At 36.2% G+C, this 274,610-nt stretch overlaps 2 protein-coding genes across 3 annotated transcripts; one reads left to right on the top strand and one right to left on the bottom strand.

Annotated features, from left to right (window-relative positions):
* The first annotated feature begins 38,385 nt into the window (after positions 1–38,385).
* On the top strand, positions 38,386–257,484 carry LOC133516863 (uncharacterized). The gene is made up of 5 exons (XM_061849873.1): positions 38,386–38,764; positions 86,787–86,924; positions 88,348–88,452; positions 91,336–91,494; positions 257,308–257,484. Exons 1-5 carry the CDS (start codon positions 38,533–38,535, stop codon positions 257,469–257,471), a joined length of 798 nt encoding a protein of 265 aa, XP_061705857.1. The 5' UTR covers positions 38,386–38,532; the 3' UTR covers positions 257,472–257,484.
* On the bottom strand, positions 73,830–81,710 carry LOC133516862 (uncharacterized). 2 transcript variants are annotated; one of them, XM_061849871.1, is made up of 6 exons: positions 79,149–81,710; positions 78,632–78,750; positions 77,906–78,046; positions 76,732–77,439; positions 76,229–76,388; positions 73,830–74,966 (listed from the first exon to the last, which is right to left on the bottom strand). In XM_061849871.1, the coding sequence occupies exons 1-6, from the start codon at positions 79,321–79,323 to the stop codon at positions 74,458–74,460; spliced, it is 1,812 nt and encodes a 603-aa protein (XP_061705855.1). In that variant the 5' UTR covers positions 79,324–81,710; the 3' UTR covers positions 73,830–74,457. The 2 variants fall into 2 exon arrangements, with proteins under 2 accessions (XP_061705855.1, XP_061705856.1); XM_061849872.1 differs by lacking the exon at positions 78,632–78,750.
* Positions 257,485–274,610: the final 17,126 nt, after the last annotated feature.

Here is a 274,610-nt window from a genome sequence, read left to right as displayed (position 1 = left end):
GGCGGGAAATTGGGCTGGTCACACTTTGTGTAGTAGGAATTATAGTTTTGATACTAGAACATATTTTTGATTTTCTGAGCACACGTAAGGTACCTAAGGAAATGAGTTAAATATACGTTGACGTGCACTATGTAAAGTACCAAGACATATATGTATAGACATGTTTCGCCAAGATATTTTTATATCAAATTACTACTGACCAGTCACTCCACAGATTTCTTCTAAATATTGGTTTTCACTGTTTTCAGTAACTCGTTACGTTCCAATGTTTTGATTTTATTGATATTTTCCAGAACTTCTAGTTTATTCGTTTCTTTACACACTTGTCCTATTCATGAGATTCAGGTATTAAGAAATTCACGTACTTAATCAAAGTTATAGGCAAATGTTAGGACTAGTACTTAAAGTATCAAAATATTAATAGAGCATCAACCTACTAAATTGTTTACGACTTGTAAACATTGCAGTTTTTCGTTATACAACGCTTCACGTCGACTTCGCATCGCACACTGTCGTAATTATTTACGAGGTTAAATAATAGTTTGCGGACCTCACTCGGTATAGTCATTATTAATATTATTTAAAATAAACTGAAATAAACCCCTTATAAACCGGGAACAATTTAAATGAATTACATAAATTGACAACAGACTTTTAGCTTTTTTAAATCATAGACAATTGGTGATACAACAATGAATTATCTGTCAACAATATTTGGTTAGCCAGACTCTACCAAACGTTAATTGGATACTTTCATATATAGGCTCCCAACTCACTATAATATTCATTTCGAAACAGTTTAGTCAACTATAATGCAATTGACCAATCACAGCTCGCCGCGGTCAAGAAGACGAAACAAAACGAACGCTCAAATTATTTATTTATTTTAGGTTGTATAGTAGAAACAATTGCTTCATAAGTCATAAACGTACCTACATGTGCCACCCTTAATATAGCAACATCCATAGACTACAAAAAACGCTTAGCATTGCTTGTTTAGTCTCCATAGGCTACGGTGGCCAAAATAGAGAAAAAAATTGTCTAAAAATAGAATTTAGCAAGGAGCAAGTAAGTAAGTAAGGGGCCTCATGAGTTACGAGAAGGTGTTGTTGACCTACCCGCCGGGCCCCGGCGGCCGGGGCGCGTACGAGTACAAAGATATCGCGGTTGCTCGTGTATCTAAAATAGTATTTTCGGTTTGTTTATTTATATGATTAACACTTTAAAGTATTATATTATTTAACTCGTAGAAAAAGTATTTTATACAATAGTGATAAAATCAAGCTTTTCAATCTCGTACCCAATACGGCCACTCAGCAAGCTTCGTGCTGGCTTCGTGCCTTAAGAGGCTGTCAATACCTAAAGCGCGTACACTGTCTATTTGTATCGGAGTAAATGAGATAGCACTGTCGCATGTTACTGGGCCTGGGCAAGGGAATAATAAGAAAAATATTTAAATAAAAAAAGTGGATTTTTAGTGTGATATTTTACTCAACAGCGGTTTAGATATAAATGTTTTGAAATTGTGATTTTAATTGCAGACCCATAAGTCAAAACAATAAAGACATAAAACCGTTTAATTGTGATTTTAAGACCAATCTTTGCAATTATTTTCTATCGAGCCGATTTCGTTCAATCATGTATCGAGTACAACCACGGTCTTTGAAATATAATTAATATGAACATATATTTTTCTTACTTGACTAAAACAAATAGTCTTTAAAAAACTGTTTAAGTAACATCAATTTCAAGGACATTGGGTGTTGACAGCCTCTTAACACGGGACTCGACTGAAATGCTCTCAATTATATTTGCCCGAATTTTCTCATTTTGACGATGCGAAACCAAAAACGTAGGTCCAAAAGCAGCTATAATGTTTAAAAAATTAGCAAAAGAAGTAAAAATTTGTAAAAACCATGGCAAGAAACATTGGATTTATTTTTACATGGCGCCAGAAACATTTCATTACATGCGATACAACGTGCCCAGAATAGTACCATTTTTTTTTCATCACACTTGCTCAAAAAAGATCTTATTTCATGCAGGTGTGCTAAAGGACAAAGGCCTGTTTTGTTCCCGGGGAGTTATGGATTGTGAAAAAAAAAGCTTATAGCTTTTTTTAATTATGTCAATATTCATACAAAACCAAGTAGCATAAATGAGTTTTACATTTAAAATACTGACGTTTATAATTTAATATGTTTGTTTATGTTTAAAATTATTTAATTTGATTAATTTAACAGCCGTTTAAAATATTTTCATAATTTTCAATCGTGGCTGAATGCCGAATAGGTCTGTGCCTTCGATGCCTTACCTGCCAAGAAAATACAAAATGGCGGACGTATGTTTGATATCTCACCGTATTTAATAATTATTTCGCTTAAAATTTAGTTTTTTCTTAGCAAGTGTGATTAAAACATTGTGTGTAACTCCTGGGTTAAGAATATTGTAATGCCTGCGGCTGTCGGGAATTACCACCCTCGTATCCAAAATACTATGGCTACTGTCATACAATACACTAGGAAGGGATGAAAGAATCTTAGCCAATCAAGGCATCGCAAATCGCAAACGCCTTGTCTGTTATGTACTTATTAATGTAAGTCCACTTGCTTATCAAGCGCATCTGTGACATGCAATTGGTAGTACCTCAAGGTTTAAGTTATAGTGGGTAAACAAAGCACTACGTACCTGCGCTCCATCGTAATCATAATAACACGCAGCCTAGAGTGTCATTCATATGGCTCACCGAGTACCTAAAGTACCGGCCGTGGACGACGCGTTTAGTGCCCTCTCTAGTTACGAAGGTTATACGGGTATCGAGGTCATATCATATCTTTGCGTCCGATTCACACGTTGCTCCGACGTGCGAGCGGGACGTTCCGCGAAGAGTGCTCATTTTATGTGAAAGTGACGTTCGGATTCAGACTACACCTGCATTACTGCAGCAGTATTGCAGCGCGGCATTACTGTCGACTGCATTCTGCAAAATAATTTGTTGTGGCCCGGATTTTTACATTTGCGGCAGCAATGCCGTCGGCAGTAATGTTGCGCTGCAGCACTGCTGCCGTCGACTGCAGTCTGCCGTCAATAGTTCTGGTGCAGTCTGAATCCGATGAAAGTTATTGCTTGTCTGCACTGGAAGTCTTGGTCACTTTTTCTTTCATACGCATAATTTTGTGGTAGTTGCAGCCGATGAAAGACGGCGTTTCGTAAACCGAGGATGTCCTTTGGCTTTCATTTAACTTGTGTTTTATGGGACACAATAACCGCTGAACCTAGTTAAATGAAATTTGTTATGGTTTACATCTTCGATTTAATATAAAATGATAGCAAACGTGACTTAGAACCTACACTTCAAACCTCAGACTTCGCCGAAGCTGAAATTTCTTTAGTAAGTTTTAAGACATCTGTTTCAAATTATAATATAAATTGTGGTATTTATTCTTTTAAACAAATGAAAGATTGATTTACCTTATATAATTAATTTGTACAAACGAATAAACTTTCATAAAATAGGTACTTACATAATACATAGCTACATTGAAAAGTGCAATAAGCAGCTTTTGTGATTTAGTGTAATGCCAAAAAATCTACTCGTTTAAGTAATCTTTTACGTAAATTGTAAATTTTTAAATTTTGTATACTTATTTTCGCCTTTCTTTTTTATTTATTTATTTGAAAACATACAGCACATAGTAATACAATAAGGTACAATACATAGTGAGAACATAAGCCAAAAAACTTTCCACTTATAGCTAAGTAAGTAAAATACAGAATTCCTTTGCTCCGAAAAAATTAATACAATATAAGGTATTTTGAATTTAAAAGTCGAATTTAACAGAAACATTCAGTAGTTAAGATAACAAGCATAATTTAGAAAATGGAAAATAACAAGCATAATTTAAAATTTAGAATTTAAAACAATAAATCCAATTACAATAACAATTCAAGTGTAATTAACTATACCAGACCAGATTACAATTTTATTTTATGTTTTATTTTGTTTGATGTCAGAAAAAAGATTTGAGACAATACTACTTATGATCTCTTTTTCATAAAATAGTACATTACGATACAAGTGCGAAAAATAGGAAACTCGAAACGAGTGGCGATAAATTAAAACACGACCGAAGGGAGTGTTTTAAATCGACACGAGTTGCGAATTACCTATTCGCACATGTATCGTACAACGTTTTACAGTACATATGGCCCTTTAAATGTTCGACACAGTAACGTAATATGCTACTTACTTCTCGCACTAGTGCTATAAAGTAGCCCCATATGTACTGTAAACATAATTATATAATGGTTCACTGCTACATTGCAGGATAAATCATATAACTCTTTTATAATTGTTAACTTTTTCTCATTGCGTGTATAGATAAAGCGCCAGATCAGTTACTCTTTATGAAATATTTGTTTGTAGCATAACCTAGTTTATATATATCTATAGTAAACTAGTTCACGTTTTCCGTTTTCATTATTATTGTACTGCGAACAATAGGTTTCCAAATAGTTTACATACCTACTTATGCACTTGATCTAGATACCTGTCTGCCGACAACACAGACATGTTGCTGGCGTGGTGGCGCCATAGTTCCAGGCTTTGATGTTAGATGGCGCTTTTACGGGCGGGTGTGAAACTCCGTTTACGAGGCAATTCACCCTGTTTTTGATAGATGGCACCATGAGCAACATTGTCAAGGGTAGTTTCTTGAATTATCGTTTTAGTGCGTGTGGTCTACAAATTCGTGAGTGTAATCAAAAGTATTCTTTAGCTTACGAATTAAAAAAGCAGAATTGAATCTACTTGCACTGGATGTTACATAACATAGTAATTGGTAAAATACAAAACTTCCACGTTCTATAAATACATATTCACTTATGAAGAATTGGTTTGTCACAAAATTCAATTTATGGATTCAGGTTTTTTATCTGATCGTTTCGTGATCGTTACCCACCATGAAAACAGTGGGCAACAAAAAACGTCTACGTCACTTAGGACTTTTTAGAAGTAGGCAGAAAGGAAAAGTGAGACTATCACAAGGACAAACAATAATACCGCTTTCTCTACTAGAGTCTGTTCGGAAAGAGACACACACACACACACATACATACACACACAGACTCTACTCCTACTGAAAGTTCCATATTTAAGAGCAGCTCGTTGGTCATCTCCCCTCTGCCCCATTTCATTTGTGCCTACTCGTTTAAGGACATACTGCTACGATACGAAGGGCACGTTGTAGTTACGCTACGCCGTAGCCCGTAGCTGGTGAGTCTTGTAAATAAGTATGTGTAGAAAACTATTTTTAAATACGATTATTTTTACTTCCTTTAAGCAAATTCAAACCTAAAAAATCTCATTTGAGTTTATTATTTAAATGAGTTTTTAATTATCAATATGAGTGTCAAAAAACATTAAAATATACACAGACCACATAGCGTTTTTAATTTGACTGGTTAACTTTAACGATGGCGCGTCAAAAAGCTTATCCAGAATCGGTTTCCCCTTCGCAGTTGCGTAGTATTGCAGCAACACAGTAAATTACCACTGTTAGACTTTATCTCATTGTAATAGGGTTCATGAATAGCCGGTTTCGTATGTCGGCGATAGTCACGGACTTGTATCGAACCCGGATTGAGTACTTCGACTAAAAAGTGTGACCGAAAGAGAAGTCATGCTAGAGAATCGCATCTCGTTTTGATTAAAGGCGGCAATGACGTCATTAAACAATGGCGCCAACATAACAATAAGTCGATATGTCAATTAATATTATAATATAAATTGATATACTTAACAATAAGCCAAATAAATAAATATAATTATGTATACTTGTTTTGAGGTACTTATCTATGGGCCACTAGTTGCCTGAAATAAACATTTTTATTCATTACACCCTGAATATTGATATTTTGACTTATTAACTAGTGTGAGTGAGACGCAGTCCTCTGGTATGATCCTCTCTATTGTACCGTTTTCTCTAGTTGCCTATGATTACCTGTTTTGTTCGGTGATAAGGTTCAATTTTGATTAGTATAAAAAGTAACCGTACTATCCGTATTCGATATAAATCCGTGGAGATAGTACAATGAATAATGACCAAAGTTACCCCGCACTTGGCACACAATCACGGAGGCTCCTTCTTCATTACAAGACACTTTTTTGTCTGACTTTCTCTTTTATTTTAGCGCCGAAAGCCGTTTATCCACTTTAAGAGTAAGAGTGAGGTGAGAGCAAATGTGTGTTTCCTATTGTTAAGAATTTTGTGTGTAGTTGGTAAGTTTTTTAGTTTTATTACATTTGTCGCATTTAAGAGGGTATTTACAAGCTTAAGTGCCTTTTATTTTTATTTTTTTTTAAAGAAAGAAATAAGATTAAATCATGAAAATGATGATGATAAATGTTAATGTATGAATTCATTATCCATCATTGAAAATAGGTATTATCGTAATCTTAGGATGCAGTAGCAGTACGACTGTAAGTATATTTTATTCACAAAACAGATTCTGCATATTAATACTATATGTATAGATTGTCACACACTTCAAGATGGGTTTAGCTAAACACTCGCTTAGAAAAGCATAAGTAATTGCATAATAGAAATGTTGATTCATCCCTAGAGCCTCAGTAGGCATTTAGTCTATCTTTTGTACAATCAAGTACAAAAAATAATGAATTTATATACAGGGTGATTTCTGGGTCGTGATCCAGAACCACTTTTTCTGAATCTATAAATGATTTACATTATCATACGGTAGTATTTGATTGAAAGATAATTAGTTTGATCTTTATTATTTTTCAAGTAAAATTAATGACCCTATGACTTTTGACATACGCTGTATGGAAAGCGACAAGACGTCACATTGAGTAGGGTGACCAAACTGTATGCAAACATGTTTTTTTCTACTTGTCATCTGAAAAATAATCATAATTATTGGTGATAATAAATAATGAGCAACATCATTAGACTCATCTTTGAATTCTGTGTGATGTCTTGTTCTCTTGCTCCACGACCCCGAAATCACCCTGTATATTTCCATAAAGGCAGCAATTTTGCTAAATAATCTATCGGCACTCAGCCTAGCGCTCCGCCGCGCCGTGTGCTGGGCGCAGTGCTAGGCAGATTAGATGATTCTATTTTTGTCTCCGACTGGGCCTCTGACACTGGCTGTCAATAGCGGCCCTTGTTGGGAAACTTTTCAAAATTGGAATTCCGAAGTTCAGAGAGACGTGCCGGCTCGCAGCGAGGCACGCTCCATCTCTCAAAGGAAATTCGGTAACGGCCCATGTATTTACGGGAATTGAATTATTCACTGTGGCGTAGCGTAGATTATTACATTTACAAAGCGTGAAATTTATAAATACTAAAATCGGGAAACATTAAATTTTTGTGAATTATCCCTTACTGTGTCTGTTAAGGGATAGGCAAGCTCGATAAAATAAATAAAATTGATTGATATCGCGCGTACTAGACGACGATACACATAATGAAGCATTCTACCGGTTGTCCCATAAAAGGCATTTTATTTCGTGTATTAAGCAGAACTTTTTTTCGGCGTTTTTAAATAATTGTGGCATTCTTAAACGTAACATGTGACATTATGTAAAAGCATGTCACCTTGATAACAGTATTTATTCAATCATCAAACCAAAAACAATTTCATGATTAAAGATTTTTTTTTGCTTTTAACTTTTTTACATAAAATACAATTAGAGTGCTAAAGTTTGAAACAAAAATTTGCAATATGTGACAAATAAGAAGAATATTTAGGAATCTCAAGATAATTAACAATTTTAGTTGGTAATAAACCTTTTTGTTTATAACCATACTCCATAATTTCATGGTACCATGCCCACCTATGACAAAAGTCAACTTCACAGTGACATGACGGTGTCATTGAGTTTGTTTACTACAAGCCGACGATTAAAAGGTAAATTTCGATATCTAAGAAATACTTAGTCTTGATGACGTCATCGGATCTACTTGCTAGGGTTGAAACATGCAAATTTTTGCATAAATTTTTAACAAGCTGTATCTCATAAACGGTTTATTTTATTTTATTTGTTTTGAAAGTAAACAGAAATTAGTAAGCAGGACATAAGGTTTCAATTACACACAAAGGACATTCGCTTATTTCCTTAATAGCTCTAACTAAAAGATGGATAACAGCAATATTACCTACTACTTACTCTTAAACTCCCCGGCGGGCTCCCCGCGGTTTTCATCGATTTTTGACAAGTTTTGAGTCGTTACTCATACATTTGCACTGTAGATAGAATTATAAGACAAAAGGCTATCGGTTCTTCAATCTTTTATCTCCATTCTGGTCTGCCGGATTTTGAAAGAAATGAATACTTTTTTATTTTTAGACATTGTCTAACACTTATTTCGTTACTCGATTGCTGTGATGGATTTTAGATGTACGAAATCTACACATTTAGGTTTGTCTTTAACGTCTCTAAAAACTGGTCTGAGATTTTAATTTTAAACTAATTAACACAAAAGTTATGGTCAGAAAACCAGTTTTTTGGCCTAAAATTGTTCAACTTTGATGCCAACCAAATATCTCGAAGACAGTGAACTTTGAAGTAAATATGGGAACTATATTGCTTAAAGCCGTTGCTGTTAATATGACAAGTTACAAACAGCATTAGAAAACTAAGGGATTCAGATCGAAGGTCATTGGCGTTAGGGAGCCCCTTAAAGTACTAAATACAATAATCAAATTTACTAACACTAGATTATGAAGAAACGGAGGCACTGTTATTATAAATCCCACTCGCATACACATTCACACACACATACGTACACACACACATATACACACACACACACACACGCACACACGCACACACAAACACTCTTAAAATCTAATTTAATAGTGTTACCTATTGTTATAAAATATTATAGATCCTTAATTGTAATAACACAATTGAATCGGGTCTGAAATTGTATACTTATTGTAAATTATAATAGTAAATAATAATCAGATTTGTAAATTGTATATTAATTAAGTTAAGTACAGTTTGTTGTTTTTACCCTATTTCCTAATGGAAGAGCGGGGTCTCCCGACACAAGTATTGTTATACTTAATGGGAGATTCCAGCCCTTTATGTTATGTGTATTATAAGTTAAACCAAATAAACTATTTTGTATTTTTTGTATTTTGTAGATGCTAAACTAATCAAACAGAATGATGATTACTGAGAGAAAGAGACAAGGTAAAAACAGTAACAACTATAATACCACCACCGGGTTGATGATGACAACGAATACTTGTTCATTTGTTACAAACATAATAACAACCAATTTACAATAAATATTCCAAGACGTCTTCACTATAGCCAATTCCAATGCCACACACCACTTTCCCAACTGTACCCCTTCACTTCTTGATCTCACTCTTGTTTCATCTCCCTCCCACGTTGCAAAATACAGTCAACACTCTGCCGATTCCTTCTCTTACCACGATCTACTTTTCCTTTCTTACAAAATTCGTCCTCCAAAAGCCAAACCGAAAGTTGTTCTTCAGCGTAATTTTAGTCGGCTTGACGTCGTTAAGCTTCTTGAAGATGCCTGTAAAATTGATTGGGGCGTTATCGATAACGCTGGCACTGTTGATGAGAAAGTGGCGGTTTTTAATTCCCTTCTCATTGAGCTCTACGATGTCCATGCTCCAATTCGGCCAATCAAAATTAAACATCTACCAGCTCCTTGGCTTACCGATGAGATTAGAGCTTTAATAGTGAAAAAGAATTTAGCTAAGTGCAAGTTCAAATTGAAACCCACGGACAAGAACAAAGCCAAATACCATGCTTTACGAAATCGCTGCAGTACGGTGTGCCGTGACGCCCAAAGGCACCACATTCATCAGTCAGTAGAAAGGGGTGAACCTGCCAAAATCTGGAAATTTCTAAAGACATATGGTATTGGTAAATCTAGCAGTTCTTCTATTCCCATTGACTTAGACGTTAACCTACTTAATCAGCATTTTTCCTCTTCCACTTTTCTTAGCGGCTCACGTAAGGCTGAAACCCTTACTTGTATTTCTTCTTCTCCAACGCCTGGTTTTTCTCCCTTAATTTTTACGCCATTCACTACCAGCGATGTTGAGAAGAATATCCGTTACATTACCTCGAATGTCGTTGGTGTCGACTGTGTGGGCCGCAACATGATCATTCCGCTTCTAGACCTTCTTGTCCCTATAATTACTAGCATCTTTAACGCTTCCATTTCCTCCTCTTCTTTCCCAAATACTTGGAAAGATGCCGACGTAATTCCCATTCCAAAAAAACCGAATCCGTCTTCCTTCTCTGATTACAGACCAATCTCTATCTTGCCTTTTCTTTCTAAAGTTCTAGAGCGCCTAGTGCACTTCCAGCTTACTTCGTTCTTAAATAGAAACTCCCTTCTTAATCCATTTCAATCCGGTTTCCGATCTGGTTGCAGCACGGCTACAGCTCTAGTCAAAATCACAGACGACATCCGCTCAGGAATGGATAAAGGGATGCTTACGGTACTGACATTACTCGACTTTACTAACGCTTTCAATACTGTAGACTTTGATATATTGATAGGGGTACTAAGTAGCCTTAACATATCTCCTTCTGCAATTAGGTGGTTTCGTAGTTACTTGGAAGGTCGTCGGCAACGGATTAAAATTGAGGACACTCGTTCATCGTGGTGCAACACACTGGCTGGCGTCCCGCAAGGTGGCGTGTTGTCTCCCCTCCTTTTCTCTATCTTTATTAATTCTATTTCTCGTGACCTCCTTTCCTCTTATCATTTGTATGCCGACGATCTCCAAATTTACTCACAGTGCCCGATTGCTAACTTATCTTCTCTGATTCAATCCACCAACTCTGATTTAGAACGCATTCTGCACTGGAGCTCCTGTTATGGAATTAAAGTTAATCCTGCGAAGACTCAAGTCATTATTATTGGTAGCCCTATGAATATAGCAAAGGTGAATTTTGAGAGTCTGCCTCCTATCTTATTCGATGGGGTCCAGATCCCGTACTCGTCCCAAGTTAAGAATCTGGGAGTGATTTTGGATCGTACTCTTTCTTGGGGTCCGCAACTTAATGAGGTTGGACGAAAAATTTTTGCTGCCGTGGGATCGCTTAGGCGTCTCCGCAACTTTTTACCGCTTGCCACTAAAATTGCGCTGGCGCAATCACTTCTTCTTCCTATTCTAGACTATGCTGACATATCTTATCTCGATCTTACAGAAGAGCAATTAAACAAGCTTGAACGTCTTCAAAATGTGTGCATTCGTTTCATTTTTGGGCTACGGAAATTTGACCATGTCTCCAGCTTTCGGTCACAGCTCAAGTGGTTACCGATACATTTTCGACGTAATACGCATATCCTTTCTCTTCTCTACAGTACCTTATTTATTCCTAATACTCCTGGTTACCTTAAAAAGCGGTTTAGTTTTCTTTCGTCTGTTAGGTGTTCTCAAAATCTTCTTCTTGCTCCCCCTCGGTCATCTAGTAAGTTCTACATCAAATCCTTCACTTTCCAGTCTGTAAGAATGTGGAATGCTTTGCCCATTGATATAAAACGCCAACTTAACCATTTTTAAAAAACGTCTTAAAGAGCATTATTTATCACTTTCTTAGTCCTGGTCATTAAATTCTCCTTTATTTTCTCTACCTGGTTGTTACTTCACTCCCTAGAATGCTTAATATTTATTTATGTAGGTTTATGTAGTGTATTATTGTAATTTAAATAATTTATGTAGTTTATGTAGTGTATGTTTTATTGTTTGTAGTTTATAATTTAAAATTAACATATTATAAGTATACTTGTTTTATTGTTGTTTTGCACTGCCCAATAGCCTATTTCTTGCCACCGGTTCGCTATCTGAAGGTTGTCTGGAAGAGATCGCTTTATAGCGATAAGTCCGCCTGTTGTTACCTACTAATTTAAGTCCTGTATTGTTTGTATTATGAGTTTTTCTTTAGTAGTGCACAATAAAGAATTTTATTATTATTATTATTATTATAGCTTGTCCGTACTCGAACTGGCCGCTTGTCACTGCGTTGCCGTCTTTTTATAACAATTCAAAATGGCGGAAACCAGTGACAAGTAAGAGTCAATTGACACTCTTTTATAAGCTAATCATAGATAAAAGTAAGAATAGTCATAATAATTATAAGCTATTTATAAATAGTGATCCTTACACAACGAATAAAACTACTGCGCAATAATACTATGTAGGTAGGTACTATGCCTATGTTCTCTTATTAACTATCCATTGCCAATTTCTGTATTTTTTTCTTGAATTGCAGTTTACTGTTATTATAGATGTCAACTGAAACACAAAACTTAATAGTACTCATCACAAATAGATACGGCGCAAAGGTGCGCGAGCGCCAGCGTGGCTCGACGATAATTATTAACATAGTTAATTGGTGAAAACTAAAGAACGAAACCTGAACAATTCCCCGTTTGCATAAGAGGTCCCTAGTTCTGTTCTACCCGGTATATATCGCCGTCTAGCAGGAACATAATTCAAATATTTTAATAGTAGACTGTTATTAAAATCGATGACATGGTTCCTAGATACAAATCTTCGTATGTTTTAAAGTTTCAGACTTTCCCATACTGACCGATCTAAATGGGCCCCCCTGTATAAGCTTAAATTAAGCCCCCAGTTAACTGAAGTCTTATGTGTTACATTAGTCAGCTATTGTATAACAAATAGGCAATACATGGGTACAGACAGGAATCAACAACGGACTGAGTTAGGTATAGTAGACTGTTAACCACAAGTTGATGATTTTTTTGTTGTTTGTGTACTAATACTATCCTACATACCAAATTTCAGCTTCCTAGGACTTCAGGAAGTACGCTAAGAGTTTTGATGATCATCAGTGAGTGAGTGAGTGAATCAGTGACGAAATTGGGGTTTTTTTTAGATATGAATATAATCTAAAGTATGAGAGCTATGTAATTTAATTTTGTTTATCTGGTATAATCCAAACCCAAGTTATGAGGGTTCAAAAAAACGACGAAGTGCTTCGAGAAAAGGTAGGTACTTGCGCTTCGCTTTACTCGTATTGGCGTATATGTTAATAACCCCAAATCCAGGCATACACTAGAAAAGCAATATGAAATTATTTAATCGCAAAACTACCCAACTTCGCATCCATTAATGCAGATAAGGAGCTATTATGTTCCTCTGCGGTCGTTTTGTTTGGCGTCTAATTAGAAATGTCTGGATAGCTAAGCTCAGACAATATAAAGCGTGAGAAGCTTTATTGGACAGTGAAAATGAGTCTAAAGTTGCAGCATGGGGATTAAACGCAACCCAATTAACGAGCGCAGAGTCCGTGCCTGCCTCGGCTCGATATCAGATTACTTCGCAGGATTACATTAGTGGCCGACGTCGCAGTGCACTGTCTGTTATAATATAATCTATGCACGATCTACGTTACTTTTCCAATAAAATGTGGTATAGGTAAAAAACTTAAGTAAGTCACCTGTTGTATGTAGTTGTGACGTGTTCGAATAGACAATACATGTTTAAAAGACACACACAAACAAAACAAATGTCTATTCGAACACGTCACAACTACATACAACAGGTGACTTACTTAAGTTTTTTACCTATATCGATATATACTTATGTGGTTCGTCCATTTAGAGCCCCAGTTTTGATGACGCTAGAGATAAACTAAATAACAATCAGTCTTAATCAACTGAGTAATCAGTAATCACCTGTCCAAAATAATGCTTTCGTTCATAATAGTTTGTACGAAAGCCTAAAACAAATTAAAATAAAACGTAATCACTAATCTTGCCTCATCGACTTATCGCAGTCATGGGTCTTTCTTAACGTCACTTGTTTGATTCTTTTTTAGGGTTCCGTAGCCAAATGGCATAAAACGGAACCCTTATAGTTTCGCCATGTCCGTCTGTCTGTCTGTCTGTCTGTCTGTCCGAGGCTTTGCTCCGTGGTCGTTAGTGCTATAAAGCTGAAATTTGGCATGGATATATAAATCAATAAAGCCGACAAAGTCGTACAATAAAATCTAAAAATTTAATTTTTTTAGGGTACCTCCCCTACACGTAAAGTGGGGGTGAAATTTTTTTTTCGCTTCAACCCTAGAGTGTGGGGTATCGTTGGAAAGGTCTTTCAAAACTAATAGGGGTTTTCAAGATTTTTTTTTGATAAAGTGAATATATTCGGAGATAATCGCTCCTAAAGAAAAAAAAATGTGTCCCCCCCCTCTAACTTTTGAACCATAGGTCCAAAAAATATGAAAAAAATCGTCGAAGTAGAGCTTAAGAAAGACATTAAATGAAAACTATAGCGGACATGATCAGTTTAGCTGTTTTTGAGTTATCGCAAAAAGTTTTCCCTTCATAGTAAAAATACTTACTTTAATTAGGTACTGATTATGCAAATTTGCCTATTTGCTTAACTCGGGTAAAAGGCTCCAGTTTAGCTTATTGTGACGGAAGAGTAACTACAGAACCCTACACTGAGCGTGGCCCGACATGCTCTTGGCCGGTTATTTTTATATAGCGAGAGCATTGCGAGGGTTTCAAGGCCAGAGAGTAAACAAACTTTGCTGCCGAGTGAAACACAACATTTTTACCACACCAACGCGAGGAAAACACTATCTGTAAAATAATTTTACATATTTAATATTTATAATCTTGAAAAATGAAAATGAATGTTTGATACACAGCGTCAAGCGTCTTGTAGCACTCGCGGCCTTTGTTTTTTTTTTCAATTTATTTATTCATAAATTATTCAGCTTGTGGTGACCAGTACCCCTAGTGTAACTTTGATCGACATCATAACGTGACGAACGCGTTTGCGTTAAGTCTCATTTTGTATAGGATTTTGAGTTTCCAAAACGTCCCGCTTGGCCCGCTCTTTCGAAATCCAATACAAAATGAGACTAAACGCAAACGCGTACGTCACGTTTGGAAATCGAATTTATTTACACTAGGGGTACAGTACGATTTTCGAATAAATAAATTCGATTTTCAAATCAGTACGGCGGCCGCCGCGCCGCGTGTGCCGCCTTATGGGCCTCACGAAATTAGACTTTAAAAACATAACAATAAGTACTATGAGAAGTGAAATCATATTATGAAATTCAGTACAATATTACTACCCTGCTAAAGCCAAGGGCTATAATGATTTGCTTTCGGTAAGGCTTGCATGATATATAATTTGGCATTGTCGAGCAGGTGGTGTGAAAAGTAACCTTAAACCTGATTTACCACTATACTATTTAATTATCACCACTCGTTCTGAATTTCCTACTTTCCGTACTAGTATCGTAAATAACTATTTGCGCCATGTTCTGATAGATCTGTTAGTAGGTATCTATATGTACCTGTAGTCATCAGAGACCGTCACCTCGTCAGCCTATTACCGGGAATAGGCACCGGTACATTCAATAGTCATGCAGATTAGTTCCTACACGCTCACAATACCGGGAAACACCTTGCGACAGTGTGTGGTATATGATTGGATTGACCTGTCCTATTCAATAACGTTTGAACGGTGTTGGATGGAGTGTATATTGTTATAATCCCGTGTTTAAAGCAGTAGTAGTAAGGATGTGTGGACAGCATCATAATGTGTCTGGTATTTTCGTAATTTTAAACAGAAGGGAAAAACATAAATTCAAGAACAATGCAAATAAAAAGGTTATTCTTTTATGCAAATCGGTATAGGAAGTGTTCAGTTTTTCAATGCACAAGAGTGTTTTTACACACTTTTATATAGCTTCACTACGTATATACACTGAAAGAAATGTTTGCATAACTGTAACAAAATTTTGGTTACTGTTTACACAAAAATTGGGACTTGCGAACTATGTGTTATATGTTACAAAACCGTGTTTGGCTATCAGTGTTCAGGTACTGGGTATACACTACAAAATAAGTTTGTAAATTTATGCAAAGTTTATTTTCTTATAACCGTAGTTTAGTTATTTAGTAAAGTTACAAAACCAGTTCGGCTATCTATTTTTTTCAGTGTAATTTAGTATCTATATTGGTATACATATGTGCTTCAAATATTGTTACTTAAAGGAAATCATCGATTTTCGGCTCCCTTGGTAAAATCGCGTTTAATTTCGTACTATTCTATTAATCAATACGCATTTGAATATGCAAAATAGTCATAATATTGAGGGTAATGGAGACGGGAATTAGAAATACATAATAAAAAGACATTTTATTGTTCTTTTCCGTAATTCAATATATTTCATTGTATGCGTAAAAGCGCTGGTGGCCAAGCGGTAATTAAAAACGTACGACTTGTAATCCGGAGGTCGCGGGTTCAAACTTCGGATCGTATTAATGAGTTTTTCGGAACTTATGTACGAAATATCATTTGATATTTATCAGGTGCAATCCGTGAAGTAAAACATAGTGAGGTAACCGGATTAATCCCCGAAACCCGACGAAAGCGATTGCGCTTTCGTAAAACTTAGTGCCTACGCCAATTGTTGGGATTAGTTGCCAAGCGGACCTTAGGCTCCCATAAGCCGTGGCAAAATGCCGGGACAACGTGAGGAAGATGATGATGAATGCGTAAAGAGGGTATACATATATGTTAAGATATATTTTCGTACCGATACAGCAATAAAAGCGTTGCCGTTGTTAATGTCTTTATAGCATTAAATTAGATTAGATTATTTTATTTCATGATATAAATTTCAATACAAATTTGCCTTAGCCAAACAATTCACATCATGATCGCATCACATGAAAGACACTTTAATGACTAATGTTTCCTATATTGACTATGTTTGCACTTATTTGTGTCGGCGTCTTCTCCTTACTCACTCGTAGTCCGACTCGTTCCAGTGTGTCTCTCCATGTCTCCACAATAAGGTGCTGGGGTCTTCACTTATGCGCACAATGTTACCAACGGCATTACCAGACATGAAACTATTATATACGCTCGTAAGGCCCAAGGTCCTACCTATAGGACTTATTCAGTTTGATGAAATTTAAATCATATTCAATTAGGACAGAGTTGCATTTGTTTTGTTTCGTGCAATTTTCAAACAAAATAAAATCTACTGTATTCCGTGCACTATAAGTTCAAATTCCAGTGGCAAATTTTGGATTTTTCATTTCTATGGCTGGGCCTTAAGAGGATAAATAAGTACGATGTAGACGAGTGGTTGTCATTTCTATAAATCCTTAAGAAGTTACGACAGTAGAGAAAGGGGTAATTTTCTCTACTTTTAGAGGGAGGAGGACTACCAAAAGAAACTAACCTATTTCCACCCAAGAAGAAGGTTGTATGTGCTGATGTGGTATTTATGTATGTTTATTACTGTAGGGATAGCTTGTGCATTGTCAGCATTCCGCGCGTCTACGGAAACTCCAACACCGGTCCCGGTCGTGAAAGTAGCAATATACATTCCAAACTAAATACCTTAATCATCATCATTAGGTATATACTTATTTCATCATTAGGTATCGCCATTGATATATTACGTACATCAATGGGTATCGCATCTTTTTCTAACATTGTTTATCACGTTTTTAGATTCTGTGACATTATTTTTTGTTACCAGATATGTTTCAAGTTAAATGTATAAACTCAAAAATAAACCCAATGAAATATGATTTAACCCCCTTTGGTCATGTTTTAAATTTTATTCCCCTCGTTGCGAATTTCCTGCCTTCCGCACTTAACGATTAAATAATGTTTGCACAAAGTAATTATTCAACATTCCGCATTATCTAGACCTATAAAATCAGGTGCATATTTATTGTCGAACATAAAAGAGTGCTGTTTTTCTATTCAAAAATAATTATATTACCATCGGGGAGATATTGTGTTGCATGGTATCACTCGCCTACATGCACCCTTTCGAACCATCACAGTTTGTCATTTGTCAAATTCTCTCTGTCAATATTTTAACTCTATGCCAAAAACCGTTGTTTGTTGTTGACTGGCCAGTAATCTGTACTCTGTTATCTAATGTTTGTCCAGTATTCAATAAAATCTAATGAATATTTAAGGCTATAAGCCAAATAAAATAAAAACAATGTTTCTAGCGATTTGTAAAAACTAGGTGTTTTTAGGGTTCCGTACCCAAAGAGTCAACCCAAAGGGGACCCTATTACTGAGACCGCTGTCCGTCCGTCCGTCCGTCTGTCACCAGGCTGTATCTCATGAACCGTGATAGCTAGACAGTTGAAAATTTCACAGATGATGTATTTCGGTTTCCGCTATAACAACAAATACTAAAAACAGAATAAAATAAATATTTTATGGGGCTCCCATACAACAAACATATTTTTTTTGCCGTTTTTATAAATAATGGTACGGAATCCTTCGTGCGCGAGTCCGACTCAAACTTGCCCGGTTTTTTTAGATAAGTACAGGATACAGTGTATTGTCATAACATGGCACTTTTATTATAAGACTGGGATTTTAATTCTCATGAGATTATAAATTTTATAATTAAGTTTCCTGAGATTATAGAGGTGCTCAGGAGAATTTCAATAGATTTATAACATAGTATCGAAGCATATTCTGTCATTTCATTTATTTATTTAAATATTTTTTTATATTTACTTTACGTATATGTGAAATTTCCTAAAATCTTTGAAATGAGCATAAAGATGACATTTTAAGTGACATCGTGGCAGACGTCATCATCAACTTTAAGGTGCGGATACATACACAATTGTCACAATCACTACATGACGTAGTTCTAGCTATTTTGAGAGTACCATTTAACTTGAACTCAACACATACCACTTATAGGCACCGAGATTAAATACGTCATGTCAAATATATCGATAGACTACGCATCAAACGCTTACAGGAAATTAGCTGTCTAATGTACCAACGAAAACTATTATAGGCAGTCAGTTTTGAAATGGAAACGATTTAGCCCATCTTATTTATATTAAGGCTTGTAACCAATCAACTACATGAATAGTAGTAGAACATCGTCCCCTATTACTATGATTTTAGTATTAGAAATAAAATGTAATGTCACAATGAATCGACTTCATTTACATATAAAATCAGCAAAGCTTATGAGTTTTTATAATCAAATGGCCACGTAAGTAGGTATTCTTTTCTCAAACTTGCTATGAAATGATGACATGACTTACGTCAAATTAGGTCGGGAAATACTACATATCAGATGCGATGAGTGTAGATGATATGTAAAGGAATCTCATATTGCCTTACACACCTAGGACTGTAAAGCAAAGCAACCTTCTTTTGTTTTTTTATCGTCAAATTGTGACACAACGTCTTGGCATCCAACCATCAACTAGCTTCTCCCTTCGGTCGTGTTTTAATTTATCGCCACTCATTTCGAATTTCTTATTTTTCGCACTTGCATCGTTATGTACTATTATGACATAGTAGGCAAACGAGCAGGCAAATCGCCGAATGGTAAGAAATTACCGCGCCCATAGACACCCGCAACACAAGAGCTCGGAGCTTGGAGCTCGGCAATTCTATTTTTTTTTCTCATTTATTTTTCATTTATTTAGAACACAAACAGTCACATATACAAATGGATTCTATTGTTGTATTCCCATCTGTGCCCGCCCCACGTGTGACCAACGCCATACAAGACGCGGGTACAGATGGGAATTTCTTGTATGTAGCGCCTGTTCCCATCTGTGCCCGGCGGGGAATTTTCTAAAAGTATGAAAAATAATAATACAAAAAAGTAAGTAAAAAAAATTGCTAACTACCGTCACATGGGCGTAAGGTGAAACATTTATATATCTGTGAAGGGTTTATGAAGTTAGAGCTTGAAGAGTTAAGGCGTGTAGAGCTAGAAGCTTTGCTCTACATGAGATAATAAGTTTTTGGCAAAAATTTCATTTTTGGTACAAGGTTTTATTGCTGACTGTACTTTTCTCCACAGGCAAATAATACTCATCGAGACAATTCTAAAAACTCCAAACACAATAAGGTTGCATTGTTTTATGATAGAGTTGCTATGGCCACCTCCTGTCTCCATCATCAGATGAGCTCGATAGTACCATAATATTATGGTGCATTGTCACCCGACTTACGTATGTATGCAAATTTTCAGCTTCATTAGAAGTCGGGAAGTGGGTCAAATTTAACTCGCAGGATTTGACCCGTACAGACATAGGTACATTGCAAGTGAATTAAAAGCTTGTAAAAATAAGGCATAAGGCAAAAACATTCAAATCAAGATTGAACTGAACTAAGAAATAAGTAAAAATCTCTAAGGTTCTACATCGAAAAACTTTTCATCTAATCTCCAATTTTCAAAAAGTTGTTCAAAACCAAGTCCTTTAGCATTTTAAATGTGCCAGTGATTCTCTAAATCATCGACTGGATAAACGACGCTAAAGTCGTCAAATGGATACGAAACCTAGTTCATTCGATGCAGAAAAATCTGGCGATTCCAACGGTGTATATAACTCAATATCTCTAAAAATGTCGCTTATCCCATTTCTGCTTTCCAGCGTCGATATTATAAACTTTCTATGATATAATCACTAACCCAAATTACAGCCAACATTGGGGCATCAGCGTAGCATCATCATTCATCATTCATCATCATCATCATTCATTCTTCATTTTGGCGGAACTCGCGGATATGTGGCAGCGTCGCCGAAATATTATCTTTGTAGCTTATTTTTACGAAACGAAAGTTTTGCTATAGTTACTAGACATTGATATACTTACTTGTTTTCATAACCTCTATGTATTTGTCTAATTATTCTTATGCAAGCTTCGAAATAATTATTAATAATAATAATTCAGCCTATATACGTCCCACTGCTGGGAAGAGGCCTCCTCGCAAGTTCGAGAGGGCTTGGGCTATAGTCCCCACGCTGGCCCAATGCGGGTTGGGGACTTCACATACACCTTTGAATTTCTTCGCGGATGTACGTAGGTTTCCTCGCGATGTTTTCCTTCACCGAATAGCTAGTGGTAATTTGTAAATATCAAATGATATTCCGTACATAAGTTCCGAAAAACTCATTGGTACAAGCCAGGACTTGAACCCGCGACCTCAGGATTGAAAGTTGGATGGCATATCCACTGGGCCACCACCGCTTAATACACGCACTTATGCAAGCTTCTATTTAGTTAATTAAATCCAAGTCTATTTTTTTTCGGTCTCGACCCCCGCTCCGGGTCGTTCCTAGCGCAAAGGTTGTCGATCGCGGTTCAACGCGAAAACGCAGCAAGCGTGATGGGCACCTTTGCATTGGGAGCGATGCGGGGTGGGTTGTTTGACTAGTTTTAATAGGTTAGTTTAGGTTTAATTTTATATAGTTACGTTTAGTGATAGTTTTTTTTAATTATTGTATTTTTTTATTTATTAAAGTCCTAATGATTATTTTAAATTTATTATTTAAACTTTATTACACAAAATAAAACTTATCGTACAATAAAAACCGGCCAAGAGCATGTCGGGCCACGCTCAGTCTAGGGTTCCGTAGTTACTCTTCCCTCACAATAAGCGAATCTGGAGCTTAAAGTATAGTAAATTGTTAACCAAGGGATGAAACGGTACCTTTCACGCGAGTTAAACAAATAGGCAAATTTGCATAATCAGTACCTAATTAAAGTAAGTCTTTTTATTATGAAGGGGAAACTTTTTGCGATAACTCAAAAACAGCTAAACTGATCATGTCCGCTATAGTTTTCGTTTAATGTCTTTCTTAAGCTCTACTTCCACGATTTTTTTCATATTTTTTGGACCTATGGTTCAAAAGTTAAAGGGGGGGGACACACATTTTTTTTTCTTTCGGAGCGATTATCCCCGAATATATTCACTTTATCAGTAAATGTTTGTTGAATACCCCTATTAATTTTGAAAGACCTTTCCAACGATACCCCACACTGTAGGGTTGAAGCAAAAAAAAAAATCACCCCCACTTTACGTGTAGGGGAGGTACCCTCAAAAAAATTAAATTTTTAGATTTTATTGTACGAGTTTGTCGGCTTTATTGATTTATATATCCATGCCGAATTTCAGCTTTCTAGCACTAACGACCACGGAGCAAAGCCTCGAGACAGACAGACAGATAGACAGACAGACAGACAGACAGACAGACGGACATGGCGAAACTATAAGGGTTCCTAGTTGACTACGGAACCCTAAAAAGCGGACTTAATGCCAACAACTTATATAAACTAAATAATAGAAACTAGGAATCCTTACAATACTACTAGCAAAGAAAGACCGTACAGATTCTTAAACGCTTTATTTGGGGCATTTGTTATATGAAGTGGAAGTGTGTTCCAATAATAGCAAACGCAATTGTACTCGTAATTATATGCATGACAGATAACTAACCTAGTTGTTGACAGATGGACTCTGATACAGAATTAGGAGATAATTAGTTTACGACGTGACTGTAAGTGGATACTAGCCAATTTGCATAACTGGCTTAGCACAGCGGCTTCCAAGACCAACCTAATTTGTACAACCTACTAATATTATACACGTGAAAGTTTGTTTGTTAGGACAAATTAACTATACATGTATATAAAAATGATACATCTATATTATTTTATATCCGAATTAAACAAACTCTGACTAGTTGTAACGGCCGCAAAGCAGCCGCGTTACCATCTTGTGATGTGTATATATCGCAGCCACCTGGTAGGTCAAATTAGCTAGCTAATTAGTCGCGTATGCCATTGATTAAACTAACCTAACCTAACCTAAAAAACTGAGAGAAATAAAATAACAAAATAAATACATACATTTACAATTGGTTAAGTACGTAGTTTTGTATTTCTATGCATTGCTGACGATTTTCGAGATATGATCTGAACCAATTATGCGGAATACCCCTAACTCCTAGCCCATATAATTTTTGTAATAGGATATTATACTGAACACGGTCGTACGCTTTCGTCATATCGAGCAGAATTCCGATCGCGTATTGTTTATTGTTTATAACATCAATAGCATGTTGCATAAACTTGTACATAGCTAAAACCGTTGAACGATTTTTTCGAAAACCGTTTCGACTGTCATTAAAAATTAAGTTTTTTCGCAATAATCGTATAATCTTTTACTTATAGCAGTTTCGAATATTATTGACGAAGAGGGTAATTGCACGATTGGTCTATAGTTATGAAGTTCTACCGTACTATCTTTTTTATGAATTGGTTTAATTTTGGCTGTTTTTAAGAGATCCGGGAATACTCCAAGTGAAAAGGACTGATTTATAAGGAGACAGAGTGGAATCGCGAGTTCATCAGCGCATTGTTTAAGGGCTAGTTCGTCTAATCCACAGCTGTGTTTGCTTTTTAGGTTCTTTAAAATAAATCGAATTTCATTTATATCTACTGGTCGAAGGTAGAAACTGTTTACGGGAGATTGCCTGAATTGCTGCTCAAGGCTGCGAGCTAGTAATTCCGCTGTGTCCTTGGCTGCGTACTTCAGGTGCCCATCAGTGTCGTCCAGTAGGGGCCGAATCGGATCGGGTATCGTGCTGAGTTGTCTGCAAAACGGAACGTGATTAGTTATGACTGAATTGCAAAAAAAGTGTACTTTCCACAACCATGAAATGTCCTCAACATTAAATTATCTGTAAAAAAATAATAATTGCATGTATACACATTTTATGCACTTTCAAATATAGTGCCACTTATATGCTAACAGGAATTTCACACATTAAGAGTAAAACATTGCTTAAAGTATTTAAAAAAATTAAATTTAAAATGTTGTTATTTTTTCACCCATACAAAATGCATATGTCCTCGCAACACTCCACTATACATAAAAATTCATAACTTCAGTGTAAATTGGTGTAGCGTGGTTTTTTTTTCATGTTGTCTTTAATATTAACTAAAACTTTTATCAAATGATTTTTAGACAGTTTCAACATGATATTCTATGACAAAAATCGTGTGTTGAAGATCGGGGACAGATTTTCGTTCCTTTGTGTTACACACTTGTGTTACGCTATTTTACGCGGTTAAAGAAGAATTATGAACGCATCCATAAAAATATCACTCGTGGCAACACTAAACCTACACCAGCGCAGACACACGTGTCGTCAGCCATATTGGTTTTGGAGCAGTGATGAAAACAAGAGAGCTTCACAATTTTGTCACAAAAAATTGGAATTTTGGATTACAGTTAAAACAGGTAAGCTAACCGTTTATTACTACTGTTTTCACATTGTTTTATAGATAAATTATATGGCTATTGGCATGGTAATTGATATTTTCCGAATTCGATACAACTTTTATTCTACACTCGATGAAACATATTGCGGCGTCGATTTTGGCTTCCTTTGTGTGACTTTGTGTGACGTAACACAAAGATTTCTACCTAAAGGTTTGGTCACATTGGTATTTCTAAAGAATACATTTCTACTGAAACCGTAGTGTGAACTTAAATTTTTTACCGGTCAAATGTATATATAATGTATGTAATTATATATGTTGTAAATTGTTAGCGTTTTATTTTAATAAAAAGTGTATTACCTAAAAAAAAAGTTTTATTATCGCCCTTTTTATGCTTAGATACCTAGTGCATAGCTACAAAATCCCTTATTAGTTACAAAAAATATTATATATGATATCATATGATATCAAATAAATCTTTTCACGAGATTAGCTTGTCTTTAGCTATTTTTCTATAATATACCTACTTTTTTTCTTATACCTACCCATTTCATGAGTGCACCATCTTGAACTGTCCGCCATATTGGATTGAGAATGACATAACATGCATGTATAAATGCATATTACATTGTCATCCAACTAAACTTGTATATGTTTATGCAAAATTTTATCTGAATCGATTGAGGAAACATTAAAATTCAGTTGCAAAATTTGACCCGAACACGCAAACAAACTTTGCAAGTTAAAAATAGCTCGTAATAAATTAGTTCTCAAAATTCGGCATTTAGAAATGTTTACTAATGGTTTCGCTAATTCGGTAGGCAATTGGTATTTCCGTCAAAGTCAAATTTCTAAAAAGAAATCTAAATGTTTTTAGATAGGTATCATAAGTATTTTTTTGTTCAATGTGAAATGGTGTTTATGATTTTTTTTGTGTAACTTTCATAATTTTTGTGTCACTTTTTTGTGAATATTCAATTGTGTTACGTACATATTTTTTGCAATTCAGCCTTATGCTAGTGGTCGCTCGTCAGCGAGCATCCCCCTTTTATACCCGGTTCAGGTAAATGGCATGATCGACCCGTTTTCTTCGCCTACCGACATTAGTATGCCGTATTTAAAATGTTTGGATGAAATGTACCTTAAAATGTTACAATAATTAGATTTAATAATGACAAATCCAACATATGCTTAGTATTCGCAAATTCTATTAGTAATGTTTCTGACGGGCTTAGAGCCACTTGTTCCTAAAGGTTTGCTCCTTCAAGGCCTCAGTTCAAAAGACAACGTACTAAATTAGTTATTTATTATGAAATGCACGGAATTTCGAGGTAATTTTATAGTTTCGAAATCAAGCTATCTAAAGCTTTCTTGCTATTTGGAAAATACCAATTTTCAGTGATCTCTTCTCTTTACCGGTGCAACGATGCTTACCGTAAAATCAGAATTATATAATATAATAATAAAACTTATTACCGCGGTAAGAAAGTCATAGTCATCTTGGTTAGAAACAAAATTACAGCCGTATTTGAAGTCACCCTGTTAGGGTGTACAATTTAGGATTTTGTTGGTTGTAATAAGGTTCACTTTGACAAATTGTGGTTTTTGCATTTAATTAAATCAGAAAGACGTGTGATCTTGTATGAGTTTATTAAGCGGCTGGTAGGACATATATAATAGAAAGAAAAGGCGGGAATATACTTAAACAGGCATGCATAAGGTTCAAATTTAACACAACAGATTTTAAATTATAATTAATAATTCACATTAATGTCTAGAAAAGAATGAAATGTCAAAACAAGTATATAAGGTTGTATACTACTGGTTAATCAAATTTTTTAATGTATAATTTTACATATTATGTATTCCTATGTTGTCAGCTGTTACTTCAATAAACTAAGTCAACAAACAAATTGCACAGAAAGAATAAGTGGAGAATTAAGCATGCCGAGAATTGGCTACTTGACTGTTTTTTGTAAATAATGTCAAACGATCTTGATTTTCCTGAGGATCAAATGTCTATATAGGACTCATGGCATTTAAGCAACACAAATATCAGAAATGAGAGTTAAAGTCTGACGCTTGCACTCGACGATTGAAACGCCTCTAACAAAATGATAAGGTGATGTGACGTCACATCATATAAGTCTGTCCTAAATGTATGGAAGATCAAGGAAATTGCCATTTTGACCCTGAAATATTGCGTTTATGTGTATAGTTGTCATACAATTTATTTTTCAATAAAATGTAAGGAATCGAATGGGACCATTTTCTTTTCTATTTTTAAAAGACAAAAAAAAAATTTTTTTTGAGACTTCAGATTGTATTTTTTTATAATCCCAATATATTTTTATAAATTCCACTTTTTTATAATGGATGGCTCATTTTCTATCATCTTGTACCTACTGTCCGTTTGCTTTATCGCTTTAACTTTAAGCATTAACTATGTAAAGAAAATGCATCAAGGCGGGCACATAGGAAGGGGGAAATGAGTTCGCAATCACGTTGCTGATTCATTTTTATTGTAAAAGTTATGCTATATGACATGCTTTTTGCACAGTAGGTCTGAAGCTAAAGAGTTACAGGTACTATTTTCCGAAACGTAGATATAAACAATGAGCCATTTTCAGAATTAAAGTAACGGTCCACGCGTGATTACTTATGTAACCCTTACGGCAGTGCGCAACGCTGAGATTGCAGCGAATTCTGCACACGATGTGCAGTGCTGACCTGCATCTTACGTGATTAAAATTCTAACTCGGCCCGAGGGAACTTGGAAGACTGATCACGGCTTGAATCTTCCAATTATATACGTCACTGTTTCAAATTCAATCTGTTTGTCTTTCTTCGCCATTGTCCTTTTGCTTCGTCTACGAGTATAATATTAGTAAAACTCGGCATTGGAGTTGCCACGCTAGGCGGTGACAATGTCTCAAGGAGCGCCATACTCGATCTAACACTTGGCATGAAAACATAGTGTGGTCATACTCAATTCATTTGTTACATTACTATTTCATTAAGTTTGCTGCCAATAGGGGCACAGACATTTGTTCCCGAGTCATGGATGTTTTCCATGTATTTAAGTATTTGTATATTATACGTAATACCTATATTGTAACTATATCGCTGTCTGGGTACCCACAACACAAGCCTTCTTGGGTTACTGTGGGACTTAGTCAATTTGTGTAAGAATGACCCTATAATATTTGTTTATTTACAGGGATTATATGGACTGTAGGGACAGCACGGTAGTCCTCTGTTTATTGTCATAAAGTGTAAATGTCAAGTTAGGGTTCAATTTAGATCTCATGATGGCAGGCCCTACAACACATCCAACTCAGCATACCTAGGTGCATAGCCAACAAGTCAATCGTTTACGCTCCGTAGCGAACGAAACGCAACTCACTGTCGCACTAATATTGAAGAGTGATACAAAGAAATGGCTACACTATGTAGCGTTAACGATTGGCATGTTGGCTAAGCACCCAGAACTGTAGGGGCGGCATCTGCTTATCGGCGTGATGTCAATGTCAAGTCTAAGTTCTCGATATTGGATACAAGTTGGCAAACTCTTCAAAGTGCATGGTTCTTTTACACTTCAATATGAGCCGCAAATGACAAAATATCAAATTTTAATAAAACGATCTACCAGTCATCTCTATACGTAGGTATTGTTAGAAATTTTGTCAGGGTGAAGCAGTGGGACTAAAAAAACGTCTATAAACATGCACGGGTTTCACGAAGCAGCTTTCGCTCAATAAGCCAGCGTTTAATATAAACGAGCATCAAGTTTGTAAAGGAAACTGAGCCTGCATGCTCTGAACATTTATTTTGTGTATGTAAACTAGATGTCTGAAGAAGGTCAGCGAGCGTAAGATGCAGTTTTAATACAGCCCGCTGGCGTGCGGGTCGTATTTCAAATGCTTGTCGTGCTCCCCATTGGCCTGACGCTTATTTTATACGTGACTGAAAATAATATTTGTTGTAGTGCTACAAACTACAATCTACGACTTAAGAGTCTAAATTTGATGAACTCAGCTTCGAGACTTTGCACTTAAAAGATGAGTCATCAGTCTTGAGTCAAATCCTTTTTGTAAATTATATATAACTTTAATAATATAATATAAAATAACATAATACTTATAAATGTTATACATAGGTCATCCTTACACAAATCGACAAAGCCACACATTAAGCTCAAGAAGGCTGGTGTTGTGGGTACTCCGGGAACGACAATGACATACTCGTACATAATGTCCAAGGGTAGTCAAGAGCATTTACTTATATATATTATGTGCGATGGTTCAGTCTTGGATGTTTTCTATGTATTTAAGTATTTTTATAAATAAACAGATAAGTAATTTCTTTCTTTATTAAAGCATATTATAAAAATTTTATTACTTTATCGGGAAACATACATACATAATAAAACAAAATGGTAAAAACTAATCTAAATTAAAATATATCTAAATAAGGCCCCCGCGGCATTGTGCCAAAGATGCTGGCAGCATTCCCTCGCTGAATTGCAATACTTATGCGCTGCGAGAGAAAGCTGCCAGCTCTCTGGTCACCGGTAGAATCTATGAGCCTTTTACTCATTTCCTTAAATAGTATCTTGGCGCTTGGACCCCACGGCCCTAGTGTCTCGACTCCAAACGCCACAAAGTGGTATTGGGGGCCGATCGAGACTTCGATATTTGGAAACCTTTTTGGTTTCAGCCGCCTCGGCAGTTGCCCCAGCCTTGGCCGAAGTTCTTGGTAGATGGGACGATAGATATAGGGTAAAGGCCCCGGTGCTCAGCCATGCACAAGTGATCAGCCTTTCTTGCCTATTTTTGGCTGTAACTAGCAAAGTTTTTGTGATTTTCATGTCACAAGTAGGTAATATAATACATTGATAAAATATTACTTGAAAAATAACTTAATTTTTAAGAGAATTGTGAATGAACCACAATACTACTTCAAAAAATTGCTGTGAACATGACGACTGCAACTCCAGAGGAGTTACATGCGCGTTGCCGACCCTAACACTCCGCACCCTCGTTGAGCTCTGGCAACCTTACTCACCGGCAGGAACACAACACTATGAGTATATGTATTACTGAAGTATAACTTTTAAAAAGTTAAAAAACAAATCTATATAAAAGTAAAAAAAATAAGGGGGCTAACTATAGTGCACAACTTTTTTGTACAAAATCCAATAGTCAGCTTCCTGTTGCTGACTTCTGGGTTTGAGGAGTTTAAAAAGGTCTTAAACCCAGAAGTCAGTCGAGGGAGGCTGACCATAGGAATTAAAACTTTTTATTTATTTTCAAATTAAATGTAAGTCGTTAAATCAAGCACCAGTAAATATTTACATTTTAATAAATTTATTTGATTAAAATACATTAAACACCCTCTAGGCAGCCTGTAGCTGACCACTGGAAATTGAGATCGTGGAACTCAGAACCCACTAGTCAGCCGCTAAAATGAGATGGCTGGACACTAGGTACGTAAAGACTGTCTATTGGTACACAGAAGCCTGATTAGGTAGTGACTAAAGCACCCGTTCATTATATTTCATGAAATATTTCTAAAAAAAATCAATTAGGTACGTTTTCTTCTTTACAAAAATTAAATTTTATTTATATTTGCTTGAACAGTTAAAACAATAACAATTATTTTAGAAAATTGGTGAGCGAATTAGACGATCTCGAAAATAGTGTCAAGTTCCGATCCGGCGGTTCCGCGGCCGGCTCCCTGACACTGCGGGATTGCGAACTGCATCGCTGCCATAATTGTGCGTTTTTAGATATATTTTATAATAATATGTATGTTACTTTATAAGGTATTTATCTATGGCCTAATAGTTGCCCGAAAATAAATAAAGATTTTTATTCCTAGAACTTTCGTAAAAAAGTTTACTACTGGTGCTTTTACCCTATCTATGTATTAGAGTCATAAATCTTGTCACGAAAGCCATTAAATCGTGTAATAAAAGAGTATGTCATCTACTTGTATTATACAGCTCTGTCAAAAACAAGAGTCGTGGAGAAAACCACTGGCGTGGTTAAAATATTCGTAGACTAATTTGACATTCTTACATAATGTTCATGGACTTCAGGAAGTATTCAATGATTTGAAAAATAGGCAAACAGGTGGGAATCAAGTTCTATGGGCACCGCGTCACTGGAACCTGGCTACGTAAACTAAGAATAAGCGTAGCCAGCCCAGAACAATCATGAAAATCTTCGAGCAACACTGGGAAGTGAGTCGCTATTTGCACTGTTTCAACTCTGCGGAAGCACAAGAATAAATGATCTGATGATGATGATGGTAATAAAATTAGTTGGGCGTGGATTTTAAACTAGACCGAGACTAGTCGCGAGAGTGAACACTGCAGCAGAAAAAATGCCTAGTTGCTCGGTTTTTGACGTGATAACGTCTTATAAATCGATGAACATCGGTAGCATGCACGAAAAAGTGTTACGTTGTGGACAGATCTCCATGGTAACGTGAGAATATCCTATCTATATATAAAATAAATGTAAAAAGTACAAGTATCAAGCAGTAACAAAATTAAAAAGGTTTTAAAGGTACAAAAGGTTAAAAAGGATAAAACGTTAAAAGGTTCAAAAGTTAAAAAGGTTAAATCAGAAGAACGAACATTGGAGGATCTTAAATATCACACATGTATATAAGTTGTAAACAAATTGTTAATACCACATTGTTACTTGTATAATTTAGGTAATAAAGCAAATAAATGTTAATATATCGATTTTTTTTTATTTTTCAATGAACTCCTTCTTTTTAGTATACAAAATAATGATAATTCAATGATAATAATTCAATTCAAATAATAAATAAATGTATGCAATTTTTCATCAATATTTTCTTATAGCATTATCACGCAAAATTAATATCGTCCGTAAACCAACTTTACAGACAACCAATCTTTTTGTCGTAAAAAGAGGTCGGCGTCATCAAATTTACAAAAAGATAGTGCTAGATTTCTACTACTAGTGACTACGAGACTGAAATCCATTGATAAGTTAAAAGAACTCAAGCTTGAATGAATTATTCAAGTTTACTTGTATATTAAGTAGAGTCTCAAAAAGGTAGTTTTCGAAACGTGTACCATCATTACTAATTTAATAATACTGTTTAAATTGTTTTAAGGTAATTGTCTACAATATAAAACTAGCGTTAAAATTGTAGGTAGTCAGTTTGTAACATTTTGTTCATTGACCGGCCGTCGACCGATCGGCGCCCCAGGTACCGCTGGTGTGACGTCGTGGAGGCGGACCTGCGTCGGCTGAATGCGAATTCATGGCAGGAAACCGCGCTGGATCGGGACAGGTGGCGTTCTCTCGTTTCGGAGGCAACTCGTGTCGATTTAAAACACTCCCTTCGGTTGTGTTTTTATTTATCGCCACTCGTTTCGAATTTCCTATTTTTCGCACTTGTATCGTAATGTACTATTACAGTACATATGGTGCTACTTTACCGCACTAGTGCGATAATTAGCATAGCACATGTGCGCATAGGTAATTTGCAACTCGTGTCGATTTAAAGCACTCCCTTCGGTCGTATTTTAATTTATCGCCACTCGTAGCGAATCTCTAACTTTTCGCACTTGTGTCGTAATAGTAGGTACTATTATGTTCGTATGACTCACGACGTTTAATACGTAAATGTAGGTTTTTTTTAAAGGCAGTGACAATGAGGTTGAGAGTTTTTAGCGACTACTACACGGACCAAGTCGCGGGCAAAAAGTAGGAAAATATAAGTAAGATCGCCTGTATGTTTTTATACCTCTCGATCAAGAAAAAACCCTATGTAACTGAGGTTCCATTTCCAAAATGTGTGTACGGAATTTTACGAGTAAAAATGGTTTTAGAGTCGTCTGTGTGCTGGTGGCGCATTTATGAACGACGCGACGCGGCGGGTAAACAGGGAATCTACTTTATATTAAACCGAGCGGTCTATCAGACGCGCTATTAGCCGGCGTCTGTCAACCGATGAACTAATAGACGCGGCAATAAAATATATGATTTCATACTAACGGTCACTTACATTATGAATATTTAATTAGTGAAACAATCCTTGGTACAATGCCTCAAGGGCCTATTTTAGATATAAGCTAGTTATAGTAATCATCTGTATATATCCATTATGTATATTGTTATTGTCAATAAATATTTTTTAATATTAGTGAAAACAGGGTATTAATCATGTGTATTTATTTATTTAGTGTATATGTATTTGGCCAAAAAGGAAAAGCAAATATTGTTTCATACACGGAACTAAAGACTAGGCCCAGGACCTTGAACACTTGCGTCTACTCTACCTACAAGAGCCAGGCTCTGAAATTATGATGAAGATGATGAGTTCCCGATATTTCGGCACAGTTGCACAAGCCATCTTTAGCGATCTACGATCCGAAAGTGGGCAATTTGCTATGGTGTGAGGGTAAACCACAATTAGACTATCAGCACGTCAGTTACTCCGTGAACTGAGGGCCTACCGCGAACCACGTTCGACGTGTTGCCTCCCTGTCACACTCACGTACGAATATACAGGTGCGACAGAGAGGCAACACGTCGAACGTGGTTCGCGGTAGGCCTTCTGTGCCGAAATATCGGGAACTCGCCAAAACAAACATACTTACGTGGTAAATACCCCGTTTCAATATAATTTATGGTGGCAATTAATGTCATGCAAAACTGCTACATGTTCTATAGGTAAAGAAATGAAATAAGAAAACCTCTTGGTTACAGATGAGTAGTGGGTTTACCCGTATTTACTCGTTTTCACCCAAATTGGTGGGTATGAACTATTTAGAGTGCCGAAAAGAAATTTTCTTTTAGTCATGCTCTGAAAGTGGGTCAGTTTTGGTTTAAAATGGATTTGTAGTACAATTTCCATTCTGATAATGACTCTCCATTCTATAAATAATGATATTTTTACCTAAATAATAATTGAAAGTACCCTCAAGAAATACTACTGAAGTTTATACTAAGTCGTCTTAAGCACGTAAGCACATGTATTTTACTTTCCTCATATTCGAAATGAAAAGTAAGTAAAGTAAGTAAATATTCTTTATTGCACCAACAAGCAAGTAGTGTGTTTAACTCGGGTGAAAGGCATCATTTAATCCCTTGGTTAACAATCTATTTAAATATAGATGTATTTTTAAGAGAGGCACACCGTACATGTAACTAATAGTCATAAAAAATAAATCTAAAACCATCAACGTTATTAAATGGGTTAAAAATAACTTGTTTCTAAAAAAATAGGGATAAAGTGTATACTTTTGGAAAAAACCGAAATAATGTTTATCCCTCTACAACTTATGAACGAAAGTTCAAAAAAATATGAAAAAATATCGGGAGTTGCGCCGTAGAATATAGTACTAAAAAATACTTTGAACACAATCGGTTGAGCCATTTTTGAGTTTCCTTTAAGAATCCTTAATAAAAGTCGTCGATACAACTTAAATCCCATATTTTTAAAGTAAATACCTTCTTACTTAAAACAAAATTGTTAAATATGCATAATCATAAATTGCCTCTCATTGATAATTACCTTATAATTTCAAAATTTAAGTGTTTTAATTGCTTTTTATTATTTAAATACTATTAATACACGTAAATAACAATTCGTCTTCGATAAAAAACAATTTAGCTCATAAATCTCAAATTTTGTTATTTTATTAGTAATCGTTTTTACCCACCGAAATGAGTAAATAAGAGCATTTATCGGGTGCTTTGAGTAAATAGCGAGTAAATACTCAGTATTTAATTTACCCACCCCTACCTATCTCTACTCATGGTTCATTATACTTAAGCATTATAATCCGTTCAAATAGTTTTATTACATTTAAATTTTGTAATTGTAACATTGCAGTTTATTTTTGAATTACTTATTAGCTACAACAAAACAATTATATGTAAAAAATATTATGAACCTGTACTGATCTTGATCTAAAGCCTTTCGGTTAATAGTTGTCTTCTGCTTTACTATTACTTTTCCTACTTTTATCGGTTTTTTTTATGAAAAGCTAGGTTTAGTCAGTTTGAAGGCAAAGGATAACAAAATTGCAAGTATACAAATTAATATGTACTATTGATTTATTGGGTGTTTACAAATTAATCTTACAGCATAACTAAATTAAGGTAATAGACCGATCGAAAGCGAAGATCTCCAATTTAGTTTGGGCAAAAATTATTCGTTTGTCTGGATGTTCTCTTCTATAGATCGTATTTTGAACCGATTCTCGTGGAATTAGGTGAGCAGGTTTGATAATTATATTGTGTTATCGATTCAGTTTTAGGATTTTATCAAAATGGCGGAACTATGGGGGTTTCAGGGTCTACAGCTCACACAACCACTAGTAATGTATGTTAAACAATCATAAATCTTTATGATTCCTAGCTCTATGGAATGCCGGCGAATCTCTAATGAAACCGCTTCTGTTTATTTTGTCGATACGAAATGAGAAATGAGTGCAGCTAGCCTTAACAATTGTTGCGCTGGCCCGGGGCTCGATACTGTTTAACGTTTTATTGTTAGATTAATAAAAGCTGCCTTTAAAGGACTCACTTTTTTAATCCATATTTTGAATTATTTAGTCTGTCAAACCGTCTATGAAGGCTGAACTTTTTACTCACTCATAACTATACAGAAAATTAGAAATATATTAAGCTAATAAATTTCGTACGTCTTATGAATTATAGTATCTGCACTGTTGGCCGCGATATATATATATATATATTAGGGTTCGGTACCTCAAAAGAAAAAAAACGGAACCTATATATCCACTTTGTTATCCGTCCATCTGTCCGTCTGTTTGTTAAGATCCTTTATCTCGGGAACGCGTAGAGGTACGAGTATCGTGTTGAAATTAAGACCATATACCTGCTCATGTTTACAGTCTCTTCAAACGGTGAAACAATCAAACTTCTAAGTTAAAGTACAAAACAGAAGTGGCCGTTTATGCCTCAAAAAACGTATATGTCGACACTCTCTAGGGAGTCCAAATTTATAGGGTACTTTCCGTTCACCTAGAACTATGAAATTCGTCTTATACTACAAGTACAGGGAAAAAATTGTAACAAATAAAAAAATAATTTAAAGTTATACGGAATCCTCGGTGGGCGAGTCCGACTCGGTTTTTGTAAAGGTCAAGATAAATTCATAATTTACTAAAAAATATTAAAATATTGTAGACCCATTGTAGACTGCTTGTATTTTGCGTGAAATGCAAGATTTTCCAGACGAACATTCCTCAATTCCCAAGATGGCAGCTGTCCCTTGAAGTACCCAAACGTAGAAAAGTCTCAACAGTGGTACTTGGCCTCAAATTAACAAGTACGGTCAACTGCAGAGATAACTGATCCCCCTGCATAGAAATTTGTTGTGTCAACTATCTCTGTAGCTTGCAGCAGTACATACATGTCTAACTGTAAGTATATGTAATCTTGATATTTTGATTAATTACGCCAAAATAACCATTTAAAAATTGTAGGACATCCATTTGTAGGAAAATGCCACTGCAACTTACGCGCAAACTTTTACATTACGAGCAGAAAGACCGCATTTAAATATAAACTTGGAAAGAACATAAAGTCTGCCTATTAAATGCGGCCATCCTTTCAAGCAAACAAGGAAATAGCATACACAAAGTGACGAAAGAGCAAAGAGAAGTTTGCAGCGATACTAACTGAGTCAATAGGAGAATTAATGCGGTCCGGGCTGGTAGGCCGCGGGTAGCGTCGCGCTGCGATCCACTGGATTAAGCTCCACGCACGCCCGCCAACTTCCTATTTATATTGGGTCGCTAACTAAACAACTTGTAGGCTCTTTATTACAGTTGTTCTTTTCCGTTCACGACGTCGTTACCGCTTCGATAAAATATCGTGTCGATTATTTGTTTTGAGCAAGGGCTTACACAGCCCTTCGTGGCTGATAAGGTATTTATAAAACGAACGTTTCCGTTAACAAAAAATATGCTTTTGTATTCTTACCGACGAAATAGAAGATTGTTAAATAATTTATTTCGCGATAAGAATAATAGCTGGTATTCGATTAAAATTTGTTTTACCAAATACAATATGCTATTTTCAAGTCTTGCAATCGCAAAAAAAAAATCGTATGCATAGATATCTGAATGTACGAGTACAGTCGGCAAAAACGGAACCCTTATAGGATCACTTTGCTGTCCGTATATATCTGTCAAGACCCTTTTTATTAGGAACGCGTGGAGGTATCGAGCTGAAATTAATATCAAACACTCGGGTCTGCCACAGTGGAGCTAAAAAGTAAACTTCTAAATTAACGCAATCTAAAGATGAGGCCGTTGTCCGTTTATGGCGCATACTTTGATACTCGCAAGGAATTTAAAACAGCTACAATTGGGTACTTGACACATGTAACATGTTGAATATTATAACAAAATTTAGGTAAATGGATAGAAATGTAAAAGCCATCCATTATAAAAAAGTTGAATTAAAAAAATTATATCGAGATTATAAAAAAATACAAGGCTCCAAAGTCTCAAAAAAATTTTTTTGCCTTTAAAAATAGAAAAAATAATGGTACCATTCGATTCCTTACATTTTATTGAAAAATAAATTGTATGACAACTATACACATAAACGCAATACAAACGACTTGCACGGACGGTCCGCGTGACACTAAAACCAGCCTAATGCTTTTAAAAATTGACCGTTAAAAACCATCACTTAAAAGACCATTTATTATTTTTAACCGACTTCAAGATTTCAAAAGAAGGAGGTTATCAATTCGGGTGTATGTTTTTTTTTTAATGTTTGTTACTTCATAACTCCGTCATTTCTGGACCGTTTTCAAAAATTATTTTTATGATTGAATCTATATATATACAGATTGGTCCCGTTTTTATCAAAACTCAGTTCTGATGATGTGATCCATGAGGAATCGAGGGAACTCTTCAAATGTGAAAGGCATACATATAGTGATTTTTATATTTTCATCACCAAATCAAGCATTTACATTTAAAAAGTGACATTTGGTGAAGTGGAACTGCTGATGCTGATCAGAATGGAACTATTCAACGACGCATAGTTCCCGCTTGGCGATTTATCGTCTTCCTTATGTTTGTTAGGCAAATTAGGTTTTCAAGACAAATCTTTGTCAAGCGCGAGATCTGATGGTAGAATCTATGAGGAATCGAGGGAACTCTTCAAATGTGAAAGGCATACATATAGTGATTTTTGTATTTTCATCAACAAATCAAACATTTCCATTTAAAAAAGTGACATTTGATGAAGTGGAGGTGCTGATGCTGATCAGAATGGAACTCTTCAACGGCGCATAGTTCCCGCTTGGCGACTTGTCATCCTTTTTATGTTTGTTAGGCAAATTAGGTTTTCAAGATACATTTTTGTCAAGCTCGTGATCTGATGGTAGAATCTATGAGGAATCGAAAAAACTCCTCAAATGTTAAAGGCATACATATAGTGATTTATGTATGTTCTTTTACAAATCAAGCATTTACATTTAAAAAACGTGACATTTGGTGAAGTGGAACTGCTGATGATGATCAGAAAAGAACTCTTCAACGACGCATAGTTCACGACTGGCGATTTGTCCTCTTCGCTGTGTTTGTTAAGTACCTAAATTAGATTTTCAAGATATTTTTTAATATAATATACTCGTAATAATCTTTCTTTCACCGGCCTCCCTCATTGAAGTCGGTTTTTTTTATAATTATTATTACAAAATTTGCACTCTAGAGGACTGATTGATAGACTGTTTTCAAAGAACAAAGACAGCCTTTCCAACTCGGAAATTTCGAGTAATACTTTTTAGTTCAGACTTCACTATTCAGAGTACCTTTTATTGCAAAGTCTTTGTATTTTAAATACGTATTTTGAAAATACCTATTTTAAATACGTATTTTGAAAATACCTATTTTGAATTTAGTATTTTTTAATAAAAACTTTACATACACAATCAAAGATTATTCCCGTAATACAAAGATTAGTCCCGTTTTTGACAAAACTCAGTTTTGATGATGGAATTCACGAGGAATCGAGGGTACTCCTCAAATGTGAAAGGCATTATAGTGGTTATGGATACACATAGTGATTTTTGTATTTTCATCAACAATTCAAGCATTCACATTTCAAAAAATGACATATGTAGAAGGGAAACTGCTGATGCTGATCAGAATGGAACTTTCCAACGACGTATATTTCCCGCTTGACGATTTGTCGTCTTCGTTTTGTTTGTTAGGCAATTAGGTTTTCAAGACAATTTTTTGTCAAGCTCGAGATCTGCAAGCATTTATATATTGCATAACAATATTGGGCTGATATTGCCTATCTACATTTATTGGGTATAATTTCATAATTTGTATATTGTTGTCCACAGATGCTCTGACAAAATGCCATGAGCACGGCTAGGATGGAGCGGGCCGGCCGGCGCAGCAAGGCCGGCTCGCTGAGCGGTCTGTCGGGCGGCTTGGCCAGCACGCCGGGCGCGGGCGTGCGCCGCCAACGCTCGCTGGAGTGGGGCGGCGACCGCTACAGCAGCAGCGACGATGACCGCCCGCCGCAGCCGCCGCCGCTCGCCGATAGAGTCTTCGCTTCGCTTCTTGCTCAAGCCACGCAGCAGTTTGATAGTAAGTTACTTCTACCCTACTCACTCATTCCTTAGTGCTTTATCCGCAACCTAAGAAATACTAAACGTAATTTGAATCTGCTTTTATTTGTTAACTCCAAACCAATCATTTGTACTCTCTTCGTAATTTATTTCTGGTATTATACATGTGCGTATATATGTCGCTAGCTTACGTGTATAAGGAAAATAATTGCAAAATGCGAGCGGTCTGCTCAGCTGGCCGTGAGTTGCATGACAATCTTATGGCCTTTAATATTTGTTCAGCGGCCGCTACGAGCTAGGATCAGCTTAGAATTTGTTATTCACCGAGTGACACGGCCGAAGGTCCGTGCTGAGCCCCCAACAAGTGGGATCATTAGTGGAGCCCGCGGAGAGGGGCGGGTGGGCGGCGAGAGGGAAGGCAATTGATAGGGGAGCGCCCTGCGGTGAGCTTATGAGGAAAACTTTACACGTAAACCCAACGCAACCTTCACTCGCGTCCTTCTGTCATGACAACTACGACTTGATGAACTCATGCAGGATATTTAAGAATGTTATCATTACATTATCATTTTTTATATTAAAAAATAGAATTTATTAAGTATATACAGGGTGTGGCCTCTAACTTGAGCAAAAAATTAAACTGTAGTAACTGTCCTCAAACTAAACAACATTTGCTCAGCAACTTTTAAAAATAACTTGTATACTTATTGATTTTTAGAACGTTTTAAAGTTTATTCCAAGATGCAATGTATCGCATCTCATATAATATAATATCATTTTTAGAGTAAGTTAAACTAACACTGTATGGACCAAGGTCTGAAATAAATGATTTTTATTGTATTTATTTATTGCGAATTTGGTTATGTTTAAAGCATGACAAGCAACGTCAATTATACTGATGACAGTGTACATTGAAGGAAATATTTATTTTGTATGAAAAATAGGAAGTCTAAACACTTCGTCATTTTTAAGTCGCTGAACTAATGTTGGTTAGTTTGAGGAGTACATTTAATTTTTTTTGCTCGTGTTATATGCCACACTCGGTATATCAATAATTTCCGGAAACAAATATCGTTCGTAGGCTGATATAACTCTTATCTGAAATATAAATTAAGTAAATACGATATCAGTAATGTAGAACAGCTCCATTCAATTTCGATTAATTTGTTCCTCTTGATGCTATAGGCCTTACATATATTAAACATCAACAAGCTAGACTGGAATAAAACGCCTAATCCTGCGCTGTACAATGCAAATGGTTTTGTAACGTCGCTTATTGTACACATAAGTAAGCGATTTTTATTTACTAGAGGCCCCGGCCCCCGTTTACTGTTCGCATCGTGTTTCCATTTAACAAAGGTACATTTATTGAACCTCTGTTTTATTATTATCTTATTAAGCGTAATTTAGTTTCATGTCTTTACTATTATTTGTGCATAAAATTGTTGCTAATGTACGCATATATCGATAATACTAAAACAGGGAGCCTTGACGATGCTTCATGTGATTCTGTGATAACAGCCATTTTGAAATTGGGAGAACCGTTGAACATTGCAATTTGAATCTTACGCCTCATACACAGACGTCACATTCGATGGGTCGAAGTAGTCAATAAAGGTATAGGTAAAGGTTTAGTTGGGATTATGATGGAAAGTCATCTGTCGAAAGGTATTCGTATCGATGAGGACAAACGCAGAGAACACTCGGTGAAAATCGACGCGACGGCTAGAACGGAATATAATGATATTATACGAATGTGTTGGGTTTACTAATGTAAGCAACAACTTTTGAATACTTAATATTAAGTCAATGAACGCCGCTGTGTTTAGTTTACAGATTTTAATTTGGTAAGGACTGGTAAAAGAGTTTGAGCTTGTTACCTTGAAATTTTCCGTCAAGTTATATTATGCATATTCGATACTATGTAGTTTATGTGAGAAAGCTTTCATATCAATGATATTCTGTGATTAAATAGATACATGTTTTATTAGGTATTATAAAAATAAAGTGAGTGAAATAGTTTATATGAATTAGACTCTTTTATTACTTGGGAGTTTTTGTATCTTGAATGTTTATTATAAAGATGCGTAAGAACGAAAAACGAAATATTCGTAACGTATTACAGGTATATTAAAAGATGGACCATTATTTATTCGATTTAAAGTTCTGTTGAAACGTGATCCTTTTACGAATCTTTTTCCTTACGTTCACCCTCTCACCTTTGCCCCGTGTACGAACTCGTGTGAATGAAGGAATGCTTCGGGGTTGGCTGTAACGGAAATGACTTTAGCGGAAGCAGATGCGGACGTGAAAGTTTGCCTCCAACGGATGTAATGCTGAAATACGCTCAATTGCCGTTGAAGTAAAAAAAAACTATCAAATCTCAATGCAAATACAGGCACGGTGTTATTAGCCTTCATTCAAATTAAATTTGTTAATTAAGTTTTAATTTTATGAAATTGTTACTGAAATAATTCCATACTAGCCCTAGCCCTGTAGATTTGTTGTTTTTTAACCGACTTCAAGATTTCAAAAGAGGAGGTTATCAATTCGGTTGTATGTTTTTTTTTTATGTTTGTTACTCCATAATTGTCACTCGTGTCAAAGAGATGATATCTAACTGTCTCTCGAAACCTGTTAGTGTCGAAATCATATTTCATAATAGGCACTTCCTTGTTAGACCCAAAATGTAGTAACATAATGGCACAGGGACCCTAGCACCTCCTAAACATGTTATTTAAAATATCGTTAGATGGCTTAAACTCGGTCCGTGTTTCATATTTCCTGACACGAGGGAAGTATTTACCATATAACGAGGAGGTAACATTATCATAAAGGTTCTTGTTATTGCGGCTCAGATATTGCACGCCTCGCCTTTCATAACATACGGTATCCAAGCTTGCCTTGCGCTTTAATTACACGAAATGTTGACTATCTTTGCTGCGTTTGATATATCGAGCTTTTATTTCTTTTAATACAGGTATTACAATTTTAAAACTAACATCTTCATGGTTATGGTTATAATAGTAACGGACTCTTTTGAACTGTAAACCTTGTTTGTGTAGGTACTTTTAATTATTTATAATTTATTAATTATTTACCTATTTATTGCCTTTCTACCGTAAGTACTAACGTCCGCGTAGTAGGTAGTCGTTGAAAACTTTCTACACAATTTTCACCTTTGTTATTGTCTTTTCTAGGCAGTACTCAGTACAAAGTAAAGATTTGTAGTGATTTAACACTTATGATTAAAAAAACGGTCTATGAGAGGGAGTCAATTCAGAAAGTACATACACAGTACATATAAAGTAATATAATAAATATCCTTACTCTACTAAATGTTAGTGGAATTAAAATACATATTTGAAACTTAGAATGTTACATACATTTTATCGTGCATTCTTAAAAAAATAGTACTATATATTATTTTTTTTGGGGCCAAAGTTATGATAGGTACGTCATTGAATTTGAAGACTAGCTTCCATTTTAGTATCGTGTGTTTTTTAAATGTTCAACAGTGGATCAGGCAAATTAAGAGTAACCAATGAGTAGTAACTAAGTGTGTGGTTACTTAATTATTTGCAACTTTATCCGTTATATTTTCCCTTATTGTCACGATCATTAAACGGGATACACAATTTCAAGATACTGAACATGGAATTATTGCGCCATGCTTCTCATGTACAGCGCACTCGTCAGCATGTTGGCGTCATGGTGCATATAAGTACATCGACTGTAAACATGCAGCTAATTGAATGAAACAATAAATGGCAGCAATTATACACTATTCGACAAACAACGCACCTTGCGGTATTTTGCTTTAGGGTATTTTCGATATGTATTTTGCCAGAGTATGTTTGTGTTTGAGACAAAAGTCATAATCTATGTACTTATGAATTAATATTTCTTACGACTTACGAGTTATGCCGAAGGTAATTTGGGATTATTTCTAAAACACATACAAACGAATTTTCCTTGTGGGATTAATTCGAATACTGAGATGATTGTGCGTTACTCAGTAATACTTTGAAAATAACAAACAAACGTTAAAACAACCAAACTATAAAATAACAGGTGAGTCCAGAGTTACATGACATGGGATATATTCAAAAGTCCTATATGATATTGAAGTGGAAAGGCAGGTGAAGTGGCGTCTTAGCAAGTGTTGCCTGGGGTTTTTGCTCGAGAATTCTCGAGCCGAGAAATCACGAGAAATTTGTCCTTCGTCGAGACGGGAAAAAAAGCTCAATGGCTCGAGAACTCTTAAATTAATCTCTTGTGATAATGATAAGTATGTAAAATGTATAATTGTTGGTGCAATAAAGAATATTTACTTACTTACTTAAGTAAAAAGAAAACACGCGTATAACACGTCATATGTCTATAATGTATTTATTTAGGTAATGAAGTAAATGTAAACAATGTTTTTTTTTTAAGTTTTCAATGAGTGAGTGAGTTAGTGAATCAGTGACGAAATCGGGGTTTTTAGATATGAAAGCAATGCAATTGAAATGTTTTATGCTTAATAAGTCCACTATATTGACACTATATCCCGAGAATTTTGTTTATTTGGTATAATCCAAACCCAAGTTATGAGGGTTCAAAAAAACGACGAAGCACTTCAAGAAAAAGTTAGGTTTGCTCGTTTTGGCGGGGGCACTATGAATTACGAAGGTGGTAAAACTTCTGTGAGTTTGTCACATCAAGTTAAATTAATTAACTTGAATATTCTTGCCTCAATAATAAAATACCATATTCAGGTTTGTTTACACATAGCATATTACATCGCCGGCGCGCATATTTTTTGTTGTTGAATTTTTGATTATTAAGTGAGTAAGTTATTAAGTAAGTTTGATTATTTATGGTAACAACAAATATACCATTTGTTTGCGTATTGATCTCACCTATGACTTCTGTGAGTCTGATTTGTAATAAAGCAAAAAATTAAAATAACACGGTGTTTTTTATATACTTTCAAATTTCTCGAGATACTCGAGAAATCCTGGTCAAGAATTCCTGTGCCTCGAAAAATAAAAATGTTCGAAAAACCTAAAACCCTTGGGTTGCCAGAGTAAACATAAATTGATTCTAAGTTAGTAGAAATTAGGGATTTTCGACTTTACCCTATTTACGCAGTTAGCTTAATGCACTTTATACGGGAAGTTTGTACAATACAAATGTTGGATTTCCATGTGTACGTAGGTTCTTATAATATATCATCATGTCAGCCTTTTATCGCCCACTGCTGAGCATAGGCCTCTCTTCCAGTACGCCACTTGTCCCGATCCTGAGCTAATCGCATCCAGAAGTGTCCCGCAATATAGCAGGCGTTTAACTAATATGGCGTGCCTGTAAGCTCAATTTACAAGGGGACAAAACAAAAGCAAGCAAAAGATTCCGAAATTGAACCACGAGCTTAGCGAGTGGTTTGAGAAGTGGAACCTTGAGCGTTGAGAGGGTTTCTAGGCACGAGGGTTAAGTAAACTTTACTTCCGAGTAAAACACAAAATGTTTCACCACCAACGCGAGAAACATATTGGCAGGCTATGAAATACCAAAAAAAAAACAAACCAAATCAAATCAAAATGAACGTAATAAAAAATCTATCATTCAACATCATCGATTTAAAGTAAATTCTACCAGCTAACATAAGAAAACAACTCAAAATTTGCATCTGATTACTTTGCCCCACATGTGGATAAAATCCAACTTTCTCATTCGTTTTTGAACTTTACCAGTTGGTGTGGAGAAAAGTTACTTTATTGACTCATCAGCAAACTTGAATGTTATTTTGCTTGACAAAAACACTATTAAATAGTACGCTAAAATATACATGCGAAGCGAAACGGATTTTAATGAATATAGTACATTACGATACAAGTGCGAAAAATAGGAAATTCGAAACGAGTGGCGGGTGTTTTAAATCGTCACGAGTTGCGAATTACCTATATTCGCACATGTATCGTACAACGTTTTACAGTACATATGGCCCTTTAAATGTTCGACACAGTAACGTAATATGCTAATTTTCGCACTAGTGCGGTAAAGTAGCACCATATGTACTGTAAAATATTTTTTAATACAGTTACTCAAAAATTGCTATTTTACGTAGCTGTTTAGCGTGCCGAAAGTTGGATTTCGCGAACTAGTGCTTTTTACTTTTCCACGTGTTCCAATTCATGACTACTTATTGATGAGTGTTAATGTTAGTTTCCTTTAAAAGTTGTAATCAACATAAAAACCTACTGTTAATGGAAAAATAATAAATTTAAGCATATTTCATATATTATTACTAACCTTTTCATCATTATAACACGTTTATTTTTTAATATTGAATATTGAAAAACCGTTCTTAATAAGTTGTCTGAATGGAACGGAATAGCTGCCGAAACGCCTGTCAAAGCATAGGCGTTTTTTCTCACCGCAAGAATGTTTTAAGTTTCCAAAGGCAACATTCGATATTGTTTTCATACAATTTATTTATTTAAACTTTATTGCACAATACATGAAGAGTACAAATGGCGGACTTAATGCCAGAAGGCATTCTCTACCAGTCAACCATGAGCCAAACCGAAAAATCCTAATTGATGCAGGGTCAGAATACAGAGTAAAATGACAAAAAAATATCACAAAATTATATAAAATTATACGTACATAAATAATATAACTTGGTTAGGTTAGCTTGTGAGAGATTGCTGTAACACACAACAGCATAATCCAGGATGGGCAGAACGAGGGCTTGGACAAGAAGAGTCTTGGTGCAGGTCGGGAGAAAATGTTTAAACCGATAAAGTGCTCTTAGAGTATTGGTCACTCTACGACATAATCTAATCTAATTTAAATATACGATACGCAAATGTAAATAACGATACTTAGGTAATAATACTGTAATACTTTATATTTACAATTGTTTCTGTCTTATAGTACTTGTTGTCTTTCTTATTTTTTCGCAACTGTATTAAAAACGTCGTTCGCTACACGTGCGGGAATGTCATTCTTCACTCGTCACGAGTCTTGCCACTCGCCTACGGCTCGTCGCAAGATATCTCGGTACTCGTAAAGTAATGACATACTTTCCGCACTAGCATCGAAATGTACTATTGACTTTGTAATCGGATTTTGTGCTCAATTGCTCATCCTCTGATTACTCATACTAGTGTGATTAATATACCCGAGCGATGATATTTGCGCCGCTTTAATGCATGGCCTGGCAGCCGATCAATGTAGCTGCGGATGCTTGTCCACGTGAGCTCGAAGCCGATAGTACGCATCCGTTAATTAGCCCAGTAACGACAACACTAATTAATGATGACAATGTTCCCTGCCTTTTATTTGTTAAGTTTTTACGAAAACCACTTGAATATGACGCACTAACGCGGAGAAGAAATAAAGCTTCATCGAGAATTGATTTTCGCGACGTTCCTTCCTGATGTAAGGTAACTTAAGTAACTAGGTATTGGTTATTTTATAAAAATGACTAAGTCACTTCACTGCTATTGTTATTAGCTAGCATTGTAAATTTTTAAACACTTGTCTTTGGTGGTGTAGTCATGTCACAAATGCTGAAGATGCTAGTTCCTTCCATCCCAGTTCATATATCTATTTTACAGTACATATGGGGCTACTTTATAGCACTAGTGCGAGAAGTAGCATATTACGTTACTGTGTCGAACATTTAAGAGCCCTTAATCCTTGGAGAGCTCTCCGATTTCACGAAATAACGCTCGATAGATGGCGTTGGCGCTCGGTACGCGAGCGCCGGCAACGCGACGCGCGTTTCAATGCAGACTAGAATAATCTTGATAGTTTTCAATATAATTTCAAGCAACATTAATTTTAGTGTCATATGATATCATATGGGCACTCTTTATTTTATTGTATATGCACAGTAGTTTTTTTTTTTATGTACACTACTACTAAGTGTACAGACTACAGAGTGTACTATAACCCTTGCTCTTTATTCTGTCTCTTTCACACCAATGGAAAATGAAGAAGTTAGTAAATGACTGCAGGTATAAATAAAGTATATTAGTGCGATAGAGAGACAGATAGTGTTTCGTTGTCGTATCGTAAACGATTGGCATGTTGGCCACACACTTGCTTGGTGCCTAGCCAAAATACCAATCGTTTGCGTATATTAGTGCGATAGAGAGACAGTAGTGTTTCGTTGTCGTATCGTAAACGATTGGCATGTTGGCCACGCACCCATGATACCTAGCCAAGAAGCCAATCGATTGCGCATATTAGTGCGATAGAGAGACAGATAGTGTTTCCTTGTCGTATCGTAAACGTTTGGCATGTTGGCTACGCACCCATGCTGCCCAGCCAAGATGCCAATCGTTTGTGCATATTAGTACGAGAGAGAGACAGATAGTGTTTCGTTGTCGTATCGATTGGCATGGTGGCTACGCACCCATGCTGCCTAGTCAAGATGCCAATCGTTTGCGCACATTAGTGCTATAGAGTTTCAGTGTTATTTGAAATCACGTTAGGGTTTGTATTATTATTTATGACCCGAATGAAGTCCATCCAAGTTCTTATGATGGAGTCAGGAGTTGGTCACCAGAACTCCTAATCTACTCATTATAATTCCATCGTGCTTGGGCTCAAAAGATTTGCCCTGACGAACACCATCGATCTAGATGAGGTCCAGGGTCTCATGACGGAGTCAGGAGTTGGTCACCAGAACTCCCCAGAACTCCTAAACTACTCATCATAACTCCATCGAGTTTGGGCTCAATAGATTTACCCTGATGAGCACCATCAATCTAGATGAAGTCCAGGGTCTCATGATGGACTCAGGAGTTGGTCACCAGAACTCCTAGTCTATTCATCATAACTCCATCGTGTTTGGGCTCAAAAGATTTGCCCTGACGAGTACCATCGATCTAGATTAAGTCGAGGGTCTCATGATGGACTCAGGAGTTGTTGGTCACCAGAACTCCTAATCTATTCTTCATAATGGTAATTTGATGGTGCTTGTCGGGGTAAATCTATTGAGCCCAAACACGATGGAGTTATGATAAATAGATTACGAGTTCTGGTGACCAACTCCTGACTCCATCATGAGACCCTGGGCCTCATCTAGATCGATGGTACTCGTCAGGGCTAATCTTTTGAGCCAAAACACGATGGAATTATAATGAGTAGATTAGGAGTTCTAGTGACCAACTCCTGACTCCATCATGAGACCCTGGACTTTATCTAGATTGATGGTGCTCGTCAGGGCAAATCTATTGAGCCCAAACACGATGGCGTTATGATAAGTAGATTAAGAGTCCTGGTGACCAACTCCTGACTCCATCATGAGACCCTGGACCTCATCTAGATCGATGGTGTTCGTCAGGGCAAATCTTTTGAGCCCAAACACGATGGGATTATAATGAGTAGATTAGGAGTTCTGGTGACCAACTCCTGACTCCATCATGAGAACTTGGACTTCATCCGGGGCAAAAATAATAATGCAAATGCAAACCCTAACGTAATTTCAAGTAAAAATGCGTTTTTCAGAAAATCGCAGCCAAATAACACTAGACCCTACTCATAGTGTTGTGTTCCTGCCGGTGAGTAAGGTTGCCAGAGCTCAACGAGGGGCGGGAGGGGATTAGAGTCGGCAACGCGCATGTAACTCCTCTGGAGTTGCAGGCGTACATAGGCTACGGATACTGCTTACCATCAGGCGGGCCGTAAGCTTGTTTGCCACCGACGTAGTATAAAAAAAGGACCACTGAAAATCCATCAATAAGCGAGAGTCTGTTAAGCATAGTGTAAAAAATGAACTTTTATTAAGATTTTCTAATCGCAGTATATAGCACTTCTCGGAACTCCGTAGCTGATTACGATCGAAACGAATGCCTGACAATCGAGCACAGGTCCGTCCTCTAAGCGCGCTCCGCGCGGACTGAGAGCGGGGCGTCGCTGCTGCGTGATTTATACGTGTTTTAAAAAAATATAAATTTACGGCAATGTAGGTCCCATAGTTATGATTTTTTTTTTATAGGTTAACATAAAGTTACAGTTTGCTATAATATTATTTTTAAAGCAAAATATGCGTACAATTTCCGAAAAAAAAAATATAATAAAACCCTGTTTTCGCCAAAAAAATGAAGAAAACTCGGAAGGTATTTTATCAGTTTTTTCAAATGAATCTTCGATTGTTAATCATTCCAGCCCCTCGTACGAGATATGTTGAATCAAACTGTAGTCATTCATGTACCAAATGATTCTTGTTTACAGCAAAATTGAGAACCGAAACGCCACATCTCACTGCAAAATTTGGAAAAGGCTCCCAAAAAAACTCATTAAAAAAGAGGTTTAAAAGAGAAAATGAAAATTTGAACTGTTGGAGCCGCTAGTTTAGGAAACGATTATTTAAGTACGTTACCAGTTTTTGAATAAATACTAATAGTTACGTCGTAATCTTGAATGAAAAAGGAAGCATTTCACAAAATACGCTCGTCTGTAGGAATAAGGACTCTTAAAGGGCCATATGTACTGTAAAACGTTGTACGATACATGTGCGAATACGTAATTCGCAACTCGTGTCGATTTAAAACACTCCCTTCGGTCGTGTTTTAATTTATCGCCACTCGTTTCAAATTTCCTATTTTTCGCACTTGTATCGTAATGTACTATTAGTTTATAATTTAAATCGTAGCGTCTCCGCTTATAATAACACATTAAAATCAAAAGATATTTATCATTTGATTTATTTTCTAGTTACAGATAATGAAATTAAAGATGGATCAATACATTACGACTATTGGGCAATTACGATAGGAAACAAGTTTCCTGTTATAATATAAATTAGCTTTCATATAAATAATACAACGAGATCTTGGAGCAACTTTGAGTGGTACAGAACATAAAACTACTTCCCGCAGTTCCATCTACCAAACATTAGTAAAAAGTCATGTACGATTGGATATTTATTATGATTTACTATTAAACTATTGAAGTTTTTACTTTACGATACTGTTTTAATAATCTTTCATCCTTATTTTAATCATTGTTTAATAACAACATTTAAAAAATAAATAGGTACCTATGTAACAAGTTCAATGGATATTTCAATATTGTTTAAATCGGCTTGATTTGACAAATTATCTTGTTTCAATATTTATTACAAAGTAAAAATATTGGTATGATATGATATGATATTTATCGGTAAATATTTACATTTACAAGTCATTTTATATACAATAGTTAAGGGCAATGTTGTAAGTAGATTCCTTGTATTTTCAATTTAAATGTTGTGTATTCAAACGTATGTTACGCAAGTAACGTTTGATTACTAAAAGTAAAATTGTAGACTAATTTTAGAACTCTGCTGAATTAGTTGATTTCTTAGGATTGTTATATTATTTATTACTAATATGTTTGCTGAATAGTATTGTACTACTGAGTAGAATTAACAGGCTTGTAAATTATAGTTAATCTAAAAAAATCAAAAGCGTCCCAGATCAAAATTAAAAAAGCAATACGCCGCAGGCAAATTGCAAACCAAGATTGAAAACCATAAGGCGGTGGCTAGTTTCCAATTCATTTCGTATTTTTCCTTACACAAACGATATCGGTGGTGTTATTAGAGGCAAGGCCGGTAAGTACGCAATATCTCCGCTCGCTCGGCAAGAATCTTCGGCGAGGCGAGACGAAGCCTCGTACCTGTGGCTGTAAAAGGTTCTATGTATCTATTACCTTCATACATACTTACTCTCTTTTGACTTAAAGTGGCAGCGTTATTGCATGGAAATACTTCTGCGTGCAACTTCATTGAGTCTCTTCCGTATAAAGGTTTCCGCGCAATGTCCCGAGGTTATTGTTTTTCAAAAACGGGGTACTTATATTACATTCCCGGAATCGGAGCAGTTGGTTTACTTAAGTTTGCTATTAAATTAATCTGGTTTAAGTTTTGTTATACAGGTTATTGAACTCACACTAAGGTAAAGTAAATAATTTTTAGCTAATAAACTTTTTCTTATCAATCTAAACATTTTAAACGATCAATGGAAGGCATGTAAATGTTTAGATGTGATTTTACGATTCTATTAATTGTTATATGAAAACCTGTATTAAGTATATTTCACAGGTATTAAGTAACACATCGTTTCCGGTTTTATTGGTACGTGAAGTAAAAAAAATGATGAATGCTGTCTGCGACAGGTATTTTCGTAATGTCATGGGCGGTTGATATTAAAATATACTTACTGAAATCTATGAATGTTATAAGAATATACTGCCTTTTACTTTTAGAAATACATGCTATAATTGACAATATTGAGTCACCGTGCTTCGGAAGTTAGTCATAAATACGAGTTAGGGCGGACTCCGGTTGATTGATTGATTATTTAGTAAAATTTCTATCACGGTTAAAGTATAATAATCAGTAAATTGACCAAATAATTTATTCTTCTGGAATTTTAATGATATATGGTGAAAAACTAATAAAACAGTTTTTTTGTGAAATGCTAATAAAGTAGTTTTTTCGTATTGTAAAGTAATATATATATAAATAGTCTTCCTCGCCGTATCCGACGGCGGCGACTCCTCCAACTGTTTTTAATCGGAAACATGAAATGCTCTAACGTGACTCGCGAAGCCCAATTGGTTTTGAAAATGCGATCATAATATGGTTCGCAATAAAGCTGGCCAGCCGGGTTGTAGGTATACGAGGGCTACGGTCGCGTCTTACTGAGATGGCGCTTAGCATTCAAGTCTTCCAAGCGCCGCTGCTCGTATTGCTCTATTCTTTTATGAACAGTTGCGCGCCATTCTACCCATCGCAAGTTTCTCCCAGGAATCACTCGGTATACCGCAAGTGACGGTCGAGGTGATGCTTGAGGACGTCTTTATGGCGCAAGTACTGACCCCCTGTTTCCTCTTTCCGCTAGAGAGTTCTGAGTAGAATACAGCTTTGGGTAATCTGTTATTACCCATGCACACGACGTTGGCCACGAATATATTTTTTATACGAATACATTGCATAATGTTTCTATAAAAAATATATTCTTTGACCTACGAGTTTGTGATAGCAATGTCTCTTATTTCTATTGTTTGTCAGTAAGTATAGGCCTTTTACTTAGCATTTAGTAGTAGTATTAGTAAAACACTTTATTGTACAAAAATGAAAACAAAACAGGAAAAACACTCGTCATTAGTACAAAGGCAACCTTACCCCTTTGAGGAACTCTTCCAGTTAACCTTTTGGCTTTGAGCGATTGGGGGAGAATTGGAGACTGTAGACATCCGTATCTACTGTACCAAATGGCGCAAAAAAAGAAAAAGTCTTTAGTTTACCAATAACCTATATATATATATATACAATGGTACTTATATGACCTACAACAAAAATACAACTATATTCTATAATATATAATACATTATAAACTAAGTTGGTCCGAAAGTGTTTAAATTTTAATTTTAGATATATTGTCGACCATTTTGATTTACTTAATCGAGTAAGATTATTCTACCTTAAATAGTAATTATTCTACCTTCTTATTCAGTCGTTACCTCATGACATCATGTCCTTCTGTTGATTTTATCTTATTTTGTTATTACTTGCCCATGCATCTTGGCCGAAACGTTACTAAATTCAGGAGAGACAAAAGGAACGAGTACAAATATAATGTACTGTGTACAATATTAAGGTACGAGTATACACTTAGGCAATATTGTGCCCGCTCGTGTCAATTGTAAACAGCATGGCCGAATTGCGGTGGCGTGGCAAATGGATCAATTTATTTAGCTGAAAGCTTTTGCCGCCGGTGATATGTCATATGTTCTGTGCATCTTTAAATACCTTACCACTAGATAATGTTCATTAACACAGGAAACTTAAACATAAAGATCCCCCTTAGTCATAAACGCGCTACAAGCCTCATTTAACTAATAGTCGGTTGTCTTTGTCTGTCATTTTGACTTATGTATTTGTAAGAAAAGGATAAAACACATATTAACTAATTGAGGTTTGTAGTTCGTTTATGAATACGAGTAAAACCCCATTTAGATGCTTCAAGAACTTGAATACGATTTTCGTTACATTGCGGTATGTCGTCTGAATTTATTGTACTCTGTAGTTAGCACGTAGTTAGCGATGTGTCTAATATTGCATGAAAGTTCTTGGACCGTCTAAATATGGCTTATGGGGGCCAAGTAGGTCTCATTTAACGGCCTTCTAACCTAGTCGGTAGTAACTAGTAACCCTGTCCACGGGTTTGAATTCTGGTAAGATCATTTATATTACGGATGTTATTCTTACGGATTCTTTTTGTTACTTACTATAATTTATACTCTCTACCGTTTTATATCCAGTGACATGTAACGAAGCCATACGATAAATAATAATATCTAATTTATGCAAATTTATAAATCCGATACTTGCCTGTACGTAGTGTAAGACGATTTCCTTGACAAATTTCATAGTTATAGGTTAACTGGAAGTACCCTATAAAATTTGATTTCCCTGAGAGTGTTGAAATTTGACATATACGTTTTTTGCTGCATAAACGGCCGTATCTTTTTTACGTTAACACATAAGTTTGGTTTTTTTCTCAGCTTCAAGGGACTACTTGAGTAGGTATATGGTTTTAATTTCATTTTGCTACCTCCACGCGTTCCCGATATAAAAGGTATTGACAAACCGACAGACAGACGGACGGATGGATAGACGGGCGGATGGACGGACGGACAGCAAAATGATTCTACAAGCGTTCCTTTTTTTTCTTTTGAGGTACGGAATCCTAAATAGGTAAAATCATCCTTGTCCTTCAGAACATTGTAGCCTTTTTTATTTATTCTGAATAATCCTACAAAGGATAGATTTTGTCCCATTAAATTCAACACAGACTTCATTTTGTCTTACTACTTTAATAAATGGATATTAAGTTTTGGTTTTTCTCGTACTTACAAAATTATCCTTCTTTTCGATATTTTTAACTACTTAAACTAACTCAAAACCTCTATCAAACTCAAAGTAAAGCATGAAATCGTTTAAACACAATTAGCAAAGTGTGGATTTTGTGGGTAAACTACGAGTAGTAATAAGTAAACAATACGGAAATTGATCTGCAATAAAGTCTGAATCAGAGAAGACCTTATTTCAATTACAGAGATCAATTCCTATACAATTCTAAGAATACAATTGAGCAAACATATTCTTTCAAATTAATATAGTCTCAGAAAATCGAGGTTTGTTTTGTTTCACTGTCGCACCAGCTATCGAGGTTTCCCACTTACGGCCCGATTCAAAGAATGATTAAGACAAGTTAATGATCTTGGAAAGATTTTTAAATGATCGATAACTAAACGACATGTCGAAATTGACGTTTATTTCGATTCCGCTGTGATACCAATAAGATCTATCTACGATATTTCTAACGTCAAAGTGACATTGGTTTACCGAATCGAGCTGCTTCTGTCAATATACGACATACAAACGATATCTAAATGAGAACTTATCTAAACCAGAACTTATCGTTATCGTATCTCATTCTTCGAATCGGGCTGTTAGTTTTACTGTACCTATATTCTGGTTGTTGCTATGTGTTGAATATATATTAGTATGACATATTACTGTTCAAAGCATAGGAATTAAGCAATCTCCCTAACAACATAAAATAAATATATAATAAAAAAAAAACTTTCGTTATTATTTTTTTCAACTTGCGAAATCACATTGAAAATTAACAATATGATTACAAAATATAAACAGTAGTTAAGTAGTAGTGATAGTAGTTGTGGAAAGAAGGGAGGCCTTGCCCGGCAGCGGGGTTAGAGGACCCCGGCAAGCAAATAATAATAAATAAATAAACAGTATAAATATACTTGCATTGCCATCCTGTACAGCTACAAAGCATACAAGTCGTGCTGTAGCGTTTATCCGTTATGTTCCAGGCCTGCACCGGCGTGCGACCGACGCGACATGCAGGCAGCCATTGCGATTGTGCCTATATTGCCACAGATAAGCCGACCTTCCATCGAAGTACTATAACCAGTTTCATTTGAACATAGAGGTTGTTTCTGTTTTAAAATTATTGTAAAGTTTTCATCTTGTTTTGATACGACCTTGATTCGTGTCATTAGGCATGTCACGCCAAACCTAGCCGTGCCGCTAAATCTCACAGTTTCAAGTTCAACCGAAAAATACAGCTATTTATAGCCGTTACCGTAACGAACGCCGAACGTAACGAACGTAATGTTATATAAAAAAAAAATACTAATATTATATTATTTTAATGTTATTAGAATAATTATTCACATTATATAGATACCATTGTATTTCTACAACACGCCTAACACACGATTCTACGGACTACGGCGTAGCACACGTGTTATTGGTTACTCTTCGGTCTACACCATTGCCGACGTACCTAATAATATATATGAATACATATATGATATTGTCCTCTCCGTTGCTTCAGGCCCAATTCGAAGATGAAGTTTTAATTTTGATACTGTTATGATGCTAATCTTCTCAATGTATCTTGCTCGCGGATTAGTGTGTGAACTCTGAAAGTAGTATTAGTAAGTAGTACCTAACATATAAAAATTAATAATTAATTTAACACACTTACTCCTGTAAATATCTTAAGCTGCAAAATAAGAATAAATGAAAGAAACTAGCTTAATAGTTTATCAAAATATTAAGTATTATCATTTAAGTGCAGTTTTATATATCTCATACTGGTAAATATATATCATAATGTGTTACAAGTAAATGGACCAATCAATAAATTTTTAATTTTAAATCGTCAACAACAATGTACCAATAGAACCCAATTTAAAGGAAAGAAAAAACCGGACAAGTGCGTGTTGGGTCAAGTACAATGGAGGGGTCCGTACCTTCATACGATACAAAAATAGAAAAAGGGCGTAGCCTCCCGGCGGTTACATCATTTTAATAAGACGAGTTTTTTTTTTTTAAATAAGCTCATCAGTGGGTCAACCGATCATGTTCAAAATACTTTTCGTGAAAAGTATTTTATTCAACTTTATTTCTTCATTTTATTTATATTTTTTATACACCTGGTGCAAACGGTAAAGAGAGGGACACACATTATTTTTGACTTTAAAAGTAATTATTTTAAAAACTAAGAGTCGGACTAAAATAACTCTGCATGGCATCTGTCATGACAAAATGTGGCCATCATTAATATCAAAGTTCTATAAAAATATAACCTTTATGTAGTAATAGTGACACTCCTGACTTTGTTCTAATCAAATCGGTGCAAAGTTAACTAAAATAAAAATAAAGTTTATTTAAGAAAATATATTTACTTTTTTGAAAATCCATATATCTTATATTTAAAGACCCTTTGAAATTATGTGTTACACGTTGACATTAACCTTTTTTTTTAGATTTATGGAGTGCCTCAAAACTTAGTAGCGGCTCGCAAAATACACATATGTTCCAAATTACATCCAAATATAGGTACCTTATTATTTTTGAGATAAATAACTGCAACCTACAAAGAGACAGCCGAACGACAGAGGGACAAACAGACGGAAGGAAACTATTAAGTTTTCGTTTTTGTCATTTTGGCTACGGAAACCTAAAAAAAAAATAGCGGAATCCAGAAAAAAATATTATAATGTCAATTTTCGAATTTTAACTGTCGTGACACATACTAACAATGTAACATTGAGCTCATTTTATGGATTAACTCACGTGTTTTTTATCACTAAACACACATGAGTTAATTGGCTACCCAGGTTTTGGCAATTGCATTTATAAATGTTGCCATGTCTATTGACTTATAAAAGAGCCCTGATGTCTACTTGCAGAATAGGTGAATTTTTATCTTGAATTTTATTTTCATAAAATAAATTTTGAGCTCCCGCGTATTAATTTACGATGACGGCTTTAAAAGGACTGAAGGTGGCGTTGACCGCGTGACAGATCAGTATTAGCCAGTCCGCCTGGTAATGTGTTGTGTATATTTTTTTCACATCACGTATTCAGAAGTGGGCTTTTTCGTCCCTACTGGAAGGGATCAAAGTTTTCTGTTTAAGAATATTTTATTGCCAGTATAAAATATTAACACAATAAAATATGAAAATAGTATGCATCGACTACTTATAATCAATTATGTGCTTACTATTTTTCTGTCCTGTACTAACTACCCATTACCCCAAACTGCGACTAAAGACCAATCCGCTATTGTATTCAGGTCGTTGTTTATCTTCTTTAGGGCTATAGTCATTTCTTGTGGTTTAAAGGAGTGATAAAGTTGTGTGTCATCTGCGTACAGATGTACATCACAGTATTTGAGTCAGCACCAGGTCAGCGGTGTACAATATAAATAGCAACGGACTTAAAACAGATCCCTGGGGTATAAAACTAAGTAAAAGTAGATGTCTAAGTAAATAAAAGCAAACCACACTGTTATGTAAACAAGCAATTGAAACAGACTTAATTGTCAGTATTACCTTAAATTCTCAATACTGCTTGATAACACTAAGTTAACTGTATAAATTTGGCATAATTTGTGTTCAAGGCATTTATTTACGTTGATTCAGAATTATTTGAAACTGCTAAAATAATCACTAGATGCTTCTTGTGTTACTAGTATGATAAAAAAAATAATGAACAAATATAACTGAAAATAAAAACTTTTTATTAGAGTTAATAATCCTATTTATTCACCTTATCATTAACCACTAATAAATACAATCACTAATACTTATAGTTCACCAATATATGGCTGAATTAATTATTTAATAATTAATTCATCAATTTAATCAAGTGAGTACATAAACATGAAAATAATCATCAATATAGTATTTACTTAACTTTCAATATTCCTGTGGCGACGATTAACTCAGTGCTGCCGCGCAAAGAAGAATGCTCCAAATGAATTGGGTCGGGCCCTTTTATATCCACTGATAACCAGCCACTCGCAACTGGTTCATCATGCCACTAGCTTGTCATGTACCTTATCTATTTATCGAATAATGCAGAATAAAATGATTACAACATCTTTTCAACAAACTCCGTTATACATAATTACTAATTAGTAATATTAATACATATAATCACTTCAAAATAGTTTACAAATCTTATTAGTAGATTAACTACTATTTTAAGTTACCACTACATTTATTTTATCAACAGGTGGTTTCGTATCGTACCCACATAAATCACAAATTGTGCAAACTTCCCGTAATGTTGATTTAAGTGTTTAAATAGCACAAAATTTCATTGAAATTGGACGTCAAAGAGACACAGGCTAGTTTTATACGTAATACAATTTTTACATAGGTTAATAATAATCTAACAAGTACATCCCGGTGACATATATATTGAGATAATTTAGGTATATTGCCGTGAACCTAAAATGTTGACTTTTTATTAGACCCCAGATCAAAAAGCCGTACTGTTATAACATCCAGTAAAACACTACAAGGAAAAGAAAGGCATTTTAATAATAATTTATAGGATAAGTCAAGTAGAATTGGATTGGAAAGTAAATACTTTCCTGACAGTCCGGGTTAAATGCGATTCCATTGCATTTGTGGTGGATAGGGCTCCGCTGGTTTCAATTCACTTTAGAAGATATTTTATTCTTCGAATGATATTGAAATTTACGTAAGTATTTTTTTCTCTCAATATTATGTTAATGATCCTACCTACGTTACAAAGACACGGAGTTTCTGCAACAGCATGAGTTACGAACCCGCCAGGAGACAAAGAAAATTCTTTGGAACAACTCCTAAGTATATAAACATCTAAAATTATTCCTTTTATAATTCAAAAATAATTCATCTACTTAACTTTTTTCTTTTATGCTAAAATTCTTTGAAGTCGAAGAAAGCTCCCAAAAAGTAATTTTATTAATTACAAGTCAGGAATTCAACAAAGTTCCACGCCGGAGAGGTCCTTTTCTTTCGTAGCGATCCATTATCTTATGAAGATTTAGAAATTCCTGCGGTGCGGAGATATACGTGCCGCCGTCTGGAGGCGGTTCATTGCCGGGAAACCTTTTAACCTTGTGTATTAAATTGTACGCTTAAGTGAGTACACGCACAGAACGCTTTTAGATACACATGCCCAAACGCACTGATCTGTAGATTAATTTAAGGCTGTAATAACGTTTAAGACGCACGCGTTTCTCTTCCACATGGCGCCCGTTAGTTGAAATTGTTTATCTTCAATCTGATGTGTATAGGTATGACGCTAAAATTTTTGTAATAAATTTCGGTGTACTCATAAAATTAAACGGTTAGGTTTTGCAATTTAAGTAGAAAATCCGAGGCAAGTTACAATCTTTTATACTACGTACTAAAATTATGAATTTATGACGGTTTAGTAAGTCTGCGAACCCGGTCGCGGCATGGAGGGCGGAGTAAGAAAACAAAGGGTGGAGGGCCGGACTACTCGCTGCCCTAAGGGCATTTTCTCTGTAAATGTTGCCGTGCCTCTCTTTGTCGTTTTGTGCGCCGGTGGGTCGCGAGAGGGCGCTATAGACAACCTCATTTACCCTCTTTAACAGAAACGCTAGCAGTCGACTCCGTGAAACCGCAGGTGTGGCGGTAACTTCAGCCCATTAACATTTCACTGTTTTGTTTACAAACCCCAGTACTTATTGTAATTAATACGTTTTATGTTTTACGTAGGTATATAAGTCGTTACTGAACTTCGAGGGCGTAATCACATTATTAATGTAGTAGAAAGTTTACTGGCCTAACCTAATGCTATCTGTCCGTATTACACACATACATACTTGTATTAACAAAGTTTATTTTTATTATTATGTAACCTTAGTTATGAGAGAAAATTACGCAGTTATATTATATACGTATATCATAATAATGGTCACCTAAAGGAACATTTTGCTAGGGGTGGTTAATTGGTTATTCTGTTTAGTTGCCCGACAAGGCTGAGTGAATATTTCACAAAATAGCCTGCCGGACGGGCGCTTGGGATTCAACCAGGTACATATTTAATTATCACTCGCAATATTACCTACCTATCGAGATTGCCATTCAAATAAACATGACGTTTAATTATTTTAATTTATTGGATATAATTTATATAAAATGTAGGTATATCACTAAAAACTAAAACTATCAGCATAGTAAGCAGAATAGGTTCTGCTTTCCATTTTTAGTTTCGCTATGTCCGTCTATTGAGAGAGAGGTTGAGAGTGCTAGGCTTGGTCTTAAGTTTAACCATTCAAAAACGAAAATAATGATGGTAGACCGAGCAATCTACTTCCCATCACTCATTTAATATGAAAAAGTGAGTGAATTTGTGTATCTCGAGTCGCTGATAACCCATGACGGTGGCTGCACTGACGAAATACGCCGTAGATCTGGCGTGGCCAAGAGTGCTATGGCGAACCTCGACAAGATCTGGAGGAACAGAAGCTTCTTCGAAGTCGTTCAACCAAGGTGCACTTGACTCGATCTTTGGTCTTCTCGATCTTTGTTTACGGTGCCGAGTCATGGAGCTTGAAAAGTCACGACTTGGCAAAAATCGACGCATTTGAGATGTGGTGTTGGCGAAGACTCCTACGCATACCCTGGACGGCTATGAGAAATAATAAGTCCATCCTAGAGGAGCTGAAAATCACCATACGGCTCTCTACAATATGTCAAGAACGCGCACTCAGCTTTTTTGGTCATATCATGCGGTCTAAAAAGCATGACCTAGAAAGGCAGATTATCTCGGGTCAAATGGATGGTAAGCGTGCGCAAGGAAGAGCACCCACACGAGATGGTCTGATGCTCTGAAGGGGATGGTTGGTGGCCACATGCAGTGCGTGTCCACACAATATGAAGACGGAGCATACATGATCGCGATCCTCAGCAGTTAGGGACCGAGGAAGAAGAGGATGTCCGTCTGTCGTTAAAAGTGCTAGAAAGCTGAAACTGAGACTTTTTCCGATTTCAGTCGTAAGAACCTTAGTTAATAACCACCAGCCGCCTTGTATTTCCGGTAACGGTGGAAATTTAACAACATGCATAAAATATTTATACATACATAAAGTGTAAATTAAATTTATGAATGTTAATTTGGACTTGATTATCACTACAACATTAACATAAGCTTGAACTTTGCCTATGCCCGTAAAGAGAAAACTTCAATTATCCCAATAGGTTTACGAAGAACGCCACGCACGTGTCTCGGATTATTCGTAATTGATGGGCCTGCGTCTAATCTCTGCACTTTGTTGCAAACGCTCTGAGCCCAGCGCGTGCGGGCTTTTATTGGCGACTATCATTTGAATAGCTTAGAATAAACATTTTATTTGTGAATGCTTCTTCTTTTGATAAAATTTTATTTTCACATAACCTATTTATTCGGAAAAGTGCTTTTTCTTCCCTCCTAGGAGGGATCAAAGTGGCACTTTTCTGTTTTAGGACATTTTATTGCCACTATAAAATATTAACACAATGAAATATGAAAATATTATGCACACAATGGATTACGTGCATATATACAATATTTTTTAGCATAAGTAAGTAATTAATATTTGAAATATAACACAAATACAAATATTTATTGAAAATAATATTGTACAGTGATAGCTTTTAAAGACTAAAGGACTTAAGGGCTTTAAGGATTGTGAATCAGGCGCATCGTTCAGGATTTAATGTACGCTCACGCTGTAAATATGTCATTTTGCTCCCTCGAGACGCAATCAACTATTATTAATTTCGAGATATAAACCTAAACTAAAGTTATAGTATAAATATTATTTATTAATTTCCGTAGTTAACTATCTAGATATCCTACGTTGTTATTTACAAACAATTTAAAAGTATACAGTGAGAAGAAAATAAATACCATCTACATAAACCAGGGAGAACATAACGCTGACCTAAAAGTGTAAGAATTCACCATCAATGGCAGTAAAACCTTTAATGTGCCGGAGGAAAAGAATTGCAGTGAGAATATTTGAAGCGCATTTATTCGCTAAGAGCGTAATTTAGCAGGCCGTTGTTGCGGCGGCGTACTTTCGCGTGAGCTTCTTATCTGTAGATATTTAAATTCCAGACTGAGCCTCAAAATAGTTCAAATTAAACGGAGCTTGTAAATTAAGTGTTGCTATCACGCAATCCTCGGGAAATAGCTCTAAGTGGTTCGGTGTACGATCTACTATTTTATCCGCTCTGACTTAATGACAACGTTTTAGAAGCGATTTACATTTCTTGTTCATTGTTGTTGTTGATTTTACTGTTTAAAAGAACCGGTCAATGTTTGCGTGTCGGCCACACGAATTAGGATTGTAAATATGAGATGCGACTTCTAATTAATTACATGTCGTAGTTGATATAGCACAAGAAACGACAAGCATTAAAAATCGGCCAAGTGCGAGTCGGACTCGCGCACCGAGGGTTCCGTACAAACCTGTAAGTATATAAGTAAAAGTTCACCCATCACGACAACCGAGTCATATCAATTATTAAAAATATTTTTATTATATGATGTAACTAAATATTTACGGTTTTCGCAATTAATCCTTTATCTGTGCTATAGGACGTTGCTTCGTACCAAATTTCAAGATTCTGAGTTCACGGGAAGTACCCTGTAGGTTTTGATTCCTTTGCGAGTGTCGAAAAATTGCGGAATATTGTGGTTAAAGAATTTTTTATTGATATCAAAAGCAATATACATTTCACTTAATGAGAAACATACATGCACTAATTACTTCTATGTTAATTTGTTAGTTTGCGTCCGTGAGCCACAAATTTGCAATTCCAATTTTAATTTTACTACTTTAAGTATATTTAATTCTTAAGTTAGGTAACAATAACATAATAACAACAATTGTGTGAAGTGAGGGTATAGTGGGTAGAAGTAAGTTTAAATACATACTTAAGTTAAATACGCCGTACACCTGCACTAATTGTAAGTAGTGATCAGCGGTAATTGGCCAGGGCCGCATTTAGGTTTGGATTATAGGGATGTTATTTACAATATAAGTTTTTAGATTCGTTTTAAAAATGCTCATGGTGTTAGATTCTTTTACATGTTTTGGTATCTTATTATAATTTTGTTGATAAAAACAGAAATAGAATTGGGGCGAGGCGGCGAATAGCGATCGCTCTCGAGGGTAAACACCCGACGATTGAATGTTAAAACTTAATTCAGGTCATTTTCAACGCTGGAGCAAAGAATCTGTTATTCTCCCCAAAGGAAGCGATTACCTTTTCAATATATTTTATGAAGCCATTACGATTCTTTCGCGATGATGTTTTTACCTCCAGGCGATATTCTAACATGGTGAGATATTAAATAAACATACCTATTTACCTACACACATATCATAAACATTCTATGATGCCTTAAAAATCCGTAAATAATGACCAACATTAAGATAAACTGTTTTGTTACAACAAAATTTCTTACCTGTGAAAATAATGTAATTGCTTCATTAAAAAATTTTTAATAAAAAATAAATAAATATCATTTATTTCAGACCTTGGTCCATACAGTGTTAGTTTGACTTACTCTAAAAAGTTATATCATATTATTATTGAAATAAATTAAACTTAAAATATTTTAGGGTTTAAACTGGAGCCAGGCACATATACCAGTAATAACTACATACACTCATGTGAGTCATGTGTATGTAGCTACCACTGAGTATACCCTGGTCCAGTGCACAAGAAGCTGACTGTCAAACCTGTCAGCTATAACTGCCAGGAGACTGTTGCGGTTGTCCCACAGGCGTATAGCTGATAGCTGGTCCATAGTGCACATGTATAGAAAGTAGGGCAAAAAGCTCGAAACAATGTTATTTTTACTGGCGCGGTGCAACGCCTAAATCTATGTGCCAGCATATTTGCTCTACTACTACTACTCTAGTCGCCAGCGCCCTACGCTCCCTTTTTACATCCTCGTCATCCTTCATGTTATCACACACTACATGTCCTAGGTACTTAAATACAGATACTTGTTTTAAAGGGACGCCATTGAGCAATACCGGGGGAAAGTCATCTTTACATTTATTACTAGGCTTAAAAATTACTACATCAAAATTTATTTGGTACATTCAAAATTCGAACATCTCTGAAAAAAAGCAATTCGGTTCGATCTCTAATTTTATACTACTCTTTGCCTCTATTCTATTATCAGTCGAGATGTCTTTTTCTTCGACATGAAATGTCAATTGCATACAATTTTGATAAAACTCGCATGTTAGTTTGTCTCGAACGATACGAAAATAGGCCTCCGACTCTAGTTTGTCTCTGAATTAAAAGAAACTACGAATGTGGGACATGCATGAAAAAGTTTTCATTTGCCGGCATTTGACGTACAGTTTATCTTTTAATTAGTCTTCAATATAAAATGAGCTTGTTTTGTTGTTTTTTAAGTAACTATAACAAAAGTCTCGTTTAAAATGAGCGATAAAGATATTTCGGCGACGCCGCCACATATCCGCGAATTCCGCCAAAGAGCAACGACGCCCCAATGTTGGCTGTAATTTCGGTTAGTGAATATATAATAGAAAGTTTGTAATATGTGTGTAGATAAAATAGTGTATGTAACTCTACATAATTAGGCATTAAAACACAAGTGTGGGTTTAAGAAACACAGGCGATGGGCTGTGGAACGCCAAAACACGGTGGTGACCGCGGAAATCACGAGTGGGGACCTCTCGCTGCACAACGTCGTGTCGGCCATGTTGCGCAGCAAGAGGGCATGGAAGGAAGTTGAGCCCTTTTGCGAAACCGTGATTTCCCAAAAGGAAGCAGCGGAGCGGTTGCGCGAAGATAGTGCAGATGAGCCACCGCTCCGGCGTAGGCGGAGAGGGAGGAGACGTAGGCAATATGCCCTAGCTAACAGCTAGTTCCTCCCCCTCGTAGAGTCAGTGGGTTGGGGGCCCACACGGAACGGCTCTGCACGTCTGGGAGGAGAGCCAAAGCGTCCTGGTTCTCTTCCTCATCGGCGCGGGTGTCCGACACAGGTTGGTCGGGCTGCCGGGGGCTACGCGGATAGAATGCCGTAAGCGATCCCATGACGGTCCCCTAACGGCAAAGAGGGTGACGCCGCAGGGGATGTTAGTGGGTATTCTCATCCCCTTCCTCTGGCTAGCAGAGCATACCACCCCCTAATGTGCTTCCCCAGCCCGGGGGTGCGTCAAAAAAAAAAGGGTTTAAGAAACGAACCAAGTAAGTTCCATTTTTTCATTATGTAGCAGTCACATAAACTACTATTATTATGTAGCTGCAGCAATTTATTATTTTTTAATAAATTGATTTACACTCCATTTCTCACTTCTTTTGTGAAACAAATACTCAACTGAGTTGTTGATTTATCATAAAATAAGAAACAGTCTTTTAAAGGTTATTTATTTAATGTATTCCATGTTGTATCTGTCGCTTCTAATTTATGCTCTCGCTGCTGAAGTGAAAAATTGATTTGCCTGACTAAGATTTACACCTGCGTTGTGCCTTTAGAGTCTTGCTAAACTTAAGATTTTGTAATAAGTAGTACCTACACGCTACGCTCATGATTCTACTATATCTGTCTGATCTGTCACTTGATCAGGATACAAAACTCTACTCTAGAGGCCTATTCAGATAGCAATTTCTTGTTATCAGACGGATATGGTCTGATTAGTCTGTCAGCTGTCAACAGTGACAACCAGATTCTCACAAAAAATGTTTGTCTCTACTTACACGTAGTAATATTTTTAAAATATGGTACCTTTCAATATACAATCGCCTTTAAGCCTTAGTAGCATATTTGGAATTATAACTGCTCGAAAGGTAGGAAGAATGGCAACATATATGTAGGGGCGTGCTAATAATAACGTTTTGCTTTGGGACACAAAAGGCTGAAAAATGCACATTTCACCTAGGAAGGCCGACTTACGTACGAACTGAAAATTTTGACGAAGCATTTGAACGTCAATTGAGGAACTTTTTATTGAAAAACCCACTATATTCAGTGAACGAATATATGAACTTATTGTAAAGCTTTTGTTCGACTTTGATTTTAATTTGAATTTATTGGATATTTTGTATGATTTTTTATTTGATATATCGTTCTTAGTTTTTAAGATGACGATCATTATTAGATATATGTATTTCTAATTTTTAAGTTGACATGATTTTACATTGCTTGCTTATTTATTATTATGTATTTTTTTCCATTTTTGACATTTAAATTGCAATATGCTGACGATCATGATACAAATTCGTGTAGATAGATATAGCATAATTTATACTGTAATTTATTATTATGAAATAAATAAAATGAAATCAAATCAAATATGGGTCTAGTCGACTGTATAGTTATGTATATAACTGGTTCCATTTTTATCGCCTGTCAATATGACCGTCACTTTCGCACTTACATACTTGTTAGAAAGTGACAGACATGGTGACAAAAAATGATAGAGAGCCAACCATCATAGATTACTCCTCACCTACTAAAAAAGTTGCCTTATGCTCCACAGCTCGAGGGTATTAGAGGGTTGAAATTGCACCGCAACGTCTAAAATAATGTTTTAAGGTTGAAAGGTAACATTAATGAAAGTCAAGTTGGCCGGCTAGCCTGAGGCTGGTGTTTGAGCTACCTAACACTTTAGTTTACACAACGATTCTACAAATTAAATTTACATTAAGCAAGTAGTTTCCTAAAACAGTATTTTGGATGGATAAGTATTCAATTCACTTGCCGGCCTGAATGAATCATTGTATACCGTAAAGACAAATACTTAATTCTGCGTATATAAAATCATTTCAAAAAATCCGTAAAGATATAGAAGTGGTTGCAAAATAAAATATCTATTCAATTTTAAAACAATGTTCTCTTAGTAGAATAAATCCTCTCAATATATCTACGAGTATTGCGAACAAGAATACAATTTGCAACTTAGTTAAATTCTCAATCTCATATCTTATTTGTGCGTCCTTCAAACTGAAACTTATTACGCACATGAAAGGGTTGCTATTGCAATTTTATGATTGAACAAAATACGAGATTTAGAGAACTGGGCAATTTACAGCCGGCATTTACAGGTAGACAATAAATACGAGTGGATGAAGCAACTGTTGTGTTTCGTTAGATATGCCCCTGGTTTATTGAGACGGCCCACCCGCTTCCTGCCACTTTAATATGAGAAATGATACCGGGAAGAGAATCAAATAAACACCAAATTAATGCTTCACAAAAGAATTGAGAAGATAAATACGGATTAATAATCAATATTCATTTTTTAATTAATACTATAGTAGATGACAGTGATCATATAAGATAATATGCAGATTATAATATAGTGTGCGAGCGAAACGCACGCGTGAGAAATAACAAAATGATATCATATTTACATCAAAATATAATTTCGGATTGGCCTCCAAACCATACTAGAGCACGATTTTTAAAATTAATCTGAAAAACTTCGTACTGACTTTTTTTAACTGCAGTCTGACTATATTTACAAAGATCCTACACCATTTTAAATTTTGACTCCTCCATAAATATTCTGTGACGTTTCATTGTAAACTTTCCTTTTTAAATACGGATACAATAAACCATGCGCGCCGTGGCTTCCCGTTCCACCCTCCATTTTGAATTTATTCACGTTTCTCCGAAACCATAATAACATTGCGAACAATTTGTAAAGTATCGCGAAACTTCTCAATCTGGTCGAGGTTTTTTTAAATTCATATTCCACTCGGTCGTTACTCGAGAACTTTTAACAGTTTTATGCATACCCCGTTACCCTTTGGCTTTTGGGGCGTGTTGTTACTATCATTAGGTTTTTTCGTTATCGAATTTCAGAATGCAACTATAAAGAAAGTAATCGTTTGTACCAATTCTAATTGGAAGATAATTTCAACGGCCGTACGGCAGTGACCCTGCCTATGAACTAGGAGTTCCCGGGTTCGAATCGAATCCCGCTCAGGGCATTCATTTGTGTGTTTATCACGAATATTTATTCCCGAGTTATCGGTGTATTCTATGTATGTATTTATCTATAATCTTCTTCTTCCTCGCGTTGTCCCGGCATTTTGCCACAGCTCATGGGAGCCTGGGGTCCGCTTGACAACTAATCCCTAGATTTGGCGTAGGCACTAGTTTTTACAAAAGCGACTGCCATCTGACCATTTCAACCCAAAGGGTAAACTAGGCCTTGTTGGGATTAGTCCGGTTTCCTCACGATGTTTTTCTTAACCGAAAAGCGACTGGTAAATATCAAATGATATGTAGTACATAAGTTCCGAAAAACTCATTGGTACGAGCTGGAAATTGAACCCGCGACCTCCGGATTGCAAGTCGCACGCTCTTACCGCTAGGCCACCAGCGCTTTGTTGTGTATTTATCTTATGCGAACTGGCAAGGAGTGGTATGCCCTGCCCGAGTCTGCGTTTCCGGATGTACTCATGCGGAAACACAGACTCGGTCTCTTCAAGGAAACTATCTGCACTCAGAAAAAACTATTGTGAAAATAACAAAAAAAAGTTGCTAAATAGGAGCCGACAGAGTTAAATTGCGGGCGCAGCAAGCTTAATTTTGCGAAAAAATATTGCGAAAATGACAAAGCGGAAACGTTTACTTTGTGAAAAAGCACATAGCGAATTTCACAAAGTCAAGTTTTTCACAATTTTACTCTGTCGGCTCCTATTTCGCAATTTCAACTTTGTGAAAAATCATATAGCTAATTTCACAAAGTGACATTTTTCGCAATTTTACTCTGTCGGCTCCTATTTCGCAATTTTAACTTTGTGAATATTTAGCAATGCTGACATTGTGGAATAACGTTGACAATAAAACATAGTAGAAATTGTGGTTTTTAACGTTGCTAATTTAGCAAATCTTTACATTGAAATATAAACATTGTTAATCTAACAAATTTAGTTTTTAACAATTTTTCTTTGATGCCTATTCTGAACATAGCTATCTTAACAATTTTTATTTTGTGGTTTTATCAATGCTGACGTTGCTAGCTCAGCAGTGTCATATTGTGCAGATAGCAATGCTGACGTTGCTAATTCCTCAGTGTTATATTGCGGGGATAGCAATGCTGACGTAGCTAGCTTCGCAGTGTAACATAGCGGGGATATCAATGCTGACGTTGCTAGCTTGGCAGTGTAATATTGCGGGGTTAGCAATGCTGACGTTGCTAGCTCCTCAGTGTAATATTGCGGAGATAGCAATGCTGACGTAGCTAGCTTCGCAGTGTAATATTGCGAGGATAGCAATGCTGACGTTGCTAGCTTCTCAGTGTAATATTGCGAGGATAGCAATGCTGGCGTTGCTAGTTCCGCAGTGTAATATTGCGGGGATAGCAATGCTGACGTAGCTAGCTTCGCAGTGTAATATTGCGAGGATAGCAATGCTGACGTTGCTAGCTCCGCAGTGTAATATTGCGGAGATAGCAATGCTGACGTAGCTAGCTTCGCAGTGTAATATTGCGAGGATAGCAATGCTGACGTTGCTAGCTCCGCAGTGTAATATTGCGGGGATAGCAATGCTGGCGTTGCTAGCTCCGCAGTGTAATATTGCGGGGATAGCAATGCTGACGTTGCTAGCTCCGCAGTGTAATATTGCGGGGATAGCAATGCTGGCATTGCTAGCTCCGCAGTGTAATATTGCGGGCATAGCAATGCTGACGTTGCTAGCTCCGCAGTGTAATATTGCGGGGATAGCAATGCTGACGTTGCTAGCTCCGCAGTGTAATATTGCGGAGATAGCAATGCTGGCGTTGCTAGCTCCGCAGTGTAATATTGCGGGGATAGCAATGCTGGCATTGCTAGCTCCGCAGTGTAATATTGCGGGGATAGCAATGCTGGCGTTGCTAGCTCCGCAGTGTAATATTGCGGGGATAGCAATGCTGGCATTGCTAGCTCCGCAGTGTAATATTGCGGGGATAGCAATGCTGGCGTTGCTAGCTCCGCAGTGTAATATTGCGGGGATAGCAATACTGGCGTTTCTAGCTCCGCAGTGTAATATTGCGGGGATAGCAATGCTGGCGTTTCTAGCTCCGCAGTGTAATATTGCGGGGATAGCAATCTAACGTTGCTAGCTCCGCAGTGTAATATTGCGGGGATAGCAATGCTGACGTTGCTAGCTCCGCAGTGAAATATTGCGGAACTAGCAATGCCAAAAGTCCCGAACGACAATAGCTACCTGAAAAAATACAACAATATTTATATAACTAATTTTTATTAATCAAAAACAGTTACATGTCCATAAGAATAAAAAAAAATACAAATAATGTAGATAATGCCTAGTAGGAAACGATAATTAACATAGGTAAGAGTTTCCAATGAGACATCAACTATTTACTCGTATATCAATCAAATTCAAACACCATGTTTCTTCTAAATTAACTACTGAAATAGGTAGCCGAATCAATTTAGCCATGATAGTTGATAACCCGGGCCCGTACATTTCATGCCATTGACTGAACAATGACGTCCCGCTACATAGAGTATGATTCCAATTAGTATTTTGGTAATAATTAATCATTTGTTAACCTCTTTAGATACGTAAGAATCAGTTCAGAAACGTCTAACTGACTTTCATCTTGTCACTCAACTAGATAATAGATTATTAAATAATACATATATGTGATTTTTAACATCGATTTTTATTTTTCTACACGTCTGTAGGTAAGTTATCGAAATTTGTAGTATTGTAAAAAACCTCCTTGTATGTTAAATTCTGTAATTTTTGCGTCAAAGACATGAAATGTACGGGCCCTGTTGATAACGGATGTAATGCACATTATAAAAATTAAACGATTAAGATGTTTATTTGCAGTTCCTTTTATAGGATAAAAAGATTTAAACGCACAAAACATACATATGTACAGTCAGCTGCATAGAAAAGGTACATCCCCTGCATAGAATTTTGTATGCAAAGGTGCTAAGCTAATAGTATTGTTGACTGCACATACATACAACGGTTCTTGAGATACATATTTTTGCACTTGAGGTCAAAAGTATTGAACATTTGTTATTTAAGAATTATTACCCAGTTACCCACTACTTCTTAAATAAATTTGCAACATTATTTTTTCAGTAGACAGGGGTGGGACACTTTACTACATGGACAGACATTAGGTACCCTGAATACTGTAGATAATATAGAAAAAAAGATTTAATTTTTGTTATAAAAATAATACGAACTGCTTTCGAAGAATTTTAAATAGGTTAATTACATACAATTATTTAAGACGCTATGTTATTTTGAAGATCCCTTTGATTTAGTCTTTCTATCGGTACAGTTAAATAGTAGGTTTTTCACATTTAGCGGGTTAGATTCCTGGATCAGGCAGGCTTTTTTTATTAATTCTTTGAATGCAGTTGGTATTGTTTTAAAATAAAAATAGACATGAAGCTATGTTTACTTTTACTCGTCAAATATTTGGTGACAACTGGCTAAATATATCGGAACACAGCCTTGCACCTAACTGTATATTGGAAATATAATTTACTATATAACGTACATGCATTAAGCTGTTTCCTTTTCACTTATAAAGAATGACCGCGTCGCATACATTTAACTTGGAGGGTTTAACAACTGGAGACGCCTCGTCTGTAATTTTCTGTACAAAACAGTCTGCCGATTTTTGCGGGGGAGGGGCACGTCAAATGTATGGCTATGTTTACGTAACGTAGATAAACGTATTTGAGGAGTTGTCACCAAATATTTGACGAGTAGAAGTAAAAATAGCTTCATTTCTATTTTTATTTAAAAATAATATGAACTGCATTCAAATAATTTGAAAAAAAATCACCTGGCTGAGCCGTGAATCGAACCCGTTAAATGGGGAAAAAATTAAGCATATATTTTTACCTGCTAAGTACTGCTATTACTCAACAACAGTACGTGAGTAGTGTAGTTTTGTACCCTATTGTAAATTGTGGAAATACTATTAATACATCAGATCACTACTACATGCAAGGTGTTTCCTAAGACAACCGTCTTGGCCTAGGAATTACATTATAAAAACTAAACTTAGCATATTCTCATTGCATGAACAAAACTGTTTACATAATCAGAGCTATTTCTATCAATAATCATCCCATCATATTTACGGTAATGTAAGATTTGATTACTTACTGTAAACTAAAATACGAACAAAAATATATTTAAAATATAAATTGTTAACACTGTTCCACTGCCCTTTCGAACTTAATTTACTAAACTTAAGTTATTTGTGTACGTAAGCTGGGAAATGTGTACCTGATGTCTTCAGACATTAATAAATCATACTGCTTAATATCCTGCATGCAACCAAATATGGAAGAATAGGCAGAGTTAAGGGTATGCATTACCTGCATAAGTAATTGTAATCATACTATTACTAAAAAATTATTAAATCTTACTCTAGTTCGGTTAATTAAATCGGTTTACTTAGTACGATATGATACTCAGGAAGATTAATGTTATGCCCAATGACTACACAGTTGCATACGAACGGATACTGCATTGTCTCTTGATCAATGTATATGGGTGATAATTGTAATGAGTCCAGTACATTATAAGCATGGTAATGATTATCAAAACCAATTGTTTGTAAAGGCTTAGCCTTTAAAATAATCTTAGACACTCCATCAACATATATGTCATCAACTTTGGAAAAATAAACGTTTTCTTCATTAATAGCAGTAACTATTACAGAATTTACTTGGTAGCGCTCAGAACACTTTGCAGCCCAACTCGCTTTATATAATTTTGTATTATCTGACCATTGCATTTGATCTAAAATATGTTCGCATTCACTAACTGGTACTTCTGCTTGGCCCCCAAACGAAAGAGGCGAACGAACTGTTTCTTTCAAAAAAATGTCATTTAACATCAACTGATGCTTTCGAGCTACTGTCAGTGTCATGTTAATTCGGTTATTTGTTGATTTTGCAGCTAACTTGTTAAAGCGATGTTTAGCTTCGTAGCGCATTGAAGACAGAAATCTCAAGGGACCAAAACGTAACATTGCTGAATGATAGTGCAGTAAATTGTGAAATTTAGGCTTAAGACTTTGGTTAAACAGTGTGATGTACATTTCGCAAAATTCAGCGATCATATACTTAAAATAGTCGATTTGCTCAGATACGAAACGGGGTGACATGATAAAATCTAGAACAGTCATTAATTGAATATACAGTTGCCAATATTTATCATGTCTTGGAATGAAATCGCCAAACATTACACCAAAATACTTGCAAAATGTGTTCATTTCGGCAGCATTTAAACGTATATTGCCTTTTCGTAAATTGGACATGGCCAGCGTGACGGGCTTATCTTTTTTATCGGGACCATATTGAAATGAGGAAATTTTGTTATTAACTATATCAATTGTAAGATATTTCATTTTGTCTACAAAAACCACAAGTAAAGAGCACATGACGTATTTGGCACAGCCTTCGTGCATATCATGCATTACATCAAAACCCATTTGCGAAAATAAATTAAAATTTTCTATGTCAAGCCATATACATTTTTCTTTGACGCCTGTCAGAGAAGAATCATTCGTTTTTAAATCATCCTGGTAATTTGACTCGGTCCTTAAGAGAGACTCATCTTCATAAACCTGATTTGCCATGACTTTTTTCTCTACTTTACATGTTCTGCAAGGAAAATTGCATGAAAAACTTTCAACAAATCCTAATACACTATGCAAGCCTAAATTATCTCCTAAAATTAACGATAACTCAAAGTAAATTGTGCCCTTGAAATCTGGCAAATCAAAAACTATTCCATACTTAAATAAATCATTAAACTGGTCAATCAGGGGTTGAAATATTATACGATTGCCAAATTCCACTCTGTCAGTTGAATGATAGAGTAAGACTAAAAATATGTTACCTAACAGGGAGGCACAATAGTACGGCAGGCAAGGAAGAGAAATGTACGCGGCTCCTAGTTTGTGCACCCCACTATGACTTCCCAAAGGATTTAAAGTCTCGAAATCGTCAATTTGTAAAAATATGGGCATTACTATCTTATCTCCATGATTTTTCTGTCTCCAAAATGAACCATGCATATAATGCTCTATACTGTTTGACGTGTCATGAGCCATCAGTTTTTTCATAGCATCGATGGTCTCATGCAGTATGTTGGGCAACGAAAAAAATCTGTGCAGCACATCTCTAATAGGTATTTTATGGGCTATGCACTCTACTGCTTGGTAATAAGTTTTACCGTTCTTTTTTACGTAATCAAATCGTCGCCCTACAGTATAAGGCTCAGGATTAATTAAAGTACCATTGCTTTCAAAGAACTGATGTCGTTTATAAGTTGAACTAAACATCTCTAGATCAGTTGTCAGTTTTGCTACGGCAGAGCTAGATGTCACTGGTAACAGAGGTTTGATTGAGAAAGTGAACATGTTGTGAATACCGCTATAAACTGTATCTAGCACATTGTTCGGCAAATGGGGATTACTATACAGGGATGAGAAAAGTTGACCTAAAGTGTCGCTTAGCGGCGGTGTGTTTTGTTTGCTATTACTCTGTATAGTACTATTATTTTCTCTAATTTGCATCTCGGTTGCACTACATACATTATATAATGGATCATTATTCACGGTAGAGGTCTCTTGTTCAATAGCAAAATCCTGTACACTTGAAGCCTGTTGTAACATAGAAGAATCTGAATGTTGTTTCAAATAATGACGCCTAAATGAATTGTACAGATGATAAGTTCTCCCACAACCCATGTTTGGACAAATATAACATTTACCTGGATGATAAAATGTAAAATGGGCTTGAAATTGCTTCATTTGGACAAAAGACCTTTTACATATTGCACACAGCACCATCGTGTCTGTTAGAAACAGAAGCAAGCAAATCTAGCATAGGAGTGCCTTCAGTGTCAAACTTGCTCTTCATTACATATATACTTCTTTGGATAAACATCCAGACGGGGGCACAATCTTTTGAATATGGTAAATCTAATGCCCATAGAATTTTAAAAGTATTTGAAACAGCTTTACAAATACTGGGAAATGTGTACCTGATGTCTTCAGATATTAATAAATCATACTGCTTAACATCCTGCCAGCAAGCCCCAATGGCAACCAAATATGGAAGAACAGGCAATTTTTTTTCCTGCAATGTGGCCTTCCGTTTACAGAAGTGGCTTTGAAGGTCCGATGTAGATGGCACCAAGCTTAAAAACGCGTTGCTTACTTCCAATCTAGAAGGATTCCAGGGTCTTCTGACGCCTTTCACGGGAACAGTGTGCATCTGCTTCAGCAACAGGGGAACTGCTAGGAAAGTCGCAATGTTCGCTTGTTCCTCTCCCGCTGCAAAAATAAGTAATACTTAGTATGGTTAACGATAACTTAAAGTTTCTATTGAGTAAAATTCACCATCTCCTCTATCTACAGTATCTCACTTCCAGGTGGCATTAGAAAAATCCAACCTGTATATAATATGTTATTTTCATCACACTTGCTTGAAAAAGATCTAATATCATGCAGGTGTACTGAAGGACAAAGGCATATATTGTTCCCGCGGGAGTTATGGTTTGTGAAATATAAAGCTATAACTCCCTAGGGAGTTACATCTTTTTTTTATTTTATTATGTCACTCCTACTACTTAAAATAAAAGATAAAGTTTCTGTCGTGTCGTACGAGGAAGTTAAAACGCTAGCCAGCGAAGCGAAGAGTGGCCATTACTCCACCGACAAGAGCATTAGCTCTTAAATATTGATGATGACTACTTCATTAGAAGCAAGTTTAACATATGAATTTAAAATACTAACGTTTATAATTAGATATTTTTGTTCATGTTTATAAATATTTAATTTGATTAATTTAATAGCCGTTCAAAATATTCTTACACAATTTAAATCGTGGCTGAATGCCGGATGGGTCTGTGCCTTCGATGCTTAACCTGTCAAAAAATTACAATATGGCGGACGTATGTCTGAAACGTTACCGTATTTTATAAATGATTTCGCATAAAATTTAGTTTTTTCTTTCATATACTAGCCGTGTCTTATCCCACCTCGACATTGGCAGAATCATCAACACCTTAATGGAGTCATAACACGAAAAATTGATTGATTAGTTTTTTCCTTCGCAAGTCTGAAAAACATTCTGTGTAACTCCGGGAGTAAGAATATTAAAAACTCGAATCTTTAAACATTACTCAAACGCCAAGCTACGGGGCGCAAGGGAGTGAGATAATGTAAACCTTACTTTAAAGTATTAAGGTTACTTTGACAGCGTCCGCCATAACACCTATAGTTGTCCTTGGCGCTGTGAGCGCGACTAGTAACTACGACTTTAGGTTGTTCTTGGCGTTCAAAACGTTAATTAACCTTGCACAATGTACTAGTATTCATAGAATACATACTTAAGTACTTTATTTAATAGGAAAGTTTTGATGGACAGCTGTTTTACTTATTGGAGGAGTGTTTATTTATATTGCAGTGCCCTACAGGGTATCATTATTTGAACAAATAAAACGTATGTACCATACTGTATTTACATATAGAGGTAATAAAGGCACTGATTACGGATATTTGTTTAATTTAGAAAAAAACATAATATAACTTACAAGTTGCAAGATCCAAAACACTTTGAATAGATGTGTCAGCTCGTGTTAGCTGTTCTGCCTTCTCATCTAGTAATGATAGCAGGCGCCCTTTCACTACCGGGAAATTTTCTTCGAACTTTCCTTCTATTTCAGGGTATATTTTGTCAAAGTCACTAGCCAGCTGAAAATAAACAAAAATCAAATCAAACATTTGTTCTTCAAATAGAGTTTAAAAGATCTTTCACAAAACCAAGAATGTTGCTAGTCATCAATCATCATTAATAGTCATACAACAAGAAATGTTGCTAATGTATAATGCACTCTCACTGAGTAAAATGCAAATCAAGAACTGAGACGTATGTAATGGCACTTCATATATTAAAATCCGCTAGATGGTTTAGGCAGTAGTTGAAAAACTTAACCCCATTTTGGCAGTTGGGCTTAAATTGATGAACTCTGCCTGGTGATGTCATGAAGTCTATGGTATAAAGAGACTTGATTGATTAGTATTATCTTTGACTCACCAATACATAGCCCCAAGGACATTGCAGTGCTGGGAAGATGGTCAAATAACTAACGTGGTCGCCTTCTTGCAGTGCAGCCATGCGTTCATGTAGACAGCTGTTCCATTTTGTTTCAACCAATTCTCTTGGTGAAGAAGAGTGCTTCAACCACTGCACAGTATCTTTTTCAGATTCTTGATTGGTAGTTATTATTTGAAAAGAATCAGGAAAAGGTCTAACCCGTGCAGGAGATTTGACAGCAGATTTTTTCCTCTTCTTTTGTTCTTCGCTGCTGTCGCTGCTTTTGTCGCTACTGCTGTGACGGCTTCTACTGCGGCAGCGATTCTCTGCATTCAATTTCCTTCGTACTGTTATTAACCGGTTTACTATTAAACCACTGGCCTGAATAGCTGTTCCATCTACAAGTCGAAAAGGATTATAATATACCCCCTTTGTTTCACCTGGGAAAAGCTTTATAATTTCTGATGTCCACGTATCCCAGATTTCTTTTCTTATTGGGTCAGTGTTTTCTTTCAATTTCCGCACCTCAGCCTCAACAATAAGGGCCGTTAGTATCTTTCGGTCACTAGAGGATAATACTTTTTTATTGAGGAGAGGTTTCCCAATACTAGAGCTCTCTAAAATTTGTTTGAGAGATCGGCCAGTCGTAGTCCCTAGGAGTTTGCTTGCATCTATAAACTGTAAGTCATCACAATTGATGTCCCATTCCTGAAAATCAAGTAAGCACTGAGTTACTAAAAAACTGGAAGTCAGGTCATGTGATTATTTGGGCACATCATAATATTTAAATAAAATAAATACATGAAATAAATATCTAGGGACAATCTTACACAAATCAACCTAGTCCCAAAAAAAGCACCGCTTCTAATATGGGTACCTACTAGATGATAATATAAATACTTGTAAAGTTAAAGATATACTTAATACATAGAAAACACCCAAATGTGTTTATCACACAAATATTTGCCCTGACCGGGGATCAAACCCGGGACCGCAGCTTTGTAGGCAGTGCACAGTGCTACAACCAACTCGGCTAACTGGTCATTAATTTAAAAAAGTATATAGTAACATATGTACAGTCAGCTGCAGAGATAGTTGACCCCCCCACCCCCCTGCATAACAAAAACATGATCCATCTTAAATACAGAGTATAGTTTAATATTATTATAATTACCAATAATTCAGCTGATGTTGTAACAACAGAGGATAAACTAGATTTTTGACTACTTGATGGAATCACGAAGGAGTCCTGCTTTTGAATTGGAGCTACAGCAAGCTGTACATCTACATCCCTCGGATCATTTTTAACTTCTCTCTATAAAGAAAAAATAAAGTTAGGAGTGATTAATTTAACCTTAATGCCCATTAACATAATATGTTGAGCAAAGATAAAGTAGTGTATGCAACTGCATAAGATTATGTATTTTAATACACTTCGTAATCGTATCAATATCACATTTGGCTTCGCCTCATGTTTGCGAACTCGTGTTTTTAAACCCCCTTCTTTTTAAGTTTAAGGCCCAGGCACTCCAGCTGCGTACCTATGCGAACACCTGCACGTGCGCGAATTCTTAAATGTTGGAAACGTGCATGCGCACGTAATGCAATCAGTATTAAATAACTAATGTTACCTAATGTATTAAATAATGTTTAAACAGTACAGCATGCCAAAAAATAACATGCATTTTTTTATATTTTTATCAATAAACGATCTATCTATACATCATAAGGATCCGTATATTGCATACGTGTACGTCTTGGCAATGGCATACGCTTCTGGTGTAGCCGGGCCTTTAAAACTAAGGACATCTAAAGTATAATCAATAAAATTGACTTAAAGTAATGGAAACATCTAAATTTTGGATCAAGTAGGTATATGAAAAAAAATTAAACTGCTCACGCGTTCTCTCTCTCGATCTAGCGCCATGCGCAGTTTTCCTTTCTGAACTATTGCCGGGACCAATATTGACAGTTCATGGTCATTCGCGCTTAGCAAAAAATCAAGATCCGCGCCCTGATCTATAAGCATAGAAATAAATAATAAGTACTACATATTTAACACATTTAACCCACTGCACTGTCATGGCGGTAACAATGCTGCCGGCAACGTTTTTTGCAGAGTAATGGATTTGTCTATGGGCCTTCAAATGGCCATACTTTTATTTCAACGTGTAATTTCAATGATTTCAAGAAAAATAATTAGTAAATGGCCATTACGATGCAGACATGTCTACAAAAAATTTCCAACATTGCAATCCAAAATAACCTAAAAATTATTATTTCTAATTCGATTAAACAAATCTTCGACTTCTAATAGTTTATTTGGATGAAAGAAATATCGATTAGTAACGACAAAGTCACTTATTATATTAACTAGTTAGAACTTAATATAAATTATAACCACAATTATAACTTACCATTTAGCGATCCATAAAGGTGTATCAAATCACAGTTGAGCAGAAACACACTTAAGTCGTCCATCCTTTTAATAATATATTTTTTCACTATAACGTTGTACTTCTTAAAAAGAAAAAGTATATTTTTATAAAACAACGTTCGGTGCGTTCGATGCGTAAGCCGACGCGTCCTCATCCTACGAATGTTGCCAGCGAAATGAACGATTCTTGTGTCACTTTTGCTAAGGACTAAGTCAACATCACTATTTTAACTAAGTTCACATTGTGTTTCTAGCCATGCTGATATTATCTCGCAATGTAACAGTTGTGAAATTATTAAGTTGAGAAATTTTTCCCTTGTGAATTCCGCAATTCTAACATTGCGATTAAGGCAATCAAATACCTTTCTTAGAATTCCGTTTTTAGGGTAAAGGCATGAGTAAGGAAAGCAATAAAAATAATTAAGTACGTTGTTCCTTATTAAAAATCGTAAACCTGCTCTAGATTTAGCGACACTAACTGATGCTTTGTTTTCATATCCCAGGCACAAAATGGACAGTTCAATTTGTAGCACCAATACTTGTTATTTAGATATTACGTAACAAAAGGTGTACAATTTCAACGACTAAATCTATTAATTTTAAATTTTTGCTCTAAAATCGTTACGGGGCTCTTAAATGCTGACCTAATTGTCAACTTGAATGTCCAGTTTCGGGAGTGGTCTTTAGAATCGAAGCAATAGGGATTATTGAGACTATTTAATTTTTGCGTCCACACCACAGCACCACACATTGTAATTGAGAAATTATTCAGATTGTGCGAAAAAATGCCCCGTCTGGGTTAGCCTTATTTGTATTTTGAGCTAAATTTTTTTTTAATTACTATATATTTATCCAATATCCAAAATTTATTTCAAGTCTAACTACATGCAACTACAATTATAAAATTGCACAATTTTCGAAATACCAACGAACATTTGTAAAATAACACAAAAAATTACTTAACTGTAACATTTGAACTGACCCAAACCCAACCCAAATTTTCGCGATATTCTCAAATTCAAACATTTTTGAAAATACCTATATGAACAGTACTGGCCAAACTGTGGTATCATTTGTGCACATTGACTTGTCAATTTAGTTCGCCTGATTCTGGAGGCAACTTTACATAACCTGTAGGCATGCACTGTGGTGCAAGTGACTTTCCTCAGTATAAAATGCTGTTTAATAAAATGGTGTTAGTAACACCTATATATACTAAATGCGTCACTTTATTTCCAGAATTAATACGAATTTCATTATGAAAATTCAGTGGGAAGTAAATACGATCTCGTTTCGCGATACTAAGCTAATGTTTACCTAGATATTAGCTTAGTATCGCGACGCCCTCTACTTACTAGTATGTTATCGCAGTCCTATTCCTAAAATATAAAGTAATATGTGTTTATACATTAGGGGGCATTTGCGGCACTTGCATCAGTATAATAATTTAGGAGGTATCGTAAAACTGAATTGACAGAGGCAATAACTAATCTTATCTTAACCTTTTGAGCGCCAAGCGGTGAAGTAATTCGACGTGACTCAAATGCTAAGCAATAAACCAAATGTATGGTTTTTTCTATAGCGGCAAAATTAAATGACGTCACGACATTCCACTGACGTGATTTGCCGTTTGTGGTAGTGAAAAGTTTAAAATGAAAAACCTATTATTGGATTATTTACCCTTGTAACACCTGCAAACATTGTAAATCAATTTAAAATTTGTAGTCCGCAGAGTTCTATTTTGTGATTTTAACAAAGGCACTTTTAAAGTTGCTAAAATTACAAGGTATAAATCAGTGTGCTTGCGAACACTGTCAACCCCCAAACTTTAGCCGTGTAGATTCCGCAAAGTTCTATTTTGTTATTTCGACAACGGCTCTTGAAGTTGCTAACGTCACAAAGTAAAAAAACAATGTGGCGGCGAACATTGCGAACCGCACAAACTTTACCTGTGAAGATTTCGCAGAGTTATCTTTTGTTATTTTGAAAAAGGTCCTCAAAGTTGCTAACATCACAAAGTATAAATCAATGTGCTTGTGAACACTGTCAACCCCCAAACTTTAGCCGTGTAGATTCCGCAAAGCTCTCTTTTGTTATTTTGACAACGGCTCTTGAAGTTGCTAACGTCACAGAGTAAAAAAACAATGTGGCGGCGAACATTGCGAATTACACAAACTTTAACTGTGAAGATTTCGCAGAGTTATCGTATGTTATTTTGACAAATGTCCTCAAAGTTACTAACATCACAAAGTATAAATCAATGTGCTTTTGAGCACTGTCGATCCCCAAACTTTAGCCGTGTAGATTTCGCAGAGTTCTATTTTGTTATTTTGACAACGGCTCTTCAAGTTGCTAACGTCACAGAGTAAAAAAACAATGTGGCGGCGAACATTGCGAATTACACAAACTTTAACTGTGAAGATTTCGCGGAGTTATCTTTTGTTATTTTGACAAAAGTACTCAAAGTTGCTAACACCACAAGGTATAAATTAATGTGCTTTTGAGCACTGTCGATCCCCAAACTTTAGCCGTGTAGATTTCGCAGAGTTCTATTTTGTTATTTTGACAACGGCTCTTGAAGTTGCTAAAGTCACAAAGTAAAAAAACAATGTGGCGGCGAACATTGCGAACCGCACAAACTTTACCTGTGAAGATTTCGCAGAGTTATCTTTTGTTATTTTGAAAAAGGTCCTCAAAGTTGCTAACATCACAAAGTATAAATCAATGTGCTTGTGAACACTGTCAACCCCCAAACTTTAGCCGTGTAGATTCCGCAAAGCTCTCTTTTGTTATTTTGACAACGGCTCTTGAAGTTGCTAACGTCACAAAGTATAAATCAATGTGCTTTTGAGCACTGTCGATCCCCAAACTTTAGCCGTGTAGATTTCGCAGAGTTCTATTTTGTTATTTTGACAACGGCTCTTCAAGTTGCTAACGTCACAGAGTAAAAAAACAATGTGGCGGCGAACATTGCGAATTACACAAACTTTAACTGTGAAGATTTCGCGGAGTTATCTTTTGTTATTTTGACAAAAGTACTCAAAGTTGCTAACACCACAAGGTATAAATTAATGTGCTTTTGAGCACTGTCGATCCCCAAACTTTAGCCGTGTAGATTTCGCAGAGTTCTATTTTGTTATTTTGACAACGGCTCTTGAAGTTGCTAAAGTCACAAAGTAAAAAAACAATGTGACGGCGAACATTGCGAACCGCACAAACTTTACCTGTGAAGATTTCGCAGAGTTATCTTTTGTTATTTTGACAAAGGTCCTCAAAGTTGCTAACATCACAAAGTGTAAATCAATGTGCTTGCGAACACTGTCAATCCCCAAGCTTTAGCCGTGTAGATTCCGCAAAGTTCTATTTTGTTATTTCGACAACGGCTCTAGAAGTTGCTAACGTCACAAAGTAAAAAAACAATGTGGCGGCGAACATTGCGAACCGCACAAACTTTAACTGTGAAGATTTCGCAGAGTTATCTTTTGTTATTTTGACAAAGGTCCTCAAAGTTGCTAACATCACAAAGTGTAAATTAATGTGTTTGCGAACACTGTCAATCCCCAAGCTTTAGCCGTGTAGATTCCGCAAAGTTCTATTTTGTTATTTCGACAACGGCTCTTGAAGTTGCTAACGTCGCAAAGTAAAAAACAATGTGGCGGCGAACATTGCGAACCGCACAAACTTTAACTGTGAAGATTTAGCAGGGTTATCCTTTGTTATTTTGACAAAGGTCCTCAAAGTTGCTGAAACCACAACTCACAAATTACACGTTGTGCAATGAGCAAAGCCAAACCATGTTAAATTCGCATTTTTTACTATGCTATTATGTCAAGGCATCGAAAAATTGATAGTTTAACAGAATTTTTATTGTTAGTTTCGCAATAATTGCGTTTCGCAAAAAAAAAGTTGCTGCGCTAGCAAAGGCTAGGTTGTCAATGTCCCAAAGTAGTTTTGTTGTTTTATCAATAATTCGTTCGCAACGTAAAACTGCAGCCTTGTCTCCGGATTTTTCTCTGAGTGTGGGTATCTTCAAGGCTAGGGTAAATAGGTATCTCATAGGTAAGCGTGCTCCACCGTAGACCGCATCATCACTTACCATCAGGTGAGATCGTGGTCAAACGCCTGCCTATCTTTATATATAAAAAATAAATAAAAAATAATTCTTTCTCTGCGGCCCTGACCACCGGCAGCTTGGGCCCTACCCCGCTGCTGGCGGCTCCCTAGGTTAGGTTTTTTATAATGTGTTTATATCTTTTGTATTGTTTTGTAAGTGTTTTTATATTTTACTTTTATATACTTATATTATTGTAAAAATCCTAACCTAAGAAAAGAAATAAAAAAAGGAAATAATAATAATAAGGATGTATATCGTCGCCTACTAGTCCTACTACCTATAGTACCAGACTTGCTTACATAGTTTTTAGCTAGGTCGATTCATGTATGATTGTCCCCAAATATTTATTTATTTTCACATCCCTTATTCGGAAAAGAGCTTTCTTTCTTGCTAAGAAGGATCAAAGAGGCACTATTCTTCCCTGTTAGGAGGGATCAAAGTTAAATTTTTCTATTTCTGGACACATTTTTACTTCTTTTTTCCATACTATATTTAAAAAAAAAAATTTGAATCATAATAATTTCCATGAGGAAATTATTATGATTCAATTTTTTTTACTTCTTTTTTCCATGCTATATTTAAAAAAAAATTGAATCATAATAATTTCCATGAGGAAATTATTATGATTCAAATTTTTTTTTAACCTATGAAGGTGCTAGTGCTAGAATATTGCAGTAATACGCTATAATAAAGCTAATCCTACGACAAACAACAAAAGTGGAATAATAAGTGTGAAAAAGACACCTAACTACCAACCTATTGCGACTTTTCTTTATTCTAAAAAATTGAATCATAATAATTTCCATGAGGAAATTATTATGATTCAATTTTTTTTACTTCTTTTTTCCATGCTATATTTAAAAAAAAATTGAATTATAATAATTTCCATGAGGAAATTATTATGATTCAAATTTTTTTTTTACCTATGAAGGTGCTAGTGCTAGAATATTGCAGTAATACGCTATAATAAAGCTAATCCTACGACAAACAACAAAAGTGGAATAATAAGTGTGAAAAAGACACCTAACTACCAACCAAAGGTAAAGAAGAACGTTAAATAACAAATAAGTAACTATCAAAACAATTTTTTCGCATTTATAGCATATGACCAAAGAATCATACGACTGACAAAGACCTCGGCCCTCACAACAAAAAAAAAAACATGATTATATTCGAATTTCAATCTTAACTTATAGTTATTAACATAGAAATTAATGTATCCCACTTATTTCAAATTACAAAACAATCAATTTAAATACAATAAATCGAGTCGCTCCATGTCAGCAACAATATCAATTTCGATGTTGTCGCCAGCATTCGTGGACTCAGTTGCTGGCGTCATTTCCGACTGTTGGTCACAACTATTGAGCGTCGATTAAATTGAATCTAACACCTCGATATCAGGGTCCGACCCGAAGAGCAAAAAAACCATAAAAACGACACCCATATTGATATTTAGTAAATTTAACCCCATCGCACCCCAACAGGGGATTTGTATTTCACGTCCACCTCGTTAGATTTTAAAATCGTGGTTATTTTCGTAATCAGCGACCCAATAAACCATAGAAATAATATCCATTTTGATTTTTAGACTTAGTCACCATATTTCTCCCTTTTAGGGGTTGAATTCTCAAAAAACCTTAAACACGTGTTTACTGATTTATCGTTACGAATACTCTTGTAAAGTTTCCAATAAAATCGTCTAACTAATTTTGTTTCCCCATACAAATTTTGGACCCCCATTTCACCCTTTTAGGTGGTGAATTTTGAAAAATCCTTTCTTAGTGCACCCTTAGACTTTGTAAAGAACCTATGTGCCAAATTTGAAATATCTAGAACCAGCGGTTTAGGCTGTGCGTTGATATGTATGTATGTTCTTCTTTAATTTGGATTTGTGTAATAATGTCCTATAATAATTATTATATATATATATATTTTTTAAACAAAAATTATTTAACTGTAGGAGGAAGGTAAAATTATAATTTTATGTATATTTTTATATTCAATATTCTCTTTTATTCTTGAATTTGTTGTATTGGTAAGAAGACCCACTGTCAGTGCGGGTAAACGTATGAGTTAAATAGAAAATTTAAATATTTTAAGATAATTATGAGTTTTTTGATTTTTTAATAAAGCTGATTTGATAAGTAACAAATAAGTTTTTGGCAAAAATTTCATTCTTGGTACAAGATTTTATCGCTGAAAACGCAATAGAATTGAGTGTTTTACGTATTATCCCGACGACCGACGACCGGTCTGGCCTAGTGGGTAGTGACCCTGCCTATGACGCCGATGGTCCCGGGTTCAAATCCTGGTAAGGGCATTTATTCGTGTGATGAGCATGGATATCTGTTCCTGAGTCATGGGTATTTTCTATGTATTTAAGTATTTATAAATATTTATATATTATCTATATCATTGTCTAAGTACCCTCAACACAAGCCTTATTGAGCTTACTGTGGGACTTAGTCAATTTGTGTAATAATGTCCTATAATATTTATTATTTATTATTATTATTTATTATTATCCCGATTATTTTGTAAAATATATTTAATTGAAATTAAGGTGGGCCTTGTATGCCTCACTTACCTTAAATATAATAGCAGTCTTAAATTTTGCCTAGAAAAATATTTACTGAAGTAAAAGCGGGGTTTGTGTGAATCGCTTTCGCTTGTTTGGTTTGTTTGTGGAAGTAGTGGGGCGGTCGCGGCGCGGCGCCCGCGGCAGGGAACTTGCCTCGGCGCTCAACTCCGCGTCTACATTCGTTTGTTATTGTTTACAATTACCCCAAACAAACCGCCTCATATATTTCTAACTTTCACTCGAAACTTTTGTACCCACCTAATACAGGCCTACTTGTGCGGAATGATGAAAATTTTCCACCAGACATGTGGCTCTAATAAATAACATTGTTTCTCTTTGTTTTGAAATGGTGCAAATGAGTCTCTGATGTGCTGACAACGAATTATACAGTTTCAAAGTTTCACATCACACGAAATGTGTCTGAATAATCAGTTACTCAATACTTAATAAGTGTTGATGTTTAAGAGCCTGGTAACGATTTTAGAGCAAAAATGTAAAATTGATAGATTTAGTTGAAATTGTACACCTTTGTTAACAATTTTTTTGAAATATTTTTTTTACTTAAATATAAAATTTCATAGTAATTCTTTTTTTGTAAAAATTCCTTAATTATTTACATAATATATACAAATTTCAAAAAAATCGGGCTACTACTTTAGTAGATAATAAATAAAAACGATTTTCCTTTCTTTTTAATATCTCAAAAATCACGACGATTTTGGGGCTGATATTTGGTAAAATTACAAAATATATAAAGATAATTATCCGAGCAAAAGGAAAACCATTTTCTCGTCAAAGGCAGTTTCGCCATCCAAACACGGTTATACCCTTTACAATAACAAAAACGTTATAAGTGGCGGCATACACGTCTACGATACACAGAATAACATATTGAAATACATATATATAATGTTTGACAGATGAGCAGCGTCGTATTTACGGGTCGGAGTGCGGAGAGGAGCCGCCGCGCTACGTCAGCAGCCCACAGCGACAAGCCTCGCCGTTCCCGCACGAGAGCACTGGCCGGAGATACTTCCGGAGGAACAGGAACTCCAAAGGTAACTCCTATAAATACGCGTACTTGAATTGTAATGAAACTTAGGACTAGTTGTTTCTAAGTTAAATTTGTTAAATTTATCTTTATTGTAGGTGTTAATTAACACCCAGTGTTAAAAACTGACCATGTTTGACGCTAGGTTGGAATAGGATTAATGATATTTTCAGGACCCATTTTATAAATATAAATAAATAAATAAATATTATAAGGACATTATTACACAAATTGACTAAGTCCCACAGTAAGCTTAATAAGGCTTGTGTTTAGGGTACGTAGACAACGATATATATATAATATATATAATATATAAATATTTAAAAATACTTAAATATATAGGAAACACCCATGACTCAGGAACAAATATCCATGCTCATCACACGAATAAATGCCATTACCAGGATTTGAACCCGGGACCATCGGCTTCATAGGCAGGGTCACTACCCACTAGCCCAGAGCGGTCGTCAAACATCATGTCACATGTAAAATGTCATGCACAGATAGATGAAATTTGTAGAGTTCGATTCGCGTTGTGGGTCTCTGAGGTGTAAGTACGAATATACCGGGTGTACTACGCCAGACAGAAGTCAGACCTCCCAGTCAAGCTCAAGAAAAAGGTTCTTGATTCCCCTATACTCCCATGCCTCTCATACGGTAGTCAAACGTGGATCTACAGTAAGTACACAACAAATAGGATACAGACATGTCAAACGCCATGGAACGAAGTATGTTAAAGATAATTGAGAGATTCTCAAATAAACATTTAAATAAAAAAATATGTGTAATTTACTATATAAAGAGGTTATATTATACTACGCCGTAGCCCGCAGCATTAACTCACTGAGTGCCGGGAATTCGCTCGGCGGGCGCTCTGTTCATAGTCGCTTTCCTCTAGAAAGTGAGAAAACGGTATATAGAATCGGCTACGCGTGTACCACTACGAAAACGTTGGCAGTGAATGCGTTAAGTTTAATGAAAGCAAATGAAAGGTAGGTACCAATTTCATTTTACGATCGATCGCGCTTGCACTTATGCTGTGAAGAATCGCTGTGGGAGAGCGGAAGTAAGCAATTGACGAAAATTATGCATGACATGAGTTATGGTCTAAAGGACTTTGAAAGAACTTGGTTTCCAGTTAGATCTCACTTATTTTATAAGCGAAATCGTAACAATCTTGCCAATCCTTTACATGTATGTTTTTTGTGGGATATAATTATTTTCTTGTCAAGTAACTCAGCAAGCTTTGTGAGCAAAAACAGGTCTCTGTTTCGAGTATAATATCACGATTGTATGAAATACTATAAGTAGTGCAATACATATAATCGGTATAACCCACGGCTGATGTGTCGCCTTGTTTGATTTGTGAACTTGGCTGACACACTGCCGTGTGTCTGGATGAATGCAAAAGCATGTGAATATTGGCGCAGGTGACGAGCTGTTCGCGGCGGAAGCCAACGGGACGCTGTCGAGGCGAGGGCGACGCTCCGAGGACTTCGCGCACGACAACAACGCGCGGCACCAACTTGATAACGGTATGACTATTCATTACAGCTACTCGTAATTATAGGGTGAGCAGAATCACTCCGCCGATTGTAAGTCAGACTATCACGCCAAGGGTTCCGTAACATCACAATATTTTGATACTTTTGCATGTGACATTTGACAGGATTTTATTTGGTTGTTATACATATGTTGAGTTATAAGGTTACATTGGATAAGAGAACATTGGGGCAAGAGAAAAATAATTCTATTGTAGAAAATTGCGTAACGATATTGTATAAAATAATAGTAACAATAGTAATATCAATAGAGATGATGATTTTATTATGGTCACCAAACGCAGGCGTCAACGAATAAATAAAAAATAGGTAAAAACTATATCGTCGTTTATAAAACTGAACGTCAATAAAGTATAACATTCTTTGCATACACAGTGTGCTAATATTAATATTGAATTGTTTCGGTTGGTTATTCCAGTTAGGCATAGTGTAACTATTACGCGGCTGACGGGAAGGTGGCACGTGCCTTTGATAAGGATGCTTGGCATAGTTTCACTGCTGACGCACGTGGTTCGCAGGCGGGCCGGTGAGTACCGTGCCTCTTCGACGTTTTACTACATAAGAAGTGTTAAAATGGATTATTATGTAGCTTTCCACAAATTCTTCTACCGCTTCTAGCGATTTTTTTGAAGATTTTAAGGTATGAGTCTGTTACAAGGAATCAAAAAATTCTCAGAAAAATAATCTACTTAAAATGGTGTAAAAAATAATCTAATAAGCGTAATATAATGCGTTTATACGGGAATGTTTCTTAATCAATTTGATGTAAATAGTGTAGCTACGAAACTCTTCGTTATGCGTGATCTGACTTGCATTTTGTTGGTTTATTAACAAAATCTTGCAATTGGTTTTTATGTAGCTTTAACTTTAACTTTAATACTCGAATTCAGTTTTGAAACTTAACAAATATACTGTAATACAGAAGACATAATAATTTGGTCCTATCCAGTTGATCTGGTGATGCATAGTAGACCTCTTTGGTGAATACTAGTAGACTCCTCGATTAGGCTCATATGATTCCTTTTTACGGTTTTAAATATTTGGGGGCATTAAGTGCAATCTGTCAGAAATTATTTTACTCAAAACCGAAAAAATCTAAATCAAAGATTTTACTCTGTAAATAGGCTAGCACTTTTACATGTCATCTTATAACTATATATATGCATATATACATATATATATTCTATTTTAACATAAATGCATCCTTATCTTTTTCGATTTCCTTAACAGTATAATAAGCTTTTTGTAATAGCTGTCGTTTCACAATTGACTTAAATTTATTCATTGACAATTTTGTTAAATTAGATGGTTATTTATTATAAAAGCGTACACTGTTCCCCATAAAGGACATATCATTTACTCTATTTAAAGGAAATCTTGGAATTACCAATCTATTTTTATTTCTAGTGTTAAAATTGTGCATGTCACTATTCAATTTAAAGATGTCAATATTTTTTCTTACATACATTATATTTTCGTAAATATTTTGGGGAGCAACAGTGAGAATATTGATTTCCTTAAATTTCTCTTTAAGAGACACTCTTGTGCCTATATTATATATGTTACGTACAGCACGTTTCTGTAAAACAAAAATTGAATGAATGTCAGTGGCTTTGCCCCATAATAAAATGCCGTAAGACATGACGTTATGGAAATATCCAAAATACACCAGCCATGATGTCTCAACATGTGTAAGTTGACGGATTCTTTTAACTGCGTATGCTGCTGAACTTAGTCCACCTGCCAGTGTAGTGTAGAAATGTGCGTACCCCACTGTAATTTTGAATCCAAGGATAAGCCTAGAAAAACAGCTTTATCTTCAAAATCTAATATTTCGTCATTTAAAACAACCTGTGCGTCACTCGTGTGCTGGACATTAAGCAAGGAAAATCTAACACATTTCGTTTTCTTGGCATTGAGCAGTAAATTATTAGTAGTAAACCAATGAACTACGGATGACAATACATCATTTAATTAACTTAAATCACTCTGTTTCCTTTTTACTTTAAATATAATAGATGTATCCTCAGCAAAGAGAACCAATTTATGCTTTTCGTTAACTATATAAGGCAAATCATTAATATAGACGAGAAACAAGAATAGACCAAGAATAGATCCTTGCGGGACGCCAATTGAAGTAATAGACCCCGACGACTTAGTTTTATTTATGTCTACTTTCTGAATTTTGTTTATAAGATAGGACCAGATGAAATCAAGAGCCTTACACTTCGCGCCATAGTGGTTTAACTTGCGAATAATAGTGTCATGATCAACACAGTCGAAGGCCTTCGAAAGATTACAGAACATGCCTATTGCATCTAGTTGTTGTTCCCAAGCTTTAAATATGTGTTTGATTAAGGTCATGCCTGCATCTGTCGTTGACCTGACCCGTGTAAATCCAAACGGATCTAGAATAGTTTATTAACTTTAAAATGTGATAGAAATTGATCCAGAATGATTCTTTCAAAGATTTTACTTATTACCGGTAGAATCGAAACTGGCCTAAAATTTGTAGGGTCTTTTTTATCCGGATTTAAATAATGGAACTACTCGATTGTGCTTCTTTAGATCGGTAAAAACTACCATATCAACACATGTATTGAAAATCATGGTGTGGAGTGAAATCAAGGTGCCATAGCATCCACTATCGATTGTAAAACTTTTACTGGTAGGCCCCAAATATCTTCGGTCTTTTTAAAATTTAATATCCTAAACGCTTTTACGACTGTTTACGATGTGACGTATTTAAAGCAGAAACTCGTTGGGCATTTCGGCACATTAGCTTTTAGCATATTTTTGGCCATAGAATACTATAACCAAAATTATATTTTATTGCGTATCTCTGCTATTTTCAAGGTGCGACTAATGCAGCGACCGAACGTGAGTGCGACTCTCCGCCTGAGCCGGCACCGCCGGAGGTGCCTCCGCGCGGGCCTTCGCTGCACGTCACGCTGCGCCATCGGCCCGTGCCCAGCGACCAGCCCGTCGAGCCCGACCGACTGTATCTGTCTGAAGGTGAGTCAGGACGAACGTGAACATATTATATGATATTATTGCAATGTCATCTTAAATATAGGTATAACAAATATACAGAGTGAACCTGGGGCAATATTATGTAAAATAAAACAAATGATAGGTAATACAGAACAGTAATCTAGGCGAATATATAAATTAAATAAAAATCCAAATTACATAGATTCGTTTCGTGATAAAATTGTGTCGCATTTCTATAACAGATAAGCTTAATATGTACAGTCAGCCGCAGAGAGAGTCGACTACCTCTGCATATAATCAGTCTATGCAGGGGGGTCACCTCTTTCTGCAGATGTACTGTACTGTATATGCATAAATACGACACCATGCCGCGCCGCGTGTCAGGCACGCACGGGTTACCAAAGCACTCCACTGATGAGTTAGCTAATTAAATTTCCGCTATAGACCTACATCGGCCGTTAAATAGGCGTAGGCCGCACTCGGTACTTGGGCAGAAGTTTAATCGAATTGCAGCGCCCGTAGTCCGCGGCACCAAGTTTCCTCTTGCTGACAAATTAGCTACTTAATCTCGCAATGCCCAAGGCGCATGTACGTAAAGAACTCGGACTTTAATTCCTTTTGCTTTTCATTTTGACGTTTTCTTTCTTGTTTACACTTTTCTGTGATTTTTTGCGGCGCTGTCCTTAACTAGCAGTCGTTGCGCTACGAGTTAGCTGAATATTTTAACATCCTTTGAGTTAAGTTTTGTATAAATAAATTAAGTAACACTTTGTAAGAGATTAAATTAGGTAAACAATAAATAAAATGTGCATTGCGAAACTCTTTCGTATGTGTAAATGTAGTCCACTTACAATTTTCATAATACAATGTGGAAAGGCACGAGGCTACCAAACCAGTGGCTAAAGGTTAGAGTCTGGCTCATACCTATAAGTTTATCGAAACTCATATCATTACAAAATACCATACCAATCGATTTACCTTTGTACTACACAGGATGAAATTTTAACCACCGTTCATATTCTATGTAGTCACTTTATAGCCTTTATAGGTCATTGAACAACTCTTCTTATTGGACCAATGCCGAAATCGCGAAAAATTTTATGGCTCTTTTATACATTCCGGGTAATGTGATGCCGTTGATTTCTATGGGATAGCCAAATTCTTTCGCGATTTCGGCATTGGCCCCGTAAAAAAAAATGTTACAAAGTTACTACGCAGCGTATGAACGGTGGTTTAAATTTTACCTTGTATACCTTTTACTTTTTAGTAAACGAAACATCGCCAGGAAAACAGATTAATTCAAACAAAGTCCAGTTTCCCGTCTGGGTTGCAAAATCAGATGATGGCAGTCACTTTCGTATAAACAACCACCCCAATTCTGGGAATTTGGTCGACAGAAGACTTTCTTTAAGCTACAATCTAAAAATAAGGGCGATACATACCTTAAGTATTATTCTATACATTCTGTAACAGCCGAACAAAAAGTGATGGTTCTATACGTAGAACAATTAAGACTGTAAAAGATATACTTCTGAACGTGAATATTAAAGATTTATCTATATTTGGAAAAGTTATCAGGAATATCAGATACTTTTGGCGCGTCGTTTCGTCCGTTACTATTGATGCTGACTGTACAAAGGCGTATTTATCCCTATAAGGGATCTCTTCGATTCATTAGCAAAGTGGAAAAACAAGTTTTCAAGATTTCCACAGAAGCCTCGTTATTTGATACCTCAAAGTCGTCTGGTAGATTATTTTTAAGCTACCTACTATAATTCTTACATACAATTTTCCTAAAGGAGTAAACAAGAAAACAGTAAACAGATTTGATATCAGTATCGTAAAACCACAGTCTCTACATATAGTCCAAAAGCTCCCAACTATGGTTCTGAAGCAACTCGAATATCTTTTAGTCACAGTATCATTATAGCGATTTTAAAGCAGAAGTGCTGTTATGAGGAATAGACAATATAGACTTTTCTTCAAACCTTTTATGTAGGTTCTTATATTCGTGTTCATGAATGTATAAATGACAGATAACAGTAGAGGAGTAGGAACAATAATTAAAACATTTCGTTCTTGCATTTTTTTAGGTAATATACCTATAGCTGTATTCACATACCTACTGAGTTTTATCTGAATACTGCCTTGATTGACAAGGACACTGTTCAGACTATTCGTTTATAAATAGTTTATCAGCAGCCTCTTTTGAGGATCAAGTCTGGAGGTCAAAGTTATTTGTCTGCCACAAAAATCGTCTTTTCAATAAATAACAGGGCCAAAGGGTGAAATAGTGGAATAAATGTATCTAAATAGATAGACAATTTTTTATTATAAGCTTTCATTTAGTTTCACCTGTGTCCCGTTGTCTGTCTGTCGGTTTATAATCAAATTTTGCAAGTTAAATTTGATCCACTTCCCGGTTTCCGATTGAGATGAAGTTTTGCATGCATGTATAAATCGGATGACAATGCAGTATTATTATGATATAGAACTGATCTGATGATGGAGACAGGAGGTAGCCATAGGAACTCTGAGATAAAACAAGGCAACCTAATTGTGTTTGGGGTTTTTAGAACCGTCTCGATGAGAATTAGTTAACTGTGGAAGCAGGGATTAAAACGTTTTTAATCGATTAATTTTAACGAGCGGGTAACGAAAATGTATAGTGATATATTCTATTTAAAATAAACACCCTGTTATACCACAGATAAAATTTAGTAAATATAATCATTTTGTAGCTTATTAAAGTATTTTCGTATTTTGATACGAATAAGTTTATAGAAAATTTTGTCATGCCCGTAAAAGAACCTACCTACCGAGGAGATGTCTGGTAGATTAGAGCATATAATATTGAAGACCCCGTCGTGGCTAGCACGGCGTCTAATAGTCTTAAGTCGCATAGTATTTTACGTCTTAGTAGCGTAGGTTCTGAGATGGAGCTGTCTGGAGATCGGAATTTAAACTAACCACTACGACAACGTGTGCACCAGCCGGCTCCGTTCCTTTTGATCACAGTGATGCTAGTATTTGTAGTAAATCAAATTTATCGAACTTAGTTCACCAAAATATCCAAGGCTTTACCAGCAAGGAACTTGAAATTGGTTTGTTTATACAGTATTCGAATATTGACATTCTGTTTATAACTGAGCACTGGCTTAAAGGTCATGAATTTATGTTTAATTTCAATAATCATAGTATAGTAAGTTCTTTTTTTAGGAGATCTTGCAATCGCGGCGGGTCATTGATAATGGTTAAACATAATTTAAAAAGTAAGGAGCGTAGAGACATTGTTGACATGTCTATAGAACGCCATAAAGAACTTTCTTGTGTTGAATTGGAACAATTTATAATAACATCCTGTACACGCATGTACAGCCCCTTAGTAGTTGTAGAAAATGATTGGTAAAATTAAATTCAGTTGTAACATGTCACGGTCGCCAGATGTAGAAAATTACATGAAATATAGCCCGAATGAAAACACGCACGAAACGTTTAGCCATTTATTTTAGAGTGACATGTGTAAAAATCATGAAAAATATAAATTTAAATATTTGACATTGCTGATCTCAAAAGAGTTTGCAACAGTAGTGTTTATAGAAGTCAGAAAAATACAAATGTTTGTGGTGATTTTAATATTACTTTGCTAGAAAATTCACCATTATGTGGAAGGTTACTATATACTTTTAAATCCTTCAATTTAGCCAATTTATTTTGTAAACCTACTAGAATCATAGCAACCACTGCTACATGTATAGATAACATCTTCAGTAACCAGGATGCCATTTGTAAATCTGTTATAAATACCCTAAGTTCTGACCACTGTGGACTGAAAGCCTATTTCAGCGAGAATATTGAGGAAATTCCACATGACACTATGCGTAGAGCGATTTCCGAAGGGCGTTAAAGTTATTCAGTCGAAATATCACGAAAAGTTTATGTTGTCTTTCATGTTCCCAGGATAGCCCTGACTGTTTGAGTGTAGTGTTGTTTAACTGTATTAAAAATGAATTTGATGCCTGTTTCATTCCAAAGAAGAAGTTATGAATTATATGATTTGCGAATAACTGACAAAAGGCCGGAATTTCTATAGCACGTAAAGAACTTTTCTAAATCTTTTAAGATGATGTGTATCGCCGCTAAAGCTGATTACATGTCCATAAAGAACCTAAATTCCAGCGATAAAGTTAAAACTGTATGGCAGGTACTGTAGGTTAGATATTTTTGTATCTGTTTGTGTTAATTTTTATTATTATTTTAGTTATTTTTTTGTAATTCGACATTTAGATTTCGAGACTTTATACATTACTTACTTTTTCTTTAAACAACAATACTGTAGTTTGCATTAATATTTTCAATGATTTGTATTTTATAATTGTTGATGTGCTTGTTGTTGTTTGTATGTAAATTCCATGTTGACGTGTAAAAGTGCCCTTGTGGCCTATTTGCTGAATAAATGTTGAAGTTGAAGAAGTTGAAGTTGAAAGAGCTTTGGTGAAAATCTTGGAGGTGTCGCTGACGTAAAAAGTTTTTTTTTGTATCGCAATGTGTCCTATAATTGATGTCGTATAATTGCCTTTACTATATGCACAATATATGTGACGCACGTCAAAATCGGCTCGCTAGAAAAAAAATATTGAAGAAAGATCTTTTTTTTACCAAAATCTATAACATTTGGGGGTCTGATATTTTGCATACTTGCTACTAATATAAAGCCACATCATCAAAAAATAAAAACAAGCCAAAACTCGTTGGCGGCAGATTCATTTAGCTTATCCAGGCATGGCCTTTAATCATATTTCTTACAATCTCATATATATATATATATATTAGATTCCAAAGGGCCTTCTTAGTACCGGAAATAAGTAAAAGAGTAATTAAACCAAATGAACACAACAAACCATGCCATTACATAGAAACAATGACATTTGTTATAAATGTACGAAATCTGTATCTTTCTTCAGATATTTCTGTTAATGCTAATAACGCTCACTTATAATGTACTTTAAAGAAAAACATTCATACCAAACTAACAACATACTGATTTAAGCACTAAGTTTCAAAATTGGAAAAAAAACTGCGATTCAGTAAAAACTTTTTATTCTAATGACTTAACATGCCCAAATGACTTACGACAAAAGTGAATAGCGAACGAATATAGAACAAATAAAGTCGCTATGGATTTAAAATAATTAATAATGATTTTGTTTCTATATTAATTGTTACATATTTATTATATAAATAACACAAAAATAGGTTTTAAAGTAACTAAACTAAAACACAGATAATTAAACTTAAAAATACATTACAACTAAATATAAACTAAATCTAAAATAAAGCAAAAATATATATATATTTTTTTATAAATTACCTATATGATTAAACTGCAATTTAATAATCCTACATTATTTGAAATTAAAGAACTTTTTTATTATCTGCCATTTAGACAAACATTTGTTTTTGTAACTTCCTTTTTTTGGAATCAAGTGTTAAGCTGACTGCGGTCATCAGCCTTCAATTTGCATAAACGCCCAATGTCACCGATATGTTTACACTATTTACGGCAACTTATTTCCTTGTACCATCATACCCATTATGGCAGAATTCAATGTGGCAGAATGGCTCAACGAGGGGGAGGGGGGGTCTGGGTCGGCAACGCGCATGTAACTCCTCTGGAGTTGCAGGCATACATAGGCTACGGAGACTGCTTACCATCAGGCGGGCCGTATGCTTGTTTGCCACCGACGTAGTCTAAAAAAAACTGACCCATAGGCATAGTCTAGCCGGAGATATCTACCAGTGGTTCATGTATATACAGAGTATATACACTGCTGAGTATCATGTATATGTATCATATATCAGTATCATGTAGATACGCTACTGCGTTTTAGGACCATGGCGAAAGAAGAAAGCTGCTAAATTTGATTTGGAGCTCGCCCGACGCAGGATGAAGCGCTTTGATGTGGCGTGCGCGCCGCCACCCACTCCCCCAGTAATGGCGCGCACTTACACAGAAACTCTACCGTAATTTAATTTTTATGATAGCGCATTGTAAGTGTCCCGGAGAGAGTTTTATTTTGATTTGTCCTTTCACTTAGGCGAGGCACTTCGGAAAACGAATAGCTACCAATTAAACCTGCCTAACTATTTTAATGGAGATAGACTGCTGTAAACATTAAAATTAAATCGACATTTATATTTGGGAGAGATTAATCTCACTCCGATAAAGTTTATTTGGAGAGCGTTTGATTCCATCAATACGTCAGGCCCTGGAGTATGGAAATGAACTAGGCAAATCTTGATTCAAACAAGAAAATAGCTTCAAAAGGTCTTGAAAGTTTAATGGAATCGAACAAGGCCGGAGCGAAGTCGTCGGAAGTTTGCGCGGGTGACAAATTGGGCACTTGACCCGCGCGAGCCTCCGAGTGCTTGTTTCTGGAGGACCGTAATAAGTTTAACTTAAAGTAAACTATGTTCCATTCCCTCTAATTTGCCCTCCTGTCCTGGGCTCAGAAACTCTTTGCAGTTTCGAATTAACGTTTCCGATTTCCTCTAGGAGTTTGATAAGGTAGTAAAGTCGCTTGAGTGGGTTCTTACGTTTGCATTGCTTTGTTGTTAGCAGCATTAAGAATTATTATAGAGGGTGGGTCTGAAGTCCAACTAACTTTAGTCCGAGATTTTAATACTGATTGTAGTTCAGGTACAAGAAATACTCAGTATACACTATTATAATCATCGTATTATATAAATACATGAAATTGTAAGATTTCTAAAAAAACTCATTAATCGTGTGTCATGCATACCCAACTCGCTGACCTTTCTCAAGTAATGTTATTATTTTCGCTAGAAAACTAGAAATACATTATTAAGGTGGATGTCAAGGGAGGTCATGTCGATTACCAATTAATTTCACAGGATATGCGGATATTGGCGCAAACAATACAAAATATTACATGGACAAAAATTGTGTCAGAACTGCATAATATTGCCATTTCTTGCATTCACCCAGTGTCAGTAAATTTCGAATGTTACAGTAAAACAATCTAGGGGGCGCAGCTCGTGGAATGGTTTTTGTTGATAAACGTACCTACTACATAGCTTGTAGCAACCTTTGAATTTTTGGAACTATAGATTCGATTATCTCAAAACTCATATTTTAAACTTATTTAAAACTTATCAGATTCATCAAACCCTATTAGGATCTTATTAAATATGCTTTTTGTGGAAAAATTGTGAAATATGAAAACTCATAATAAAAGCTTATTTAACACTCACCCGAGCCTGCGTAGGTTTTTAAAACATAATGAAGGTGTATTGGGGTTATTACAACAATAATACTTAATGTAGGAAATACGCATGTTTAAAAAATAATGCTGATTTTTCTTAAAACAAGGAAGTTCTGAAAAACCATTAACATTATGTATGTATGTATAAACTCTTTATTGTACAAAAGACAAAATATAAATAGTGTGAGCAGGGCCCGACATGCTCTTGGCCGATTTTTAGTTTTGTAGTTAAAATTGTGAGGGCTCACTTTGGGAGCCTGGGGTCCGCCTACCTTATCCCCAGAATTAGCACCAGCACTAACTTTTAGAGAAACAACTGCCACTGGACCTTTCAAGAGGGAAACTTCGACTCGTCTCGTCGACTCGCAGCGAATCGTCGACGATCCCAAACTCACAAGCGGTATTGAACCTATAAGTCTGAGGAGAGACTTTGCCTCCTTGTGTGTGTTCTACCGCTTGTACAATGGGCTGTGCTCTGAAGAATTGTTTGACATGATGCCCACGGCTACTTTTTATCACCGCACCGCCCGCCGTGCGCAGGGTGTTCACCCTCATACCCTAAAACCTAAATGGTAACGCACTGTGCGGTTTAAGAGGAACTTCCTCCCGCGCACGCTCCGGTTGTGGAATGAGCTAGATGCCGAGGTTTTCGCGAGGGTCTACAGTATGAGGTTCTTCAAAAAAGGAGTGTAGGTACAGATTTTTAAAGGGTCGGCAACGCGCATGTGACACCTCTAGAGTTGCAGGCGTCCATAGGCTACGGTAGTCTTACCATCAGGCGGGCCGTATGCATGTTTGCCACCGTCGTATTAAAAAAAAATAGGAGCCGTAATATTCAGATAATAATTTCTTCTTATGAAACGGTTATGGATATGATCTGTCTACTGTCAACAGAAACAATTTTTGAACTAGTAATGTCATTTTTGGTAGTAGACACATCATATCCATAACCGTTTTATAACGAGAATTCACTATATGAATACTCCGTGCCTTATAAGGATTAGTTCGGTTTCTTCACATATCCGCAGCTATACCACAAACAAATTATACCTATATAATTGAAAATCAAATCGAGTACCTACATGGGTGTGGTATTGGCTGAATCGACCGCAAAGTTTAAGATGTATCCCAACCTAAATTTTGCCTAAAACATTACATTTTAAAACCGTAGACCATCATTAAGGCCCAGTAAGTTCGTGTTCTTCTCTCAAAATTACTACATTGAATTATTTACTGATCATTTTTTTTTCAATATTGACCCCTCAACGGGTAAAGGCCTCCTCCATATTGATAATTACAATACTTTTACAATAGGATAAGGTATATATATTCCTGTGATTTGTTTATGTAGATTCAGATACCTTAGTTAAAAAAATACAGCGAATTTAAGTTTTTGATACAAAACTTGTTTTTATTCTATTTTGTTTGTTTTATAAGCTGGAGCTATATAAACTAATTGCAGCCATAGATACATGTACCTCATGTAATTGTATGTGCAAAGTTTCATTACAATCCAACACATAGTTTAGAAAGAGAACGAAACTCTGTTTGTATGGGAAGATGAAATTCAGCCGAGCTGGTTGTGGACTCTTAAGAGAACAATTGGTTTGCACATGCAATTATGTTGTTATCCAGCACAGCATAGCTTGTTTCTGTTTACCGCACTTGCGGATGCAATATTATTTTGCAAGACTCGGCGCACGGATGCCTCGCCTTGCTTGAAAATTGAAACCTCCCCGGAGATCTGTCGTAATTTAATTTTTATGATGCCGTGCTGTTAGAGCTTCCGGAAACGTTGCTTGCAATTAAAACTCAAGCGCCATCTTCTTCTCGTATTATTAGAATGTTTTTGTTTACGACGAACAAAGGTAAACCAGTGCTATGTGGATTAGTAGGTACTCAACCACAAATGCAGTAGGTATCAGCGTGTGTGAGAGAACTAAATCTGAGGTTGATCTTTTGGGTGTCCCATGGTGTCGATATTTATATGATTATTTCTTAGACTATAATTGTTGTTTATAAACCAACTGCTCTTAAGACGTAATATGACTAATATTTATAAACACAAACAACATATGGCAATATTTATAAACACAACACACAAACCGACTAGTATTTTAACCTAACATATATTTAATGGATTTATGTATTACTAGCTTCTGCTCGTGACTTCATCTACGAGGAATGATGATGATGATTAATAAAAACTATCCTATGTCCTTCCTCGGGCCTCAAACTATCTCAATACAAAATTTCATCTGAATCGGTTCAGCAGTTCAAGCGTGAAGAAGTATCAGACAGACAGACAGACTGAGCTATATTTGCATTTATAATTAAATACATATTATAATATATTCAGTGGAATCTCGATAACTCACACCTCGATAAGACGAAATGCCTGTTAAAACGAAATAAAATCCTATTCCGATCCCGTCAAAACTCAAAACCTCTATAACTCGAGATATTTAACCCTGATTTAGATTAAGTATCTAATTATTCTCTTCACAGGTTATTAAGGCGCGGTGTATAGTAAAATGCGCTATGTTTAAATCGATATTTACAGGCTTGTACAAGGATTTCATCGATTATTTTCTAGTATGTATAACTTCAGTCTTTGAACTAGCCGTATGCTTGTCAGAAACACGATGGCTCATCTTTTTCTCGATAGATTTTTGCTTTGAAAATATGCTTAAAACTGTATTTATTTCGATATTTTAGAAGTACTATGATGAATATCAATATGAAATTTACTTCATTCAATAGCTTTTAAGTAACTTTAACATTTTGCTTGTCAGTTTATCGATGCGTTAAATTTTTCATTCATAATTATGAATTCAACATTTTGTCTACTAAACGTTACCCTGCGCGGCAATACCGTCAGTACGCCAGTACGCCCGTGACCACTGTCAGCGTCGGACCTGTGCTAGTTTAGCGGACGTTACATAAAATGGATAATCACACTATAAATACACAAATATGTTATACACACAATGTTTTCATCACTCTTACGAAGAAAAAACTAATTTTTAAGCTAATTGATTCTTAAATACGGTGACATTTCAGACATCCATCCGTCATATTATCTTTTTTGACAAGTTTTACACACGCATCTGTCCGGCATACAGCCACGATTAACCAAATGATGAAATGGTGCCTTGCACCCGAGTTAAACACTCTACTTTTCATTTTTAATACGAGGAAGGTAAAATACATGTACATTTTAAAAAACACTGCTAAGTATAAAATTCAGTAGTACTTATTTCGTGAGGGGTACCTACTTTTAATTATCAATTTAGGTAAAATAATATTTTAAATGGCTATTACAGTAATAATCAAATTGAATACCTATTTTTAAACGTAAACAAATAAAATTAATCCGCTTGTTTCATTTATATAAGTCATTATATTGGAACAGCTTCATTTTTAACACATACAGGATGCAGGAGATATACTGGATTTAAATATGAGGGATTTAAATAGTGCTTAGTGAAAGGTACTATTTCACGTTTTTGTGGAAGTGCTCAAATGGCTGTAATAGTTTATGTTATAAGTGTTGAATTTGTTTGGTATTTCTGGTTTATTAATTTTCATAACTACTTAAGACTATTTACTTAAGACTTTATTTACAACATTTATCAACTATTTTATTTTATAAGGTGAGCACGAGTGATATTTACCCTTCAAATTCCATTCAAAATTTTGCAAGTACTCGGTTCGGAAGTTCGTATATATTTATACCTCTCGCCAATATTTTTATTTCACTGGTTAATTATTCTGTAAATTCAAGAATGTCACTAAATTCCATTTTTGATAATGTTAAACATAAAGTCCTTTGTAAGAGTTTGGTATAATACTTTTATACCATGCTATTTCTGTTTTGTATGAAATGAAAACTGGTGACATTTTATTTCTTTTTTCAAGTATAAATTTCGATGACACTCTGCCGTCAATTTCAGGTCTCAGCCAATTTTAACTTCTTCTTTAAAACCTTGGACCTTGTTATGTCTTTGTGATATGCTTTTACTATTTTTCCTGCCAATACAAAATATAAGTGGAAAAATCGATCGAAAGTTTCGAAAAATATATTTTCTTCATTTTTGCATTAGGGTGCTTATGTGTAATATGTATATATTAAAATAGTTTATTTTGAAATGAATCACTAGTCAAGGCCTATAGTATATCCCTTCAAGTGGCAGAAGCCAAAACGTAAAAAGTAGTCACGTGGCGGGGCCCCGTCGGGTGTTCAGCGCGGATTTAGAGAATATTACAAATTCAACTATTTAAGCTTATCTATGTATAAAAGTATATATTGAAGCATATATCGTTAGAATAAGCACTAAATACGCTATTCGAATAGAACAATTAAATTATTGTCTTCTTCTTCTTGGTCCCTCAATGCTGAGGATCGTGACATCATGTCCTTCTGTTGAAGTTGTTCTTGTTGTTGTTAAATTATTGTAATGTTTATGCATTTCGCCACATGCACCTAACTAATCAAACCTAGCAACAGTGACAGTTTTCCAGTTTCCTTATTAAAAATGACTACCACCACAAAACAAAGTTATGATTGGAGGTAATTAATAATTAATTTTCTACGTAGGGCTTAAAATTCAAAGGTTAAGTCATAAAAAGTGCCCGTGAAGAAACGGAATTTTTTTAACCACGTATTCCTGAGGTCATAAGAAGAATTTCATGTACAAGTTTAAGTCAATTCCGCAAAAAAAATAATTGTTTATTTTTTTACTTTTTGTATGTTTTTAAACATATTAAGTTCATGTTCTTGGAAAATTTATGGATTAATATAAATTGGTACTTTTTTTTTTCGTAAAAATTAGTCTATTCAAATGGTACCTTGTGACTTTGATATCTGTCAAGAAGGTAGTCTAGACTAGGTCCCAAAGTGGCGACTGGCGACATAGCCAGCAAAAAGGCGTTATTCACTAAAACACACTTTTTATTATTATGCTTATGTTTTCAGTTATCTCAATACCAGCAAAAACATGCTACCTTTTTACATTCACTTCCACAAATTACTTAGCTTTGCTAGTATTCTTCCTTTTTTCACTACTTGCCCGAAATTGACTTCTATTGCATTTTTAAGGTCAACTAAGTTTTGAATAGGTATCTATATATTATTTAAAGCAGACAGTTGTAACTTTTGTCTGAATTAGTAAGTAATATTATTTGAACACAAAACGATTTGGTATCATTTTACTAGGTTCTCAATTTGCCGCGGTATACTCTAGTATTATATATAATTATCAAATTTTTAATTTCATTAAGTTTAAATCATAATCAATATAAATTTACGGAAAAGATCCCAGAACTAACAAACCAGAATACGGATGGCGTCAGAATAAGGACGTAGGCTTGCTGCGAGCGCGGCGCGCGGGGCGCCCGCCTGCCTGCTTTACCACTTCGTCTGCTTCACCCCCTCAAAAACCTAAAATCTGTCTATAAGAGCGCCTTAAAATGAAAATTTACCTTTATAACTCGAAAAATAGATGTATTGTTTCATCACCTCTATAACTAATATCTATATTATTTTATTTTATTTTATTAATGCATGTGTATTTATAGTATAGTGTTTAAGTCTAAGTGCTCCAAATTAATGTGTATGAGTCATTATGTTACTCGAAATAAACGAATTTAAATTTAATTTAATAACTCCAAGCAATTTATAAAAAAAGAAAATAGTACTACCTACCGTAATTTGTGCGTTTATATAACTTCCTCTCTGATGCGAATTTTTCATTCATTTTACCTCTGTAACTCAAAGCTTCTGACAAACTTTTAGGCGTTTTCTTTGAGATTCGTTCTATTAAGGTTTCACTGTATTTCTAGTTGGTACAACTCACTTGACATTTAAGATTTTTTTCAATGAAATTGTTTTCGGAATAACTATTTAAAATACCTGGTGGTCAAAGCATTATTTGACGGGGACATTATACGGTCCGGTAAGTTAGTAATTTTCGGCCTTTATGGAATTGTATATTGTCTATATAGATGTGCGAGTGTGGCGCCCGTCTGGCGGTTATTAGCCACATTCATTCTATTTGACATCCATCTAACAATATCAAAATATTCTATTAATCGTTGTACATTCTCATTAAGAAGGTCCTTGTGCATAGATAACAATAAATACATTAAAACGGATGTAACTTGTGGCGAGCTCAGCTCGGCTTCTAACTGTTCTAACTATATCGTGGTTTCTATTGGCATGCGCACCGGATGTTTCGTAACAAGCCACTAACTGCATATTAATACGTAAACTTTTAACCGCCCATCAAAGTTTGCTCGGTCCCGATCAAATCCGACATTGTCGTGTGTCGAGAGCCACTCGATTCCACGATACTCGTCCTCGTGCGGAAGCCCCTCAAGTGCTCATAAAACACTCGTGCGAGTTAGTTGACTATTCGAGATCTGTCTTACTTCTTTACGTTATATGCATTTTGTGGGTACTTTTATTGTACCTACTTACAGTACTTTATTGGGTCTTTTTATTAGTGGCGTTTATATCTTTACAGTAAGCAGCTCACCAAACGAAGACTAATAACAGCCAAATGCGTAAAATAATTCGTATATTTAAAAGATAGTTGTAGGTAAAGGTGCCTTACACAACATACTAAAAGTACTGATAGATGGGGATGGCGCTAACGGGTGTGGGGGTTTTAAGGTGCATTTTTTAGTTTTTCGTAAATAATTCGTAAACGGTGGCCTATAACCTACGTGAAAGATATCGTAAACTTTTTCGCCTGGATCAATATTTAAAAAGATAATCAAGCGGGAAATATAATTAAAATAAATTCTATGGTAAGTTTTTTTTTTATAATTTTCCAATAGCAAAAATGGTTGTTAAACGTAAATAATCTACACAAAAACTCCTACAAAAAGATCCAGTACACTTTTTGTAATTATGTAATATTTAAAAAGATATTAAAGAGGGTAAGTTAATTAAAATCCATTTTAAGGTTCATTTTCTTTCGTTGTTCGTAAATAATGTGTAAAGTATGACTAGCAAAAAAACTTCTTCTACTTACAAATAATAATCATAAAATTTCCTACAAGAAACTTATAAATCTTAAAGGGGGGCAGTTAATTATAATCAATTTCCAAGCCCTTCTTTTAGTGTTTTCTTAAATAACTCGTAAACAGTGGCCCATAGCAAAAAATATTCTGAAACAAACAATCTACATCTGGAGGCACGGTAGTGCCCCGCCAAGACGAGCAAAATGAAGCGCAAGGTCACTGTTACTACCTACCTTTTCTTGAAGCCCTTCGTTGTTTATTTGAACCCTCATAACTTGGATTTGGATTATACCAGATAAATCAAATTCTCGAGATATAATGTCAAAAGTGGACTTATTAAGCATCTTCTTCTTCCTCGCGTTGTCCCGGCATTTTGCTACGGCTCATGGAAGCCTGGGGTCCGCTTGACAACTAATTCCCAGAATTGGCGTAAGCAATAGATTTTACGAAAGCGACTGCGATTTTGTTTGGGGAATCTATAACCGCTGAACCGATATAGTTGAAATTTAGTATGTAGATAGTTTTTGTTATGGGGAAGGATATATAAAAGTTTTAAATCCCAGGAAAAGGGCGTTAGGGGGAAAAAGGGGTTGATGTTTGTATGGGGAATTAGAAAAAGCAGATTGTATAAAATATGCCCCCAGATACGAATTTCAGGATTTTTAATAGTAAAGCCCCACCCTTTTAAGTAGGGGACGGAAGACTGTCATAAGCAACTTACAAAAAGAAGTGAAATCCCATCAAAAACATTTTGCCAAATTGCCATTTTGTAAAATGTTGCCAAGACGAAACCATAGGGCTTGCACTGTCAAAAAGTTATCAGTTCTCTTTTAGAGCTAAGCTTCTAACTCTACAAGCCCCGACTTCACAAACTCTACACCTTGGTCAAAATATGTGGCTTTGCCATTTCGTTACTACAAGAAGTATTGTATTATAAAAAATAATGAATAGTGAATAAATTTATCACCCATGTGACGGCAGCGAAACGGCCAAGCCATATAATTTTGATTAAGGTGTGGAGTTTGTGACGTTAGGGCTTGTAGAGTTAGAAGCTTGCCCCTACAAGAGATCTGAAAACTGTTTGACAGTGCGAGCCTTATGGTTTCGTCTTGGCAACATTGTACATGAAAATGTTTTTGATGCGATAAAATTGTCTACAAAAATATCTTGAATAATTTTCCCTAGGATCAATAATTTTTAAGGCTATTAAATCGGGAAACTTAAATAATTTGTAAAATTGATTATAATTAACTTTCGCCCTTTAATATCTCATTAAATATTGACCCTAGGGAAAAAGTGAACCAAAACTTTCCTATAGAAAATTTATTTGCATAAATTATTTGCGTTTCAGAATATTTTTGTGATGGGCCACCGTTTACGAGTTTACGAAAAACTAAAAGAAGGGACCATTAAAAACTGAACCAGGGCCGCGTAGCTAACATGCCAAACATGCTTACGCAATCGCTTACGCTCAGAAGCCATCGAAACGCAACTGTCACTGTCGCACTAATATGGAAGAGTGATAGGGAGACACAAAGCGTTTCGTTGTCGAAGCGATAGCGATTGTCACTTGGCTAGGCCGGCAGACCTTTTTTATATTTGCAGGTTCCTATTTTTATTTTATTAGATGGAGTTTTACAATCGCCCTAAATAACAAATAAAACTTGACAAGATATGGTGTCCGGAATTATCAGGAGTATTTGCTTGAAATGGAATTTTATTATAATCATACTTATACCTGACTTTCTTATTTTCTTGATGCAGTTGACCTATAAATAGACATAATACCTCAAATATATGAGACGATAAAAATAATTGTAACCCAAACCTGTACACGAGAGAACCGAATGGTTGCATCTTTGCATACGTATAAAATGTATGAGTAGCAGGCGTCATATAACCTCGCAAGTAGGTCAAGTAAATGAGCGAGTGCGATACGTCACAGTTACGCGAGCACTTTAAAGTTTTTCCGCGTAAAGACGGATCCGCGGCCGAGGAATAAATGATTGATGGCAGCCCCTCAAGTATAAACTCGATTATCCGTCGAAACGAACAACTCACAAGTTTTATGTAACGATGGATCAGGATTATTTGAAACTTCTCTTCGGAAAAAATCGACTCATGACAATCATGTTTGAGTTGAATATCAATGACAGCGGAGTTTTTCACGGAGTAAGTCAGCGACTTATTTAGTAGGGAGGTACTTAAGTACCAGTAAAAAATGAATACACAAGATATTCATTATTCGTATTTCTTACAGTTTTTGAATTAACGATAAGTAAGTGTTGCTAAAGCATACGACAGGGTTGACAGAGAGACTGTATAAGATTTTGCGGTACTTCAAAGCGCCAGAAAAATTGGTGAAAATGATTATTGTCGCTACCAAAGTCAGCAAAATGAGGGTAAGAGTTTGTGGAGAACTGACGGCCGAATTTGAAGTTATCACAGGCCTGAAACAGGGAGACACCCTTTCGCCAATGCTGTTCAACTTGGCACTCGAATACGTCGTCCGAAAATTACTTATGCATGATGGGGGTATAGAGTTGAACGGCAGATATAAGATCATTGGGTATGCTGATGGGCTATTGGCGCAAAACAAAAGGAACCTGGAGGCCATGGCTAGAATTGTGGAGCAGGAAGGGGAGAAGGTAGGTCTCAGAATCAACCAACAGAAAACAGAATATCTCCAAATGAAAAGGTACAAGAACACCAGAGCTGATATAGATGACCTAGTAGTCGGAGCAACAACCTACAAAGGTGTGGATCATTTTAGGTACCTTGGTTGCACAGTAACTGATACCAACCGAAGGGAGGAAGAGATAGATCCACGAATCCAAAACGCTTTAAGACGCTCGGCAGCGCTCCATCGAGTTTTAGTGTCCAAGCTGATCAGTTGACCAACCAAGATTCGTGTCTACAAGACTGTAATTAGGCTAATTTTGATGTATGGTCTGGCCAAGCTTAGACTCTGACTCACAAGGAAGGGAACCCAACTGTCCGACTCCGATTTGATTCACTTTGATATATGTTATAGAGTAGTCTAAAATAACGGACACGTATTTTTTAACTCTTCTAACTCCTATAGAAAGTGATGCTCAAGCAACTTGCTAGTTAATGTCTGGTTTGAGTATATGTTTGAAAGCAGCAAAAAATAATGAGCACGTGTTTTGTTATATCTGCTTAAACTCAAGTTTTCCTACAAAAAATACCTGTCTTTATGTGTAACTTTAGCGATAAGATATTATAAAACTTCGAATGTCGATTTTTTTAGGAAAAAATGAGTTTTAGCCGATATAACAAAACACGTGCTCATTATTTTTTGCTGCTTTCAAACATATACTCAAACCAGCCATTAACTAGCAAAGTTGCTTGAGCATCACTTTCTATAGGAGTTAGAAGATTTAGTAACTTTTTAGTACTTTGAAGGCCATTTTCTCCTAACAGGTTGAGTTTGGGCAGCTAAAAAAAATACAAGTCCGTTATTTTAGACTACTGTATAACATATATGAAAATGAATCAAATCGGAGTCGGACAGTTGGGTACCCTTCCTTGTCAGAAAGAAGAGAGCAAGCTCTTAGTTGCGGAGAGGAAAATCTGGCGGAAGATTCTGGGACCTATCAGAGATGAAGATGGAACTTGGAGGCGTAGGAAGAATAGGGAGCTAGAGAAGCTAGTTGCAATGCCCAATATAATTGGCGAGATCAAAGCCACATGACTCCGCTGGCTCGGTCACCTAGAGAGGATGGGAGAGGATCGTACTGTGAGAAGAGCTTATGTGGGGCACCCGGATGGAAAACGTCCGTCTGGACGTCCCAGATACCGCTGGAGTGACAAAGTCCTAAAAGACCTGTTCGCCCTCGGAATACCCAACTGGCGCGAAGTGGCGTAGGGCAGAGTGGCGCTCTCTTGTGTCAAAGGTCAAGATCCTATTTGGGTCACTGAGCCAGTGAAGTAAGTAAGTGTAATAATTTTCATCACACTTGCTCGAAAAAGATCTTATTTCATGCAGGTATACAGAAGGATAAAGGCATGTATTGTTCCCGCGGGAGTAAAAGATCGCGAAAAAAGAGTTTTTTTATTGTGTCACTAATTCATACGAACCATGTATGTATAAATGAGTTTTATTTTTAAAATACTGACGTTTGATGTTGTCTCTCTGTAAATGTTATTTTGAGGTTGTGCAATGATGAGTATTTGTATTGTATTGTATTGTTTATAATTTATTTTTATTGTTTATGTAAAAAAAATATTTAATTTGATTATTTCAATAACCGTTTAATAGTACATTACGATACAAGTGCGAAAAATAGGAAATTCGAAACGAGTGGTGATAAATTAAAACACGACCGAAGGGAGTGTTTTAAATCGACACGAGTTGCGAATTACCTATTCGCACATGTATCGTACAACGTTTTACAGTACATATGGCCCTTTAAATGTTCGACACTGTAACGTAATATGCTAATTTTCGCACTAGTGCGGTAAAGTAGCACCATATGTACTGTAAAATATTTTTACAACATTTTCAATCGTGGCTGGATCGTGGGTGGCTGGTAGTGGTCTAGGTTGTCAAAAAAATACAGTATGGCGGACGAATGTTTGATATGTCACCGTATTTCATCTAAAGACCTCGTTTGCAAAATTTCACTTACCCCCACTAGTTGCACAATTTAGTATTACATATCAATATAAAATACATAGAAATAATATTTAATCTTTTTCTAATCAACCCATTATGATTAGGTATTTTTTCTTCAACACTTTCAAATATAATTGAGCAAGCTGTAAGGTACTCTGCCTATGTAGGTACTAATTTAAAATTGTGAAAGTCCAACCCTCTCGCAGCTGTGCAAGGGTTAGGCTATAAGGGATGTCTGTAGAATTTAAATGGGATATGATTTTGTGTGCAGGTTACAAACAGAATACTGCCCTAATGACGTGGCGGTACGATAAGGAAAATACTCATTTCGCCCCGTCCGCCGCTGTATTAAATTATTAAAATTAATTCTTCAGATGCGGAGTGTAAGAGGGAATCTTGTGCATTTAAGATTCAGAATCAAAACTTAGAAAATAGGAACTAGAAAATAGAAACGCACGAGCGTATTTTTAAAAATAAATGTTTTTAAGTTTCAAATTACATATATTCTGATGCCTAATCGAAGTATAACAACTTTTTATAGTACCTAATTACTTGAAAACGTTTATTTTAAAAGATATATAAATGTTATTAATAAAAATAATAAGTCCAATTTGGATTAGCATCAAATGCTGATTGTCAATTGCAACAAGGCAAAAGAAGCCCGGTTCGTAACGATTTCCGGTCCAGAAATGTCACTTTTGACAGCTGACAGATCAAATCCCTAATAGTTTCAGAACAAGAAGTTAAAATCGGAAACGGGGTCAAGCTAAGGCACAGTCAACAAAATAGCACTGAACTAATTGCAATTTGCATTATTTTGTTCCAGAATGTTACTGAAATTAGCTAAATTCGACTTTTCAATTATTTTTCGTAACACCATGTGGAATACGTGGTTTAGGTATTATTTATGTACTTATATTGTTTTATTGCACAAACAAAGAAAACAATACACATGACGAACGTAATGTCAAAAGGCATTCACTAACAGGGATCAAGCAGACACATATAATTAAGGTGCAGAAAAGTTTCTATATCTATTGATTTAAAGGAGAAATTTTAAACAGTTTGAAGTCATTGGCATACAATAAAAGAAGACATCAGTTTGTTTATCGTCATTTACATTTTGAACTCAATTTATAAGTTATTTTAAATACATTGACTTCAAATTAGCTGAAAGAGTGACATTTTAATATCAGTGCATATTACCAGACATGGCACAATATTGGCATCCGGCTTAAAATCAGGTCGCGGTTTCATCTCTTCAACGTGAGATTGCTTCAGAGACCGTGGCAGTGAAGAAAATTCCTCCCCTTAGAACCGATTCGTCGAAATTATAGTCTGAAAAGTAGTATTTGCGACCTATTGGGTCTGAGACACATTACTGTTACGCCGTTTATTATGTCGAGTTTTAATCAAGGAACCTCACGTCGAAGCGATGGCGTCGAGGACAAGTCTGCGTGTCGTTACTGCCCTTTTTGCACATAATTTGTGTGTAAAATAATGCGTAAGAAGCTATTTAGCATAATGAGACTATTAATTTATGATATTTGTGTGTTGAACAAAAATTATGAATGATATAATAACGACTCCTATTTTCAGGGTTCCGTACCTCAAAAGGAATAAACGGAACCCTCATAGGATCACATTGTTGCCCGTCCGTCCGTCCGTCCGTTGACAGACTCAAGACCCTTTATTTCGGGAATGCGTGGAGGTATCGAGTTAAAATTAAAACCATATATACTCAGGTCTACAGTCTCTTGAAGCTGTGAATTAAATTCTAACAAATCAGTGGTCACCCTCAGTTACAATTTTTTCTTAATAAGTTACTTGTTTTTAAGACTGCCGCCCTAGTCAAGGTGACAATCACTATCGCTTCGACAACGAAACTCCTTGTGTTTCTTTATCACTCTTCCATATTAGTGCGACAATGACAATTGCGTTTCGATCGCTACGGAGTGTAAGCGATTTGCACGTCGTTGGCTACGCGGCCTGAGTCGACCGTCCAGTGGCGCCTTCATTACTATGGGCGCCGCTGGACGGTCAATTCAGTCTTAAATAATCATCTATATATTGAAGGGTCGGCAACGCGCATGTAACACCTCTGGAGTTACAGGCGTCCATAGGCTACAGTGACTAAGCAGGGTGGTAGGCTACGGTGGTTAGCACTATCAGGCGGGCCGTATGCTTGTTTACGGCCGACGTGGTATAAAAAAAAGGAATAAAACACTGTTGTTTTAATAATTATCTTTATTTTCTTGTACAGTAAGGTCCTCCAATAATATTTCTAGTCTTGTTTTGTTTTTTTGCCTCAACTCTTTATAATTGCGGTAATGACACAATCAGGTAAACTATATTACTTTCAGAGTAAGGCCGTAATAACACATTTTAATCGATAGCCTAAAAATGAAAAGGAAATACCCTATATAATTTTAGTAAGTAATATATTTGCTTACTTCCAAATGTCAGTATCAGTAATGCGTAGAAAAGAATCGACTACATCAGGTTTCTGCAGGTGTTAATAAGTTACGACTACTTTTACAATTAAACTGCCCACTAGAAAATGGAATTTATAAATTTCTAGTCTACCATATTAAGTTTTAATGGCAAAAACTGTTCACAACTGAGTCGACACAGTCATATAAAACTTATAACTCAAATTATACTATTAAAGGTTGTCTGAAAGAGATAAGACCGCCTGTTATTTACCTCTTCTTTATGTGTTGTATTATTTGTACTGTTTCTGTATTGAGGTGTGCAATAAAGAGTATTTGTATAGTATTGCACTAAAGCAACTAACGACAAATTTTAAAGGTTTAGCCAATTGGTCATTTGGTGTGGAGGTTTATAAAGCCGGTTATTATACCTACAGAAGGTTCCGAGATCGAATGTTATTCGGTGACTACGAGTATGAGTTTTTGTATTATTTTAAATAGTTCATTGACGATGTTGGTTTGGTAAATTGATGCCAAAACTAAAACTATGAATAATGACTCCCTGTCGTAAAACTATCAAACATTGCAACAAGAAAAAATACTGTAAAATAAATAGTTACTAAGTTCCATACGGTAATGGTACGGTAAATTAAAATTAAACTTATTTTTGTGATGATTTTCTTTTCAATGCTATCTAGTGGAATTCAACAAAGCCAACAAGGTACCTTGGAAGCGACGTTGCGTTTGTTTAACGTACACGCCATATTCATTTCACGTACGTCTCATGAATCATTCTGTATAGCAGAGTTTTTTTTCTATCAATGCAATGGTGCAACTAAGGGCTCATTTCATGCGAGTTCTCGCACCGTCTAAATGAGCCCTAAGGGTAAAAAAAAATAGGCAAAACCCTAAATTCGCCTATATGTATTGATTTCAATGGATATATATTATATTATTAATATATATATTCCTTTATTATCTTGGGTGTTTATTTATCTTATTATATCGATACCTCCAAAATCAGGATTTTGCAGGAGACCGGTTCAAAGGTACAACGGAACGTGACTTCCTTATTTGTTAATGTAGTACCATAAAATTTTGGTTTTTTTCTGGTGAAGTATCTTAGATTATGTCTGTATTAACGGAATTATAAAATTTATCGCAGTTTATGATATAAGAGTATATATAGACGGCCCGATTTGAAGAATGATTAAGACACGTTTAAGATCTTGGAAAGATATTTAAAAGATCGATAACTAAACGACATGTCAAAATTGAAGTTTATTTCGATTACGCTGTGATCCCAATAAGATCTATCTACGATATTTCTAACGTTAAAGTGACATTTGGTTGCCCGAATCGAGCTGCCTCTGTCAATTATACGACTTACAAACGATATCTAAATGAGAATTTATCTATACCAAAACTTATCGTTATCGTATCTCATTCTTCCAGTCGGGCCGATACTCAGGTATACGCGTATGTATTTTAGCGGAGCCAACGAGCACTTGATCCAGTATACGTCAAAAATTTCACATTTTTACGATAGTATATGATTTCAAGTAGAATTTTATGTTATTTAACTATTAAAACATATACAATTTATGAAATAATTTTAATTTGAATAATTATTACCACGTTAGTTAGTTATTATTTATTTTATTACTAACTAGTTATTATTTATCGACTTTATCATTCGATCTATCGACCCTTAACAATCAATTCTATGCTATCTATTCGAGTCATGTCGCAATACAAAGTACCAAGCGGCTGCGCTACTCTCATTTATGGTTAATCCTATTTGATATATTGGTCCATGAAGAGCGTTGTCGCAGCGACTCTGTGATTGTAAGAGAGTACAAATAACAAGAACGATACACCTTTTTAACCCTTACCCCCCTTACTTATGTACCATTCACTTACCTAATATAAAGAGAGGCTAAAAGCCAACACTTTTTTTTATCATGTAAATTCAAAGCGAAGTATTGAATATTAAAAATAAATAAATATTACAGGGACATTCTTACACAAATTGACTAAGCCCCGAGGAAAGCTCAAGAATGCTTGTGTTGTGTGTACTAAGACAAGGATATATATAATATACAAATTCTTAAATATATATAAAAAACATCCATAACTCAGCAACAAATACCCTGTGTTCATCACACAAATACATGCCCTTACCGGGGTTTGAACCCAGGACCATCAGCTTCATAGGCAGGGTCACTACCCGCTAGGTAAGACCGATCGTCAAAAAAATATTGATTGATTAACTAAATTTGTTGGTAGCAAACTAGAGAGATAGGCGCAACGTAACGGGAATATGAAAATTTGTCGTACTATGTTGGTTCCAGTGTCGCTACGGTGAACTTGCACAAATTGGATCGCACTTACTGGGAAAGCAGTACCGGTCGGAGTGCAAAGATCGCAGCGCGACTCGTTGCTTAACTACATAGTACTCCAACAAACTATAGTACTTGCTGGCGCTCATGCTTTCATGAATATAAACTATGCAACTCAGCAAACACATGGTCACCGCCAAAAAAACTTTCAAAGCAGTGATAAAAGACACACTCCAGGTTTATTCTACTCGAGCAATTATAATTTCACGTTACCATCATAATGAAAATGCAAGAGCCGCTGAAAACTTTTTTAATAACAACAACAGACTTTGTTGAGAAGAAAACACGCCGTGCCTTATTTTGATACAGATAAAATTTGTGAAAAGAAACTCAATTTGCGCTTATCGAGATCCGGTATCAATCTATTTTGTTTGCGCGCTCCGTAACAATAATAGCGGGGAGGGGCGCTTCTTAAAAGTCGGTTTTAAACGTAAGTAATACATTATCGGTGTGGCGTCGGTTTAGAGCTTTCTTCGGTACCGTCGGAAGCAAGTCGCGGATAAATGATTGATGGGTCGCGCTATCACGCGAGACTTTCACTTACGGCCAAATATTTTACGCGCTCTGCTACTCAAGCGTGCCTGCACTATAACGAACAAGGATTTACGTTCTATCACTAACATTGACTTTCATTTATCTTGATTTATACTAGCTCCCTTATTCAGGTTTATGAAACAACTTTTTAAAACTTGTATCACCATGTTTCCTACGAGTATTAATTACAAAATTAATTAATAAAATCAATATTTGGAGAAAATCTTACACAGATCTAGACCTAGCCCCAAATTAAGTAAAGCTATGGATACTAGGCGACGATACACACGTGTATATATAAATACATAATATATCTGTGTTCAACACACAAATAAATGCCCTTACCCGGATTCGAACCCGAGACCATCGGCTTCATAGGCAGAGTCACTACCACTACCCACTAGACCAGACCGGTCGTCGAAAATTAATACAAATTCTTACACGAGTGAAATTACAGTAAAATATCGGTAGGGCAACCTCCGTGTAGTCTTATTTTGAAATGGATGTGAGCGTTTACACATAAGATCTTAATACTCTGACTTATTAGCTATTTCTGTTAAAGTTGTAATTTTCCATTAAATCCAGTTCCAGTACCCGGTCATGATTGCAAAGCCATGAATAAGGTTTACGAAAGAAATTTTATACAAAGTTTATGGTTGTGTTTGCAAACCAACTCGTTGTTAGTTAGGTTCACTCGGACAAATACGTAGAGGGTAGAAATCTCAGCACGCAAGTATCACACAGCTAGATTAGCTTGAAGCCAAACTTTAAAGAGCCGCAAAGGTTCATTTGAATGGAACTCGGTGTTGAATTTGCATACTTATTTACATTATCTCTGCAGCACACAAGTGGGGCCCTTTCATTATCAAATTCGCAATATAGGGGAGAGGGGCGCAGACAGAATACAAACTCACAGTTGAAAGTGATTATCAGTAAATTCCATGCAAAAAATAGTACCCGATTAACAAAGCAATAAAACTACGGGTAGCTGGACTAAGGAAATCCGTGGAGTTGGAGTAGATATATGTTAAGCTACATACTTAATTATATATGACTAGAGTTACACGAAGATACGTTGGCAGCGATTTTGATGGCCTAGACTGAAGGTGTTATTTACACGTCATAATTTAATAGAAGTTTGACGTTTAAAATAACCCTTGCACAGTCTGGGCTATCAAAATCGCTACTCTAGCTGTTATCCGCAGCTTCGTATGCGTGAATTTTCATGTCGATTTTTGTAAAATCTGCATATACATTGTGCAGCAATAGATAGCACTTGGGTAATAAATTGTGCACAAAACATAACTGTGAAATAAAATGGCAATTTGACATATTTTGTTTCTACGAAGCTTCAAGTTCCTCGCTTAAAAAATATTGGTTGCCGATACAAACTTTCAACCCTTTTTTAACCCCCTTAGGGGATGAACTTTCAAAACATTATTACCATAATTTCTTGTATTTTAATAACATGCCTTTTTACAAAGTTACAAGTACCCCGCACAAAAAATTGATCCCAATATAAATATTCTATCCCCTTTTTAAACCCCATTTTTATAAACGATAAAATCAAATTTCTTGTATTTTGACTAAATACCTTTTTAAGAAGTTGCAAGAGCCTAGTTTAAAATAAAACTTCGACCCCATACAAACTTTCAATTCTTATTTCCTGTATACAATAGATGAAACCGGATATGAAAATTTCATCTTTCTAGCTTTTGTAATTTCGGCTCTGTGTTAATGAATCAGTCTGTCAGTCAAGACACACGCATAAATTGATATATCATATAAATAACTTGTGAACAAGCAAAATGTTTCTTTCACTTCACACTATGTAACTTGCGATGTTTCGTAGTTTCAAAGCATTTGTAATGGATTCAAACTTTCAACTTTTCTGTATTCTAACAATATGCAAATGTACAAAGTTGCAAGTTCCGAACTCGGAAACACTTTGATCTTCATACAAACTTTCAACCCCTTTTTCACCACTTTAGGGGATGAATTTTTAAAACGCTGAAATAAATTTTCTTGTATTTTAATAATATGCCAATATACAAAGTTTCAAGCTCCGTACTCGAAAAACGTTTTGATCTTCATACAAACCTTCAACCCCTTTTTCACCACCTCGAGAGATGAAGTTTTAAAAACGCTGAAATTAGTTTTCTTCTATTTTAATAAAATACCTTTTTACGAAGTTTCAAGTTACTAACTTACTATAAACTTTGAACCTCAAGATAAATTTTCATCCCCTTAGGGGTTATATTTTTAATAACATCAGTTAATGTTATTTTGTTATCTTATATTATGCCGTCATAAGAAGTTTCAAAGAATTTGTAATGTATTCCAACTTTCAACCCCTTTTTAAGCCTAGTTGGGGATGAATTTTAAAAACACTGAAATTACTTTTCTTTGTTTTAATAAAATGCCCATGTACAGAGTATCAAGTACTCCGCACTCAAAATATTTTTATCTCCATACAAACTTTCAACCCCATTTTTACCACCTTAGGAAATGAATTTGCAAAAACGCTGAAATTCATTTTCTTGTATTTTAATAATATATCTTTTTACGAAGTGTTGAATTCTTAGCTTAAAATCAAACTTGAACCCCATATGAACTTTCATCCCCTTTTTAACCCCTTTAGGAGTTGAATTTCTCAAAATCGCTTTTAGCTCTTTTACACTTTATAAATGCAACCTAGTTTGGAAATCTCCACTTTCTATCATTTGCAGTTTCGGCTCTGCGTTGATGAGTCTGTCAATCAGTTAGGACACGTGAATTTATATTTAATATAGATTAATACTAACTACCTATACCCGCATTATAGTTATTACAAACTAACTTACTTTTAGAATGAAATTGAATATGTATAAATTTATCTATCATAAGAATGCACCAAAAAATGCTATATCTGCACATCTTTCGTTAAAAACGCAAGTCGGTCTTTCAAAATTCATAATCTCATGCGACTTTCCCTCTACTGTGGATATAGGTTGTATTCACATATATTTACTTTAAGTTTGAATTATCGGAAATTTCAAACTCAACAGCCAAATACGTGAACTCCAAATAACCGCGAGAATTTGAAAGACGTTTATTTAGACACGAAAGATAATACTTTTCCGTTTACTTCACGGAATTTTAATCAAGCGGAGAATTCAAGCGAAACTTTCTATAACCTAAAGAAATGTTTATTTTAGGTAAAGAATTTATTACAGAAAAAACGTCTCGTCCTTTTGAGATATCAAATAGCAATCAGCGGTAACGATTCGAATGGTCTGCGTGCTTCATGGCGAAGGAGGAGCGAGGCGTACCGACTGTCTGCACCACAATCTTATAAATTCTGAATAATGAGATCTTGAAGTACAACGAAGCTTTTTTATAATTGAGATGCAATTTAATCCATTTTTGAGACTTTTAGTTGAGGGTCGTCTACGTGAAGATAATTAAATTCAACCCCTTCTACTCACTCGAGCAAAGGAAAGTCCCGTAAATTGGAAAACTAAACTGCGGATCTCACCCCAGGATTCAATTAGGTGCTAATCATATCTGGAGGGCGTGAGCGGATCGATCAAAAGCTACCCTCTCGTGCATCTTAACTGATGTTACAAATCAAAATAGGACTCGATGGCTACGAAGCACGCTTTAACGAAGTATGGTTAAGTCTGTTAGCGCTTGCCTGTTCACCCGTTACGGGCGTGACGTTCAACCGTGTAACATATCGTCTGTCATAACGGGACATTTGCAAATGTGTATGTAACTTGTTACCTAACTATTCATTATAGGTATCTGTATTTTTCCATAAATTCAGCCTCTCAGAACGTAGCTATTTTTATAGCTGGAAAATAATCTCGTATTTCATCATAATGAAACAATTACTAAATACGATATATTATTATAAATGTATTAGACTATAACTTCCTGAACATTAATAGGGTTTATTCATTCAATTTATCTCAGTGGCTAAAAATACTATTCTTCCTCAAATATATCGGTAGAACCCAGTATTTATCAAATAAAACGAACGTGTCGGTTTCTCGTGAGTGCAACAAAGATTCGCTGCATTCGGAAACGACACCAATAGCAAAAGCACTTCCACAGGCATGCACTTTTCCGATCCCTTTTATGCTTCCCGTCTCGCTTGCAGGGCGTCTTGCATATACCTCTAAGTATCTGTCGTAGCTGCACTGAGGAAATTTGCCAAGTCATTCGAGTGAAAACTCGAATGCATACTGATACCTCTCTATATATCTACTCTAGAATGTAAGGATACAACCAGAGTTGATAAGAAATCGAGTTTTACGAGTTGAATATTAGAAGTCAGTTTTACGAGACTGCGCTATAGTTTTCACAGCCTTTTGAGTAGTGAGTGGAGTTTAAGTTTAGAGTATTTTTTGGCCATCACTCAAAACTACTTTTATACCATATCCAAGAATTGTATTTAAAAACAACGCGTTATAGATATTATTTGCGAAAACAAAATAGATATTAGATTTATTTAAATAATAAGTATATTGTCGACATTTGAATTTTAAGGTTTAGTATAATTTACTTCTTTGTTAGCTTAATAACGACCATTATGGTGGCATTATTTCTTATTGTTAATTTATTTATTTTCTACCTTAATGACGACCCGTTGGTGAATTTATTTCCTAAATAATTATTTTAATTTATTACGTAATTGATGCCATACAATTCAATTTGAAACTTCAGTAATTTTGAATGAAATATTATTTGTCACATTTTTTTTATATTTATATAAACTGAAACAAACTGACAATCACAATATAAATTCAAATTTAAAGTTAAGTAAAATGTGTATATTGTGAGATAAATAAATCATTTCATACACTTGTTTCTAAAGACGAATAGAGACTGAAAAATTGCCAATTGCGGTGTCTGATTCATGCACCGAGTGTTTCGTAAAATAAAATGCACTATTTGAAAATCCGAGCTCAAATTTACACATACACGTGTATCACGCACCACGCATACGTGTAGACAATGTTGGACGGTTGTATTTTATTGGTAATGTTTTGATAGTGTTCGAGGCGCCAAACTATGCAGTTACGGCGAATAGTTGAAAAGGAACGTACTGTTATCGCACGTCGTTGCCCAAGAATGTGAACGATAGAAAGTTCCTCCTCCATTATACCGCGCAAACATCCTCGGAACACCAAACTATTGACCCGAGCCTTCACACAGATAACTTTTAATATCACGGAATTGCCTCGACATCATTTAGTCGCTGCAAATATTACTTTAATCCCACAGCAATAAAGTTTAAGCGTCTGAGCTTGCGCGGAATGCAATAAAACCTTTTGAAATTTAAGACGCACTGTCAAAGTTTTAGCCGTTTCTTTTTATCCTAAGGTCATATACAGTAAAAATAAAGTAGTGCCGTCTCTGTCTAGTGAATGTCACGCTTACATTGCAAATACAGCCTGCAAGGCGACGACGACAATGAAAATTCTTCTTATATACCAATGCTATTTTATGAGGCAGTGGAGCTTAATAAACGAGATTGGATATAAATATAAATAAACCTATACAAATAGTTTGTGTAACAAATAAACAATTTAAAAGGTTTACTGGCAATATACTATTCAAACTGATAAGCTTCCCGCTTGTACTTTATGAAATGAGCCCATATCTGGAACTGGATATCTGGAGAACACGCCGCGAATGCGCTTGTTTGCGAAAGGCTCGCTAACTACTCGCATGTATTAAATACGTGCCTACTTATCAGCTACGATGTAGCACGCGTGTTGTGCTCTGGCGATTCGTGAATCACCCTAGTAGCGCATCCACTACATTTGAGAGATACATACAAGGCGTTTTGTTTGATTGTATTTAAGAATACAACTTAAACTGATATAATAGTAATATAATTATGAAATCGCAAGCGCAGCCAGTAGGGTTTGTGATCCAGCTTCATAAGGAGACTAAGGTCTAAAAATGAACGTGAATTGATATTAAGATTCGTTAAAAACTATTTATACAGGCATTGTAAAGAAACATTTACAGCTGCTACATTTAACAAAGGAGTATTCTAAAATGCTATAAAATGCCAATTCTCGACGTTTACAAAATTAACCGTAAAATATAACTTTTTTTACTGTAATATGGGATTCTTCCCCTCCCAGGCGGCCAGGGGTGGCTGTCCTTGTAAAAGCAGGTTTATGAGGGACACGTGTCGACCCCAGAAGACGGAATATATCGAATATACTACAGACCTAACAAAAGGGCAATGGACTTCAATAAAATTCACACAAGCTGTATTCTTTATGGAGCTTGTTAAATAAACACTGGTCGACTCGCCGTAATGAGTTCATAAATTCGAAGAAAAACAAGAGACTTGAATTGCTACGAGTGCTGGGTAGTGGGTGGTTTTAATTGAAAACGAAATACTTCTTCATTATTTTATATTTGTGTTTGGCTTGATGGTTAGTTTGTTAAAATATTTGCAACCTCTTATATAAACGAGTAAGTATGAAGAGCTATTAGAGCTATTAGAATAGAAGGGATTTTACGAGATCTACTTAGTTGGGTCATAAGTTCTGTCACAAAGGTTTTGACTGATAAAATGTAATATAAACCTTTTAATAAAAAAAGTTTGCCATGAATTGAAAGCTTGTTTTATACTGATCAAAACGTTATACAATTTGGGATTGACGTTAGACGCAAATACGTGGCTGGATTGTAAAAAAATATACTTTACCATAAGGAGTAAAAATCAGTGTCACATTAATAAAACACGTACAGTTGCAGGTTAGCAATACCATACATAAATTATATATTTTAAGGAAGATAAAAGATCCAGCTTTTATTTTATGTAAGATTCGACCATGTAAACAAGAAAAATAAATAACTAGGGATCAAAGTCACTTTGAACAGGTCGCGTATTTTTTGCGTTTTTTATATAACATTTTTCTGAATATTACATAGAATTGTGCAAAACTGAGGCAACAAATTAAGTTTAATTATGATGTAAGTAATTCACCATTGAATAAGCTTTCATTCCATGTATATGAATAATAAGGGATCTTATCCTATAGCTTTTTTATCAGTCAAAACCTTTTTGACAGAACTTATGACCCGACTAAGCATTTGATGAAGTAATGGTAACTTAAATAACAAAACATTTTTAGAAGAAAAAATTAAAGTATCCTATTCATTATTTGCGGCAACTTGTAGAATTTCAGTTACATGACTTGCGAATGCTGTAAATTACCGCGAACCAACGTATGTAAATGACTTTCATTACATTTCCGGAAAGCTATGCCAAATAACTTATCTCAGCTCAAAGCGTTTATTGTTTTAGATTCAAAGCAAATCAAATAAAATGTGAAATTTTTATTTGTATTTACATGTAGTCGTTGACTAGCATTATTTTGAATTAACCTAGTTTAACAAACGTGTTCGAAGTTTCTGTGTAACCTTTTGTTTCGGAGCTACGATTATGAAAATGGGAACAGCCTTAAAACAATTTGCATCTTTACAAGCATTCCGGCTCGGCGCGAAAACAGAAATGGCTGCATCCCTGTAGGTGTAAAAATAGTGTAAGCCATTTTTTCCAACTATCTGACGGTTTATGTGGCTTCCCGCGTAGCTTCTCCCGGCGCTGTCAGCTCCGAGGGGAATACTATTGCTATTTTTATAGCAAACAAGTACCTAATTGACACTTGTGCACACTTCATTAAATGCACCTCTGTCCGTGACTGTAAGGGGCCATTGTTGTGGTTTATTTATACCAACAATGTACTTTAATAATATCATTGTCGCTCTCTTATTGTAATTGTGGCCATGTAATTAACGATATAGCTCGTTAAGCTAATTTTGGTGCTAGTTAAAATTTCGAGAATTTTTGGTCATATGAAATATTTAGTTCTATACATATAATTTGGTTGCATGAGAAAACAAATAAAATGAAACCATGCTTTATTTATTTTGGTTTCAATATTAACTTAAGTACCTAATATATAATATAAGTATGTGGCGAATGCAACTTATTAATATATAAAAATATTCCCAATGCAGTAGCTACATGCAGCCGTCGGGCTCGGCTAGTATTCGGAGGCTTTTCAAAAGCACCAATAGGGGCGCCTATATTTAAACCACCTTTTGTACTGATCAAATATTGCAAAATCACTCTCTCATCATCTTCCATACTATCAATAACCAACCACTTTCTACATTTAACCGTTTTGGCAATTAAACCCAGCGGTGGCAGCATGGTTCCATTTTTATCACTTGTCACTAAGCATGTCACTTTCGCGCCTACATACTTGTTAAAATGTGACAGTCATGGTGACAAATGATAAAGAGCCGACCATCTTAGCCCCACTGCAGTACATTGGAAAATTATATCACTTCACTAAGAATCGAAGTATGTATGTATATAGAAAAAATGACTCGGTAAAAACAGGATCGTAATAGGCGTGGTAAAATGAAATAAGTTAAGCTGACTGTACTTTTCTTTCCATAGGCAACTAATACTCATCGAGACAGTTCTAAAAACCCCAAACACAATTAGGTTGCGCTGTTTTATGACCGAGTTCCTATAGCTACCTCCTGTCTTCATCATCAGATCACTTCGATGGTATCATAATATTGCATTGTCACCGTACTTATATTATGTATGTAAATTTTCCGCTTTATCGGAAACCAGTAAGTGGGTCAAGTTTAACTTGCAAGATTTGATTACAGACCGACAGACAGACAACGGAACAGGTGAAACTAAATAAAAGCTTGTAAAAAGAAAATACGACCGAGAAATCATCTTAGGTAACGATATTGATCGCGAGTGCCATACATTTTGTCAGTGGCGGGTAGTGATGGATCGCTTATAATTTATTTACCTATGCCACCTACTCGCCCGCACCCACTTTAGAGGCGGCGTCAGCGAAATTGGTTCCTTGGGGACTTTTTCTCCAATTATCGGCGAACGCTGGGGACGGCATTGTTGATCGGTATAAAATACGATACCGCCTGTCTCTATACTGCAGCTAGGTGAATAACGGCGATAAGGGTAAACAAATTGCAATACTTGGAGCCTTATTACCCGTCGCATCAATCATGGTACCCTTAAAGCCCAGATCACTTAACACTATAGATAGAGCAATTTAAGGGATCTTACAAACACATGATTTGAATAAATAAATAAATTCAGATAAATGCATGGGCTCGTTGTTGTTGTTGGTTTGATTATTGGCAAAAGATAATTCTATACGACGACAACGTACAAATTTGGATTGAAAGTGCATTTTATCATTTATTTTAGATGCCTTCCCGTTTACCACTTGTACGTGCAAAGTGTATTGTAGTAGTATTATATACAACTGTATGCCTGGTGCGGCTCGCGGGTCAGTACTTAACAGTGGTGGTAACCACGAACTTTGTTTAACTTTCGTAATGCGGAGTATATACCCTATAATGCGTTCGATGTTCTCATGCCTCTCAATTCTGTTTAAGTTATTTTTAGCTTCATGAGGATTTATTTATACTTCGCCAATATTTTGTAATTCTTGAATCAGTCGCTGGCAAAAAAAATCTTTCGCTGTTAGGCTAAAAATCAATTGATGATAATTTTCTATTATCTTCGATATTTTCAAAAGGAATGTTCATACGCAGACATGTTCAAAGATGAGTTTACCACGAGCGCTAATAAAGAATAATAAGGAGTCTTTATTACTGGCTGTTTACGATGGAAGATAAAAAAAGTAATCGACGGTGTGACGTCACAGCCCAGTGAGCTGGCTCGCAGGCGGCGAGGCGGCAGACACCGCTCCGCAAATACGAGAGATAGCCTGGCCGGAAATTCAATCAAGCCCGCACGGAGATTCGATCAAGATTGGGGTAATTAAAATACCTAAATTTTTACCTCTACATATCTGCGGAGGCCATCGCGTTTTGTGGCTACATTTTCCCCGTTACATATAACGGGAGAATTGCACATATAAGGTATGTTTACATACACATACCTTATTTCCAATTAATGATACACTAGTAGACGCAATTGAAGAAACTTTTTTAATAACGCTCGCTCGTATTATAAAGTGGTAGTAGCCTGGAATAGAGTTTAATTATGGTGAAAGAGATTTCCTATGGACGGGTAGTTAAACGGAAGTGGGCACCTCACCACTTATTTATTGTCTACTATGGAAATTCAATATGGAGTCGAGCCGACGACGAAGGTTATTAAAAATATGTCACGAGCAGCCGACTTTCCAATTCAACCATATGTCGAAATTGGAAATGAATCATTTCCCGGTGATATTTGTACGTTAGCAGCTATGCGGGCTAGTTTTGTTACTTGCAGTTTTTAGTTTATCTCAATTTTAATAGTAGGAAGTTTACGCCATTGTTTAAATAAATCGTCTATAAGGTTAGGTGGGGTAAAATAAACTATGGGACAACAAAAGTCCCTGTAAGGAAAATAATCAGAGATAATTAAATATATTAAAACAAAACTAAAATTAGAATACTATAAAATAATGCATAAATAAAATACACTTAAAAATACTTACGTAGAAGAACTTTCCTCATAAGGTTTCTCTTGCCCTTTTACATAATTACTTTTCATATATTATAGTTTGATATACCGTTATTTGGAATAATGTTAAATATGGAATCCTTTTTTATTAACTAATCAACGATATGCATAATGTTATTCTTGATATAATGGTTATAGGATAGGGTAAATTTACATTTCGTTTAATACACACTGCTATAATGTGTGTGCTTCTTAATCTGCTGTATTCTGTGTATTGTTTCTGTATTGAGGTGTGCAATAAAGAGTATTTGTATTGTATTGCAAGTTATAACTAGTGATATAATATCATTCTCAAGTCCCCCAGAAAAGTCTGTTAGGTTAAAACTGCAACCCCCGCAGAATCCAATATTTAACAAATAGAAGATTAAGTTAGGTTAAAACTGTTACCTCTTAGAATTGCAATCCCCAATATCTAGTTAGGTTAGAACTGCGACCCGACCCGACCCATTTTACAAACAACACGTCACAATATGTCATACAATATGTCTCTATACTTTTTATAATTGTATAACATATTACGCTATATGAAAATAGTATATAACTTAAGGCATTATACAACATGTATTTACATTAGATATTATAAAGACAGTATTTCCATTAAGATTTAGATTATATTATAATACTTATACCAAAAACAACGTGTTATAAATATTACGTCATGCCATTTAATGTTATACCAAGTGGCATTATAGCAAGTCTATGATAGTTTTTTTTTTATGATTATGTTAAACCTTACAACCCTAATTAATTAAATAGTGAAGTAAATTGCATGAGATCTCGCGTAGTTGATTTCATTTACGTTGGTAATGCATACTATTATTTTTCAACTCCTGATCAGCGATTTCATTTCACCGTGTATTTAGAGGGGATAATATCTTTCTTTATAAAACGAACATTATAAACATTATACATTGGCATATAACATTAGGTTATTCGTAGGTTAGACTGTTATTCTGAACTCTGATAAAGGCTCACGAGTAGCAAGCAACGTATCTCGCGTAGTAGAAATGGAGGTATCTCGAACATAACAAGATTATCAACATTTATCTATACTATCAATAGTTGGATTTGCTCAGGGATAAACAATTTAATTGAGTTAAACTAAATCCTATTTTGATACAACACAATGCAGTATTGTTCGAACTATCAAGATCTTTCAAAGCAGACGTCGTTGGTTCACAATAATATCTATCATATTAATATAACATTGTTTTAGTGAAGCCAGTGGGGCGTTATTCGGGGGCACGTGATTTCGTCACTAGGGAGATGTCTTATTATTCACCGAGTGAGAACATCTCTGTTTTCGTTTACTAAATTAACTTTAGGGTACACCCTAAAGGGGTATTTCCTTGCTCCGCAACAGGGCCTGGGTGACATGCAGATTAATGGCATTAATAAAACACATTCACTAATTGCATTAAGAAATTAAGGGTTATTATTGAATTTATTTTTAATGCTTGGTGACAAATCAATCAACTAAACTTTTGAAGAACTATTTGAATATTTGGCGTGTTCGGAGTTTGAATTATAATTAGGTCATTTTTCTCAAATAACTAACTACTGGGCAAGTTGGATCCATATATCTTCATTTTTTGGCAGCAAAAAGCTAGTGCTCTCGGAACAGGCATGTAATGCAATATGTAAATAGACTTTTTGTAGATATTCTGAAAATAGGCACATAATTTCACGTGGTTTTGACGAACCCCCAAAATCTCTTTACAAATTCGGTTGCAATCAGCTATCTGTTTCGCAAAGCAATAAGTTGAAAGAACCAAATGACCCTCGCTATACATTACAAGGGGGCGCATCTGGTCAGCCTGGTCGAGTGCCGCGCGCTGATTTATCTACGGTATCCATCACGCGTCCACACTCAGCTGAGACGTCTTGTCTACCCTCTTTGTCTAATCGTTCTACACTCGCGGACGTTCAATTAAACGCTTACGCGGATGCTGAGACATTTTTCACAGGCCTATAATTTGAAAAAATAAAAAATGGTTTGTAAGTAAACACAATGGAATTATAGGTCTACCGCTTTTCCTAAGGCGGTTTTAGTAAAGAAGTTGTGAGGTGATTTTCTGATAGAAGGTAGCTGAATATTGGGACTGAAATTCGTTTATTTGTTTGTATCATAATATTATTTAACTATTTGTTTGTATCATAATATGATTTATATAATTATCACATTATCTTTCGTAAAATACGATATTAATCTATGAAGTAACGATAATAAAATGTGAATAAAAGTACAATAGAAACTTAAACTAATTAAAAACTAAAAATCTATATCTAAAGAGGGCCCCTGGGGCATAGTGCCAAAGATACTGGCAGCATTTCCTCGCTGAATCGCAACGCTTATTCGTTGAGCGAGGAAGCTGCCAGCTCTTTTGTCCCCTGTAACGTCAACCAGCCGTTTGGCCAAATCATTAAAAATGCTCTGAGCTCCCGGGCCCCACGGACCGAGGGTCTCGACACCGAAAGGAGCAAAGTTATAATTAAAATTTTAGGTATGTACCTAATAAAAATCAGCGTCATGAAGCCAAGCCTTCAACCAGTCCGTAGCCATGTGTGTTAGGTATGTCACCATTGCCAACTCAGTTCTCATAACTGTATTAAAGCAAAAATATAAAATAGAAATATTATCCATTTTATACGCGCTAGCAACTGATATGCTTGATTGGGTGCCAAGTCAAATCTTAAAAGCGGTTTGCTAATGAATGGCCAAAAAACTTTACACAAAGATTCAATAAACAATCAGTGTAGTGTGGATGGTAAACTATTCTGTGTCTTAGTAAGGAAACAAGATAGGATGCTAGTTAGAAAAACTGAATTAAGTAAGGTAGTTAGGTACACGTGTAAAGCGTTAAGACTGACGTGTTAAATACACACCTTACTTAATTCTGTTGTGCTAACTGGCATCCTAACTAGGATCGTAAAATAATCGCTGTTGGTTAGTGCAGTTACTAAACGCGGTTACATCTTTACGATTTAGGATTTAGACCAAGTGAAATATGTCAGAATCCTAAATCGTAAAAGTTTAACAGGAAAGGGGACGACCATTTCTCCATACAAACGTAGTTCCCATTTTCCTCTCTGTATATGTATAGATGTATATTAATTATCGGTATAACGAAAAGCAGATTTCATAAAAAAAATTTAATGCTCCTATATCTTATAATAATTACATAATTCGAAAAAAATCAAACGTAGAAGCATAGCTGTGGGTGATATACAACAATAAATGTAAATATTTTAATTAAGGTTAATATCCAGAGAGGAACATGAGGACTACGTTTTTATGAAAAGGTAATTTCGCGCGGGTCCTCCACTTTCGTTGTAACCGTGCTTTGTAACAGTCTGACCAGGGCCAATACAGACGGACTGCAACTCGACTGCAATTTATATGAGAACCGCACGCTGACTGTAGCTGTACCTACAACTTGCATAGAAGAATTATGAATACTTATATTATTTCCAGTCAAAATCACGAGCTCTTTCGAACCTAATAATACGAAAAAAAAGCGTCTCAAAAGTTTCGTACAGTAGCTATTTGTCCGTTTGGTTATGTTCATAAAGACAAAAAATAGGGGAGAGATTTTTCTCGGTACAAATGGAAAAAGCTCGTGACTCTGAGTAGGAATGATATAAATAAGTTTTTGGCAAAAAAATCATTTTTGGTGCAAGCTTTTATCGCTGACTGTACTTTTCTTTCCACAGGCAACTAATACTCATCGAGCAAATTCTAAAAACCCCAAACACAATTAGATTGCGTTGTTTTATCACGGAGTTCCTATGTCCACCTCTTGTCTCCATCATCATAATATTGCATTGTCACCCGACTTACATATGTATGCAAATTTTCAGCTCAATCGGAAACCGGGAAGTGGATCAAATTTAACTTGCAAGATTTGATTACAAACAGACAACGGTCAGGTGAAAGTAAATAAAAGCTTGTAAAAACAAAAACCCTCCTAACACAAAATATTTTAATATAAATTTAAATAGAGACGCCTATTTGCCAAAAGTGACATTTAATCAAACATATTTTTGGAATAAAAAAAATTCTATAAAAAACGTTTGTTAACCGATTTCAAGATTCCAAAAGGAGGAGGTTCTCGATTCGGTTGTTTTTTTTAAATGTTTTTTACTTCATAACTCCGTTATTTCTGAGCCGATTTTGAAAATTATTTTTTTGATTGTATTTATATATATACAGATTAGTCCCGTTTTTGTCAAAATTCAGTTGTGATGATGCGATCCATAGGGAATCGAGGGAACTCTTCAAATGTGAAAGGCATACATATAGTGATATTTGTATTTTCATTAATAAATCAAGCATCTACATTTTAAAATGTGACATTTGATAAAGTGGAACTGCTGATCAGAATTGAACTCTTCAACGACGCATTAAAAGAAAGTACTTGGAATGTAAAGTACTCTAGATCAGAAACGTTTCTATCACTTTCTGCACACTTGATTGAACGTGAATGAGCCGCTTTCAGAGCATGAGAAAATAAAAGTTTTTTTCAAATCAAAAAGTAAAGTGACAAACATTTGTATGTTTGTCACTTTCTTGTGAAAATACGAAAATATCTCCTCCTTTTTTTGAAGTCGGTAAAAAAAATACGAACGCAGTCAGTAACTTGGTATTGATGAACGGTAAAATTAGTCTCTCAAAAAATATAAATGCAAAGGGCGTCAAAAACACCTTACATGCCTGTACTTACGAACTGGCTTCGATTCGAACCCACACTGTATTTCAAAACATCAATGAATCATTCACGCTAGATTAAATAGTAGTTGACCTCTCCCTTCGTGAAGTAAACACCATTAGGGTACTAGTGGTGTAAGGGGTGTTCACCGGAAAAATTTTCACACTTGCCATCACTGATAATTTTTATTGATGAATCCCTGCCAACCGTGAATTTCAATGTAATAGCATTTTTCGGAAAGTTTGGGATATTCTGACTCTGACTCGTACCTCCTAACCATTTGATGCTGGCCTCTGTTGCTGTATCAGCTCAATATCTATTTGCTTGTTGACATTTTAAATCAAGCGACATTCTACTAGAAGTTCCAATGTTTGATGATGATGAATCAATGATTCGGCCGAAGGCAATTTTGAGAGAAGGAATTGCAATCTTGATCAGGTCGTAGCAAATCATATCCACTCAATTATAAGCCCAGAATGCACATGCTCAGGCAGGCCACATTGCCATCAGAGCTACTTTGCATTATAATCGAGTTCCCACAAAGTAAAACAAAATCTCTACGTCGCATTAATATTCAGTGATAGGGCTCGACGCATCGCCGTCACATTGACGTTTAACATGCAAATTGCAATCTGAAAATCTAGCAAAATTGTGTGCCACTAAACATTTTCGTCATTAATTCAGGGCACAGTTGTTTGAATTGGTTTTCAAATATGATTTAAATCCTAAACGAATTTGTGCTACTAACGCGTAGGTACCGGGAGAGTGAGCGGTCACCGGTGGAAATTGAATTAAACACTCGCAGTAGGTACTTCGCTGAGTCCTTGTTGCTCCCTTCGAAATGCCTAGAAAAGATATTTTATTGGGTTTCCTATATGTATACCTACTCAGGGTTGATCTCCAAAGCAGTGTTGGCCGAACGTTAATTGCAAATAACCATTACCCATTATAAATTGAACCGTAACCGTAACGGACGGTTACAGTTTACGGTTCAATTTATAATGGTTAATGGCTAACACTGCTCCAAAGAGTATCTACGCGTTGGGAAAAATCCACACAATTTTATAACTGTTTTAGAGAACATATTTTTTTCAGTATTCGATTCTTATTGTTTTTTTTAAGTATTTACATTTTTCAATGTTTATCATGTTCTTAAAATATTAAAATTATCCGTTTTATAATGTCTATGTCTGAAATGAGTTTTTGTAGCAGGATATTAGTTTTGACTATGACACGTTTCGAATCCATGAAATTGCGACAACCGATTCCGGAGCTAAAATGGCTGGCTTGTTGAATTACCTGCAGCATATGAAACTCACAAAGGATTTTGAGAGGCTACGGCTCAATCGAGCTTCATCAAGAATCAAGCGACTGTAGCACGGCACTGCCAAATCCATTTATCTATCTATCCGATATCAGGGTGGAAGTTGTTTGATATTCTATGATAAGTTTTGCATCATTATTATGCATAAGAAAAGCAAAATTATTTCTATTGTAAACCAGATAATAGGAACAGTGATATGAAATACTAACATGCAAATGGCATAAGGGAATAAAAAAAAAGTAAACTTTCGAAAATCTTGGAATTATTTAGAAACTAACTTGCAAACGACTCTTTCTCAACCTAGCTGTTTTACATTCAAACTACTCCTCTCTTTAATAATGAAATCGGTAATTTTGCTATGCATAGACAGGGGAAGCATGATGGCTGGCTACCAAGCCCTTTACTAAATCAAATTAGCAAAATTGAAATGAATCGTAAAATTAATCACAGAAAAAGACGGTCTGGCACATAAAAAAGGGGATTCCTGGGTGTTGATCAAAATATACGTCTCTCTTAATGAAATTAGCTGAAAGTTTAATCACCAGTACAGGGGGATGAGCGCGCGGACAGGTGCGCGTGGTCACGCTGGCTCTTGCCGAAATTTACCTACTTGCTTTAATTAGCCTTGTGTAGGCTTCCGGGCGGTCATTTTTCTTGTTTAGTCGTAATTGATAAACGGCGAGCGTCAACCCGAGCGGACCACATCAAACGCTGCACCCAACATTCTCTTGTTTACTCGTCCGCCCTACGCAGACAAATATGTTAGTCGGAAATGATTGCTACATACATATATCCCGTTGTTGATTGTTTTTGATAACAGTTTCTGTTAAATTATTATTTGCGTCAGTTTGAAGTCAGGTATGAGCTGTCAGATCAGACACACCTAGAATCAGCATGCAAGAAGTCAGCATATTCCAGTATATATCAGTCGTTTGCAATATGCTTTGAAAATTAACTGTTCTGGGAACCGAGACCAAGAATAATTAAAAACAATTCTCGACGAAGATGTATCTACTGTTGGTTTCATTCTTGGGAAAATTGATTATCTCTAGTTTTCTTGATCACCCAGATATCATTAAGTTTATACCTAAGCAATATAAAAAAGAACAGCTGGCATAAAAAGGCAGGTACTACCAGATTAGTAGAAAGTGAATCGATTTCATTTTAATTTGAGGACCTAGTTACATAATAACAATCCATGCTTTTGAATTGAATGAAAATATTAACAAATTACCCTGCAGCTGGATTATACGGTAAATTCTCGTATCCTCATATTAGCGTTTCCCCTTCAGTTGAGGGTGACCGGCCTTACGGCCCACAAAGGGGATGCAACCTCAGCAATTGCGTTAAATCAGCAGCTCTATTGGATTAAAAGTGTATTATATCCATACGTACATTTCAATATAGTCCGTGATTACACGGAGGGTTTTATTAAACTTACAGAGGCTAACTACATTTATATGTAACGACGGAGCGGTACGCAAACAAATTTACTTGCAAGTTTTCTTCAAAGATCGATAAGGTCGAGTGATTTGATTTGGTCGTCGTAAGCCCGAGCGAAGGAGTTTCTTTTCGAGGGAGGCGACCGTGCCTACAGAACTGTCGCGAGACCAATATTGCCAAGGAAATTAGTTTATATAAAATGTAGAACAGGTACAAAAATATTCAAGAGGAATGGTAGCGGGAATATTGGACTCAATTTAATTTGTACGTTACTTTTACGTCGTAAGAAATCATCTACGCGAAATGTAATTACGTGAGTATAATTATGTTTTAATGAGGTAAAGTTTTGATCATAGAAATTATTAAAAGATGAAATTGTGTTTGAATAATTGATTTATTTATTTAAATATGCAACAAGCTGTCTAGACCAATAGTTTTCATTTTCGTTAAACATATCTTTATATAGTATTGAAGAAAGAAAGTTCTTTCCGAATGCTTAGGATGGAGAAGGCGAAACCAGGGAATATTTGCATGACTTGCCAAACTTACCAATTACGGGCGTCAAATTTAATAGTTTACCTCAAATTATACTAATTAGTTAACTGCCATAAAGTAAATTATCATTACCAATATATATATAAATATTTACGACTCCTAAATAACCGCGAACTGACATAATTTGCATTATCAATTACACTACAGGTAAGCTTACCCAACAACACACATGGAAAATGTAATTGCTCGCACGCATACAAATAATAAATAACTGCAATTGAATTGGAGTCAATCATGTGTTCAATAATTAACGTACAGCAATTATTTTGATTGTTTCAGGTAAGTGCTTACTGCTTCATGACGACTTAAGAAGGCGAAATGTTGTGAGTAATATTACAAAAATAGATTTGTATCTATCTTAAGTTGAACACGAAATTATACAAAGCGATGGCTTGGTGCCAGACGCAAGGCTGCATCCAGATGCAGCCACGGTGCGTCCAATTACTTCTCAAGCCTAAAATATAACGACATGACCGGCATACAAATTAACTAAATAAATCAATAGCCGACAGCGGACTCTTTATTTACCCTTAACTACCTACGTCCGATTTCTATAGCATAACCACCTACGAGAGGTCATGGAGACCACTATTTAAAATGGGTCTAAAGTATTTAAAAGAATTTATGTTATACGAATATATATATACAGTTGTAATGGTTTAGGGCATATAAATACATATATCGATAAAACGTTAATCAATAAAAAAAATTAAGATAATCAATTAATCACATGCTCCTATTACAAAAAAAAGCACTGTGAATCCTGAAACAAAAGATCTAAAAATATTCTAACACCACTAACCAGTCAAGCTAATGAGGTCTATGAGGTCTAATGAGGTAACTTTTAATATAAAAACTTGTAATTATTATAAAATTGCAATATAAAAATAGCCATTTTTCGCGGCAGCCAATAGGTAAGTAAAAAGTTATTTAGAGAAACGTAAACAAAACGTCGAGATACAATACCTAGACTACCAAACTGGAATGATCGATAATATTAAATCGGACGCTCAATCAGTCCAGCATTCCATTCCCCAAGGATCCTGTATCGGATGCTTACTATTTTTAATATATACATATAAACAATCTTCCTAGGAATCTGGATGACCTATGTGTAATTTTCGCGGAGGATATTTCGATTTTGACGTCCTGTCAGAACGACCAAAATCTACAAAATGACATAAATAATATACTGACAAAACTGACGGACTGGTTGACGGACCATAATTTGGAGATAATTTTTTCAAAAACCAAAATTATGCAATTTAGGCCATACCAAAAAAACGCGTTAGATATAAATTACTCCTTCAATGGACAAACAATAGAATGTGTAGATACATTTACTCTCCTTGGTTTGGATATCGATACGCACATTAATTGGAAATCACATATCCAAAAATTAGCCAGTAAACTTTCGAAATTTGTATATGCTCTAAGAGAATTAAAAAGATCTACGAACTTCGAGTGCGCTCTGAGGGCTTACTACGCATACGCCTTTTCGTGGCTTAATTACGGGATAATCCTTTGGGGAAACAGTACAGATATAGAGGAAATATTCATATTACAAAAAAAATGCATACGAACACTAGCCAATATTACAGTACCTGACAATTGCAGACCCTACTTTATTCAATATAAAATCCTGACATTAACATCAATCTACATATTTGAAATTTGTAAGTTCGTCAGAAGATATCCAATTTTTTTCCAAAATTTGCCGACCGTCCTCGACGATATGAAAGTAGATATAAACATAACCTGGCGCCACCTGACAGCTGCCTGACAGCGACAGACTCAGCGACAACATAAAACTTCAGACATCAGACAATCAACTCAATAAACTGTTGAAGAACTTATTAGTTAACAAGTGTTAATATAAATTAAATGATTTCTTGGAGGAAAAAAAATGATCACGAATGTTATTAGTTTTAATTATTACTCATTACTTATATTAATTTAAATCATTTTTTTTAACCAATATTATCAAACATTGTGACATAACATTATTTAATCTTGACATAACCATTAAAATTAATATTATATACTATGCAATTTAATTGGAGATTCAATCTGTTGCTAAACAATTTAAAATTACAATTACCTAACCATTACTAGATCTAAATGTTATATTCTTTACATTAATATTAATACCTAGGATAATTTAGATTTAAGACTATTGCTGTGCCCTATCAGGGTCCATGTGAAACTTACTATTACTATGTAACACCTAATGTAACAACCATGGATGCAATAAAGGAATAAAATGAAATGAAAGTACACAGCCAATACAATACACGGTTTCCGATGTCTGTCTTAGAAAGCTGAAATTTGGCATGGAGCTTAAGATTTGGAGAACAAAAAAACTAAGAAATCTGTCAAATCAAAACACTTTCGGACTCCTCCCCCCAAACCTATCAAAGGGGCTGCAGTTCTGAATACATCACAATACCTACAACTAGGACACTTCTCAATGTCCTACTAAGCTGAAATTTGGTATACTCGTATATGGAGCCTAAGGATTAACATACACTTTCAAGTCGAGTATTAGCTGCTGGTTCTGTAAACTTCGATGAGTAAAGTTTACAGTCCATTACGGGGTGACCATAGATAGCCGCGTAGGTATTTACCTCCGCCCTTGTGCCTTAGTGCTCGTCGTAATAGTATTACGCCTCTAGTTAAAATAATAACGTAAGCAACGACTATAGAGTGCCTACCTACTAGTATTATATGCGAGGGGGGTAAGAAAAGGCAGCTTTAGTGTAGAGGATAATACACATAAAGTTAACCTCCTCCTAGTTTCTGTTTAAATTTGCCCTATTATAAATCCAAATATTCTATGAGTTCATTTTGGTTTTGTGCCTTGTGCCAGATCGATTTATGAAAAACAGGTTGTGAGCATAGTTAGTTAAATTATAGTCAGTGTCAGTGTTGAGTTCCTTAGTTGCTCGCTCGTCACATTAAGCACTTCTGCATGAAGCACATTTTTGGACTTTGAAGCGATTATTTCTGAAAATATCTACAATATCTATATTATCAATATATTAGTTTAATCTATATAAGTATGTGTTTATCGTCGCCTAGTACCCATAGTACAAGCTTAGCTTAGTTTGGGGCTAGGTCGATCCGTGTAATATGTCCTCTGGTATTTATTTATCAAAGAAATATTTTTCAATGCCCTTATTCTTTTTAAAATACCTATCCTATGATACACATTTTACATGTATGAATAAAAATACAATTAAAAAACAGAAAGCGAAAAAAAAAAATGCTTCTTACCTACGGCATACCCTAATCACATGAATCTAGTTTTTATTTTACTACTTTGTCGACATGATTAATGTACAATGTATGATCCCTTCTTGCAGCTTTCTAGTTCAAACAGACAGACAGGTATATACTATACAGTGTGAAAAATAGTGGGCCCTGGAGGGAAAGTGCCTTAAATCCATATGATAACTTATTTTACTTAAAGGAAACATTCTTGTATATTTTTAAATAAACAAAACTGCATTTATTTATTTTTTGTGTTCGCTAGTCTCGTCCGGGAATCGACCGACTAAAAATTCAAATAAATAAACATTCGCATGTTAATGTTCAAAAATTTCTAAGAACCATTAGGTCTTCACACTCGTCTGTCGTACAAAAATATCCATAAAATCGAATATTTAGTCCACAAGAATATTTTTATACAATTGTTTAAAAAAACTGAGCATGCAGTTTTGTTTCCTTTTAAAAATAATTAATGTTTCAAGGCACGCTTTTTTTCTAGGGCCCTTTATTTTTTCCACCCTGTATAATATAATATATGTAGGTGTGTTTAGTTGTTTTTATGAATAGTGTTGTGTGTGTGTTCCTGCCGGTGAGTGAGGTTGCCAGAGTTCAACGAGGGTGCAGAGTGTTAGGGTCGGCAACACGCATGGAACACCTCTGAAGTTGCAGGCGTCCATAGGCTAGGGGGACTGCTTACCATCAGGCGAATCATATGCTTGTTTGCCATCGACGTATTATAAAAAAGAAATAATTTAGGTAATTGGTTGCCTACTGTAAATGTGGGCGTTGAGAGCACTATTACTGGAACTCACGATTTAGATTCACTTCTTAGTTTATTTAAATAGTATTAAATAAACTAAATAATCATTTTAATTTAAATAAATTACCTTAAATATTTAAGTTAATTTTATTTTTAATCTGAGGAACGCAGTTAGGAAGTAGAAAATAAGTGTTCACGAGATGATTTTCCATCAGATGCCACTCATGGATGGAATGAATCGGTGAAATGTGTGTCGTAATTAATCATTTCATTCCAAATCACTTTCCATTGAAATTATCTGATGGCTATTATTATCCGGGAATGTCAAGCGTAATTTTAGCGGAAACTATCATCGAACCGTTTTATATTTATAAGTAGGTACACGTGTTATGTAGTGCGTGTACGAGAGGTGGGCGGCGGTTTGAGTGCATAGTTTGGTCCTCTGTAGCAAATCTCTATCATTGATTATGTATGTGCGCTGAGCTCGGCGCTGGACTCTATCAACCTGAATGCCACAGCGCTGCGTCCACAATTATGGACACTGAATGTTGCTTGTGTGTATCTGATCGGAATGGAATGCTGTCAAGACATGATTGATGACTGATGATGGTCAATGAAATGGTAAAGTTATGAATCACCGATCTTTTTTTTCCGTTTACTTCTAACCATTTACTCGTAACATATACACCATGGAATCGAGTAACCCGATAGACCACGCATTCCTGAGGTTATAAGGAGCAAAAAATGTGTGCAACTTTTGGTCAAGGTCAGCAAAATAAAATTTTCTTGCGTATTTGTGTACTTTCTGTACACGACACGATATTTCTTTTTACATCTTGACAATAAAAAATCTTTAAAAACGAATAAGTCACAAGTTATTAACAGATATATTTTGCTATTTTCCAACAAAACTTTAATGTCTGATAGTAGGTATACCCAAACCAAATCTCTTAGTGCTAGCATTGCTTCCAAAAAACGCATTTTTCACTGAGTTATTACCGATTTCAGAGAACTTTGTAAGGCATTTTGAGTCTCTTAATGAGATCAAGAATACACCTTTAGAATCTGTTGGGTTATTCGAGCCCACTGTCAATTTACAGGGAAGTTAGCCTTTGTGGTGTATACCTAATTAACATTGTAACTGTGTTTCTAGTGATTGTTTTATGTACAGTAAAGCTTATCTATACATATATAATTATGTAGTTTCTATTATCAGGTTTTTAAAACATCACCTGCGTTTCCCAGATAATAGTTTTATAACAAGACGTGATATTAACAACAAATAGCAAGCTTGGTTATTAGTATAGTTATTTGACAACTATGTTTATAAAAGAGCAGTGGGAGTTACGGGGCTTGTCTAATGGAGCCCGGGCATCCGGCCGAGAGCCAACGGGCATTTAATCCTGCCTGAATTATGTGCTGATGCCCGAGACCCGGAAAACGAGCCCTGTCTGCGCCCCACTAATTTCACTTTTTATAAAACGCTTTCGGCTAGTTTCTGTGTATACTAGCAAATAATAACTTACTTAAGGCGTAAATTTATAATCTGTTAATAGTTTATACTGCAAATAAAAAAATTTGCATCTATACATATAATAAAGCTGTAGGGGGTTGAAAGTCTGTACATGGAAGATATTCGAAAAAAAGTAGGCTGGGGATACTAAGAATCGTTAACAGAACACGTTCCAACAGTTTTTAGAATTTTTGTCTGTTTGTCTGTTTCTCTGTTTGTCTGTTTATTTGACCTCGCATCACGTGAAAACGGCTGAACGGATTTTGATGAAAACTTTACTAATCTGTCGAGAAAATGCCCGGCCAAGTTATAGGCTATAAAAATTCAACCCCTAGAAGGGGGGGTAGCCACTACACTCGATTAAGTTAAGTTTGCACCTGAATCTTATGGCGCTACTTAGGAAGGAGGTGCAAACTTTTACAACAAATATGTGCTACGAAATATGAGCCAAACTAACAGACATGGTGCTGAAATTAAGCAACCGAGGAAAAATTTTGCCAAATTAACTCTAAAGTTAGAAGAGGGGGGTACAGATATCAATTCAATTTCAATTGTGTTGATGTAATAATACAACGAAATTAAACGACAGTAAATTAATTGCCATACATTGCACAGTGCCATCTTTTGGGAAACTGAGTAAAAATTCAGTAATCAAGTAAACTAATAATTTTTAAGAAAAAAAAAAACCGACTCCAATGAGGTAGACCGGTGAAAGAATGATTATTGTTGATTTTTGATTTCATACAATTAAATTAAAAAGACAGCGTCCTACGCCTAATTATGTAGAAAAGGAGGGAACATGTTTTTTTTGTCACTGTACCCTCCTTGACACATTTCAGATTTGCCCTATGGTTGACTGGTAAGATACCCGCAATAGGGTATTCGACTGTATTTAAGATACATTATTTCACACCATGCATGAAATAAAGCACCAGATAATTATTAAAAAAACTAAATAGGATAGAAATATAAAAAATGTGTCTTGAAAACCTAACTGCTTGACAAACATGCACAGAGAACAAATTGCCAAACGTGAACTATGCATCGTTGAAAAGTTCCATTCTGTTCATCATGAACAGTTCCACTTCATTAAATGTCACTTCTACAAATGTTAATACTTGATTTGTTGATGAAAATACAAAAATCACTATATGTATGCCTTTCACATTTGAAGAGTTCCCTCGATTCCTCATGGACCCCATCGTCAGAATCAGAACTCGAACTTGACAAAAATTTGTCTTGAAAATCTAATTTACTTAACAAACACAGCGAAGAGGACAAATTGCCAAACGTGTACTGTGTATCGTTGAAGAGTTCCATTCTGATCATCATCAGCAGTTCCACTTCATCAAATGTCACTTTTTTAAATGTAAATGCTAGATTTGTTAAAGAAAATACAAAAACATTATATGTATGACTTTCATATTTGAAGAGTTCCCTCGATTCTCCTCCTTTTGAAATCTTGAAGTCGGTTAAAAATGAGTTTACTTACATAGTTAAGTAGTGGCAAAATCAACACATATCAACACGCGTATAACTGCATAATTATTTTAAAAATATTTTCTCCGTCATGAATTATACCTAATCGTAATTTTATCGTATCCATATTCATACATATCGCCTCTTTTAAGCACTTAATAATGGCTACGAAGGTGGGTACTATGAAAAAAAAATCTCTGAAGTTTGCGGTGTAAATGTCAAACGAATTGGGACTTGCATTTTATACGCGTTAAAATGCCATAAGAACTAAAAACTGAAAATGCCTTCCCGAAAAAAAGCGAACCTTTCACGAAAGTCTCGCAACGCATTGAGGTTACGAAACTATAGCGACGATCGTGATTTTAGGCGTAGCCACAACTACCAGAGACGTTATGCAGGATCGTTCCATCCATTGAAAGCCTCATTCGTAGCGTGTACGGAGACCTGAGCCATTCTTGGGTTTGTGAGAGATCCATACTCACGCCCATAGAGGAACGGTCCATGCTCACGCAGAAAAATGAGCAGGCGGAAATCGAAGGTGAACATGCAGTATATAATTCCATTAACACTGTCTTGGATGAAGGCAATGTCACAACATACCCGGTAGAGTTCCTTAGTTCCTTAGCTCATTGAGTGCTTCAGGACTCCCAGCACACACATTAACCCTGAAAGTTGGAGTTCCAATCATGCTTCTTCGGAATTTGTCGCCTCCGAAGTTATGCAACGGAACCCAGCTAAAAGTAGTGCAGCTCCAGCGAAACCTCATTGAGGTGCAGATCCTGACGGGGTGCGGCGCCGCAGAAGTCGTATTCATCCCGCGAATCCCCCTCATCCTGAGCAGTTTCCCGTTCCACTTCAAGCGCCTACAGTTCTCCGTGAGCGTCTGCTTCGCCATGAACATTAACAAGTCGCAGAGGCAGACGCTGCGCGCCGCTGGCTTGGACCTGCGCACGGGCTGCTTCTCGCACGGGCAGTTCTACGTGGCGTGCTCGCGCGTTACCAGCTGCACGGAGCTATTCGTGCTGATGCCCGCCGGGGAGACTCGCAATGTGGTGTACAAATAAATATTGTAAAATGTCAATGTTATGTAAATATATACATAACATTGACATTGACATTTATTTACATACCTACTTATTAGTATGTAACTGTAGATATAATTATATGTATATATTTAGTTGTGCATACATAAACATAACTGTAAACAAAATGTAAATACTCGGCCTCAAGTTTTTGATATCTACGAGTATTCTCCTTTCCTCTAATCCTACTTCTAACTAATAGGTATTACACCTAAATTCGATAGTGTTCGGAAGTATGGATTTCTATGGGTATATTTCTTACTTTTCATGCTTAGACTGATTGGTCTGGAGCACCGATTTGGATGATATTTTCCATGGACATGATTTGGATAGGATAGGAGCAGTCAAGGACGTAAAAAAAATACAAAAGTGGAACTGTATTGTCCGATATACATCTACTACTTTATGTCGTTTAAATCACGTCAAAAATTTGAATAAGGACGAATTTGAAAAAAATTATAATTGATTTTGGAGTGTAGTTTTATTAAGTGGTACCTAATTGTAAAATATTTTATCTAGACTACAGTCCTCTAGCGTATCCATCTGTCAACTTTACTTCAAGTTCCACCTCCAGGGGAGAGGCAGAGAAATTAGCGGTGAATGAGCCGGTTACTGACAGACCGAATACCACGCGGGCGGAGCCGCGGGCACAGCTAGTTTATAATATATTACAAACTTTTTATGACGCCATTGTACATTGCATTTATAACAGTTGTGTTGACTGCACTCCAGAGTTGGTGTGCATCGTTTTTGTCGTATTCTAAGTCAGTTTGATGAGTGATGACTTTCAGATTATTTATTTATTTCAAATAAATAACCCTAAGGCTAGAAATACATAACAATATTGTCGCCAAACTGAAGACTGTTTGTTGGCGACTACTATAATGAATATTTTTAGTTGTCATAACACTTTATGCATAAAATTGTAAGCCATAAAAAAAATCGTCAGAATTATTCCTGAGCATAACTGGGTTTTTGTCATAAATGAGTTACGTCATAAATTTAATTCGCATCAAATTATAGGTGAGGTCCGTTAGGTATGCACATAAAATATATGACAACTGCCATGTATGTCATCAAATATTATGGCTGAAAATGTGTGACACAATATAATATGACTTTTCATTTGTATGCGCAATGATGATTATGACACAAGTTGTTATGCGTATCAAAGATGACTTAAACTTTTACGCAACCCAATATTGACTCCGATTTATCTATTTGCGCCAAAGTGTATCATAAAGATCGATCGGCCGCGCGCTGTCCAGTAATAGTGCAGGTTAACCTAATCTCGTGGAGCATGTTTGGAGCCGGTAAGGTCGGGGCAAAAACAGCGCACCTCGTCCCGTATTCCCTGATGTAATTACACCGGACTCGGCCGGACCTAATACATCGGTCGTTCGATGAGCGCAACTCAACGCGTTTTGGCTGTTTATAACGCGCCCGTTAACTCAGGGGCTATAAAGCAGACCCGCCACAACCTTGTTAGACCCAACAGTTTATCGCACAGTAATTAAAATATTTCATTACGGTTTAAGCAGAATATTCGCTGCGTCAAGCTTGATAAAGTAAAAATTAGAGCAATGTTCAAAATATTACTCTATTTTTCGTGAAGCATACGTTCTAGGTTTTAGCGCGCGTTTAATTAAGCAGACTAAGCAATATAGTACATGCATAATCATTTTACTATCTATTAATCTTTATTTTTAAGTTTTACTATTTTAGTTACCTAGGTCTGAGGGTTATTCGGATTGTAATAAATGGTTATAAATTGGATCTGAATTTGTCACTGTTAACTGATACAGTATGTAAAATTGTAAATCCAATACGGGCGATAAATTAAACCGGGTATAGAATTATCCGTGTAATCATTACTACTTAAGAAGTTTTTTTGTTACATATAATTATGACCCCGTAATATTTTTTTGGAATTTTACCGAACAGCATTGTAGTGTTGTAAACATAATATGCTATGCACGAAAAATGTTTATAAGGCGTGCTTGTAGACTTTAAAATGAATGCGTCAATCTTTCTAATATTGACGTTTTTCATTGTTATATATCTTATCTTTAAATAAAGCATTTGTTTGTGAAAAAAAATAGTAAGCTATTTATTTTATATAATTAAATATGATACCTACATAAAGTTAGCTTAGAATTTATTATATTTGGTTAATAATTATATATTAAACTCAGATGTCCTGTAGCAAAACAAATAAAAAAACATAGTCTATAAAATCTAGCACTCCTATATTTAATTAAGGAAACCGTGGGTCTAACTTTAAAATGCAATAAATAATTATGCCGCATATTGTAAATGACCGTTTGTTTCTTAATAAAAAAAAAATGACAACATTGCGAGATACGAGCTTTTTGTAGCAACTTTACTGCCAACAAGCGCTGACAGTTACTTTTTAGGGTTCCGTAGCCAAATGGCAAAAAACGGAACCCTTATGGATTCGTCATGTCCGTCTGTCTGTCCGTTTATGTCACAGCCACTTTACTCCAAAACTATAAGAACTATACTGTTGAAACTTGGTAAGTAGATGTATTCTGTGAGATGCTTTAAGATTTTTACACAAAAATAGAAAAAAAAAACAATACATTTTGGGGTTCCCCATACGTAGAACTAAAACTCAAAATGTTTTTTTCATCAAACCCATACGTGTGTGGTTTCTATGGATAGGTCTTCAAAAGTGGTATTGAGGTTTCTTATCATTTTTTCCTAAACTGAACAGTTGACGCGAGAGACACTTCCAAAGTGGTAAAATGTGCCCCCCCTCCCTGTAACTTCTAAAATAAGAGAATGATAAAACTAAAAAAAATATATATGATGTACATTACCATGCAAACTTCCACCGAAAATTGGTTTGAACGAGTTCTAGTAAGTAGTTTTTTTTTAATACATCATAAATGGTACGGAACCCTTCATGGGCGAGTCCGACTCGCACTTGACCGCTTTTTTAATAATCTCGTATCTCGTGCTTAGTGTGTTGCTTTAAATTGCTGGGGGAATTATTTTGTATGATTAATATTTTCAATGTTAAGCAAAATTTATCTTAATACAGGTTATCTTATTAGATCCTATGCTAATCACCGTTTAAATATTCTGCCGTATTGGACCGGAAGATGGTTTGTAATAAGTAGGTTCCCTGAGTATCATATATGTATAAAAATCAAGAGTGAGAATATCAGTAAAGTTACAATATTTTTTGACAGGTTTAAAGCGTCTGGTAAAATTTACCGCCGGCGGAAATGGTTTAGCAATGTTGATTATAATTTTTCAACAATATTTCAACATGTACATACATTATTAAAATATACGTAAAAATCAGCCATGAATATTTAAGAAAAGCTAGTAATATTTTTACCAACCTTTAGCACCTTGTACCGGACAAATGGCCGTCGGGCCAATATAGCAAGTATGCAGACATTAAAAGCACATACTAACACTATATTATCCCATACATTTTAGTAATGAGAAAATAAGTAACGCCTGGCAGCTCTGGGATCTTGCTCTATATATAAAAGTGGGAATAATTTTGATACCTTTGTTACATAAGCATTAAGTTTAATCTAGATGCAACTTTATATTCCTATTTTCGTCTGTAAAATACTGAGTTCAGTGGTTACCGGCATGGGAAAATACCGTTTTGAATTGCGGTAGCAGGTCTACACAAATTCAATAATACTTGCAGCCAACCCAGTTACCGCCAATTAAAAGTATGGCTCTTCGGGATGGAATCGAGTTACGCGGCGCGCGCGGGTCTTGAGACAAGCCCCCAAATAACAAAGAATCTAAGATAATTAAAGTGCTCTCACTAACTATTTTAATTACTGAAGTAGAGACATTAGACAAGTTGAAAAGTTATTTATATATATTTACGAGGTACGAGCGATATAAAAGGTTGTTGATATCTAAAGTCGATCTATCAAGTTTTTCAAGAAGTTCTTGTTAAGTTCTCATAAAAACTAGCTTATAAAAAGTAGCTGCAGTACATATACTAACAAGAAAGTACATACCCACTTTAGTAAAAATGCCGAACTTAATGCCTAAAGGCGTTCTCTGCCAGTCAGGTTATCCGGCTAAGCAGAAACAGTAGTAGGTGCAGGCATTAAACATAACAAAAAAAAAGGATAAACAACTTAAAACAGATAACTTTAAAAGTAACTTACATGGTTGGCAGTCCTCAACTGTGCGTTTCTCCAGAAACTTAATTCCTACCTCGCACAGCTAAACTGTGGAATGAACTATCGCCTGCGGTATTTCCGGACCGATTCCTTCAAACCTTCAAGAAATGAGCGTACTCCTTTTTTTTTTCCAGGGGGGAAAATGCATTCCGCATACCACCCGGGTGCGGGGGGTGACCCGAGTGGTTATGTGGGACTCCCGTCTAGGCTAATGAGGCCCACGGTATACCCACTAAAAACCCCCCATATGCCACCTCGCCGCCTTATTGGTGGGGTTACGGGAACACTTGCGTACTCATCCGCGACCCCACCGGCGGCAGCCGCCCGCGAGCGGCTCCTTCGCGGATGCCCGAAGGCCCTTCACGCGAGGCGCGCCAGATGGTTCGACGCGCCTTCCTCCTCGGCCTCCGTCCTGCAGTGTAGCGGACCCCCCCGAGCCCGCCACAAGGAGGCCACGGGCGCCAGCGCCTCCCTCCCCAGCGCCCTGCGGCAGATGAGGTCCATGGTTCTGCCGCAAACCACAACTCGGCTGTAGAGGACAGGGAGAACGGCACACCGCAACACCGACACTCCTCTTCCTCTGCAGCCCCACCAACGCCGCTACAGCGGAACGGCCCCGCCAAGGTCGCAGGGGATAGGGAGAGTGGCGCATCGTGATACCATCACGCCTCTTCCCCTGCGATCCCACCTCGGCCGTCGAGGATAGGGAGAACGGCTAACCGCAATACCGACACTCCTCTTCCTCGACGGTCCACCTCCAACGCGTCACAAGCGGGCTTATCAAGCCCGCTTGGAGCGTCCGCCTCGGGCCAGCCAGCACCTCAAACAGGCCGGCCCTGGTTGCCTCTTCGCTTCACCGTGGGAGACCAAGCCACGGCTACTAAGCCCCTCCACCACGACAAGGTGGGCAACCCTCGGGGGGAATGAGCGTACTCCTATCTTAAAAGCCGGCAACGTACTTACAACCCCTCTGGTGTTGCAGATGTCCATGGACGGCGGTAATCGCTTACCATCAGGTGATCCGTCTGATCGTTTGCCTCCTGTATCATAAAAACAAAAGCTTGTTTTCAACAGAAGGACATGACGTTACGATCCTCAGTATTTAGGGACCGACTGAAGAAGAAGAATATAAATATATGTTTAACAAAAATGGAAACTATCGGTCAAGATTAAGAAAATAAACTGTAGCAATATTTTTTACAGTACATATGGGGCTACTTTATAGCACTAGTGCGAGAAGTAGCACATTATGTTACTGTGTCGAACATTTAAAGGGCCATATGTACTGTAAAACGTTGTACGATACATGTGCGAATAGGTAATTCGCAACTCGTGTCGATTTAAAACACTCCTTTCGGTCGTGTTTTAATTTATCGCCACTCGTTTCGAATTTCCTATTTTTCGCACTTGTATCGTAATGTACTATTGTATGACCGTTGGTTTCATTTAAATAGCATCCCCCATCCCCGGATAGCCTACAGAGAGTTATTAATGACGGGCAAAGTTGAAGGCACCAGCCCTCAGGGCCCTTCTCCTACTAGATGGTGTGTTCAAATCACTGCACCTATCCTATGCAATTAAAACTGAGAAATTAGAAGCCTATGGAGGAATCTTCTTTTCGCCATCGCCCTACGCGATAACATTTCCATCCTCACCACTTAGTCCTTAACTGTGCGTTTCTCCAGAAACTTCCTGCCACACACAGCTAAACTGTGGAATGAACTGTCGCCTGCGGTATTTCCGGACCAATACGACCTTCAAATCATCAAGAAAAGAACGTACTCCTATCTTAAATGCCGGCAACTTACTTACAACCCCTCTGGTGTTGCAGGTGTAATCGCCATGGGTGGCAGTAATCGCTTACCAACAGGTGTTCTGTCTGCTCGTTTGCCTCCTGTATCATTAAAAACAAAACAATATAGCGATAAATAATATACAGTAACGGTAATAAAATTACATAAATATACTATTATTAAATATACATACTCGTATATATATAGAGCTCAACGAGGGTGCAGGGTGTTAGGGTCGGCAACGCGCATGTAATTCCTCTGGAACTGCAGGCGTACATAGGCTACGGTAACTGCTTACCATCAGGTGGGCTGTATGCTTGTTCGCCACCGACTTACTATAAAAAAACATACATATATATTTATTTATGTACCCAGTGCAAAAACAACTATGACTACGATGGACAATTAACCAGTGAGCTTGTATTATAATACATCAGCATAATCTTCAATATTACTATTTACCTCCGACGTAAATTCAAAACTTTATACGCGATTAAGTCCCGTTTATATTAGTTAATAATATGTAAAAATCGTAAAGGTAATACAAGAGCCTGAACAGTAGTGCTTAAGCCTGTATAGGGCTCTAAGTGTGTTAGTGACCCAACGACATACGTCAGACACCTGCGGTTCCCACGTCAGGCCGCTGTCAAGAATGAACCCCAGGAGTATCTGTACCACTGGCATCGCAGGTGAGGAACCTCGTACACAACAAGAGGCAAGTGAGTAAGGTCGGCCATGGAGAGTAAGCGGGGAGGCGGGGGCTTTCACAATAGCCTGGCATTTGGATGGATTTACGGAAATACCGAAACACCGGGAACAAGCAGAGATGCGATTCAAGTCCTCGTTGATTTTCGCTATAGCATAATCCAGATCGTTAATACTACTATGGGTGTAGGTACAGCTGCAATTCATCAGCGTAAAGATGGTAAGATCATGCAATGTGAGACGCAATTAAGTTAATAAAACCTATTCAAAAGTAGTATCTATAATATTCTGTACAGCTAGCCGATTGCAAGCGGCATTGATCACATATTATATTATCAGTATTCCTGGTCACTGTACGAGTATGGCGGTCCCGCGCCGACAGCAGACACGATTTCTTCTCATCTATGTCTGAATGAGACAGTGTCATTAAATTAAAGTTTCATTTGTCTTCATTTGCTAAACAATAGCAATTATACAAAGCCCCGCAGCGGGCGAGTAATCAAGCGTCCCTTTAATTAAGTACAGAAACAGTGCCAAGTAATTGGATCTGAACAACTGAGTAAACAAATCGAAATGGAAGGTAATAAATCTAACGAACACCTTTTTAAGCGTCACTGCGTTGAATCTGTTGCGTCAAGAATAACGCACAATAATAAAATGTGACGCCACTTTGCTGCTTAGATTTGCGTTTAACGAGTTACGACGACGATTTCCGGGGCTGTTCCGGGCCCTACGTTCAGCTAAAACTACAGCGAATTACATTCGAATTTTATTTAACTTCAATCTGTTTATCGGCGCGTCGGCGTCGCTCTTTTAAAATACTGTTTACGCATTGGCCAATCAGGTACCTGTACCTACTTGTAGAAACTATTTTCCCTTTAAAATTAAAATGTTCCGTGGGCTTTTTGCCCCAGACCAAGGACTTCAAATAATATTAAAAATTACTTCAAACCTACACGTAGGTTTTATCAACTTTTATAAAGATTAATTTCAAGTGTCATGCGCAACAATGTAAAGATGGCTGCTTGGGGTTCTAAAGCTCTAGGATATTACAAAGTGGTGCAGCTATACACTATACAGGCCCATACTGTACCTGCCGATGCCGGGCGTATTCATTTCCGGCTCCTAGCATTTTATAACCTTTTAACTATTACTGTTGGCCCTAGTAAAAAGGTTTCGCTATTTTGTATTTTTTTTATAAATTGAAATATTTTATTATGAATGTAATCAATAAGAGGCTAAAGGAGTGGTCATTTCTCCATATAAAGTACTCGACTGTTTCCTTCGTAGTTTATGAAGCTAGAGCAATGATTTTTTCCAAACATATGATTAATCTTAATATCTGTGTCGGATTGTTTTGCTTTTTTTGATATTTTTGTTCCATAAGCCGCTAGTGCACAACAAATATTCGCAAAAATGGCCTAATTTACTAGGCCGCAAAGAGAAGCATGTTATTCAAAACTGACATCAATAAGCCTAAAAAGCAAAAAAGCCCAAAACAGATAATTTCATTACCGTTTAAATCTCAAAATGTCGTTACATTTGGTTAAGTTTTGGAGGAAACAGTCGAGTACGAAACATCGATTTTTGTGATTTTTACGCAGGAATCGCAGCATTTTTCGCCTATCCTGGCCAACGCCAGGACAACTCCTTATCGCACTAATTTTAGGAGCCACTTCCGTTAGCGAGACGGATATATTCACCTAAAATATTTAAATATCAACTCCCGTATCCTCATAACATGTTCTGTGGTTTAAGTATTACCAGCTAAAGAATAAATATATAATATTTTTTTCGGTTACCGTAATAATTATTAATGAGATAAAAGTATTGAAATGGATTATATTGCGTATAATGAATTTAAATTATCGCCAAGGAGAAGCGATATATTCCTATAATGAGACTAAGATTAGGAATATCCAAACGTTTAAGGAACATGCCAGACATAGGAGTATGCGACTGTAGGATTGAATAGTGTAGACATTACGTTTAATATACATGTATGTGGGTAGTTTAGCGCATTGTAATTTTGATAGAGGTGAATAGGTATATTTTTACAGTACATATGGTGCTACTTTACCGCACTAGTGTGATAATTAGCACTTTACGTGCCTCGAAAATGTAACAGGCCATATGTACGGTAAAGTTTAGTATGATATACGTGCGAATAGGTAATTCGCAATTCGTGTCGATTTAAACCTCACCCATCGGCATTTAATTTATCGCTACTTGTTGTGAATTTCTTACTTACTGTGAATTTACTACTACGCACTTATATCGTAATGTTAATGTACTATTTCAGACCAGCTCAGGAAGGCTCGCTTGACTGTTCAAAAACTGATGAGAAAGCTGCATTTTATCCACAAGAGTGGCAAAGTAATTTGATGCCAATACTTTACGACAAAAAATACGACTAAATAACTTTGTAATTGACTTTTAAATTATGATTTTGAAACATAAATAGGTAATGACGTTCATTTGGAATTGATTTGTTTTGATAATGTTCGATATCTTACAGTTAGTATTTTCCTCGCGTTGGTGTGGTGAAAATTTTTGTGTTTCAAAATCATTTTAATCCTCGGGCCTTGAAACCGTCGCAATACTTCAGATTCCACTTTTTGAAATGTCTCGCTTGCTCGGATATCAATATTAACACAAGCGGTTAAATAACAACTTTTCCCCCTTGTAAAACAAATTCCACCACAATATTTTCATCTAAAATCTTGCCGAGGCATTACGGCTCTCAGTGCCAAAAAAAATCAGATCTCATGTAAAGGCATGCTTATAACTTTACACGCCCTAACTCTACAAGCCTCTAAACTCTACACTTTAGTGAAAGTGTGCGGCTTGCTGTTTCGCGACCGTCACAGGGGCGTAAGGTGAAACATTTATTCACTGTTCATTACTTTTCATAATAGGCATTGTACGTAGTAACGAAACGGTCAAGCCACATATTTTGACTAAGGTGAAGACTTTGTGAAGTTAGGGCTGGTAGAATGAGGGTATATAAAGTTAGATGCTTGGCTTTACATGAGATTTGATAAGTTTTCGTCCGTGGACTGCTAAGTTTTTTATTTTATTTCAATCAATCTAATGAGCTGAGTATTTCACGTTAATGGATTAGGTGTTTGTTCTTTATTGATCTGTTTTATCATTTAATTACTATGTAGATGAAACCCAAATACGATGCGACACAGGGTTACCATTACTCGTACCTACATTATATTTATATTCATGGCCTGAGAACCTTTTTATCCCGCTGTGAAATAGTTCCTCGTTTTATTTCCATGCATATTCCATGGAATAAGCAACAAACAACCTTACTTTTTTCGACGTTCCCGATTTGATTGTCGGGATTTACTTTTACGGTCACAGTTTCGCATTTATAGACAGTTTCTGTTAGATCGCTTCAATTTCATATGTTTTTCATATAACCTACATGTATTTTTTTGTCGTTTTCCATATATTTATATAAATAAGTCAATATTTTTATTGTAAGGTTAAATGCTAATTTCTAAAAAACAAGCACTGGCCTTAGAAACGCCTGTGTTGCTCGTAATACTATTTAAAAACTGGTCTTTAAAATAAAATCTCAATAAATACTCATTTATATGTATGTACGTATTGTAGTACAAAACCTAAACCATCAAATATTTCAGTAGGTTCTAAACAAAAAATAAAGACTTTTGCAGTTAAGAAAATATGTAATTATTTGAAATTGAATCTAAGGTTTATGTTGCTATTAAGATAAAGATAGTTTATTATTCAAGTAGGCATATTACAATGCGCTTATGAACGTCAAACAAACTACACCGGCTCTAACCCTACACCTCTGACCCGAGAAGATTTAAATCCCCCCTCAATTGGAGGAGGGTATCCCTCTTACTATTCTACTATCCTACTAGTAAGTTTGTTCTAATTTAAATTTGGTAACGTATTGTTAATTTCTAACACGAGCAGGATACTACTTATTTATTGAATATCTTGCTTATTTATTATTCTGAATTATACCGAAATGAAAACAATATTATATTTTAGTTATCTATCAATATGCTGTAATAGTAGAATGTGTCACAAGGGAGCAAAATGATATATTTACGACGAGGGCTTATATTTAATCCTAAATAAAGTGAAGGATTCAAAAATGGAATCCTGAGCATAGTGAGGGATTCAAGTGTTAACGCCCATGGTGGAAATAATTTTGCTAACTTGTGACACATACTGCTTTTCACATCAGCTATGAAGAAATTATTATGTTCAAAAGAATATTATGTAAAAAAGTGTCCTAGAACAGCAAAAATGCCACTTTGATCCCTCCTAGCAGGGAAGAAAAAACCCTTTTCCGAATAGGTGACGTGAAAAACTATATTTTAACTAAATATAAATTTTTTAAAATGCAGCTTGTAAAAATATTTTTGGCAATTCGGGACAAAAAAATTTTTACATTTAAAATATTGTTAACGATGTTCTGATATTTCGTGAAGCGGAAAACGACCCTTGCAAGAGTCATCGGACCATCGTGTGGATCTAATAGGAGTAACAAGTCTATAACCCTGTAAAAAAATGCCTAAATTAAACCAAGTTTTGAGTAAGTTTTAAAGAGTAACGATATACCACTGGCCACTTAGTCGATAGAAAACGGCAGAAAATTTGAAAAACGTTGGCTGGAAGAATCAATCTTCCATACAAATTGCCAGTCATATACTCTAAATCAATATTACTTAAAAATATTAGTCCTTTTCAGTAAATAAATATGATGAAAATAAATCATAAAATGAATAAACCGAGGAATAACAAAAATATTACATGCATTTCGTGAATTTTTTGGAGTAAATTTTGTCTACTGATTTTTATTTCAAATCTCCTGGTTTTTAGGACATGTATCTTCTGGTTTTGTCAGATTGGACCTGGCAACACTGGTTGGCTCATACTTAGTATGAAATTAATTAATATTAAAGTAATTATTTCCTAAACCAAAACCAAAAACAAAATGTAATTAAGTAATTAAAACTGAAAAGTACTTAAGACAAATGAACATGAGCGTTGAAAAAATCTTTATAGTAAGAGATAAAATTAAGACGAAGTAAGGCTTATGAATTTTTGTTTAACTACCTAAACAGACCGCAGATCAGCGAGGTGAGCAGGAAGATCTTTGCTACAGTTGGTTCCCTACGTCGCCTTCGTAACTTCTTGCCTCTCGCCACTAAAATTGCGCTTGCTCAGTCTCTCCTTCTGCCTATTTTAGATTATGCAGATATCTGCTATTTAGACCTTACTGAAGAGCAATTGAACAAACTTGATCGACTTCAAAATGTTTGCATTAGATTTATTTTTGGATTGCGCAAATTTGATCATATTTCAAGCTTTCGTTCAAAGCTTAAGTGGCTACCTATTCGTTTCCGTCGCAACGCACATATTCTCTCCCTCCTGTATGCCACTCTGTTTCACCCCAATACTCCTTGTTATCTTAAAAGTCGGTTTAAATTTCTTTCCTCTATCAGATGCTCTCAAAATCTGTTACTAGTTCCCCCTCCTTCCTCTTCGAAATTTTACATTAACTCTTTCAGTTTTCGCGCTGTCCGGCTGTGGAATGCTCTGCCCGTTGACATCAAACGTGCTAAATCGCTCTCTATTTTTAAAAACCGATTAAAAGAACATTACTTGTCTCTTTCATAAATGTAGTTGTTATTCTTGAAATTCTTCGTTATTTGTATGGCTTTTCCTTTGTCATTTATTTATATATTTATTTGTTATTTATATATTGTTTATATATAGTAATAAATGTAGTATACCTATATATATTAAATATTTGTAGTATATGTATTTTATTTTATTTTTGCACCACCCGTTACCTTGATTATGTTCGCCATTTCTCTATCTGAAGGTTGTCTGGAAGAGATCGCTGTTTAGCGATAAGTCCGCCTGTTGTTACCTACATATTTATACCTTTACATACTTTGTACCATTTTTTTTTTTTTTTTGTAGTGTGCAATAAAGCATTTTATTATTATTTCCTTTATTTATCTTTTTCTCTCAGATTAGGCTTTTTACAATATGTATATAAAAGTAAAATATAAAAACACTTACAAAACAATACAAAAGATATAAACACATTATAAAAAACCTAACCTAGGGTGCCGCCAGCAGCGGGGCAGGGCCCAAGCTGCCGGTGGTCAGGGCCGCAGGGAGAGGAACCGCCGGACTATCCGCGCCGTGTCCAAGATCACCGCCTTCTGCATCTGACCCTTGATCCAACCACCTAGCGAGAGTCTCTCAAGGTGTTGGTCGAGACTCTTCGCTATGAGACCGTTCGCTGAAACGACTATCGGGACAATGATCGTCGAATCAACATCCCACATGGCGGTTATCTCGTGAGCCAAGTCTAGGTACTTACTGGATTTGTCCTTCTCGGCTTTCACGAGATTCTCGTCATGGGGGATGGTGATGTCGACGAGCACGGCCCGGCGTTGCGATCGATCTATTATCACGATGTCAGGCTTATTGGCTACAATAGTCCTGTCAGTGATAATAGATCGATCCCAATAGAGCGTGGCACGACCATTTTCGAGAACTGGCGCAGGTGAGTACTTGTAGTACGGTACTTCGCGGTCCACAAGGCCGTATAGAAGAGCAAGTTGCTGGTGAATAATCCTGGCTACGAGATTATGTCTGTGCAAGTACTCGCCGTTAGCAAGATGAGAACAACCGGAAATGATATGCCTGAGTGACTCTCCGGGACGGCGGCATGCCCGACAAATGTCGACCGTACCGTCCTTCAGGATATATTTCCGATAGTTGTTCGTCATCATCACTTCGTCCGCAATTGCACAGGCAAAACCTTCGGTTTCTCCGAAGAGGTCCCCGAATCGTAACCAGTTCACCGACGCGAGCAGGTCAACGTCGGGTCCCGTGAGGGCCTTGTAGAACCGCCCGTGTAGCACCTTACTCTCCCATGCCGCCCTGCGATCCGCAGTACTTAGTACCACAGGTTTGCGCCAGTTCTCGTTTGCCAAGGAGAGCGGCGTGAGGTTCCTGTCTACTGCCACCACATCACGATGCATCCCACACTCGTTGTTAAGGAAATAATTCCTGAGATTGCACACCTCGCGGTTGTGGAGATCTTTGGCGTTTAGGAAGCCTCGACCTCCACACTTCCGTGGGATGTACAATCTCATAACTGACGAGCGTGGGTGCAGCATACGGTGTGTGGTGAGCAGTAGTCGGACCCTCCGGTCCAGGGCGTTCAGTTCGGTCTGAGTCCACCTTAGTATGCCAAAGGAGTATGTGAGTAAGGGCATTACCCAGGCGTTGAAGGAGCGCACTTTGTTGCCTCCTGACAAAAGACTGTTAAGGACTTTTGTGAGCCGACTAAAAAAGCGCTCCTTCACCGACTGTCTAATACCCTCGTCCTCAATACCCAACGACTGTGACATACCAAGGTATTTGTAGGTTTCTGATTCAGAGATAGATCTGAAAGACATTGCCTCAGATAGTTGTAAATTTGTTGAATTTACAACCTTCCCCCGCTGTACATGCATAACCGCACATTTATCGACACCAAACTCCATGTTGATGGCACTACTGAAAACTTCGGTGGTTTTCAGTAGCTCCAACAAGTCTTGGCTATTTGGTGCAAATAATTTGAGGTCATCCATGTACAGAAGGTGAGAAATGACTTCACCCTCTCTCCGAAGCCGGCAACCTAGTCCCGAATCCTTCAGCAGGGTGCTGAGGGGATTCAGAGCTAGGCAGAACCACAGGGGACTCAGACTATCACCCTGAAATATTCCTCGCTCAATCCTTATAAAATCCTGCGGGCCAGGGCGGTCATCCCCACCTCCTGGTTGACGAAGGACTGTGGTCCACTGCCTCATACACGCACTTAGGAAGGCTCTTAAAGCTGTATCAACTTTATACAGCTCTAAGACCCTCCCCAGCCATGAGTGAGGCACCGAATCATAGGCCTTCTTGTAGTCAATCCAAGCGGCAGAGAGGGCCCCCTTATTCCGCCGGATTTGTTGGCAAATGGTCATGTCTATAAGGAGGAGCTCTTTAGTACCACGGGACCCAACCCTACATCCATTTTGAGCGGAGGCCAAAATGTTGTTTGCGACAATGTGCGCGTTTATTTTTGATCTCAAAATGGATGTAAGGAGCTTGTAGAGAGTAGGCAAGCACGTGATGGGTCTGTAGTTCTTTGCTTCCGTGGTACTACCGGACTTATAGAGCAGGAAGGTGACACCAGTTGTTAAGGAAGGTGGGAGAGAACCAAGCTCGAGGGCTTGTTGAAATTGTGCTGCCAAGCGCGAGTGCGAGCATCGGAACCATTTTAGCCAGAAGTTGTGCAATCCATCCGGCCCAGGGCTTTTCCAGTTCTGGGCCGTGCGGATGGCACAACTTACGTCATCGGGGCTGATGGTAATTGCCCCCATAGGTTCGATGGACTCGCACTCACGCTCGACAACACTCATCCAACCCCCCTCGGTGTGTTCGACAGACACTGACCAGATGCTACGCCAGAAATCAGTCATGGCAGTAGCATCCGGCAACCGCGTGTCGGACGCACGAAGGTTGGTTTCCTCCCACCTTCGGTATACCTTCCTTTGATCACTCTGAAAAAGACGATTCTGCTGGAATCGATCCACACGCTTTCTGTAGCGGCGAATACGGTTTGCCCATGCATACACTTTCTGCTTAAGAAAGTCGATGCGCTCCGTGAGATTGGCAATATAGTCGCGGGGCTCAATACCCGTCCCCGCGAACGCCTGATTCACAAAGCGCATTACTCGGGGGCGGTGGTTGCCCCCCCTGAAGCAGATCAGCTTTGCAATGAGAGTCCTAAACGAGTTGATACGTCGCTCGATCCGTATTTGCCATGCGGGGGCACCTCCGGCGGTCCTAGGTGCACGTTCAGCGTCCGGAAACTTGACTCGTGCAACACGGCACGCCGCGATGGCTCCGCAATACATGATCGCGTGCGTATCATCTAAATCTTTACTAGTCCGCAGATATGGCTCTAGTAAAGCGTTTAGGGATCCCATTAGCGCTAGATTGCGTTTATTCATAGGCAAACGTGGTAATCGTGGCCTAGTGTTGGATGTGGACCGATACTGCGTAATCACCTCTTCCAGAGTCCTCCTCAGTTGCTCATTGGCAGATGTACTCACGCTCTGACTCGCAAAGTCCCCCTCGTCGGTACTGAAATCAACCCGCGGCGCCCCCGATGCCAGGTCGGGTGCGGGCATCGGATCCGGCGAAGTGGCGGGCAGATCTCGCACCGAGGAGGAGTCCGCGCGAGCAGAGAGAGCCTCCTGGCGAAGCCGATCAAGTGTCGCGTCATCCAACCGCTTTAGCCGCTGAATGACGCGCACCTGATCCGATAATCGTTGTTCCGATACGATGATGGTAGGTTCAAGAGCCTGAAACAGAGGAAGTATTCTTGAGCGATACGCGGATAGCTGTGTTCCCCCCTCTGTAGCCCCATAGTAGGCGCGCATGACGTTCTCATTCATGGATTGAGACCATCGCATGCGACGCACTACACCACCGGCAGCGGGAGCCGTGGGCGGGGCAGGATGTCCCGCAGGCCCCAAGCGTGCCGGCAGCGGCGGCCGCCCTCGTCGCGCAGGTGGTCGTGGCGGCGGCGGCGGCGGCCCGCACTCGTCGCTCGACTCGCTGGTGTCGGGCGCGGTGGCGAATTCATCGCCCGACGACGGTTGCGAGGAGACGGGCGAGGCGGGCGAGGGTGGTGGACGTGCGTTTTGTAGAGACGCTAATTGGCCGCGTGTTTTACTTCTCGTAATCATTTCCGTTAGGTATGCATCTTGTAATACATGTCGAACATTTATGGTATCTTATTATACCCGATATATGATTCTTGATTGTATGTAGACATGTCAAGGGTACTTTTTTCCATAAAATAAAGTTAAAAATCAACATGTAAATACAAAATATAGAAAATAATTTAAGAGAAAATAGAAAAACACGTTTGACTTTGACGGCGTCATTTTTTTTTTTATTATTATTATTATTATTAAACATGAAGGTAATTAAAATAATTCTAAAATAGTTCAGTAAATAGAAGTATTTACAATCATATCTTGATTTACCACACCTGTTCCCTTTACCACATCTGTCCCCTTTCAACGAAATTACCCATAGTAATTCCGACCCGGAAATGCATCGACATCGCAAATATCTCGGATTTTACACCAATATTTAGATAATGTAACTTATAAGAGTTATAAGGGTAAAACCAGATTCGAATTTTTCTAATAGTTGCAAATTTTTACTTAAGATTCAAATGTGTCTTGAACTTTTAAATTACCCATAATGATAATTTGCTTCGAGTATAATATCGATAGTGAACCTCTAACACGACTAGTCGACTAGTGTAGTGTAGTGTAGAGTAGTGTAGTGTAGAGTAGTGTAGTGTAGTGTAGTGTAACACGACTGCTTAATACGAAATTATGCTATTCATTTGGTACCGAAAAACTGGTAGTAGTAGTAGTTTAAAATTAAAGTAGGTAGAGTTGAAGAGAGGCCATACTTAAATTTGTTGCAATCAAGTCACGAACGTTCACGGTTGGCGGAGGCTGTACAAATGCGGGCAATTTACAGAGTTCAATATAAATAGAGGCACTAACTCCAGACTTGAGCATTAATTGAATAGATACGTTCCCTGCCCGGTTCAATCCTACCTTAATCACACTTGAAAAGGCCTCATGGAACCGAGGCGCCCGCCTGATCTCCAACAAGCGCGCTTATTAACTATACCGTATCGCACTTTCAGTTTGATCAAATCTGCAACTTAGAGCGTCTGTGCTTATAAAGAGACTATCCACATACATACGGCGCGATTCGAAGAATGAGATACGATAAAGATAAGTTCTGGTTTAGATAATTTCTCATTTGGATATCGTTTGTCTGTCGATTTTTTTTTAATACTACGTCGGTGGCAAACAAGTATACGGCCCGCCTGATGGTAAGCAGTCTATGTACGCCTGCGACTCCAGAGGAGTGACATGCGCGTTGCCGACCCTAACACAATGCACAATAAAGAATATTTACTTACTTACCTAATACGATATTCGACTGGAAAAGCTCTCCATTATATCACGATTGTATAAGATACTATTTAAGAGGGCCTCCCTTATAAATTAATTATTATTTATAACGATTTACACCTGTAGGGCTAAGATGGTCGGTTTTTAATCACCTGTCACCATGCCTGTCACGGTGTAACAAGTATGTAAGTGCGAATGTGACGTATGACATGACAAGTGATAAAAATGCGACCATGATACCGCCGCTGTACTTATATGTCAAGTTAACCTATTAGGGCTGTCAATATACAGCCTTTTAAAGCTCATACAGACGTTGTAGGCGTGTTTCACAGGCCCGTTGAAGCCATAAATATGGAATCCTAAAAATGTTATTCTGCACATTCTGCGATGCTTATATTATTTCACCTGTGTCATCAGAAACGGTATCATTTTATTACATCCCGCGTGTAAAATCAAACGGCAAACACCGTGTCTCGTATCAGTAAAAGCAATTACATTTGCCATAAGTGTTCGTTCACATTTGCAATTAGCGAGTGGACCAAAAACGTGCAAATCGTTAACTGCCGCCGCCGAGCGGCGTGTCTTTGCATATTCATAGCCTACTTAAAATATTTTAATACGGATCGTCCTTACACCCACATTCACTGTTTTCTACTAATGTTCAGTTCGTTTGGTAATGAGTAAAAAATTACACAGAAAGTCATCATTCGTCGTTTCATGTTTTTTTTTAATACTACGTCGGTGGCAAACGAGCTTACGGTCAGCCTGATGGTAAGCAGTCTCCGTAGCCTATGGACGCCTGCAACTCCAGAGGAGTTACATGCGCGTTGCCGACCCTAACACTCCGCACCCTCGTTGAGCTCTGGCAACCTTACTCACCGGCAGGAACACAACACTATCGTATTATACGATAACGATCAGTTCTGGTTTAGATAAGTTCTCATTTAGATATCGTTTGTATGTCGTATAATTTACAGAAGCAGTTCGATTCGGGGAACCAATGTCACTTTGACGTTATTAATATCGTAAATAGATCTTATTGGGATCACAGCAGAATCGAAATAAACGTCAATTTTGACATGTCGTTTAGTTATCGATCTTTTAAAGATCTTTTCAAGATTTTAAACGCGTCTAGTGCTATGTGTAAATATTTGAAACGTATGTAATTTTATTATTTTCATTGTAGGTAAGGTATGTATTGTACCATAAACTATATACAGTTCAGACACACACTGATTCATTGTTTTCTTTTTAATTGTAACTTTAAAGGTAAGATATCAAGTTAAGAAAGTATCCTAGCTTTAGCGTTTTAATATTTTCCACTCTTTTCTCCCTGTTATCGAGAATTTCTTCCGCTCGCACCCTCTTCCTTCCTCAAATCTACTGTAAAAGGTAGGTATTTAGGTATAAAGGGTCCTTAATTGCTAGGTAGTAAAAATTTATTTCACAGTGAATTCTCCGCGTAATTTGTATTTTAATAGAAAGTTCAGATTATTATGTGGATTAGGTTGCAAGAAAACATAACATAAGTCGCATGCTTTATACATATACGGAAATGCGTGACTGTGGACTGTAACACTATAGACTTGGAATTAGCCTTAGTTACAACGTATGTACTTAAGCTGAGCAAGCATCAGCGAGTTCCTCCTTCTGTTTGCGTCCCGATTTGTGACGAAGGTGAAAGACAATGAAATGGTAGTCGGCTTTAATTTTGAGTGACAGTGCCCCTTCTATTGTCAATCGAGATTTAAATGAAGCTGACGAGAATTTCCAATTAGTGAGGACACTGAGCGATCGGCGACGATTGTCTACGGCGGCGCCGCGAACGACCTCATCCATCTACATTTTGTGTAACCAAGTGAAAAAACATGAGCTTATAAACCTTTCTGCAACAGAAATTTCGATACTACTTTTCAAAGTACATTTGGGCTCCAAATATAAACTCTACATAAAGCACATAATATACGTCTTAATTATAATACTCAATAAGGTTAATCAGTTCTTTATTTACCGACAAACATGCCGTTTTTCCTGTTTGCAGGCTTAATTCCATCCCCTCTGACACGTTACAACGCTTCATTATGTCATATTCGGACAATAATGATGTGCTACCATCAGAAAATTGCCTCTATCCCAAATGAAATGGCTCATAGGAGTATAATGTTGTAGGGGTTGAAGCACCCGTAGTTATGTGCCGGCTATTATAATATAGGTGTAGGTATATTCATACTATTCGAGAGCGAATTTGCATATTCGAGGCCGATAAAATGTAATTTTCACTCAGCCGAATATCCTCGGCTTTGATAAAATGTTAAGTAGTTCTTTATTTGCACGTGCGTGAGACGTGGACCCCTTTTGAGTTTTGAACTCGACTAACTTATGATGCCACTCATGATGTACTCGTACTTCAGTAGCGAGCCAGCTCTTGTGGTAGGTAATTAGTTCCTCGGTAAATTGTGGTAATTAAGGCTACAAATATCTGTAATATTTTTAAAATACAAGCGTATCAAATTTTTTTTTTATACTACTAAGCACATAAAATTTAATTAATGATTGTAACTAATGGCAGATAACTACTAAAAATCATTTTGCTAATTACTAGCACTATGAAATAGGCGGAAGCTATGAATTAGTCGATTGACGCGACTGGGCGTTATAAGCACCCACAGTCGCCCTCCATTTTCGGACTTAATTTTCGGCCGACACATGTCAAGGCTCATCGCTACGTACAGTACGTACCGTGTCCACGTCATTACCATACGCCACGCAAAGCGAACGTCGGAAGGGCCTTTACAACTCGTGAATAGGCACATGACACTCGGGCGTGGTCAACGTTTGATTAAAAATGTAACTTTGAATCGCTCACCCAGCACCCTCTTTCACAAAGAAGGCTTTATACTGTTTGTTCCCAGTGACGCTGACGCGGTTTTAATTACTTTTGCTCGGTCATGCACGTGTAAGTTTATTAAATAACGCCGCAGTCGGCTCATAAGGGATTGTGTCGTGACGCGAGCTTCCATTGGAGATTTATCTTTTAACCATGGCATAATACAAACGTATGAATTAGTTATTTAGGTGTATAATTATACCTATTACTTTTTAAATGCGTACCCACCTTGTAAAACGTAGATGACATGACATGAAATTGATGAGTTCCAAAAAATATCATTACAGACAATGGTCGCACTTGTGTACGTAACAGCATATGAATGACATTGTTAAAAATTTTCAATCGCGCTGTTAAAAAGTGTCGTTTATTTTATCATGCGGATAACGCCATCCATCACACTCACTCTTTTTGGAAATATTAGGCCTTAATAAAACTCTTCTTTGACCTTCGGTACCTACATAAGTCTTACAATGTAAAAAAATTACATAATATTCTCATATTGTGTAGTACTTCTATGTTGGTGCCAGCCAGCATGTGTAGGAAAAGGCCGGGTAATCACGAACGCTGGGTAATCGGGAATGCAGCTCTGTTTCACTATGGTGAAAGAGATAATATGATTTCACTCATCGCCATCTTAGAAATTACTACTGTCAATAAGGGACTAGCGGATCGTTACGGGTGCACACAGCAAGCTAAAAGTAATAAATATTAACTTAAATTTTAAAAATTAAACACATTGTAACTTATAAAGTAATAATAGTCTTACGCGACAATTATTTGCATACGTAATTAGTAGTTAGGAATCAATTACTTAACACGTTCACTGCGATAGGAGGTCTAAAGACCCCCTGCTAGAACTCCCGGGCTGTGCGGGCAAAAATATTGTGGTTTCGCTCTGGTACGGACCACGTAGCTTATACATATAATTGTATAGGTAGAAAAGAGTCCAATATATGGTTCGAATTCTATTATAACGTAGAATTGTATGACACTTTAAAACACGCAGAAGGTCTTAAGGCCTCTCATCGCACTGAGAGTGAAAAGTGTGCGTCCAGTGCGGATAGGGGGTCTAAAGACCTCATATAGGTAGTACGGGCTTATCCGCCCCCTCCCGCACCTGTTTGTATCTATGATACTCGAACTATGACCCAGTGATGTGCACGCGTCTATAAGCAATGTACGTAATGTATTGCATTTGCTCGTGAGTCAAAATACGTCCATTCTAAGTAGTAAGCATCAATTCTGTTCAGTGTTTAAGTTTATTTTATGTTTAATACCCAAGAAGTGCTTTTGGTCAGTGAGTGATATCAACAATAAATATCGAATGTGCAGGCTGTTACGAAAATTTGCGCACTACGCTTTGCAGTCGGGAAGCCAATATAAAGTTAAGAAAATTAAATCTTACTGCCGTGATTGTAACAAGCCACTGTGTCTTAAATGTTTCTATTACAGTCATATGTGATTCACTTACAGTATATAATAAAGTTTTTTGATTTATCAATAAAATGCATTTTTATTAGGAACATCACTAGAAGTATTTACTGATGTACCTCAAATTTAGTGCTGTAAGAGGTTTAAAAGACTCCTAGACTCCAGAACTTCGGGCGAAGCCAAAACAAGACAAAATAGTCCTTTAGCAATAGCATTATATAAGTATCATTCACAAATTTGTGAATTTCATGAGAATAAAAGCATTTTAATATTCTTGTTCCTTGAGTGGTCTTAAGTCCCCTAACCGCACCGGTGAAATGGTATAGTTAAGGCGTAAAGACCTCTTACAGCACTAGTTGAAAGTTAGCAATATTTTGAGCCGCAGTGAACGTGTTAATTTAGATTTATTACCTTGGTGGGTACTGGCCACCGAATTGAGTAGGTCAATTTAGCAAAGTTCGGCATTGCCGCCCATACAGAACAGAATTGGGCTCATTAACTTGTTAACCTAGTATTGTTTTGTTACACTGACAATAAAGAAGCTGACAATAATTAAAATTAAAAGTAAATATCCATAATTATGACTTTAATTCTCTATTTTAAAAGGTAGTTCAGAAGAAGTTATTAAGGTTAACCTACAAATATTATTTCAATACTCCCTTAGGACCCCACCACCTTCCCCACCTTCTCCTGTAAGTGTAAAAAAATTACAAACTCAAAGGGATTATTTTCTTTGTGACTTACAATTAGTAACGCGTTTCAATACTTTGCCGTGTGAAGTAGTTACTTAGTTGTATACTTAAAAAATATGTTATAATAAATAGCTTCGCCATAAAGCATCATTACCTGTTGCCGCAACGACCGACGGCGGCTCCGAACAAAAATCGAACATATTTGCAGGGGTATTATATCTTTGGTGCGAGTATTATTAACCATGGCAACCGAACCCTCGCCCTCGCAAACTTTTTCAAAACATCACCCTGTTGACGACGTCTGATCACCTATACAGTCTATAATCTTCTGTTCCTGCCATTTTTAGTTGCCAACTTCCAACCGACGCTGTACGAAACTCCCCACATTTGCAAGTCGAGCTGCAGGGGTGAGACCTGTCAAATAGATGACGGGATTATTTTTGTGTTTGACATAATCATAGTGACAAATTTATCTTTAGGGTCGTCATATAAAATATGATGTGTTCATTTTCTTTGAAGTAATGGAAACATGAATGGTTTATGTTTTTGTTTTCATCATTGTTCCCTCGGCATTGTGTTTTTTATTTATACATTTAGGCGCGTACATATATTTAAATACCATGTTCCCGCTAGCACATACTTCGTAATTTTTAACCATTAAACATTTACTAGGTATGTCGTATTAAAATAAAACATTTGAATATTTGAAAGCATTATTTGATATTTGCTTGCCTTTCAAAGGTACATTGAATAATTTTATTACGAAACGAAGCGACAAGAGTAATTATTTCTCTGGAGTATTTAAACCTTTCGGTTATTCTGCAACATGCTTGATTTTTAAACAATATAATACCAATTTATATCACGCTTATTAAAAATAAATACTTAAAGATTACTTCAGAAATCGTTTTCAGCATTTACTTTACAGTGAGTGTCAGAACTTATTTTAGTTTCACATCCCACGGACATTAAAAACCGAAAAACTAATTTTCACGTTAAAAATGTTAGTTAAAACCGACTTTCCCTTACTACCTTCTTTTCTGTGGGCTCGAAAATGATTATAGCCTAAAGCTTTGAATTCATCTGTCGCCGTTCGGCTGTTGCAGTTTCTAGAAGATCATGTGAAATAGTGTAAGTATATTGTATTTTCCAACGTTAAGCGACACTGTGCGGCACAAGCATGTTTAGATGTTATATATTTTTTTTTAATATTGTTTGTATTTTTAGGGTTCCGTACCAAAAAGGACGTACAATAGGAACCCTTATGGTGCGACTCTGTCCATCCGTCCGTCTGTCTGTCGTATCGCTAAATATCTCGAGAACCACTTAAGCCATCGATGTGAAATTGGAATAGTTATGACAACGCTAACCTTTTTTTTTATTGACTATGAAAAATGCCCAATATGAAGAGGAGGCAAAATTTCAAAGTCTAGTGACTAGGTCAAGTAGTAGTATATATATTTTTTTTTTTCATAGTGAAATAAAATTGGTTTTATGAAGGTAAATGTAAAAAAAAATACCGATCTCTCTTATCTCCAAAGTTTACCGAAAAAAAAAAAATGAAATTTTTACATTATATTAACATTATTTATTTATTTATTAAAACTTTATTGCATAAAATATCTACAATAATGTACAAATGGCGGACTTAATGGCAAATGGCAAACATTACTATAAATTTTACAGGAGAATTATAATCAGACCTCTATCTTGGTAACTTTTTTTATTAAGTAAAAACTTTTCCGAATTCAATTTGTAATTCAGCCAACTTGACGTGTTTTTATAACACTTTAAATTTCTATGAGATTACATTAAGGACAACTTTTGTCAAATAAAACAACAATTTTTGAAATCGGTTCATTTCATAGAGAATTATCCTCGAAAAACTAACATACATGCATGACATCACGCAAATTAGTTAGACAATTTGCCTATAGATGGCGCTGTATACAATTATACTAAGTATAGGTAATTCTGATCAAAAGTCTTTCACCTTTATACACGAGATAATTCAAAGTTTGCGTTCGTTGTTGTCGGTGCGCGAGTAAAACGAACTCGCACTTGACCGGTTTTTTATATGGAGTTTTGACCTGTTTATAATAACATTAATAACATATTGCAGGTCTCAACTAAGTGTAACGTACCACACATGTAAAGCACGAAACAATTCGTTCCAAATAAAACGGAAATTATCACGAAAAATATTTTTCACGTCAGCAGCTCGAATAAGGGTAATTTGCTGCTTAAAAACAGTGAGCAAAATCGCATTTTGCTCACTGAGTGAGACAAAATAACATTCAAGTTACCTTTAGATTTGAATGTCATTTCAACGTGCGGGGCCTAATACAAGTTCGAAATATTTGGATTCTATTGTCTTTGTCCCTTTCACGTCATTAGCAAAAAGAAAGAGACAAAAAAGTGCATATGTATATACGTATTAATTCAACGGTATATTGACGGTTTATAATAGACTCCCGAAATAAGTCAGACCGCCTCGTTCCAAAACACTCTACGAGTCTTCGTTCGTAATAATGAATAATATTTATTGACAATAACAATATACATAATGGATATATACAGATGATTACTATAACTAGCTTATAACTAAAATAGGCCCTTGAGGCATTGTACCAAGGATGCTGGCGGCATTTCCTCGTTGTATCGCAATACTGATATGTTGTGCGAGGAAGCCTTCGGTCACCAGTTACGTCAACGTAATAATTAATTAATGAAATAAAAGTTTAAAATTTAAAAAAATCACCATATTTTACGTATTTTATAATACAATCAAAACAATGAACTTATACAAATTTATGCAACTGTTACGCAGTAAATAGTTCTACTTAACTACTTTTAACGATCTCTACTATAGTTGACAAATAGTAGTATCCGCAACTCGGACCGTATCGTACAAAAATTTTTTTTTAATAAAAAATGTTGTCGATTAATCTGTCAATTGATTTTCGTTAATTCATTATTTTCGTATTATTTTATTGAAATTTCTTTCGTTTTGTTTTATTGCGGTAAATAAAGTTAATTGTTAGAATACCTTCAGAAAACATGAATGAAATAGTGATCCGTCCGTCTGGATTACATTTTTTCAGGTTGTATTTTTTGATGGCTGACTGATGAGAAAAAAATTGTGTACTACACGAGATCAAAGTTATTTACATCTCGTGCGCTTTTGAGTCCCTTACTACGCTCAAGATTCTTTCGCTTGCACGGGACTCAAAACAAGCACTCGAAGAAATATCAAACTTTGCTCTCTTGTTGTACATATAACTATTTTCCATTTATTTATTTTTATACAAAATTTCCAGACAGATCTCACTTCATTTATTAGCTAAACCGTTAATGAACTTGGCATTCTTTCACATTTATTTTTGATGGGATTGTATTCTATATTGGAAAGGATGTCATTTAATCGATATGCAAAATATTCCTATTTTGATGAACAAAAATTTACATTTGGCTAGCCATAATGTATCAGCAACTTAAGGTTACCAAGTATTTCTAAACCAGTTCGCACTTAATCTCATATTGAGCTGCTCTAAATGTATTTGGTAGGCGAAATAATTATTTGATCGGCAGAAAGCGATCCACCATTAATCAAATTTTGTTAAGCAATCAGTGCGTAAGCGGATTATTTCATTGTGGATTACAATTTACCTGATCCGCAAAAAATTGGTTAGCTGAAAAATCAGTTGATCAGATCACCAACCTAACCTACCCCTTTGCTGATCAGCTGATTTTTTAAACAAAAAAATATATTGGCCATCATTTGACTATACATTGTATGTAGTTGTGACGTGTTCGAATAGACATTTGTTATGTTTGTGTGTGTCTTTTAAAAATGTATTGTCTATTCGAAAACGTCACAACTACATACAACAGGTGACTTACTTAAGTTTTTTAGTTTGAGGATGGTGGTGTGGTCACGTGGGCTTATTTTGCTCCGACTGCAAGTCTGCCAATTTTTCAAATCAAACGTTAACCACCTTATTATATCAGATTACCATTCCTTTAATATGCTTATATCTCAATTAAACTGCTGAAAGACATGGTTTTCCTACCAAGCAAAATTTTTTAATCTTGCTGACCAAATAATAATGATGCAGCTTAACTATTATTATTAAGCACATAAGTTATAACAGAAGCAGATTGATATTGGTTATAATGTTGACCGTTTGTGAATTATTTACTGAATAAGAGTTGTAGCTCGATTTTTACACAAAATATTTGTATGCTGTCCTCACCCATCCCGTCCTAGCCGGTTTCGGCCTCGACGACTGATTTTGTACTGGCTAGTGAGAGTGACGATCATGAGCTCTCAGGTGACTGACGTAGCCTATTTTCACAGTAAATATACGGCCACACTCACCGCAAGTCAGCACCCTTCCGACAAAATTGTAGCTTATGATCGCAGGTGGTCGGGCCTTTAACTCGTCACGCTTCGCGTCGAGTTCCACTCGCCTCTGCTCTTCAAAGGCTTGCACTTTGTACTCACTGTATGCCTCCACTTCGGCCGAAGCTGCTGTCCTAATGATTTAATGGCTATTATTTTTTGCAGATCAGTTTTTAAAACAATTTGATGGTTACTACTGGGAATTATTTTTCCCATCTTTAGCCATTGCCATTTAAATTACATTCAGGTAATTACAGGTATGTATCTTCAAAGTGAAGGTGGAGTTGGGTTGCGTTCTCTTGTATGTAGTGAAGCATATGAAGTTAGTTTTTGCTATGTTTAATGTCAGTAGGTTATTTTGTAGCCACTAAGCAATTTTAGCTAGTCCAGACTCAGCGGATCTCCTGACATCTTCCCAGCTATTCCCCCAGAACACAATAGCTGTATCATCAGCGTAAGCAAAGATCGATCCGTTAAGTTGACAAAGTTGGTTGACGTATATTAAGAAGAGAGTTGGGCCGAGAACATATAATATATGTAGGAATTGCTTTACTCGAAACTAAAGGAAAAATTTCGGTTTGATTGTTATTAACTAGGAACCAGAGTCGGCGTCAATAAAGTTATAGCCATTTGATTGACATTATATATTATATTTATAGCAAAATTTTGTCACCATAGATATTAAGGTAGGTGATTTCATCAAAAGTTAATTTGAAGAACATGACAGGCAAGTACATAGGTACCTTCTAGCCTCTCGCCACGAAAATTGCAAAATTATCTCCGTCTTTATCTTCAAAGAGATGTCATCCCCATCTACGCGGTTGGGCCGGGGCACTTTCGAAGTTGTTTGCCGTGCATACCGTTCTTATTAAACACGCTGATGTTTATCCCGATTCACCCGTCGTAGTATAATGAAATGAGAAATATGACTTTTAATTGGATAGATACAGACATCCCTCTTGTCGGGTTGCCTCGCTCTGAGCTTGTCACCTGGGATTTGAGTATCAGTCGGGCTTTTATGCGATAAACTTTAAATAATGCGGGCTCGTGTTTATAATGTCGGGGTTTGTTTGACAGGTGAGTAAACTATTTTAGTCAGTTCCACAATGAAATTTTCGAATGTAAACACACCTTTTCATGCATGTGGGCGCGCTATGCAAAGTGAATAACATACACATTATACGAGGGGCACACCGAAATTGACGGGAATTGAGTAGTTCAGGCTGAGATTAAATAAAAGCTTTTTTGATACACGCCTGCTGGCTATTTAGAATCACGATGTCATTTTCATAATTGAAAAAAAGATGTATATTTTTATTATGAAGTTTTAAAATCAGGTAGCCGATAAACAAAATGGAACTCTCGCGTGAAAATTTCCTTGCCAACATCACAACTTTCGCCGAGGGTTATCTCATCATTAATGTCTCAACGAGATTGTTTAGTTCTATGATGCTGAAGCACCTTGTCTAACAATAATATATAGCTGATCAATATGCGGAGTTTCGATGAGGTCGTGCCACTCTCAGTACTGTACCTTCGTTAGGTCAACCAAAAACAGCGGTGACACCTGAAGACGTTCCGGCTGTGCAAAAAACAATTAAGATCCGGAAAACGTTGGGCATTACAATGACTGCAATCCAAACCATTTTGCACAGTGAGTTGAGTGCCAGAAAACTGGTTTCCTGATGGATACCAAATAACTTTTCAGAAGAGCAAAGGTTGGCTAGTGTTTATTGGTGGCGATCTACTCTGAAATGCTTCAACGGAGGAAAGTTAAAAGCCGTGTATAATATCGTCGTAGGTGGTATTTTTTTTAATATTTTTTATTTAGGTAAACCAACAGTCACTACAAGAAAGGCTTGAATATTAAGTATTTTAAACACTGTTTACAGTATGTGTGACCAACACCGTTCACCACTTATTAATTAGGTACAATTAGTTAGATTATTCGGAGCATTTTTTTTTACAAGTTTTACAACACTGGTTCTTAGTGAATCGTGGATGTATTGCTATAAATCTAAAAGAAAGACGACAAAGTCTTCGAAGACGGGGTCAAGCCAACGAAGGCTAAGAGTTCTCGTCGCGTGTCCAAGAAAATGGTAGCTTCGTTTTTTATAAAAAAATGCATGATGCCGCCATTCCCTTACAAGAATGAAGATCAGTTACCGGTGATTAATAAACCTCTGTTCAATAGAGATGATGGCCAAATGCAGAGGCAGCTCCACACGTTGCGTCACCCGTAACACAAAAGAGTTTTTGGACCTGAAAAACTATGAGTTAATAACCCGTCCTCCTAGTACGGGAAGTAGTGTCACCCAATGTTTGGGGGCATAAAAAAATCATATCAGCTTCTATTTACCTAAAACCTTGAGTGTGGTGTCATTTTGTGATAAATCGGGCACGAGGAATTCATTTTTGAGACATTTAATGTATAGTTTAATAGGAAAAAAGAAAATATTGACGAAAACATATCAAAATCAGTTTATTATTATTTTTGTTCAATCTTTGAAAATCCTGAATTTTCTGCAAAAAAATAATTCCCTACCCTCCAGTGGGTGGAGGATAGCTACCGGGCTAAATTAGCTAAACGTTACCTATATTACATCTGTGCCAAGTGAATTCATCTGATACCAAAATTTGTACCTTATTTACATACATTACTTCCTGTACTATCCGTAGAGTCCTGATCCGAGTCCAAATGTTTATTTTCATTCCCTTGTATTAAAAATTTCTTGCGTGGTAAGCGGTTTGCAGACCCAGATGCCGCCGTGGTAGGTTACAAATCGGCCATGTTAGCTGCGCCTACTTCAGAACGAAATAACTACTTTATAGCGTAGTCATCTCTCTCTATCACTCTTCCGTATTAGTGCGACTGTGACAGCTGCGTTTCGTTCGCCACAGAGCGTGAACGATATGCACGTTGGCTGCGAGTGATAGAAAGAGATGACTACGCTACGCTACGGAGCGTTAACGATTGTAACGTTGGCTACGCGGCCTGATCTTTTTTTTCGTATAGCATGTACCATTAATAACACTTGCTTCTCGTAAAAGATTCAAAAGTAATTTAGTAGGTTTTTATATTTTTTACTTGACATTGACAGGCAACTGACGAACACTGCTCTAGTCAACCGCACGCCGCAACAGCAGCAGCGGTTCGCTGTCGCCGCTACAGTAATGTCGCAATGGTAGTACAGCTGCAGCTCGTAACGCACTGTCATCTTTACTCATATATGTACTCGTAAATATCGGTAGCGAAGAGCTGGCGTACACCAGCAGCATACACCGTCCTCCAAACGACGGCCAATTGACCTCCCCACCGCTTGGTGGGGAGCAATCCGCCACAGCCGCCACAGCCGAAAGGCGGGAACGGCCACTCATACCTCCCTTCCGGGGAGGTATCGAATGACATCCATCATCATCTCGTATCACATCCTTAGTACCTTAGTACTCAGATCACAATGTTATGTTTGGCTGAAGCAGGGCAAGTTTCTAATTTCTTTTTCATATTTTTTAGCCGTTTCGTATGACCGAGAGTTAGTGAAGATTCCGCTTGGGCAAAAATGCTTTCAAATGTCCGGATGCTTTCCTCTGCAGGTCGCATTTCTTAACCAATTCTTTTTGTGAGCAGGTTAACTACCGAGATAGATAATTTTTTTGTCGTTTCGTTTTTTTGATTTTTTTCCAAATGACGAAAATTGGTCTAAAGGTCTTGAGCACCGGCAGGGTCTATGGCACTTAAAAACTATTGGGAGTTTGCTGTGATAATGATTAAACGAAGTAATTTTTTTTTAAGCTTATCGCAAGTTACCCACAACCCACAGAGCCACTAGTGTATAAATATCTTTGGGGCAACCTACAAACCTACACAGATTGAACTAGCCCTACCTAAGGAAAGTTTATACTATAGGTCCTAGTGACGATATACGTTAATTCTCCTACCAGAATTCCAACCCAGGACCACCCATCCACCAACTACAGCTACGGAACCCTTCCTTATGCGTGGTCCGACACACATTTGGCCGATTTTTTTGTTTACTAGCTTATGAGTATGTAACCTGCAGCTAGTTTTTTTTTGGTCCCGATTGTTTCGGTGTGCCCCTCGTATAAAATCCTCTTAGACTCAATAGCCATGTTTACGATAAATTGTGGTTAATAACAATAACAATGAATGTTTGTAATAATTACGTACATACTTAGATATGTTATTTTGAGGTTGTGCAATAAAGAGGATTTGTATTGTATTGTATATATGTTTATTTATTTATTTATTTAAACCTTTGGGAAACAAACAGGCAAAAACAACACACAGTAAATCAGATTACACATTCACAAGCCAGTTTCCACTAATGAATAATAACAATTAACAATGTATGTTCCGGTTTTCTAGTGTAAATATGTTGGTTACCTACTAAATATTACATTTCATCTGATTCACACGGTTGAAAAAAATCAAACTTCATCACTTTATAGCGTACCTACATAGATAGATTCAGATTTCCCACGATCGCCACGTGTCGCAAAAATCGAGTACCAAAAATATTCGAGCTCAGAATAATTCCTGTGAAACCATCATGAATTCGATATTTATTTGTGCGTCCTTGCGAAGTTCACGTTGATTTTCGGATGAGAATTATTTGCGGTAATACCTACGTATATATACAGCTATCCTGTAGCAGATTTTCGATTTCAAATTCAAATAATTTATGAACGCGTAGAGCAAGGGAGTCGCGGGGTTTTTTTTTTTTGTTTCGATTTCATGGGTGTTGCGGATTATAGAACAATGGATCGCTGGCAGAGCAACGTGCATGTGCTATTGAGGTACTATATCTTACCAACGGCTTTTCATGCCGTACCGCAAGAGCCTGATTCTGTTTCTAATTTCTTGTTAAGGGTTTGATCTGTCAGCTGTCCATTAGTGATATTTCTGCTCCAGTAATTTCAAAACAAGAAATTAAAATCAGTATCGAGCTCCAAGGCGTAAGTTAATGCATTAATTTCAATATACGCCGCATTCCTGATGCACCGTGAACTGAACTAATTGAAAGCTGGGTAGACAATGTGATTTACAAAATTTAAATCCACATTCATCTTCTTTGGTAGGTATAGGTAATGTTAGTTATTTTAAACAAATTAACAATCTAATCATCATCATCATCGTGGTCTAAGTACCCACAACAAAAACCTTATTAAACTTACTTTGGGACTTAGTCAATTTGTGTAATAAAATAAAATTCTATTTTATTTATATTTACTTATTTATCTGACGCTTCCTTAGATCTGTATGTAAACAAAGTATGCATTAAAAAGCTTGCAAATATTTGGTCACCTGAATAAAATGTTTCAGAACAAGGATGTTATATTTCCATAAAAAATGATGCGTAAATTAGACCGTATCCGCTTGCTCCATATAAAGAATGTATTAAATAAGGCGAGGGATTACAACATGGTATAATATATTAAGTATATAAAACATACTTAAACATCTTTAAAATCATCTTTAAAATATTTAGTATCTAAGGACAATTAACTTTCTTTCAGAATTTATGGTAAGATTTGGTATGGATCTAATACTAGACAATATTTATAATTATAATAAGATAAGCAATTGCTCAGTACAGTACAGATCGGGCTCAAATCTTCATCACACCGAGGTCTGGTCGGAAATTATGCTAGGATACTGGGCGTTAGTAAGTAGGTTACCAAACCTCATAACAAAAATGCCTGGAAGGTTTAGTAGGAGAGAAATAGACCAATGCTGCTTAATTCATGAAACATTATGGGAAAAATTACAGACAGTGCATACTTCCCTTCCTTATCCATATAACACAAACTACAGGCGTATTCATAAATTCGAATAGGAACGCACACGATCCTTAATACCCGTACGCGTACGGACTTGAAGAAAATCTTGAGTATTTAGGACAGTTTACTAATTCAGTGTTAAACATATGTTTTTCATTCATGCGTCACGCGTCACTCATAAGCTTTTAATAATATCTCAAAACAAAAAAAAAAGAAAACCGACTTCAAAAACGATAAAATAAAATATTATTCTATTTAAGTACATATAATATGCATAACCAACTATATGTTTGAAGTCGGTGTCATGCCAAATTTTGGAGCGTACCATTGGTGCGATTCGATAATCTGCAGCTCAGACGCTGAATAACACTGATTAAAACTTTAACGACTTTTACACATTATTACTTGCTTAAACGAGATCTAATAGCCTATAATTAGACTTTAAAATTACCTCCGATATTTTCAACATGACGTCGGCGTGAATTCGGAGAAAGACTAGCTAGAATGTACATCAACAACCACCTGCGCGAGTTTTTCGAAGAACCCACAAGAAAGTACTTGTTTGTTGCTGTCCGACATTGTCCCGTTGAAGTATAACAGACTGTATATTTTGTAGTATTTTTAACTACATACTACTTTAACGGTGTTTGCTATCTAAATTGAGAAAATTAGAGCTGGGATTTAGACGTTGTTTTAAGGTCGCTATTTTATAAATGAATTCGGCGGTTCTGCGCTATTACGCTAACTGTCAGCGCAGGTGCGGCTTCTACTGCACTCTGCACAGGATTTGCATTTGGAAATACTAATTTAACTTCTGTACTAGCAAGGACTCCGAACATAAGCGGCGAGCGGTATGTAATGTATAGGTGTCAGATGTATTAAGACCGCCTGTTGTTTACCTCTTCTTTATGTGTTGTATTATTTGTACTGTTTCTGTATTGAGGTGTGCAATAAAGTATATTTGTATTGTATTGTATGTATGTTTACTGTGGTAGAATCTATAATAGTGCTTTCTTAAGATCCTTCTAAATTTGCTCTTACCTATTTGTTCTGTGCAATAAATAAACTAAAAAATAATAACGACATCGTCAACTTTTAACATATATCATCTTACTTAAATTTGTAGGTGTATGTTTTTATTATTAGATATCCATCTATAGGCATTAGAAAAATAAGTAAGTAGAGTCCTCAGTCCAGACAACTGGGTATTAGCCCGAAAGCTTGACATAATAAAGGCATGACGACTATGGGGAGTGAGGGGGGTGTGAGTAAGGGCGCCCGTTAAAAAACTTGTTCGTCCCCTTAGACGTCATGCCTTCATTATGTCAAGTTTTCTGGCTAATCACCAGCTGTATGGAGTGTATAGGTAGCGACTGTAATTAATACTTAAGTTTTCGTCTTGTTATCAATTTTAGACAAGTACCTGGATTAGACACATATATACAAATACATAACATATACATATTATTCAAATAGCTCCCTATCGCGACACGCTCTCAACTTAAACCAATCCAGCGGTTACGCGATCGATTTACTTGCCGTCAGAGGTTGCACAGCGATCGCCGGCCGCCTGCTCTTTAGCCTCTTTACACCGTCATGCTCAACAATCGCCACGTTTGTGGCTCATGTGAGTAACACTAACACCGCTTCGGCCGACTTTGGCGTCAAATACAACAAACATAACTTACACATTTACATGTATTAAATTATAGTGCAATTTAATTTCCTACCAGAAGGATATTTTAATAAGGCAAAGCGAGAATGGCTTAGAAACGTAAACAATGCAAGCATAATGTAAATAACCTAAAGGAGCATCCACACCGCCAGCTAACTTTAGTGGAGCAACGTTAAGCAACACTGAGCTACAGTAAGTATCTAGGTAAATTACTTAATGTTATCGTGTTGCACAGTGTTACATCACAAAAGTTAACTGCGGTGTGGATATGCACCTTTACGAATATTTACTAACAATAGTTCGTCGCGGTTACCGTGCATGCCTTTATAACCATTTCAGGTTCATGGAACAAATTAATGGCATTGTGTTAGACGGATTACGGAGCGACGTCCATTTATATGTAAATAAAGGGACGCGCACGATCGTGCCTACGAGTCGTTCACGCGGACAAACGCTCCGGCGCCAGCACGCTCCTTTACGACTCACTAACAGTGCTTGTATGAAGCCTTTTACTATCAATGGTTACCTAACGAACGGGTACAAATTTGGATAAAATTGGGCACAATATCACTCCTTAAGGGAAATATAGGTGAAGGTTGAACTTTACAAGTTTATGCGCGGACGAAGACGCGGGCGGAGACTAATAGATTATAATCTAACTAGATGAGAACCCGGCTTCGCTCGGGTAAAACAGTCAATAACAGTTATTCAGTTTGAATCAATCATACTCTAACACAAAAAAAAACTGTAGGCGCGATGGGCTGTCCTCCCATAGAACATTTTAATTTATAGCCTTTTTGGCTACTGACAAAATGGGTGTGCCAGAGTACCTATACTTATTGACTTTTACACTTAAGACCAGTCCAGATGGGGACAACTTTCGCCCAATCTGACTAAATTGCCTGGTCAAATCAGGTGGTATGGACGCGAAACTGAAATCGGCTGGCCGATCTCCCTTATTAAAATTTTAAGATTTTGACCGATCAAATGGAGATATGCTAGTAAGCACAATCAGAGGCATTTTTTTTAATTCTAGCGCTAGAATCTCACCATGAATCTAAAATTGGAGATTAAATTGTGTACGCGTGGACGCTAGATGAGATTGACACCAATTTTTTTCCAGATCAAATCGGTCGATTTGATCATCGCGATCCCGACGAATTAACAATTAAAATAAAAACTTTTTACAAAATATGAAACCCATTTCATCAAGGATAAAATGAAATATAATCCTTTTAAAAGTGTATGCGTTTCCAACTGATATGTTGCAGATACTTGAAAACTACATGACAAGAAATTAAAAAAATAAATACAATCTTACAATAAATATAAAACTAAGAATACTACCTAGGTGATTAATTTTATTAAGGTTTTACAAATGCCATAAAATGTGTTTACTTTGCCGAACTGAAAGTGTGCTTGGCTTTTCGGTATTACAAGTTTTGTGCATAAGAAGACAAAATAACATAAATATCACGCACAACGGTGATGCAAGAGTTGCAAGGCAGCGACAAAACAAATGACAACTAACAACAGTATACAGACGCATTGAGTGAACGTGAGGATAGGACAGAAAAAATAGGTAAATATATTATAATATTATTGATTGGAGTTGCTCACAAATACAGAAGGTACATAATTATTGAAATATAAACTATATTAAAAGAAACTAGTGTCATTTCTTAAAGTCTCCTGTTGCAGCTGGTGTTGTAGTGTACATAGCTTAACCTGGGTTTTAAAACTCACTATACTTTGTAGGTTCCTGAGCGGAGGAGGAATGTTGTTCCAGCAGCGGGTTGCCATGTACCTAAAGCTCCCACGAAATGCTGCCGAAGCATGTCGAGGTCTCACCAACTGCACACTGCAATTACGCGCCCCAAGTGACCTACGGGTGGACATCCATGACAACTTCTCGAAGAGATATGATGGGGATTTGTGTTTTACTACGCCAAATAAGAAATAGTTGAGTTGAGTTGAGTTGCACTATAAAAAATTGAGGAGTTTCCTCAATTCCTCATGGATCCCATCATCAGATCAGAACCAGGTTAATATGGAACGACCTTGGAGATAGCTCCTTTCGAACATAAAAAGAATTACTCAAATCGGACGGATTCATGAGTATTAGTTGTTACCAGACCATTTATTAAAATAAAACATTTAAGTTATTATTTTTATTTGAATCAACATAAAATAAATCTTTTATAAAGACAGTACCTAAGTAATTGTAAATGAAACTTTTACGTAACAATCAGTCTCTTACAATCGGTCATTTTGGAACTAAGAAAATTTAAGATTTAGACAAATTAAGTAATAGAGTACATATATATCATATGATACTTGGTTTATTTGAAGTTACATGGAGTTTACAGTGTGTATGTTACTGGCAATATCTAGGCAATGTATGGAATACCATTTAGGTAATTATACATTGGCTGGGTATTCTATATAATAACGACTGCGCAACTGGCAGTGTATTAAATTCAAGATTTCTATTTAGATTTGTATTTATGGAGGTCGAAGTTCTAACCTAATCTAACTTGAAGTTTATTAACATGTTTTATATACATTTTATTAAAATCTAATTAATTCAGTATTCATTAAGTCACAGTTGCTTGTTTATCGCCGACTTGGTATTTCAATTCAGCCAATTCAAATTACACATTTCTAGATAAAACGTGTACTTTATTTTTTCCTTTAAGTAAAAAGATACAAGGGATTTGAATACCTACTAACTAAACTTACTCCTAAATGGATAGTTGTCCAGCGAGCTGCAACACTGCACTTTTGCAGCTGGATACAATAACTATGAAAAACCAAAACAACTGGTATAACGTGACATGCTAATTACAGTCGCAAACACCAAAAGTGTATCAAATACGAGCCACAAATACTGCACTACATGGGCTGATTGCTGCCTACAAGCTACAAGGGGGAAATTGCTGTGGATAGTTATTACGGTGCTGACGAAAGGGGGGAGATAGTTGGATGTCCCAGAATGTCTGTTGTCTATCACAGGTACCTACAAGTAAATTGTGTACATTGTAACGCATATAAATTGATTATGTCGGGGCAAATTCCGCTTGTAACACAGAGACTTCAGGTAATCGAATTGGATTCAAACGGGAAATTTGATATCGGCTTTCATATTTATAATAAAGTTTCAATATACATAATTTGAATTTAATTTCTCTTTGGCCTTGGTACCAGTGTTTTTGTCATGTGTCTGTTACAAGCTTTTGACTTGCAATGTTTGTATATATTTTTGGGTATAATCTTGCAAGCTAAATTAGACACACAAACGGCTAAGCCACATATTTTGACTAAGGTATAGAGTAAAGTTCGTGAAGTTGGGGCTTTTAGAGTTAGAAGCTTCGATCTACAGGAGATCTGATAACTTTTTGATAGTGCGAGCGTTATGGTTTCGTTTCGTCTTGGCAACATTTTATATGAAAATGTTTTTGGTGGGATACCAACATCTTTCACAATAAAAGTTTGAGTCACGCCTAATTTTCTGTTTTGTTTAAAAAACCGTTTCATACCTTGACATAAACCGATGCACTTTTAACGACCACTACACGGTTGTTAAAAGCAGTTTCAAAGTAAATATGAAAACGCTTTTTCATATGCGAAATTAGGTTAAAATAAAAAACGCTGAACGTAAATAACACCAGGCCTAAAAAAAACCACACAATTCATAATTTTGATAAAAATAGTCGTTCTGGTGAGTCGCAATCTATCATTGTTAGTGCTAGTTTCGAGCGCTGCGGAGACAAATCGCGCTGCCGCCTGCTGGCGTTCGTTAGTCGTTCCACCCTTTCACCTTCCTACATATTTGCATTTCGAGGCCGACGCATCGAGAGCTATGTTTAGAAAAATATGAGCAATATTTATAGAAATCATAATTTCATTTATAGCTTTCATTGCGTAGGAAACCTTATCTCTATATAATCTTTTTACTAGTACATTATTATTAGTAGTAGATAGTTGTTACCTCCGTCTATATGTATTATATGTGTTCCTCTGTAAATGCTATTTTGAGGTTTTGCAATAAAGAGGATTTGTATTGTAGTAAGATAAGCATAGGTTGACACTAACAAAATGTGTTAATAATAAATAAATACCATATGCCCATGGTTTTTTGGAATAAATGCAAGCTAGGTATACCTTTCGAATTCAAATTTAAACTGTCGTGAGATATACTAACATCGAACTGTACCCCTAGTGTAAATTTATTCGATAGCGAAATGTGACGTACGCGTTTGCGTTAAGTCTCATTTAGTATGGGATTTAGAAACAGAGCGCCAAGCGGAACGTTTTGGAAACTCAAAATCCCATACAAAATTAGACTTAATGCAAACGCGTACGTCACATTATGCCATCGAATAAATGTACACTAGGGGCACTGATTTAACGATTTCAACTCACGTGTTTTTAGGCACTCGCACGACATGTTTCGGAGAGCCTAAGGGCTCATTTAGACGGTACGAGAACTTGCATGCGAGTTTCATTACATTCCGGCATTTGACCGGTTTGCCGAAATAGTTGTAACCTCAATAATCCGCAATGTAACTAAAATCGCATGCGAGTTCGCGTGCCGTCTAAATCAGCCCTTAATCTCCTTTCTCAAGCACTAACAGTGCTGGCAGTGTTCATAACATGGCCGTGCTTCGCATACGGCGGCGCGCAGCACCGCACGCTGCGCGCGCGCTGAGAGAACGGGTCGGGGGAGGTCTTTATCTCTGTGTGTTTGGGTTTGGGTCACCTGACACTTGTAGCGACAAACATGTCGCGCGAGTGACTTATAAAAACAACAGTTTAAACTGTAAAATTAGTTTAATTTTAATACCTTTCTAATTATTACAAAAGACAAAGACTGTCGCTATTCTATTTATTTGGCATTTCTGCCAAGAATTTGGCAGATAACTCTGTTGAGCAGACCAGTATGAACTTGAAAATGGTTCCACTCATAATTAATATAACTGTTAAGACAAAGGGATTTTTCTCTGGCAATTTAGTTTTTACTAAATTAATGAAGAATGCTGCAAAATCGGAAATAATATCCACCTCGTGCATCAAAACATTCAGTGAATTAGAGGGAAGTAACTTACAAATTGAACCTTTTTTAATATTTTTAATAATGACAATTTATGTAGGTATAACTGGACATTAGCTAACAAGTAATGAATTAAGGCCTTAGGTATTACCGCCATACATGGTGGGTCATTCACTATACTAAATAGTCAATTATAATTTAAGGAAAGTAAGGACATTGTATCCTTGTCTGTTGAACGGACCATCGAACTAAGTGCAATAGAATTGGAAAAAAATATTGTTGTCTGTGTATATAGGTACGAGTAGGCCGCTATTAAGTAATTTTGAAAACTTTGAAAGCATAAGTAAGTTGCGTTTGCCGGAAATAATAATAAATAATTGTATACCTTTCTATAAGTTAAGTAATGCCTATGATATAAAACCCAGTATTTAGTCCATCGCTTCACCCAATAGATGGTTCATTTTAGATTCCATCAACTCTCAATAGTCTTTTCACGCTGGTAGGTGCTACCTCTGCGTGCGTCCCATGACACGGGCATCCGCTCGGTGTGTACTCTTTACATTTCATTGAAACGTCAAAAGGGCCTCTACATGTTGGCTTCGACTTCGAGCACGCCTCCCAAATGTCCGAAATACCATTGCTCTGAGATGGTTAAGATATCATATCAATAAATTACTCACATAATTAGCTTAAGATAATTTATTTGTTTTAGACTATTGAAAAGTGCTTGTTGGTAGGCCTACTTTTAACCAAGAATATTTTTAAATTTGAATTTTTAATTATATATGTAGGTATTGAACTAATAAGTGTGAAATGCATTAAAGCATGTTAAGCGTTTAATCAGCTACCTAATATTAACTCTATTTTTGTTTAGTTTATAGGTATAATTTCACCTATCAAATAAGCTAGCTGTTAGTTTCATACTGTTATTCATTTCATAGTTAAATTTTATGATATTATTTTTAATTATCATACGTAGGTACTCTTCCCTGGCCAGACTATTCATAACTTGTTGCGGACAGAAACTTAAAGTTCAAATTTTATTGTAACAATGTTGTATTGACAAGAAAAGAAGGCAACTAGTGTCCTCGATAGTTTTTGCACCCGCTCCTGCTTTGTGCTAAGTGTGAGAAATACTTTCCCAAATAACAGTTTTGGTAACAATATCGATATGATTATGAATTAAAACGAAATAATTATATAAAAGTAAGTCACTCTCCCATTTAAAAAAAATATGTTTCAGATTAATCCATAAATCCGTGCATGAAAGTTTATTTCTATTATCCGGAAGCGCTATCGGATCCGCATTATACAGGGTGCTATCAATTTGCTTATCCAGACGGTTTGCAACAAATTACCGCCATCGTATGTGATGGATTATGTAAAACGACACCCATTTGTATGTAAACTAATGGCGAGTGACGGTGTATGGGGACGCGACACGACCGATCAGGCGCCATTATAGTTTCACTGCTTTTATTTTACATTTTACACCCAGCACTCGGAGAAGAGGCTTGTTAAATCTAGTCTAGCACTATATCGACTTGCGTTTAGACCGTGACATTACTTTTCGACAAGTATGCGAGTGTGACAGTGGCACGATAGACGATAAGAGTGTAACACATCCATACATACACGTAACAGGTCAGTAAAATTAAATGACCCTCACCCTAAGACAAAAGAGCTATTGTAACTCATCACCGTTGTCCCGGTATTTTTGCCATGGCTTATGGGAGCCTGGGGTCCGCTTGGCATCGAATCCCAAGAATTTGCGTAGGCACTGGTTTTTACGAAAGCGACTGCCTCCTGATCTTCCAACCCAGAGGGTAAACTAGGCCTTATTGCAATTAGTCCGGTTTCCTCACGATGTTTTCCTTTACCGAAAAGCAACTGGTAAATATCAAATGATGTTTCGTACATAAGTTTCGAAAAACTCATTGGTACGAGCCGGGGTTTGAACCTCCAGATTGCAAGTCACACGCTCTTACAGCTAGGCTCTTACTTCAAAAGAGATAATGATTTTGAGAAACTAATATATATTATGTTCTATACAAACTTAGTGGGTTTAATTTTGTAATACCAGTATGAAATTCGAGAATTAGTTGAGAATCTCAACGTAGTGATGATATCATGTTGCATGTTGCAGGTATGTGACATGCCTATAATTTATACCAACAATTAAAAAATAATAATATTAAATTAATTATTATTTTATAGTAGTTAGGTATTTATTGTGTGTTTTGATGTCATCTTTACGTTGTGTCATATTTTGTTACGGTTCACAATTTGTCCAATATATATTATGTAGATTGTTATTTACTGAGTTCTAAATTTACTTGATGGTATGCAGATTTAGAAACGCAGACTTGTTTTATTTATTTATATTTACTATAAGTAGTCTATAACATAAAATGGCTATGAAGCCTATTTTGAAATCTAAGAGAAAATATTGTAATCAAACTATTGGTAACCCACATCTTGGCCAAAAATTAGAACCATTGTTTACTTAATACTTATCTACTGTATATTTTATTACTGGCATAATAGAACATATTTTTGTTTAGTCAAAGCCTTAAGAAGAACTACTTACAATCTCCCGACGGGCAGAGCTGACATCGGAGGATAATTGCCACATTTTTCCGTTCCCGATGGCTTTCACGACTCATTTCCTGGCTGTCAATGAATTATACATGAATTGTAATTGAACTATGTAACTAAGTATTAGGTATTATATGGTCATGTATAAAGATGACCAAAATTACCACTGGAATTTTCATCATTTGTTATACCTACTTACATGTCAATATTGAATAAGTTATTAATATTATTTTCCACGAAAGATAATTGTAGACTATGGGTTATTGTGAACTTCGTAATTTTCGGAAAGAGTATTTTTTATTAAAAAACATAATTGAATTTCATTTTAATCATCTTTAAAGTCAGATCAGAATTGATAACAGGACCCAGGAGATTCAAGGCAAATCTTCAAATAATTATTATAGTTCATATATTTTTATAGCAGCCTTGTTATAAAAAAATATTACCTAAATGCTTAGTATCGAGTTTAGGGCCATTTATGAAACGGTATTTTTTTTGCGTCCAGATGAAAAAAGTACCCGAGACATTAAAAAATCTGACCGCATTACTTCGCTGTATATTCTGACTGGGGCATGTTTCTTTTTTTGTCTTATGTTATAAACGATTAGTTTAAAAATTACAAAGGGCCGAAATCTCAGTATCCTGGCACTCATCTTCAATTTTTTTAACAAACTACCCCGAAGCAACCAAGTTATGCATAGAAAATAAGTATTGGATTTAGCCGATTTGTTATAAAATTTGTTGCGCCTGTAGTGCCGTAGTTTTGTTATAAATTTTCATTTCACTCTCATTCATTCCCTTGGTGTCTCAACGTGTCGCAAGTCAAGAAATCAACGTATGATCATTCGTTTCATTTGAAAGGTCTTTAAAAATATTTGAGTTGCTAAGAGCGTGTTTTGATTTAGAGTATACTTTTGAACATAATCGCTCCGCAAGTCAAAAAGTTCTTCTCATTCCCTTGACGTTTGGGTCATTCCTATGTCGTTTTTATCAAAAAACTTGTCGATTTTATTACTCCCCGGACTGGTAAAATCCAAATTGCTCAAATTATTTAATAAATGGACTAACCTATTCGATTGACGGGCTCATATTTAAATTTAATTTAATATTTCATTACATGTTGGTCAAAATTAGCACAAATAAAAATCACCAATAGAATAATGTGATTAATTTGATTTTGAACTCTTGTTCCAAAGATTTAGGAAAAGCTCTTATCAATGGTTGGCCCTTATTCATAAATGTCTACTAAAGTTAACAAGCCGCTAATAATCGTTTGTCCCTTTCCGACGTATATGTATGATGGAAAGGGAAAAACGATTATTAGCGGCTTGTTAACTTTAGTAGACGTTTATGAATAAGGGGGTTAATGTTCAAGAGGCAGAAAAACGTTTTGTATATATTCAAGTCTGTCATTTTTAAACATTTTATATATTAAACTACCTGAGCTCGCGGCTCCTTTCGCGTGGGTTTGATGTGCCTTATTTATCTGCCTCCTACTTACGGGACTGTTTAAAAAAATAAAGTAGCTACCTAAGATTCATCCTTAGGGCTAAGCAGAACTCAAATCAAGTTAGTTAGTAATCATCTCTAGAAAGTTACATTTACGAATGCGCAAAAGTTATCGTTAAGAATAAAATACATTAAACTGTATTCTTTAATGTGTACAATTAGTCAATTAATACGTACTTACGGCATAAAAATATAGCGACAGTAAACATAAGTGATTGAGTAAACACATTGCGTGACGTGCGCGTGAGGTTGAAAGGGTCGTTATCAGGCCCATTTTCTCAGAACTTTCACCGAATGTCAAACATATAAGGTTACGGGTTACTAGACATCAGGCACGGGCTCGGCTCGCTAATGGACACTCGTGGGGTCTTTTGCGGTGTCCTGTAACAATGGATCCTTTATGACAGGTATATATAACCTAGTCTAAGAAGATTATTTTTACAAATTTCATTATATTTTATAATGATAGTAATTAAATGCTAACGGAATGGTGGCCGCTTACAGACGAAAGGAGTGCCTGGCGTCCGTTGGCTCGTTGGGTGGACGACATTCGGAAGACTGCGGGTCACTTCTGGATGAGATTGGCTCGGGACCGGGATAAGTGGCGTACTAGAAGAGAGGCCTATGCTCAGCAGTGGGCGATAAAAGGCTGATGATGATGATGATTATTTATTTAAGTATTTTTAATAAAAAAATAAATTGATAGCAAAAACACTTGTAAAGAATAAAAAGAATGAAAAGCCGACTTCAAAAAGGATAATATAAAATCCCTTATTATGAGTGACGTAGCATCCTGCAGTTCCTGTAGTGCAGTTATGGTACTAAAAAGTTTCATTCACACTTTACGTACATACGTACGTTTCAAGGTTCAAGATCCAGTGCTAAATCCATCAAGATTCGAAGGATTCTCCCAATTCCTCAAGGAACGTATCAACAGAATTGGACCTTGACAAAAATATATGTTTCTTGAGATCTTATTTATTTAACAAGCTTAAATAAGCAGACAAATGGCCAAACGTGAAATATTAATATATTAATATATGGAACCTGATTGCGGTTGAGGTTGTTAGAATTGTCTCTATGAGTATTATTTTCCTGTGGAAAGAAGTACAATTAAGACCCGATCCGTAAAGTTTTTTTACAAGAACACATTAATTTACGGACGGCTAAAGAATGGAATGCGCTCCCGCCATCTGTATTCCCTGATAAATATGACCTCGGTCTCTTTAAAGCAAGAGTGAATAGGCTACTACTGAACCGGTGAGCTCCATCTTAGGCCCTGTCTTCACTTTCTATCAGGTGTGAAGAGAGCCAATCGCCGATCAGTTTTAATACAATAAAAAAAATATATACAAAACTTTCCGATGAACAAAATTATTTTATTTATAACTATGTTATTTATCCCTTCAAGTGGCGGCCCACCACTCACGGTTCGATGCGAAAGCCAGTAAGCTGTTGGCCACTGGAAAGTGGTTAGTGAGGTGTTGCTATATTTAGTGGCAAAATTGAGGTGGTATCTTTACGATCTTCTAGCGCCCAAAAGTAGCTAGCAAGTTAGACAAGGAAAACATACATACACAGGCTTGGTAACGCTTGGTTGCTAAGGACCGCCCATCCGGGAGCGACCGCCTAGGTCGAGTTCTGTCTTGATTTTTAAAGAGGTTGTTTTGTAAATATAATTGTATGGCAGGTTCTTTTTTATGACTTAACCTCTGAATGTTAAGCCCTCCGTAGAAAATTAATTAGCAATTACCTCCAATCATAACTTATAAGGAAACTGGAAAACTGTCACTGTTGCTAGGTTTGATTAGTTAGGTGTGTGTGGCGAAATGCATAAACATTACTATAATTTAATCGTTCTATTTGAATAGCGTATTTAATGCTTATTCTAACGATATATGCTTCAATATATACGTTTATACATAGATAAGCTTAAATAGTTGAATTTGTAATATTCTCTAAATCCACGCTGAACACCCAACGGGGCCCCGCCACTTGACTACTTTTCACGTTTTTGCTGCCGCCACTTGAAGGGATATATTATAGATCTTGACTAGTGATTCATTTCAAAATAAACCATTTTAATACATACACATTACACATACGCACCCTAATACAAAAATGAAGAAAATATATTTTGCGAAACTTTCGATCGATTTTCCACTAATATTTTGTATTGGCAGGAAAAAATAGTAAAAGCATATCACGAAGACATAACAAGGTCCAATGTTTAAAAGAAGAAGGTAAAATAATTGCTGAGACCACTGACCTATCACACATAGACAGTTAGTCCTCATAAGGCTAATCTGCCAAAAGTGAAGCCGAAACTCGATCGATGTGTGCGTGCGACGCTCGTGTCTTACGCTCAGCGACACACACATATATACAAAAACGGGTTGCCAGAGTTCATTTATTCCCCTTAAAGTAGATGGATTTTAACCACATCCTTATACTTGGCTATCAATCATTTGGGAGTGTGTATGTAGATATTAAATTTGTAGCAAAAGCTTTCAAGGTTTCTTTTAAGGACTTTGCATTTCTGTACTTTGTGAAATAATGTTTAAATAAAAAATCGTTTATTTTTTTATTTTACAAATGTGCACAGATAATAGCTGGTAGAATTGACTTTGGAATAATGATTTTAAATGATAAATATTTAATGACGATCATTTGGATTTGATTTGGTTTGATTTTATTTGACTAATATTTTCTTCGGGTTAGTGTGGTGAAAAGTTTTGTGTTTCACTTGGGGCAAAATTTGTTTAACTCTCGTAACTTGAAACCCTCGCAACGCTCAAGATTCCATTTTTCGACATTTTGGATCTTTATTTAGCTCGAGTAGCAATATTAGCACGAGCGGTTAAACAACAACTTTTCCACTTGTAAAACAAATAACTATTTATCGTCAGTACTAGTAATTTTACCTGCAGGCCTAGCCAAGGTGGCAATCGCTATTGCTTCGAACAACGAAACGCTTTGTGTCTCTCTATCAGTCTTCCATATAAGTGCGACAGTGACAGTTGCGTTTCGTTTTTACAGACCTTAACTGTAACACCTGTGTTCCACAAATAAAATTTACTTTACTTGCTCATCAAAATGGCGAGAGCATATTCGACTATGTTTAGTCGGTTTCCATATTGCATCGTTCCTATTTAATCTAATTTTCATCTCGCAGACAGAAGCGGATCAGTCGGAAATCTAAAACGAATATCACACAAAATAAAAATATGAATTTAAACTGTAATTTTATAAAAGACAAAACATAATTTGAAATAAAAGAATGAAAAACTAAAAAAGAATATTTTCTATAGTCATACAAGGAACTTAAAGTAAGCATATTAATTTTATCAATGTAATCGTCATGCCTCATTTGGAGGAAAAAAGATTCATATCACCTGGCAACATTTATAAGTAATGGCGGCTGACGAAAATTTGGATTTTTGTATTTACAATTACGTAAAAATATCACATTAAACTGGATACTTACGCATGAAATGTTATATCAGGCGGTTTGTTTTTATTCACTGATGTGTTGTGACACCAATTCACCGCACAAACAACCATCTTTCTTGTATTTTTTAATTTATAACCGGGAGGTGTACACAAACCAACTCGACCTTGAGTACTGCGAGGGCCGTTCGGATACGATGACACGAGGGCGACATAATGTCGTACTCGAAATGGCTTCACTAGGGATGTACAGACTAGGCATCTAGGTTAGTTATAAATCTATGGCTGAGACCTGAAATTGGCGGTAGAATGTCATCGAAATTTATACTAGAAAAAAGAAATAAAATGTCACCAGTTTTCATACAAAATAAAAATAGCATGGTATAAAAGTATTCAAACCCATATCTTCTTCCTCGCGTTGTCCCGGCATTTTGCCACGGCTCATGGGAGCCTGGGGTCCGCTTGACAACTAATCCCAAGATGTGGCGTAGGCACTAGTTTTTACGAAAGCGACTGCCATCTGACCTTCCAACCCAGAGGATAAACTAGGCCTTGTTGGGATTAGTCCGGTTTCCTCACGATGTTTTCCTTCACCGAAAAGCGACTGGTAAATATCAAATGATATTTCGTACATAAATTCCGAAAAACTCATTGGTACGAGCCGGGGTTTGAACCCGCGACCTCCGGATTGCAAGTCGCACGGTCTTACCGCTAGGCCACCAGCGCTTCAAACCCATATAATTTTACCAAACCTTTACAAAGGGTTTTATGTTTAGCATTATCAAAACTGGAAAGGGTGTAGCAGGATAGCCTAGGAAAAATTGCCCCCAGCGATTTTGGGCCGAAACTGTAATCAAACGATGCCTTTTGGGGAGGTTATACTCTGCACAAAGTTTCATCCCTCTGTTACCCCCTGGGGGTGAAAAACACCCGATTAACCCCAAAACTGTTTTAATTATTTTTTCCTAAACTATGAAAGTGACGAATTTCAAATTTCGTACAAATATTAATAAGACTAAAAGCTATGTGCTAAAAAAATATTAACCCCCTAACCATTGAAATTCTTGTAAAAAAAAACAAAAATAAAAAAAGAATCAACCTGTATATCAAGTTTGGCTCATGGTACCACACCATTTTTTTTTTCAAAAATGAACCAGTTTATATTCTACATGATACAAAAGTTTCATGGACCTACTCCAGAAGGAACATTGCGAAATTAATATGTATTGGCTCTTTGGTGCGTACTATTCATTGAACTCCCACTAAGAGCCTTGCATTAAGTATTAATAAACAATGGCTTGCGATCGGACCGCTGGCGCTGCTCGTGCCCGATTTGAAAAAGGTGGGGATAAAGAAGTATGAATCAAACTCATTTGTATTTATAAAAACATTTTTAGGGTTCCGTAGTCAACTAGGAACCCTTATAGTTTCGCCATGTCCGCCTGCCTGTCTGTCTGTCTGTCTGTCCGAGGCTTTGCTCCGTGATCGTTAGTGCTAGAATGCTGAAATTTGGCATGGACATATAAACCAATAAAGCCGACAAAGTCGTACAATAAAATCTAAAAATTTAATTTTTTTTGAGGGTACCTCCCCTACACGTAAAGTGGGGGTGAATTTTTGTTTTTTGCTTCATTCCTACAGTGTGGGGTATCGTTGGAAAGGTATTTCAAAACGAATAGGGGCCTTCAACAAACATTTTTTGATTAAGTGAATATATTCGGAGATAATCGCTCCGAAAGAAAAAAAAATGTGTCCCCCCCCCCCCCCCTCTAACTTTTGAACCATAGGTCCAAAAAAAATTAAAAAAATCGTGGAAGTAGAGCTTAAGAAAGACATTAAATGAAAACTATAGCGGACATGATCAGTTTAGCTGTTTTTGAGTTATCGCAAAAAGTTTCCCCTTCATAGTAAAAAGACATACTTTAATTAGGTACTGATTATGCAATTTTGCCTATTTGTTTAACTCACGTGAAAGGTACCGTTTCATCCCTTGGTTAACAATATACTATACTTCAAGCTCCAGTTTAGCTTATTGTGACGGAAGAGTAACTACGGAACCCTACACTGAGCTTGGCCCGACATGCTCTTGGCCGGTTTTTTTAAATTATTTTGTTTTCGGGTCCGAGACGTTGCGTATTAAGCATGATACGAGTATAATGATTAGTAGCTACGAAATAGTACGTTTATTTTAATTTCGCAATTTTCCTTCTGGAGTAGGTCCATGAAACTTTTATATAATATAGAATATAAATTGGTACATTTTTGAAAAAAAAAAATGGTGTGTGTACCATGAGCCAAACTTGAGATCCATGTACAAATGAGTTTGATTCATACTTCTTTATCCCCACCTTTTTCAAATCGGGCACGAGCAGCGGTCCGATCGCAAGCCATTGTTTATTAATAATGCAAGGCTCTTAGTGGGAGTTCAATGAATAGTACGCACCAAAGAGCCAATACATATTAATTTCGCAATGTTCCTTCTGGAGTAGGTCCATGAAACTTTTGTATCATGTAGAATATAAACTGGTTCATTTTTGAAAAAAAAAAATGGTGTGGTACCATGAGCCAAACTTGATATACAGGTTGATTCTTTTTTTATTTTTGTTTTTTTTACAAGAATTTCAATGGTTAGGGGGTTAATATTTTTTTAGCACATAGCTTTTAGTCTTATTAATATTTGTACGAAATTTGAAATTCGTCACTTTCATAGTTTAGGAAAAAATAATTAAAACAGTTTTGGGGTTAATCGGGTTTTCTTCACCCCCAGGGGGTAACAGAGGGATGAAACTTTGTGCAGAGTATAACCTCCCCAAAAGGCATCGTTTGATTACAGTTTCGGCCCAAAATCGCTGGGGGCAATTTTTCCTAGGCTATCCTGCTACACCCTTTAGTGACATTCTTGAATTTACAGAATAATTAACCAGTGAAATAAAAATATTGGCGAGAGGTACAAATATATCCGAACTAGCGAAAATTTTGTATGGTACTTGAAGGGTAAATATCTCTCCTGCTCACCTTACAAAATCAAATAATTGATAAATGTTGTAAATAAAGTCTAATATGTATACTAAATGATACATTAAGATATGAAAATTAAAATCAGAAATATCAACCAAATTCAGCATTAGTTCTTGTAAAAAGACTTAACGGAACAGGCTATATAACACAAAACTATTACGCATCCACAAAAATGCATGTAACTCGCAAACTAAAAGTCGTGAAATGGTACCTTTCACTAAGACTCCCACATATTTAAATCCAGTATCTCCTGCATGCGGTATGTGTTAAAATTGAAAGTGTTCCAATATAAGGACATGTAAATTAAACAAGCGGATTAATTTTATTTGTTTACGTTTAAGAATAGGTATTCAATTTGATTTTTACTGTAAAAGCCATTTAAATATTTTCATTTCTCATGCTCTGAAAGTGGGTCTTTGTTGTTCTCAAAAGAGTGCAGAAAAGTTACTGCTCTAGAGAGAATCTACAGCACTGTACGTTCTTAGTACGTTTGTTTCTTTTTTTACTATAAGCATTTCAAATTTTGGTTTTAAATGAATTTGATGTAGCATTTCCATTCTGATAATTAATTTCCCCTTTATGTTAAATTCTTAAATAAGAGATTGGTACCTTTTTGTTTAACAACAACTCCCTGTTATTGTTTAACAACATACGCAATAATGACAGCATTCTATGACACACCGAAAAGACAGGCGTGCAACTTCATGTTGAAGTTTGAATATCCGCTTGGTTACAAATGAACAATACACAAAACGCATGCGCGTTGTCCTTGACAACAGCCATTATTGAAATCCTAGGTTACTTATTAACAGTTATCAATGCATGACCGTTGTCAATAACCACCCAAATGTTGATCAGTTGCCTCTAGATACATAATAATACATATTAACAATACACAGAACGCATGTAATCAGTCATAAATCAAAAACATAAACAAGCTTTACAGGGTGTCACCAAGACCTTTAACCGACTGCAAAAAACAAGGTACTGGAAAATTTTTGAACATGCTCAGTAAAGCATGTCATTACAATAAACTCCAATTCCCCATTAAGGAACCAGTTTTAATATTGGTTTTCGTTAGTATAATAGGCTTTAAGTATAAGTGTATTCAAAATGTTTATGCACGAGTACATAATTCAACTCTGTCTATGAAATTTACCCGATAATATTCTGTTACATAAGACCTCAAATGTCAAAGATACTTCGCCAAAGCCTTTTGAAAATCACATATTCTCCGTATTGATGTCTGATTTATGAAACGTCTCATAAAGAATATTATCCATCTCGTACACCGGATCCGATACAATGTGATTGCCTTATCCTCGTCCTGTGATCTTTACATGCTATTCCCGTATATCGACATCCGACTTGCAATAGAGGTTTCCCTTTCCGTGTTATCGCACATCCGTAGCTCCACTATAATAAATTAATGCTTTGATTGTATGAATACCGAGCGTGGAGAACAAGCCTGTATTATTTCCACTGAATTTTGTCTAGCTCTATATAGATATATAAGCGAACAATTTACCTGTCAGAAATCAAGTTTATTTTAAAGTAGGGAGCAATTATTTAATACAACTTTAGCGTCTGTTTTTTTAATTTTTCATTTAAAAAACAAACCTCTTCTTCATGGTCTTCTTGAGTTTACCGTGGAACTTATTCAATGTGTGTAAGAATGTCCCCTATAATATTTATTTATTTAAAACATAGGGCCTGTTTCACAATGCCAAGTAAAGTCCTGAATAAGCTACTTGCCACTTATCTGACGAATAGTCATCGTTGGCATTTCACAATCTTCAAATAAGCTTAACTGGTAGATAGAGTGCTAAGTATTGCAGGAATTTTTATCTGGCAGTTAATTTATAAGTATGTTAATTAGCTATCCAATACTTTACTTGGAGATTGTGAAACAGGCCCATAAGTATTAATGACAACTCGTCAAAATAAAAGTTAGAAAGTGCAGAGGCCGGGAAAGGACAATTCGTGGATGAGTTTTGATTTTGTCGGACGACGCGAAGCGGAGTAATTCTGCAATATAAGCTGTATGTGCACGCATAAGATCCTTAAATAATATATAAAAGTTATATAGTCTTTGATTTTATTAAGCAGTATGCGCACGATCATACACGACGGTCTTCCACAACTCTATCCTATACAGGGACCGGACCCGCTTACCCTAACCCGTTCAAAAACCCGGGTTATTGTAAAGCTGTGTTCCAAAAACCGCTTCATTTCGGTAAGCTTTTGATTGGCTTACCGGTTAAGAAGCTAATCCTTTTATTTGAATTAATTCAGGTTAGCGCTTACCGATATTAAAAACCCGGGAAAGGGTTATCGCTTCAAGCGCTGATTAAATACGAACAAGCTGTTTTAGCTTTTACGTAAATTGCATATGGTCTATTAACGTAGCGCCCGACGCGAAACACGGCGGTTCCATTCCCTACGTGCACGTGCGAGTGCGCGGCGCGGCGCGGCGGCAGTCGGTATTTGTCAAAGGCTTTGTAATTTGCCGACCTAATATTGCTAATTCAAACAAAAGTGTACGTTAAGTCAAGTAGCGCACGACGTAGATTTCAAAACACATGCTAAGGTTTAAGGCAAATTACCTAATATGGTAAGGCGTTGCATTGATTTTGGTATATTTTTGTTTAGTACCTATTACTCCTATTATTGTCACTTTCTTTATCGTTTGCTGTCTGTGCACATCTCGTGTGTCAGTGGAACTCATCAATGGCTTCTAATAATTTTATCGAGTTAGGGCTCATTTTAAAGGTCTTGACGAGTTCTTTACGATACACATGGTGGAGAGGGTCTGATGGTGGAATCGGAAGGTGTTGATGGAACTCATCGATAACTACTAGTAATGCTATCGAGTTAGGGCTCATTTTAAAGGTCTTGACGAGTTCTTTACGATACACATGGGGGAGAGGGTCTGATGGTGGAATGGGAAGGTATCGATGGAACTCATCGATAACTACTAGTAATGCTATCGAGTTTGGGCTCATTTTAAATATGTTGACGAGTTCTTTACGATACACATGGTGGCGAGGGTCTGATGGTGGAATCGGAAGGTGTCAGTGGAACTCATCGATAACTACTAGTAATGCTATCGAGTTTGGGCTCATTTTAAAGGTCTTGACGAGTTCTTTACGATACACATGGTGGCAAGGGTCTGATGGTGGAATCGGAAGGTGTCAGTGCAACTCATCGATAACTACTAGTAATGCTATCGAGTTTGGGCTCATTTTAAAGGTCTTGACGAGTTCTTTACGATACACATGGTGGCGAGGGTCTGATGGTGGTATGGGAAGGTATCGATGGAACTCATCGATACCTACTAGTAATGCTATCGAATTTGGGCTCATTTTAAATGTCTTGACGAGTTCTTTACGATAGACATGGTGGCGAGGGTCTGATGGTGGAATCAGAAGGTGTTGATGGAACTCATCGATAACTACTAGTAATGCTATCGAGTTTGGGGTCATTTTAAAGGTCTTCACGAGTTCTTTACGATACACATGTTGGCGAGGGTCTGATGGTGGAATCCGAAGGTGTTGATGGAACTCATCGATAACTACTAGTAATGTTATCGAGTTAGGGCTCATTTTAAATGTCGTGAAGAGTTCTTTACGATACACATGGTGACGAAGGTCTGATGGTGGAATCGGAAGGTGTCAGCGGAACTCATCGATGACTTCCCATAATGCTATCGAGTTTAGGCTCATTTTAAATGTCTTGACGAGTTCTTTACGATACACATGGTTGAGGTTCATCATTTTTGAAAACCACATTTCCTAAAACCTTTAAAACGACATCCATGACAACTTTTATGACAAGTTGCATGGCCGCCATCTTGGATTCCAAAATAGTCATGACTTTCGAAATCCGCACTCCCTAAAACCTACAAAACGACATCCATGACGACTTTTATGACAAATTGCATGGTCGCCATCTTGGATTCCAAAATAGTCATGATTTTCGAAATCCGCACTCCGTAAAACCTATACAACGACATCCATGACTAATTTTCTGACATATTTCATGGTCGGCATCATGAAATCCAAAATGATCATCTTTTTCGAAATCCGCACTCTCTAAAACCTATAAAACGACATCCATGATGACTTTTATTAAATAGTACGTGGCCGTCATCTTGGCTTCCAAAATAGTCATCATTTTCGAAATCCGCACTCCCTAAAACCTATAAAACGATATCCATGACGACTGTTAAGACAAAAAGCATGGCCGCCATCTTGGATTCCAAAATAGTCATGATTTTCGAAATCCGCACTCCCTAAAACCTAAAAAACGACTTCCATGATGACTTTTATGACAAAATATGTGGCCGCCATCTTTGATTTCAAAATGGTCATCATTTTCGAAATCCGCACTCCCTAAAACCTATAAAACGACATCCATGATGACTTTTATTAAATAGTACGTGGCCGTCATCTTGGATTCCAAAATAGTCATCATTTTCCAAATCCGCACTCCCTAAAACCTATAAAACGATATCCATGACGACTTTTATGACAAAAAGCATGGCCGCCATCTTGGATTCCAAAATAGTCATGATTTTCGAAATCCGCACTCCCTAAAACCTAAAAAACGACTACCAAGATGACTTTTATGACAATATGTGTGGCCGCCATCTTTGATTTCAAAATGGTCATCATTTTCGAAATCCGCACTCCCTAAAACCTATAAAACGACATCCATGACGATTTTTATGACATAGTACATAGTCACCATCTTGGACTCCATCCATGACGACTTTTATGACAAAAAGCATGGCCGCCATCTTGGATTCCAAAATAGTCATGATTTTCGAAATCTGCACTCCCTAAAACCTATATAACGACATCCATGACGATTTTTATGACATTGTACATGGTCACCATCTTGGACTCCAAAATGGTCATCTTTTTCGAAATCTGCACTCCCTAAAACGAATAAAACGACATCCATGACGACTTTTATGACAAATTGCATGGCCGCCATCTTGGATTCCAAAATAGTCATGACTTTCGAAATCCGCACTCCCTAAAACCCATAAAACGACATCCATGAAGACTTTTATGACAAATTGCATGGCCGCCATCTTGGATTCCAAAATAGTCATCATTTTCGAAATCTGCACTCCCTAAAACGTATAAAACGACATCCATGACGACTTTTATGACAAATTGCATGGGCGCCATCTTGGATTCCAAAATAGTCATGATTTTCGAAATCCGCACTCCCTAAAACCTATAAAACGACATCCATGAAGACTTTTATGACAAATTGCATGGCCGCCATCTTGGACTCCAAAATGGTCATCATTTTCGAAATCCGCACTCCCTAAAACCTATAAAACGACATCCATGAAGACTTTTATGACAAATTGCATGGCCGCCATCTTGGACTCCAAAATGATCATCATTTTCGAAATCCGCACTCCCTAAAACGTATAAAACGACATCCATGACGACTTTTATGAAAAATTGCATGGCCGCCATCTTGGATTCCAAAATAGTCATGATTTTAGAAATCCGCACTCCCTAAAACCTATAAAACGACATCCATGACGATTTTTATGACATGGTCACCATCTTGGACTCCATCCATTACGACTTTTATGACAAATTGCATGGCCGCCATCTTGGATTCCAAAATAGTCATGATTTTCGAAATCTGCACTCCCTAAAACCTATATAACGACATCCATGACGATTTTTATGACATAGTACATGGTCACCATCTTGGACTCCAACATGGTCATCTTTTTCTAAATCTGCACTCCCATAAACCTAAAAACCGATTTACATGGCGACTTTTATAACTTACTGCATGGCCGCCATCTTGAATTCCAAAATCGTCATCATTTTCGGAATCGGAACTCCCTAAAACCTAAAAATGATGATTTTTATGACAAAGTGTGTGGCCGCCATCTTACTAAAACCTGTTATAAACCGGATACAAATAAGCATCTATATAGTAAGTCAACATTAACGAAAAGTACTTTTACGTCGGTAGTTACAATATACCTATCGAATCAATTACGTAATGCCCATCTCTCCCGCGGTGCCGCAGCGGCGGGGGAAAGGCGCGGGAGAGGGGTAAGGCTTACCCTAAACCGAAAGGTTACCGGTTAGTACACGCAAAACACAAACCGAATCAGCTCCTGTAAGCGGTAACCACTTGTTACGATTAGGTTAATCTGAATAATACGGGTTATCATTATTGTTGGGTAACCGGTTGAACGGGTTACCCAAACGATTAGCTTATCGTATGAAGGGGTTACCCATTCCGAACGGGTAAGGCAAATGAACGGGTTTTCCGGTCCCTGGTTCCGTACTTACCATTCTGCCAGAATGGGCTAAACAGGGTCTTATTAGTAAGTGTCATGTAAGTAAGTACATTACAAGCATACGTTTTTTCTCAGCGCTTTGTACGACTTTTTACTAAGAAGAAAAGACTTTTTGCAATAACTCAAAAACGGCTGGACCGATCATGTTTCTATAGTTTTCATTGAAAGTTTTTTTTAAGCTTTTGTTTTACTTTTTTTTCATATTTTTTGGACCCATGGTATAAAAGTTAGACGGACGGGGACGCATTTCTTTTTTTCTTTTGGGGTGATTATTTCCGAAAATATTCACTTAATCAAAAAATGGTTTTTGGAGACCCTTATTTAAAAGACTTATACAACGATAAAAAAAAAAAACATTTGGTATGGGAGGAACCCTAAAAATTTCTTTCCGTCGTTTTTGTTTTACCATTCTCAGTTCTGTCGCCATGTATGATTTATACGTATATACATGCCAAATTGCAGCTTTCTAGCACTAACGATCACGGAGCAAAGCCGTGGACGGACGGACATACGGACATGGCGAAACTATAATAAAGGTTCCTAGGTGACTACGGACCCCTAAAAAGAACATACCATTGTGCAGCGGCAAACATGTTTATAATGATATTAACTTAAACGAATAAACCTATAAATCTAAATATCACGTTCTAGTACAAATATCACAATCACAACTTGAGTGATTCAACAATGTTTGACCGTGGACTCATCAATAAAACTTCACAACTGAAATCATTTGACCTCAGTATATTATATAAACATTCCTATTTCGTTTGCTATTACAAGTGAATTTTTTCGTTGGCACCACAATTCAGGCTAATAACAGTTTTTGTGACACTAAACACGGAAAAAGCTTTCCCCATTTAACGGTGCGTAAATGTGTACTCCATGTTGCGCCCGCCCTTAAGCAGACATTATTAGGGGGGTGTCGCACGGCGGACGTAAAATTTTGTAGCGATTTTTTCTCTAATACCTTTAAGCTATACAGTGTAGGTCACGTCGGAGACATAAGTTGAGCAGAGCTGTATTTGCAATACTGATCGAAATAACAATGATATTGAGTTTTCGTAATGGTTTCCGGTGAGTAGGTATATATTTCTAGGATAAAATACAAATACACTTTTCTCCAAGATGCTCGGAAATGTTCACCTTATTGTAGCAAAAAGTACGGGAAGTTCTTCATTATGGTCAAAACAAATAAAAAAAAAAACAATCCATTATTGTCGTGTTTTAGCGGACGGGATATTATTACTGTATTGTTTTTTACTTTTTTTAAACATGTATATACTAAGACAAGCTCAAACAGCCAATTAATATAGCCGCGGGCTGCGTCTACACGACCCGGTCAGCGTCATTTCAAGCTATAGGATAGAGTCGTGTCGTGTAAGATCGTCCGAATAATGCTTCATAAAATCAAAGACTACTTATATAACTTTTTTTTAAGGATCTCATGCGTGCAAATACAGCTTATTGAATGAGCGAATATTGAATGGTACTAAATGGCAGAATAGTTGTGCCTTTAACTTTTAAAAAATAATTAAAGAGGGAAATAGTTTTAGACGTTTTTGAGGTGATTGTTTGAAACACGGTGAGTGTTTAAAAATTATTTCGCTTAAAATTTAGTTTTTCTTCGCAAGTGTGATGAAAAACATTGTGTGTAACTCCGGCGGTAAGAACATCGGGTCTTTAATTTAATTATCAACCTTCTGTTCAATATTTCATTTACCCCCCTATACAGATACAGAAAATCTAAAAGAAGTAAACAACAGGCGGTCTTATCGCTAAGAAGCGAATCGATCTCTACCAGACAACCTTTAGCGGAAATTAAAAAAATGTCATGTCAGTCCAAATGCAATATAAGTATTTTAGCACAGAATATACACAAAACAAAAAAATACACCATATAAAAATAAAATAAAATACATATACAGGTTGGTTTATGAGACATGAAGACTAACCCTACATACTCAGTAAATTTTACTGGATCATAAAGTAATTTTTAACAAGCAGATACTTCTGCGAGCGATACTCCAAATTTTATATTAAAGAAAAAATTGAAAAAGTTACACTTCCGGCATGACTTGAACCCGCAACCCGCAATCCGTGCGTTTGCTTTTAACCAATTGAGCTACGGAAGCCTACCAGGACCTCGCTAATCTTTCCATTACTTATTATTTAACTTAAGTAATAAAATACACCTTTTTCTTGTTTTGCGAAGACAAATTTAATTATCTACAATCATGGTCACCCTATAATATCTAATTAATAAAGATAAAACCTCCTTAACCATTATGACAGCACTTTAATTATGAAAAAAAAGGTGTATTCCCATCTGTCCCCGCCGAGCACAGATGGGAATAGGCGCTACATACAAATCATTCCCATCTGTGCCCGTCTCTTATATGGCGGTGGTCACGTGGGGCGGGCACCGATGGGAATACACGGAAAAAATATCACACTTGAGTGAGATACAATTTTTCAAAAGTAACCACTCGGATGACTTTCAATTTGACACTTGTCATGGATAAAAAAAAGAGGGTATCGGATGTCGTAAACAAATAAAATCTTTTTTTTATCTAAGTACTAAAAAAACAAAAGAACGTTTATCTTACTAATACTGGTACAAAACAGTGGCTTATAATTTACTGAATGCACAGTGTACGAGTAGATTCTGCCCACGTCTCCTGAATCACGCTGTATAAAAAAAAAACTATGACTGATGTGGGCAATTATGTAAGTAACAAAAACTATTTTTTTTTTCCGATTAAAAGATTGTTATCCGTCTTAATGTGACTTTTACCTTGGACAATTAATAAAAAGCAGATTCAATTAGTATAATCGGAAACATAAAAGCGGAACGGGGTGTGGTGAACGCGGAGGTGCCGAGTCGGTTCTTTTTAATCGTAATTAGCAATATTTGTAAGCGGCACAAAGAGAGTCGCCGTGGGTCGGCCAGGGGACAAAGCGCCGCCAGCACTACAAAGGGCTTAAGGTTCAGACGACGCCGCCCTGGAAATTTGTTTCATTAAGCGGACCAGCCTAAAATTTTCTTTTCGTCTTACCGAGGCAAAATACCGTTAACTTAATTCAATGTCAAATGTTTTCTTGGCTATCCGTTTACCCTTTGGTAAATCTAAACTTGGTAAGTATTTTATTACAAAAAACGTTTTGTAATAAAATACTTACCAAGTTTAGATTATCGAATAACCGGTGTTATTTTGGAACAAAAACAATCACCGGGTTATAATAATAATAATAATGAAAGCCGAGAAGGACAAGTCCAGTAAGTACCTAGACTTGGCTCACGAGATAACTGCCATGTGGGATGTTGATTCGACGATCATTGTCCCGATAGTCGTTTCAGCGAACGGTCTCATAGCGAAGAGTCTCGACCAACACCTTGAGAGACTCTCGCTAGGTGGTTGGATCAAGGGTCAGATGCAGAAGGCGGTGATCTTGGACACGGCGCGGATAGTCCGCCGGTTCCTCGCTCTGCGCCTTGACCACCGGCAGCTTGGGCCCTGCCCCGCTGCTGGCGGCACCCCAGGTTAGGTTTTTTATAATGTGTTTATATGTATTTTGTATTGTTTTGTAAGTGTTTTTATATTTTACTTTTATATTCATATTATAAATGACCTAGCCTAAGACCAAAAATAAATAAAGGGAATAATAATAATAAAATACTTTATTGTGCACTACAAAGAAATATACATGTTACAAACAAAAAAAAAGGACATAAGTAAGTAGATAGGTAACAACAGGCGGACTTATCGCTAAAAAGCGATCTCTTCCAGACACTGTTATATGTCACTGAAGAAATAATGAATATTGGTAACTGAATGAAACTATAACTTTCAATAAATCTTGTCGCAACATGATTATTTCCGGCAATTTTTTTTTAATTTATTGAGAAACAAAGTCTTAAAATAAACATATGAGCAACTTAGCCAATAGCTACAAATTGATTTCTTATAGACGTATAGTTTCCTAATTTTAAAATTTCGATCTACAATTGAAAAAATAATAACAGTGTAAACTTATAGTGTACATAACAAAAGCATAAATGTACTATATATTTTCTGTCCCTTTATCATGTGTAACACGGGTGACGAAATTTAAAAGCGTACATCGTTGTGCATTCATACACATGTAGGTACCTACATCAACAACGCACATCAGTCTCATAAGAAGTTTAAGTTTGAACAGGCAGCTAATTAAACCTTATATCAATTTATGTAAACTTGAAGCCAACAAATCTCAACAACTACACGGTATACACGTGTCCGAAAACTCTGCTTATTAACACGTTAATTAGCAAAAATATGTTGTTCTAGCAATGTTCGCAACAAATTACAACACAAAGATAGTAGGAAGTATTCCGTAGCGGCCAACAATATCCACCTGACGTATTCAGGGATAAAAGGATGGCGGATTACCGTCATCAAAAGCACAGCAAGTGTTGTTCTTGATATAACAGCGTTAAATAAAAAGCTGTTCTGAGCGAACAAAGCGGTACGTGAGGCAAATTATTTATGTATTGCCGCGGTTGGTCTAATTACGTGAGGCTTTTGTTCCGCAGCCCTCTCAGCAACCCGCCAGCCACCAGCTACTCGCTACCTTATGCGGAGACCATAGCGCCGAGTCACGAGCGATAGCGATCTCATATATATCATATGTTTCCAAAAAAATATGTCACCTCAGTCTAGGCCAAAGCTATGTAGCTACTGTAGAGCTGTTTTTTTGAAATTAATTAGGTACTTAATCTTACCTTACGGTATCAAGTATCATATCTAATAGTTTTATGTCATTGACACCAAAAGTCGAACTTTTGGCTAAATGCCCGTGGCCTTGCAGATAACTGATGCATATACATAATGATGACGTTCTTTGCTAATTAAACCGCTCATATGTTCTTCGAGTATTATTATGGCGCATGCTCATTAATAACTTTAGGATATTGCAAATGTACAAATCTGAACTGGTTTTGTTAATTTTTTACCACGATCGCTCAATGTTTAAGCCATAGTGTAACTAGGGTACAGTAGTGTGCTAGTAAATGTTGCTTGATAACAATAAAGACAACGAGGTTTTCTTACTACATACTTCAAGTTAAAACCGCTGTAATTAAGTACAGCTGCTATAGACACAAAGCAATTGAACAGCTGACCGAATTTCACCGTCCCATACAAACGGAGTTTCGTTCTTATTTTAAAACTGCGTATTGGATTGTACTAAAACTTTACACATACAATGAAATGAGAGGTTATAGAGGGCTGAAATTAGTTTATATTGCCTTATAAAACAAATGAAATAGAGCAAAAACAAGTTTTGAAAATCTTGAGATTCGCTGATTTGTTCAAACTGTGGTACTCGTATCTGAGGCTACATAAACAAGTTACAGCCCTAGATATACCTTATCCTATTGTAAGTTGTAAGATTCAGAACAATCTAGCTAGTCGTTATAAAATGAGAGCGCAACTACGCTTGCATGGAGAACAGAGTTTGCTGACCCTTAACTTAAAACTTCCTATCTACATAATATTGTCGCCTGCGGTGGCAGCATGGTTCCATTTTTATCATTTGTCACCATGCCTGTCACGTTTTAACAAGTATGTAAGTGCGAAAGTGACGCATGACATGACAGGTGGTAAAAATGCGACCATGATACTGCTGCTGTTAGCAGTGAGAGTAGTGTCATTATCTCCCTTAACATATCCACACTGTGAATCCTTGTATTCTTACTATTTTAATAATATAAAAAAATATATTATAGGACATTATTACACAAATTGACTAAGTCCCACAGTAAGCTCAATAAGGCTTGTGTTGAAGGTACATAGATAACGATATATATAATATATAAATATTTATAAATACTTAAATACATAGAAAACACCCATGACTCAGGAACAAATATCCATGCTCATCACACGAATAAATGCCCTTACCAGGATTTGAACCCGGGACCATCAGCTTCGTAGGCAGGGTCACTACCCACTATTAGGCCAAACCGGTCGTCATAATATAAATCTGTATGCTACTCCTTAACGCTTTAACCGTTGGACCGATGTTGATGGTATGGAAATAATTTGAGGCCAGGGATTGGACGTGTGACAGATTATATCACGGAAACCATCTTTCAAAGGGGTGTTAAGGGGGTGGTATTTACTACGGAAGTAGGTACTAATTAATTATATGCATATAAAGTCGCGGGCTGAAACTAGTTTTCTATAAAAGGGTCGGTAACAAATTCGTAGTCCCTCCTGAAACTACAAACGTCCATAGGATATGGTGTCCAATGTCCATACACCCTTATGTATGTGGGTTATTTACTACCTCCGTTGTAGAAAAATGTACTGCAGCTACTAATACCTAGACGCTAATCCTAAATTTCTGAAATGTTCAAAATACGTAAACGTTTTTCTTAAACTTGCTATGAAATGATGACATGACTTACGTCAAATTAGGTCCGGAAATACTACATATCAGGTGCGATGAGGAATGTCATACTGCCTTACACACCTAGGACTGTAAAGCAACCTTTTTTTTGTTTTTTAACGTCAAATTGTGACACAACGTCTTGGCATTCAACCATCAACAAATAATATTTTTCAGTTAGCTTGGTACGGTGATCTGTTGTGCATATTCGTTGCTAAGCAACGGCGGTGGCGCTCCGTGCAGGCGCGCGGACTTACGCAGGTAAGGCACCGCTGGTAGAGTGGCGAGCTGAATAGTTCGCCACAAAACAAATTAACTAAAAAAAATTGTTTTAATTGTAAGTTTGAGAAAAGCACTATACAAATCGCGGTGAAACGGGGTTGCCGGCCGCGTATCACTATCCGGCCTCGCTACGCTCAGCCGTCTATATCTACTTGGCGTGCAACCCTACGTTTCCCGGCCTCTATAGTAATTGTACAATTATACTTTATACTTTAACTATTACTTATATTTCTAAAGTAGAACTAACATACAGAATTTCTGTGAATATCACCAATTCCGTATTTTCAATTTCGACGGCACGTTATTTGTGGATCCGTTTTATATCCATAAATGTGTACGCTATGGCCATCAGTGACGCCCATTGGCATCCAACGCTAATTGGCATTGAGCTATAATAGAATATTCCAATTGTAGCAAGCATTCATCTGTCAGACGGACGACGGCAAAACGAAGACTCGATGGACATTTGCGCATACTGGGAACTAACAAAAACGCTGGAGAAACTTGTTGCCTTCTGGCTGAGAAGGGATTGCCGTAGGTGTGATATAAACGGACCAGCATAAACGTGGTCATTAATACAACGGCAAACTCTGTTTGCAAAAATAAAGCAGTAAAGCTTTTTCGCCTAGGCCGGCAATGTTGTATAAAAAAATATTACCGACGTTTCTCTCTAAAGCGCCCAAAACTCATTATATAGCGGTTTATTATTTCGAATATAGCGTTTACCGATAACTCCCGCACGTTAGAGAACATTTAACCAACAAGCATTAAATTACAAAGGTTAACTGGAAGCTGCATTCTCATTGCGAATATGCCAATGCATTTTAAAATGGGAATTGTTTCAAAGCGAACAATCGGGTTCGTTTAGCGTGTCATCACTTTTAGAGGGAATCCACTGTTTTTATTGGGTTTTTACGAGTTTGATTGGAAACCTTCATTTTATAAATTGGCAAATTTTTCGTTTAATATATAAATCTTCCCTTCCTCATTCTCGGCATCAAAAACCACAAACTGTTGAAAACCAGAAACAAACAATATCTAAAAAAAATACATAATTTGGGAGCATTCCCACGTTTCCCGCAGCGATGGATAATATTTCAACGTTATACATATGTGCTACTTATTGTACACATATATAACACAAGGAAATTTTATTTCAAGGTTATACATATGTACTATTGTACACATATATAACACAAGGAAATATTGATACGCAGAATTCGCTTCCTGTTTTTTTTACCTGCATTATTATTAAGCAGATAACAGGTACGGTAAGTTTATCACCTCTCCGCGCGAATTATAATTTTACGAAGGAATACCATTCCCTTTTACGATGAGAGGCGGAGGGGAGCAATCAGAGCCGAGAAAAAGAAGTGGCATATGATATTCACACGTAATAAATATTAGAACAGGAGCAGTGATTGCGAACTCAGGTGTCGGGCGACGCTCCGGCCGCCATGAGCGTCTGTGCCGTGAACCTCTTTAACGGTCATCCTGCGATTTCATCCAATATGTTTTTATTTGAATTTATGGTATGCTTTAGTCCGGATGGATTCAGTTGCTCATTTTACATATTCTAATACAAAATGGATGTCAGGCGACCAATCTAAAATAAATTGAATTACAACTTAGGCAACAAATCATGCATTGAATTAGTTTGAATATCTGTGATATGTATGAGTTTTTAATAATTAGGTTACATTCGGATGAAAATTGCAGCTAATTACCGCCGTGACTAGAACATGCAATCCGTTACTAATTTTATCCAAGAAATTGACCGTAACAGTGCCCACGTCAATGCCCCATCGGTAATGCTGCCACAGTAAGGAAGCAGCAGTTGCAGTCCGAATGTTACCTTTAATCTATTTCTCGTGCTCTCATTAGAGTTTTTCGGAACTTATTTACCAGCCGCTTTTCGGTGAAGGAAATTGTCAGATAATCCGACTAATCCCAATGAGGCCTAGTTTCCCCTCTAGGTTGGAAGGTCAGGGGCCCATTGCTCGAGCGGTATTAGTCTAATATTATTAATGTGTTACCTTGGTAACCCATACGACTTCACAGTTCGTGGACTAATAATATTAGTCCAATATATACCGTTCGAGAAATGGGCCCCTGCTAGCAGGCGCTTTTGTAAAAAGTAGTTGTTATGCCAATTCCTGCGATTAGTTACTCTCATGAGCTCTGGCAAAAAGTCGGGACAATGCGAGGATTATAACGATGATCACTTTTCTGTTATTAATAGGAATTATAAATATGCAGCTATTTGGTAGAAAATAACCGTTTATAGAGCCAAAAAATGTAAGCAAATTGGTACATACATAAATAAATATTATAGGACATCATTACACAAATTGACTAAGTCCCACAGTAAGCTCAATAAGGCTTGTGTTGAGGGTAGTTAGACAACGATATATATAATATATACATATTTATAAATACTTAAATACATAGAAAACACCCATGACTCAGGAACAAATATCCATGCTCATCACACGAATAAATGTCCTTACCAGGATTTGAACCCGGGACCATCAGCTTCGTAGGCAGGATCACTACCCACTAGGCCAAATCGGTCGTCTTACATGAGAAAGCGAAAGGTATATCCCGAAAGGTAAGATAATAAAATATTATTACTTAGATAGATAGAAAGATAGATATATATACTCTTTATTGGCATACCTCAGTAAAAGGTACAGCTTAAAGAAAAACAATTGATTAGTGACAGAGACAGACAACAGGCGGTTTTATCGCTAAAGAGCGATATCTTCCAGACAACCTTTGGGTAGCGGAAACAAAAACAATTAATCAAAACCACTCTACTCTAGGTGTTGCAAAAAAAACGTTATGAAGCCTACTTTCGTACACAAAATTTAGGTCAATAAACATACACGTATAAGAAAATAAAATAGACATACATAATAAATATATCAGACACAAACCAAAATATATCAACATATAACAGCAATATATCAACCACAGAGTAAAAAATAACTATGTATTTCAAACACTAAGGGAGAGATAGGTAATGTTCTTTAAGTAGTCTTTTGAATACAGCAAGATTGAGAGATTAAGATAGCGGGGAGTTGTAGGAAGAAATATAATACAATACAAAAGGGTGAGAAAAGAATTGAAAATTGACACTTGTTCGTCCACAGTTTCGGCTCCAGAAATAACACCCCAGTCAATTTTCGATGCGGCATTTAATACTTTATATCTATTCATCCGTCCAAAATTTCGCTGCAAGAGAATTTTAGCTTTGGCCTTAGGTGGTCTAACTTTATACGACAGATAGAGTAAATCGTGGTACGAAAAGGTATCGGCAGTGTACTGACCAGACTTAGCTACATGACTAACAGAAGATGTGAGACAAAGATCTAGAAGAGAAGGTGTACAGTTTGGAAAGCGATGCGTTGGGCAGAAGGGAGAATATCTAATTTGCAAGCATGGGCCAGGGACTTTAGAATCGAGAGCGATAGTCATATTTGAAAAGACAAGTATTGAAGTCACCCATGATTACATGATGATCAAACGACGGCATGAGGTCCTCATGGAGGTTTTCTAAAGAAGAAAAATAATTTACATTGAGTGAACGGGAGTAAAAGACTCCTAGAAGAAGTTTTGTGTGATAGAAAGAAGTGCCAAGAAAAAAATATTCTGCAGTTACAGAAAAAGGAGAAGGTGCTGAGACACGAATAATAGAAAAGGGTATATGCGAACGAAGATAGATAGTAACTCTTCCACACCTCATTTAATGCTACATATAAGAAGTCATGGAGCGAAGGTGATAAATTACAAAAACTGTCATCTGACTTAGAAACGGATGAAAAGGACAAGAAATTATCGTCGCTCTCAGATTCACTGCTGTAGCCGTACAGTGGCATAAAGATATGTATTGTATATTATATATATATGGATAAGATTATAAATGTATAATAAATAAAAATACAATATGAAGTACTTACAGTTGGTACCTATTTAATTATTCTCGATAATGATCACTGTTAATTAGAGTATTCGGCATATCATTAACATCTTAAACATAATAAACATCTGGGTACTTAAAAGTTAAAAGAATATTTTTGGTTTTGAGCTAATATACAGTAATGTGCAACATAATAGTAGTATATTTGTACTAGAGTAACTCAGGAAATAATTTCTAAAAGTTGGTTATACAGTGTATACATTCAATACGGGCAAACCTTTAAACGCTGGTTAGAAAAATACAATGAAATTACTAGCCATACGAAATAATTCGGCCCGCATGTACTTAAAGCAACACACAAGTTACGTGATACGAGCTTTTATGTGCTGCTGTCAGTTGCTATAAAAAGCTCGTAATGTCATGTCATATATCTCGTACTGTTTGCAGTACATTGCTGCTCGATAAATTTTCAAAAAATAATTAAGGAGTCATATTACGAGTATATGTGTAACGTAAACAACTTCATAATTCATGATTACACGGTTAATTTCTGTCTGGTCTGATTAAAGGCCTGTACCAAAAAAAACTGTAAATGTCAAGCCCCTGTAATTTGGTTTCTAAGCAAGACGACTACGGCATTCTTACCGCGATAAAAAGTCTTATTATTATAATATATATTCCAATATAAATAATTCTGGTTTTACGCTGTTCGACTTTACACCGGTAAATAGAAGAGCATATGCGGCTAAAGTGCAATGAACTACGATGAAAGTCAGTTCAGTTCTTCGGACGAAGGTTAGGATAACTAAAGTTACAGAAAATGTGTGTTACTTAATTCTAGGCCAAGACGAAAATCATACAATTTCCTTCGTAAAAAAATCGCATTTGGTAGTTGACATAGAATAGAGTAAGAGCTCCAAACGTCCTGCAGTGCCGTTCTCTCAACTATTATTGGGCTCAAATCAAAAGTATTAAAAGAAAAGAATGAAACAGCCAAAAAAAAAAACATTAATAATTCCAGCAGGTGACGCAACTAGCAAAATAGGTGTTTATAGTATTCTTCGAGAGTACTTCTTTTGTACTTATAAGATACCTGTGCTTTGCTACAAACCTGGATTTGGGCACAGTTATAGGAGCATTCCTTGCTTATAATGATCTTATAATCAACTTGCAGAATGTTACTAAGCCTTATAATACACTTACAGAAGCGCAATTATTCCTATAATGTTCTGAGGCTATACCTATTTAAACACAAATACTCTTATTAATAACTGACATAAGTATGTTATAAAATAATCTTGTATATATAATGCACTAGTAATGTTCTTAGTTATTAGTTATAAGTACTTCTCTCCGTTCGTGCAGTTGTTTTGTGATAAACAATTACTTAAAAACCAAACTTAGGAAAGTTCATATGGCTTATTAATGAAACTATCATAATTTGTCACTTTAGAACATACATAAGCATGGTAAAATATTGTGTACATGATGTGTAAACTCACCGGGGAAGTCATTTTTATTGTAAATGTCTACCAAAATGTGTTTAATTTCTCAATGCGCTTCGAAAAATAGCTCATAGAATATTTATTATTAAAATAATATTCATACAATTATTACGAATATCCGCCATGTTTATGAAATACTCTGCATCAAGTGTGTTATGGGACAATTATAGGTACATTTGCACTTATAGGAGTTTCAATCCAGATAACTCGCCTCCATATTAAAATATATTAGGGTTCCTCGCGAAATCTCCTCGTACCGTACCTACTACAATCTATAAATCCTAACAACATTCATTTAATTATATTTTATCATTTTAGTTCTTTTCGCGTAGGTGGCATTTTTAAATGTTAACTTCTTTTTAAAGTAAATATGTCTTTGTTAAAACGCAACGAGTGTATGATACCACATTTCCTATATGAAACGATTCCTTGAATCAAGATTGCCCAGTTTTATAGACCTTATGGACCTTTATGGACCTTACAATTTTTTTTCATACCTACTCAGTATTTTTTTAAATTGTAGTTGCATTCTTCTAAAACTTATTAAACTTTTTCCTTTGAAAATCAAAAAATAATTTCATTACGGAACCCTCGTTTACATCACCTGTTTTAGCACAGAATTGAATCAGAACACAATGACAAACGTTTACTTGTAAAGTGATTGATCGAGTATCATACATGGTTGTTTAATCTAATATCGCTCTAATAAAGTACAAATACATTTAAAAGAATCTTGAATAAGTCTATTAACGAAGCAAACTTATAATAATCTCAGCTTAGTGTATTATTATATCTTATGGTTTTACAGAATACTACCTACTATAGGATCAAATATTATTCAAGACTATTTGATCTTTCTGCATACTATTATAGGATACTTATACTTAATAGAGCCTTATAAGGATAATCTTGTAAGAAACTAGAATACTGTGATATAAAAACAAATGATCTTGAGAGTATTTACGCTTGTGAAATGCTACTATTAGTAACAATATCTTGTAACTGTTTTGTGCGCCTATCTTGTAGCAAACTACAGGAGTGTGAAATAAAAACAAATGATCTTGAGAGTATTTACGCTTATGAAATGCTACTATTAGTAACAGTATCTTGTAACTGTTTTGTGCGCTTATCTTTTAGCAAACTATAGCACTAATATATAAGAATGAATGCTCTTGAGTATGTTACAGCTTATCGCATGCTATTATAAGTAAAATACTCTAAAACAATGCCTTTATAAGAACGTTATTAGTAGATAATTACTAATAATATTGAATTGTAGGATCACTTTCTGATGCAGGAAAATATGAAAAACGGGTTCGTTAAAAGCTGCTACTGAATGCGCTAGGAAGAAGCTGCCTCTCACTCCTACAGAAAAAATAATAAATTAAGTATTCAATTTACACACTGTAGATAGTCATGGGTTGTCGTGGGTATCAAGCAAGCAAACAAACTAAGTAGTCGGTCAACAATCAACAACAAAAAAAGTCATGATAAAAAGTGACGTATAAGACCATAGTTATACCATATTCTGATACCTTAACGAAAAGAGATGTAGGTAATTTTAAAGAGAGGTACCTCTGTATGTAGAACTATTAGACGGATGGCAGATACTTATGAAACGCAAAGTGTACAAATATACCAATCACTATTTGTATAAGTAAACAAGGTATACCTACAAGGCATTTATTTATTTATTAATTTAAACTTTATTGCGCAAATAAATAAAAATGTACAAAAGGCGGACTTAATGCCATGATGAGGCATTTTCTACCAGTCAACCTTTAGGCAAAGCATAGAGATTGTGGGCGGTGCTATTTTAACAACAGCAACCAAATATACATACATACCATACATACACACATATAAATATACATACTTATATTACTTATAATATATGCATAAACTGTCCCTTTCGGCTATGTAGGATTGTCAAAATTCATGCAATTATCTGTGGTTGTGCACGCAAAGGAATGTCAAGTTTTGCCAACCCTAATCATTCTCGGAGCAATTAATGCTGAGCCGAACGGAGTCGAGAACGCCCGAATGCTCTAGTTTCGTCCCCCTGCTTCTGACAGAAGATGCTTGCGAGGTAGTCGTTTGAAAACGGGTTTGATTGGAGCTTGTCTAATAAAGAGAGGGAGGCGATTCCAGAGACGGAGTGCCTTAACGGCGAAAGAGTTCGACATATAAAATCGGTGCGGTGAGAAGGAATCAAGAGTTATACTTTTGGCACGTTATTTCATTCGCTACTTTTGATGCTGACTAAGTATACACTTTGCGAGAAAGATTGATATATAGAAAGGTTTCATATTTTTCCCTATAACCTAGACCGCTTTGACTGAAAATAATGTACCTACAAGATATAAAATTAAAAAAATTGTATTAAATTATATTGCAATTCAGCTGTATATATTATACTATGATCAACTCGACCACTCTTTGTGACACCTACTGAACTCAGTACTCTTTTATTTCTTTTATGTCTATATTACGTACCATATAATATTTGATTCATGTTAGTTTCTGTATCTATATCAGTAGACGTGCTCAACAGTTGTCCGCCAGCTGGCTCGACCACAAAACGCTCGGGAAAAACTAAGTGCAGTTACATAATAGTGGACTAAATTCAACAGGAAATGTATTCGACTCAAGTTCTTTTAGCCCATACGGCCAATTCGACTATCAACCATTCAGGACTTAAGATAGGGCTCACAAGTCACAAATGATGAAGGCTCAGAAGTCATTAAGTTCATTCTACTAATTTTAATGCAGAGGTGGCGAATTTCCGATGTCAATTAATTTGTTGTTTTATTCTATATCAAAAGAGATCACAACCCAAGTTAAGTGATTTAGTTAATAGATTTATTAAAACATTTTTAAACATATTCTGATATCTATCAATAAAAATCGATTAAGAATGGTCAATTGTTCAAACAGTTGTTATTATTTCGATGAAAAAAATACAAATCACAACAAGAAAATAGGCATTGAAATGAAAAACAAACACGTGAGTGTAAACAAAACCAAGTGCGCGCGCGTGCCTCGCGGAGATGAGCGGAGAGCGAAGCGTAGGCGAAGCGAGGAGTCGACAGTGGAGCGCAACGACCGTGGGGCGCGCGGCGCGGGCGGCGAGGCGGCGGTACTCCGCTGGCGCTGCCACAGCGGGCCCCCTCGCCCGCCGCTATCGATTGCCCCAGTTGAGAGCGGAGCGGAAGTAATGATAGAGCGGGATGCAACCACTACCCGGTTGGGCTCTCGATTCACTACCATGCAAGTACAACTGAATCGAGAGGGTGGATCTACCGTCCTTCACAACGAAGCAACCCGTGCAAACAAGATAGCGTTATCTAATCGAACCTGTACGCGGCTGATCCACGACACCGAATACACTGGCCGATTCCCAATTCTACCTAGTAACAGTAGTGCACTTAAATACACAAACAGTATTCAAGATAACATTTAATCTTCCGTTTCTTTCATGTAAGTAGTTAATGTACCTAAAGTTCAAGAAATAATTTGACTGGTAAACTTCCCTAAGTTCTGTTTAAACTTCATTGCGTCGGCTAATAGACTCTTCATATAATTTAGGCAAAAGTTTGAATCATCAAAGTAAACAAGTTCACAAAGTCGCGCGTGGAAGTGACATCCTGCTTATATCTATTGGAATGGATCCCGTAATAGCTTCCTCAATCTCAGCGTCAAAGTTCTCATAAGACGCTTCTTAACTAAGGCGTTGAAGATAGTTAGTAAGAGGCCTTGGGCAGGGTCTTAAAACTTGGCTGAAGCTTCGTAACTCGATCTCCGCGGCGGATCGGGCGTCTAAGATGATAGGTAACTCACAATACATTATTAAGTACGATCAAAATAATAGTACTCAACGCTATTAAGCGCGTCTCAATTTTGTTAAAGCTTGAAATTAACGCAAGTGTTGGTACCTAACTACTAACCGAAACTGAAGCACGATTTGCTATTAAAACTTTTGAAAGTATGAATAGCATGCCCACTGTAATACGAACGTTATTTTGATGGCCCGTTTGTAACAGCGGAGTCCAGCTAAACAAACCTCATTTCTTTCCCCCTGAAGCGCGATTCTAAACTGTCCACTTTATGATACCACATCTTGTGAGTTAACAAAGTCAATATATTGTTATTAGCCATCGAAAATAATGTGTCGTTGTATCGCCTGTGTCGGGGATATAGCACGTCGATGTCTATCGTAAACCGAAGTTCATAAGCCATGAGGTTTCAGACTCGAAGCCCATCATCAGTTATATTGATTTTGCGATAAAACTGTCGGACAAGCAGGCATCTTCGGCGCGGCGCCGGTGAATTGCTATGGAATCTGAGTCGACGTTCACATCCAATGATAATAAAGTGTAAAAAGAGTCATCGTTTTAACGTCCGCTTTATGGGCACTTCCGGGGCGGTCGTAAGGTTCAGGATGCGCCCAGATATATTGCCGGCTGTTAAAACTCCTCAGCCAATCGTCGTGCTTTGTCGTCAACCGACCGCGTGGCTGGTGTGAAAGCGATTTATAAAATTGCTTTACACTGAGCCTCTCATTAAAATTAAACCACAAAATATTATATCATAACGTATAACGGATCAGCACTGACTGATTAGCACGTTATCTTTTCGCGGATTAGCAAAGTACATAATATCTTGTGTTATAACGTATAACGGGTTAGCACTGATTGACTAGCTCGTTATCTTTTCGCGGATCAGCAAAGTAATATTTTGTGTTTTAATTAATATGGATTTCCGCAAAGTAACGCCTGATTCTATTCGTTACTAAGTCTGTCATTACTGCCCGTGGCAATGACGGTTGTATATCAATAGTACATTGTGTAACGAGTAGGGTTCCCAACCGTACTATATTATATAGTATTGTACTATATTTTGGCTCTCTGTACTATATACTGTTGAAAAAATATATAGTACGCTAAAATACTATATTTCCGACATCCTTCTAATTTGTTCAAGATCGATTATCAATTTAATTCTAATCAAATAAAATTATTTCAAGTATGAAGACAAAATGGCGTGAGGAATGCAACAGGGCTGACATAAATTTAATAAAAAGTGAGCTATTAAATTGTCATAAATATTCAGTATGAATGTACTGAATCGTTGTCTCATTTTATTAAAAAAAAGAAATTACTAAAAAGTGCACAAAGCTCAATAAAAACAATAAATTTAAACATTAAATAAATATTGTTATTAAAAAGTTTTTTTTTTACTCTTTATTATTACTGGGCGTGTGAGATGACGAGTGAGCAGTTTTACATATATGACTAACTGATGGCATGATAGCTGGAGTCTAGGAATAGGATGATTTTGACAACAGAGAGTGGTCTACACAAAAGGAAAAGTTAAGAGGTCGTTATCGATTTTAGTCGCAACAATGTCAAATTCATAGATTTAGTCGATGAAATTGTACAACTTCTGTTAACTATTAGAAATAACAAGTACTGGTTTCTATTAGCGCGTCTTGTTATCTTTCATTTTTTTTAAATAGACTCATCTAATTAGTACCTAATGATTGTTTTTCTGATGGACGTTTAGGTAAACGCGCGTAAAGCACTGATTTTGTTGATCTTATTTGTAAATTTCGTAAAGTTTGGACTGCTAAAAATGGTAATTTTGTATTACACATATCCTGTACTTCAACTTTAATAAACTACATTTTTGTTATTATAAATTTGAATTTAGTTATTTGAATGAAAGTTAGACGTAATCAATTTTCTCCAGAACTAACTTCAAAACAAGTGACAATTTCTCTGAAAATCGACTTAATTTCAAAGTAATTTTGATACTTAAACAATCTACAACATTTGCTAAAACTGTTCATATACATCATTTTGTATAATTTACTACCGTAGTTTTTTGATGAATTTTTGATAACTGTTCCTTCTCGTCACATATTACCGGGGACGCACGCTTGCGACCTCATTATTAAAAGGCAAGATGAGAAGACGTGCTAATAGAAACCAATACTTGTTATTTAGATATTACGTAACAAAAGGATTACGTAACTAAATCTATCAATTTTACATTTTTGCTCTAAAATCATTACCATAACTAATCTTAATAGAGTGCTAGTAAGTATGATTAAACGTATATTACACTTATGTAAAGCATTTTATCTTAAAGTACTATATTTTTTGAAACGTACTATATTTTTAATGCCTTATTCTGGAAAATACTATATTCCACCAAAAAATAGTTGGCAACCCTAGTAACGAGGGGGATAAGTGAAATTTTGGATACGAGGGTGGTAATTCCCGACAGCCGCAGGCTTGCAATATTATTACACCCGGAGTTACACACAATGTTTTTCATCACACTTGCGAAGAAAAAACTAAATTTTAAGCACAATAATTCTTAAATACGGTGACATCAAACATTCGTCCGCCATTTTGTAATTTCTTGACAGGTAAGACATCGAAGGCACAGACCAATTCGGCATTCAGCCACGATTGAAAAATATTTTAAACGGCTGTTAAATTAATCAAATTAAATAATTTTAAACATAAACAAAAAATATTAAATTATAAACGTCAGTATTTTAAAAGCAAAACTCATTTATGTTACTTGGTTTGTATGAATAAGTGACATAATTAAGTAAATAATAACCGGCCAAGAGCATGTCGGGCCACGCTCAGTGTAGGGTTCCGTAGTTACTCTTCCGTCACAATAAGCTAAACTGGAGCTTAAAGTATAGTAAATTGTTAACCAAGGGATGAAACGGTACCTTTCACCCGAGTTAAACAAATAGTCAAATTTGCATAATCAGTACCTAATTAAAGTAAGTCTTTTTACTATGAAGGGAAAACTTTTTGCGATAACTCAAAAACAGCTAAACTGATCATGTCTGCTATAGTTTTCATTTAATGTCTTTCTTAAGCTCTACTTCCACGATTTTTTTCATATTTTTTGGACCTATAGTTCAAAAGTTAGAGGGGCCCCCCCCTTTTTTTTTCTTTCGGAGCGATTATCTCCGAATATATTCACTTTACCAAAAATGTTTCTTGAAAACCCCTATTAGTTTTGAAAGACCTTTCCAACGATACCCCACACTCTAGGGTTGTAGCGAAAAAAAAATTTCACCCCCACTTTACGTGTAGGGGAGGTACCCTAAAAAAAATTAAATGTTTAGATTTTATTGTACGAATTTGTCGGCTTTATTGATTTATATATCCATGCCAAATTTCAGCTTTCTAGCACTAACGACCACGGAGCAAAGCCTCGGACAGACAGACAGACAGACAGACAGACAGACGGACATGGCGAAACTATAAGGGTTCCTAGTTGACTACGGAACCCTAAAAAGGTATACCTCCCTAGGGAGTAATAGCTTTCCAGAAACCATAACTCCCGCGGGAACAAAACAGGCCTTTGTCCTTCAGCATACCTGCAATGCAAAAAGGGCACACGAACATTTGGAAACGCTGTAAAATATTTTGGGTAAAATATCATAGGTGTATTTGCGAATAAATAAAAATAAAAACGGTGTGAATTGCAAATGTATAGCTTGTTTTTACGTACAATCAGCTAAAAACTATTAGCTTAGATCCCTGCATACAAATATATATGCAGGGGTGCTAAGTTAATAGTTTTGCTGACTGTATCTGGCAATTTCAGAATCGAAATGTTACCGTTAGGGTCCGAAGACATAATAATTGTAGCTTTTACCGGCCTGCTTTTTATACATAATTGTACCCCATTGATGGAAAATATATCATAAATGACGGCCATACTGTGCGTAAAAAATTAAATTTTAGTGAAACAAATTCAATCCAATAATCTCTTGGACGGAAAAACCTTCAGTAAGCCTATCAATAGCTTTTTCCTTAATAATCTTTTTTTATACAAGGTGCCCGTGAGCATTGCGAGAGATTTTAACGGTGCATACCTGATGGCAACAGAAGCAAAAAAAATGTTTAATGACTTTTTGTGAAATTCGACAAAAACAAAATCCCTTTTTTTGAACATGCACATGTACGTAAAACGTAATTTTTATTGACAAACAAATAACCTAAAATTAACTAAAAAGTTTTTTATTTTATTTGGGGAGAAGCCTCTCGTATTACATTTTTTTAATTTTTCGATGTTACCTAATATTGATTATTAGGTATCTCCAGACTAGACCTCAAAGTGGCAATACCGCAGTCAAAAATGTGTTTTGTACCGACTTATGGCGAAAGAATGATTTTGAAAAACATTTAATTATCTCTGAAACTAGGCCTAATCCATAAAAATTATATGAAATTTTAGTTTCTAAATATTACCAGGACTGCTTAGTTAAAATGTCTCGCAATGCTCACGGGCACCTTGTATATAACAAAACAATAGTCGCTAGTGCTTGACATCAATCAATAATAAACGTACGAATCCAATTAAGATTTATTTTAGCCTCACTTTATAAATATTTCTTTTTTTTATTATATACTACGTTGGTGGGAAACAAGCATACGGCCCGCCTGATGGTAAGCAGTCTCCGTAGCCTATGTACGCTTGCAACTCCAGAGGAGTTACATGCGCGTTGCCGACCCTAACCTCCCCCCTCGTTGAGCTCTCGCAACCTTACTCACCGGCAGGAACACAACACTATGAGTAGGGTCTAGTGTTAAATAATAAATTGACAAACTGAAGTAGACAAAGTCATAAAAAGTTATAAATGAGCGATGGGACTATTTAAACGACTTCAAAAGTCGGAATCTTTAATGAGCTAACATACTAACTAGTTCAAACTGATTCAGTTTTAACTAGTATATATTTTACTATTATGTAATTTTCTTGCATACCTTAATATTCTTTGTCATTCTTTAACATGTATAAAGTCAATCATGTATTTCTATAACCTCTACTGTCATGGTATTTTGTGTTCACAGTGAGATACTTTTAAGGAAACATCTGTACTCAAATTTGTCACCAACATTTTATTGTACCTGCACGTTCCATGTATTTTTCTGTGATATCTCCATGATAAATAAAATAAAAATAAAATTTTAAAAGCCAGCCTGGGGTCATAGTTTAGTTTTGCAGATGAAAATAAGATTTCTTGTACAAAACTTATATATTCTTGCATCAGTAAATAGCCCGATATCGCTACAGCCCGATCAAGGTGGGCGCGACGGAACCCTTCGTTATCCTTCTTTTAAGACCGACGTTTTCGGGTGCCATTAAAATTTTACGATCGAGCTGGCGAAATGAATGCCAGAATTAGGTTAAGGAGTAGCTCGGGCTTGGTTCGCGTGACGACGGCCCCATTCATTGCTAATTTAATACGAAAAACAACAAGGCAATCAATTTTTATTTCAATATTGAATGAAGGCTAAATTATTTCTAGCTTCAGGCTTAGCCCAGCTCTATTGCAAACTAATTAAGTAGCATTTGTAATAATAGAAACAACGCAGTCAAATACCACTAACATGATAAAATCAGCTACGGCTCTGTTCTGCTTCTGTGGAGTTAGATTCCAAAATTAACTTTACGTGTCCATGCATATGGAACTAAATAGGTAACATGCAGTTCAGAGTGGTTCAAAAACATGCAATGAAGAATATTAATACAATACAAATAGTACGAAATGAATTGTCCATTCTACCTAATAAGTAATAAAGTTATTTTAATAACGGTATCAAGGCATAGTTGTAGAAAGAAATACGTGTATATAAGAAGTGGCCCAGAGCCTAAAGCTTACCGGCTGTGTATGCATAGGCGTGCACTTGTGCGTGAGCTAGGTAAATTGTTGGAGCCTTGTACGTACACGTCACGCAAGCGGTGAGTCGTCTCTCATAAGGATCTGTATATTACAAGGCGTACGTGCACGTGCACGCCTACGCATATGCATCCGGTGTGCACAAGCTTTTAAGTATACGTGTATCTATACAATTCCCTGGCCGGTTATTTTACGTGGCTAATGCAGATACTCGTAAAGGAGCAAATATCAGATATAAAGAATAGTGTCCACTTATGAGACCCTAAGCAGTCACTTCACTTTTTATTTCGATCCCACGTGGGCTTTTATAAGTAAAAGAACGAAGCTTTTAAGTAAAATGATGCAGACAGGCAAATAACTTTCCGGAAAACTATACTCGTCTGAAATTACGCTGCGAAAACAGATGGCATGACTACTTAAAACAATTTTAAACTAAAATGTTATTATAGCAAGAAAATTTGACGGCAACTAATAAGCATAATAAGCAAATAAACTTAATAAGCAACTTGACAAGAACCCTTCAGTTGTTAGGATGATGTCAAATGAGTAGGTACCTACATATCATATGAATCCAGTAAACCATAGCTGTCTTTATAATGAAATTCACATGGTGGAAAAATTTAAAAAAACTAAAACGGTCTTCACACCGGATGCGAAACTACGTAATACAGTAGTTACAAGAATGTGACAGTACCACTTGATACGGGAAACTACGTAATACAGTAGTTACAATAATGTGACAGTACCACTTGATACGGGGAACTACGTAATGTGAACGCCGTAACTGTGGGGTTCAACTGTTAACGCCGCGCCATGCCTCAGCTGCTTTTTGGGGAAGTTTTCGCTACGCCGCGTCGAAGGTCTGGAATAACATCCCACCCCCCTTGAGAAACCTGCAAAGTATTCATAGTTTTAAGTCAAAGTTGAAACAGTATTTACTTAATCACCAACTTAACCAGGAAGCCTACAGACTTAATACTAGCTGCCTGTAGTTTGTACGCTTTTACTTACGCTTACCACAAGTTTTTGTTCCTTCTGCATAGCAATAGTTCACCACTCCTGTTATGCCATACTTGTTTGAGTATTATTATGTTAGTATTCGTCTTCCTCTGATGCTGTTTTCATAATATAAAAATCTTGTAAATTGATAAAATGGACGCTCGATATTGGTCTGGTCTGTCATTGCCTTTTAGTTCGTGTAGCTACCGTTGGCGCTTGTTGCGTATGCAGCTGTAATGTTCAGCCAAGGTATGGTTAGACCGGACCGATACAGTGTTATGTTTACGATGCTTGATTTAAAAATAATCTTTACTTAATTTAGTCGTTATCTTTTATATATTTTTCAATTTGTTCACTCTATATTATTTTATGTATTTTTCCTTCTTGTCTGTTACCTTTCGTGATTTTTCTCACTTGATGGTCTCATCGGAAGATCAGCGCTGGAAGCCACCAGCAACATGCTGAGATGAGGCCATTTCGTGGCACTTTATACTTCCTTTGTTTTTGTTATATCATGTAATTTAATGTGTCTTGTTTGTGTCTACGAATAAAAATTATTCTATTCTATTCTAATACAGTAGTTACAATAATGTGACAGTACCACTTGATACGGGAAAATTCTTATAAGATCCGTTTGAAGCTTTTAAGATGAAAGTGTAGGATTTGCGCGAAATCGCCTTTTCATACAAACATAGGTCCTCATTTTCCTCACTGGATATTAACATGATTGAAAATAATTTGACACAATTTATTATATATTAACGACAGCTATGCCCCAACGTAGTTTTTTTTTTCGATCTTCGATCGAATTTTAAGTAATATAAGAGTAAGGAAATTATAAATGTTAAATTCGAATTTATTTCATTAATCGTATCGAGTAATACAACATTAAAATCGTCGTTTTTTCAACATATTTTTCTAGTCATTTTTTTTTTACACACCTTAACTTACTAGTAGTTATATTGATTTAAACCAACACAATTTTCATTCATAATTTTAAAACTAATACGGGATTTAATCGCGCAAACTTATGTTTATTATATGGCGTCTTTACTACGGCAGGAAAGTACGTGAAGCAATTGAAATCAGAAAACACATAAATTTCAATCAAAATGAGGAACAGAGAATTTCGTCTTCGCGGAATGCAGTGATTTGCAAATGAAAGGGTGAAAAAACATTCCATCACATACCATCGGATGTCGTGAGTGTTGTGTGTAGGCAAAGTGACAACCTTAGCGAATAATCAAGGTCAAGTGCAGGTAGTTCGCAAAACCCGCGCAGCAAAATCTTGATACAAAACAAATCCTCGCCAGTCTGCCTGTGACCGCGAACGTAACGTCAGCACGTTTGAAACGTCATATAATAAACGTAAGTTTACGCGATTAAGTCCCGTATTAGTTTTAAAATTACTAGTAGTTATAATACAAATATTTATAGTTTGAGACTATAAATATTAATGATTCTCATGTGTATTATTTACGGCGCAGCCTGAAAGAAGCCAATACCACCATTATTATTCACAGAGTACCGCGTCTTAATAAGAAAACGTGTATCTAATACGGTGTTTGATATTCGCATCTCCGTGTATGCGGTGTTGTAATGGCGTGGAATCACAATATCTCGTTATAACCGAGTGAAACAAAAGAAAGGCGCGTGCTTGGAATGCTGAGGCGGTGTCGACTGAAACAAGCTGGAAATCTATCGAGGGAGCTTCTTTCAGCGTTTACCGCTCGAACGCCATAGCCTGATAATGTAAATTAAGAGGCCGTTATCGATTTTAGTCGCAAAAATGTCAAATTGATAGATTTAGTCGATGAAATTGTATACCTTTTGTTAACTATTAGAAAAAACAAGTATAAGTATTAGAAGTAACAAGGTTTCTATTAGCACGTCTTGTTATCTTTCACTTTAATAATTCATTGTTTTGAAAATAGACTCACTTTATTAGTAATCATTTTTTATCTGAGGACGTTTAGGTAAACACGCATAAAGCACTGATTTTAATAGCTCAAATTTGTAAATTTCGTACAGTTTGGACTGCTAAAAGTAAAAGTGTATTACACATATCCTGTACTTCAACTTTAATAAACTACATTTTTGTTATTATAAAGTTGAAGTAGTGTAAATGAAAGATAGGAGAAATCAATTTTCTCCAGAAATTACTTCAAAACATATGACAATTTCTCTGACAATCGACTTAATTTTAACGTAATTTTGATATTTAAATAATCTACATCATTTGCTGAAACTGTTTTTATACATCATTTTGTATTATTTAATGAATTTTTAAAAACTGTCCCATCTCATCACATATTACCGGGGACGCACGCTTGCGACCTCATTATTAAAAGGTAAGATGAGGAGACGTGTTAATAGAAACCAATACTTGTTATTTAGATATTACGTAACAAAAGGTGTGTACAATATCAACGGCTAAATCTATCAATTTTACATTTTTGCTTTAAATCGTTACCGGGCTCTTAAGAGGAAAGGAGGCGGCCGTTTTTCCATACAAACATAATAGTCCCTATTTTCGTCTCTGTATATTGTCATTATGGAAAATATTTATTATAAACTTACTTAATTTGATGAATCCATATCTACGCCCATACGTAGATTGTTTTCGAATTTTTAAGTAATATAAGTGTTAGGAGCATTTAAAAAGTTGTATTAAATCTGTATTTCGCCCCCAATTTTTACAATAATCAAAAAATCTAATAAAATATCTAATTTGTATATTGAAAAGTTAGCAAAAAGGAACACTAACACCCAAATAAAAATTACTGATTAAAGAGTAGGTACATAGGTTTAAAGTCCTCTCTCTCTCTAGGCGTATTAATTGACTTTGGACAAGCTTGTTAAACATTTCTACATAACTTCGTACATTTGGCCATTTTTGTAATTGTATTTGTCATGTCAATAAGTAACTAAGCGATACTGAGCTTTTTTCAATACATATATTAAATTGGAAGTGGGCTTTATTTGATGACACATTACTCGATACAATATCATCTTCACGTTGTCCCGGCATTTTGTCACGGCTCATGGGAGCCTGGGGTCCGCTTGGCAACTAATCCAGAATTGGCGTAGGCACTAGTTATTACGAAAGGAACTGCCATCTGATTTTCCAACGCAGAGGGTAAACAAGGCCTTATTAGGATTAGTCCGCTTTTCCTCACGATGTTCTCTTTCACCGAAAAGTGACTGGTTAATATCAAATGATATTTCGTACATAAGTTCCAAAAAAATCATTGGTAGGAGTACGAGCCGGGGTTTGAACCCGCGACCTCCGGATTGCTAGTGGCACGCTCTTACCGCTAGGCTAGTACTCGATACGATAAATGAAATAAATTCGAATATACTTAATATTAATAATTAAAATCAAATCACCGTATACGTATAAGCACTTTTTACAATTGAATAGTGACTTTTTAAAATTACTTACTTTGTATATAAAAACCATACATATACAGTGATTTCCTAGTTAAAATAGATAACTGAAACCAGTAAAAACGTACGTACGTACTTTCAGATTGAAACATTTTTTTGTGAAAATATTTATTTAGTGTAGAGTTTGTGATTTTAGACCTTGTAGAGTTAGGGCGTGTAGAAGAGCTAGAAGCTTAGCCCTACATGAGATCTGATACCTTTTTCAAAGTTAGAGCAGTATGAACTCGTCTAGGCAACATTTTAGATGTTTTTTTTTGGTTGGATTTAATTATTAACATCAATGTAATGTAGCAGTCAAGCTTCGACGATATCAATTCAGGAAAAAAAATACAGGTACAAACCTCATGTAAGTCGTTCGGCATCCGGTTTCAGCGTAACGCAAATGTAAGGCTACGTTCACACGGTGACTATTTGATTCGATATTTTCGGTTTTACCGTATACGAGACGACCGTTCACACAGCGCGAGGATCCATTCGGTTATTTTACATATGCGGTCTTCCCGTATAAACTATTCATATATCTTTTTTGTTTTCATTTAACAGTTAACACAAAAAATAATCATAATATATTTGAAAATAATCAACTGACAAGTGTTTTCTGTCATGTCAACAATTGTTTTGTTTGTCTCAAATATCATTATCAACGTGTCATTTGATTAATCAACGTGCAGTGGCCACCTAACTGTTAGGTAAAAAAGGTTCTAGAATCTGTTCAATGATCTTTCCTACGTATCAAATTTGTTTTCCAATTTTATAAAAAAAAATATATATAAACTATGATGGTTGATACTTAAATATACTCCACGAGCCGATTACTATCAGCTGTAAAAATATTGGTACCTAATTTGTTAGCCCAACTGCCCGCAGGCGTCTCGTATACGAGAAACCAGTTTGTCCGTGTGAACGAAACAACGTAAACACAAGCGCCACTGAGCATCGAATTCGATGAAATCGTTTGGAGAATCTCGCATTCTCAGCGGCAAAACTCTACGGTATACGGTAAAAAAATATCTCGAACACGATACGTTGCTATACATATTTTGCTGTCACTACGGCATTCAATAAAATCTATATTTCTATATATCTATTCGGTATACGAAAAAAATTGCGCCTCGTGAACGTAGCCCAACGCAACACGTCACGCCACACTCGTTACGTAACCCAGATAAGCAACAGTGAATCCTATCTTATTTGCGACCCGGGATTGAAATTAAATTTTATAATGTTTCAGCAAATGGCGCCGCTGTACCGCAGAATATTCCCGCTTATTGTCTAAAACCTTAATTTCATTTCATGTGACTTTGTAAATTGTAAATATTAACTTCGTTTAGATATTGTATATTAATAACCGTGGCGCGTCAAAGTTCAGCACGGGTATCGAGTGTTTTTGGTACAAATATACCCACATACTTATCTATATAGGTAAATATGTTTTCTCGCCGTGTAAAACATAAATCCCCATCATATCTCTTCGAGAAGTTGTCATGGATGTCCATCCGTAGGTCACTTGGGGCGCGTAATTGCAGGGTGCAGTTAATGACACCTCGACATGCTTCGGCAGTATTTTGTGGGAGCTTTAGGTATATGGCAACCCGCTGCTGGAACAACATTCCTCCTCCGTTCAGGAACCTACAAAGTATAGTGAGTTTTAAAACCAAGTTTAAGCTATGTACACTACAACAACACCAGCGGCAACAGGAGATTTTAAGACATGACACTAGTTTCCTATAATATGGTTTCTAATCCAATAATTATGTACCTTCTGTACTTCTGAGCAACTCCAATCAATAATATTGTAATATATTTACCTATTTTTCTATCCTATCCTCTCGTACACTAAATTCGTCTGTATACTGTTGTTAGTTGTCATTTGTTTTATCGCTGGCGCTGTCTTGCAACTCTTGCATCACCATTGTGCGTGATATTTATGTTATTTTGTCTTCTTTATGCACAAAACTTGTAATAACGAAAAGCCTAGCTTTATTTTATTATCATTCATAGGTAGACACTTTCATTTCGGCAAAGTAAACACATTTTTTGGCATTTTAAAACCCTAATCACCTTATCATAGTCATAGTCATTTATTCATAGAACAATATGCATTGCGTTTGAATTTTACATTATATCACAATTACAGTTTTATAAAAAACAATTAAAATTTAAAGGATTACAATTATCTTACATTAATTAATTTAACTAATAAAATTAATAAATATAATATAATAAATAATTAATATCTCCAAAGTCTATGTTCATTCCTCTAAATTATCATTATTCATTACTATTATGTCAGAAAGAAAGAAAAAAACTATATTTATTAATACTAAATTGTACTCTGAGCTGACAAAAACTCATCCACTGAATAAAAGCACTTCTTCAACAAATAAGTTTTGAGACACTTTTTGAACAAATTTAATTTAGTGACTGACTTCAATTCGGATGGCAATTTGTTGAACAGACTTAACTACCTGGTAAGCCGAAGAATATTTGACCACTTGCAGTTTTGTGGTTATTGTTTGTGGTAAGTCTTTCCTTCTAGTTTCCAGTCGTTTTTGTCTTTCTTCCAACGTTTCAATACAGTTAAGGTACTTTATAAGGTCGCTAATTATCATAAGAATATAGAGACTAGGTACTGTGAGAACTTCAAACTTATTAAAATAAGTTTTACACGATATTATCTGAGGTATTCTGGCTATCGTTCTGATCGCCCTCTTCTGGGCTACGAAGGCAGATTGCATGTTGTACGGGTAACTGTTACCTCAGAATTTTACGCTGTACCTAATTTTCGATTCGACCAACGCGTGATACACCATTATTAGTTGAGCCGTATTGACCTCTTCTCTAAGGGTTCTTAGTGCATAACAGGCCGAACTCATAGAGTTGACTAGTGACGATAGTTCTTCTTTCCAACACAAACTCGAATCAATCCTGACTCCGAGAAATTTAACGGAATCTAGGTACTTGTTGGATTTCAACTCCATTTGATGAAACCTGTAAAGCATTGGTCTTGGCACAATTCAGTTTGAGGTTGTTTGTGCTGAACCAGGTATTTAGAGCTTGCAGAGTAAAGTTAACTTTATAATTCAGCTGTATCATGTTCTCCGCCGATACTATAGCGTTGGTATCACCAGCATATACCACAAGTTTTACATCCGGTACAGAATTCCCTGTGAATGATACTAGGTCATTGATAAAAATTATAAAGAAGATAGGACCCAAAATCGATCTTTTCGGAACTCCGCTTTCCGATTTAGTTATTTTTGATCTTTGTACAGGTTCTTTGTTGTCTTGAGTACATATGGCAACACCGCCGTAAACTTCACTTAGCTTGTTTGCTCTTTGGCGTACTGAACTATAAAACTCCTGCATATCTTTTCAAGAAGCTATCTTTCATTAAGCTCCGCGAGCGCCGTGATTGTGGAATTCATCTGTTGACGCTGCGTCATGCCTCAGCCGCTTTCCGAGGAAGTTTTAAGTATTCTGCATCCCGCTGTTGGAACAATGTTCCGCCGCCAGTGAGAAACCTGCAAAGTATTCATAGTTTTAAGACAAAGCTTAAACAGTACTTGCTCAATCACCAGCTTAACCAGGAAACCTGCAGATTGGAAACAAGTTGCCTGTAGTCAAGACTCTATTATTACTTAACACAATGTTTTTGCTCCTTCCGCAATGGAATCGACACCATTCCCCACACACCATCCTTATAATAGTTATTTTATTTGAGCTGATTATGCTACTATTAGTTTTTCTTTTGTTTACGTATTTTAGTAAACTTTGTTTTATGGTTTTCATGATCGAAAACGGATTGAGATTATGAGTTTCATCTTATTATTATGTTTGTCAAATCTGTCATTGGATTTAATTCATGTAGCTACCGCTGATCTGGCGCTAGTTTTGCACGCTTAATGCCGCGCCACGATACGATCCGACCGGACCGGTACAGACTGATACGTTCGTTTCGTCCGTGCAATTTTATTTAAACTTAGTGTTAAGTATGTTCGTCATGTTTATTTTATGTTTCTTTCCTTTTTTCTGTTACCTTCCGTGATTATTTCGCACTCGATGGTCTTATCGGAAGATCAGCGCTGTAAGTCGCCAGCAACATGTTGAGATGAGGCCATTTCGTGACACTTTACTCTCACTATGTTCTCTTTTATGTCTGTCTATTACTGTTTGTGTGTTTATGAATAAAACAAATTCTATTCTATTCTATTATATTCTATTCTATATAACTTCAACGAACTGTTGCCTGTTTGCAAGGTACGACCTAAAAACGTCAAGCATTTTTCCTCTTGTGCCGTAGTGTTCCAATTTTGCAAGCAGAACTCCGTGGTCAACGGTATCAAAAGCAAAGCTTAGATCGAAGAATAAACCTGCTACTTTCCTTTTGCTATTGAGTTGGAGAACAATGTCTTCAATCAGTCTTATGATGGCATCATTTGTGCTTCTGCATTTCTGATATCCGTATTGTCTATCACTTAATATATTATGTCAATTGAGGTGCCTTGTTAGTCTGTCTTTCATAAGTCTTTCCAGGATTTCGGACAGCGTTGGTAGAAGAGAAATAGGCCTGTAGTTCGTTGGGTCAGTTTTTTGTCCCTTTTTATAAATGGGCAGGACTTTTGCCACCTTGAACTGGTCAGGGAAAGTATCAGTCGTAAAACATTCGTTAAAAAAGTACACTAATGGTTCGGCAAGAATGTCTATGTTGTCTTTGATGACAGATATGGAAATTTCGTCGTATCCACAGGATGTCTTAGGTTTTATGTTTTTTAAAATGTGTTTTAGTCATCTACTTCTACTTCTACTTCATTTACCGGATCAAAAACCGTGTCTTTTTGAATTTTGGCGGTATTTTTTTTTATTAAAACTGATCGGCGATTGGTTCTAGTCACACCTGATGGAAAGTGAAGACAGGGCCTAAGATGGAGCTCACCGGTTCAGTAGTAGCCTATTCACTCTTGCTTTAAAAAGACCGAGGTCATATTTATCAGGGAATACAGATGGCGGGAGCGCATTCCATTCTTTAGCCGTCCGTACCAAAAAAGAGGAGGCAAACCGTTTAGTGCGAACAAATGGAATGTTTACCACGAACGGGTGCATTCGCTCCCCACGCCTGGATGTCCGATGATGGAAAGGGGAAGGTGGGATCAGATCATGCAGTTCCTGTGCGCACTCCTCGAAATGTATCCGATAGAATACTGATAGGCTAGCGACTCGACGGCGATGCTCAACGCTCTGTAATTTTGACTTGATAGATGGGTCATCGCCAAAAAGTCTATGAGCCCGGCGCTCTATCGAGTCCAGGGCCGCCAGCTGATATTTGGCGGAACCGTCCCATAGGTGGCAGCAGTATTCCATGCTCGAGCAGACCTGTGCTTGGTATAGGGAGAGACTGATTCGGCGTGAAGCTGATTCGGTATGAGCCCGTAACAGTGAGAGTGCTTCTTTTTTAGTATTACATTTGCTGTTACTTTGTGTGAATTTGGCCAAAAAGGTGTCACATACATCCTCAGGGTTGTTAAGCAGATTTGGTGGCCCACTTTCTTGGGCAATTTTTAAACAAATATTGCTTCTTGTTTGTTTCACAACTTTGTAACAATGCCTGTGAACGACTTTTCATATTTCTTTTGGTGAGTCTATTGCTTTTTCAATTTGTTCCTGTACTGCTCTTGGCATGCCTTATGACCCGTTTGAAAATTGTTACATATTTTTTCCTGTACATGACTATTGAGTTGTCGAAAGAAGTTTTGTGATTGACAGGAACGCGCTTCATGATGCTTGATATTTTGATGCCCTTTGTTATCCATTTTATCTTAGGTCCACTGTTTGGAAGTAACTTTACTTTCCTTTTCCTAAAGCTTTCTTTGAATAACCTGTTAATTTTTTGAATGAAAGTGTTCATGCCTATGTTAATTCAGTTCTCATCCATGATTTTCTGACGAAGTTTACCTCTGGCATCAAACTTCCTAACTGATTTCCATACTATATCGTCGTTCGACTTACTGCTGTTTTCTAGGGTAAAGGTAGTCAATACTCCTGCATGGCCATCAGCCAAACCATTGTGGTCAATCAGTAGAGGAGCCACACAGTCTTCAGTTAAATTTGTCAAAAAAATGTCCAAGCATGAACGCACATTATTACGTATAAAATTAGCCTCAGAAATAAGAGGTCTAAAACCATAGGCCGAAAGAAGTGATAAAAACTCTACTGTTTTTTGTCTCTCTTCAACAAATCAACATTAAAATCACCGCAAATGATGCATTTTTTACCGATAAAGTGCTCCAAGAGGCGTTCAAGCTGGCTAGTAAACAAATCAAAATTTACATCGATTGGGTTTCTGTAGCAGCATATAATATTAACATTTGTGTTACAGTCTTTTACACCACAGACCTCGAAACATTCGTCTTTATACAGTTTTTTACAGATTAAAAGTTCTTCGTATCTCCTGTTTAAATAGCCTAGAATTAATGTGCCATCCCCCTCTTTTTAGTCCTACTATTATAAGAAATAAGTTTGTATTCTGCTAATTGAAAGAGTGGAGCTTAGATACTGTTTAAAAAATGCTCAGTTATACATACATAGTGGCAAAAGCTCCAGAACATATCTTATACATTTCTATAAGTTATGTTCTGGAGCTTTTGCCTAAGTGATGCTATAATTTCAGTGTAATTTTGTGTAGTATAGAAGTCCTTATGCCCAATGAAAATAACACAATAATCGTTATACGTTTTGAATTTTACTGTCCATAGTGTCCATACCTACCATCTATTAGCTGCAAAACACAAAGAGAGGATGACATGCGCTGTCTGTTCCAAATACGCCCTTAGCTTCCCTGATCACACAGTTTACATTATTACTGCTAATAAAGCATATTTTACGCGGTTGTAGGCTATTGTTTAAGTTAATTTCAAGTACTGGTTTCGGCTTCGGCGATTGATCTAAGTTACCAGGTGAGCATTCCGATTTATCTGGTTTTTTCCTGACTATAGATTCTACAATCCTTTGGAGTTGAGTGTACTGGAATTTTATCTGGCACCTTTGATTTTGGGACTTCTCCTTCTGGTATGCTATCACATGATACTGAACCCGTTTGTTGTAGACGTAATGTTTTTTTACGCTTTTTTGCTGTAGTTGTTTTGGGCGTTCTGAAACCCTTCCGCTTTCCCATGCAGTAAATTTCTATAGAAGTCACACTTTTTACGAATCTCGGCTAGAGCGTCCTGTAACTCGTAATTTTCGCTAAGAAGATTTTGCACTTCCAAATCCGCTCCTTGCAAGAGTTTTTCTAGGTTCTGCACTATTTTTTTGAGCTCTTCCACTACTATGTTTTGCACTTGAATGTCTAAATTTAGAAGACTTTGCGTGTTAATTTAATTAGGAGTCGAATTAAGAATGACTTTGAGGCGTCGGCGCTTGTCTACTGTGCTGTTTTCCAACTCTGTAAGTTATTTTTAGCCAAAGGCACACTATTTCCCGTACATCATGATGTTGAGCTAAGTGTTTGTTCTGAGGTTCCGCTATTTATTTGTTTCTTTTTTGTTTATTATACGATTACGATATACGATTATTATTTGTTTCTTTCGTCGCGTGACATTGGCATACTCATCTAAGCATTGCTCCAGGACAGGCTTATTGTCGCCGTTGGTACTTGAATTATTTTTTGGCGAAGGCATACTTATTTCGGTGCTGAACATGAGCCGTGTGCCTACAAATACCTCCTTTCTAGCATTCTCCAATTTGAGTTTCTCATCAGAACCAGGTTGGACGGCTATATCTTTCTTCCTTTAGCGCGACGGTGCGTCAGCACGTGAATCTGATCTTCTTTTTTTCGAACGTGAATTATGTTTTGGCAAATCTTTATCGTTGGCTTCCACGGACGACACGGACCCAAAATCATCCATAATTCTAGCACGATCGTGTTACTTTTTAATGTTGTCTTCTACGCTCGTTTCGTTTTCTTCTTCGATAGAAGCGTTGATTTCCTTGGAACCAGAGGATACATCTTCAGGTTTATTTGCACTTGTCATAGCTTCAAATGATAATGCAGGACTTGTTTGATGTTTCTCTCTGTGCCCGGACATGTTACCGCCGCCAGACCCTCGTGTTTCTCTCATCTCCTCCACAAGCTCCAAATCTTTAATGGATTTCTCTGAACTATGAGGATAGATTCCAAGTTTTCACACGACTCTTCTTCTGAACTACGGTAGAGAAATTTAATAGCGAATTCGAAGGAATTTCCTAGTTTTATACTTATTGTAAGATTGTATTTTTTTTAATTTCTTGCCATGTAATCACGTTTATTTTCTTTCACGTTTCGCACTGATGCTATTGTTATAGTATTAGTAAGTAATAGACTAACGAATGGTCTTGTTATCGTTGTTATCTGTATCTATCGGCACGCGTACGACATGGCCTTTCTTGTCATCATGACGTCTCGCCGGCAGACTAGATGGCGTTGATCGCCGCCCTTTCGCCGCCGCAGTCGCGTTCAGTTTTATGCCGTGTCGTACAGCTGCGTTCGTGACCCACAAATTGTCTAGCCGGAAGATCAGCGCTGACTTTTGGGTTAGCATTTATGCTGAGGCGGGACCATTTCGTGGTAAACTATTTATTTATTCTATGTTTAATAATTTATTTCTTTTGTTATGCTATACTTTTGTATGTTATAGTTTATCACGAATAAATGCAATAATTTCTGATTTTTCCAATGTGCTCGGAAATGTTCACCTTATTGTAGCAAAAATAGTACCTACGGGAAGTTCTTCATTATGGTCAAACTCAAATTAAAAAAATTCAAACCATTATTGTCGTGTTTTAGCGGACGGGAAGTTATTACTGTATTGTTTTTTACTTTTTAAAAACATATATCCACTAAAAAAACGCAAACAGTCAATGAATATAGCCGCGGGCTGCGTCTACACGACTCGGTCAGTATCATTTCAAGCTATAGGATTCAGGGACCGGAAAACCCGTTCATTTGCCTTACCCGTTCGGAATGGGTAACCCCTTCATACGATAAGCTAATCGTTTGGGTAACCCGTTCAACCGGTTACCCAACAATAATGATAACCCGTATTATTCAGATTAACCTAATCGTAACAAGTGGTTACCGCTTACAGGAGCTGATTCGGTTTGTGTTTTGCGTGTACTAACCGGTAACCTTTCGGTTTAGGGTAAGCCTTACCCCTCTCCCGCGCCTTTCCCCCGCCGCTGCGGCACCGCGGGAGAGATGGGCATTACGTAATTGATTCGATAGGTATATTGTAACTACCGACGTAAAAGTACTTTTCGTTAATGTTGACTTACTATATAGATGCTTATTTGTATCCGGTTTATAACAGGTTTTAGTAAGATGGCGGCCACACACTTTGTCATAAAAATCATCATTTTTAGGTTTTAGGGAGTTCCGATTCCGAAAATGATGACGATTTTGGAATTCAAGATGGCGGCCATGCAGTAAGTTATAAAAGTCGCCATGTAAATCGGTTTTTAGGTTTATGGGAGTGCAGATTTAGAAAAAGATGACCATGTTGGAGTCCAAGATGGTGACCATGTACTATGTCATAAAAATCGTCATGGATGTCGTTATATAGGTTTTAGGGAGTGCAGATTTCGAAAATCATGACTATTTTGGAATCCAAGATGGCGGCCATGCAATTTGTCATAAAAGTCGTAATGGATGGAGTCCAAGATGGTGACCATGTCATAAAAATCGTCATGGATGTCGTTTTATAGGTTTTAGGGAGTGCGGATTTCTAAAATCATGACTATTTTGGAATCCAAGATGGCGGCCATGCAATTTTTCATAAAAGTCGTCATGGATGTCGTTTTATACGTTTTAGGGAGTGCGGATTTCGAAAATGATGATCATTTTGGAGTCCAAGATGGCGGCCATGCAATTTGTCATAAAAGTCTTCATGGATGTCGTTTTATAGGTTTTAGGGAGTGCGGATTTCGAAAATGATGACCATTTTGGAGTCCAAGATGGCGGCCATGCAATTTGTCATAAAGGTCTTCATGGATGTCGTTTTATAGGTTTTAGGGAGTGCGGATTTCGAAAATCATGACTATTTTGGAATCCAAGATGGCGCCCATGCAATTTGTCATAAAAGTCGTCATGGATGTCGTTTTATACGTTTTAGGGAGTGCAGATTTCGAAAATGATGACTATTTTGGAATCCAAGATGGCGGCCATGCAATTTGTCATAAAAGTCTTCATGGATGTCGTTTTATGGGTTTTAGGGAGTGCGGATTTCGAAAGTCATGACTATTTTGGAATCCAAGATGGCGGCCATGCAATTTGTCATAAAAGTCGTCATGGATGTCGTTTTATTCGTTTTAGGGAGTGCAGATTTCGAAAAAGATGACCATTTTGGAGTCCAAGATGGTGACCATGTACAATGTCATAAAAATCGTCATGGATGTCGTTATATAGGTTTTAGGGAGTGCAGATTTCGAAAATCATGACTATTTTGGAATCCAAGATGGCGGCCATGCTTTTTGTCATAAAAGTCGTCATGGATGGAGTCCAAGATGGTGACTATGTACTATGTCATAAAAATCGTCATGGATGTCGTTTTATAGGTTTTAGGGAGTGCGGATTTCGAAAATGATGACCATTTTGAAATCAAAGATGGCGGCCACACATATTGTCATAAAAGTCATCTTGGTAGTCGTTTTTTAGGTTTTAGGGAGTGCGGATTTCGAAAATCATGACTATTTTGGAATCCAAGATGGCGGCCATGCTTTTTGTCATAAAAGTCGTCATGGATATCGTTTTATAGGTTTTAGGGAGTGCGGATTTGGAAAATGATGACTATTTTGGAATCCAAGATGACGGCCACGTACTATTTAATAAAAGTCATCATGGATGTCGTTTTATAGGTTTTAGGGAGTGCGGATTTCGAAAATGATGACCATTTTGAAATCAAAGATGGCGGCCACATATTTTGTCATAAAAGTCATCATGGAAGTCGTTTTTTAGGTTTTAGGGAGTGCGGATTTCGAAAATCATGACTATTTTGGAATCCAAGATGGCGGCCATGCTTTTTGTCTTAACAGTCGTCATGGATATCGTTTTATAGGTTTTAGGGAGTGCGGATTTCGAAAATGATGACTATTTTGGAAGCCAAGATGACGGCCACGTACTATTTAATAAAAGTCATCATGGATGTCGTTTTATAGGTTTTAGAGAGTGCGGATTTCGAAAAAGATGATCATTTTGGATTTCATGATGCCGACCATGAAATATGTCAGAAAATTAGTCATGGATGTCGTTGTATAGGTTTTACGGAGTGCGGATTTCGAAAATCATGACTATTTTGGAATCCAAGATGGCGACCATGCAATTTGTCATAAAAGTCGTCATGGATGTCGTTTTGTAGGTTTTAGGGAGTGCGGATTTCGAAAGTCATGACTATTTTGGAATCCAAGATGGCGGCCATGCAACTTGTCATAAAAGTTGTCATGGATGTCGTTTTAAAGGTTTTAGGAAATGTGGTTTTCAAAAATGATGAACCTCAACCATGTGTATCGTAAAGAACTCGTCAAGACATTTAAAATGAGCCTAAACTCGATAGCATTATGGGAAGTCATCGATGAGTTCCGCTGACACCTTCCGATTCCACCATCAGACCTTCGTCACCATGTGTATCGTAAAGAACTCTTCACGACATTTAAAATGAGCCCTAACTCGATAACATTACTAGTAGTTATCGATGAGTTCCATCAACACCTTCGGATTCCACCATCAGACCCTCGCCAACATGTGTATCGTAAAGAACTCGTGAAGACCTTTAAAATGACCCCAAACTCGATAGCATTACTAGTAGTTATCGATGAGTTCCATCAACACCTTCTGATTCCACCATCAGACCCTCGCCACCATGTCTATCGTAAAGAACTCGTCAAGACATTTAAAATGAGCCCAAATTCGATAGCATTACTAGTAGGTATCGATGAGTTCCATCGATACCTTCCCATACCACCATCAGACCCTCGCCACCATGTGTATCGTAAAGAACTCGTCAAGACCTTTAAAATGAGCCCAAACTCGATAGCATTACTAGTAGTTATCGATGAGTTGCACTGACACCTTCCGATTCCACCATCAGACCCTTGCCACCATGTGTATCGTAAAGAACTCGTCAAGACCTTTAAAATGAGCCCAAACTCGATAGCATTACTAGTAGTTATCGATGAGTTCCACTGACACCTTCCGATTCCACCATCAGACCCTCGCCACCATGTGTATCGTAAAGAACTCGTCAACATATTTAAAATGAGCCCAAACTCGATAGCATTACTAGTAGTTATCGATGAGTTCCATCGATACCTTCCCATTCCACCATCAGACCCTCTCCCCCATGTGTATCGTAAAGAACTCGTCAAGACCTTTAAAATGAGCCCTAACTCGATAGCATTACTAGTAGTTATCGATGAGTTCCATCAACACCTTCCGATTCCACCATCAGACCCTCTCCACCATGTGTATCGTAAAGAACTCGTCAAGACCTTTAAAATGAGCCCTAACTCGATAAAATTATTAGAAGCCATTGATGAGTTCCACTGACACACGAGATGTGCACAGACAGCAAACGATAAAGAAAGTGACAATAATAGGAGTAATAGGTACTAAACAAAAATATACCAAAATCAATGCAACGCCTTACCATATTAGGTAATTTGCCTTAAACCTTAGCATGTGTTTTGAAATCTACGTCGTGCGCTACTTGACTTAACGTACACTTTTGTTTGAATTAGCAATATTAGGTCGGCAAATTACAAAGCCTTTGACAAATACCGACTGCCGCCGCGCCGCGCCGCGCACTCGCACGTGCACGTAGGGAATGGAACCGCCGTGTTTCGCGTCGGGCGCTACGTTAATAGACCATATGCAATTTACGTAAAAGCTAAAACAGCTTGTTCGTATTTAATCAGCGCTTGAAGCGATAACCCTTTCCCGGGTTTTTAATATCGGTAAGCGCTAACCTGAATTAATTCAAATAAAAGGATTAGCTTCTTAACCGGTAAGCCAATCAAAAGCTTACCGAAATGAAGCGGTTTTTGGAACACAGCTTTACAATAACCCGGGTTTTTGAACGGGTTAGGGTAAGCGGGTCCGGTCCCTGACGGAACTCGACAGTAAGCATGGCCCGACATGTTCTTGGCTGATTTTTATTTTATGTCCAAATATAGACCCAAAACTAAGTATTAGACTTAAAATAACTTAATACACCGACGATTCTAGACCGGATATTAAACTTACACCACTTACCAACTGTGCCATACCAAGTAGAACATCGATAAGTGACATTCTAAAATTCATTCAATTGTTTATCGTATTCTGGCGCATTTTCCGATGTTCCTTGGCATTTTATGCTTGGTGGAGCAGAACTCGTATATGTACAACTATGTATTTTAAAAGTTATAGTTTCTTTCACTCTAATGAAATAGGTGTCTATTTACTCTATAGCTCTGATATAGAAGATCAATAATGCGTTTTTTGAAGTGAAAACTTCTTTAGCGGCGCTGTGCACTTTTTGTGATGCGGAAAAAATGGACAGATTCATCAGATTGAAAATTCGTAAGATGGACACGTGACCTGATCGAAAAACTCCATGATGGTTCTAGTAATGATGATGGTGTAACAGTAAGAGTCGTTGAAATTTTGGATGGAAGTTGATTTTTCTGTAATAGTTCTGAAGTGTTAAATTTTTAATGTAATATAAATTGTCATGTTTGTTTACGATAGCGCAATAAATAAATATTGTATTTTACCACATAAATGATAGGACTTTTATACTGATAATGAACGCAATTCGTGCAAAATGATTCCCTAACCATTCCAAAATATCAAAAATGCACAACGTTAATATTCAAGTTTTCTCTTCTGCCGGCATTCCCGGAGTGCAACCCGTTGTTTTTTTAATACTACGTCGGCGGCAAACAAGCAGACGGCCCGCCTGATGGTAGCAGTCTACGTAGCCTATGTACGCCACCAAACCCTCGTTGAGCTCTAGCAATACCTTACTCACCGGCTGGAACACAACACTACGAGTAGGGTCGAATGTTATTAGCTGCGGTTTTCTGTAAGGTGCGGTCTTTCTGTAGTGCGGTGGTGGCCGAGTGGATATGACGTCCAACTTTCAATCCGGAGGTCGCGGGTTCAAATCCTGGCTCGTATCAATGAGTTTTTCGGGACTTGTGTACGGCATATCATCGGCATCAAAGAAAACATCGTGAGGAAACCTGCATACATCTGCGAAGAAACTCAAAGATGTATGTGAAGTCCTCAATCCGCATTGGGCTAGCGTGGGTACTATAGCCCGAACCCTCTCGCGCATGAGAGGAGGCCTGTGTCCAGCAGTGGGACGTATATAGGCTAAATTATTATTATTATTATATTTCTGTAAGGTGGAGGTACTTTCCCAGTTTGGCTCTCCTCTAGATCTGGAATGACATCCGCTATGCTGTGCCCTACTACACAAAGCGCGATTACATTCACAGTGCCCATACCTCTCTTTTGGACGTAGTTTAAGGAGATACCCGGGTACGGGTCGGGTTTTTTGAGTAATGTATTATTTATGTTCATATCCCCCAACAAACTGAGTACAGAGGCGCCGCGAGACAGTATGTCACCCGCGAGATAGAGTACCCGTTTTATTGTAACTATGAATTAGAGAGGGACGGGTAGTATATCTCGCGCGCGCACCTGTGCTAAGCCTACCATCCCCCACATCAAACTTATTTATAATACTACGTCAACCAGCTCATGGCAACAAGACTATTCCTATAGAATGGAGCAATCATTGAAATTCAATCGTACCTATTATATTAACTTTGTAGAAGTTCAGCTTTGGTTGCATTGCACCTAAATACCAAAATGCCATTGTCTTTTAAACCAAATTAGTGCCAATATGCCTAAATCTCTTTATTTGTTTCTTAAAATGGCTGATTGTCATAATGACTTTCATTCATATCGCCCATACTCATATCCAAAATATCCACATGTTAAAGAGTACGTTCGTAAGAATTTCAATTTTAATAAGTCTTAAGTGCAATTTCATGTTGAGTAGGACCTCAGGGACATCTAATGGGATCCGAGATGTTATGCCCTGTATGGAGATATTCCGCTGCATTTCAGCACCATATCCAGAGGCTGTCTTATCTCTCTCCATACAACCTCGGCATAAGAAACAGTCTCTATCACACAATTTGTTATGACACCGGTTATCATCCTAAATCGGACCTTACCGAGCTGGAGGAGCGACTTTGTGAGCCTTCCGTTGATGCCGGGCTTGGCCTGATTGGCCTGTCTGCATGCAGCATGGTTTAGCCAGTGTACTGTAGTATATTGCCTCCCGGTACGTTCTGGCAGCAGTTGTTGAAAGATGTCGGGAGGATTGGTTCCAGGTCAGATGCCCCCGCACCTAACCGCAGTGTTGTTACACCGGGGATCCACTGTGTCCCTCAATCCAATGAAAGGTGAACTTGTTATAATAATTCATTCGTGTATGAGTTTTGATGTAATGTAACTATGTCACTTTTAGCCATATCGTGTAACCATATGTATTACAATGGGTACCTTACCTACATAGATCAAATTGATTTACAACCTATACTAGGCATTAAATCAGTTTTACGAAAATACACAGAAAAAAAAACAAATAAGTAAATAATTATTACAGGACAGTCTTAGCCCTACGCCGATTAGGGACTAGTCGCACAATAAGTTCCATGAGGCTAATCGATACTAGACAGACTAGACGACATATACGAGTAGGTATGTAAAAGATAGATATACTCGGTGCTTTTATTAAACTCCTTTAATTTTGAGCTTAAATTACGGTACTTTTTCAAAGACACGACTTAGTTCAACGCATATTACAGAAGGTATTGTTTGGACTCGTGTAACTTGTGTAGTGCTATCATTTTGATGTCAACTTTTAGCTGATATACTGTACTATCATTTGACATAAAAAAAGTACAAATTAATAACTTCGTTTTCGAAAAAAAAAATATAATAAAAAAAAAATTGAAGATAATTTTTACCTTTGTGATTAATTCTCGAGTAATCGTGGTAAATTCTCTGTGACATTTATTGCTCGAAATGTATGCCCTAATTCATAAGCTATCGAATGATAGTTATTCTTTAAATGTGCGAATGGTAAATGGACAAATAATGGTACATTAACCAAGTGCAGTCGTGTTTGGCAACGTAAAACTTTGAAGGGGTGCATTTGTAAAATGGTTGAGAAAAAACATAGTTATGGGGGGTGATTTGTCGATAAAATTCATCGTACTATACGTAGTTAATGGCTCCACTATACGTGTACAAACACATTGTATAAACTAGTTACAGGAATAGATAAAACTCATGTGACATGAGGTATATCTATTAATATGTGCAAAGTTTCATTTCAATTAAAACTACGTATTGGTAGTTTTAAAATGAGAACGAAACTCTGATTGTATGGGAAGGTGAAATTCGGCTGAGCTTGCAGACTCTTAAAAGGTAACCTGGCATAGCGGTCGGCGCGGCGTCGCGGCCGGCGACCCACCAACAAGTGCACCGCACTGATAGGTACTTGACGGACTCCCTTAATGCGAGGTTCGCGTGGACGGAAATGGACATTTGTAGTCTCATCAGGGAACAAGACATTCTAAGTGCCTATTCTGCCTATCATTAATGAATAACAGGTGAATTATTCAGTTTTCCGACGAACCCTTGCCTTTAATAAGTAATAGGATTCATCAGGGAAAGTAAAATTACGTTTTATTGCTTTGAATAGACACTCTGATTTAGAGGACTTATTATTAATATATAACCAAGTGGAATTTAATGAAGCATTGCCGAAAGTGTCATAAAAATTAATATATCTATGCATATGATGAGAAAATAGAAGTCGGGCACAACAGAAATGGTTAGTGACCTCTTCTCCAATACGAGTCAAAATAATTGTAATGATGAAAAAATTACAAAAAAGAATATTTTTTTCTCCAATATGCTCGGAAATGTTCACCTTAATGTAGCAAAAATAGTACAGAAAGTTCTTCATTATGGTCAAATTCAAATTATAAAAAATCAACCATTATTGTCGTGTTTTAGCGGACAGGAAGTTATTACTGTATTGTTTTGTACTTTTTAAAAACATGTATCCACTAATACAAACGCAAACAGTTAATTCTACTTTAGATCAAATTAACCTTATATCATAAGGTCGGTAATAAGAAATATGCATTATACTTCAAGAACGTTATGCTAAATGTTATTAGGTAAATTAATCGTTACATAAAACGATATATATTTAGTAAATATATAAAGTGTTGTTATGTCATTCAATAATTATATCAAATGCGCGTTATTGCGACTGATGTTATAACGAAAATATTTATAGCCATCGATACGCACCCGTAATACATTAGAACATGTATGTACTATAATTGGATTTCTAATTACTAGTGGTAATTCGAAGTGACCACACCCGTCAGCGCCGGGCGAGACCGCAAGCCACTGGGTGACGCGTTTATTTCACGCTCAAATCCGTGACGAATGACACGCGTCGTAGACACGCGCCTATATCCATTTTTAGTTGGTTTTGCTTCATGCACAGGATTTATGATATACAACTTCATTCGAGAGTGCAGTAAAGCTTAACAATAAGATATAAAATTATTAGCGTGGCTTGTTTTTGCATCAAAATATTTTTTTTTATAAAGTGGTTCTAAAAGTGCTACGTAACAAAACTTCCGTGAGACACAGACATCTATCTCAATATATAAAAGAAGAAACTGACTGACTGACTGATTGACTGACTGACTGACTGACTGACATCAACGCACAGCCTAAACCGCTAGTTCTAGAGATTCCAAATTTGGCAAGTAGGTTCTTTACTAGGGTTCCATAGAACATTTTAAATTCGCGCCTTTTTCTACTGTTTGTTTGAATGGCTATAGCTCTACGGATTAACCAATATAGACTGTTCTTAGATATGTTTTATGGAAATAAAATTAACCATTTCCAACAAAGCAAATATGGTATTTTTTTGCAAGGCAAACTAACTAATAGAGTCTGAGGAGTCTGTAGATGTTTGGGGGAGCGGGCAGTGACGGGCAGGCGCCAAGCCAAACGTATTAGTTTACGCTACATTAAACGCGTTGTGGGATCGAACTTATTAGGAAATGTGATCATGCGAATAATACTCGCTTCATACGTTTTATTGCGGTACAGAATTGGTCTTCTGCTTTTAGGCGTCTGTGGTGAGAAATTTTACACCGATTTTTCCAACAATCCAAATGCTTCTAATTGGATCGCAAAAGTGAGACGTTAAAAGTGTTACTAGTAGTCAAATCACATTTGATTGTGGTTCTAGAATCTTTTCCTGTCTGCCTAAGAAAGTCTTTGAGATGACAAGACATGTCATGCTCGCACAAGAGTCGTCAGGCGTTTCGTATTTCGACAGCGTCTCGCTGACTCTGATTATGTAGATTCCTTTACAGAGGACATTTTACGCAAACATACGAATGAGGATCGAATCAGATATGCATGGGATCAGTATTTTATCCTTAGGAAAATATGGAAAACGAATTTTTCGTAAATAGAGTTAAAGGGTGTTATTTATTTTTGTATATGCTGATTCTTCTTACGTGCTACTCGAAATCGGGGTTACTTTAATCATTCTTCTTCTTCTTCTAGTGTTGATAGATGGGATGATTGGTGATGGGATGATTTGTATGTAATAATAAAACGCGAGGTTTTGTAAATGCATTTTTATGGTACCTGCCCTTAAACTGATCCAGACAGCTATAAAATATGATGAAATATGAAAGATATAAATAAAATACACACTGATTTCCTTTAGTCACGACACAAGCTACATTTTGACTAAACACAGATAAAGTTACAGTTTTTATATTTGAAGTAGCCTGAAAAATTACGAAGGTAACATAGAATGGTAGGTAGGTAGGTAAGGTAGAACTCTTTCATGCAAGCAGTTTCATAGCGAATCTTAACTGTTATCATACTGATGTGCAGACCCTAAAGCGCAGTAACTGTCAATTTTCCGATTTATAGTTTTGTCGTGATCTATATATAATCAGTATACTCCCATACATAATCGAATGCAATCGATTTTCAATTCGGACACTTGGAACATAAGAATTAAAATTCCCAAATACAGTAAAAGACTAGTTTTTTCTAGGAAATACTGCTTAGAACGCAGTAAAATTCCCTACTGCTACGAATTTTGGGCCGGCTCAGACTAAAACGCAGTACTCGTATCTTATACCTTTAAGCGAGCAATTCTTGTATATAACTATTTATAATTGTGTGCAATATAATAGCAGTACATAAGAAAATGTAAATTAGGGGAAAACTATAACTTTAGATCAATAATATTGGATCTTTGAAAATAATTCTTCTGCATTACTTGACATTGTTTCAAAATGAACTGTAACCTTTACTTATAAAATATTGGAAATAATTAGTTTGTTTGCTTGAGCTCTAAATGATAGTGCCGCCCATGACAAACCAGTAGTCGGTCAAAAATCAACAACAAAGTCCAAATGATGGACCACTTGTACACTCTGCGACGATTATTGTCTTATAGAAAAGTGTATTTTTTCTGGATGACATGGGTTTAGATGTAAAGCTTTGATTGGAAATAATAGGCAAGATACTAAACTACAATTATAGTAAACAATTGTATTTTTGAGTTTTATATGTTTTCCGAGCAAAGCTCGGTCTCCAGATATTAAATATAGTTGAACAAACGCTTTAATCTGTAATGCTTTTAGGAACAAAACGAATTAAAATACTGTTTAAAAGTACCATATCCAAATATGTAAACTGCATTTGGAACATTTTGGTTTTTACGTATATTTACTACTTCAAACGCAATAAAATCAGTTAAGTTTCGTTACAACCCAAGTAGCACAAAACTGCATTATAAGGTGTCACAAACTGTTCACGTCGGTAACTTTAGCATTTATATAGAGTTATAATATGACATCCCAACAGCAATAGCTGAAAATTAAGCTATCGTCTGTATAATAACATTATTATGCATCACCACTGCACAACTGTAATGCTGCAAGCGTTAATATGGGAAAACAGTTCTATATTATACAGCTTTTAGCAATTAATGGAACTGAGAGCTGAAATGTGGAACTGTAAGCTGTATTGGCGCATTTTTGTGGGCTTTAACTAAGCTATATTTTGAATAAGACGCTACAAGTGTACCCTTAGACGCTTGCATTTTAAGAAAGAACATGTGAACTACTATATTGCAGTCAGTTATTCAGTGATATCAATTAACAATGATATAATGCGCCTGGCTGCATATAGTGGAACTTTAGTAGTGTTAATCAGCTTATTCCATGCAATCCTATAATAACACTTATAAAGCCCCCATGATCGCTTTGGATGAATTCATATACTTCTGAATTACAGCAAACTGCTGGTTATTAGATCACATGTGGCTTGTGAACCTAATTGGAGCTGAATACTTGTACCAGCGTGGGCATTAATCTGCTAATGTAGTTAAATAAGATCTTATAGACTACATTTTTATCGCCTCATAGTTATATATTAGTTACTCGCCACCAGCGTGGCGACATTGTGATCTGGAAACAGAAAAGGAAAACTGGCGGAATACGCCGAAAAATTAATAGAGAATTTTTGAAATCCCTAAAACTCATACGGAGAGTTTAGTAGTTCATTGCTAACTGTGCCACTATTTGCATGCAATGCGGCCCACAATTATGCTATACACAAATCTATAACTGATTTGTTTGACACAAGATCTCGCCGTGTCAGCTCTTTGCTGACTTATGTACTACGAGTGGACACTTAGACAGCCCAGTATTAGTCAATGTACCTCGAGTGAACACTGAAATAGCTTCTACCATTTTATCGTGGTTAATACGGTACTCATTAGTAATCTGCCATTTTTTTAGATTTCAATGTTATATATTATTCATTTATCCTAATTAAGTCAACGAAAACGACACCGGATTTGTGTAGGAAACCGGATGATTTTATGAGTAACAGCTTATCGTCAATTTATACGAGTATTATGAATAAAAAAGTATTCTTTGTTCATAACATCGACTTATTTAATACTAAAATTTTCAAGTAAACAGTGATATTTTGGGGGCGCGTGTAAAATTTATCTACATTCATATAGTATTTGACAGTAAAATTTCTTTCCCATTTGAAATTCACACACATGGGAATAAAATCAATGTTGTACTTAGGTACCAAAATTAACGTTTACACCTTCATTGCACCTTGTTTATAAACATCACGTCACGAAATAGTTCATGCTAACAATATAAGAAAATAATAAAGGAGTGGAGCAAAAATATTCACAATCGTCCCAATTATGCATTCTCAACTCCTTAGAAGCGTTAAATCAATTCTTTTAAGTACTTTGTGCTGAAAAAAGGGCAACAGAGACTCTATTAATGAGCCATTAAGCTGTAAATAGGTAACACGTGATCCACTAATCAGTCAATGTTCAGCTCTTAGGGTGACTGTTACCTTTAGTAATGCTGATATAATGCTGATATAGTGCAATATTTCCAATTATTCAGCTGACAGCTGATTAATTTGTGCCCAAAATAGAGTTATATCAGCACTTACAGCGCCTCTAACACTCTTATTCAGCTGGTTTATACAGCTAAGGGTTCTGTTCTGGACAATAATTCAGCTACTATACAGCAGGTTTGTGCTACTTGGGAAACGCGTACATTTTATGCAGTAACTAACTCCCGTAGCACTATGATTTAATCAAAATACTAGCTTAATCATAGTAGATTAGGCTCTGTTGCTGCATCGCTAAAATTGTCTAAAGGGCATGCAAAAGACGTGCAGTAGTTGCACGTTTGTATTTTGTAAATTTTTTAGTCTACCAGAGAGCGCAGTAAAAACTCAGAATTCGGATACCTAAGTCTAATAGGTACTTTATTTCAGAAGAGATTAATAATATTGTGTTTTTGAGCTTATTGCACGTGTGTGTTCGAATACTTCGTTTGTCTGTAAAAGTGATTTAAATCTGCGCGGAAAATAAATCACTTTTAAATTGTTTTTTGCGTTTGTCTCGAAATCGATTTATTGCAGTAACTGCGGTTTAGGAGGAATTGCACGGCAGCATAGTCAACCCGCAAGTCTCCCCCCGTTTACCATCCTCATGGAGCATTATATGAGCGCCATCCAAATATGAAAATAGCATTATTTTTTAAATTTGTTTATTTCATATTCTTAATCTAAATTTACATTTCGTAAGCTAGATAGGTATTGTGTATGTAATTATTAAAAAAAAACTTATACTTACAGCGAATGTCATCAATACATGCCTTAAAAATAAAATAAATATCCAATTATACAGATAAAAACTAAATTTTATCTTAACTAAAATAGGTACATCAAAACCCATGCTTAAATTCATAGTTATTTTAACTAAGATCTAGGTAATTAGGTCATAAATCAACTTATAATACCTATTATTATTTGAATTTTGTATTTTGGATATGAAAATTTATTGGATTTGTAAACGGACCTATAAGTAAAATAAATCACTTTTTTAAAACTACTATTAGACGTACCATACTCGTGTCTTCTACATCCAAGTAATGTCCCAAGAAAGGTCCACCTCAGAACCAATCGAGTAAAGTGCACGGTTGTTTGAACGTTTTGGTGATGGTGTTATTTAGCTGAAATGCTCCGGTTGTTGACTGAACCGAAGCAACTTCGCGATATGAGTATCTACCCTAGTATGTCTCGTATTTCGTCCCACATCGATAAACTCCAGTTACTTGAGAGCATTTTAATATTCCAGTAGCATCCTTATTTAGAATTACCTGCTATGTCGTTATTTGCGCCTTGTAACTACGATAAACAAAAGTTTAACTATAATGTGTTCGCACAAGTAACTAATGGGTGGCAAGTTTCCGCTGGAGGTACTTAAGCGCCAATTCTTGAGAAGACTACTTTCTGAGTACGTACACATTAGTGAGCGCTACTCGGCGCTTTCCGCTAAATCTTAACTATCTACTTAAGTCAGTGTCAGGGCGAGCGAATGAATTGAATAAGCCCCCTGCTTTCTCTTCGCTTCCCATTATCTGCTTTCATTACATGAGCTTCACTCTGGAATTCGGTTCAATTACTTCGTAATTTGGTGAATTGACGTGGCATTTTGTCAGCTTCTTCGCGAGTTTTGTATAGGGTTTGATGTTAATGAGTAGGTAAAATATGTTGGGCTTTGACATTATGTACATTTTTTTAAGATCGCGCCAAAGAATAAACGAGATGTTCATCGTAAATATATACCTACGTAAATTTTGTGCCTAATTAAATAAACTCTAAAACAAACCAGAACCTAAACAAAAATGAACTAAATGATATAGTTCGAAAACAAGTTAGAGCTTGGCTATGTAAATTAGTAATTTTTCAAGCTTGTCGGAAACTTGCCAATAGGAACATTTCTCGAGTTGTTTGCGAAGCGAACTAACTCAATTAGGCTTGTTCCTGCCGAGTGCCGACTCAAGCGAGCTCCTGAAACGATGTGACTGTATTTCATTGAAAAACATAACCCTTATAGCAGTTAAAATGTAATAAATAAATACTGGAAAATCTTACGCAAATCGACCTACTCTTAGTCCCACAGTAACTTCAGTACGGCTTGTGTTGTGGGTACTAGACGACAATTTAAATTAAAAATATTAATAATCTTAATTTTTTTATTTGTTATGTTTTTGGATTTGGCACCTTCTGTATACATACATATAAGTTTAATTAATACTCAATTGGAGCGTGTACCTACCTGCGTTTATAATATTTCGGTATTTGGGAAGTTACACATAAACGACAAACGCTTACAAATATAAAAAATTGCGTAATAAAGTCGCATCTTTGTCTCGTTGCAGCTGATACGTTGCAATAAGTGAATATCTACTACAAAAAAATTTATTGTGAGGAAGGGCAAGTAAGTGGCAGTGAATTATTTAGTATATTTTTTTATTTTTTACTAATTATGAAGTAGTTTATTTTGTTCAGTAAACTGCAGATAAAATACTATATAATAACAATAAAATCATATTGAGAAATATCAGATTGTTTGAGTTTTCTCATTTTTATTGCAATGTACTTCGTGACTTTTTCCACTTTTGATCTGCCGTTTTCCACAATGCCACACTTGAATTTCAATTTTCACAACTACTTGTATGCTTTTAGGAGTATCATCTTACGAGTAATTTATACCATTAAACTGGAGTTTATCTTTGGTAGTCAGGAAGTCTCTCCAATCTAACCTCTGACAGAGGTTTTTTTTTGGGAGACAAATTTCTGTAAAAATCGCAAATACACAAAAATGGAAATTCCATGTAACTACCTCAAAGTGAAGTCAAATTAAAAAAGTGCAATATCGAACATAAGGCAATTTAATAATGCATTAAGTAGCTTATCAAACTTAAAGAAAAAAATATGTTTATGAGAAACACCTCAAAAAATATCTGAAGACGCTGTTCAAAAAGTCTTAGGAGACATGTAATATAAAAGGTGAACACTTCAATTCGCCCTTTTATTTTAAATACGATTGTATTTAATTGTATAGAATAGTATGTACGGATTACTACAACAATTATCACTAAATAAAATGAAAAATCCACATAATGTGCTGCTACTTTTTCTGTACCACTCCTTATTTGGCAGTATCGTCGTAAATATTATCTTTAATATCACCATAAAAATTATGTTATTCCCCCCGTACCTATGCCCATACTTAAACGTCCCCGAGACGATCAATCGCGATATTTGCTGCAATCAATTACAATACTTATGTAGACTGCATGTTTTATTGGCACTATAGTTACACACTAAATACCTAATATTTTGTTAGTAAACTTTTCAATACCCTTAATGTTTGCAGAAATACAATATTATAAAAAATAAAGAGAAATTCTATTGCTTTGAATTTTATAAAAAAAAAACATTGTAGCTTAATAATATGTTAAACTTAAATGATCAGTTTACCTAGAATTAAAAGTGTAAAGTTCACGAAAGCAGATTTTGCCATTGAATTTTCTCAAATTTGAGCAAACTCTCCCTTCGCTCGCGGCGCTGCTATTAACCGCAAGTTTCGTTATTAGCAACTGTGTCGGAAAGTTACTAAGGGAATTACCTTCATTTAAATTAAGATTAAATTCTTAGCCTGATGGAATGTTTGAGTTTAATTCGCGTCGAGTGCCGAGTGATATATGGGGAAACAACTGTAATTTGGTATTTCCACCGTTTTCTAGAATACAGCTTCTGTAAAAGAAACAGCGTATCAAAAAATTAATCTGCTATGTTATTCATTTATCAACAAATATTGGAATAATTACATGACTTATGTTTGTCATTAGAATCGTAATGAGTTAAAACGCTTTCTATTGTTAGTCCCTTTTAATCATGTCATTTAGAATCACAATTCATATACGCAATTCATCGTCAAAAGTTTTAATTATGAATATATACGAGCATAATCTTTATGATAAAAAAAAGCGTTAACCAGTCTATTTCAATTGTGTTTTGTAACCTAATTTGAAAATGTTATACGCATTAAATAAACAAAAGAAAGTGATGGAGAACAATAAATTAGGGGCAAACTTTGTGAAAACTTTGTACAACATTCAAAGGCCCGTAAACGAGATCAAGTAATTTAAACCGAAATAAGTAGAATTACTCCAGCATTGTTGGCTGCCGCCAATACGGAAATATCATTCGAGTCCTACTAGAAGATGAAACGTATTTTAACAAGGATGGTTCTTAGCAACGTCCTGTTTTTAGAGACGTTCCAGTTGTTTAGGTCTGGAAACACATTCTACCATTTCTAACTTTTAAAATCCTAACATGATTAGTTACTGATTTGCTATAACTCGCAGTACATTCCACGTCCAATAGAGGAGTACGAATGAGATGCTCTGCTTGAAATGTCAAATCAATATCAGACCAAGTTAAATATTAAAATTTCGAATGCGGCGCATGCTGTGTCCATTCTTTTGGTATTCAGAGCGCGGGTCGAGAAAGAAAATTAAGGTGGCCGCCACGGTCATGTGAATTTTGATTCCATACTGATTTTTTATGTAAAAATAGCGGTTACCTCATACAGAATTCATAGAGAGCCTCACGTCGCTATTCTGATGAACGACGAACGACGTTTTGTGAGAGCTGACAGCCCATGCGTCCCTGAGAGCACTTTGTTTCATATCTTACACATTACAACGATAACTGTAGTATTTATTATTTAAAAATATATAATTATTCATTTATTAGCTATAAATGTAGCTAAACAGTCTTTGTGTATATCTTAAAATCTGGACCTAGGGTATTTTTTTATTAAAAAGCTTAATGCGAGGCTTATCAATTGTTAAACCGTAAATAGTTGAAAAAGTTCATATTGATTTTTCCCTGCTGCCAGTACTGCTATAGTAGGAACGGAAACTTGTAATTATTTCTTATTTTAATCAGGACAATGCACTTTTATGATTCACCTGCCGTTTTCCACAATGCCACACTTGAATTTCAATTTTCACAACTAGTTGTATGCTTTTAGGAATATCATCTTACGAGTAATTTATACCATTAAACTGGAGTTCATCTTCGGTAGTCAGGAAGTCTCTCCAATCTAAACTCTAACAGAGGTTTTTCTATGGGAGACAAATTTCTGTAAAAATCGCAAATACACAAACATGGAAATTCCTCCTACTATAGCAGAACTTCCAGTACTGCTATAGTAGGAACGGAAACTTGTAATTATTTGTTATTTTAATCAGGTTAAATCTTGCAGGCAAAACTTTAGCAGGATTCCGATATTCGATGAAATTTCATACCTGCGTACTTTAGCGACAACGCCATGTTCCGTTGATGGAAATCAAAGGTGGCAATTTAAATTAACTCTGTAATAAAACAACACAATCACAGTAAGTGAGGCAAGTTTATTATTTGACATGGTCTGTTACCTATATAAGTCTACGCAAGTTTTATTCGTGCAATCTAACTTTTGCTTTTGTCAAAGTTAAGTACTAATTTACCGTATTCGCGTAACTTTATTCATCAATATCAATGTATGTCTTTTATAATAATTTTAATGTCAATATTGATATTAATCTTATACGTACGAAGATAGTAAAAAACTTGGGTCAGAAAAGCCGTAAAACCGTACCTAGTAATCCTAGGAATGGGTTGTAAGCTGGCTGAGCGCGTCCATTTACCAACAGCGACAGGGCGCGGCTGGAAAGAATAACGGTCGTCGTGATTAATGGCCACACTCGTTAAGTTTCTTGTTTGAACAATAATTAGTTACAACTAACCTGTAAACGAACATTTTTGTTCCCGACGAACGCAAATAGAAAGGTTATAACCAGCAACTTGTCTTCGCGCGATATTAAAATTTGCATCAATACATACTAGCCACTACTAGTCTTGGCTGTATTGTGGGTGTTTTTAATTCCTTATGTAAAATATACTGAACGACTTTTACTATGTTGTCTCAAACCCCGAAATCGTTGTCTCAAACGTATCCCGCGTAAATAAATGGAGGGTCTTTCTTATATTTGTAAAAACGTATACTTACTATAAATTCATTGTTGATTAATGATTACATAGATGTTAAATTATTGTTACAGTATTACGCCTTAGTGCGGTAACTAGCACTATACGTGCGTATGTCGAAAATTTAAATGTCCATATGTACTGTGAACCGTTGTAACATACATGTGCGAAAAGGCAATTCGCCACTCGTGTCGATTTATAACACTCCCACCGGACGTGTTTTAATTTATCGCAACTCGTTGCGAATTTCCTACTTTTCGCACTTGTATCGTAATGTACTATTTCGCCGCCTTCATTATTTACTCATACTCACCATACATCAAGTCCAAGCCCTCACTACGCTATATTTTCTGTGCTTGAGTCAAAGAATGGAGCTGACCACTTCCATTCCGCCGTAGCTTTCAAAACATGGCTTAGTTAGCGACAATCAATTTTCATTTTTCGACCATTACAAAACTTAGACAATACTATTTTAATACTGCTATTGGCACTGCCCTTTGCTTATAATATCGCTTGTGTCATACGTAACAAGATACGCCATTCTAAATCCAATTAGAATACAAGCCATAACAGGATTAAAATATTTTTGTTTTTGGTACGAGCTTTGTTAAATTAGTGTAATCATCGACAATATTCATTTAAGACAACGCGTTGTAAGTTTTACCGTCAAGTATCTTAATTTATCTCAGCAATCACAAAATTCAATTCAAGTATTATTTGATGAACTGCTTATTCATGGCATTGTCTTCATTACTGTAGTTGCCATAACACGATTGGTTAACTATAATAGCAAAAAAAAAACGTATCAAAGATGCCACTTTTTAAACAAACATTTTCATTGTACAAGCAAATGAGACCGATTCAAGCCTCTAAATTTTCCATGTAGATTAGTCTCGACATACACTCCAATTCTGTAGTTATGATTTTTTGATAAATTCTTGTTTTTTTTTTTACTTTAAACGGTGAAACTCGTTTTGCCACATACAACTATAAAGAATAAGCTAGTATAAAAAAAATCACTATGGGTCTTCACCCATCCCCGCGGACCCATACATCCCGCATCCATACTTCTATAGGGATGAGCGCGGGTTTCGGGAAACAAGCAAGCAAGCGAATGTCGCATTTTTACAAGCTTTTATTTAACTTGCAATGTATCTATGTATGTACCTATGTATATGTTTGTACGGGTCAAATCTTGCAACTTAAATTTGATCTACTTCCCGGTTTCCGATGAAAGTCGGGTAAAATGCAATATTATGATACCATCGATCTGATCTGATGATGGAGATAGGAAGTGGCTATAGGAACTCTGTGATAAAACAACGCAACCTAATTGAGTTTGGGGTTGTTAGAATTGTCTCGATGAGTATCACTTGTCTGTGGATGGAAAAGTACAGTCAGCGATAAAAGCTTGTTGTTAAAATGCAATTTTCACCAAAAAGTCACCTTAAGTAAGAACTAAAACTCGACGGGGAAGCATTGATTGTTTTATAAAAAAGCGGCCAAGTGCGAGTCGGACTCGCCCATGAAGGGTTCCGTACCATTTATGACGTATTAAAAAAAACTACTTACTAGATCTCGTTCAAATCAATTTTCGGTGGAAGTTGGCATGGTAATGTACACGATATATTTTTTTTTAGTTTTATCATTTTCTTATTTTAGAAGTTACAGGGGGAGGGGGATTCATTTTACCACTTTGGAAGTGTTTCTCGCACACAACTTAGTTTAGAAAAAAAATATATTAGAAACCTCAATATAATTTTTGAAGACCTATCCATCCCACACAGTATGGTTTCGATGAAAAAAAAGTTTCTGAGTTTCAATTTTAAGTATGGGAAACCCCCAAAATGTATTGTTTTTTTTTGTGTGAAAATCTTAATGCGGTTCACAGAATACATCTACTTACCAAGTTTTAACAGTATAGTTCTTATAGTTTCGGAAAAAAGTGGCTGTTACATACGGACGGACAGACAGACATGACGAATCCATAAGGGTTCCATTTTTTGCCATTTGGCTACGGAACCCTAAAAACAGCCAACCGATACGACTTAGATTTAGAATTCGTTTTAAATATGAGAACCCAGTAACCTGCAAGACTCATACCTGCTACAGTAACAGCATTTACTTGCCTACATTCACTAGTTTCTTCTACATCACTATTTTGCTTCATGTAGGTAGGACATTAATATCATATTGATTGTCAGTGTGACAAATTACGAAATGGTACGGAAATTCAATTCTTTTATTGTACGTAGTGTAGTACTCTGGCTCGGTAGATTACGTATTAAATTTCTTGAGAGATAAGATGTAACATTAACATAATTATTTCCAGACTTGATTACCATATTGTAAAAATAAATAAATATCTTTTGTAGTCAGATAAGGAAAACGCGTCGTAGAAGTTACTCTAACCCTAATCTTCGAATATATCTAGTTAGTGAATACTAGTTATATTTAAGGTGCGAAAGTACTCGCTGTGCTACCATTTCCTTTTTAACGAAATGGCGTAGGTGTACACACTGTAGTTCACGTGTATTGAATCGCGCAGTATCTGAGTATGTTTCCATTTCTTCCGCTTCGCTGTCTTTGCATATTGAACCAGCAGGAGGCGTACATTTTCAAGATTACAAGCAACCTAGGATACAAGTTATAGAGACAACTGTATACTCTTCTTATTTCTACATTAATAAATTAATATTTCGGTTTAGTTATAATAAAGATTAAATTGAAGTACTTAATGTATTTTATTTATCAAGGTTTGCTTACAGGTATAACACAGTTACAAATGGACTTAAATTTAATTAAAGATATATAAGATCTAACCGAGTATTGACCCAATTATAGGCAAACACAATTTGCTATTATTACGCTTATATTTTGTACTTATGTTTAAATTCATAATCCTTGTCAAAACAAAACAAAAACAGAAGTTAACTATCTATTCGAGAATGAATACTAAATATAAATACCCATACGAAATAATAAGTCTCCCAGATTATATATTATGTAGGCCGTCTTACTAAGATATGGTTGCATCAGGAAAGAGCTTTGATTATTTATTTAAGTCACCTGATTGATATGTCCTAGCCTTTAACTTATATAAACACAATTTTACAAGGTATTATATACTTTTACTTCTATGGAGTGATCATATATATTATAATAACACCTCGCGCATCCAAATTAAATAAACCTTACGTGAGTATATCATTTTCATGACTCTTTCATGCCAGAAACACATCAAATGAGTTGTTTACAAATAATGACAAATCCAATACCTATCGATATTTACGTGTCCACGATATTTTTTTGTGTTCTGTATTTCAGATTACCATTATTTATAATACAGAACTAAACAGGTTCACAAAACTCAAGAAGCCTGTAGGAGTATAGTTTATACTCTAGGCTACATACTCAAAAATATGTAAAGAAATTAAAACAAAAATAAAAGAGTATTCTAAGACTTGGTATCGCAAAAAAACACATTTCTCGAGCAATGATTCAAAGTGAAGTTTAGGTCGTTCCTTATTATACACTACCAAAGACACTACCATAAACAACGACCAAGACTAAGAAAACAATGTTAAATAATTCATTAGATAGCGAGGACATCGACAACAAACAGAGCTTGCCATTGGTCCTTGTAAAAAATGGTCGTCAATAAAATGTATGGTAGCTTGTTGTCAAGGCGGTGAGTGGAGGCGTTCGGTCTTCGATCCGACATCCATCATGCTCAGCGGCGGTTCCCGGCAGATTGATCGCCGGCCTCCGCACGCCACGCAGACAGATATAGCGCGAGTAGCACCGAGACAAAAATGGTGAGAACAAACAAATGCGCTGTCGATAGCGTGACAGAAGGATTGATAGTTAGCGCCGACGCTGCCCCCGGCCCCGGCCGAGATATAAAATGAGACTTACTCCATTTGCGGTCATTTTTACCTTCTTAACCTACTTAGTTGCTTATAAACTAAACTCGAAATTTCGCTATATAATCTAAATGTTATTTGAAAATATTTAGTTGAGTTCAAACATAACAAATTGGATGCATGTAGAATAAAATTTAATAATTGGGATTTTCAAGTACAAACCCTGCACCTAACAAACGTCTCTTTTTGACCCAGTGGTTGACATTTGTACTTAATATTTTATGTGTAGTAAAGTATAAATAAATATAAATATTGTAAATCAATAGAATTACTTCCTTGAAGAGTTCTTATTTAAGTAGGTACATCACAACTTATTAAATTTTTGGTTGTTCCATAATAACTATGATTATTGTTGCAGAATTCGTAATGTCGGAGGGTGGGCATGGCGCGGCCGCGTTCCCGGCACGCTCGCCCATGTCAAGTTCCACCACCGGACACTCGAGCTCCAGCCATCACAGGTTCGTAGAACTTCAACCATTCTTCTTTTTAGAGTTTCATACCAAAAAGGTACACGTAGTGTGAATGTCCGTCCGCGTCCGTCCGTTTATCTGTCATATACACAGGCATTCTCTAATTATAGTCATTTATATAAAATATATGTAAAAGCTACATATTTAAGTTTGTGAAGTTGGGGCCTGTAGAGTTAGAAGCTTGGCATGACATCTGACAACTTTTTGACAGTGCGAGCCATATAGTCGTTTTGGCAAAAATTTTCATGAAAATGTGTTTGTTGGGATTTCACTAGTTTTTGTAGGTTAGGTACTTATGACAATCTTCCATCCCGTAATTTAAATTAGGGGGGGGGGGGGGTAAAAGTTCCATGTTTTAGGATTTTTTTGTTGTTTATGTCCTAATACTAGCTTACATACCAAATTTCAGCTTTCTAGGACTTCAGGAATTACCTTATGATATTTTTAGATATAAATAAAGTCTAAAGAATAAGAGCTATGCAATTGAAACTTTGTACATTTAATAAGTCTACTAATTACATCATATCCCGAGAGTTTTTTTTATCCGGTATAACCCAAACCCAAGTTATGAGGGTTCAAAAAACTACCGTGCCCCACATATTAGGTACAATCTTTAAAATTGACTTATACAACAATAATCGCATCAATATGGGTAAAATGCTGAATATGAAAAATTTGGCTTACTTTGTAGTTCACGATATCTTGAAATTAAGTATTTATTATTATTAGGGGTATTGTGGGCCTTTGAGTGCCACATCGACCAAGCAGTGGTCTATTGTGACGGCCCTGCTAAAGTTTATTACAAATGCCCGTTGAATCTAAGAAATTCCAAATTGTTTGGGCCGTAATGCTGAAGGCAAGTTCAATATCAAAAACTCTTGACAATAATTAATAAAGACATTTTTTCCGATGACAGAGTAGGTACATAACGAGAGATTGAAAAAATCTTTATTAATGCACTTATATTCTACAACTTCTTTTGAGCTTCGAGCTCTTCAAACCCTCCGAAATTAATCTTAGCTCTCATCAAAAGGATCGAGAATGCTCTGCATTCCGACCGCGTACTGAATAGGCTCGCCCAAGCCGCGACAAGACAAATTTCCATGTGTCAAGTAAATGAAATCAGCTGTGTAGTCTGTAATTACATATAATATTGACCCCTCTGCATTATAATTACGATACGAGTATGAATAGATCCCTCAGCATTGAATCTCAGGTCTAATAAAAAATTGATACAACGTCGCTCGCCGCCTTCGTCATAATAGAAAACTAGCGCTCTGCATTAATTTTCAACTTAGGCGAGAGAAAACCGTTTAAAGTTTAAAATGAGGAATATTTACATTTTTAGACCTTGTTCAGAGTCAAATTAATCGCATATAGATTTTGGTGTACAGCTTATAGTACATTTAGTCACTACTTAAGTCCATTTTAAAGTGATTTCCATACATTTCGTGTCATAAGTTGACGGGTACCATAACTATTACATACTAACGGCCCGATTCAATCTTTAAGATACGTCAAATATAAGGTCTAGATACGATATGAACGTACAATAAAAGTGACGTTGTTAATTGAAGAAACATCACTTTTGATATTCACATATCCGACCTATATGCATATTATGCAAGAAGTTTGTTAAGTATAAGTAGTTTTATGTATAGCATTTATTGTAGGTTAATCCATATCAAAATAAATAAAGGTAACAAAAAACTCCGGACATTCTTTTTAAATGAATATCGGATCAGCTCCAGCAAGTTGGGTTTAGAACGTGCTGCAGTTTCAGTTAATATAATTTAAGAATCCCAATTAACAAATGTCATCAGCAAACGCCGGCGAACATCGCAAAATACATTACTCCTCAACGAACGCTCTTTCAACGAGCTCCGGTACTACTTTTTTCACCTGCACTTTAGCCGCTATTTCACCTTCATGTATACATATACGACCTGCTAGAGACAGCCAACCAAATTTGCCTTCCTTTCTACCCGAACTAAAACGAAAAAGCAATTTTATTTTCTCTTTTCGCTGCAATAAAATTTAATTTCTGCGATTCCTTCAAGGATGGAAGTTCCGTTGGTTTCCAGGTTATTCGAGGTTTAGTCAGATAAAATATACTTATGTTGTGTCGATTAATTAGCCAAACGATTTATATTCATAAACGTCTATCAACTCTAACAAGCGGTTGATAATCATAATTATGTCCCCATTTGCCATTTAGACTTTAGCTAGTGTTTGTTATAGGAAAAGATAAATTTTAAGAAAGCTTTGATAAGTTTTAACTATATAAATGAATAAATGAATGAAAATATTTATTATATATATAACAAGGAGTCAATAACACTTTATACTAAGTATAATTTGCGTTAACATTTTCCATTACACACATACATTTTAACTAAAAATAAAATAACTACTTGTACTTACTTACAACAGTAACAATAACATTTCTCTAAATTATCCACTTCATTCACGAACACTGAACAGTTCCTGTTTTCTAGATCGTTTCATTAAATATTCAGTTGAACTCGCCCAAAAATTCCGCCGTTGTCTCTGAGAATGAAACAGGATTAAATTACCGGAAAGTTCAGAAACTGCATACGTTTTAACTTCGCGTGAAGCGGCGAGCTGGCATCCCCAGTGACGTCATAATTTCATATAATTAACCTGGCGAGAAACGTAGTTAGCCTTATTTCTACAGAGATATATATACGTGCATCCTAACAAACTACCCTAACAAGTGTTTATTTAAGTATGAAGATGAGTAGGTATGAAAGTATGAAACTTAGGTATAAAAACTAAAAAACAAAAATAATAATGACAATACTGCCATACGCCAGAATAAAGTAAAACCTTGTGTTGTAGCACCACCAACAAAGCATAACATAAATACTCTTTCCTCAAACATGCGTGGATATATCGCCATTAGGTTCGTAATAGTAGGCTTCGAAGCGTCGTATTGCGCGCGCATAAAGTGAAGTGCACCGGTAATTAAATTTCGTACAAATTTTCCGGCCTATACTGGAAAAATAACCTTAAGCGCTCGTCACAAGTCGCACCGTACATTATACTTTCATGTTATTATTAGTTATTGATTGTATTTCCACACCTTTTAAACATAATATAAAAATATATATATATATTACAAAATCTGGGGAATTCACACTAAACGTTCCGTGATATTTCGAACTTCTAACTTTTTTATGTGTTTCTAATACTCTTAAGACAAGAATATTATATAGAAGAAATTACTAAGTTTATTGATATAGAGTTTACTTATTTTCTTAAAAATATATGCTATTCTTAGAGGTAACACAAAAAAAAAACATAAGTATGCTTCTGTTTTATCTCCTTGTATTTAATAAAAAAAATACGATTAAATAACAATACAAAAAGTAAATAAAATCTATCCGTATGCAATTTTAATAGGCAACCTATTTGCAATGTGTCAGTGAATATTATCGCGGGGCGGGAGTCGCGTGTTTATGTCTATAATTTTGTCTACTGAGATTCTTAACAATTTTCAAAAAGTATTGTATACAATAGTGATAAAATCAATCAACTCAGCAAGCTTCGTTGCCTAAACACGGTACTCGACTGAAAAGCTCGCTATTATAATATCACGATTGTATAAAATACCAATTGTGCACTCGATTGTACATAATATGTAATTGATGTCATAACGGTATTAATCAAAATAATGGGTGCCGTTCAATTTTAATACAAACTTTTAGCATAATTTCATTTAACTACTATTGAAACTCATAATAAACATTATGTATAAAAACAAAATATATAAAGTTGTTAGTCATACTAATTTAATGACAGAATGCTCTATAATCATAAAAACATTCTTCATAACAATCCTTAGGAATAATTTTACTTGTTATAACATACATTTCGTATAATAATTAAAATATAGTACTAAATTTTAACGAATGGTGACATAGTGTTCTATGATATACTTGGTGTCAATCAAACTACATATTAAATTATACAACAATCTACCTTTTCAACTTTAAAGCTGGTCGCCGTTAGGTACGACGACGAGCGAAGCGAGGAGGAGTGTTAGGTAAAACTGCGACCATATGGGCAGAACCATATGTCTCGGAAATTGTATTTTTGCTTGTTCATTTTCACTAGGCGTTTATATGAAGTTTATCTGAATCCCTTAGGAACCACAGAGGTTTCAACGACACTGGCCGCTGCTTTGCGGTAAAATGATATATGTCGACAGAGGTAAAGTATGGATGTAGGTAAGTTTGACGCTTAGAAAAATCGATTATGTTCCATGCAAATATAATGTTTAAGTTTTTTATTAAATTAGTAATTCAGTGTTGTTAAACTTTCAGCAAACTCAATCAAATAAAGTTTATGAACGATTTGCCGTGGTTTGATTGTGAAACCACACCTTCAATATTATGCTGTTGGTTTTCATGAATAAAACACGTTCCGAGTATAAAATAGTATACAAAGTGAACATTATACTGGTTGCCTGTTATGCAAATACATTACTATGCTACTAAACTATAATTACTTTCGAAATTATGCAATTCTTTTTTATTGTATTTGTTTTTATACCAAATCATAATTTCTGCATTTCAAAATTATGCAATTCAAATTATGCAAAATGAAATTTCGCAACTTGTTATTATTAAAAACATTACACACCCCAAAATAATGCCACATGCCTTACAATATTTTCGGAAATTCATCATATCGGACTTTATGCATGAATTTATCTCGACAATGAACAAAGATAGAGACACAAGAGTTAGTGTCTTAGAATTAGAAACAAAAATATAGTAAATATACATTAAAAAGTCATTTTGGGCTTAACTTCTTATCCGACCATATGCTTTTCATGTCCAGATATGGTATTGTTGCGTCCAATGCGCGACCGGCTCTTCCTAGGCAGAACGAATTCATTACCGAGTGGGTAAAGCAGAATTGAAGCAGAAAGCTTGGTTCACCCAGCACACAGACAGGACAGGACTCCCCAGGAGCGCCTAGCTGCAGCTATCACCAGGATAATTAATTTCAGTTCAAAATGTCGGTTGAGTAAAATTGTTCACAATACCAGGTTACTCAATAAACAAATGCATTGTGCAATGCATCATTGTATTGCGTTGTGACCCAATTAATACATGCAATGCGGAGTGTCGAGTATGTATAGACATATTAAACATCGTAACAATGTGGTGATGCCATATGACGTGTAACAAACATGTATACATTGGTGTGCTATACGCCGCCAACTGTGTACAGCGTTATATTTTATATTGAGGAGGATGTGTACAAGACAAAGTAGAATATAATGTGACAAGCACAGTGTAACATTACAGAGAGCAAACAAGATGCAATCAATAAATATCAAAATTATCGCCAAACCCTGTAACAAAAAGAGTCGTTAATCGACCTAATCTTAGCAATTATGAAAATCAATGTAAAAAAAAACATGTTTATTCCATAATGGCTTATTACGAGTAAGACATCTGTAGAGGTACTGCGTATGCAACTTTGTAAAAATACAATGAAAAAAGTAAATCGAATAGCCCTAATACCATTCCGATACTAACACAAAGCGACACCGCCACCTCTCGCCGTCCTCTGTGTAAATTGAATGAGATTTTTAATAATCCACCCATTAGATTATTAAAAAATGAAATGTTTTTATTTTACGTGGACAAGGGATTAAAACTAACACACGAAACTATTTGCCTTCGAACTCCATTTGTACTATGCAATTTATTTGACAGGTTCCCAATAAAAACGATGATTTTATAATCCTGAAGCTTAAGAGTCCGCACAAGCTCGACCGAATTTTACCTTCCCATACAAACGGTGTTTCGTTCTCATTTTAAAACGACATATTGGATTGTAATGAAACTTTCCACATACAAAAGATGACATGAAGTATACCTATCTATGCCTGTAATTAGTTTATATAGCTCCAGCTTATAAAACAAACTAAATAGGGCAAAAACATGTTTTGTATGAAAAACTTAAATTTGCTGTAGTATGAGGGTTCCGTAGTAAACTAGAAACCCTTATATTTTCGCCATGTACGAGTACGTCGGTCTGTCTATCTGTCCGAGGTTTTGCTCCGTGATCACTAGTGCTAGAGCCTAGAAAGCTGAAATTTGGTACGAATATATAAATCAATCAATCCAATAAGTCGTAAAATAAAATAAAATAGGTACCTAAAAAAATTTAAGGTATGTACCTCCCCTACGCGTAAAGTGTGGATGTATTTTTTTCCCTTCCACTCTATGGTGTGGGTATCGTTTGATAGGTCTTTCAAAACGAATAGAGATCTTCAACAATTTTTTTTTGATAAAGTTAATATTTTCTCCGAAAGAAAAAAAAATATGTCTACCATGCTCAGTATAGGGTTCCATAGTTATCTTTACGTCACAATAGGCTAAACAAACAAGGGATGAAATGGTACCATTCACCCAAGTCAAACATTCTACTTTTCATATTGAATGCAGGGGAAACCGAATAAGGCAAATTTGCACAATCAGTGAATAAAGTACTAGGTCATGATTTTTTCCTTAGAACTTTCTTGCAATCGGATATTTTGCATATCTGGAAATATACGAGATATTTATATTAAAAAAATACACATAGTTTAGCAAAGTATAGTAATTTTAAAATGATTCATTCAATCAATCATTAATTCAAAATCCAAATCAATCATTTGGCATTAAGTCCGCCATATGTACACTGTTGTATATACATTTTGTGCAATAAAGTCTAAATTAATTAATTCATAAAATCAACGGGATTGCCGCTTACTTTTAACTTTTTTGTTCTAAAATGTCCAAAAGTCAACGGAATGAGTAATTCCGCCCGTACAGCCAATGAAACTGTTTTAGAATAATTAAATTTAAAATAACAATTGGATGAGTAAAATAAGCTATTTTTTATCTTATATTTTACTTTATTTACATAAATAATGCAAAATAACTATTTAATGTCGTACCTACCTAACAATGTTTAACTGTGGCTGTAGGTACGTCTTTTTCCTATGAAGGGAAGACTTTTTGCGATTACTCAAAAACGGCTAAACTGATCATGTTCGGTATGGTTTTCATTAAAACTCTTTATTATGCACTATTTCCAGTTATTTTTTCCATATTTTTTACTGCCCAATGGTTTAAAAGTTAGAGGGGTCGAAGGGGACGAACATGATCAGTTAAGCCGTTTTTGAGTAATCGCAAAAAATCTTGGCCAGAAGAAAGTTGTGACAGTGATTTTCTGATAGCTAAGAATGCGATTATGTGTAGAAACGCCTGTTACTAAACAGGACCTGATCGTGACGATACGCTTGAGATAAAGCCGTCTTGGAGTATGGAAAACAATAAATAGCTATTTTGATTTTGTTAAACTTTGAGGTCTTATATTTTTTAATAATTTTCATATATTTTTCTATTGACCAGTTGAATGTGATAAAAGCTATACTTTGTTTATTTTCTAATTATTTATTCATTTTGTAATAAAATTCAACATGTACATGCTTCAACATCGATTTGTGACGTTAATACGTCTGCCAGATGTGCCTACATTACAATAGTGTCCAGATTATATTCTATTTGCACCTCAGAAGAAATAAAAGGTTTTAAAAACTACAAGTATTGTAGACCACCATTACCCAGAACGGTGTTTGTGACTTTGAAACACTTACGAGTATGGCTCTAGGATGTCTTGGTCGTAGGTATAAGGGACCTCCACCTTCCAGCCCACGCGTGCCCTTGCTTATTCACAGCGCAACCGTCATTCCAAACGAGTTAACTTTCAAATTGAATCTAAATAATATATCAGGACAAAGATTACCTTTAACAACACAAATTTTTCACAAATAATTATCTATCTTTTCCTTCACATTTTCTTGTTAAAGTTCCAGGATTATTTATTTTTAGATTTCACCCTTAAACGCGGCCCTTTTCCGATTTTATGTTAAAAACTAAAAGCTTCTCAATTTTCCTTATTTTCATTATTTAATCTCAGTTAATATCAAGGTGTACATTTTGACATATTTAAAACAAATAACTCTGTACATTTTCTTACAACAGATGCTGATAGTGTAAGTATTTTTAATTAATAATGTTGGAGTGGTATTCAAATTTTGTTGAAACAACCTGGATTTATTAATATATTGATATGATGCATCTCGCAGTGGTCTCGTGTGCGCTAAGTGCGTATGCACTAAAATGTTGGAGCCGTGCAAACACACGTCACGCCAGCGATGTGCCTTACCGTGACTGCCTTAGCAGTGTCAAACTGATCGCACTAATAATACTATTGTACTAATATGCGAGCGTAATAAAGTAAGTTACGCACACGCTAACGAATATGTCAGTGCCAAACTGGTGGTAGCCGTACCTGTATACGAGTATTACATATACGCACGTACAACCGTGCACGTGCACATTTATGCACACGCATCCGACGGGCACAGGCCATAAGCCTGAACGATTGTGGCATATTCTTAATAAATAAAAAAATTAGATTTCAAAATCTGAATACCGTTCTATATTGACACACCTTTTAATCATCAGCTAAATAGGTAATACAAAAGGCAAACTTATAGTAATAGACACCGTAAAAGCAGATGTTTTTTCAAGTGGCTTATCGTTTCGAGTGTTTAGAGCTCCCTCGTTTTAAAACAACTACGTACCTTGCTTTAAAACAGTCGAGTCACTATGTTCATTAGTCATTGACCTCAGAGGCGTAGAACCCAATAAAACAACCCCTTTTACGATGTGTTAAGTGGATACGAATCATATTCTATCATCAATCATAATTACACCCCTTTTTACAAGGTAATGGAAGCCCACAGATAAGCAAATAAAAGTGTTTTTACAAATTTAATTACTTCCATTTTTTTTTCATTTTTATGTAATGCCCCTGCGGAAGAAAAAGATGATTGTTATCCTTTAGTTGAAAGTATTGTTATGAATATTACTTGCACTTTTGTGCATTCGCTTATGATGTTCTAACACTTCTAACAGCAATACACTCAAGTGACCTTAGTAGATATCATCTCGTTGCAATAAAACTTACAAACGATCAGATTTCCGGGTCGGCAATGATGATACACGGCCTGATTCGAAGAATGATTAAGACACGTTTAAGATCTTGGAAAGATCTTTAAAAGATCGATAACTAAACGACATGTCAAAAGTGACGTTTATTTCGATTCCGCTGTGATCCCAGTAAGATCTATCTACGATATTTCTAACGTCATATTGGTTGCCCGAATCGAGATGCTTCTATCAATTATACGATATACAAATTATATCTAAATGAAAACTTATCTAAACCAGAACTTATCGTCATCGTATCTCATTCTTCGAATCGGGCCGACGGCCTTTACACGTTTGGCCACGTAATATTATCCTCTTCATTCGCCTAGTTATAGCCTTAAAGTACCGTTCAGATTCAGAATACACCAGCGTTACTGCAGCAGTATTGCAGCGCGACAATACTGCCAACTAACTGCATTAGTGCCGCAAATGGCAAAATCCGAATAGTACCTTTATATGCTTCGAATAGCTAATTGAACAATAGGTACACGTGTCTTGTATTAAAAGACGTATACTACTCGTATCATACAATATAGGTAGGTTAGTCATAAGGTTTCCGTTTCATAAAAGTTATTAAAACTTCGATGATAGGTATAGACCAAATCTAGACTACCTAAGTAGGACGGCTGCAAAAACGATCTAAGAGCTCCATTTTACAAGAAATACTTTACTTTCCAGGAATTATATTGCGTCTATAAAATAACATACCACCGCAGCTATCAGCTGTAGAGCTGTAAGTACTGACTCGTAAGGCATAAACCTTGGTCATTCGCTTTGCGAGGTGCTTCACTTGAAAGGGCTTAATAAAAGGACTTTCGTCATCGGCTGACCACACTCGCGAGGGTTCCGCCAACAAAAGTGAGTGACGTCTCAGCCGCAAAGAAGCTCCATTAACCGCTAACTTTAAGGGGCTCAACAAGGATGCGAACGCGTCGCAATAAATAAAGCGCTTGAGACAGATAAATTATCTTTGACTTGCGCACAGCTACCCTTGACAAATTATCTGTCATAAAAGCTAAAAACAAATTTGCTTTGGAAAGGAAACTTTGTAAATACCAATAACGCCAACTGGTTTACGTAATCTAATTTCGTATTAAAAGCTATGGTATCTTTGGTTTTAAACTTAACCTTTTTTTAAACTGTAAAATACGAGTACGATAAATTATTTAATTAACAGTTGACCTGAGTAGTATGGTTAAAGGGTTGGCTTCATGCGATTGATTAATCAAATAGTAAAAATTCAATACATTAACTAAATATAGTCCCAAACTAAACTAAGTACATACACATATATACATGTGCATTAAACTTGGCTAAGTGGGACCTGGATAAGTGAGAAACCTCCATATCTGGGACTCATGGTACGGGTCCGATACCTTAGCACTAAATTAGGTCTGCTCGTTTGCCTTCTATATCTTAAAAAAAACTATGTTGGTGAGACAAAACAAACCTCTATAACTGAGATTAGTATTTTGGATTTTACTGTCACTTTTAACCTCTATAATTGAGACAAAGAGTGTATTTACCTCTTTTACTGGTACTATATTTGCAAGAATACTTTTACTCATTTTTTTATGTTTTAGAAATTGAACTCTGTATCTGAGATAACGTCAATCTATGACCTATTTAACTAGGACTTTATTCCAGATCAATTCTCGTTTTTTTACTAACTTTTACTTTACCCACAAATTCCGCATTTGGTTAATTATGTCTAAACATCTTAACATTTTATTAAACAAAAGCTCTTAATAAGTATTAAGGCAAAAAAAATATTTTTGTTTCTTAAAATGGTGATACGCAATGAAGTCCGTATCAAATTTAATGCGACAAAATGTATCCTTTACAGATTCCTTCAAAATAAATTGGAAAAAAGTATATTTAAGACTTTAAAATTTCACTCTGTTCTGAAGGACAAGGATTATTTTACCTTATTTTAATTGTTAAAGATTACAACTCGAACATAATGCTCATAATACTCATACACTGTCAAAGAGTTTATGGAAGACACAAATACTTAATTTTTATGTAGCCTTTATTTAATTTAACTACTCACTAATTAGATAGCTTTCATAATAGGAAATAGTCATAGTTATAAGGAAAATTGCTACACCCCACCGGGGTCCATGCGAAACTCTATACAATTTGTAACATGTATGTACATACAATGGTTTGCAATAAAGAATTACTTACTTATTTAATGATTACAAAATTACTTACTAACCACCACTAACTGAAACAATCTCTATTCTCACCTCTATTAATGGAACCCTCTGTAAATGAGCCATAAATGTATTTATACCTGGCTAACTGAAACCCTGGGTAAGTGGAATACCTCTTTAAGTGAGACCAATTTGCAGGTCCCTCGAAGTCTCAGTTATCTAGGTTTCACTGTATTATAAATCACTCAGTATGTCTCACCAAGTCACCAACCATCTAGCCAGGTTAAAGTCTAGGTAGATCAAGGATGCTTTAAAACGAATTTGTAGCATTCTTACGGAAATAAAATACTCGTAAAAAATTAAAATAGTTCCTAGTTCCGTAAAATCGAGTTCTCTTAGTGAAAGTTTTAATTGCTTTTATCACGGGCCGTTGCTTTTAGGACCAGAAAATGCGTGTGGTGGGATTTATTTTGTATTTTTATATATTTTATTTGATAATAAATCTAACTAAGTACGTTATCATTTTCACAGAACATTAAAATGTTGACACGATTTGGCTTGACAATAGAATAATAGATTATAAAATGCAATACACACACATAATACTTCGATATTACATTTCACGTGGTTGAATCGCAATTTGTAGTGGCGCCACCTGGGGCCTTATTATGATTAAGTTTGGGTTCTGATTTTAGTTATCCCAACAAATTTGAATACACTATTTTGCAGTAGTTGACAGGTTGGTAGGATCATTTGCATGAACAGTTTGTAATAAGGATCCGTCCTTATTCACCCCGAAACCCCAAATCAGTTATTGAAATTTAAATCCTACCGGATTTAACATGGGTACATGAGAAATAAGTAAACTTTGTAGTGATGTAAAGCGCTTCTCCCATGCATTAGGTCTTGGTCTAATTTTATAAACATAAAAGTTTTTTTTTAAATTACATTGCAATAGTGGCCGAACGGGTTTGAATAGGATACTTTTAATACCATAACTCAGCCCTAAAGTGGATTAAATATTGTACGGGATTATTATTGAGTGAAGAGGCATTGTAACGATTTCTACGCGGACTATTCCACAGGCAGAAGCTAATAATAAGGTTTGCTAGCTTGTGGCGAGCTGTTGGGGAGTAGCAACACTAGCAACCCCACGTACCTAACCGAGTGGTTCTTGGGAGTTCTGTCACCCGAAAGGTAGGTGTAAAGTACTGTATTTACTTCAGTAAATCATACGATATAATGTATTTCGGTTCGTCAACACGAACATCACGCGGTACGACCGCTCTGCTCGCCGGTCTAACGTCAACTGACCTTAACTGTCAGTGACGTCACCATGACTGGACTGGACGTCGATCTCGATACCTCCCTCGCGGGAGGTATGAGTGGCTGCTTCCGCCTTTCGGCTGCGGCAGCTGTCGCGGGTCGCTCCCCACCGACCGGTGGCGAGGTCTATTGGCCATCATTTGGGAAACGGTGTGTGCTGCTGGTGTGTGGGCCAGCTCTTCGCTACCGATCGTTACCCAACCCCACGACCCCTAGCCTGACGTAAGCGCTCGAGACGTCTATATACTACATACCTTCCTTTATTCATTTTTCGAGAACTAAGTAAATCGTAACAATGAGTAACCAACGTCCTATAACTACGCTGGTACAATTGCCTCGGTTTAGCTCTTAAATGTATTACAATACCCTCACAGGTTTGTGTTGAGACAATGTAATGATTTATACATAAGACATTTTGTATACACACAAAGCAAGGAATAAATGAAATAAAAAGGCAAAATAGTGATAAAAGATTACATATGTTTTTTGTTTGCCCAAAAATCATTCTTGTTTATATTAAAAGGTACAACAGTTATTCCATAAATTAATTCTCAATCCAAATTTATACGAGAATGATACCAAACATGACCTGATAGTACATAATACTCGTAGGTAGAAACAGAGCGCGAACTGGACCGCCGGAGCTACCTTTCCCCTCTCTTTTGGAGGGTAGCCAAGAGTTAATCTCTTGGCAAGGGCATTAGATCAGCTTAATGCGATGGCATCGCCTGAGACAAAAGTGCATACTGCTCCATACATTTCTGCACTTGTTTCCCATACTACTTAACATATGGACATGGACACACACATTATCAACACATATGCGTACACGTCCTGTTAATGAAATTGCCGCTTATTTTTCGACATATTCAGGAGAACAATAGTTCATAATGGCGGTTCGAATGGTTGAGCGTAGATAGGTATGTCGACTGCATATTCCTCTATTCACTGTCCGAAACTCTGATCTGTGTCAATTAATATACGAAAAACAATTCTCGGATCTGCGTGTTAAGGTTTCTAATCCAATAAAGAATTAGATATGAGTTTGGGAAAGCACTCAAACGATTTTCGGCCTGCGTCACTCGTCCCTCTATTGTCTCGTCGACAATTGACATGAACACATCAAGCATATTGATTACATTTGATGTCCATAATATTGCTAGTTAATTTAATTTTAATACATTACAGCTGAAACACTAAATAATAAGCACTAAGCACTGTATACTATATTTAAAATGTATTTGCAGTTTTACATGTATGTAAAATATATAATTGTTGGTGCAATGAAAAATATTACTTAATAAGGCCCTTCATTGTTTTATATTACAGGAAACTGAGCGATTATAGCCATGTCAATGAAACTTTGGAAGATGTACTAGAATGGTTCACAGCAAATAAATTACTTCTTAATACGAAAAAGATGAAATGTATCAAATTTTCGCTGCCGAATGTAAGAAAAGCTGAAACTATCATCACATTAAATGGCGCTGGACCTCGTCGAGCATACGATTTTTCTGGGCTTTACTTCTGATTGTAACCTGCAATGGGCCCCCCACATATCTGCCCTGGCGAAAAGGCTGAGCTCTGCCGCGTATGCAGTCAGAAGAATCAGGCAGTTCACTGAAGACAGCTCGCCTAGTTTACTTCAGTTACTTTCACAATATTATGTTTTATGGCATACTGGCGTGGGGCAAAGCAACTGACATAGAAACCATCTTCGTTCTTCAGAAGAGAGCAATCAGATCTATTTACAACATGGCTTCTAGTGACTCAATGAGAGAACGATTCAAGGAAATAGATATTCTCACACTAGCTTCACAATACACACTAGATGTGATAATGTATACGCATAAGAATATAAAATCCTTTAAGAAACTATCTGATATCTATAAATAGTTATAATACACGAAATAAACATAAGTTAGTACTTTCCAAGTTTCGTCTACATAAAGTTAAAAAATCGTTCATGGGAAACTGTATAACATTTTATGACTACTTGAGAGACAAGGAACCATGGCCAAGTATCCAGTTTCAAAAGCTGTCATAGTTTTGCTAGCAGTGTCCCGGAGAGGCATAGGGCGCTGTTGTTACTGGCTGTTCAACCTTATGTATTTATGTTTAGTTATTTTGATTATGACATTGACTTATTAGATACCTACATAGTAGTTATGTATTCTGTAGAAATAGTTTTATGATTGTTAGCTTAACAGTCTTTTGACGTGAAACATTTATTTCATACACTTTTTTTATTTTTGATATTCTTTGACACTTGGAGAGCCTTTACACCTCCAAATCTTATATCTTTAAACCTTATACATCTCCTAAGTAAATGTATAAGAAGAGTAGTAGTAGTAAAACTACTTATTATACAGAAATAAAAAGAAAACAGGAAATAAAATACTCATCAAACAAACAAACTTACCCCTTTAAGGGATATCTTCCAGTAAACCTTTGAGCAATTGAGGGAGAATTGGAGACGGTAGACATCCATATGTGTTAACCGTGGAAACTATACGTCTCTGAAATATTGTATTATATACTTGACTTTGGATACATACTAGTTATAATAGTTATGTACATATTTAGTTTATGAGACTGCCTTAACAGTCTAGACGCGATTGATTTATTTAGTATACATTTCATTTTGACACTTGGAGAGATTTTACACCTCCAAATCTTATTAATATTAGTACTCTGACATTTGGAACCTTTTTTATCCCCAGATTTAAAGTATTTTTAACCATAGAGACTATACATCTCTGTTGTATTGTAGTAATTATTTATTTTGAGATTATTATAATGTAATGTAATGTTTATCCAGGTATTGGCTGTTGTATTTATAAATGTTGTTATATATTTTTCATGTCACTATATGATGTTACTATAAATGTTGTATTGACTTGTAAAAGAGCCCTTGAGCCCTACTTGCAGAATAAATTTTGAATTTTAATTTTATACAGTTTTATAAAACCCAACGAATAATAGTTATATCTATAGGAGTTCCAAACCGTCACTTTTTTGTTCGAAACGAACCAGTAATATGCCGCGATACAAAAACGCCACAAAATGTATGCAATGTCGAGTATTCAATTTCATACATATTTCCTGGGACCCTTATTATTTTATGTTAAAATCTTATCCCATTAATATGCAAAGTAAAATTATTAGATACCCATATTTTTAAATTACTTAATGACAGATTATATTGTTTTAATACTATTATATAATTTTTCTGTAGACTTTATTGATAACAATTCCACTACAATAAATTACGGTACCACTGGTACCAGTACCACTTCCCGTAATGAACATGACCTATCCCTACACATGCACGTGACAGCGCGCCATATTTGAAACGACTAATCGCAACGCCGTGAGCACCCGTCCCGCACCTCACGGTTTGGTGATTCGCGTCTCGAACAAAATGGCCAATATTAGGCTTCTACAGGCGGTTTTCTGTGTACACCACACATGTCGAGCCATAGTACGCGGAGTGTCAAAGTTGAGCCAGTGAGCTCTTTTCTTTAGTTCACAAATGGCGGCCCATAGACACAATCGTAGTGAGAAGTCGGTATTTAGACAAACAACTACTTATGCGTGCAACTCGTGCGAGTGACTTAACTTTCTAGGTCGTCTGGCATAATGCAAATTCTAACAATATGATCGCTCTTTTTAGATATTTTTGGATATGAATAATAATAATATAGGTAATTGACTCAAATACATTTTTGTTTTGTTTTTCTTTTCAATTTAATTTTGCACGCCTCTGGCAAAGTTTGAAACACCCGACCAAATGATTTGGTATATTTTTTTTACATTTTTAGAGAGGTAAATTACAGATTGCCTTAAGAACATTTTTTGAGCAAAAAAAAATACGACTTTAGATTTATAAGGGTTGATTTAACCCAGCCCATCATATTTTTTACGTTCGCTGGCGATAAGTAACTAATACTAGTACCTACAGTATAAAAATTGCTTGTTAACGACCTCCCGAACAAATCATGCATCCATAACCAATCCTCTTACGTTAAGCCCTCGCCCTAGCAGCGAGATAGCAATAGAGATATGATAGACGTTATTAATTAGATGTCGTTACGTCTTGCGCAGTTTCGGGAACGCATAGCGCTTAGTGAACTTCCCTTGGCAACGATGGGGGCAGGAAGGCATTACCTTCTATTGTAATTTTTGTTTTTAGTCACGTTTTTCAAAAATACGCAATGAATATGATGCGATTTTTTAATACGGGATTTTCTGTGTACGGATATCTAACCTGAGTAAATTATTGGAAGGAAGGTATATAAATCAAGCAATTTGCGCGATATAGTAGATCTCGCGAATGCCCCCTTATGTATAAACACATATTACTACATCGTGAAGACTGCGATAACATACTATATTCGATACTAAGGTAATGTTTGCCTAGGGTTATGAATTATGTGATTGTTTAAATTCTTACCTTCTGTTCATGATCGCAGTCTCTCTACCTGCTTCCCTAATTAAGGCCTATTTCCACCAAACGGCCCGCATCGCAACGGAACGGAAAGAATACGAACGGATGCGGCGACAACCGAACGTGTCCGGCAGTCTGTCGACGTACGGTCGGGCGGTAACAGCCGA

This window comes from Cydia pomonella, chromosome 4, assembly GCF_033807575.1.
Source record: "Cydia pomonella isolate Wapato2018A chromosome 4, ilCydPomo1, whole genome shotgun sequence".
Classification (NCBI taxonomy): Eukaryota; Metazoa; Arthropoda; class Insecta; order Lepidoptera; family Tortricidae; genus Cydia; species Cydia pomonella.
Note: the sequence above shows the minus strand (reverse complement) of the source record. Positions and strands in the feature narration are given on the sequence as shown.

Bases quoted from the DNA above. Each gene is read 5' to 3' on its own strand.
- LOC133516863 (XM_061849873.1), top strand. From the start codon at position 38,533: ATGAGCACGGCTAGGATGGAGCGGGCCGGCCGGCGCAGCAAGGCCGGC. The intron at 88,453-91,335 runs GTATGACTATTC...GCTATTTTCAAG, and splicing joins GCGGCACCAACTTGATAACG to GTGCGACTAATGCAGCGACC. The intron at 91,495-257,307 runs GTGAGTCAGGAC...TTATTGTTGCAG, and splicing joins CCGACTGTATCTGTCTGAAG to AATTCGTAATGTCGGAGGGT.
- LOC133516862 (XM_061849871.1), bottom strand. From the start codon at position 79,323: ATGAGGACGCGTCGGCTTACGCATCGAACGCACCGAACGTTGTTTTAT. The intron at 76,389-76,731 runs GTGAGTCAAAGA...GTTTATTTTCAG, and splicing joins GTCCTTGGGGCTATGTATTG to CTGGCTAGTGACTTTGACAA. The intron at 74,967-76,228 runs GTAAGTTATATT...TTATTTTTGCAG, and splicing joins TGTTTTGGATCTTGCAACTT to CGGGAGAGGAACAAGCGAAC.